The sequence below is a fragment of the Taudactylus pleione genome, unplaced genomic scaffold, assembly GCF_031769625.1.
Source record: "Taudactylus pleione unplaced genomic scaffold, aTauple2 ptg000219l, whole genome shotgun sequence".
Lineage (NCBI taxonomy): Eukaryota > Metazoa > Chordata > Amphibia > Anura > Myobatrachidae > Taudactylus > Taudactylus pleione.
The window spans coordinates 1,134,386-1,422,743 of NW_028284621.1; the positions used below are offsets into that span (position 1 = coordinate 1,134,386).

Consider the following 288,358-nt stretch of genomic DNA (forward strand, 5'->3'; position numbering starts at 1 on the left):
CACATCAACTGGACCAGGTACTGTATGCTAGGATCTGCAGTTAGCAAATCCTATTGCTTGGACTTCCAGCCTTTGTTGCTACTGAGGCACTGCACTAATTGCTGCCCCTGTGCAGTGTCAGGTGCACTAATTGATTCTCCTCTCTGGACACAGCCCAGGTGCACAGTAATCTGTCATTAAGGGAAAGTTGCTTGGATTGGATTCTGTCTCTGTTAAATTGCACCCAGCCCAGCAATCCATGCTGGTGATAGAAGTTTGTTCATACTTCCGGTTCCTGTCTCCTGCATGTCAGTCGAGTACCTGTGTCAGTCTTGCTGTGTTTCATGTGAGACGTTTATTCCATCCAGGCGGCTCCACCTGCATCTCATCCATACGTGCTGCTTGTACCATCTGGGCAGCACGGAGCGCTTCCTACCTCAGAAGCATCTGTCATCATCTGGTGAATTGTGTCAGCTCAGCAGCACAAGTCGCAGTTTGGCCTTCCAGGTGCGCAATCCAGCACACCGTCGCCAGTGTCATCCCGGCGGCACTGGTAGCTACTCTGCGTTCCAGATGCGCAACCTAGCACCCCATCGCCAGCGTCATCCTGGCGGCGCTGGTAGCAGTTCTGCATTCCAGGTGCACAACTTAGCACACCGTCGCCAGTGTCATCCCGGCGGCGCTGGTAGCAGCTCTGCGTTCCAGGTGCGCAATCCAGCACACCGTCGCCTGCGTCATCCTGGCGGTGCTGGTAGCAGCTCTGCGTTCCAGGTGCGCAGCCTAGCACACCATTGCCAGCGTCATCCTGGCGGCGCTGGTAGCAACTCTGCGTTCCAGGTGCGCAACCTAGCACACCGTCGCCAGCGTCATCCCTGCGGCACTGGTAGTGGCTCTGCGTTCCAGGTGCGCTATTAAGCACACCGTCGCCAGTGTCATCCCGGCGGCACTGGTAGCACCCACCAAGCCTGCTCCAACAGCCCCAAGGCTGCTTCACATCACCAGTCCCTTGGCCACGACTATAAAGGCCACAACCAGCCCTCAAGGCTGCTTCACATCACCAGTCCCTCGGCCATGACTATAAAGGCCACAACCAGCCCTCAAGGCTGCTTCTCAATCACCAGTCCCTTGGACACGACTATAAAGGCCACAACCAGCCCTCAAAGCTGCTCCTACTACCCACAGGCGGCATCTCATATTCTATACTTAGCCCCAACTAGTCAACTGGCAGCAGTCCTCTTACAACTCTTACCTGATTAACCATCCAACCCATAACATTATCACCGGCCAAAAGAAAGTACGCTAATCATGGAGCCCAGTAAGAATCTGGCGCAAATCCTGGCCGCCCAGATTCAGGTATTAACTCAACAAGTCCAGGAACTCTCCCTTAAAGTTGAGGAGCCACGGTCCGCTCCCTTTCTTGCCACAGTTTGTGAACCCAAACTTCACTTGCCTGATCACTTTTCTGGAAGCCGTAAAGACTTTGGCAATTTTAAGGGTGCTTGTAAACTGTACTTTAGACTCAGGCCTCACTCCTCCGGTTCCGAAGTCCAGCGAGTCGGGATTATTATTTCCCTTCTGCAGGGGGACCCACAGACCTGAGCATTTGGGCTACCTCCCACTTCTTCTGCACTCCAGATGGTGGATGCCTTCTTTACTGCCTTGGGACTGCTTTATGACGATCCTGACAAAACAGCTATGACAGAAGCCTGCCTCAGCTCTCTGAAACAGCGAAGCCAGGTAGCGGAGGATTACTGTACAGAGTTCTGGAAGTGGGCCGTGGACTCTGGATGGAATGATCCTGCGCTGCATAGTCAGTTTCGGTGGGGGCTGTCTGACCAGATCAAGGACGTCCTTGTCCAACATCCCACCAGAAGCACCCTGGATGACCTCATGAGTTTGTCTATCCAGATAGACCGACGTCTCCGGGAGCGCAGGCTGGAAAGGAACCTGCCATCGCAAGCTCCTCATTCCTCTCTCCGGATTCCGAACACCGAACAGGATGAGCCAATGCAACTTTGAGCCTACCGTCTTCCAGGAGAAAAAAAATGGAGAAGGCGCTCGCCTGGTCTATGTATGTATTGTGGAGGCAATGGACATTTGGCCCAACACTGTCCTGTAAAGTCGGGAAACTACAAGGTCTAGATGTTTGTGGAGAGACACATCTGGGCCTTACATCCATCTCTCCAAAAAATTCAGTCCTTTTTCCTGCGTTGCTAAAAACCTCTCACGGCCAGATTCCTGTCTACAGAAAACTTTATGGACCAGTCATTTTTTGAGAAATTGGGTCTACTTCCCGAACCTCTAGATACTCCAGTTGCTGTCATTGGTCTGGATTGGAAGAGTCTGCCTTCAGTCCCTGTTACTTCCCAGACGCCACCTATTCAGTTGACAGTAGGTGCCTTGCATCAAGAAGAGCTTTCATTTCTTCTCCTCCGGTGTCCCATGGCTCCCATTGTGTTAGGCTTACCATGGCTGAAGAAGCACAACCCAGTTATTCAGTGGCAGACGGGGGAGATTCTCCAGTGGGGTCCTTCTTGTTTTGTCCATTGCCTGTCCCATCCGGTTCATCTTGCCACTGTCATCTTCATGCACTCCCCTAAGATTCCTGCTCCATACCGCGATCTCGCGGAAGTTTTTTCTAAAAAAAAAAGCTGATGTCTTGCCACCTCATTGCCCCTTCGACTGTGCAATCGATCTGCTACCGGATTTCAGGCTTCCTAAGGGTAGGCTGTATGCACTATCAATCTGTGAGGATAAGGCAATGCAGGAGTACATTCAAGATGCTCTTGAAAAGGGGTTAATTCGACCATCTAAATCCCCAGTGGGTGCAGGGTTCTTCTTCGTTCAGAAGAAAGACGGAACCCTCCGGCCCCGGATTGACTTTCGTGGCCTGAACAAAATAACAGTGAAGAATGCATACCCGCTGCCTCTGATCTCAGTCCTTTTTGATCAATAATGGGTGGCCTCAGGGCCTGATTCAGAGCTGGACGCTCTGACAAGAGCGCTCGCTCTGAATCAGGGCCCTCCTACCTAAAATTGGAGCGGCCTCCTGGCCGCTCGCATAGCTGTGGGTGATCACCCACAGCTTATGCGAGCGGCCAAAAAGACAAGACCCTGCGGTAGGGTCTCGCTGCCGCAAGCCCAGGAGTGCTTTTGGCTCTATCAGAGCCAAAAGCACACCCACTGACATCACTAGTGATGTCAGTGGGGCCGGCCCCAGACGGTAGGCGTTCCCATGGAATCACCTCCATCTGGGCAGCAACGCCCCCGGCACGCCCACCAAAGGAGGCGTGCTGTCACTCACCATCGACTACATTCCCCCTTTGGTGTGAGACCCATAGTGACGGCTTGGCCATCGCTATTCGGGTCTCGCGCATGCGCACGACAGAGCTCCCTTCGTCATGCATATGCGCACTAGGGCACCATCGACCCGCTTGCGAGTGCTCAGCGCTCACGAGCGGGTCTGAATCAGGCCCTCAATCTTCTCCAAAATTGATTTACATGGAGCTTACAACCTCATCTGCATCCGCAAAGGAGACGAGTGGAAGACAGCTTTCAACACCCACTCAGGGCATTTCGAGTACTTGGTGATGCCATTCGGTCTGTCCAATGCCCCTGCTGTCTTCCAAGATTTTATTAATGAGGTCCTGAGGGATTTTCTGGGAGTTTTCGCTGTGGTATACTTAGATGACATTCCCATTTTTTCTAATTCCCTTGAGAAACACCGACAACATGTCAGGCAGGTGTTACAAAGACTCCTGGAGAATAGTCTTTACGCCAAATTGGAGAAGTGTGAATTTGAGGTGGAACAGATCTCCTTCTTGGGTTATATTATTTCCTCATCAGGGTTCTCTATGGACTCAAGTAAGGTGAAGGCGGTTTTAGACTGGGAACAACCCACATCTCTCAAAGCCATTCAGCGGTTCCTAGGATTCTCAAATTATTACCGCCGCTTCATCAAATCATTCTCGACTATTGTATCTCCAATTGTGGAACTTTCCTAGAAGGGGACAGATGTCTGTAATTGACCTCCCAAAGCCGTATTGGCTTTCAAACAACTCAAGTCAGCCTTTGTGGGTGCACCTGTCCTTCGTCATCCTGATCCCGACCTCCCTTTTGTGGTGGAGGTAGATGCCTTGGAAGTCAGAGTTGGGGCCATTCTTTCTCAGAGGGATCTGAGAGACAACAAGCTACATCCTTGTGCCTTCTTCTCTAGGAAATTTCAAGCAGCTGAGAGAAATTACGACGTGGGCAATCGTGAGCTCTTGGCTATTAAGTGGGCATTTGAAGATTGGTGACACTGGTTAGAAGGGGCTCACCATGTAGTGTCCATCTTGACGGATCATAAAAATCTGGCATACATTGAGTCCGCCAAGAGATTGAATGCAAGGCAGGCACGATGGGCCTTGTTTTTCACATGGTTTAATTTCAACATCTCTTTTCGGCCTGGGTCTAAGAACGTTAAGGCAGATGCTCTGTCCCGAAGGTTCCCCACTGACCTGTGTTCTTCAGATAAAGAGGAGACCATCATCCCTTCTACTTGGATCCATTTGGCCATAACAAGGACCTTGGCAGACTCTCTGAGACAGCATTAGTCTGAAGCTCCTCCGGAAATGCCTAGATGGTTAATGTTCATTCCTGTTCGGTCCCGCAAGGCAGTCCTTAAGGATTTCCATTCATCCAAAGCTGGGGTCATCCAGGTGTTGCCAAGACTCTACATCTTATGTCTCGTTCCATTTGGTGGCAGTCCATGTCTCGAGATATCCGTGAGTTTGTGGCTGCTTGCGCTGTTTGTGCCAGGAATAAGACTCTCCGTACTGCGCCTACAGGTCTGTTGTGTCCTTTGGACACGCCCCTTAAACCATGGACACACATTGCGATGAATTTTGTGGGGGATCTTCCATCTTCTGCTCACTGTACAGTTATCTGGACTATTGTCAACAGATTTTCGAAAATGGTGCATTTTGTCCCTCTCGGCAAATTACCCTCAGCCAAAGAATTGTCAAGTTTTTTTGTGCAACATGTCTTCAGAACACATGGACTGTCTATGGATATCGTTTCTGACCATGGTACCCAGTTTGTTGCTAGGTTCTTGAGGTGCTTCTTTGCTGATCTCGGTATCAAGGTCAGTCTCTCATCAGGATATCATCCACAGTCCAAAGGGCAGACAAAGTGGGCCAATCAGTCTTTGGAGCAGTATCTCCGGTGTTTTATTGCTAAATGCCAGAACAATTGGGTGTCCCTCTTGCTATTTGCGGAATTCACCTACAACAATTCTTGCCATTCCACATCTTCTGTGTCCCCGTTCTTTTGTCATTTTGGAATTCATCCCAGAAGCAATTCTTTTGAGTCTTCATCAAATTCAAGTCCTTCATCTTCATCTGTTTCCAGATTTCGATCCATCTGGAAGAAAGTGCATCAGTCCCTTCGGCATGCAGCTGGTCACTCCAAGGTCTGGGCAGATAAACATGGTAGGTCTTGCAAGCTGACGGTGGGGGATTTGGTGTGGCTGTCCACCAGGAATATCAATCTGCACCAAAGGTCACAAAAATTGGGTCCCAAGTTCATTGGGCCTTTCAGAATTATTGCACAAATTAATCCTGTGGCATTCTGTTTGAAGCTACCCCAATCTCTCAAGATCAATAGCACCTTACACTGTTCTCTCCTCAAGCCAGTGTACTTCACCACCAGATACTCTCTCAGACCCTCAATCAGACCACCACCAGTTCTTGTAAAGGGACAACGAGAGGCTGTCTTCAATTTCTGGTACACTGGAAGGGGTATGGTCCTGAAGAGCGCTCTTGGATTCCAGAAGACTCTTTGCATGCTCCTTTCCTGAGGAGGAAATTTTTAGTGGACTTTCCAGACAAACCTGGGTCTAGGGGTTCCTTAACCCCTCATCAAGGGGGGTACTGTTAGGATCTGCAATTAGCATATCCTATTGCTTGGACTTCCAGCCTTTGTTGCTACTGAGGCACTGCACTAATTGCTGCCCCTGTGCAGTGTCAGGTGCACTAATTGATTCTCCTCTCTGGACACAGCCCAGGTGCACAGTAATCTGTCATTAAGGGAAAGTTGCTTGGATTGGATTCTGTCTGTTAAATTGCACCCAGCCCAGCAATCCATGCCAGTGATAGAAGTTTGTTCATACTTCCGGTTCCTGTCTCCTGCATGTCAGTCGAGTACCTGTGTCAGTCTTGCTGTGTTTCATGTGAGCCGTTTATTCCATCCAGGCGGCTCCACCTGCATCTCGTCCATACGTGCTGCTTGTACCATCTGGGCAGCATGGAGCGCTTCCTACCCCAGAGCATCTGTCATCATCTGGTGAATTGTGTCAGCTCAGCAGCACCAGTCGCAGTTTAGCCTTCCAGGTGCGCAATCCAGCACACCATCGCCAGTGTCATCCCAGCGGCGCTGGTAGCAGCTCTGAATTCCAGATGCACAACTTAGCACACCGTCGCCAGTGTCATCCCAGTGGCGCTGGTAGCAGCTCTGCATTCCAGGTGCACAACTTAGCACACCGTCGCCAGTGTCATCCCGGTGGCACTGGTAGCTACTCTGCGTTCCAGGTGCGCAACCTAGCACCCCATCGCCAGTGTCATCCCGGCGGCGCTGGTAGCAGCTCTGAATTCCAGATGCACAACTTAGCACACCGTCGCCAGTGTCATCCCAGTGGCGCTGGTAGCAGCTCTGCATTCCAGGTGCACAATCCAGCACACCATCGCCAGCATCATCCCGGCGGTGCTAGTAGCAGCTCTACATTCCAAATGCGCAACCTAGCACACCATTGCCAGCATCATCCCGGCGGCGCTGGTAGCAACTCTGCGTTCCAGGTGTGCAACCTAGCACAACATCGCCAGCGTCATCCTGGTGACACTGGTAGCAGCTCTGCGTTCCAGGTGCGCTATTAAGCACACCGTCGCCAGTGTCATCCCAGCGGCACTGGTAGCAGCCACCAAGCCTGCTCCAACAGCCCCAAGGCTGCTTCACATCACCAGTCCCTTGGCCATGACTATAAAAGCCACAACCAGCCCTCAAGGCTGCTTCTCAATCACCAGTCCCTTGGCCACGACTATAAAGGCCACAACCAGCTCTCAAGGCTGCTCCTACTACCCACAGGCGGCATCTCATATTCTATACTTAGCCCCAACTGGTCAACTGTCAGCAGTCCTCTTACAACTGTTACCTGATTAACCATCCAACCCATAACATGGTAGCTTACGCTAATGGTTTTATAACCGATTCCTTACCATTGTTTACAAACCCTGATATTGAGCTTTATTTATTTAGTCACAGTTTTGTGGATTGTGATGAAACTTGGCAGTAATAATGATGGACCCTTTAAATGACATTTATGTGTAAATGAGAATTCACATCATTAGGAAGAGCTGAGACACTAAGTAGAATTAAACATTATATCGTTAAAATACATTTGCCAAAAAACATTTGGTTTAAGATGATTATTTTTTAAAGATGTTCACATAAACCATTCAGATAGTACTCTGATTGCTGAGGGGTTATGGTGACAGGGAAAGCAACAGTACACAAAACACAGGATTCCAGGAATAGCAGAAGGTCAGAAATTGCAGTAGTGCAGGATATAAGGAGTTCAGGGTGCTAGACGTACCAGGAGACAAGATTTCAAAAGTGACAAGAGCACTGTATGCCACAGAAACAAGGGCTCTAGGATACCAAAAGTCCCAGGAGCACTGGATGCCACAAGTACAAGGCGTCCAGGATACCAGAAAGGCAGGATGTCAAAAGCTCAGGATACCAGAAGACCAGGATATCAGGAGCTGAGGATACCAGAAGGATATGATATCAGGATCTGAGGATATCATAAGGACAGGATATGAAGAGCTCAGGATACCAGTAGGACAGGATATAAGGAGCTTAGCATACAAGAAGGACAGAATATAAGGAGCTAAGGATATGTGAAGGACAGGATATCAGAAGCTCAGGGTACCAGAAGGTCAGGATATACCAGCTGAGGATATCAGAAGGACAGAATATAAGGAGCTAAGGATATGAGAAGGACAGGATATCAGAAGCTCAGGAGACCAGAAGGTAAGGATATAAGGAGCTAATGATATGAGAAGTACAGGATATCAGGAGCTGAGGATACCAGAAGAACAGAATATAAGGAGCTAAGGATTTAAGAAGGACAGGATATCAGGAGACCAGAAGGACAGGATATAAGAAGCTCAGAATAGCAGAAGGACAGGCTATCAAGAGCAGAGAATACCAGTAGGACAGATATCAAGAGCTAAGGTTACCAGAAGGACAACATATTAGGATGTGAGGAGACCAAATGTAGAAGTGTACATATTATACCTTTTTTTTTCTTTTTCAGAATTACTATTAGTTAGCTTATAAATATCATGGCAAAGTATATCTACCCAAAATGTTCTTTTTATTATGTTTTTGATATTGTAAAAAAGTAAAGTAAGAGCAGAAGTGTGTATGGTACTTTTCTATTCTAAACACTAGTAAGATATACTGTGTGGTTTTTCAAATTGCATAAATCCACTTATCCTAAACAAAAAGTGCACGCTAAGGTTTTCATAATATAATCTACACTTGAAAACGATTGCCCATGAATGTGTCGGTGACAGGATGGGGGCATCTTATTGTCTATCCGGCTCTCACATTTAAATCCAAACTTGAGCTAATTTGGCAAAAAGAACTGAGTAGTACCGAACCACTCATCTCTAGTAGATGTTCACCAGTAAATCACAATCTACTGTTGCTGCCATTTGAAGTAAGGTAAGTAGTGGATAACCTAACCTTCCTTAGCAAAATCTGTAACCATGGAACCAAATCCTGGACTGAATTGATTCTTTCCAAGGTTACAGATGTTGCTAAGTAATATAGGTTTTGGTGACCATAGTAACAACAATGTGTTTTTCAATAATGAAAAGGCAACTTTAGGCAAAAGTCCTATTTCAAGTTTGAGGACTTATTATAGTAAGTTAAATTTTCAATTAAAATTATTATTATTATTATTATTAATATTAATAATATTATTATTATTATCAAAATTAGACAAAATCATTTAGAGAGTAATTACCCTTTAGTGAACAAATTAACTGTACTGGTAAGTAAATTTTACCTAAATAAACAAAATAAAATTACAAGTAATGAGAAATGTGTAATTTTTTTTAAAATAAAGTAACCTCAAAAATGAAATATGTAACCTAAGGCTCAGTTGTAAACTGAATGGTCGCAAACTTCTGGCAGGGAGAGCTGTTATAATAGGGGAATTGATTAATAATTTCCCAGATTAACTAATACCATGATCAAAATTAATGGTAGAGATTTTATGAAAAAAAAATTAAAAGTAACAAGATCTCAAAGCATCCCTAGTAAATGTTAAAGAGATGATGACACATTCATACGTAATTATTGTTTTATGGTTAAAATTGCGGAAATTCAGATATCATATTTTTGTAATTTGTTTTGCTACAGAAGCCTGAGCAGAACAATGGAGCTTCTACCTATCATTTAATAGAATGTACTAGATAAATGATAGGTAGAGGCTGATTGGTTGCCATGTTCATCTTTTCCACTTGTCCTCTTTAGAAGGTTTGATACATTTCCTCCATAATTACTTATTGCAGGTTCCATTGACAGAAGAGTTCATATTGGTGGCTTCTTATGCAAATATAGTTAACTTTCATTACGTTAATTGTGTGAAATTTATGTAACATACTTTAGATATGTATTCTATATTATCACAATTAATTAAAGTGTAAAATACAAAAAGAAAATCTGAATTAACTGCAGATATATAAATTATAGAACTGTTTCATTCATTATATTTTTGCAATATGCCAACACAAATATAAGTCATTATAAGCAATTTTTTGTTATTTTGTACTTTTTATTGCATTAGAGCCAATTACAGTACTCAAAATGTCCTCCAGTTTGTATCGTAAAATGACTATTATATGCTTATTAAGATAGAAAAACTAAATTCAGTTAAGTTGCAAAATATATTATTCTTTAAAATGAAATTTCATTTAAGAATGCCAGTAGCTATCTTAGGTGTTAATTGATGGATTTTCTGAAATTATTTCTAGGTTAAAAATAACTCTCTCTGGAAACCCTGACAGTTTCTGGTTGTGGGGTGGGCAAACACACATTTCCTAAAATGAGAATGAAATTAACTTTCCATTAATCCCATAGCCTCTATTCACAGCAGTTAAGATGTTATTGAATGGGTAATTTATATTTGGCAATATTTATTTCCCATAAGATCTTAATGCACCATATAAGGGTTTATTAAATCCTAACTGAATCTAGAATGAGCCAAAAGTTCCTCACTGGCCCCAGAGATAATTTTAGACCCATAATGAATACATAATTCGGTACTTAGCATTCATTTGCTGTACGTGCGGCTGCCAAGACAGTCGATAGATTTAATGATGTTGTTCCCTAGCCAAAAAACTGGAATCATGGCACAAAAATATGTTCACTTCATCAAACACTCTCATATAGAATAACCATATTTCTTTAAACTCTTTTGAGTCTCTGTCTACGTTTCTCAACTTATTTGAACAACAATCTAAAATTATTAATAATTTACTGTAGCATTTATATAACATAGCTTTTAACATGCGGAGAGCAACAAGATTCCTGCACTGATGATGCCAAACAAGGTCAAAGCAGTTTGTCCGCAAGTGAATGTTCTGGGTTCACATTGGCTCAAAGGCCTGGGAATGTCATTGCCTAGAAGTCTACTCTCCTTCAAAGCACCTTATGAACCCAGCTTGTATGCAGCACAATTAATCCCATACTGATTTCCCCAAGCTATCCCCGAAGTCTGCTCCGCTGGTGTTGTACAGGATCAAACACATTAGAATGATTAAAAAGGAACTGAACTAATTTGTGATTATTGGTTTCCTCTACATATCATTTAAATCTACAAAATGTTTAAATAATTATTAACATATCTTATACAAACTTGCAAAAAAAATGGTAGTTGCTCAGATCAGCTTAATTGCATAACACAGGTGCCTGTAAAGGGCGGGGTTTACACTGAACACAGAAAAAAAGAGATTTGCCCCCCAGCACACTGCAGCAAAAACAATACTTAAATTCTACATGATAATAGAAATTTAGAGGTATTAGTTACACACATTTGCAAATATATGAATAAGCGCCAGGCCAATCGTCAATGCTCCTCTATACTGGCGTCCCTAACATTAAGGGGCTCACGTCCGAGAAGCAAGGCCTCTAAATCTCTATTATCATGTAGGATTTAAGTATTGTTTTTGCTGCAGTGTGCTGGGGCGCAAATCTCATTTTTCTGTATATCTTATACAAAGCCTATCCAGATTCCTAATCAAGTTTATAGACTCAAACTATACATAGAGAGGCCTATACTGCCTATATCCTGAATTGAACAGCCTGTAAAGTTTGGGAATGCCAAGGTCTCCGTGGATTTGTCACATTAAATTAATTTCTGAACTCCCCCTTCCTCACTTCCTTGGGACTCTCACCATTTATTCCATTGAGGAGGGTTCCCCAGCTGGGAAATACTATGGGTCCCTACGAACTACCTCTATAATTATTTCTGATCTATGTAGGAGGGAGGACCCCCGAATGCAGCTCTAAATCACAGTTGGCTGTCCCAGTAAGAAGCCGTTTGTCATTACTAGCGTTACTTTGATAGTGTTGATCATGGAGTCTTGCCAATGACGGTAACTTCAAATCACTATCTGAAAAAAAAAATAGGGCCTGAATTTGAGTCGCTAGCGATTCCGAAAGCAGTCATGTGGAATGATTTTTAGCAAAATGCGTATCTGCTGCACCATACATATACACACTGACGGAGGCTACATGCTCAGCTGGATCTCTCTGTCTGTGAAGGGGGTGTTTCTGAGTGATTACCTTTCAAACTCACACAAAACTTCTGTTTCATGGGAGTGTTGTGTGCATGTGGCCAGAGTTTCGCAGTATTATGATGGTATGGCGAAGGGATGTCTGTTTAGGTTGAACTTTTTGCACCCAGCATAGGGTTGACATAAGTGGCAATACTAATGGCAGTTGCATCAGCAGATGAAAAAACAATGGACCGATCGACCGTATGCATAAAACCTTACAGATACACCCCAATAGCATAAGGTATCTAATCTGGCTGCCGCAGCCATCCACTCTTGCGTCTGTTACTAAGAATTAGACCCACAATGTGGATATTGGGGTGAAGAATGCCATCATACTAGTGGGATGAGGGGAATAACTGTAGTGTACTGCGAAGGAACAGAAGCTTTACTGCTCCTGCAGGTGGTTGACTGTAAGAGGCTTTGGTCACTGTCAAAGCTTGGTATAAACAGCAAATACAAGAGTGATAAAGTTCTATAATACATAAATGAAAAATTCCTAAAGTTTTACAAATAACCTTTGACATGTCCTTTTCGGGATATAGTTTCTCAGAATGCCGGTGCTGGCACCCCTTCACCAGTCAGAATCCTTACGCCAGCGTCCTGACCGCCCAATGTTAAGTATTGGGGTTAGGGGTTAGGGTTAGACACTAGAAGGAAGGTTAGGGCTAGGCTGTGGGGGGAAGGGTTAGGTTTAGCAGTAGGGGTAGGATATTTACCATCTGGTGTCGGTATCCTAACCAATGGCAGCTCCAGAGGCGGGGCCACAGCACAGTCAAAATTCCTATAGGGGAGCCATACCAACTGCAATTTCAAACATCGCCGGTTGGGACTCACTATGCCTCCCCTAATTGAGTTTTGGACTGCGGTGCAGCCCCACCTCTGGAGCCTCCACTGATCCTAACCCTGTCGCGATGCCGGCGTCGAGATTCTAACTGACAGGATCCTGAGCGCCGACATTCCGTACCCAACGATTTGGTTCCAATCTTTAGCCTTGCCCTGTAAATCACCATCTTAGTTAGGAAGCATGATTTCATTTAAATCTATTGTGCATTATCAGAGTTATTCACAATATACTGCTCACATAACTTTGTAAAAAAAAAAAGCTTTTATTGCAATGCAAAATATCTTTTGTTTAATACATTTTTTACATTTCAATAATAAACCTTTTTCTCTGTACATTTAAATGCCTCCTCGTACATTAATGTATAGACAAGATATACAGCACTGACAAGCCAATGATAGCTTGTCAGCTGATATGTATAACTATGTATTTTATGTACATATAAGCATTGTATGTATCTACATATCTGTACATTATAATCACACAGGCTTTTTCACCAGTTCCTATTATTATGTTATTGAAAAACCCACATAGGATTTAAGATTTGTGAATTTTTAAGTGAAATTCTCTACATTCAGTCACAAAAATAAATAAGTTAAAATAATACAAATAACTAATTATTAATATTAGAAGCAATTCAAAAATGTATATTTAAAACATGCCATGAACTCTCTTTTTTAAGAATAAAATAAGTAAAAGTTGTAGAAAGTACAAAATTATACAACAGTGCATTAAACAATTGTATTCTTTGTCTTAAATAGACATATTTAATTGTAAGTTTATTAAGTGTGTTTTATTACATGAAACGTGCAATCCCTTGTATAGATTGTAGCTTACACAGAGGCTACATGCCCTTCAGGATTGAAACAATTTAATTTTAATAGTTTAGGTCAGGTGCAAAATATTTTAATTAATTCAGTACATGTAAATGTTCAATGAGAAATTGTTAGGATAGCTGAAAGAGAAAAATAATCTGCATTAGAAAATACTGGGGTGTTGCTAAACCTAAACAATGGACCTAGGCTTCAAATCTCAAGCTTTGCGTGTCTTTTTTTTTTAATTAAATGATTATAAACAATTTTCTTCAACTACACTACTAAATTATTACAAGGGTAATGTCCTGTTTTATTTTTTTTAGGACAATACATTAGATGATCAATTACTGTAGTCTGTCATATGGAAGTATCCTCGGGTGGTGAAGTAGGGTGTTAGACTGTACAATATATTTACATTTTGGTAAATGTACAGATTGGAAACTCTATATTCCAACACATATGGCATCTGGCTAATTCCAGATTAGGAAATAGTGAAAGTTAGAAAATTTCTGGGTTACAGATATTTTGGGGTGTATTTAAGCCCTGTTACGGCTCTGCGTGAATGTATATGATTACAGTTTAAGAAGTCTAGAAATCAAATATTTTTTCCCAGGGAGAGATGTATCAAGTACTTGGGGCTCTATTTACTACAATCCGCATATTAAATGCAGATTGCAATGTGATATTAATGACTGAATTCGCATTGCGAATTCAGGCAATATCAAAGGGATTTACTAAAAAACCCTTGCAGGGACAGAGCTTGCGATAAAGCTCTGTCCCTGCGAATCCCCTCCGCACACTTATTACGGTATTTTTGAAAAAAATACAGTGACAAGTGCCCGCGCATGCGCCGACTGGCCGTCGTTAAGCCCCCCCATCATTAAGCCCCACCCCCCGTGATCGCGACCCACCCTCCATTAATTACACTTACCTCCGGTGATCGGGACTGCAGTGATGTCCTCTGTGCCTCCAGTCAGCTGATCTCCCATCCTGCACTGAGACCGTGTCCCAGTGCAGGATGGGAGACCAGCTGACCAGAGGGAGGGAGTCCCGATCACCGGCCCTGGTAAGTTATTATTTTTTTTACTTTTTTTTAAGCAGTGATCAGCGTGTGGTCTGTTTAGACCACACAGCTGATCACTGGGGCGAGCTCTGGGCTCTGCTCTGCCTGTTAGAGCAGAGCAGGAGTCCGGTAACCGGATAACGCCACCTCCAGGGCTTCCCCCGGTATTTTTTCACATTTTATTTTTAGTAACTACCAGACAGATCGCATTTCCCATTACAATTATGAGTAATGCGATCTGATTACTAAAAATAAGTGATAATTAAGGCTTGGAGAAGAATTTTACGAATTCTACTCCAATTGCCCTTTAGTAACGTTAGGTGATACTAAAATGATGTGAAAACACCCTTTTTCACTTTATTATAGTAAAAATAATGTTAATAAATAGAGCCCTTGGAGAGAGAGATAACTAATTTGCTTCTGTCTTTTCATAGACTGTCAGAAGCCCCTGACCCTGCCTCCCTTGCTTCCCAGTGACGTGAATTTGGATACAATAAGGGTTTTATTTTTCCTTCTTCTTCTGGATCGACACAGTTAAAATTTACAGTATGTTCTGTAGGACTAAACTGCATGGACTTGGGTCTTTTTTGATCTCTAATATCTATATAACTATATAACTACTGTATATAACCTTTAATATGAGCAATACAGCTCATATTAAAATCTCTGAGTCTAATAACATAACATAACATGTAATAACATATTGTATAATAATTTTATAATTTCATAAAATCACAATGGGTTACACATCTTCAGGACCTAAAATTGCTGCAATGAAAGAAAATACAACCTATCCAAGCTTTCAATTTTTTTCTTTTCATTTTAAGCAGTATAACTTTGTGGACAGTCTTTTTTTTTAGATTCATTTTCAGACAACACTGTATAGACAATTTAGCAATTGTCTATACAGACAACTAGACAGTATATTGTCAGCACTGTCCGCTGTTTGCAAACTCTTTATTTTAAACTTTAAAAAAGTGCAAAGAATGTATAAATCATTATCCTTAGGCCCGTATTCAATTTGGAGTGAACAGTCGTTTTTGCGTATTTTGGGCGAAAACTTTTTGCCAATGATGTAATTTCGCCAGGCGGAAAAGTATCGCCGTATTCAATTTGAAAGACTTTCCGCCTAGGCAATGTAATAGGCGAAAAAGATTTGCCTATGAATAGCAGGCGGTAAAAATGTGCAGAATTGGGGTTTTGGGGTTCGGGGTCCCCAAGTATGCCCCAGGTGTTTTTTTCATTACAGGGGCTTGCGGCAGGTGGATTTTTCACGATTTTTTCAAATTAACTTTAGCAATTTTAAAAAATCCTGACCCCCTTTTTCAAGTACCCCAAATTTGCTGGGATAAGTTATTTTCTGCAAAAAAAACCCCAGAATACTATTCTGCACCACGCATACAAAAACGCTATTTAGCAGCTATTGAACCCGTTTAAAAACACCAAATACCTTCAGCAAGCCAAATTGGGGGGTAGCATAGGGAACCCCCATGTCAGAGCATCTTTTGGGGGGTGTCAGGCTGATTTCCCCAAATCTGTAAGTACCTTCTGCTTGTTTAAGTTTCGCCGGGTCCCGTTTTCACCTACTTTCAAATTGAATATGGCGATACGTGGGCGCGCGCGATGTAGGGGAAAAGTCTGGGAGGCGAAAAAGTATCGCGGCTCAGCTCAAATTGAATACGGGTCTTAATTTGTTTCAAATTTTATTTGGCTTTGAAATTTTCCATTCTATTAATTTTGACTAAAACTCAAATTTATCAAACTGAGAAATTAATCTAAAATGCCAAATATGGGGATTTGTACTGTACCTGTGGTCAATTCTTAAAAGAAAATAACTGGGACAGTTCTTTAGGGAGAATTGGCAACTATGAAATATGCTGATTGAATTGTACCATCGCTATTCTGTAGGGGGCAGGGAGCGCTGACTGGTTGGTGGCAGGTAACGTTCAGAATAGTCTTTTGTACTCTCCGTGATTAACTATGAGTCGTCTCCCTCTGTTTTCTTTATTATTCCTAAAATGGAAATGTATGTTGTGGGTGTTTGTTGGTTGCTGCCAATTCTTGCAACATATAAAGCTACAATAACATTAGAGAAGATTATTTACAAGCTAGCAATTTGAGCAATTCAAGATGAATACTTAAAGCATAAGTATCTTTGTGGAATTATTGGTGTTGGTTGTGTCTTCAAAATTGACCCAAAGTTTCCATTTTACAAATATAACCCCAAACTTATGTCTAATATTAATGTACCCGATACATTCTCTAGATGAGTGTACCTAACACTTTCCAGCAGGTGTTCTATATTTGGTGTGCTGGACATATAGTCATTTGTCTGTACCTGGGGGCCATTGGTGAGTTGTGAACCCAATGTCAAAGATTTGGATGTATCTTGGAGAGAGATAAAGTGGAGAGAGATAACGTACCAACCAATCAGCTCCTAACTGTCCTTTTTCAAACACAGCCTGTGTGATGACAGTTAGGAGCTGATTGGTTGGTACTTTATCTCCCTCCATTTGATATCAATCTAAGGCTTAGTACATCTACTATATGGACTGAACAGCACAAACAGCTTTTCATTCTGCTCAAATCACCATCCTCAGCCAGATAGCATGTCAGATGGAGGATGTATATAAGTGTCACACCAATCACAAAATATGTGCTATATACACTCAGCTACAGACTATCTAACAATCAGACACTGAATGGTAGTTATATATGTACAGTCAACATATTTTACACATTTATCTCCATACATTAAAATCTGCACATATATTCTTATTCTTTAATGGTCAATGCTCCCTCTCTGTGTCAGATTTCTCCAAACCAATCATTGACATAAGCAAGCATAGTGCAAGGAGAGTTGATAATACTACCTTTATAAAGACATCATTAAATATTGCTTGAATGAAAGGGACGCCATAGTTTAATTAAAGACCTCGTTTGCAAGGAAGACTGGTTATTCCGAGGACAAAAGCGTGAGTAATAATTAGCAATAACGCCCAGCCTGCATTGAAGGAAAAAAATGGCACCATTTAAGAGACAGTGGACCTCATTCAGAGGTGGTCATTAGATGCAAGCGGTCACACAGAATCAGGGTGGCCGCTTGCATCCTGAACGGCCACCTCCTTGTCGATCGTTAAGCATCACGACCATCAGGGCTTACGACCAGACCCTAAGGTAGGGTCTGGGCACTCGTAAGCCCCAGGGAGCTTGCTGCTCTGATGGAGCAGGAAGTTCCCCACTGACATCACTGATGTCAGTGCGGCCGCCTACAAAACGGTAGGCGTTCGTAAAGGAATTCCTCCGTTTTGGAAACCACCCCCCACCGGCCCGTCTACCAAACAGTGGCAGCCGTCGCTTTGGTAGCGAGCTCCGGAGCGACAGAGTTTCTCTTTCACTCCGGGGCCTGCGCACGAGCAGTGTGGCCGCTGCGCGTGTGCAGGCCAAACCATCGAGTCGGTTACGAGCGCATCGGCGCTCGCGACCAACTCTGAATGAGGTCCTGTATCCCAATCCAACTGACCTGCAAAGAGTTCCAGAAATCTGCATCATAATTAACGACAACTGCGAGAGGGCTGTGGGGGAGGGGCAGGGGGCATTATACCCTATTTATCGTTCTGGCCACTAAGAAGTGGAACAATTTGCTCTCAGCAGCATGTGCTTTCTTGTCTGATCTCTGATAAACAAAAATTTAGTTTATCTTGACTTGATTTATATACATCAAATCAGATCATAATATCTATCTATATATATATATACACGGTATACAAAGTGTGGCTAAACACATTCCTTTCTTCTTAGTCCTTATGGACCTATTTAAAGAAATGCTAAGAGAACAAGTACAATCCCCAATGTGTGTGGTATATTAATCACTTTCTAAGTAGTTATTGCTAATTAAATTAATTTCCTTCTGCTTCGTTTCTCTGTCTTGTGATTCAGTTGGTGGAGATTGTGTTGTAGTATTTGGCACATCGGGAGCACTGACTAGAATCCTGTTATGATGATACACTGTTTTATATCTCTCTTGTCTTTATATAGTAAGTTAGTAACATAACACGTTTGATAGAATTGTTTGCATACAGTTCTCTTGGCAAACTGAACTTACAATGAAATGATTGGTGCCCAGGTCACAGGGAGAGGGACAATGGGATTCTCTTTGGCATCATTTACATGCATTAATTACCACTAGTACAAGACACATAGGGCCTGATTCAGCAACGATCGCAACTGCGATTACGCAAGCAATTGGCCGTTTGTTGCATTCTGAACATGTGTATGCATCGCAGTGGCACAAACACTCCACTGCGATCAGGACTGAGACCGCAGCAACTACGCAGATCCATTGCAGAGTGATTGACAGGAAGTACTGTTTGGGGGTGGTTACGGGGGGGGGGGGTGGATGCCGTTGCCGGGGTGTCTATTAAATTAGCCACTGCGATGTCGTACACGGCTTGTGCTTTCACTGCGAGCGATGAGGTTAGCAATTCCTGTGCAAGTGTACGTGAGGCTGCAATTGTACTCGATGTTACCGATGGTTTCTAAGTATTACTGATGTGTGTAAGATAAGGCAGGCGTCCTTATGTTGTGCTGCGACAGCATAGAGATCATAGACATTAGCATATCTTCGCAGGGAGACTGCGTGCTTAATTGCGGCTGCAATGCCAATAGCGATCCATACTGAATCAGGTCCATAAGGGTGTCTGGAAATGGACGCCATTGCTAGTTGCGTTCGCATGCATTGCGTTGCATTTTTCAGACTATCCCATCTCCATTCGATTGCGTTTACCACAAGTTAATGCTTTTATTAAGCATAGGCAATCACCATCGTCCTCCCTAATGGCAGTAAAAACATAATTAACAACTATCCGTCAACTGTACGTCAAACAAATCTGCATTTGACATGCGTGGTCACTGGTGTTTGTACTTGCATGTCTATGATCCCCCCCCCAAATTAAATAAACAATATAAGGCCTCGTGCAGGCAGCAACATTAAATACAGTTTCCTTATATAAGTATACTGGTTGATGTACCCGACTCTGCCTGGGTTTAAATCATCATGTTATTAAGTTTTGTTATGTGATGTCATCAAAATCCATCCAGTGGAATGCCCAGGACAGGCTCTTGGGTCAAAGTTCTGCCCAGCGTATACCAACGGGAGGTCCGACCGAGACCCTAATCCCCCTAAAACCTGGCCAGGATCCAACTGGACCACCTCGTTTTGGTTTCATCCCAATCAGGGTGTCCAAATGCATAACCGGACAGACAGACAAACAAATAGACCAATTAATTTTAAATATAAGGTTTGTCGCTCTGTAGCATTGTTGTATTGTCGCGTTGTCAGTATGTATAGCTTACGTTTGTGTTACTAAATAACTATGTAAGATTTGGCAGCTTTACCTTGAGAGCTGTGAAAGATATTCACCAACAAACAAACTTTTGTATTTGTATTTCTTATATATATATAATGACTGAAGTTGTGAGGTTTTTTGCTTTTGTTGTCTTTTATATTTTTATTTGATTCTTAAATTTATATCCTCGGATTGCTAATAAGTTTTGCACATTGTTGCTTATGCTTGAGAGAGCTGCTACATTGTAGCAACAATGTAAAGAGCTATGGAGTCGATTCAAATGAAACCCACGAGTCAGCGTAAGTGCTGCTACAAGATATGCCACAATTATGGTAGCTCCAGACTTAAACTGGGTACACACAGTACGATGGCGACGATCAGATAACGATCAGACGATCGTTGTCTGATCATCGTGCATGTGTTGGATGTTCATCCAATACATGCAGTAACCTCTTAACGACTATAACGACCCACGAACGTCCCTACAGTAAGCAGGCTAACCTGGTCGGTATTGACCACGTCTGCCTGCTTGCACAGACGACGGTAGTTGGCCGATAATGACCATACGTGGCCGTGCATCGACCATCGTATGGTCATTTGCAGGGGTGCAGAAACTGTCAGATTTTAACGATAATGATAGGATCGTTATCGTTAAAACCTGACAGATTATAGTACTGTGGGCATGATTCAGAGCCGGACGCTCTGAACGAGCGCCCGCTCTGAATCAGGGCGTTTTGTTTTTTTTGAAGCGTCCTCCTGGACGCTCGCATAGCTGTGCACAGCTTATGCGAACGTCCATGATGATGGTCGCGATGGTCAAGACCATCGCGACCATTGGGCTTGCTACGAGACCCTGCGGTAGGGTCTCGGTGACCTCAAGCCCTGGAGTGATTTTGGCTCTATCAGAGCCAAAATCACTCCCACTGACATCACTAGTGATGTCAGTGGGGCCAGCCCCAGACGGTAGGCGTTCCCATGGGAACGCCTCCGTCTGGCAGGCACGCCCCCGGCACGCCCACCAAAGGGGGCGTGCTGTCACTCACCATCGACAGCACGCCCCCTTTGGTGTGAGATCCGGAGCGACAGCTTGGCTGTCGCTATCCGGGTCTCGCGCATGCGCACGATGGAGCTCCCTCCGTTGTGCGCATGCGCACTAGGGCACCATCGACCCGCTTGCGAGCGCTCAGCACTCGCGAGCGGCTCTGAATCAGGCCCTGTGTGTACTCAGGGCTGCGTACAAAAGTCCACGAGTTTGTGGTGAGATCTGGTCACAAGGGCGTCACGTTAATGTGTCATTACTGGCGTTTCCACAGAGTTGCAATGGCCGCCCCCACGTTTAATTAAAACAGCCTTTAAGTGTTATATTTTCTGTCAATTTCTATTGTAGTAAATAGGGATGGGGAAAAATATCCAGACTTGTATCTCAGAAACAACTTATATTATATCATTATTTTTATACTACAAGACAGCAGAAAAGTTAATAAGGATAAATAGCAAAGTGTTTTATTATGAAATGGGAGATATGAATCTTCAGAGAAATGATGGTTTGCGCTTCACGTTTACATGTCAGCAGTATGTCGGCAGTATGCCCCATGTGAACGGCCACTACTTTCCTATTCATTTCATTAAATTAATTTACTTAATTCTTAAATCTATTTTATTCATTTATTAAATCTATTTTCAGTATAAATACTTAAGAAAAGTTAAGGGAGAAAGACAAGGAAAACAGATAGAGGGAGGAGAAGGGGGAGAAATGAGAGGGGTAGGTGGGGGCCCATGTGCAGGCTCTGTCCAGGGCCCCTCCTCTCTCTCCAGCGGCCAACTGCGTACTGACCATAGCGCCGCAGCGGTAGACTCTGGGCTCTAGAGTGATCCTAGAGTATACAGAGAATGCGCAGGTCACCGGAAAATGTCGCCGCGGGCATTTTCCTGGTGGTTTCCCTACTGCGCATGCACAAAATGCTAGGAAAATGGCCACGGTGGCCATTTTTCAGGTGATTTTGACACCACTGATACCGGCACCGACATACAGGATGTGCGGTGTGGGCCCCTCCTGGTCCCAGGGGCCTGAAACCCTTTATAGACACGCCCCCGATAGACAGATAGAGAGAGGGGGAGAATGAGAAAAATAGAGAAGTATAGGATATAAGTAAGAAAAGAGACAGACAGTGGGAGGTAGAGAGAGGAGAAATGAGAGGGGAGAAAGGGTGCAAGAGAGGGAAGAAGTGAAAGAGAGGGAGGAAGATTAGAGTGGAATGGTAGAAGAGAGAGGGAAGGATAGAAAATTAGGAAGGAAGAGAGAGGAGTAATGATAGAGGAGAGAGAGAGAGAGACAGAGATAAGAGGGGGAGAGAGAGGGTGGTAAAGAGATAGACGGAGAGGATCATGAAAAGAGTGAAATGCGATACGAGAGAGGGAAAATAGAGAATGATGGTGGAAGAGAGGAGAGTAATGAGGAGAGAGAGAGGGAGAGAGAGAGAGAGAGAGAGAGAGAGGTAAAGACAGAGAGAGAAAGAGAATGGAATGGGGTAAGAGAGAGGGAAGGATAGATAAAGAGGCAGGAAGAGAGAGGAGTAGTGATAGAGGGGGAGAGAAAAAGATTGAAAGGACAGAGACAGAGAAAGAGAGGTGTAGAGAGAGGGTGGGAGAGGGAGAGACAGAGAGAGTAAAGAAGAGAGTGGAATGGGATAGGAGAGAGGGATGGATAGATAAAGAGGGAGGAATAGAGAGGGGAGTCAGTACTATACCAGTTAGTGTACAGTATCTTTGATGGGCAAACAGTGAATGCACCAATTTGCACCAATGCAGATTTGCGTGTTTCTGCCACTTATACTTTCCTGCAACTGGTGAAGTGAGATGTAGTTTGGACGGTCCGGGACATACTAACGTAGACTAAGTACTATAATGGTGTGTTTGCACAATTGTGAATACATGCAGATACAGATGCCTACTGTATATCCCGACAGGGGCAGGTAAGTACCCTAACCTCCCCTGTCCCTCCCTAACCATCCCTTAGTGGTGCCTAACTCTAACTTCCCCTCTTAGTGCCTAACCCTAACCTACCCCCGGGGGTGCCTATCCGTAACCTCTCCTTACCATTCCTTAAACCTAACCCTCCCGGGGGGGGCAACCCGATCCTCTCCCTGGGAGTACCTAACCCTAACCCTGCCCCCTAGGGGTGCATAACCCTAATCTTCCCCACAAACCTAACCTCGCTAGACTCCCTAATCCTAACCCTCCACCCCCGCAGCTAACGCTTAGGGCACCCCAGACTTACCTTTGTTCGGGATGGCGTCCTCGGCGTTCCGGTATCGGGATTATGATAGGCGTCGGTATTTTGACGCCTATCATAAATCCCTAGCCGGCATTCCGCTGTCGGGATTGTGACCACCATACACATAACTACATCCCGTATATCCTAGGAAAGCTATATTACATGCAGGAGGTCCCAGGCAGGTGCTAATGCACATGATGATGATGATCGCCACCACTAGCCAGGCCTGGTGACAGGGGGAGACAAAAAGGACACCCATACTGGGCCCCAAGGATCAGAGGGGCCTCGAGGACCAGGGACAGAATAAACGAGGCAGCAGTACCAAATAAAACTTTTTTGACAGCTGCTGAGCTGGGCCGGGCCGGCTCAGCAGCCGGCCCGGCTCAGCAAAAACCGGGCCGGTGCTCCTCCCCCTGCACCCAGCTCCAGCACCTCACCCCTCCTGCTTCCATCCTGTTCATCTCCATTCCCATTTACCTGCTCCCCTGTTGTTCAACTTCCCTCTCGCAGCATCCCGAGCCCCCTCTTGAAACCCCCCTCTTCGCTGCAACCCCAACCCTCCCCTCTCAAGGCACCCCCGACCACCCTACTCCTGCACTCTGTGTCCTCCTCTTTAGTGGTCCAGCTGAAGAGCGTAGGTACAAAGCCAAAGTCATGACTCAGCATGATGGTAAGTGACTGTTATTGTAATTTTTTACATATATATATTTATGTGTGTGCGTTTCTCTATCTGTAATAATTGTACGATCAACTGTGTGTGTGTGTGAACCCGGCATGTGTGTTTGGAGGAGGGGACATTGGGAGGGGGGGTTTGGGCCCCAAGATTTCTGTTGCCGGCCCTGCCACTAGCAAACTACTTGTGATTACCTGTTTACAAATGCTAAGAGTGATCGGTGCTTTCTTCATTGTTCGTGCTATTTTATCTGTCCTCCGTACACGACACAGAGAGCTGTTCCTACTTAGCTACAGTTAGTTAAATCCAGCTGCTGCCTCATAGTGAACTCATTTATTGCACATTAAAGAAATGAATGGGTCCAAGTCATAGATACAGTAAGTCTCTGTGACGTGTCCCACATATGTCCTATATATGCTACTCTTGCCTATCCGGAAGTATCATGCGCTAGTGGATGCTCTACATATACACGTAGTTCATAAAGAGAGCGAGAGAGGCGCAGACGGGGGGGTGGGGGAACAGCGTTCTTATGTTTTTGTTTCACCATCTTTTTTTCTTATCAGACTTCCGAGCTGTGTGTTCTTAAGCCTGTGGATCACCTTCTCCAACTTCTATCACATTCCTATTGAGGTGAAACCATCCTATCTGTTTATCTAGATGTCTATATGGTAGAAAGCATATACAATCTTTTGTCACTGTTTCTTCAATTGTTTCCCTGAAGTTACAAGGACGGGGGACAGTGTTATAGTTTTAGATTGCAGCTGGCGTTCGTCTTTCTCAGCCACACCATACTGTATGGGTGAGTCCGCTGGGATTAGTCCATGGAGGAGAATTTAAAAATATATAAAGTAAGCGTATCTGAAACGGGATGCAGTCAGGAAGCCGATGGTCAAAATGCCGACCAATGGCTTCCCGACTGTCTAATCCTGGCAGGGGTCTAATGATAGGCGTCAAAATCTCGACACCTGTAATTTAACCTACGCCATGGAGCCCGGCATACCGATTGAAGGTAAGCCGGGCGCGGACAGCTGCGGGGGGGAGGGTTAGGTTAGGGGCTCCCGGGGGGGACTTAGTGTTAGGCACCCCTCCGGGAGGGTTAGGTTAGGCTAGGGAAAGGGGGAGAGTTACAGTTAGGCACACCCTGGGGGAGGTTAGGGTTAGGCACCGCCCACTCGGAGACTTAGGTTTAGGCTGCGGGGATGGAGGGGTTAGGTATAGGCACTTACAGGCGGGGTTAGGGTTAGGCACTTGGGGAGAAGGTTAGGGTTAGGGATGGTTAGGTTAGGTAGTACTTACCAAAACAGCTGTCGGGATCTTCACTGGTGCCGGTCTTCCGGCATCGGGATTAGAACCACCGGACATGCGTCTGGTGGTATTCCATACCGATTCCTCTGAAACCTACTGTACAGTATATGCAGCATATGTTCCATACAGTAGCTGCAGAAATTGCTAAGTTATTGCTTGTTTGCAAGAAATAAAAGTAACTTTCCCCTATGTTTTCTGGAGTTTCTTAAACTAATAATAACCAATTTATCTTCTGAGATATCCTCAGCCCTCAACTCCTAGTTGCCAGTAAGCATTAGTTTATTATTATTATTATTATTATTATTATTATTATTATTATTATTATTATCTTTTATTTATAATGCATCAATAGGGTTCTGTACTTGTATATTGATGTATTTTATAATGTTTATTTGGACCTTAATAACCTGGTTACATTATTACTATGCACAATAATACTCCTGAATAACTAAGGACAGGGGTTCCCAACCACGGTCCTCAAGGCACACTAACAGTCCAGGTTTTAGGGATAGCCATACTATAGCACAAGTGACTTAATTAGTGCCTCAGTTATTTTGATTTAACCATCTGTGCACAATCATGGATATCACTAAAACCAGGACTGTTATACCTCTTTTCCACCAAAAACCCAGGTCCGACCTGGGTTTTTGGACATGGTTCCAACCCTGGTCAGACCCAGGTCAGACCCATTTACACTGCACCTTCGATCTGGGTTACTCCCAAGGTCAGCCCTGTTCACACTGAACTCAGGTCTGCCCTGCTAAACCTGTGAGGTCATAAAAAGTGGGAGGTGAATGCCCCACAACCACCAATCAGCTCATTTTAGGCATGACCCAGGTCAGATAACCCGGGTTGCACCGTTTACACTGCATCCATCCTGGGTCCAACCCTGGTAGCTACCTGGGTTGGATTGCTGGGTCACTTGACCTGGGTTATTTTTTAGGGACCCTTTTACACTGAGCTGCGACCCGGGTAGACCCAGCAATAACCCAGGTTTTTGCTCTGGTGTAAAAGGGGTATAATTCTGTTTAATAATACCACCTCTCCTATTTGTTTTGTAAATTGCCATGTTCACAAGCTGAATTGGACAGTGGAGCTTCTCTTCCTCGCCACTGCTTTACCTGCATGACCATAACTTTGATATGGAATAACTGACATGCTGTGCTTTAACTTTTGAGATTTTTTTATTAATAAAAGCGCATATGAAAGCTGCTGGATATACTTTGGCTGTTTGAGGGAAATTATATTAAACACAGCTGCAGTAGAAAGAAATCCATATGTATAAGATCAACTCATGACACATTTTCCATTATCTCTTTTTGAAAAAAAAAAATTCTGTTGATTGACAAGTTGTGGAGAATATTTTTGTCATAAGTCAATGCGGAGCGGCATTTAATCTAAAATGCTTCAGATGTGTCTCCCTTCTAAAGCTGTCATAGGGTTTCTCTCTGTCTCACAGGGGGAATTGTTTTACTGGTTCATTTGTATTTCCTTGTCATAAAAAGTGCAGGTTTTCTAAATCTTAATTAGCTACGTAACGTGCAGAATGAAATGTTGTGTTATACGCCTTTCACACAGAAAATGAAATTACCGGCTAAAGCACTTTTAGCCGGTAACACAGGGGTTTTTTCTGTGTGAAAGGGTCAACCCGAGTCGAAAATGCCGGGTTGGAGACTTGGCAATTTCGGCCCGGGCTGACCCTTTCACACAGAAAACAAACCTGTGTTGATCTGCAAATTACCGGGTAAAAGTGCTTTACCCGGTAATTTCATTTTCTGTATGAAAAGGGGTATAAGACTAAAACCGGCAAACCCACCCGGCTCTCAAATGCCAGGTAAAAGCCAGTACTTCTGTGTGAAAGCGGTATTAGTATCGCCTGTTCCTCTATCAGAAAAAGTGATACCGTAAAGTACAGCCACCACTTAAACAGTCGGAGAGGCTATTTTACTGCCTGAGCTAATGTTCATGAGAATTCAATGAGAATTTCACTAGAAGGTATAAAAAATTATAGATGTGCACGGACCCTCGTGGTTTGGTTTCAGCAAAACCATCGTCAAATGATAATGTTTTGTTTTTGTCAAAATCACCCGCAACCGCTTTGGTTCACTTCAGTTACTGTTTTGGTTTTGAATTGCTTTAAATTTGATAAAAACAGCTAAAATCATGTAATTTGGATCTAGTTTTCTTTACTAACAATTTCAAAAAACGAGACACTAAACCTGGAATAAGAGTTTGTCTGGTATAAAGAGCTGTCGCAAATTGCCAGTATCATAGTGCCGGGCCGGCAACGGCACCTCATCTCGCCCCCATCGCTGCCCCGATCTCATCCCAGACTTGCACGTTTTCTCGTAGGAAGTCCTATGGGGATTGCGAACATAAGGAGCTACCATGAGTGCAGCATATGGCTTACTCGCTGGGCGAGCCACTAATTGTATCCATCTCCATGATGAGTGAAGATAGGATTTCTAATATAATACACAGCCCCGATATTCCTTTCTATTATACAGAGTGGTACAAAACATTGCTTATGCTTACAGCCATAGGAACAGTCAGCTTTATCTTGTGCTTACGGCCACTCGCAGCTCCTTTTAATGGCAGACAGGGGAAGGAGGAGGCGTATAAGCATGTACAAAGTATAATATGGGCAAATTGAGTCCAACGTAACATAATCTACCCTCAAAGCACTTAAATAAACCCTTGTTGAAAATAAAATATCATACAATGCTAGAGTTTGTGTACAGTTGCTGTTTTATTTTCTTAGTAGTAATAACTTGGGTCAAACCGATTAGACCAACAATGAGTGATATCTCAACATAGAGACAATACACATGGCTCTCACACTGACTGAGGCCCTCTTTACCAGTCACCCCTGCCCCAATATCCCGATTAATACAACAAATGCAGACAAGACCCAATTAATTACAGCTACATAAAATGACTCACTTATGTCTAATATTGGGATCTCTTTATGATTCACCCCCATCAAGGTGATAACTGTAATTCTTTTTATCACTGCAATAAAAATTATTGCACGTCCTTTATATAAACATAATAACATAATACTACTACTGCCCTGGTGTTAAGGTGCCAGTGAGCTAGGTCAATTACATCTTGCATGACGGAACTGAAACCTCACATTTGAGATTTCAGCCGCATTAGTTTAAGAAAAAATGTATTTTTTTTTAAAATACATAAACATTATTATATTTAGTCTATGTTTTTATATAGCGGTTTTCTTCATAACTTAATCAACATTATAGATTTATTTTATTTCCTTTTTGTTTTTGTAAAATACATTATTGAATTAAAAAAACCACACACACATTTTTCCATTGCTTTCATTCTGGTAATGCCATCCTGAGATAGTTGCTAAATAATGCAAAAATACCTTTCTATTTGGTGGGGATGTGAAGGACTATGGGATAACATTACATAAAATATACAAAAACACAAAAAAAGGAACCTAAAGGACAATGAAGTTATACAGTTCTTTAGTACTAACTGAAGTACCCGACTTTGCCCGGGTTTAAATCTTCAAGTTATTAAGTTGTATTATGTGATGTCATCCAAATCCACCCAGTGAAAGGCTCAGAATAGGCTCCCTGGTCCAAAGTTCTGCCTGGCACACTGCGTCGCGAGGTCAGACCAGGACCCCAACCACTCCATTAGGCATCCCAGACCAAATGCCACTCCTCTGTGAAGTTTTCATCCAAATCCATTCAGTGGAAGGCTCAGAACAGGTTCCTCTGATCAAAATTCTGCCCAGCGTACCCCAACGGGAGATCCGACCAGGACCCTAACCGCCCTAAAACCTGGCCAGGATCCAACTGTACCACCTCGAGTTGGTTTAATTCCAATTGGAGCAGGGGTGTGGATGTGAAGGGCTTTGGGATAATGAACATAAAATATACTAAAACACAAAAAAGGAACCTAAAGGACAATAAAGTTATACATTTATTTAGTACTAGCTGAAGTACCCGACATTGCCTGTGTTTAAATCTTCAAATTATTAAGTTTTATTATGTGATGTCTTCCAAATCCATCCAGTGGAAGGCCCAGAACAGGCTCCCTAGGTCAAAGTTCTGGCCGACAAACCCAGCCGTGAGGTCCGACCAGGAACCTGACAACTCCATTAGGCATCCCAGACTAATTGCCACTCCTCTGTGAAGTTTCCATCCAATTCGTCCAGTGGAAGGCCCAGAACAGGCTCCCCGGGTCAAAGTTCTGCCCAGCGTACACCAATGGGAGGTCCGACCAGGACCCCAACCCCCTTGTATGTCTTCTGGGATCAAATGTTACCACCCTGTGAAGTTTTTCTCCAAATCCATACAATGGAAGGCTCGGAACAGGCTCCCTGGGGCAAAGCTCTGCCCAGCGTACACCAACGAGAGGACTGACCTGGACCTTAACCTCCCTAAAACCTGGCCAGGATCTAACTGGACCACCTAGCATTGGTTTCATCCCAATCAGTGCAAGGGTGTCCGAATGCATAACCAGACAGACAAACACACAATCAGACCAATGAATTTTATACATAAGATGTGTTTGTGTTTTGTTAATATTTGAGGGGGGGTTGGAAAGAGGTTAATTTTTGTATTATTACGTGGGGGAGGGCTTTCTACATGTTAACAATACAGATATGTTCTTGCCATGCCCTTTTGAACTCTGTTTGGGTCCCCAACACAACTGCTTGGAGCCTGATCCATGGGTTACCAACCCTTTTAGTAAAAAAAAATGTTCTTGAAGACTGGCAAGCCTTCGATGTACAGGTACTTCTATGGACCCTCAGTTGGGTGACCGAGAGGGAATCAAGGCATCTACATAAACAATATACAAATCTTCTATACCATATCTCTCAGCATTAAGAATTTCTAAAGGTATCTCCTCTATCGTTGAGAATAGTATATGAATAATAAAATTACATAATAATAAAAAAAACCTGTAGTATCAGTATGCAGTATTTTCACATTGTAAAGTTTAAATTTCATTTCTTTCAAGTTTTAGAGGGATTGGACTAATAAAATTGCAGAATCAATATTTTTCTGGCTTCCTGTCTTTCCAAATTAATGAGCAATGTCCGGAGTTATAAATCTGGACCATGAGCAATGTGTAATAAATTCCTATTATTTTCCTGTGTAGCCTGATTACACTTCTACACCGCCTCATCACCATCCATCTGTCCTCGTCAGGCTGCCTCAGAAATCTCGGGCTTTTCAATATGGAAATAGGAGTTTTCAGAATGCAAGTGAGCTGTCTGAAAGTTCCTGGAGATCTGTAATACTTCAAGTGCAAAATTAGCAGTAATTGGCCATTATGTTATGTTTCACAATTTTTTTAATGCCTGTTTGACCGATGGAGTGCCACTAGTTGCCAATCCATACTATTTGCATTTAGACAATCGCCAACGAGACAGCAATTTGGTGGATATACGAGGTGCAAGGTACTCCACCGCATAACATGGAACAGGTAGACTTTAGGGCTGTTGTAGTCTCCGAAGAAATGAGTCCTTACAAAGTAGATTTTGGCTTGGAGAAGGGTGCATCAGGAACTATTTTGGGCCTGCCAATGCCTTCATTTTAATTCTGCTTTGGTTCCAGAGCATTAAAGATTGGCACCAGAATGTTGAAAGTCAAAAGCTGATAGTGGCAGTGTAATGGGGCAAGAGGCGAGGCTGGGCTAGTGAGATAGGCTTAGTCATGCTTTCCAACTTTGGAGCAACAGGAATCAGGACAATGGTCGACCACATTGCTATGGATAGATAGCCACTCTCAGGGTCATATGCATTGCTTTGAAGCATTACCATGGGTTGGCCCTCACCCACCACCCCTCTAATTACCCATTCATTAGCGCATGGGCATGTGGCAGAGCAGCAGTGAATGACAACTTCCACCTTGGAAAAGAGACTTGACCAAAATAGCAGTACAGAATCCTCAAATTGGAAGTGCTCCACTCAAATCAGGACAGTTTGGAGATGCGGGGTACTCCAAATAAGGACAGTTAAGAGGCATGTGGTACTCCAAGTCATTATTATTAGGGATCCCATTTCTTCATGGACAGCACAGAAGATAGAGTAATGGCATCAAAGCAAAGCAAGCGACTCTCACTTTGCAACAATGTCAGATTAATTTTTAAAGTTTCCATCCAAATATAAGTAGATACACCACTGAATTAAGGTTTTCTGATATCAACCTAAGGGATAAAATACATTATAACTGTAAGTGTTAAGGTGACGTTCCCGTTCAGCTCTTTACAAAAGTTGAGAATTACCTTCCCACTCCATAGACAAGTGAAGCTGCTCCAATATTTTTACTCCAATGTCCTGATGGGCCAAAATTCAAGTAAAAGAATCTAAACAGGTAAGCAACTCCATCCTATCATAGCAACTTTTTGCCCAGATATATTGCTTTTGTTTATACATTATAAGTGTGTCTAGAATGCTGTCTGTGCCATTCCCATGTCTGTTAAGCTGGATGGAGGTGGTGCTTCTGTATCTTTCATCATTTTTGAATGGAGAAAAGAAGAGGGATGACAACAGATGCAGCACATTTGGAAGCTTCAAAAACAATTTGTTTAAACTTCTTGTATATGTTACATTTCCACCGACTGGGTTCAAACATCTTCAGGTCAGGTAAACATTGAATTTGCAATAATACATTTTGATACTGTTTAGCTCTGAGTATGTAATTCTATCATATATGCAGATCACACTAACTTCCAAAATTAGTCAGAAAAAGTTTCCTTCCTTGTATTAAAGATGAGGCAAAATCAAATTTAGTTAGAGATAAACGCCTGGGGACATAATGAAAGATGCCTGGGATATGCAAATAAATCATCTAAATTATTTTTAGATTTTTAAAAGTTCACATTTCTCAAGTTTGTCAGGAACAAGTGCATCTGATTATTATCCGGCACATAACATTTTACCAGGTCTTACGCTGGATTAAAATTCAACTCGTGATTTTATGTCAATGTATTTATTTCTTGCTCTGTTTAATTTCATTAAAGTCATTTAACACCATCTATCACGTTGCAGAAAGGTTGCCTTCTCCAAATTGCACGCCGTCTACTGTGGCTGTACAATATAACTTTGTTATGCCGTGATATTTGTGCTGATATTATGAATATGATCTTTTGACACGACCAACGACAACGTGTGTAACTTCAAAGAAAAGTGGATACATTTGCTAATTAGTAAAATTAAAAATAAATTATGAAATTAAAGTGGCAGTGATATTAGAAATATACTTTTCGTTTTAGCCCTTGTGTTATGTACAGTAGGGTTGAAAATGCAGAAGTATGACCATGGGCTTGGAATGTAAAAAACAGTTGTCAGGAATATTCTATCAGATATTAGATCTGATTCAACAAAAAAGGAGCAACTTGCAGTGTTGCAAAACAATGTTGCACTTGCCCTGGCCCCTGCAGGTTTAAAAAGTGCAGAGAGATTTAAGGATGGGAAGGGGCGTACCCTAGCTAAATGCTAAATTTCAGTGTAAAAGTAAAGCTCTTCAGTATGTTTTCGCTACATGCAAATGCAGCCAGTATTTTCCCTGCATGCAAAATATGCAAAAAGGCTAGATTTACTAACCCACAGTTTGCTAACGCTGCCGATGATCTAAAGTAAACCAGGGTTGTTTTGCATTTATTTCTGTTGCAGCCTAAGAACCACCAGATAACACAGTTGATCTTCAGCATCTTTAGCAAACTGCCAGTTAGTAAATCCAACCCATGGTTTATTCCAGGAGCAAATTGCTCATTTTTACTTTTTTTTTATTTGCTCCATACTGTACTTTGATTTAGGCCCATTATGTACTAAAAAAATGACACAATCCTCTCCATCTGTCCTGAATCAAAAACCTTGAGAAGGACAAGGCTTGCACCAAAGCTTTGTCAAAAGTGAGTTTGTTTGCATTTCGACTGATCATTTTACACCCTCCCCCTCTGCGATGCAACATGGTCTTACCAAATTACAAAGTTACTTGCTCTTTATTGCTTTGCTCCCAATTCAGAATCAGACCCTTATTGTTCTTGTGAATCTTGTGTGGGGGTAGGGGGATAAATTAATCAATGATTGATTACTTTCCACTTTTTTGGGGATGTAATAGGGCGATTTGGCTGCTTCCATCAAATTGCAAAATTTAGGTGGCTCTACGTCCGTGCTTCAAAATTGAAACTTTTTCATCATGCCCATCACAATACACAGTCGTTTGGACTGATAATACATTTCCTTTCGATGACCATTTGTACTTCATTATCGATGTTCGTTACCGCTGATGAGGTTGTTGAGAATAGACAGATACTTTTGTTGCTGACTTATTTCCTAATCATGGTTTTTGAATGACTGAAGAGTTTGGGTAATTGCACAAATGCTCAGATACGGTGAGAAATATACCCCAGACACCTGTCGATAGCGCTATGGACCCGCTGTATATATCGCTACACCTAAGAAGGCAATGGTGCTATTAACAAGCATAGATGAAAGATTTTATTTTGTGCCATCCAATGTATTTAGTAAAATACAACTGTATTTGCGTTGGTTAGTGTGTTGGAGTTTGCCCCCCTCCTTTTATATAACTGAGGCAATACCATTACTGGTGTTATGATATTTAGATAGATAGATAGATAGATAGATAGATAGATAGATAGATAGATAGATAGATAGATAGATAACCTTTGGTTATTTCCCTGCTTTCAAATTGCAATAATTTTATCACTGCACCAAGATTATACAAAATATAATTTAATACAGTTTGGATGTTTGCTTTTTTTAACAGTAACGTAATTATTTAGCAGTTATTAACAATTGAGTTGTGTGTGTTGAGTATTTTTTGTTGCTTTCCTACACACAGAGTTATCACATAGTAACTGCTGAATATTTTACCAGTGTCATCCTACTGATTCATGGGGCACTGCTACGGGATCCTACTATCGATAAAGCCATTAACCCGAAAACTCTAAAAACCAGAAAGTTAAAAAACAATGTAATTATTAACTGTTGTTGTGTGATTTTGCCATATACACAGACATGACCATGCAGTGGGGCACTCCTAAAATTACCATGAGGATACATTGATAATGAGGAGCAGGTCAGTGAATTAAAATAGTAGCTTCATTTTTAAATGTATTTTACGGTACTTTAGCCATGGTGCTAAAATACTCCAAACAGTTTTGGTTATATTAATGAAAAAAGTTATCTTTCTAAAGTGTATATACTTTTTTTTTTTATCACCCCATGAGCTTCCTTCACCCTCATTTTCAAGCCTGAGTTTATCAGTCTCTCTATGTCTAACCTAATCTGTTGAGTAATTTATATAGTTGGAAATTGAATGTCCCAGAGTCCCTTTAAAAATTCTATATATTTGCTAGTGTGTGCTCACACTATGCTAAGTACAAACATCATGGCCTTATAGGCTTGTTGGAAATCAAGGCATCCCTTAAATGCCCTTTAAACAAAACACAACTGTACTGTGTTAAAAAACAATTAAGAGAGGACAAGTTCAGAAAGTTAGAGATATGAAGAATTTATTGCAACCCATAAATATTAATTTTTCTTATGAGGTACAAAGTTCTGCAACTGAGTGCATGAATGCCTATGGGTTGTTAGCTGGCACGGTACATACAGCAATAAAACTTTTAGAACCAGCTTTTCAAAAGCAAACTGACGGCATCTATTATAGACACTGATCATCCCCAAGGAATCTGCTTTTGCAAACCTGATAAACACTGCAGTTCCATGTCCATTTAAAATCCAGCAATGTGGCTTATAAGAGAGGGCTCAATTTCCACTCTGCCAATATGGCATCTAAGGGATTTGCAACCTTTGCCAGTTTTCGAGAAGGTCAAAACAGAGTATACTGTCCCTTGAACTCTTCCTGACACCAACAAAGGCTTTTTTAACCATTATTTACAAATCAAAAAGCAATAGAGACTATGTTTTTCTGTTATAGATACAAGGAATGCCCTGTCTCTATTTATTGAATTAGAAAAAAATTTTTACATCCATCCAAATATACCCACCTTTATCAAGCATTCCCTAAAAATATAATTCTATTCATGCAGGTACTTGCTGCACCAAAAATATTATTATTAGTATATATATCTATATTTATTTTTTAAATAAAATTATGAAGACTTAAAAATACAATTTAATTCAAATCGGTGACAGAATTCCACCGATAATAGTCCGAGCAACAAAATTGTTATTATTATTTTTTGTGGCAAACAGAAATGAATAAATCTGGTGATGAAAAAAGCTACAGTTAAAAAAAATAGCTTTTTTCTTTTTTAAAATTATATGATACAATTTTTGTGTTTTATGATGCATACCAGTTTCACAAAGTGCATGCTTTTAAAAAAAAAAAAAAAAAATGTTTAACTGGCAAGCTTGAAAGATCCGTCCTCTCCATCGTTTTAACTATTTGAATAAACAAACAATCTGTCTAGCATTTGCAAATGTATCAGGCTACACCCAGCATACAGACTGCCTAATGCACATGCTTTGTCTGGCAATAAAAAATAACAGTAAGAATAAAAAAAAAATTCCTGTTTTTTCCCTTATCTATACATCAGGGAATAACTTCAAAATTGAGCAATACATTTGGTTCAAGTAAATAATACCTGATATTATTTTTTTTTTTTTTCAATTTTGTTAGCTGCGGGTTTCCACGGACAATTAAACATATACCCGTCATCTGCTCCTTTTTTTTCCTTTTAATATTTTTGTAAAACATAGTTCGTTAGATCAAAAGTACTGTATAAGTGTCCCCCTGTTCATGTGCGACTTTGGAATCGGTACTTAAATAATTTAACTATGAAATCCGCTCAGGGGGGAGGGGGTAATATAAGGCATACTTTGCTGGAGTAGAAGGTATAACATGCTTCATGCTCAGTAACGAGTCTCAGAGAAGGCAGGCTACTTATTTTTGTGGCATTTTGTTTGCCCCTCTCTGTCTCAATTCAAAAATAAGAATTAAACGGCAGAGAGAGAGAGAGAACAGTGGCCCATGGCAACCTTAAATTGACTTCCGCCTTTTCATTAGCCTATGGTTTTCTGTAAAGCTGTGCAACCCGGGTGAAGTAGAACTAACGGGGGATGGGAAGAGACTGTTTTTTAATGTGCTTGGTGAGATTTCTTCAATTTTGTAAGATATAGAGTGAAAGTACTGAGGGTTCAGCTTGTTGCTGAAGGAATTCTGGTGAGACACCACCCGGCTGGTGTACTCATGGGACCTGTAGCACATGCAAGAGCAGACCGACTGAAGGTCTGTAACTTCGGCCTTGTATCGCGGCCGCCCATGTTGTGAGTCTTCCTGTATGTGGATGATCATGCTGTTCCGGTTTCCAGCTAGTGATGCCCGCTCCTCGGCATCCCTCCGCTCATCTTCACTGTTCATGGTTAAAAACCTGAGAACGACTAAGTTTAGAAATGCCCCAATGACTGTCAAACCCACTAGAATGTACATAAAGCTGAAGGCCACGTAGAGCGGCTTTTTCTGGAGGGCCCTGTTTTTCTGCAGGGCCACATAGTCTCCAAAACCTATTGTGGTCAAAGTTATAAAGCAGTAGTAGTAAGCCTGGAAGAAGCTCCATTCTTCATAATGGGAAAAGGCCGCAGCCCCAATGCATAGGGTGCCCATGCAGGAGAAGAAGCCCACGGTCACCATGTTCTCCATCGAGACCTCTGTGCTCCGCATTCCACAGCATTTCTTGATGCGTTTGAGGAGGTATTTTACAAAAGTGTTCATCCGCTCACCGAGGCTCTGGAACATCACCAGGGTAAGGGGGATACCCAGCACAGCGTAGAACATGCAGAAGGCTTTCCCTGCATCCGTGCCAGGTGCAGCATGCCCATAACCTGCGGGGAAGAGAAATAATGTTACTTTAGACATGTAAGTGGCTACAATTATAAATGGTAACAAGATCCATGAATTGACACAATACTGTATATAAATAGATAGCTAGGTAGCTATAGATATATAAATACATATAGATATATATTAATATATACACGGGCACAGAGAGGGGGGAGTACTAACTACCCGGGCCTGGGGTTGCTAGAGGGGCCCGTGTCTGGCGCCGTTCACCCCCTCTTACCTCAAAGCAGCCCAGCAAACACATGTGGGGGGAGCGATCATAATGATCTCGCCACCTTCCTGGCTTTGCGCCGGGAAGAGGAGCTCGCAGCGCCCCTCCCCAGGGTGCAGCGCTTTTTAAAAAAAAATGTATACTAAGGGGTCGTGGCCATGCCTCGTGATTAAGACACCCGGCCCGGTTCTCAACTCCCCTGTCTATATATATCTATATAATTATGTACATACATATATATTCAGATAAAAAAGTAATATTTTAGGTTTAAAAAGATACCCCTTCATTCAACATCACCGTTTCCTACCCAAACACATTTCACTCTCCCGTCTTCCCTGATAAAGGAATGCAAATATAAAGTAAGATTAATTTAATTGTTCATAGCGCACTGGCAATCCCAGTGTACCGCAATGAAGAAAGTGTGAACTACAGTATGTAATCTAACATTTATTGGATCCATGCTATTAAGGAGAGACAAACGGTAAATGTGTTGCACTAAAGACTGCTTCATCGGTGTAGTACTTGTTGCAGTCATCCCCAATGGGCGTTGCGTGGGCAGAGCAGGTGAAGTGTTTGATCGGGTGCCATGGGTCCCTGCTACACCTCTACGTCATGTCCTATCAGCAACGTTAGAAAGTAGAATGATGTGCACCACCGCTTGTGCTGCTGTAGAGGCTAGGGTCGTGCCAGGGGGAAGCATGTCATGCCTCTCTACCATCACACATCTGAGACTCTCTCACTTCTGTAACACATTGTTAGTAGCATAATGCTTTCCTGTTCCCCTCCACTGCACATTACTCACTATACTGAGAAATGTTTGTCACTCCAGCCCGGGGGGCCCCTGCTTCTTTTTGACCCCTGTGGAGTGGAAAAAAAAAAACATAACTGAGCGTGCGGGCCTCGTGTATACTGTGTGCCCAGTGTTCAATGTATGGCTGAATCCTTCCAACAACCTTCTAGTCTCCAATCCTTCAAGCGTTCCCTGAAAGCTCACCTCTTCAGACAAGCTTATCAGATTACAGAAGCGCCCACATAACCTTCATAGCTTCCATATCTAATTACATCCCCTTTCACAGTCCACACATAACCTCACACACAGGGCAAAATTTACTAAGCAGCGGGTTCTAAACTCCGGCGGTTTGGTGGCGGTTTGACGACAGGTTCTATTCTGTTGTAAACCTCGGGGGTTTGGTGACAGTTTTGCAGCAGTTTCTAAATGACAGCCCTGTTCTACTCTATTCTAAAATTTGTTTTGATGGCAGTTTTGCAGCAGTTTTGGCTTTAGTAAATCTGCAGATACACATTTTAGAATAGATTAGAACAGGGTTTTCATTTAGAAACTGCTGCAAAACTGCCACCAAACCCCAGGGGGTTTAGAACAGAATAGAACCCGCCGTCAAACCGCCACCAAAACCGCCGGGGTTTAGGACCTGCTGCTTAGTAAATTTTGCCCATTGTCTTTCTTTCACATGCTCCTGACATTTGGCCGACATTCCTGTGTGACTGGATCATGCAGCCCACCAAGAAACTCTGCATTCTGGCTGGACCAAATTGCAATATATGGCACGTATCCTTGTTTATCAATGCCTATTTCAGGAAAGATTTCTGGACTGCACAACCTGACTATATATATGATGGGAGGTGCTACCTGATGAGACTAATTGCAGGCACAGAAATAGACAAATCTCAGGTGCACAACTCCAAATTATTAATAATATATATAAATGCAATAAAATGTTGCAATCAATAGAGGTTTTTAGCATAATCATGGCCAAGGTTATGGGCCTACCCACCATATCCAGGTAACCTCTTTCGGGTAGGTCCCTAACATACTAGGGTTCAAATCCAGAGCGCAAGACCCCCCAAAACTGGCCCAGCCAAGTTGCCCCAGGGTACCACCATAGTAAGAAAAGTGCAGTGTAAAGAGATAGTTAGGAGCAGCTAAAAACCTCTATTGATTGCAAAATTTTATTGCATTTATATATATTATTAATAATTTGGAGTTGTGCACCTGAGATTTGTCTGTTTCTGTGCCTGCAATTAGTCTAATCAGGTAGCACCTCCCATTATATATATAGTCAGGTTGTGCAGTCCAGAAATCTTTCCCATATGCTCCAGTTATTGCACTTCTGAGGGAAAAGAGACGCCCTCATTCTGGATTAGCACCCTTCCTTATTGGTTTAAAAGCATGGAGTATGGTAATGTATATGCACACTGTATTAGGCACAATTCTAGAAAAGTCCTAAAAGTTATATACTGTAGTGCAACTTTGGTTCATTTTTGGGGTGTGGGACCCACTGGATTGCGTTGGTTGATCTGTCTCAGGGCACCGCATTATAACACATTTTCCTTTATTACACATTTTAATCCTTCACTGTGTGTGTTTAATATATATATGTACCTCACTTTTCTATTTTCATTCTTTATATGCAGCTGCAGCTGCTCCTAACTATCTCTTTACACTGCACTTTTCTTACTATGGTGGTACCCTGGGGCAGCTTGGCTGGGCCAGTTTTGGGGGGTCTTGCGCTCTGGATTTGAACCCTAGTATGTTAGGGACCTACCCGAAAGAGGTTACCTGGATATGGTGGGTAGGCCCATAACCTTGGCCATGATTATGCTAAAAACCTCTATTGATTGCAAAATTTTATATCAATGCCTATTTCACTATAGATCGTAAGCTTGCGAGCAGTACCTTCCTACCTATATATCAGTCTGTTATTACCCAATTTTGTTCTATTAATGTTCCAATTGAAATATGCTGCGCTATATAAGAAACTGTTAATAAATAAATAACAATTAACATCATTTTTATCATTATCAAAAAGGAGAATAATCTGTTTAGCGACGCTGCTTCACCTACCAGATAATGTTTACAATGGTTCTCACTTTGTTACTGTAGGAGCAGACGTACAGTGCAACAATTCCCTGTCTACTGCCTAATCCATCAATCCACTCTTATATGTCATATACGGCTCATCAAGCTCACAGGACCTCTCCTGCCTTCCATCTTTATCACTGTGCCATGATAATTATAAGATGCAAATATCACAAAAATAAAATTAGCTGTATTATGAATGCAGGCAGGTGGCCGGACCCCTACCCCGCAGCATGTCTGGATCTCAGCTGTGATGAAGGCATTTTTCCCTTCCAGCTGAATGGAAGTGACGGAGGGTATTTCAGGAATATCTGCTGTGTGAGACACCACGTTGCTTTGTAGAATGGGACGTAACTTAATGTGCAGCCCACACCATTGCCGAGCTGGGTAATGTAACAGCAATTAAACAGTACCAGGCTCATTCTTATCTCAAAAATAGATCAGGCCAAAGCTGTCTATTAACATTTGGGGGGTTTTCCACCTGGAAGTAACGTAAATGTATACTATAGTATTGGCATGTGCACTCCCTCCCTCCTGCAAATCTGAGGGACGGATTCAGCAGGGGACGCATGTAAGGAGCCGAACGTAGATTCACGATTATCACATGTACAGAAAAGGTCCTGCTTGATTGCATGTAACCCCTGCTATGCCTCTGCCTGATTGTGGGGAGGTGTCAGGGCGGGGACGGACTGAATTCCCGGAAACGGGGGGCTTGTAGCCCCCGTTTTCCAGGAGGGGTAAGGCCTGGGTCTGCGTCCATGAGTGCAGACTTCCTGTACTAGCAAGTTAAAAGATAAGTATTTTGCCACAACGTGGGCGCATAGACACTATAACAGCTGTAACTGGGTTTTCTATGGTGTCACCCTAAAAACATCCATGTGAAGCATGGATAATAAGATTGTGAAAACCTAATAGCGCTAGTGACCAAGGAATAATAGAAGTGCACAAATGAAGAAAAAGAAATAAAAATAAATATAACAAAACCCTCAATCGTAGCAAGACTGGCCGATGGGTCTGACACTCTTTTCTTTGTAGAACGTTGTTCATACCATGTAAAATATAAAGTACGTACAGACCATGGTGTAACACGTCAACACTGAATTTATTGTTTTAAAACACTTCTAAAAAATGATATAATCGGGAAGTAGGTACTGAAGATACAGCAAATGAAATTACAGTCAGGATACAACTGGTTATAAATGAGAGAATTACCAGATGTCCCTGGTGTTAGGGCCCATAGACAAATGTTAGGTGGAGGTCTCCAGAAACCTCCTACAGGCACCTTCAGCAGGGGACCGATTGCTGGACGATTTCTCCAAAAGTCACAAAAACACCAACGCGTTTTGAGAGATAGCACTCTCTTCTTCAAGGTCGAAACGCGTACTTCTATTATTCCTTGGTCACTAGCGCTATTGGGTTCTCACAATCTCATTATCTATGCTTCCTGGACTAGCAGGCTGGCAGGCTGTGGTAGGCTTCAGCTACCACCGCCTGACCAAAAGGTCATCCATGGTGATCCCAGGCTGCGAGCTCGGTTGCAGCGTTGGTATCGCAGATGCAGCATGGGGCGTCAGACACTCCTCGCTTCTTTTGCATTTTAGCAAGGTGGGAATTGCAAAGTTGCTAGTGTGTGGCTGTGTAATTCCGTCCTCTGCAGAATCAGGCCCTAAATGCTTATCTTTTGGTGGACCTGTGTAATTTGCAGAGACATACTAATTAATGATCGTAACTTGCTCCCGATAATTATAACTTCTCATCGCCGCTTATTGTGGCAAGAAGAAATTAAGCATCAGCCGGATGTAATATTATTCACATGCAGGGACAGGGGCCCATCGGTACTGACCATTATCATTTCATTATTTATGAACAGCTTTTGAAATAGCACATACATATTACACAGCTTTTTACAGAGAGTAGTTCATTCACGTCAGTCCCTGCCCCAGCGGAGCTTACACTCTATATTACCTACCACATGGATACACACATATACACACTAGGGTTCTTTTTGTATTCAGAAGTCAGATAATCTACAGATGTGTCCTTTTATCGTTGGGTATGTACCTCCGGTGGTCGGGATGATGGCGGTTAAAATATATACAGTGGCCTCCCGATAGTCAGAATCCTGCAACCCTAACTCACCCCTCCAGCCTAAGCCTAACCCTCCCCTCCCGCAGCCTATGTCTAACCTACTCCTCCTGCAGCCTAACCCTAATCTTCCCTTCCTACTGCCTAAGCCTAACCTACTCCTCCTGCTGCCTAAGCCTAACCTACTCCACCCGCTGCCTAAGCCTAACCTACTCCACCCGCTGCCTAAGCCTAATTTTCCCCTCCTGCAGCCTAACCCTAATCTTCCGCTCCTACTGCCTAAGCCTAACCTACTCCTCCTGCTGCCTAAGCCTAACCTACTCCACCCGCTGCCTAAGCCTAACCTACTCCTCCTGCAGCCTAACCCTAATCTTCCCCTCCTGCTGCCTAAGCCTAACCTACTCCACCCGCTGCCTAAGCCTAACCTACTTCTCCCGCTGCCTAAGCCTAACCTATCCCTCCCACAGCCTATGCCTAATCCTCCCCTCCCACAGCCTAAACCTAACCCTCCCCTCCCGCTGCCTAAGCTTAACCTATCCCTCCCACAGCCTAAGCCTAACCCTCCCATCTGCAGCCTTAGCCTAACCTACCCCTCCCACAGCCTAAGCCTAACCTACCCCTACCACAACCTAAGACTACCTACTCCTACCGCTGCATAAGCCTAACCCTTCCCTCCAGCAGCCTAACTCTAACCCTCCCCAACCCCTCACAGGCTGGCCCTTACCCGCCCCATAACGCCGAGGCCTAACCCTTATACTTACTGTCAGGATGTCAGCGTGCGGGATTCCGGCGCTGATATTTTGACCACCAGCATCCCGACTGCTGGGATGCTGACTACATCCTGTCTTTTTATATTGTTGCAATAGCCCCTCCGGGCACGCCAGATCCTGGGGCGACTTGGCCGCGCTGACCGTCTTTTTGCTCAAAATATGTCTTATTCACAAGTAAAACTGCTGGAGGTGACAAAGTTGAATTGCAAGCGTACGCTGACCACTGGGATGTGCGACATTTGTACATCTGTGCACAACTGCGTCTGAATCTGTGTAAGAAGTGCTCCAATGAGAAAAGCTGCAGCCTTCCTCTGCCTTCATCTGCTGCAACTTTGTATGTGTGTTTAACCAATTCAAGTCGCAGCCCTCACCAGTCTCTAATACACTGTGAGTGGCGTTTCCTTGATTCTGTGATACGTATAAGCAGGCCTGCCTACCCTCCCGATTTGGCCGGGAGCCTCCCGATTTTCGGGTGCCGCTCCGGACCCCAGAAAGGCAGGCAAGTCTCCCGGAAGTCTCACACCCTCCCCACCACCCCCCTGAAAAAAACAGAAATCCCCGCAGCGGGGGGTCCGGTGACGCGATTCGCGCAGAATCGAGTCATCGTGGCCCCGCCCCCTGCTTCACAATGGCGAAAATCACGGCATTGTGAAGAGGGGGCGGAGTCACGAAGACGCGATCGTGCGGCTCCGCCCCCAGTGTGACCCAAAATGGCCGCTCCGCCCCCAATGGCCGGCCCCGCCCCCCGCTATTAGCCGACAATCAGCTCCATCCCGGAAGGCTGGAGCTGATTGTCGGCAAGTATGCGTATAAGATGTAAAATATAGAGAACAACACGGTACGATACTCCTCTCAGAGCGGCAAGCAATTCACTCTGTATGGCGTAAAGACGCTCGGTGTACGAGGACACATCTTTACCAGTAAGCTTTTGGAGTGTGGGAGGAAACACATGCAAACACGAGCAGAGCACACAAACTCCACACAGATTGTGCCTTGTTGGGAGAGATATCAACCCCTCTAAAGACAGTAGGGGGTAAATTTACTAAAGTGAGAGTTTCATTCAGATTCTAGCTATTATCTTCTAGAAGGTGCTAGTTAAATGTTAAGTAGAATGTGATTGGTTGCTATGGGCAACATCTCTTCTAAAACTCACTTCTAAAAACTCTCACTTTAGTAAATTTACCACTAGAAGTGGAGCAGTTGCCCATAGCAACCAATCGACTTCTACCTATCATTTTCTAGAATGTACTTACTAAATGCTAGCAAGAAGCTGATTGGTTGCTATGGGAAACATCTCCACTTCCCCACTCCTTGGAAGGTTTGATACCATTCCCCCTAAGCCAAGAATAAATATTAGGCTAAATACTGTAAATAGAGTGGTATGATGGAGAGGTGGCAGTGGGATGCCATAGGAAAGGTGTGGACTGACTGGCAGGACGGAGGAGGGGGCCCATGCCAGTCGGGCACCGTGGGTCCTTTAAACTGGTTCTGCCCGTCAATAAAAACCACACACTGTATTTAATATCTGTACATTCCATCATAGCCTGTGTACATAATGTCTAATGTGTTCCACAAACCAGTTATTTTATGTTTTTGCTGCACGATGTGGGTTTGGTAAATTCATATTAGTTATTATCCACAGGGTATAATGATAGCTAAAGTATAAAACACACCATGGAGGTTATCATTAAATGGCTGCTCGACAATTATTTGCGGGTAGAGTGTTTGCCAGCAACTGCCTGAGCTTGTTACAAATGACATGCTAGCTCCTGATACTGTACAAGGCAGCAGTGGTGATTATAGGAGAGGGGATGATAAATCACCCGGTGATACAATATTAAAATGAAAGCATTGTGTGAAACTTCCAGTCAGCCGCAATAAACGGTGAAAGAATCGCGTTGTCTAAAGAATCAACTTTATTAGAGAAAACAGATCTGATTACAGGAGACGTCCATCATCAACGCAATGTGATGTGATTTTACATATATGGTTTTACCTAAATAGATTGTTGTTTAAAAATACTATTCATATCCATAATAACCACAGGTGTCTTCCTTGTAATCCCCTTAACTATGGAGTAAATGATAGGACATCTAATTATCGTGTGTTAAGGGAAAGAGGGCCTGATTTAGACCTGCTCGCGAGCGCATAGCACTCGCAAGCGGGTAGATGTTTGGCCCCTGCGCAAGCGCCGCCTCCGGCATACGCGTGCTCGAGCCCCAGCGAGTGACTGAAGTTCAGACGCTCCGGGGCTCGATACAAGACGGGGCGGCTGTCGATGGTGAGTGACAGCTCGCCCCGTTTTGTAGGAGGGGGTGGCTGCACACACGCAGGTGTTCCCTTAGGAACGCCTGCCATTTGTGGGCGGCCCTACTGACATCACTCGTGATGTCAGTAGTGGACTTCCTGCTCTATTAGAGCAGGAAGTCCACTCAGGCTTGCGGGAGCAGGGTCTCGGCGCAAGCCCGATGGTCGCGGGTGCCATTTTCCAGTAGTTTTTACAGCGCCGGACCCCCGCGCCGACGTGGGACTCCAGAGAGGTAAGTAGTACTATGGTTGCAGGGTGTGTGGTACCCTGCACCCATTCTAGATACGCCCCTGCCCCCAGCCTCTGTAACTACTCACCCCCAGCCTCAATAACTACTACCACTGGTATCCAGTTCTACCAGACTGTGGGCCTGATTCAGAGCCGGACGCTCTTTCAGAGCGCTCGCTCTGAATCAGTGCCCGCCTATTGCATTTTTAGAGCGGCCTCCTGGCCGCTCGCATAGCTGTGGGTGACCACCCACAGCTAGTGCAAGCGGCCAGGATGATGGTCGCGATGGTCAAGACCATCGCGACCATCGGACTTGCGACGAGACCCTTGTGGTAGGGTCTCAGTGCCGCAAGTCCCAGTGGACTTCTTTCTCTTACAGAGCAAGAAGTCCACCCACTGACATCACTTGTGATGTCAGTGGGGCCGGCCCCAGATGGTAGGTGTTCCCATGGGAACGCCTCCGTCTGGGCAGCCATGCCCCCGGCCCACCCACCAAAGGGGGCGTGCTGTCACTCAACATCGACAGCAAGCCCCCTTTGTAGCGAGACCAGGAGCGACGGTTTGCCCATCGCTATCCGGGTCTCGCGCATGCGCACGACGGAGCCACCTCCGTTGTGTGCATGTGCACTGGGCCAACATCGAACCGCTTGCGAGCGCTCAGCGCTCGCGAGCGGGTCTGAATCAGGCCCTGTGTTACAGAGGCTGGGGTGCCCTGTTAAAATAAAGTATAGCAACTTTGGGAAGCTGCGATATTTAATTATAAGAAAGTAAGGAAGGAAGGCTGAATTGTCCAATCAGTATAGCTGGGACATGCAATTGTAGCATACTAACTTTGGAAGGCTTGGACATCCAATCATAATGAAGGTGACTGTTTTTTCTTTAAATATGTTTTGTACAGTGATCAGCTTGTGCTCTATTTAGACACAGGCACTGACCCCTGGCTCTGCTCTGCCTATTAGAGCAGAGCAGGATACGGTGTAACGGGGAAAAGCCCTAATAACGCCATCTCCAGGTGGCATTATTATCACAGGGCTTCCCCCAGTATTTTTTACAGTTGAACTTTGGTAAATTTGAAGCAGATCGCATTTCCCATTACAAGGATTGGAAACACAATCTGCTAGCTAAAAATATGCAAATTACAGGGCTTGGAGTCGTTTTTCACGAAGATTGCTCCAGAATCCCTTTAATACATTTATGTAATAATGGGCTCTATTTATTAACATTATTTTTACTAAAATAAAGTGAAAAAGGGTGTTTTCACACCCTTTTCACATTATTTTAGTATCACCTTTAGTTACTATAAGGCAATTGGAGTAGAATTAGTAAAATTCTACTCCAACCCCTAAGTATCACCTATTTTTAGTAAAGCAGATCACAGTTCCCATAATTGTAATGGGAAATGTGATCCAACCATAGTTACTAAAAATAAATTGTAAAATAATACCGGGGGAAGCCCTGTGATAATAACGCCACCTGGAGGTGGCGTTATCCAGGGTCTCCCCCGGTTACCGGGCTCCCACTCTGCTCTAACGGGGAGAGCAGAGGTGGGAGCCGGTACCAGTAATCAGCTATGTGGTCTAAATAGACCGCAAGCTGATTGCTGTAAAAAAAAAGAAAAAAAATGAAACATTTTTTTTTTACTTACCTGAATCCAGGAACCGGTGATCGGGCCTCCGGTGATGGCTCCTCTCCGGTCAGCTGGTCTCCCATAGTGCCCTGCTGCCCGGTCATCAGGTGATCGGGCCCCAGTGCAGTATGGGAGATCACCTGATCGGAAAGCCCGGAGAAGATCACCGGAGGCCAGGAGGATGCAGGTAAGTCTAATGAAGGGAGGGGGGGGGTCGCGGGGGTCCGCGATCGCGGGGGCAGGGCTTAGCGCCAGGGGTGGGGCTTAGCGTCAGTGGGGGGTAGCAGCGACGGTGGGACGGCGCATGCACTGGCTCTTAGTCGCGGTATTTTTTCCGAAAATACCGCGACTAGAGTGCGGATGGGATCCGCAGGGACAGAGCTTTATCGCAAGCTCTGTCCCTGCAAGGGATTTATAGTAAATCCCTGTGATATTGCCTGAATTCGCAATGCGAATTCACTCGGTAATATCACACTACAATCCGCATTCAATATGCGGATTGTAGTAAATAGAGCCCAATAAAATAATGTGAAATGGGTGTGAAAACACCAATTTTCACATTATTTTAGTAAAAATAATATTGATAAATAGGACCCTAGGTGTTTAATGACAAGATGCAGCAAGCTGGCTAGCTAAAATTGTTACCGTAATTACACCCAATCCACACCCGCTTTGTGTCACCCCATTTCTCCTCATATTTTGTTATACAATTATGCATTTTGAAGGATGAAATTATGTATCTATGTTAATTTGTTTTCGGTCTTTATCTGTCTATAGCACAGGTTCTCAAACTCGGTCCTCAGGACCCCAAACAGTGCATGTTTTCCAGGTCTCCTCACAGAATCACAAACTAAATAATTTGCTCCACCTGTGGATCTTATAAAATGTGTCAGTGAGTAATGAAAACACCGGTGTGCCTGCTGGGTGACCTGGAAAACGTGACTTGTGTGGGGTCCTGAGGACCGAGTTTGAGAACCACTGGTCTATAGTATACTGGTCACTGTATACCCCTGTAATCCTCTGTTTATTTGCCTTTGGTGTCATAAAAATAATAATAATAGTAATAATTATAATAATAGTACTAATAATAATAGTAATAATTATATTAATTATTTTTTATTATTATTATTATTATTATTATTATTATTATTATAAATAAGATTTGTCTGTGGACAACAACTTTGTTCCCTTCTTTACACTCATTTACTGTGCCTGGAGTTTTGTCTCTTGCTTATCGACCAAATGTCTATCCTTAGAGCAGTGTAGTACGATCCCCCTTCTAGGAGATGGCATTGGACACAAATTTAATAGAATAGCCAAAATTTCCAAAACTGCAATTATTAATCTAAAACATTAGTTGGCCCAAAAAGAAAAAAAAAAAACTTACCACAATTTAAATAGTATGACGCTATTGGTCGTAAGCACAACTGTCTTCAGTAAATTACTTTAAGAGATTAAGGGCAGGATCCTTTTAATAAACTTGGTTCTAAGCAATAGGAGGACATTTAAATTCTCGTAGGACAATAATTTGGAACGCGTTTCTCCACATAATACTGTGCAGTTTCTTTAGGGGGCAGCCAGTCCTAATAGTGCAAGGTGAAGGCATCAGGTGTTTAAAAAAAACAAGTGGTAGAGCAGCACCAGATAGGATTTACTAAATTACATTATGCAAATTGACTAATAGGACAAGAAAATAGCATGGGTCGTACATGGAACAGATCTAAGAGCAGCACCAGCAAGATAGTAGTACAATATCATGGTGTGCAAAATCCAGCATTTCTTACAATTACATGTAACACCCTATATTGCACCACCACCAGATACAGGACAGGCAAGGGGGGCACGTACATGCCCGTCCTCTCCCAGGGGGCCCTCCGGCCAGACCCAGCAACTGACACTTTGAATTTCTCCAGTGAGAGTAATGGATCACTGTGAGAAGCTGGGGGGGGAGGGGTGTACCAAGCCTTGGAGATAGATAAAGTGGAGAGATAAAGTACCAACCAATCAGCATCTAACTGCCATGTTACAGGCTGCGTTTGAAAAATATCAGTTAGCAGCTGATTGGTTGGTACTATATCTCTCTCCACTTTATCACTTTCCAAGGCTTAGTGCATATCCTATCTGTATGCTCCTCACAGCAAACCCTGAGCAACAATCCAGGTAAGTGTAATGGTCATTGTGGGGCACACTGATGGCCAGACAGTGGCATTTGGGGGAGAAAACAAGTAGGCTGTGTTTGAAAAATGTCAGTTAGCAGCTGATTGGCTGGTACTTTAGCTCTAGCATTGCGAATTCAGGCAATATCACAGGGATTTACTATAAATCCCTTGCAGGGACAGAGCTTGCGATAAAGCTCTGTCCCTGTGGATCCCATCCGCACTCTAGTCGCGGTATTTTCGGAAAAAATACCGCGACTAAGAGCCCGCGCATGCGCCGACCGACCACCGCTACTACCCCCCCACCAATGCTAAGCCCCGCCCCCCGGTGCTAAGCCCCGCCCCCCACGATCGCGGACCCCCGCGACGCCCCTCCTTTCATTACACTTACCTGCATCCTCCTGGCCTCCGGTGATCTTCTCTGGGCTTCCCGATCTGGTGATCTCCCATACTGCACTGGGGCCCGATCACCTGATGACCGGGCCCCAGTGTACTATGGGAGACCAGCTGACCGGAGAGGAGCCATCACCGGAGGCCCGATCACCGGTCCCTGGATTCAGGTAAGTAAAAAGAAAAAATGTTTCATTTTTCTTTTCTTTTTTTTACAGCAATCATCTTGCGGTCTATTTAGACCACACAGCTGATCACTGGTACCGGCTCCCGCTCTCCCCGTTAGAGCAGAGTGGGAGCCCGGTAACCGGGGGAGACCCTGGATAACGCCACCTCCAGGTGGCGTTATTATCACAGGGCTTCCCCCGGTATTTTTTTACAATTTATTTTTAGTAACTGTGGTCAGATCACATTTCCCATTACAATTATGGGAAATGTGATCTGCTTTACTAAAAATAAGTGATACTGGGGGTTGGAGTAGAATTTTACTAATTCTACTCCAATTGCCCTGTAATAACTGCAGGTGAAACTAGAATAATGTGAAAAGGGCGTGAAAACACCCTTTTTCACCTTATTTTAGTAAAAATAATGTTAATAAATAGAGCCTTTAGTGCATCGCCTATCTGTATGCTCCTCACAGCAAACCCTGAGCAACAATCCAGGTAAGTGTCATGCCCATTGTGGGGCACACTGATGGCCAGACAGTGGCATTTGGGGGAGAAAACAAGGCTGTGTTTGAAAAATGGCAGTTAGGAGCTGATTGGTTGGTACTTTATCTCTCTCCACTTTATCTCTTTCCATTGTACATAGACCCCCTAAGTATCTTGAAACCGGTAATGCGACACGCCCGCAACACTCCCATACTACGCCCATAAGACAATGGATCTCTGCATCTCCCAGTCACTGCCCAGGAATGCCCAATACATCTTCTGAGCCAGTGCGTCGCCATCACTCCTGTGACTCTGATTGCACACACTGGGGACACATGCACTGTGTGACTTTTAAGTGACATAGATACATGAAGAGTTGGTAAACATCGCCCATTTGCGCGGATATCGGCATTACGTGAGAATCAGAATTACCCCCATGTAAGCAAGACAGAAAATGTACTCAGTAGACTCAACCCTCTGACACCGGTAGCCAAATAACATTGGCCATTCTGAGCAGCCTTTGTGCAAACCATGGTGTATTAGAGCGGCAGTTGGTCGGCATCTCCATAGATAGCCCATCGGCTGCAGCAGAAGCATAAATTCACATCAGCTTCTCCTACTGCTCTGTCTCCACCTCTGAATCCATATTACTGAAATGATCAATTTGGCACATTTGTAGTTAAATCATTTGAAATCAATAATATTGAAACTTTCTTCAACAACTGCATTTTGCTGTGCCACTGACATACACACACACACACACACACACACACACACACACAAATATACAGGCACAGACACACAAATATACCAACACACACATACACCCAAATATACAGACACACACAGAGACACACAAATATACCAACACACAAATATACAAACACACAGACACAGAGACACACAAATATACAACCAGACACACACACAAATATACAAATATACAAAGACACACAAATACTGTCTACCAACACACACAAATATACAAACACACACACACAGAGACACACAAATATACCAACACAGACATACAAATATACAAACACAAAGATACAAACACACACAGACACACAAATATAGCAACACGCAGACACACACATATACCAAAAGACAAATATACCAACACACACAGAAACACAAATATACTAACACACAAATATACCAGCACACACAGACACACAAATATACTAACATACAGACACACACACACAAATATACAGACATACAGATACACGGCACTCCTCAAATCCTGTAGTCATAGGCCACAGGTTCTCAAACTCAGTCCTCAGGACCCCAAACAGTGCATATTTTCCAGGTCTCCACACTGAATCAAGTGAAATCATTAGCTCCACCTGAGGACGTTTAAAATGTGTCAGTGAGTAATGACTACACCTGTGCACCTGCAAAACATGAACTGTGTGGGGTCCTGAGGACCGAGTTTGAGAACCACTGTCATAGGCAAATGCAGGGGGGATTTCCGTTTGCCTGGAAACCCCCCTCCCCAACACACCATGACCACAATAGAAATAGTAATATAATACAATGTTACTAGTGCTGCATATTCTTCTCAGTATCACAAATGAAATGATTAGCAACAACTGTGGATCTTTTAAAATGTGTCAGCCAGTAATAACTATACCTGTGCACCAACTAGGAGATGTGGAAAACATGCACTGTTAGGGGTGCACTGCTATAAACCATCAATAGGGTTAATTATTAATACTGTATAATAATACACTATTCAGTACATAAGGAGACAAATATGTACATATATGTCCAGGGCAGTGCTAAGTTCTTCTGCTGCTCCCCCAGACTCCCAGACTTGCACCAATGCTCTGCAATGGTGCCCACATCTGAAAAAAAACATTCAGCTCAGACAGGATGGACCTACTGCCGCATCTAATGGCTTACTGTGATCGCTGGTCCTGTATATGCTGGAATTATGCAACATAATATACTTTGTATGTAACATATTAAAGCTGGATAAGTACTAATTATACCCTCTTCAAGCATTTGGAAATCCCCCTCTAGAAATCCTGCATTTGCCACTGGTAGTCTACACTCAGGTGCTCTATTCCACAGGTTCTCAGGACCCCAAATAGTGCATGTTTTGCAGGTCTCCTCACATAATTACTAGTGAAATAATTAGCTGCACCTGTGGATCTTTTAAAACCGTGTCAGTGAGTAATAACTACACCTGTGCACCTGCTGGGTGACCCGGAAAACATGACCTGTGCGGGGTCCTGAGGACCGAGTTTGAGAACCTCTACTGTAGACATATCACTCAGGTGCCATCAGTATCGTCATAGTATAGGTGCATAAAATAAAACAGCCGTACTCCGAGGCTTTGCAAATCCCATATGCACCGCACACCCTGCACCCATAAATAGTAATATTATTTACCTCTCCGCAGTCTGCGCTGCAGAGCAGCAAAAACCACAGGGAGAATGGAGGCGGGTATTTTCCCGGCGACTCGCGAATTCTCAGTATTGATGTCGCCGGAAATAAGGTGCAGACGTCGTTTTCCCAGGGACCCTGTGTATGCGCAGTAGATTCTGGTACCAAGCAAGCCAGAATCTACTGCGCTGCCAGAGAGGAGGGGGCCGGCACGGATTCTGCACATGGCCCCCTCCTCTCTTACAGGTGTGGCCACATAGAGAGCTGCGCGCGACTCAGATTCAGGCCCCCAATTGTCATGCGTTCTAGCACAACTTAGAGGGGGAGATGTACCAAGCCTTGGAGAGACATAGGGGGTCTATTTACTAAGCAGTGTTAGGAGACAGAGTGAACAGTGATAAGAAAGTGATAAGGTGCCAGCCAATCAGCTCCCAACTGTCATCTCACAGGCTGTGTTTGAAAAATGACAGTTGGGAGCTGATTGGCTGGCACCTTATCACTTTCTTATCACTTTTCACTCTGTCTCCTAACATTGCTTAGTAAATAGACCCCATAAAGTGAAGCAGTTGCTCTAAGCTACCAATCAGTTGCTGTCATTGCATAGACTGTGCTAGATAGATGACAGTTAGGAGTCCAGTCAGTCCGAGTGCTGGAGCCCATCACTTGTACAGATATCCCTGTGGTTTGATATAATCCTTTTATCTGCTTTGCTGTCAGAATGCCACGTTCTCCTGTGATATATGAGAGGCTGGCACCAGGCAAAGGTTTCTTATGACAGTTAGCCTTAAAATGCTAATTAAAACAGATGCTTGCCGGTTAAAGTCTGATACATTTCCAATACGTGACGAGCTCCTCCATGCAGGAATCCAATGGCGCTGCCGATACGTTTGCTAAATACAGCAGCAGTTTCAGCTGTGATAAATAGCCTTTACTTTCATCATAAAGAAAGACAGGTGAGGCCTTATTAAGTTGTGCATCTCTCAGCAGACCAATACAGAGGGAAGGGGGAATTTACCTAGCGAGCCAATTACAGGATACAATCAATAACATCCTTTGCAGCTATTATAGATTGCCAGCAGTGTGACAAGAGGGCAAACAGAAGATCTAACTGATCACATTGCAAAACATTAAATTATTATCTTTTAATAACCCTTTCAAGACCAGAGGCCTATGCCCCTAAAAACCCACTTTCATGGTTTTCCACTGCAACTATATACAGACAAACTCCTTAACGGCAAATGCCAGCTCAGTGGCGGAGCCAAGGGGTGATCAGATGGGCCACATCCAAAAAACAATCAGTACCTCCCACCCCTTCTCGTGCCCATGGGTACCAGCACCTTTTTTGTGTGTCATTTTTCATTCCTATATCCATACTTGCCGACTATCTGGCTGCCCCTTACGGTAGGGAGCAGCCAGATCGGCATTACTGGGGGGGCGTGGCCAGCAAACGGGGTGGGGCCGGCCAGATGACACGTTTTGTGGGCGGAGTGGGGGTGGAGCCACGCGAGCGCGCCATTTTGGCCCCGCTACACACTGCCGATATTACAGGCAGTGTGATGCAGGGGGCGGTGCCAAAATGACGCGAATCGCATCACCGCCCCCCTTCGCTGCCGGGGGTTTTACAAACAATTCGGGTGGGCCAGGAGGGGTCGGCGGCAGCCGGGAGACTTGCCTGCTTCCCGGGAGGCCGGGAGCAGCACCCGATTTTCAGGAGGCTCCCGACCAAATCGGGAGGGTAGGTAAGTATGCCTATATCTAGTTCTAGAAACAGGAATAAAACAGCAAAATCACTTCACAGATGAATAAGACTAAGGGTTCTATGTACTAAGCAGTGATAAGTGACAGAGTGAAAAGTGATAAGTCTGTGATAAGTGCCAGCCAATCAGCTTCCAACTGTCATCTCACAGGCTGTTTGAAAAATGACAGTTGGGAGCTTGCTCAATCTGTTTTCTAAAAGACTATTAGAAAGTAGATTGGGAGCAAGTTCATAACACCCCATTCATTCGATTTTTCATGTGATTTCAGACCCTTTTTTTCTTTTAAGAAATTCATCACGATCACAATCATTATTATAATGATCATTAGGGTTTTTCCTTAACCCTTGAAAGTGCTGTTTGCATGCCGAGGCCGTAACTAGGGATGGGAATATTGTATAAATAATCTCTGCCATTGCAGTCCAGGTTTTAAGGATATCCATGCTTGAGCACAGGTGACTTACACCCCTTTCACACCGCATTGTCAGGTTTTGTAGACGGGTCCATCCCTGGGTGGGATCCGGCTGAGACCCCTTTCAGACTGGCGGCCTGGCCCGTCTCATTGCTGGGACGATGACGTCACCGCTGTTCGAGTGCCGAGCCGGCGCTTGGTGATGAGATCATCTCCAAGCACTGAGGGCTACATTCAGAGGCGGCCGTACGGTCTACGACCGCACGGCCGCCTCGATGTTTGTCCAGAGCGCATGCGCACGAGGGAGCCAGCTCCTTCGTGCGCATGCGTGAGACCCGCTACGACCGACAGCGCCGGTCGTAGCGGGTCTCTTTCCAAAGGGGGCGAGCTGTCGATGTTGATTGACAGCTCGCCCCGTTTGGAAGGCGGGCGGGGGGGTGGCAGCCCAAACGGAGGCGTTCCCATGGGAAGGCCTGCCATTTGGGGGAGGCCCCACTGACATCACTAGTGATGTCAGTGGAGAGCTTCCGGCTCTGACAGAGCCAGAAGCTCTCTGGGCCTTACGACAAGTGAGACCCTACACTAGGGTCTCGTCGTAAGCCCCGATGGTCACGATGGTCTATGACCATCGCGACCATCACCCTAGCGGTCATTAGAGCTGTGGGTGTAAACCCACAGCCTAACGACCGAAACAGAGGCGGGCGATCAGGATGCAAGCGGCCGCCCATCTTCTGAGCGACCGCTTGCATCCTCCGACCACCTCTGAATGAGGGCCTGAGTCTTTCTATGCTGTCAACGGGTCCCGGGTTATGTGTTCAGACTGCACGCGAGCTGGGTTGAACCCGTGTTCAACCTTTCTCGTTGCCCGGGTTGAAATGTCGGGTTATTTCAACTGGGACCTTTCACACTGAGCAATATGCCAAGTTGCTGCCCGTTCATGTGAAATAATCCAGGTTATTCCTGGCAGTGTGAAAGGGGTATCAATTAGTACCTCAGTCAATTTGATTTAACCATCTAACCTCAAGCATGGATAGCCTTAATAGTATAGACACAACATTAGGCTGAATGTGGCTACTTCAAATAAATCCATACACTTAAGGGTCTATTCATGGAGCAGTGAAAATATTGTAGAAGTGTACCAGTGCCCATGGCAACCAATCAGCTTCGAGGTTGCATTTCTCAAGTACATTCTATAAAATAATAGATAGGAGCTGATTGGTTGCCATGGGCAACTTCAGACCCCATAGTATCCACCAAGGGCACCTTATCCGTCTACAACAACTCCCAGCTACTGTAGCAGCGGCTCCGCTGAGTTTTATCACTACTTGCTCTTCAGATTCTCGGGCTATTAAGAGGGTCAATGGATCCTTATCACACTTTTAAATTTGAAGCCATCGGGAACTTGCAGTGGCTAAAGTTGAGGTAAAACAAGCCAGCCCTTGTCCAGATGTCACCTTCTGTGCCGGAGAGGTGAGTGCATGTAACTGAGATCTAAAGGGATCGTATGAATCAGAGCCATCTCTTCCATTGGGCTTGTTGGGCAGCTGCCCAAGGGCCCAAAGCTTGTAGGGGCCCGCCAATCCGCCCCCCTGCAGCTGCAGCCAGTTGGTAAATTTGTGATATTTTTATAAGCCGGCCACCGGTGCACTGTATTCTTATCTAACCTCCCCCATCCCATCCCCCCTGGTGACGAGTACTCACCTCAGTCCCAGTTTCACTTCATCTGCCGGTTTCAGACCAGTCAGACAGAGTCTCTCTGCATGTGTGGGAGGTCTGATGGGCATGCAGGAGGGTTTAATTTTATTGACCATTTACATTTTTTTCCCATGAATGGGTGGTTAGGGGCCCCAGTGCATTGCTTTGCCCAGGGCCCACACTGCTGTTAAGACAACCCTGGTATGAATGACCGACGGTCCCAACGTCGGAAGACCGGCAGCAGTGAAGATCCCGACAGCTAAAAAAGGTAAGTATAACTAACCCTCTCCCCCCCAACCCTCCCTTAGGGTGCCTAACCCTAACCTCCCCCCTAGTGCCTAACCATAACCCTCCCCGTAAGTGCCTAAACCTAACCCCCCCATCCCCACAGCGTAAACCTAAGTCTCCCGGGGTGTGTCTAACCCTAACCTCCCCCCTAGTGCCTAAACCTAACCCCCCCATCCCCGCAGCGTAAACCTAAGTCTCCCGAGGTGTGTCTAACCCAAACCTCCCCCGGGGGTGCCTAACCCTAACGCCCCTTCCCTTAGCCCAACCCTAACCCTCCCAGGGAGGGGGGTGCCTAACTCTAAGTCCCCCCGGGATCCCACTGACGACGGGCTGCAAGCTTAAATGTTTTGATGAAAATAAGACATGTGCGCTGACACCACTGTTTTGGTTTTGGATCTGGAGTCATCTTCATGTTTTGGTTTTGGATCTGGGTTTTTTTTTTTTTAAATTGATAAAGTTTTCATAAACAGGTAAAATCATGTAATTTTTGCAATCTAAAACCTGAGATTCGGGAAGATCAGAACTGCGACTTTGGATCTATCTGGATCTCCTCAGGAGATCACAACTGCGACTCGGATCTGTCCAGCTTCACAAAATTCGGATGGATTCGAATTTCTGGGGAACCGAATCGCACATCTCTAATCAAAATATAACAGAATCCTCATACTTTTATTTGCTAGTTACACACAGATTTGCAGTACATTATTGTTAGTGCCGATAACAAAAGTCTTTCTGCTTTGTATACATATACGGCATTAATATTGCAATGCAGCTGGTACCATGTACCATCATACTTACCTACCGTACTTTAGTCATCTACTCTCTGGGAGACAGATTCGGGGGCCGGGGCCGGGCCTCTTCACGTCATTTTAGCCCCGCCCCTCCATACGGACCCGCGAATTCTCCGTATAATTTCCCCATCCTGCCCACGTCACTGGGAAGTGGGCGGGACAGGGGAGATCCCGTTACTCATCCGGGAGTGCGGGGGTGCTATCCGAAAAATCGGGTGAATCAAGTGAAAAATTTGCACAGTTCGACAGAGGGAGTACGAGCAGATCGGAATGGTCGCCGTCAATGCAAATTTAAATTTTTGAGGCTCTGTTGGGAGATAACGAAGAACTTTGATTCGCCTCCGAAATGCTGGAGAAAGTAAATCATAGGGGTATATTCACTAAACTGCAGGTTTTTAGAAGTGGAGATGTTGCCCATAGCAACCGATCTGATTCTAATTAACATTTATCTAGCAGCTTCTAGAATAGCTAGAATTTGATTGGTTGCTATGGGCAACAACTCAACTTCTAAAAACCCGAACTTTAGTAAATATACACTATACTCCTTAACACCAATTCCCCCCGAGACATATATTTGGATCCTCTATTGTTCCCATGCTGTTCTGAGCACAGTTTGGAAGTGCAGGTCCTTGTTGTTCCTAAAGCATACATGATACATAATGTGCCCAGTACTGCAGACACTGCCTTCATATCACACAGAATTGCAGGATGTACTTTACAGCAACAACAATGTTACGTTCACCATCTACAATATGTGGGGATTGCATAGCAGAAGGAGTAAGGCAGGGATGGGGAACCTCAGGCTCGGGGACCGTTTAAGGCCCCCGGAATCATTTTTCTGCTAGCCTCATCTGGTTAGCAGGATGCCTAGAATGGCACCATGCAGCCAGAATCTGCAGCAGTGCCGCCTAGAGCGTCCTTAGGACGCTTCAGACGGTCACAGCGCTGCTCGTACTGCTCCCCCGAGCATCCTCAGGATGCTCCAGGCATTGCTGTAATTACTGGGGATTATGGCCCTGCCTCCATGTGATGTCACATGGATGGGACGTGACCTGCACCAGGCCCGCGAATAATGTTATATATATCAAAATGGCCCTCAGCAGAAAAAAGGTTCCCCAGCCCGGGAGTAAGGGATAAATCATTACTAACCATGGAGGGAGCATTGAGAAAAAAGAACGATCCAATACATGCGAGTATAGCGCTCTTTCCAAGGTTATATGTACAACTTATGATTGCTCTTTGCAATTTAGGTTCACAAGGGACTTGCAGCGCAGTTTCCATAGCCAGGTACGCAAAATATTTGCCTCATTCTGCATTTGGCAGCTATATTTGACACATTTTACTGGTGTGATATGGCCCATACTTGCCTACTTTTGAAAAGGAATTTCAGGGAGATTGTGAAAGCAGCACCTGTGAGCGCGGCGGCAAAGTGGGCGTGTACTGCTACATCTGAGGGGTGTGTCTGCTACATCTGAGGGGCGTGTACTGCTACATCTGAGGGGTGTGTACTGCTACATCTGAGGGGCGTGTACTGCTACATCTGAGGGGCGTGTACTGCTACATCTGAGGGGCGTGTCATAAAGTTGATTTACATCCAAAAATGTAATCGAGCCCCAAAGCAGTTAGTAAGATCTACTTGTTAATGAGAACAAACTGAAACTTTTTAGAAAATGCCTGTAGCCATAGGGATCATTGTGAGTTATATTTGAATGTATATATCTCTGTTTCTTTTTTATTTAACAGCCTCATATTTGGGGAAAGGTGCAATCAGGGAGATTACTGGACTCTTCACGGAGTCAGGGAGATTGCTACTATTTCAGGGAGTCTCCCTGACAATGAGGGAGAGTAGGCATGTATGATTTGGCCTTACGTGTCCATCACAGAATCATTTTTGATCTTCCTGGAATTCCCAGTGCTGCAAAAAATAAAACTGGAAAAATCCCAGTAGAAGGTGAATGCGCGAGCTGACTGGAAGACATCCTGCAAACTCACTCACCGCAAGTGCCGCTAAAACAACTCAGCCACTCAGACGTACGTGTGAGTGTCCAGGACTTTCTGTGGCTGCTGCAACCACACAACCCCCCCGAGCTGGAATACAGTAATTACAGTGTTAGTAGATAAATTAGATTATTTTCCTGGGGTGCCTTGAGTGTGTGATGGAAAGAGATTGATGTTGCTTTACCAACTTTTACATATTTCTCGCTCCCTCTGTATGTGGTAAAGTAACGACTTCAGTCACTTCCAATATGGTTTGTATGCGCATTGTAGACATCCATTATATGGTTAAGAATCCAAGTATATTCTGCTAATGGATCTCCATAAACACTCACCTCCATTCTGGAATAGAGTAGACCAGTGGCGACTCCAGAGTCCAAAATTCAAATCGGTGAGCCACACCAACTGCCAGTGGGTCCCAGCCGTTGATGTTTGGCAGCATTTCAGGTGGCAGTTGGTGTGTCTCCCCTATTTGAATTTGGACTGCGCAGAAGAACCCGATGTTCAGGATCCTGACAGTGGCCGGTAAGTAGCTTAACCCTTCCCCTCACCCCCCTAATCCTAACCCTCCCCCGGTGGTGCCGAAACCTAACTTCTAAATCTCTACTGCACCTGATCTGAGCAGGCGTGCCTATTAGCTCTGTCTCTACCGTCATCTGTGCTCCACAATTCAGCCGGAGATACCCCGGCCCTGCCCTACTGCCTAGCTTACTACTGTAGCAAGTTCCTGGGTCCCCCCAATTGGGCACTAGTCATCTCTGTCCACGGACCATTGCTGCTATTCAAGGCTGTGGCCTACTAAGCTTTTCACCCAGCAGCCAGGATTGAACAGCAGCAATGCAGGGCAGGTAGTAGGGAGAAATAAAGTGCAATCATTGAACGGTTGTCAGTACATCTGATTGGAGGCATCACTAATCATGACAATCATTCAGTGTCTGCAGCTTCCCTTTAACTGCTGGCTGTTTATCATGAGAAAATGTAAAGTATAACACCAGTGGAAGTGAGTATAACCTAAACCGCTGGGTCCTAGTCCTGTGATCCTCATGGTTTTACTGACTAGAGAGAGAGAGAGGGATTTATTGTGAAAAAAACATTAAAAATCCTAGATTCAATAATAATAATAGTCAGTCTAGAGTTATGGATTAGCCGGGAATGGACGCATTTTTAACCCCATTCTAAAGGATTCACTTGCAAATGAATGTAAATTGACTGTATAACAGTATTATCAATAAAACTAGAAGAATCTATCGTCATACTGTATGCGGCATCCACAAGTTGCATAGAAAACGTACAGTACAGCAAAACCCTGCAGTGAGTGATTCAGCTACTTATCCTCTCGTCAAATAAATGTAATAATGGCCAAAAATAAATAAAATAAAAACAGACATTAATCTGTACGCAATAAGCACAACGCTGACGTGATGAGATACTCCTACCGGGCTTATCTATTAATGCTCCCAAATGAACCTCTAATAACCCAATGGTAGTTCAATAACCAAAATATAGTTCAACTATTGCTGGAAAGGAGAGAGTGATCACAAATTCAGCGACAAGCAGTGAAACCTGTTTTAGCAAGGTCTGTTAAAGCTTACAACCCATAGTCACAATGATAGTAAATATATTACAGTACTAGCATTGATGCAGCTGTGTTATAGGATTATTCCTCGTAGGGAAAGTAGCCTGTTACAGGTTTGGCCGGGAATAAGGATTTCCCTATTCAGACGCTAAGTTCCACCTGATCAGGACTCGCAAACAAGCAAGTATTGAGATGGTTATGAAAGGCATATGATCCTTGTCTCACTGACAGAAGGAAGGAGCACGTAAATCACTGTTTTCCAGGAGGCACTTGTCAGATTCCAGCAGGTGTAGGAGGCCCTGGCCGGTCTCCTCATGCAGACTCCTCAGCTGCCCAGGATCCAGTCCCATTTAGTAAACCACTGATTTGCCAATTATATATTGCACCTGAATTCTACAACCGCTGGCCACAATCTCAGAGTTTCAAACTATTATTTCATCAATAATGGGACTATAAAGCTTACAGTATATATAAAAGTATAAGATTAAGTTTACATATGTAAACAGTCTCACATCAATAATACTGTACAGCTGAATAAACAATATAATAAATCGATATATGATCAACTTCTCTACCAATTAATCTGTCTGCCTTTTGTAGCTGGAGATGGGATCCAGTCAAGATTCTGACGGATGGGACGCCGGACGTCAGGATACCGACGCCAGAATCCCGACACCCCTCAGATTGCCGACACCGGCATCCTGGAGGTAAGTGTGAGGGTTAGTCTTAGGGTTAGGCCAGGAATGGGGGAGTTAAGTTTAGGGACCTGGGTTAGGGTTAAGCACCCACCGGGGAGGGTTAGGTTTAGGCTGTGGGGAAGGAGGGTTATGGATAGGCCCCACCAGGACGGCGGGAGGGGGGAGGGGTTAGGTAACTTACCAGCCCCTGTTGGGATCTTCACCATCAGGATGCAGCTGTTGGTCTCCCATCCACTGGTATATCATACTGATTCCCTAGAGATATACTGCATCATATAAACCAGTCTCAAACCCCATATTCTTTATTCTGGTTAAGTAACCTATATAAGCCCAGCAAAACTCAAACAAATCAACTGTCCCTTTAAATGTGCTCTTATGAACTTTGATTCTGTTTTCCCTCAGCTTTGTTGAGTCACTTTCAGGCATCAAAATGATTCTTCTTCTGAGAAGTTCAATTCTGATGCAAACACGCTCTCAAATTACCATCCCATCTTTCATCTCCTCTACCCCCAGCTTCTTGTTAGGGTTGCCCACACTTGCATCACATGCTCTCTTTCCTTATACAACCTGTTCAATCTTCTTCTGCACTGCTTTCCTCCATTTATCCCACAGAAACAGCGCTGACTACTGTAAGGTGGTCAATGATCTGATCACTGCTATATCTAAAGGCCACTACTTACTTCTCATGGAACTCTCTGCTGCATGTGACGCTGTCTATGATTCCTTTTCATACACTGCATTCCCTGGGTGTCCCATCCTGTTCTCATCCTACTTATGAAACCCCTCTATCATTGCTTGTTTCTCTGAATTCATCTCCTCTCTGCTTCAGTTGGAGACCCAAAAATCAATGTTGGGCCCTCTCCAGCTTCTCTTGGAGAACTAATAAACTCCACGGAGACACAGCATCACCTCTCTGTGCAGGCGACACCCAAATTTACCTGTCTATGGATCTTTCACCCTCCATGTTGGACTGCGCTACTGCATGTATTTCTAATGCAGACGCAATCTTTCACCAGTGCATACCTGGCACCTCGAATTCGTCTCACAGCATGACAATAAGCCCTAACCCTTATACCTCAAGCTCCCTGCCTCATTGTCATCCTTGAGTCAGAACAGGCCTTTAACTCCCGCATCCAATCTGTCTCCAAATTTTGTTACTTGCCCCACTCTGCCCACGGTCTGGGCCTCTCATACTCACTCAGCAATTGCATACATTCCTGCTTACGGAACCTTTTTTTGGACTACACCTCATAAAACAAGGCTTTACATTAGACCATCAAACCTTCTCTAAAAACTCATCTTTGTAGGCAATTTATTATATTCCAGAGACTTCTTCTTCTTCACTTATTCTCTTTCTCTATTGAAAGTGTCTCACGTTAAAGATAGCTTAAAGCTCAAATAAGTTTGCTGCAGCTTCCACCACTAATGTACAAATAACCAGGTGTTATACCAGCCAGCCAGGCTGATAACCATGATCAGGGGTAACCTAACCAGTATGTGGATATGAGTTTGAATAATTTGCGTTAGTGCTGCTTGACCAAAGTCCACATTATCGGTGTCATGTTTGGCTGCAGCCCCCAGTGCTAACCATGTAATTTTCTGGGAACTCTAAGTTAGAAGGAAAAGGATGGAACCCAATTTCACCATTCACATATACCCTGAATTTTGTAAAAATGTTAGTCCCACTGCGGCTATTACAGCATTTAGCGGTGAAGCTGCCCGGCCGCGGTAGGTCAGGAGAAAGCACTTAGGGGTCTATTTACTAAGCTGTGTTAGGAGGTAAAGTGAACGGTGATAAGGTACCAGCCAATCAGCTCCTAACTGCCATTTTTCAAACACAGCCTGTGACATGGCAGTTAGGAGCTGATTGGCTGGTACCTTATCACCGTTCACTTTATCTCCTAACACAGCTTAGTAAATAGACCCCCTTGGTCTTCATTCATGATTAAGGGACTCATTTATCAACAGTTATATAACTCTTTGTGTATGATAATGGTGCTCCAGCCAATCAGCTCCCAACTGTCATTTTTTCAAACAGATGACAGTTGGGAGCTGATTGGCTGGAGCACCATTATCATACACAACAAGTTTTATCACTTATTGTGTATGGTACAGCTCGTTAATAAATGAGGCACCAAAATGTGTTATATTTATCTAAAGTCAATGGCAACATGTCATTTATTACATCCAAACAAGACAAGAACAATAGGCAAAAGTACATCCCAACCTTTGTTTTCGGCGGACTTACAGATGTGTCCTCATAGCGTACACCTTGGCTGTAGTCGCGCCAAACAGCCCTCCTTGGCTTCTCAGACGGAGCTCTTGCACCCAGCAAATACTAGTGATGATGACTGCAGACGGAAAAAAAAAATGGGGCGCACAATGCTTACGTAACTATAAACACGCACGTGTCGTTCCATTAACATTCCGTTAGCAATATACTTGTATTCCGAATGCGGCCAAATGTGGAACTGCGCGCAACGCAAGACAGAATCAGGCTGTATATGTTCTACCACTGCGTTTGCTCCAATCATACATTGGTATATATCGTTGCTATATAAATAAGTACATTTTGCTTATTGCGCAGGACTTCAGACAACATGTTTTCATCTCATAATTCAAACCTTTGCATAGAGCGGAATATTAATGTTGCAACAGAGAAGGCAGCTTTTAGATCCTCTCCCGATCTGACACCCACCCCCCAGCATTTCTATGACTTTAAACCTTGATCAATGACCAATCTACCCTTCACTATAATTGGATACATTCCTCGATATTCATCCATGTTCAACACGTTGGTTCAGCTATCAAGCACTTTATTCACTAATTGTTGAGTGTTTAAGGAGGCAGAGCTTTGAAGAAATCACATTTGGTATAATTGTAATAAGCATAATGACCAGTTTTAAGCCTATTTGTGTGGAAATGCTGACAGGAGCAGATGTTTCCTGGGGCTATTAAGGTATCCTAACATGGAATTTGTAATTCTTTCTTTCCAACTCCAGTAGGTTAGAGACCATCCTCCCCCCTGTCCTTTATTTTCAAACACTTTAAAGGAAAGAATGTGTCTAGTTATGTGTTTCTGCGACAGCCTCTTCAGGCTAAGCCTCCATTTATCAATGCTATTGTCTATACGTATGTAGGCAGAAAGGCTCCGGGTAATTAGCAGCAATGTCAGTGTACGACCAGATGACAAGAGAGTAATTTGCCGTAACAAAAAGCTACCGGTGATATTAACACTAAACGCTTTGTAGCTAAAGCAAAGTGTTTATAAATCTCCCGGTATAGTGTTATGGCCCGAATCTGGCGGTGGGTGACCATTTTAATTCTTCTGTGGGCTACAAGTCCAGCTGCAAAGATTTAAGCCATGGGGCCTTTAGTCATTTAAACAGATGTTATTTATGGCATTGTTTATGCCAGGGCTGTAACTAGGGTACTGTGACCAGTGCCATGGCACAGGGCACTGCAGGGCAGGGGGTGCTGTTTTGACCCGTCAATTTTCCTGTTTATTATCATTCTCACTTGTAGCTTCCTCTTCTTTTATCCCCAGCATCTCCTGGTCTCACCTATCTCTTCCCAGGCCCTTCCCCATGAGGCCATGGCCTTCTCTCAGGTGCACTATATTATGTCCCTATTTATCTCCAGCATCTCCTGGCCTCCCCTATCTCTTCCCTGGCCCTTCCCCATGAGGCCATGGCCCTCTCTCAGGTGCACTATATTATGTCCCTATTTATCCCCAGCATCTCCTGGCCTCCCCTATCTCTTCCCTGGCCCTTCCCCATGAAGCCATGGCCCTCTCTCAGGTGCACTATATTATGTCCCTATTTATCCCCAGCATCTCCTGGCCTCCCCTATCTCTTTCCTGGCCCTTCCCCATGAAGCCATGGCCCTTTTCCAGGTGCACTCTTATGTCCCTATTTAAAAATTGGTGGGGGGACACCAATGCTCTCTCTGGCACAGGGCACCAAAAAGTCTCGTTACGGCTCTGGTTTATGCCCCTAAACCCAGGGGCCTTGGATAGTTCCATGGAGACATATGGGAGATGTATCATACCTAAAGAAGACAGTGGAAAACTTGCTCTAGCAACCAATCATGTTCTAGCTATCATTTTATAGTATGTGTTAGCGTTTGCCCGCAGCTTCACTCGCGTGGATGTCTGTTATTGCTCAGCGGAACTAGTATTACAGACGGTAGTTGCATCTAATATTGTGATGTATATTTTATATTGTAGACATTGATCACAAAATTACTTTGTAAGCAATATTTGCAGTTTTGAGATATCGCAATGTGCACTTTTTTGCAATTCCAATTGTTGTTCACACTCAGGCTGACTTTCAGCTAATTACTTTGGGTCTAGCTTGCTTAGCTTTGGTTGAAATCTTGGACAGATTCAACCTCTTTCGAGACGTCATTATTGTACCACTATAATAAATAGTACACCAATAACCAAGAATACACAGTTTTCTATTTTTTTTATGTAAACCACAAAATCTAATTCAAGGGGCAATCATTCTCACAGTCCAGTCTAAGGGCCTGATTCAGAGCCGGACGCTCTGACCAGAGCGCTCGCTCTGAATCTGGGCCCTCCTCCATTAAAATGGAGCGTCCTCCTGGACGCTCGTATAGCTGTGGGTCACCACCCACAGCATATACGAGCGTCCAAAAAGATGGTCGCGATGGTCTTGACCATCACGACCATTGGACTTGCGACGGAGACCCTGCGGTAGGGTCTCCCTGCCACAAGCCCTGGAGTGATTTTGGCTCTATCAGAGCCAAAATCACTCCCACTGACATCACTAGTGTTGTCAGTGGGGCCGGCTTCAGATGGTAGGCACGCCCCCGGCACGCCCAGCAAAGGGGGCGTGCTGTCAATCAACATCGACAGCACATCCCCTTTGGTGCGAGACCCGGAGCGACAGCTTGGCTGTCGTAGTCCGGGTCTCGCGCATGCGCACGACGGAGCTCCCTCCGTCGTGCGCATGCGCATTGGGGAACATCGACCCACTTGCGAGCGTACTGCCGCTTGCGAGTGGGTCTGAATGACCCCCTAAGTTCAATTTAGTTAACTAATCTTATCTTGTAGATCCCAAATCCGTTGCTACTTAACCTACAGTAACACGCAAGTAACATGAGCACATTGACATGTATAGTGCAACTTCATGAGTCAAGATAATCTGCTTGTTCAGTGCTTAATATATAGTAGAATTTTCCTGCAAAAAAGATATTAAGATATATATCTATGCATTTCTATATGCATACATATATAACTGTTTGCATTCGGGGTGTGCAATATATGTATATATTGTATCTCTATATATTTTTATACATATAGTAATTTTGGACATGAGAAACCTGTGCAAATTCTGATAAAAAGAGTTTTGTCTCGATAGTCCCTTTAACGTATATTTGTCCCAAAAAATTATATTTATATACATCTAGTAATTTTTTACTTGAAGGCAGCACCTGCATACTGCACGCGCCGATCGTTAAGCATCTGGTTTTTCCTTGAAGTCACATTAAGATAATACATAACTCAGTTTCTTTCTAGGTGACTAAGCTATACAATATTGAAAACGCAATCCAAATTCATCCCTTCGTTTTTGCAGCCTTTGCTGTCCTTCGTTGGGGGATGGTGCTGCTGAAGAGGGGGGATTTACTTGCTGGCACAAAGTAAGCGGGGCTTGGGGGAAAGCAGCTTAGAGGCGACGGCCAGCTGCACACGGGCCCCCTCGGGCATTAAGAAGTCCCTGGGAAGAGGGCCCTGCTTATGAGAGCTTACAATCTAAAGTGACGGGGCATCAGACACAGAGGGGAGAGGCAGTGAGAGAGGGCCATGGAGCGGTGGGTTAGGGTGACAGCTGGAAGGCTTCAATTAAGAAGTGGGGTTTGCAGTCCCATTTGCAAACCTTCACTATATTAACAAGATCCTCACGGGGAATCAGTATGTAATGCCAGCGGATGTATTGCCGATGGACTAAATACCGACTCTGGAACCCCAAACTGTCAGGATCCCGACAGGGGCTTGTAAGTACCCTAACCCCCTCATCTCCCCCCCTAACCCTCCCTTAGTGGTGCCTAACCCTAACCTCCTCCCGTTGATGCCTAACCCTAACCTCCCCCCGGTGAAGCCTAACTCTTCACGCACCCTAAACTTACCCCTCCCGGGGGGGGTGTAACTCTAACCTCCCTTCAGTGGTGCCTAACCCTAACCCCCCTTCCCCTAGCCTAACTCTATCCCTCCCCGGGGGGTGCCTAACCCTAAGTCCCCCCGGGGGTGCCTAAAACTAACCTCCCCCCCCCCTCCCGGCTAACAGCTAAAAGTCCCTGCTTACCTTCATTCGGGATGCCGGGCATGGGATTTCGGCGTCTGGCTGAAGATAGGCGTCGGGATTTAGGCCCTCATTCAGAGCCACTCGCTAGCGGCAGTACGCTCGTTCCGAGCGATGTTCGCACATCTGCGCATGCATACGGTTTTTAGTACGCATGCGCGAACCAGTCAGTGCGGCTGAAAATCGTTTGTACGCAATATAGCGAGTGCCTGCTATTTTGAGTGACAGAATGAGGCGTATGTGGGTGGTAACAGGGGAAGGTGCTTGAAAACGGGGAGTGGAGATCAGAACGCAGGCGTGCTTAAAGGTCAAAACGGGCGTTTTATGGGTGTGCATAATTAATAAAGCAGCGTCAGCGACCACGTCACTTGGTTGTTTTATAGTCAGAACTGCTCACAATATAGTGGTAGGAAAAACCAACTACAAGAATAGCGAGCAGTTCATACGCTGTTCGATGTACTCGATTAATCTAATAAATAGCGGACATGACGTATCGTGCGAGCGGCCAGGGGGTGTTTTTAACAAATAAACGAGCGTATGTTTTGCTCGCTCGTTCAGACTTAGAGGTGTGAACAGACTGCAATGTGCGAACGGATCATTTGAATAGCCACCCCTTGTTTTTGAACGAACGAACGCAAATAGCGAACGGCTCTGAATGAGGGCCTTAGTCGCCTATCTTTAGTACTAATACAGAGTCGGGCTTCCAGTGTCGGGATTCCGACGTCCGGCATTCCGGCCGCCAGTAAATAAACTGCATCCCCTTCACTGACCTCTCTGTTATAGACACAAAGTGTTGCTGCATTTTTCATCTAACAGTTTTCTTATAGGTGTACCTAGCGCTGGCAGAAACTTCAATTTCCAGCAAGTAGGGTGTGCACCACATTCTCTCAGGCTGCAGAGAGACACAATAATCCATAATGTTCTGTCCGCAAGAATCTCAATATTAGAAAAGACAAAACCACACATCAAGGCGCCGCTGAAACGCCATTTAAATTGCTCCTCTGATGTTTTCTTTCCGTATTTAATTTTTAAAGACACAATTACATGTAAGATCACAGAGAACTGATTTTCATAATCTACTGTATTTACTAAAAGAATAAAAAACAAACAAAATTAAATATTTCAGGGACAAAAACATAAAGAAGTGCAAAACCTCAGCTACTTCATTCGTGGTTCCCTTTGATCCATTAGTTACACCCATCAGCCATAACATTAAAACTACCTGCCTAATATTGTGTAGGTCCCCCTCATGCTGCCAAAAGACCTCTGATCCATCAAGGCATGGACTCCACAAGAACTCTGAAGGTGTCCTGTGGTATCTGGCACCGAGACGTTAGCAGCAGATCGTGTAAGTCCTGTAAATTGCGATGTGGGGCCTCCTGCTCGATCTGAATAAGATCTGGGGTATTTGGAGGCCAACACCTTTGACATTTTGTCATGTTCCTCAAACCATTCCTGAACAATGTTTGCAGTGAGGCCAGGCCCGGCGACAGGGTGGGACGGACTAAGGGGACACCTGTACCAAAGTCCAGAGGGGCCCCGAGAACCGGACGGCACAAAGCGGGGCCGCGGACAGCGGATGCTGTTCCAGCTGGCGGGCCTCATAGTGGCCATCCAGCCTCAGCTCCATGTCCCTTGAAGCCTGGCCCATGCAGTGCTCTTACAGGTGGCTCAGCTGCGGCCTGTGCCTGACCTTTAAGCAATACGGCGGTGTGATGTCATAGGTCACGTCACCGCACGTCAGGCAAAATTTGCGTTGTGGAGGGGATGGTAGAGGAATAGGGGCTGCAGAAGGAGAAGATGATGGGCGTGGGACCTGGATACGGAAGAAGGTGAAGAGGGCAGAGGAATCTGATAGAGGCTGGGGGCAGAGAAGGTGATGGGGGCTGGAGGTAGAAGATGACACGGGCTGTGGGCAAAGGAAGGTAAAGGGAGCTGGGGGCTGAAGGTGACATGGGCTGGGGCAGAGGAAGGTGATGGGGCTGGGGATAGCGGAAGATGAAGGAGCAGAGGAAGATGATGGGGCTGGGGGCAGAAGGTGCCATGGGCTGGGGCAGAGGAAGGTGATGGGGCTGGGGATAGCGGAAGATGAAGGGGCAGAGGACGATGATGGGGCTGGGGGCAGAAGGTGATGGGCTGGGGGCAGAGGAAGGTCAAGGGGTCTGAGAGCAAAAGGTGACATGATCTAGGGGCATAGGAAGGTGTTGCGGCTGTGAACAGAGGAAGGTGATGGGGGGCTGGGGGCAGAAGGTGACATGGGCAGGGGGCAGAAGGTGACATGGGCTGGGGGCAGTAGAAGGTAAAGAGGGCTGGGGGGCAAAATGTGCCATGGTCTGGGGGCTGAGCACGGTTATGGGGTCTGGGGACAGAGGATGGTGATGTGGGCTTCTGGGCTGAGAATGGTGATGAGACTCTGAATTTGAGGAAGGTGATAAGGGGCTGAGGACTGAGAATGGCTGGCTGCAGGCACCATCCCTCCTATCCCTTAGGCATCCACAGCACTGACATCAAGAAGACCTTGCAAGAGACGGTAGACAAGAACTACAGCCTGCATCACCAGTGACAAAGAGACAGTGTGGTAATAACTACAGCCTGCGCCATCAGTGACAGAGAGACAGTGTGGTAATAACTACAGCCTGCATCATCAGTGACAGAGAGACAGTGTGGTAATAACTACAGCCTGCATCACCAGTGACAGAGAGACAGTGTGATAATAACTACAGCCTGTATCACCAGTGACAGAGAGACAGTGTGGTAATAACTACAGCCTGCATCATCAGTGACAGAGAGATAGTGTGGTAATAACTACAGCCTGCATCATCAGTGACAGAGAGACAGTGTGGTAATAACTACAGCCTGCATCATCAGTGACAGAGAGACAGTGTGGTAAGTCATAGTGTATTATTACTGTATGTAAAGCCTGGCGTATCTTTCAGTTAACATTCACATGCTTCACATATCACACATGCAGGGGAGGGATGTGCGGGATCGGGGGTGGTGATGAGAAGGTGAGGCCCCCTGGGACATCAGTGTCCCAGGCCCTGAAATTTCTGTTGCCGGCCGTGAGTGAGGCAGGCCGCACTATCCTGCTGAATAAAGCCACTGCCATTAGGGAATACCGTTGCCATATAGGGGTGTACTTTCTCTACAACAATGGTTAGGTGGGTGGTACGTGTCAAAGTAACATCCACATGAATGCCAGGACCCAGACTTTTTGGTGCCCTGTGCCAGAGAGAGCATTACCACCCCCCCCCAACCAATACTTTTAAATAGGGACATAAGATACTGCACCTGAAAAAGGGCCATGGCGTCATGGGGAAGGGCCAGGGAAGATATAGGGGAGGCCAGGAGATGCTGGGGATCAAGTAAGAGGAAGCTACAAGTGAGAATGATAATAAACAGGAAAATTGACAGGCCCAAACAGCGCCCCCTGCCCTGCGGTGCCCTGTGCCATGACACTGGTCACACTACCCTAGTAACGGCACTACGAGGACCCAAGATTTCCCAGCAGAAAATTGCCCAGAGCATTATACGGCCTCCGCCGACTTGCCTCTTCACCCACAGCTATGCGAGCGTCCAAGAGGCCGCTCCATTTCCATGGAGGAGGGCCCTGATTCAGAGCGAGCGCTCTGGTCAGAGCGTTCGGCTCTGAATCAGGCCCTGAATTCGCATTACGAATTCAGGCAATATCACAGGGATTTACTACAAATCCCTTGCTGGGACAGAACTTGCAATAAAGCTCTGTCCCTGAGAATCCTCTCTGCAGACTTATCACTGTATTTTCATAAAAAATACAGTGACAAGGTGCCGCGCATCTGCCGACCAGCCATCGGTACACCTCCCCGCGATCACAGCCCTCTGTCCTACCCCCCAGCCCAGGGCCGTAGCTAGGGTAGTGCGGCCGGTGCCATCGCACCGGGCACCACAGGGCAGGGGGCGCTGTTTGGGCCTGACAAATCTTTGTTTATTATCATTCTGACTTGTAGCTTCCTCTTGTTTCATCCCCAACATCTCCTGGCCTCTCCTATCTCTTCCCTGGCCCTTCCCCATGAAGCCATGGCCCTTTTTTGGGTACATGTCCCTTTGAAAAATGAGGGGGGTGCCAATGCTCTTTCTGGTACAGGGCACCAAAAAGTCTAGTTACGGCTCTGCCCCAGCCCCCCGGCGCGAGTCTCTGCGGCCCATCCCCCGCAACTCCCCCTTAATTTCACTTTCCTCTGGTCATGGCTGCTCCGTTGATGTCCTCCCTCCGGGGCTCTGGTCAGCTGGTCTCCCATCCTGCACTGTGACCCGGTCAGCTGTTCTATGCAGCAGCTGACCAGGGTCACAGGGCCTGATTCAGCAAGGAACGCACACTAGCAGACGCATGCACCCCGCCGCTGCGAGAATATGCTAATCAATGCATAAGCATGGAGACTACAGCACAAGAAGCAGACACCCAGCAAAACATAAAGTTGCCCACCTATGCCGTGATTGACAGCGTACACATCGGGAACATCGAGTGCCATCGAAGCTGCGTGTAAGCTAAGGGCAGACCTGACCCTGCCACAGGACTTGAGAGATTCCTGCACACAGAGAGGCACCTGGCTGCATGTGTCACAGTTAAGATTAATTTATGCACCCCCTTGTAAAGGCGTGTGTACGCACAGGCAAGCCAGCGTTCGGCCGACCTCCTCCCTTTCGCCACCCACAAATGGCACTTCCTGTCAATCAACATCAAAGGTCTCTGCGGGCTCCCTGCGTACTGTGAGAGAGCACATACTGTACTCAGCAACCTGTTCGCACATGCGCAATGCGATGCATACGCAGATCGCAAACATCGGCTCGCACCGTGCGTTCTCTCACTTATGATGCTTACTGAATCAGGCCCACAGTGCAGGAGCCGGGAGACCAGCTGACCCAAGCCCCGGAGGACATCACCGGAGCACCGATCACCGGCCCTAAACTCAGGTAAGTTATTTTTTTTGGGGGGGGTTACGATTTATTTTTTTTTGCAGTGATCAGCTTGTGGTCTGTTTTGCAGTGATCAGCTTGTGGTCTGTTTTGCAGTGATCAGCTTGTGATCTGTTTTGCAGTGATCAGCTTGTGATCTGTTTTGCAGTGATCAGCTTGTGGTCTGTTTTGCAGTGATCAGCTTGTGATCTGTTTTGCAGTGATCAGCTTGTGGTCTGTTTAGACCACACAGCTGATCACTGGAGCCCAGCTGCCAGCTCTGCTCTGCCTGTTAGACCAGAGCAGAAGTCAGGGAACCGGGGGAGACCCTGGATAACACCATCTCCAGGTGGCGTTATTATCACAGAGCTCCCCCCGGTATTTTTCACATTTTATTTTTACTAAATTTCAGGTAGATCGCATTTCCCATTACAGTTACGGGAAATGCGATCCGCTTACTAAAAATAAGTGATACTTAGGGCTTGGAGTAGAATTTTACAAATTCTACTACAATTGCCCTTTAGTAAATTTAGGTGATTCTAAAATAATGTGAAAAGGGTGTGAAAACATAAAACATCCTTTCTCACTTTATTTTAGTAAAAATAATGTTAATAAATAGAGCCCTGAGTGGGAAGGATGCTCTGCGGAGACGGGACGTCTGGGAATTGGTGCGGCAAGATAGGCTATTCTGACAACAGTGCGAGGACACATCTGTATAGGGATGGTTATGTTCATATCCTCTCTGTTATCTGACATGAGGCTAACCATGAATTAGACCATTTATTTTCTAATCAATACATCATAATCATTATCTTCATTTACTTGCTAGATATATTGCGCTTCGCACCTCATATTCTATTATCACTTCTGAATTAGAGGTTGCCATTAACTTTCACAACACTTGTAGGAATCTATTAACTTCAAGAGAATTTCAATTACATCTAATTAGCTGTGTGCTATGAAGATATCGATTTTGGATGAAATTATTTTTGATGTGCAAAACTTGGTTTAATTGCATTCACTATATCTGCTAGGAATAAACTGTGTTTCCTACAGATACATACTATATATATTTATATACGTGTATATTATATATATATATATATATATATATATATACACACATACATATATATATATATATATATAGCACTGTGCAAAAATTTTAAGCAAGTGTGGAAAACATGCAGAAAAGTAAGAATGCTTTCAAAAATAAAAGTCTTAATAGTTTATTTTTAGCATTCTGCTGACGTCGGGATTGTGCGGCCGCATAACTACATCCAGTTTGGAACATCCTCCCTTCTGAGTTCCTTCAAAAACTGTGTGCAAGTGAGCTTCATGGCAAAGGATCAATTTTGTGCTTCATGGCAAAGGCTGCGAACACTTATGTACATGAGATTTCTTAGGGTTGTTTTTAATTAAGTTTGCAAAGATCGCAAAAAAACGTTTTACATGTTGTCATTATGGGGTGTTGTGCGTAGAATTTTGAAGACAAAAATTTATTTATTCCACTTTGAAATAAGGCTGTAAAATAACAAAATGTGGAAAAAGTGAAGCGCTGCGAATACTTTCTGGATGCACTGTATAAGGTAAGAGATCTTTTCTTGTATCTACAGTATGTCCTGATGAAAATGGCACTTTATTAAAAAGGCATTGAAATATTGACTATACCTGCCATCTGAGAGCCTTGATTTTTTTGCTTGGAGTGCCGCACCCTTACCATAATATATATATATATATATATATATATATATATATACATTCAGTATATATATAATATATATATACATTTATATCAGTATTATGTGCTGCTGGGGGACTCTGATCCTTCTACTACATAAACTTCATTATGTCAGCATAGGGATGAACAGTGGAATCGGATGGTTACTATCCATCAATGGTTTTGGTCCGATGGTAGTGTTTTTACCATTTGGTGGTGGTGGTCTGATGTTTGTCACCATCAAATGGAAATCATTTGATGGTGTTCCAATAGTCATTTGTGTTTATTTCATTCCTGATAGCTATGCCTCCCCTGGCTACTGTATCTGCATCATGGCATCTATATGGGTTAGTTGGAGGCTGTCTTTCACTTTCTGTCTGCCGGAGACGTGACCTTGCTCAATCCATGACTCGTCCCCCTCTCTAGGCTGCTTCTAAGCAGGGCACATTGCTAGCTCTGATTGGCACAGTTTCAGGTGCTCTCTTGCTATTTCAGCACAATGGCCAGCTCCCCTAGGGCTCTATTTATTAACATTATTTTTACTAAAATAAAGTGAAAAAGGGTGTTTTCACACCCTTTTCACATTATTTTAGTTTCACCTGTAGTTATTACAGGGCAATTGGAGTAGAATTAGTAAAATTCTACTCCAACCCCTAGTATCACTTATTTTTAGTAAAGCAGATCGCATTTCCCATAATTGTAATGGGAAATGTGATCCGACCATAGTTACTAAAAATAAATTGTAAAAAAATACCGGGGGAAGCCCTGTGATAATAACGCCACCTGGAGATGGTGTTATCCAGGGTCTCCCCCGGTTCCCTGACTTCTGCTCTGGTCTAACAGGCAGAGCAGAGCTGGCAGCTGGGCTCCAGTAATCAGCTATGTGGTCTAAACAGACCGCAAGCTGATTGCTGTAAAAAAAAGAAAAAAAAAATTGAAACATTTTTTTTTTACTTACCTGAATCCAGGGCCTCCAGTGATGGCTCCTCTCCGGTCAGCTGGTCTCCCATAGTGCACTGCGGCCCGGTCATCAGGTGATCGGGTCCCAGTGCAGTATGGGAGATCACCTGATCGGGAAGCCCGGAGAAGATCACCGGAGGCCAGGAAGATGCAGGTAAGTGTAATGAAGGGAGAGAAGGGGTCGCGGGGGTCTGCAATCACGGGGGGCGGGGCTTAGCATCGGTGGGGGTTAGCAGCGACGTTGGGTCGGCGCATGCGCGGGCTCTTAGTCGTGGTATTTTTTCCGAAAATACCGCGACTAGAGTGCGGATGGGATCCACAGGGACAGAGCTTTATCGCAAGCTCTGTCCCTGCAAGGGATTTATAGTAAATCCCTGTGATATTGCCTGAATTCGCAATGCGAATTCACTCAGTAATATCACACTACAATCCGCATTCAATATGCGGATTGTAGTAAATAGAGCCCATAGAGACGTCATCTTGATGCCAGATTTTTAGTTTGACTTGCTTCACTAAAATGGTGAATGGTCGGCTCCCTTTTGTCAAAGGTGAAGGGTTCATGCACCTAAACCTTCCTCGACCAATGCTGTATAGAATAGTGAAAACCCTATCAAAATCCATCCAGTAGTCAAGAGAAAAGACCGAACGCACAGACAGATCCCCCAAACCGTGGACTTTATTTTATATAGAGATAAAGTTCCCCGTTTAGGAGTCTGTCTGTTCATTCAAGCTATTCTCTTGAACCACTGGACGGACTTTGATGGGATTTTCACTATTCTATACAGCATTGGTCGAGGATAGTTTAGGTGTATGAATCATTCATTTGTGACAAAAGAAAGTTGAGAAGTGACAATTTTAGCGGAGCAAGTCACAGAAAAAAATCTTTCACCAAGCTGCTGTATAGGAGCTGGCCAAGGTGCTAAAACACCAAGAGAGCATCTGAAACTGAGGCTTGGAATGAAGCAAGTCACATAGGTGTGTGCTATATATGTGCGGATGTGATTTCTTGCGGATTTACATTTGCGAATATATGCAAATGCCAGTTTCAGCATTTACCTTGTGAGGTAACATGCGACCGACTGAACAAACCCTGCGACACCCGCTTTGGATATCTGATCAATGCTCAAATCAGCTAATGAAACCAAACGCTCCACCAACGACGCACCATCAGTCAGAACATCGTCTCCTCAAGCAGCCCCTGACTAGCGCAGGGTTTTCCTTTTACAGTAACTCTCTTAAAATATGGCCACTGTGTCGGCAGTGCTTGCGAAAGAGAACGCAGCCATATGCCGGATCACGCCCATTATACGCCCATGAGACACCCTCTTTTTGCTTCCAATTTAAGGCACCTTCCAGTCCCCACCTGAAAAGCCCATGAATCACAGATGCCATCTCTAATCATAGCGATGTCGTACGCAACTGTGTACGCCAACGCAGACCTAGGTTTGCACATGCGCAGTAAGGATTTCCTATACATTTCACACATGCGCAGTACCAAAACATCGCTCAACTGCACAGACTTCAGCACTGAGGGCCTGATTCAGACCCGGTCGCAAGCGATGAGAGCTCGCAACCGTGTCGATGTTTGCCCACTGGGCATGCGCATGACGGAGCCGGCTCCATCGTGTGCACGCGCAAGACCCAAGGGGGCGAGCTGTCGATGGTGATTGACAGCTCGCCCCGTTTGGTAGGCGGGCAGGGGGGGTGGCTGGCCAAACGGAGGCGTTCCCGAAGGAACTCCTGCCATTTGGGGACGGCCCCACTGACATCATCAGTGATGTCAGTGGGAGAGCTTCCGGCTCTATTAGAGCCAGAAGCTCTCTGGGGCTTGTGGCCACGAGACGATGGTCGCGATGGTCTTGACTATCGCGACCATCAACCCGGCTGCTCGCAATAGCTGTGGGTGGTCACCCACAGCTATGCGAGCGGCCAGGAGGCCGCACACAAAAAAAAAAAACACCCAGATTCAGAGCGAGCGTCCGTCTCTGAATCAGGGCCTGAGCTCCACAGGCCCTTAGAAACATTCCTTAATGTGGTCACCGTTCCCCGTCCTACTCAAAGTACTGGATACTCTCTCCTCCCTTATAGTAAGCACAGTAATGTATAGTAAAGGCTCTGCATTATTTCGTTACGTGTCACTAATTTAATAAGCATTGTGCACATAATATAAATAAAAGGTGCAGGGGTACAGGCACGGAGATCAGAAATATTCTGTCTAAGAAGGCCTCAGGCGTCTGGTTTCATAGACGGATGCTCAAATTGACGTAATTGTATGTGAAACCGAAAGTGACCCACTTTACAAGGGCCCCCGGCTCATTAGCAATCCGCTGTACATCAATGGATCAATCAGTCAGAAGGCAAAATCACAGGAAGCTGACCTACTTGTGATCCTATCATGCAATGCATGTTTATCCTGCTTTACAGCTGTTATTTATTCATTTAAAACAAGCATGACCCATTACACGATCGGAGCGTGTGTACTTGTTGGTGAAACCGTGATGTCAGCGACGTAACTAGACATTCTAGTGCCCTGCGCATGAAAGAGTATCGGTGCCACCCCCTTCCCTTGTTGTTTTTCACCAATTAATATTCACATTAAACAAATAAAAAGGAAAATAGAGAAATAGAGATTATTTACAAAGAGAAAAAAAACTCCATTGCTGTTAGTATTTCATATTACTTATATCCCCCGCTTCTCCCCTCCCGGGACTTTCCAGATGTGATGCACAGTACCCACCTGGCCAATTGGACCACACTGACCATGGCAATGTCTGTGCAGATATAGGACCTCATTCAGAGTCTCTCACAAGCGGCCGCTCACTCGCATCCAGCGTATGCAAATTTTTCAAAGTGATTCCATGGGAAGCGATCGCTCGCCAAGGCATGAGCACACCCACTTTGGCTGTGCGAGCGATCGCTCTGTGTATGCTGACACCCATTAGCCTATGTTGAGCGATCTGTCCAAGGCCTCCAGACTCATGAAATTGGCTGAGGTATCATGGAAAATCGAAGATATTCTCTCCATGTGATATGTGGTCCATATAGTATTGATGGTGGCTGAGATAGACATGTTTAATTAATTCCTGCATTGGTCAAGACAGATGAAGAATAGGACGTGATAATAGAGGATATAACGGACAATTAGGCATTTGTATATTTGTAATTGATCTGATTAGGTCATGAACTACCAACCAGTAGGGCTGTATATGCAGACAGGGCCACCAAATGTGCGGCATGGATCCCTTTCAACCACAGTTGCGCCAGCAAAGGTCTGTAGAAGTTGGATAAATTAAATGAAGTAGTGTGGAAAATAGGTACCAGCAAAACTATAGCTTATAAGTGTTTTCCTTCATACGTACCAAGATGGATTTTTTAGCCACCTCTAAGAGGACTTTGGACCATTCCTAGAGGTTGAGGTTGTTGGAAGGGAAGTAACAACTGTTGGAGGGAAGAGATGAGCCCTTTAGAGGTTTGTGAATGGCGGCATAGAGATGCTATAAGAGAGCTGGGTGCTGAGTTAGAAGGTTTGGGCAATGATTGAAAAAAGTGGCGAACTTGCAGAAATTGGAAGAAGATCCTATGTGGAAGAGAATAGCGGGTCTGTAGACTAGCGAAGTCAGGGAAAGTACCTAGCGGTGCAATGTCTAAAGGGAAGAGAACATTGTGACGGGTCCACAAAATGAAAAGAACGGTGATCAATCCCAGGAGGGAAGGTGGGATTGTTCCATAAAGGAACTAGATAGGGGTTGCCTGAGCGAAGGTCATACAATCTAGTACATAGATCATAGTTAGCTAGTGTAAAATGAACAGTAGAGAGCAGAAAGACTGAGGGTGGGCGATTCCGGGGGGAGTACCAGTAGAAGCTTGATACCGTAGAAGACTCCTATGCCTGTGGGGGGGAGCGATCACACTGATTCCATCCCCCGTGGCTTTGCGCCAGGCTGACGGGCTCACAGTGCCCCCTCCCCAGCGCGCAGCAAAAAGTATTCTTTTTCTTCTTTTTATATCCCAAGAGGGCATGGCCACGCCTCCCTTGATTAGGCCACGCCCATCCCCTGGACCCGGCACGGCTCTCAACGCCTCTGCTAGTACAGCCCCTTCTTCGACCACCACTTAGGGCAAGATTTATCAACGCTTGGAAAGAGATAAAGTAGTAACCTGGCGCCTCCTCTGATTACATATGAAGTCACACGGTATCAGTCACTGGGTATCAGTTGACGAGACAACCTGCTGGAATGCACGGAACCACATTTTAGAAGTGGAGATGTTGCCCATAGCAACCAATCAGATTCTACTTAACATTTATCTAGCACTTCCTAGAAGATAATAGCTAGAGTCTGATGGGTTGCTATGGGCAACATCTCCATTTCTAAAAACTCTCACTTTAGTAAATATACCCCTAAGACTTGGCTACACTATTCAGGTGTCCTCCTTCACACTTAGATACTCTGCCATTTATTAGCATTTACTGTCGATCAGATCCCAGTCACTCACCCAGTCCCCCAGCACTCATTTACTTTACTACTTTACACCTTACAGTTTCTGTTCACCACTTAAATGAATACACTGAATAATACATTTATATCACTTATTTCTAATTTATTATCATCTTCTTTTCTCTCTTATGTATTATTTCCCAGGGTCACATACTCTGTCAATCATCGTTTAGTTATTTTATTCCCATGCTGAAATCCAGGTTGTCCATTCTTCAATTACCAACCTGAGGAAGCGGACATCGGTTCTGCGAAACGCGTTGCTATAAACTGGTATCATCTACCCATTTAATGACGTTTTACCATTTTATACTTTATGGATTATTTATATTTTTATTTGTTATTTTCTTACATTTATAATGTACCCTGCTAAAATTGATACTTGTTAAGAAATCTGATCTGCACTGTGTTGGCTTTCTATATTCCTGTCCTCTGACATTTCTCGGGTAAAAGAAGATTACAGGACAAGAGAGATATCAACATTTTCCCTTGCAACCAACATAGGACAATTATGCAAATCCTCTGTCATACTCCCTCCCCTATCATACTCCCTGTCATACTCCCTCCCCTATCATATTCCTATCATACTCCCTGTCATACTCCTTCCCCTATTATACTCCCTGTCATACTCTCCCCCCTATCATACTCCCTGTCATACTCCCTCCCCTATTATACTCCCTGTCATACTCCCTCCCCTATCATACTCCCTGTCATACTCCCTCCCCTATCATATTCCTGTCATATTCCCTTCCCTATCATACTCCCTGTCATACTCCCTCCCCTATTATACTCCCTGTCATACTCCCTCCCCTATCATACTCCCTGTCATACTCCCTCCCCTATCATATTCCTGTCATATTCCCTCCCCTATCATACTCCCTGTCATACTCCCTCCCCTATTATACTCCCTGCCATACTCCCTCCCCTATCATACTCCCTGTCATACTCCCTCCCCTATCATATTCCTGTCATACTCCCTCCCCTATCATACTCGCTGTCATACTCCTTCCCCTATTATACTCCCTGTCATACTCTCCCCCCTATTATACTCCCTGTCATACTCCCTCCTCTATCATACTCCCTGTCATACTCCCTCCCCTATCCTACTCCCTGTCATACTCCCTCCCCTATCATACTCCCTGTCATACTCCCTCCCCTATCCTACTCCCTGTCATACTCCCTCCCCTATCATACTCCCTGTCATACTCCCTCCCCTATCATACTCCCTGTCATGCTCCCTCCCCTATCATACTCCCTGTCATGCTCCCTCCCCTATCTTACTCCCTGTCATACTCCCTCCCCTATCATACTCCCTGTCATGCTCCCTCCCCTATCCTACTCCCTGTCATACTCCCTCCCCTATCATACTCCGTCATACTCCCTCCCCTATCATACTCCCTGTCATACTCCCTCCCCTATCATACTCCCTGTCATACTCCCTCCCCTATCATACTCCCTGTCATGCTCCCTCCCCTATCATACTCCCTGTCATACTCCCTCCCCCATCATACTCCCTGTCATACTCCCTATCATACTCCCTCCTCTATCATACTCCCTGTCATACTCCCTCCCCTATCATACTCCCTGTAATACTCCCTCCTGTATCATACTCCCTGTCATACTCCCTCCCCTATCATACTCCCTGTCATACTCCCTCCCCTATCATACTCCCTGTCATACTCCCTCCTCTATCATACTCCCTGTCATACTCCCTGTCATGCTCCCTCCCCTATCATACTTCGTCATACTCCCTCCCCTATCATGCTCCCTGTCATACTCCCTGTCATACTCCCTCCCCTATCATACTCCCTGTCATACTCCCTCCCCTATCCTACTCCCTGTCATACTCCCTCCCCTATCATACTCCCTGTCATACTCCCTCCCCTATCATACTCCCTGTCATGCTCCCTCCCCTATCATACTCCCTGTCATGCTCCCTCCCCTATCTTACTCCCTGTCATACTCCCTCCCCTATCATACTCCCTGTCATACTCCCTCCCCTATCCTACTCCCTGTCATACTCCCTCCCCTATCATACTCCCTGTCATACTCCCTCCCCTGTCATACTCCCTGTCATGCTCCCTCCCCTATCATACCCCCTGTCATACTCCCTCCCCTATCATACTCCCTGTCATACTCCCTCCCCTATCATACTCCCTGTCATACTCCCTCCCCTGTCATACTCCCTGTCATGCTCCCTCCCCTATCATACCCCCTGTCATGCTCCCTCCCCTATCATACCCCCTGTCATACTCCCTCCCCTATCATACTCCCTGTCATACTCCCTCCCCTATCATACTCCCTGTCATACTCCCTCCCCTATCATACTCCCTGTCATACTCCCTGTCATACTCCCTCCCCTATCCTACTCCCTGTCATACTCCCTCCCCTATCATACTCCCTGTCATACTCCCTCCCTTATCCTACTCCCTGTCATACTCCCTCTCCTATCCTACTCCCTGTCATACTCCCTCCCCTATCATACTCCCTGTCATACTCCCTCCCCTGTCATACTCCCTGTCATGCTCCCTCCCCTATCATACCCCCTGTCATACTCCCTCCCCTATCATACTCCCTGTCATACTCCCTCCCCTATCATACTCCCTGTCATACTCCCTCCCCTATCATACTCCCTGTCATACTCACTCTCCTATCCTACTCCATGTCATACTCCCTCCCCTATCCTACTCCCTGTCATACTCCCTCTCCTATCATACTCCCTGTCATACTCCCTCCCCTATCATACTCCCTGTCATACTCCCTCTCCTATCCTACTCCCTGTCATACTCCCTCCCCTATCATACTCCCTGTCATACTCCCTCCCCTATCATACTCCCTGTCATACTCCCTCCCCTATCCTACTCCCTGTCATACTCCCTCCCCTGTCATACTCCCTTTCATACTTCCTGTCATACTCCCTCCCCTGTCATACTCCCTGTCATACTCCTTGTCATACTCCCTCCCCTATCATACTCCCTGTCATACTCCCTCCCCTATCATACTCCCTGTCATACTCCTTCCCCTATCCTACTCCATGTTTACCGTTGATCACGGGTGAGTGTATACTGTATATCCTCTTTTAGATCATTTCATTCCCATTATTTATGACACACACTATGTTGCACTTTCTCTCCCACACATTCCAGGACACCCACTTGGAGAAATTGTGAAAAAAACAACCCACTACCTAGAGGCCAAAGCAAGCGCCAGAGAAACCCCCTCCCCTACTCTATAGACTACTCAGAGGAGCCCAGTTGAAATTCTCCTGCCATTCCTGGATGCACATATTTCCCCTCACCTGTTCCCCAAGAAGTTTTTGGCGCCAGTCACCCATACTTTCAGTCACATTCAACAAGTTTATGATTTCAAGGCTGGTAATCATAGGTGAAACTGGTGGGGTGGTCCATGGGTACACCAGACCACCCATTAGCCCTGTTCCGCCATATTTATTGTTGGCAGCGGTGCCTATTTGAGCCAGGCTGCTTGCTGCAGCTGGGCATGGTGAAACTGCACCGGCGGCATTTCAAACATGGCACTGGCTGCGAACCAATCACAGTTCGCAAAACAGCAGCCAATTGGGCAGCACATACTGCCTCACAGCACTGAGGTGGGGGGTTCGATTCCCACTACATCCCTAACTGTGTGGAGTTTGTATATTCTCCCTGTGCTTGCGTGGGTTTCCTCCGTGTGCTCTGGTTTCCTCCCAAACTCCAAAAATATACTGGTATGTTAATTGGCTGCCAGCAAAAATTAACCCTAGTGTGTATGTGTTTGCGTGTACATGTGGTAGGGAATATAGATTGTAAGCCCCACTGGAGCAGGAACTGATGTGAATGGCCAGATATTCTCTGAAAAGCGCTGCGGAATATGAAAAGTGGGCGTGTCTCAAAACCACGCCCCCTATTTGAGTGGTCATATCCCGCGCAGTGGTTCCCTTTTTGCTAACAGGCACCCTGTAGCTTTGGAATATATATACATACAGTAATATGCTAAAACTGGGACCACCCATTACCAGATTTCGTGTGTCGCCCATTGGTAACATCAACAAAACATTACATACAAGATCATTTTCATACTGTGTGCACTGAGGACCTCATTCAGAGTTGGTCGTTGCGGCTGCACGGTCGTAAGGTAAAAGGGTCCGGATATGCAAATGAAGCGCTCGCAAGTTGCGTCGTTAAGATAGGATCGTTAGCTGGACGAGCTAGGGGAGGATGCGGCCGTAAGACTAAAAATACGCCCCCTTCTCGTTCCCATTACATGTCATCTCCGGGCATATAAGGATTAATCGAGACCATCGGGAACCATCGGAGCTGGTCGTAGACCTTAAGGTTGACCATACCCTCTCTTAAGCACTACAATAAAGTCAGTGTAAAAACCTGCCATGTCACATGTGCCATGACACTACTTAGTTTATTATGCACTCCCATAAAACGCCGTTTGCATAGCCAGGCACGCCTGCGTTCGGATCTCCACTCCCCCGTTCACAAGCACCTTCCCCTGTTACCACCCACAAACGCCTCATCCTGTCACTCAAACTAACGACCTGGCCAAGTTGAAGGAGAGATCAATTTCTGATCATAATAGCTAGTTGGCGCACGCGCATTGCGAATTTTACGCATGCGCAGTTTAGCGAACATCGATGGCGTACAACCGTGCGGCCGCAACGACCGACTCTGAATGAGGTCCTGAGATCTATACACCCATTCCAGGAACCAGGGTGCTGGACAGTGCGTTCCAGGACCCCCACTCTGCACCCGCCATAGTTTTTGTCGCCGCCTGGAATGACAATAGATGCCCAGCCATATTATTTGTCTTAGCAGTGATGGATCATGGAATAGGCTGCTCAGTCACACAGAGCAATTTGGGACTCCGGAATCATTAGAATATCGTAATAGCTTTTAGTTTAGTTGGCCGGCGTCCCAATACCCATTTTATTTATCACCTCTCCCTCATTCTTGTTATTTCTACAGGGAGAAATTGCTGAGATAGTTCCGCTCCATACATGCCATGCCTAAAAAGCCGCGTGCAAGAGGCCTGCAGCGTGAAATCCATGGCGTGCCGACTCGGCATACGCCGCAATTAGGGGAACCTCATTTTGCACCGTAGTTGCAGAAACCTGGAGAACTGAGCAGAAGAAACTGTTACCAAATTCCAGTATGTGCCAGATGTACGGTTAGTAATGTTTGTAGCAAGTGTGACAAGTGAGCCCGGCTACGGAACATGCACATTGCTAAGAATCTCAAGATCTGTCCGCAAAATGGGCCTGCGTGCAGCCGGCGATTTGTGCCATTGCTTGGACACGATGACACGATTCGCTGCAATATGTGGCATCGAGCCCCCCCCCCCGGGAGGCTGGTCTACACTCCTTGGAATCTGGAAGAGCTCAACAAAATTCAGAAGTCTCCCTGACATCCGGGAGAGCAGGCAAGTCTGGTGTTTGGACAAAGCACAGGTGCGCTTTAATATAAGTGTTCATTTTATTTTATTTTTTATTTTGCTGCAGATTTTCTGAAGTTCGTAAAGAAAGTAAAGTTTATATTAGTAATTTCAGCATGCACAGTAATATTTAAATGATTTTAAAGTGGCAGCTATTGATGAGCTGTAGATAGCAGTCCTTGGGATGTAACCACAGGGAATATGATCCGGATGTGGATAGCCGTTCCCTCGCATTGATGGAGAGTTTAATTAATATACACCAGCGGCATTGGCGTGGATGGGTGACAGTGAATGCCACACTTGTAGCGGGGAAGATAATTGACTAATGATGACATCGGTGACACTCAGCCGCGCGGTGGGGTACCGTACCACCTCTGTGATTTCATAAATGCAGCCACCTCCAATCAGCTGTCTATGGCTCACGCCCTCCCTGGATCTCTCAGTAACAAAACTGTACATTTCTGGTAAGTGCGCACTTAACATCAAGACGTGATTATGCCACTTATTTGTTTCAGGGTTTTGTTTTTTTTACTACAATTATCTGAGAAGTAATTGTACTGATTGTCTGATGTTATCAGTGACTTATTCCAAAATGACACGATTGTGTTATCTCTCAGAGTGTTATTGGGCTATTAGAATACTCACAAATTTCCTTCTGGCTGTGATTATAATTCCTACTGTCAAGATGTTATCTACAAACAGAACAGCCTCACATATACGTTTATTTTATTTGAAGTACTGCTAATTCCAATGTTTGTAATTGTGTAATATGGAACATGAAGGAGCTACAGTATTTATTTATTACCAGTTATTTATATAGCGCACACATATTCCGCAGCACTTTACAGAGAATATTTGGCCATTCACATCAGTCCCTGCCCCAGTGGAGCTTACACTCTATATTCCCTATCACATGCGCACACACATACACACTAGGGTTAATTTGTGTTGGGAGCAAATTAACCTTCCAGTATATTTTTGGAGTACCCGGAGGAAACCCACGCAAGCAAAGGGAGAATATACAAACTCCACACAGTTAGGGCCAGGGTGGGAATTGAACCCATGACCTCATTGCTATGAGGCAGTAACGCTAACCATTACACCGTCTGTGCTGTATGCATAGGCCCTTATTCAGCGGTGCACTGCTGAACGCAGATTCCTGATGGTCGTGAATCTGCGCAGACGCCTGACCTGTACTGCTCATGTGCATACGGGTCCTGCATGAACGCACGCAGAGCGGCAGCAGACTGTCAGTGATTGACAGTCTGCTGCCGTTGGGGGGGAGGGAAGAGGCCAGGATCTCCATCGGCTGACCGAGGCTTCCTGGCCTCTTTTTCTCAACTTTGACGGCCGGCTTGCGTGACCCCATGGGTCACCTGGCTGGCCGATGTTCCCGCATATTATCCGATGTTGCGTTGGACAGTGCAGATCTGATAATTAATGCATGCAGGAGGCGTGAGAAATAAACTTCTACCTTCTGATGAAACCGAGAGTGCGACTGACCCGGAGAAACGCGTCAAGGATTGTACACAGCTTTCGGTTTCATTCTCTGCCCAGTGTCTGCTCTGGGAGCAGTGTCTCACTCCCCCTGTGAACTGTACGCACTCTACAGAAACTCCTGTGCTTTATACACCCCCTGTGCTTTATACACCCCCTGTGCTTTATAAACCCATTCATCGTCGGAGGCCATACGCCGTACACCTCTGAATCACCTCTGAATCACCCCCAATGTCAGAACAACTCTTCACCAACAAGGGGAGGCCTAGACCAGGGGGTATATATTTACTAAAGTGCGGGTTTTTAGAAGTGGAGTTATTGCCCATAGCAACTAATCCGATTCTACTTGTTATTTATCTATCAACTTTTAGAAGATAATAGTTAGAATCTGATTGGTTGCTATGGGCAACATCTCCACTTCTAAAAACCTGCACTTTAGTAAATATACCCCTATTAATGCATGGACTGGAGCCAGTTATGAAGCTATTTGCATATATATCAGCTATGATCTCATACAGTACCACGTTTACATTTGCATACGGTGATTTAGGTAGCAGCCCTGACACTGGCCTGTTCCCCAAACAATGAGCTCCCATATACAGGCGATTCTTCCTAAGTAACAGTCATTTATTTTTATTGAATTCATCAGCTATGTCTAACACATTCCCAGCCATTCATTTGATTATTAAATAATACTCAGTGAACCACGGCATTGTCACGCCGGGAATGAAACCGTTCCGTGCGCAGCAATATATTTTAATTCCAAAATGGATGTGTGGCGAATGAATAAATGTAAGAGGGGATATCTAGTGCTGGCTCCCAAATCTCTCCGCTCTATAACTCATCTTTGAAGGGTGTTTATGCTCGTACATTAAATAACAGCCTGCACAGTAAGTGTAATCTCTGTAGGACAAGGCACGTGGTGCAGGCGATGAGCTCTGAGTAATTAAACATTGCAAAGAACTCCGCAGAGACCAGTTCACCCACTTCCAAACTCACATACCAAAAAGAAGCTATAGGCCCCAACTTCATATGGAAAAGCCACACATCTAGGCTACATGTTTAAGAATTATAGAAACTGAAGCATTATTTTTTTGCAAGTGAAGAGAAACCGAAAGATTGCATAAGAAAAGAGGTGTTTTAAACCTCTAGGATGGGGGCCGGCATGTATGCAAATTACTTGTGGGAGTTAGCCTATGGCAAGCAGGGGCGGGTTTGTAACAGGAACATTATATAGTGGGATAAAAGTGTGGGCCAAAGCCTCTTTGTTCCAGATTCCCCACCCTCCCTCCCCTATAAATTGTGGTATGTTGTGGGTTTGGTTTTGGGTGGCGGGAAAGAACGGCAGGTCGCCAGTCCGGGTGCAATTATGATTTAAGGGCGCTCCCTTCGTTGACTGGTAGTTGGCTGTACCAACCTAACGGGGGGCAGTATCACCACCTAAACGGGTGGGAAGTCAAGATGGGGGTGAGCGTTACCTTTTGTTGATGATATGAGTTACATGGTTATGTGTATGCACTCTGGGCGATCTACGCCTGCTATGCCTTTTGTTGTTTGTGTGTGGGCATAGCAGATCTGGCTGATTTCTGGCCGTCCTTTCTTTGCCACCATACATCCTTAAATAAATAATAATTATTATTGCTCCAATAAATCGCCATCAAGTTATCTGCCAAATCCACGTCTCAGTGTCTTTATTTTATGTTAGTATGATAAGTGGTTTGCGCACATGACAACACCTCATCCGATAGAAGGTTTAAGACAATACTATCACTTACCAGTTAATATACTGTAATAATAATACTCCCTCTACAATGTAAATTCTTGCAAGAAGGGCTCTCTGTCCCTCTTTGTCATTATGTAATGATGTAATATGCTGATTTAGGGCCTGATTCAGACCCGCTCGCGAGCGCACATCGCTCGCAAGCTGTCGATGGTGGGCCATTGACAAATCGCTTGCTGCGGGGCTCACTACAAGACGGGGCGGCTGTCGATGATGATCGACAGCTCGCCCCATTTTGTAAGCAGGGAGGGGGGGGTGGCAGGACAAACAGAGGCGTTCCCGAAGGAACGCCTGCCGTTTGTGGGCGGCCCTACTGACATCATTCGTGATGTCAGTAGTGAACTTCCTGCTCTATTAGAGCAGGGAGTTCACTTGGGCTTGTGGGAACCGAGGGCCTGATTCAGACCCGGTTGCAAGCGCTGAGCGCTCACAACCAGGTCGATGTTTGCCCACTGGGCATGCGCACGACGGAGCCGGCTCCGTCGTGCGCATGCACGAGACCCACCTAGCGACGGGTGCTCCGTCGTTCCGGGTCTCACACCAAAGGGGGCGAGCTGTCGATGGTGATTGACAGCTCGCCCCGTTTGGTAGGCGGGCAGGGGGGGTGGCTGTCCAAACAGAGTTGTTCCCAAAGTAACGCCTGCCGTTTGGGGGGCGGCCCCACTGACATCACCAGTGTTGTCAGTGAGAGAGCTTCCGACTCTATTAGAGCCAGAAGCTCTCCCTACCACAAGGGTCTCGTCGCAAGCCCGATGGTCACGACCATCGCGACCATCAACCTGGCTGCTCGCAATAGCTATGCGAGCGGCCAGGAGGCCGCCCAAAAAAAAATGCCCAGATTCAGAGCAAGCACTTTTTCAGAGCGTCCGTCTCTAAATCAGGGCCCGAGACCCTACCACAAGGGTCTCGTCGCAAGCCCGATGGTCGCGATAATCGATGATCAATGGTATCCCACAGCTATGCGAGCGGCCTGGAGGCGGATTATTTTTTTTTTTAAATCCACCCTGATTCAGAGCGTGCGCTCGCAAATAGCGAGTGCCTCTGAATCAGGCCCTTAATCTGTAAATTGTGCTATTGTATGTAACGGGTGTGTATGTAGTAGGGGTGTGCACCGGCCACTTTTCGTGTTTTGTGTTTTGGTTTTGGATCTGGATCTTTCTTCGTGTTTTGGATCTGGATTGGTTTTGCCAAAACCACCCTTCCGTGTTTTGGGTTCTGGGTTTTGTGTTTTGGATGTGTATTTTTTTTTAAAAAAGCATAAAAACATCTAAAATCACAGAATTTGTAGGTTTTTCTGCTCCTATGCTATTATTAACCTCAATAACCTTAATTTCCACTCATTTCCAGTCTATTCTGAACACCTCACACCTCACAATAGTGTTTTTATGTCCAAAAGGTTGCACCGAGGTAGCTGGATGACTATGGTAAGCGACACGAGTGGGCGGCACAAACACGTGACCCATCTAGGAGTGACACTGCAGTGGCAGACAGGATGGCAGTTTGAAAAACTAGGCCCCAAACTGTACATAATGCAAAGAAAAAAAAGAGGTGCAAGATGGAATTGTCCTTGGGCCCTCCCACCCACCCTTATGTTGTATAAACAGGACATGCACACTTTAACAAACCAATCATTTCAGCGCCAGGGTCTGCCACACAACTGTGGCTGAAATGATTGGTTCGTTTGGGCCCCCACAAAACAAGCTGGCAATTAATCTGTCCCTGCACAAACTGGCTCTACGGAGGCAAGATGTCATCCTCATCCTCCTCATCCACCGATTCCTCACCCTCTTCAGTGTTGTGTACATCCTCATCCTCACAGAGTATTAACTCGTCCCCACTGGAATCCACCACCACAGGTCCCTCTGTACGTTCTGGAGGCTGGTCTCCCTGGAAGAGCTGATAATTCATTTTGATGAACATCATCTTCTCCACATTCTGTGGAAGCAACCTACTACGCCTTTCACTGACAAGGTTCCCGGCTGCACTAAACACTCTTTCGGAGTACACACTGGAGGGGGGGCAACTCAGGTAAAATAGAGCCAGTTTGTACAGGGGCCTCCAAATTGCCTCTTTTTCCTGCCAGTACAGGTACGGACTGTCTGACATGCCTACTCGGATGCTGTCACCGATGTAATCCTCCACCATTCTGTCAATGATAACAGTATCATATGCAGTGACATGTCAGAAATTGTTGCCAGGTCCTTCAGTCCGGACCAGATGTCCAAACTTGGTCCTGCCTGCCCTGCATCACTGCCAGCGGGTTGCTTAGGATACCTAAGTTTTTTCCTGGCAGCCCCAGGTGCGGGAGAAAATGAAGAAGGAGCTGTTGACGTGTCACGTTCTGCTTCAGCTGACAGTGTTTTACCAGCAGGTCTTTGCACCTCTGCAGGCTTGTGTCGGCCGGAAAGAGAGACACCACATAGGCTTTAAACCTAGGATCGAGCACGGTGGCCAAAATGTAGTGGTCTGATTTCAACAGATTGACCACCCTGGAATCCTGGCAAAGCGAATGAAGGGCTTCATCTTCAAGTCCCACATGCCGAGCGGAATCGCTCTGTCTTAGCTCCTCCTTCACTTTCTCCAGCTGCTTCTGCAAAAGCCTGATGAGGGGAATGACCTGACTCAAGCTGGCAGTGTCTGAACTGACTTCACATGTGGCAAGTTCGAAGGGCTGGAGAACCTTGCACAACACGGAAATCATTCTCCACTGCGCTTGAGTCAGGTGCATACCCCCTCCTTTGTCTATGTCATAGGTGGATGTATAGGCTTGTATGGCCTTTTGCTGCTCCTCCATCCTCTGAAGCATATAGAGGGTTAAGTTCCACCGCGTCACAACCTCTTGCTTCAGGTGATGGCGGGGCAGGTTCAAGAGTGTTTGCTGGCGCTCCAGTCTTCGGCACGCAGTCGCTGAATGGTGATACATCTACCCAGTGGGCTGTCACAGTCATATAGTCCTTAGTCTGCCCTGTTCCACTTGTCCACATGTCCGTGGTTAAGTGGACATTGGGTACAACGGCATTTTTCAGGACACTGAGGACACTTTTTCTGACGTTTCTGTACAGTCTCGGTATCGCCTGCCTAGTGAAGTGGAATTTAGACGGGATTTGGAACCGGGAACACACTACCTCCATCAATTGTCTAAATCCCACTGCACTAATGGCGGATACCGGACGCACGTCTAACACCAACATAGCAGTCAAGGCCTCAGTTATACGTTTTGCTTCAGGATGACTGCTGTCGTACTTCATCCTCCTCGCTAAGGACTGTTGGAGGGTCAATTGTTTAGTAAAAGTAGTGGTGTTCCTACTTCCTCTCTGGGATGATGAACGACTCCCAGCAGCAGCAACAGCAGCAGCGGCAGCAGAAGGCGTAGCAATGCAGGATCCTCCGGAGGAATCCCGGATAGGAGAGTCAGTCATGCCAGTGACATGGCCTGCAGGACTACTTCCGATCCTGACTAAGGAGGAAATTGACGAGGAGGGAGTTGATGGTGTGGTTTGCAGGCGCTTGGATACAACAGGACAACGGGATTTAGGTGTCCCTGGACTGCTTACGGTCTTAGCCAAAGTTTCTGAACTTGACAGTAACTTATTATGAACACGCTGCAGGTGCCGTATAAGGGAGGATGTTCCTAGGTGGTTAACGTCCCTACCCCTACTTATTCCACCTTTACATATGGTACATATGGCAAGACAGTTGTTGTCCGGATTTGGATAGAAATATTGCCAGACCAAAGAGGTGGAATGTTTGGTCTTCTGCCCAGGCATGACCGTGATGGGCTTTTTCATCCCACGGACAACAACTGTCTCCCCCGGAGCCTGATTTAAACAAACCACATCACCATCAGAATCCTCCTCGACAAATTCCTCCTCAGCGCCAGCTACACCAGTATCCTCATCCTGTTGTACTTCAACAGTGACATCTTCAATTTGCATATCAGCAAGTGGACTGTGGGTGCTCCTTTCAGCACTTGCAGGGGGTGTGCAAATGGTGGAAAGAGCCACCTCTTCCCGTCCAGTGCTGGGAAGGTCAGGCATCACAACCACCACCACTCTTTTGTGATATCTTCTTAGAAAGCACAGTATTTCGCTGTGGTTTTGCCAGCTTAACTCTTTTGATTTTTTTAGTGGGAGGAGGGCTTCCATCGTCATGTGAAGCTGAACCACTAGTCATGAACATACTAGGGATCGTCCTTAGCCGTTCCTTGCCACTCCGTGTCGTAAATGGCATATTGGCAAGTTTACGTTTCTCTTCAGATGATTTAAATGTTTTTTTCAAGGTCTGAACTTTGTCATTTGGGATTGTATGTGCCCTCTACTATGACATTGGGCATCGGCCTTGGCAGACGACGTTGATGGCATGTTATCGTCTATGTCATGACTAGTGGCAGCAGCTTCAGCACTAGGAGGAAGTGGTTCTTGATCTTTCTCTATTTTATTTTTATCGGTGAAAGTTTGGTCCTCCATTTATGTTATATCGATTTGATATATACGTGCGGCTAAACACAGAAAATATTTTTTTATTTTGCTGGAGAGTAGTGCACTTTGTGGGTTACACCACCCTTTAAGAAATGAGCCAGCCGGCTCTTTACTTATGGGACACAGGCGCACGCTTGGCGCTGCTCCTTTGTTGATGCACGTGCGGCTACTGCGCACACAATTCACAAACACAGAAAAAATATTTTGTTATTTGGTTTGGAGTGTACTTTGGGGGTTACAGCACCCTTTAACGGTCAAGCCAGCCGGCCCTTTACTTATGATACAGGCGCACGCTTGGCACTACTTTGTTGATGCACGTGCGGCTACTGCACACACAATTCACAAACACAGAAAAATTTTTTTTTTTTTGGTTTGGACTGGAGTGTACTTTGGGGGTTACAGCACCCTTTAACGGTCAAGCCAGCCGGCCCTTTACTTATGACACAGGCGCACGCTTGGCACTACTTTGTTGATGCACGTGCGGCTACTGCGCACACAATTCACAAACATAGAAAAAATATTTTGTTATTTGGTTTGGAGTGTACTTTGGGGGTTACAGCACCCTTTAACGGTCAAGCCAGCCGGCCCTTTACTTATGATACAGGCGCACGCTTGGCACTACTTTGTTGATGCACGTGCGGCTACTGCACACACAATTCACAAACACAGAAAATTTTTTTTTTTTTGGTTTGGACTGGAGTGTACTTTGGGGGTTACAGCACCCTTTAACGGTCAAGCCAGCCGGCCCTTTACTTATGACACAGGCGCACGCTTGGCACTACTTTGTTGATGCACGTGCGGCTACTGCGCACACAATTGATGTCGACCGTATAAATGTTGGCATTGTGAATACATTCCTAGGTAACAGCTCTGTAGAACCTGGTACTTTTTTGGCGCCTAATAAATAAAATATTAAAATAGAAATGCTAATAAAATGCTACAAAAAAAATTGGCTGACATAGAAATATACAATTTCTGAAAAAAAAAAAAAATACAAGTCAGTCAGATGTATAATATTTATATATAACATTATAATATTAATATAACACCATGAGAGATTATAATTCAATAAAGAATTATCTGTTGTTTTATTAAATGATTAATAATTATTTGGGGAAAAATTAAAGTACGCATGTTGTTAATATGAGCGAAATATCACTGTAGTTGCACTGTTTTTGAATATTATAACATCATTCCTTATTATAAATTGAAACACGTGCTGAGTGGTAGATCTTATTCTATAAACTGGGTATAATTATATTTAATTAATTAAACCCCGGTGATTATATTTAATTAAGTAAACCCCGGTGCCCAGGGGTGGGGCGCAATTCCCGCACCCCCCGCAGCAGCCTCTCGTGTGTGCTGTGCTGGGGAAAAAGGCTGCTACAGCAGCAGCGAGTCATCTCTCTTCTTCCTGCCCGAAGGAAAGTACAGGGGACGGGGGTTTGGGTAGCAGGACCCGGGCCCATCCAACAGGCCCGGGCCTGGGTAAATAGTACCTGCTCCCCCCCTCTCGGCGCCCCTGAATATGGTATAGGCGACATAAATAAATCTTCTGAAATTTGTACTTAAAAATATTACACCCCTGCTATATGCAAATAAAGCCAAAGTCATTTTATAATGCAAAAGGCTTCCATATTTTGTCTTTCTATGTCAAAGGTGACCGAATAAATCTTATGACCACTTAAAATAACTGGGGCTGACATCATCGCCACTCGCTTAAAATACACTCACGCTGGAATATATCCAGCACGATTTATCAAATCACAATAGAAATGTCAGACTGAGACCAGAATGAATTAAAGGACTGTCAAAATTTGCCAGCGCGTGTCAATTCTCATGATACATACAGCCGGCTGATTTACGCCAGGTTAGACAATGATGCTGCTGTGCAAATTCTGAAGAGCCCAATTTTGTTTGCTCATCTATTTTGATCATCAGAGATAATATGACTTAAATCACTGTTTAAAGCAAGCTGGCGCCACCTGTGGCTTTCCAGCTGTATGGGCTCAGGTAGTCTACGTTGGCTTTAGAGAACCGTCGTCAAGCTCAGAGACTTGCAGGGCCACCGGGAGAAATGTCGGGCCCTGGTGCTAAGGAGGCGTGACCATGTCATTTGGCGGGCATGCCCACACAACATTAGGAAATCCGGGCACCAAGCTAGGTGTGGCAAAATGTGCCACTGAAGGGCACATGGCTACAGCATGGTGGGGCAAGGTCTTTAGCATTCGTGGGTCTCATGGGTAGGTCAGAACTGACCAACCTCAAACTTTACATGCATGGGTTTCCTCCCATAGTCTACAAAATACAAACCAGGTTAACCGGTTGTAGACAAAAAATGGACTCTAGTGTGTGCAGGGCAGCCAAGAGCTCTTGTAGGTGCCATGTTGGAGGCGGGCCACACCCGTTTTAGTGCAGTATGAAGGAAGAGCGCACTGAGTGCTTGGGAGAGCATGACAGACATATACTACACTTCTGATGCTACCATGAAAACATATCCAATTACTCCCCATATCAGGTAGCTGTTCTGTCCCATAACATTTTTTTTTTTAAAAAGAGTTCACCATTGTCACAGGTTGTAAAAGAAAAGAACAAACTTTGCTGGGCAGCATGGTAGTACAATGGTCAGCATTGGATATTATGGATATTAGTTACTGAGGATATTATGGAAATAATGAGTCTGTAATCTGGGCAACAAAACCTTTCCATTGTGATAGAAGTCTGAAAAATGGGCGTTAATCTCCTCTACCAAGACAAGTAGGGCACCACACAGTTCACACATTGTACATCCATAGGACCCAAAGAGCAGTATTGTGGCCAATATGCCATGTCCACTGCAGGCGGCGTAATAGTTGATCTTGTTTTATGTTGTTTAAGATCTTTGAACTGTGCATTCTGGGCGACCTGTTAAGTGTTCCACCACATCGACATCCTCCAGGTCGGCATCTAGGCATGTTTGGTGTAAACAATGCGATGTGAAGTGAATAATGAAATAACACAGCCGTTGATGATTGAGGTCGCACTGGTATATGTGGCTGCAAATAACTGTCATCGTTTCCAGATCACCCAGCAGGTCACATGTTCCAGGTCACCCAGCAGGTGCACCGAAGAGTTCACATTTTCCAGAGCACAATGGTGATGAATTGTAACTGGCGGGCAGATGTTTTGCCACATAACTCCAAAATGAATGCAACCAATTACAACGCCAATATTTTTCTGCAAATCTACGGACCAAAACCTGTAATTTAGCATATGACGTGCCCTGCTCAGACAACGGCATTATAGAAATATGTCACTCATAGAAGTCGTCCTTCTGCTATTAATATATAGATAACAGTAAGGGGTATATTTACTAAAGTCCAGGCTTTTAGAAGTGGAGATGTTGCCCATAGCGACCAATCAAGATTCAAGTTATTATCTTCTAGAAGGTGTTAGATAAATGTCATAAATCTGGTTGGTTGCTATGGGCAACATCTCTATTTTTAAACACTTTAGTAAACACTTTAGTAAATATACCCCTAATAATCATTTTGTTGTCACTCTACCATAGTAACATAGTAACTGGTAATATCACTGCAGTAAAAATAGTTCTTCTAAAATAATGATGAAAACCTTTTAGAGATTTTTAGATGCAATAAATAAATATATAAAAATAATTTTAACCTCACTTACTATATAAAAAAATTAAAATTATGTAAAGATTCAGGCCCGGCTCTAGGGGTGTTCGACCAGTGCCTCAATTTCAGTGGGACAATATTGTCCCACTGTTCCACCCATGGGCCGAAGTGGCCCATGGGTGGTCAAATCGGGAGGTTGGGGACCCCCACCACCGCAGCTGAGTGCCGGTGCCGGACCCCAGAGTCTGAATGGATGCTGCACGCACGTACGCGGCATCCATTCGATGATGGGTGAGGGCTGGGGGAAGCCCAGCTAGTGAGGCTCCCCCCAGCCAGTCTGACGTTATTTGGAGGCGTGCCATGCGGGCACGCCTCCAAATAACATCACGTAGGGGGCATGGCATATGGTAATTAGGACACACACCCATTTTCGACCGCGCACGTCATCGACGGGTGTTAACCCACAGCCTAACGACCGCAACAGAGGCGGGCGGTCAGGATGCAAGTGGCCGCCCAGTTTCTGAGCGACCGCTTGCATCCTCCGACCGCCTCTGAATGAGGCCCTACATGTCTGAAAAGTGCAAAATGTGACATCAAGGCCAGTGAACACTCTGATCTCACCGCCCATCAGTCCATACATGTCAGGTTGATAAAATTCGGACTAAAAGTGTGCAGATTGTTTGCAGAGATTGGAAACAAAGGGGTATATTTACTAAAGTGCAGGCTTCTAGAAGTGGAGATGTTGCCCACAGCAACCAATCCGATTCTACTTATCATTTATCTAGTACCTACTAGAAGATAATAGCTAGAATCTGATTGGTTGCTATGGGCAACATCTACACTTCTAGAAACCTGCACTTTAGTAAATATACCACAAAGTGTCTATTTTGAAATCTGTTACAGTATATTGTTACTATCTTCAGACTGTTGCCAGCATCAGAGAAGTTATTATATGATTCTGGACACATCTGATGTCTTACCAAAAGTTATTCAGAGTGCCGTCTGTGTAATCTTATATGACACCGGCTGATTTTTTGGAAATAAAATAAATTAAAAAAAGCCACCTGCAATCATCAATTAAGAAGGAAGTCCAGGAGGAAGGGCTGCAGGGTGAGAGATTCACTTTGGTCTGTATGGAGGGAAAAGCCTGATGGTTTCCAGAAGTTGGACAAATAAGGAATTATTGAGATTGTTCTTGCTGTTGAATAAGTGGTGAATTCCACTATATAAGGTACACCCCCATCTGCACAGAGGGTGATTACCTTTGGTGATGGTTACATCATTTACTATTATAATGCACTAGGAGGCGCCCTTTTCTCCACCTTTTGTTTTACAGAAATTGACGCTGCCTGGGCAGCAGTACATGGGAGTAGGAGCTGCCACCCTATACGTTTGGGGAGTGCTTCTTTTGATGAACTGATATTGAAATTGCCTTGGGATTTTATTGACTTTTTTAGGACACAGCACCGTGTACTACCTCTTTCTGAATATATATATATATATATATATATATATATATACACACACACACACACAGACATACCACATGTATACTTACAAACACACACGCATATATATATATATATATATATATATATATACAGTCAGGTGAATAAATATTGGGACTTTGACAGAATTTTCATATTTTGGCCTCTATTCACCACCACAATGGCTTTGAAATGAAACAAACAAGATGTGATTTAACTGCAGACTTTCAGATTTAATTTGATGGTAATTACATCCAAATCAGGTGAACGGTGTAGGAATTACAACGGTTTCTATATGTGCCTCCCACTTTTTAAGGGGCCAAAAGTAATGGGACAAACTGAACAATCCTAAATCTAACTTTCACTTTTTAATACTTTGTTGCAAATCCTTTGCAGGCAATTACAGCCTGAAGTCTGGAACGCATAGACATCACCAGACACTGGGTTTCATCCCTGGTGATGCTCTGCCAGGCCTCTACTGCTTGTTTTGGGGGCATTTTCCCTTCAGTTTTGTCTTCATCAAGTGAAATGCATGCTCAATCGGATTCAGGTCAGGGAATTGACTTGGCCATTGCATAGCATTCCACTTTTTAGCTATAAAAATTCTTTGGTTGCTTTTGCAGTATGCTTCGGGTCATTGTCCATCTGCACTGTGAAGTGCCGTCCAATGAGTTCTGAAGCATTTGACTGAATATGAGCATATAATATTGCCCGAAACACTTCAGAATTCATTCTGCTGCTTTTGTCAGCAGTCACATCATCAATAAATACAAGGGAACCAGTTCCATTGGCAGCCATACATGCCCACACCATGACACTACCACCACCATGGTTCACTGATGAGATGGTATGTTTTGGATCATGAGCAGTTCCTTTCCTTCTCCATACTCTTCTCTTCCCATCACTCTGGTACAAGTTGATCTTTGTCTCATCTGTCCATAGGATGTTTTTCCAGAACTGTAATGGCTTTTTTAGATGTTGTTTGGCAAACTGTAATCTGGTCTTCCTGTTTTTATGACTCACCAATGGTTTACATCTTGTGGTGAACCCTCTATATTCACTCTTGTGAAGTCTTCTCTTGATTGTTGACTTTGACACATATACATCTACCTCTTGGAGAGTGTTCTTGATTTGGCCAACTGTTGTGAAGGGGTTTTTCTTCACCAGGGAAATAATTCTTCTGTCATCCACCACAGTTGTTTTCCGTGGTCTTCTGGGTCTTTTGGTGTTGCTGAGCTCTCCTGTGCGTTCTTTCTTTTTAAGAATGTTCCAAACAGTTGATTTGGCCACACCTAATGTTTTTGCTCTCTCTCTGATGGGTTTGTTTTGATTTTTCAGCCTAATGATGGCTTGCTTCACTGATAGTGACAGCTCTTTGGATCTCATATTGAGAGTCGACAGCAACTGATTCCAAATGCAAATGTCACACCTAGAATCAACTCCAGACCTTTTACCTGCTTAATTGATAATGAAATAACGAGGGAATAGCCCACACCTGTCCATGAAATAGCTTTTGAGTTGATAGTCCCATTACTTTTGCCCCCTTAAAAAGTGGGAGGCACATATAGAAACCATTGTAATTCCTACACCGTTCACCTGATTTGGATGTAATTACCCTCAAATTAAATCTGAAAGTCTGCTGTTAAAGCACATCTTGTTTGTTTCATTTCAGAGCCATTGTGGTGGTGAATAGAGGCCAAAATATGAAAATTCTGTCAATGTCCCAATATTTATGCACATGACTGTATATATATATAATATATGTGTGTGTTTGTAAGTATACATGTGGTATGTGGTATGTGTATATATATATATATATATATATATATATAATTTTATTTTTTTTCCTTTTAGGGGTGGAGTGGATGAGCGTCTGTATACTCCACTGATTTGGCTGTGGTTGTCACTGGCACCAGATGGACATCTCTCACATGAGCAAATGCTGTCTAATTTTTTTCTCCAGTTTATTCACCTGGATGCAGATTGCATAATATTTGGATGCGCCCAGGACAGAAGCCGCGTACGTATGTCTGGTGATGGCTGAGTGGGTTAAATGTAGACAACTGACTGGCTAAGCCTCGTGCTTCCCAAACTTCAAAATCTGGGACAGATGTTCCTCTTTGTTCCTTATTCTCTTGTGGAAACACAGCCAAGGACAGAACTTGTAAACAGCTTTACATAATCCCTGCTTGGCTCTGCATCGCTACTGGTGATGTCTGTGATGCCGGCGCGGCTCGCGGACTGCGATACATGGACTTGTTATAATAGATTTGACCTTTTATTAAGAAAGATGCACTTATTAGTGAGAAAGCAGTAGGTGTTTCATATTACAGTGTCTGTCTTTGCATCACTTCAGGACTTGGAGGGATTTCTCTAATCTCTGCTCCTTGCACAGAGTCCCGACTTTCCGAGGACAGTCCCCTTTTCTTCTCCCAAAATCTTTAACTCATAATGCTAATGTTCCCACAGCTCAGGACCCTGAGCTCCCAAATTAACAGGAGAAATGGAAATTATTTTTTTTTGACCATATTTGGAACCCATTAAAAAAAATGAAGGATTTATGACCTGGGAAATCTGTGAGTCACAAGGTCACAAGGGTCACAGAATTTGATATGCAGGCTGGCTGTAACTGTGTTCCTATTTTACCATCTGCATTTTTTTTTTAAATTGAGTACATTTTTATTGGTTTATAGAAATACATTAACAAATAACTAAACAAAATAAAAATAAATAAATTATATATATATATATATATATACATAAATAAATAATCAAATAACAATAACTGGAATATAAAACCTAGAGCTACAAACTGCGTCCCCAGATCCATTTCTTATAAAAAAAAATATATAAATACAATATTAATCAGTAAAACAAAAACAATAAACATAAAAAAAAAAAAATTAAAATAAAGATACCACACTATACAAATATTGGAATATCGTCAAAAATATCACCTGAAAAATTGGCAAAATCAACTAGATCCCAATAAATTCTTCTCTCAACTTATCACACGCAGAGAAGCTCTGTAATGGTTTCTGTGCAGTACAGAAATTTAGAAATCTTCTAGGCTTATGTGATTGTGCTACTTAGTTATAAGCGACTAAGGGAAGAATTGGGGAAATGTTTCTTTTTGTGGGGGCGATTTTTCTCCATTTTCCCCTAATGAACTAATGAACGTTCATAATATACAATTGATGTATATTTCGATTTTATTTGTTATTTTTATCTTGTTAAAGATACAACACGGAGAAAGTTATGTTTTAACAAAACTGATCCATAAGTTCTTCTGGTCATTTTAAAAGGCAAAAAAAAATCCACCAGGACATGAACGAGTTAAACCATACCAGTGCGTAATTCTGTTATAATGGGGGTTATTCAGATGTGGATGCAGGTAACGCAGTTTTATCTCTGCGCTTGCGTCAGACACATACCACGCCTGCATCCTGATGTTTTGTGCCGGTAGATTAATTAAACTGGGTAACTGGGGGGGGGCTAACGGTCACTGGTGCATCATGGTTGTGTCGGTGTCAGTGACTGCAGCTGGCGACACATTTGTACTGACGCCGACGGCCATGGCCATTCTATCTTTTCTATCGCAAATTGATTTCCCACATGACTAAAAGGAAACACGGAGATATAAACACAGTATTTCTATGACATACTTATTATATTATTATAACCTCCCCACTCCATTACAGACAGCTGAAACCCACATCCCACATCTTTAAGACAGTGATCTAATGTGATTGCATTTCTACAGGGCAGCTCTACAAGCCTGTCATTCACACTCTGCCTGCTCAGCGACAAACATGTCACTCTCCGCAAACATAGCAACCTGGTGCAGAAGGTATAATACAGCATAATGGGCACGGGGCCTGATTCAGAAGTGGACCAGTAATGCTGAGTCGGAAGACTCAGCCCCGCTGAGTAAAACACTCACCGCTGCCTCTCCCAAGTGGACGCAGCATGTCAATCATCCTGCGGTTGGGGGCGCTCTCCCGACATGTACTGATCCTGAGCATGCGCAGATCTCTCGCCATCTGTGTTGTATGCAAACCATCGGGATTTGCATACAACACTAAATCAGGCCCTCAGTCAATCTCAGACAGAGGCAGCTAAGTGGGCCGTGTAGAATTGTCCCTTTGGCATAGCTAAAGCAGCAATCACTTTCCAGAGCCGCTGTGCTATATATCAGTGGCTACTGTGAGAGGAAAAAGGAAGAATTGATCCCTTTGTTTAACCTTTGGATATTTCACTTGAAAACTGTCAAGCCGCGTATCCACTAGACGATAAATTGGTCCAATGGATATGCGGTCAACGACCAGCGATGCACGCTCCCGCTGGTCGTTGACGGCATCTTTCATCGCCCGTGCAAGTACGGGGATGAGGGAGGGTGATGTCACTGAACGGGGATTGGTATGAATGACCGCCGGACCTATGGATGGCGGTTCAAATCCCGATCCCGGAAGACCGGCACCAGTAAAAATCCCGATGGGTAAGTAAACTAACTCTTTCCCCCCCCTAACCCTCCCTTAGGGGTGCCTAACCCTAACCTCCCCCTGTAGTGCCAAACCCTAAACCCCCCGTAAGTGCCTAAACCTAACCCCCCCATCCCCGCAGCCTAAACCTAACCATCCCGGGCGTGTGCCTAACCCTAACCTCCCCCCGGGGGTGCCTAGCCCTAACCCCCCCTTCCCCTAGTCTAACCCTAACCCTGCCGGGGGGGGTACCTAACCCTAAGCCTCTCCGGCAGCCCCTAACCTAACCCTCCCCCCCCCGCGCGGCTGTCAATGCCCGGCTTACCTTCGTTCGGTATGCCGGGCGTCGGGCTGCCGGCGTAGGGATAATGATAGGCTGCAGGATTTCGACGCCTATCATTAGTCCCCTGTCAGAATTGAACAATCAGGAAGCCGCCGGTCGGCATTTCAGCCATCGGCTTCTTGACTGCATACCCACTGAACGATATATCGTTCAGTGGGGGTGCTCAGTGTCGTTAATGACATTGAGCACATCACTGCTGGCGAAACACTACACGATATCGCTCATGAAGCATATCATCTAGTGGATACCGGCCTTTACTGTCAAACACGAGAAATATAATTGATCAATACTCGGAAATTCCTTGAGATAAAGCAGGCCCAGCACAGTAGTGAAATAGTTTACAATTAACTGTGCGTACAAGATTTGGAATGTGTTTAAAGTGGTTCTCAAATGAAATGTGGGAAGGATAGCTTTATACTAGCACAAAGGGGCGCGATGCATGACACATCGCATTCTGAATGTGATGCATCCCGCTACTCATCGCAAGTCTAGAGCGTTTATTAATGCCGTATTCCTGAAAAAACTCACAAAGCTCAGCTCTCCCGGTAAGAGATTTACGATCAAGAAGTCCTTCTATTCATGTGTCGAGTGATGCACGCTGCGCGGGGGGTGCTGGGAGGGATTCGATTGGATCTCTCTCAGGTGAAGTCATGAATAGAAGCCCACAAGCTTCTACAGGGCATCGCCATCTAAAGATGGCTGTGCCCGCCGCATCCATACCCTGGAATGTATCGCACTCCAGAGCTTGGTGCATGGGCGGTAAGCCACCAAACCTCCGAAAACGCCATTTGCGGGGTGTGACCGCAAAAACCATATTGATGCATCCCGCCCCAAAATTACTATACTTAATAAGAGATCTCGGTGTATATTTATCAAAGGCTGATTTTAGCTGACTTTGGTCAATATTTGGTCGATTTTGTATTTCAGGGTCTAAATGACACATTTGCTTAGAGATGATTTTTTTGACATTCTTTAAAAAAAATGTAAAAAATCATCTGTTAGCAAATGTGTGATTTAAATATCGACCAAACATCGACCAAACATCGACCAAAATCGACTTTTAGAGAATATACCCCCTCGTGTTGCTTCATTCTCTGTTTACTGCTTTTAACAAATTCACCGGCGGAAGCATTAATCACTGTGAAGACTGGGTACAAAGCATTCTCAAAAGGAATGGTATGAAAATAATGGAGTTAAACTGTGACCTATATGAAAAATTCAAGCTATGGGCCTGATTCAGACCCACTCGCGAGCGGCTGTCCGCTCGCAAGGGGGTCGATGTTATGGACTGAGCATGCGCACGATGGAGGGAGCTCCGTCGTGCGCATGCGCCAGACGCGACGAGCGAAGGAAAGTCCTTCGCTCGTTGTGTCCGATCAAAGGGGGCATGCTGTCAATGTTGATTGACAGCACGCCCCCTTTGGTGGGCGTGCCGGGGGCGTGCCTCCCTGACGGGGGTATTCCCACGGGAACGCCTCCCGTCAGAAGCCGGCCCACTGACATCACTAATGATGTCAGTGGGAGTGATTTTGGCTCTGATAGAGCCAAAATCACTCCGGAGCTTGCGGTTGAAAACCTCAACCGCAGGCTCCGGCTCGCAATTTCGATGGTCGCGATGGTCTCGACCATCGCGGCCATCACAATGCACGCTCGTATAGCCTGTGGGTGGTGACCCACAGCTATACGAGCGTCCAGGAGGACGCTCCATGAAAATGGAGCCCGGCCCTCATTCAGAGCGTGCGCTCTGCTCAGAGTGTACGGCTCTGAATGAGGGCCTATGTCCATACATTTGAAAAGCCTCAGGTATGACTGTGTAGAAAAAGTCTAAAACTGCTGGAGAAATGTTCGGGAGGGGTGTAGGACAAACCTTCCACACAAACAATGTGATAGGCTTATATAGTGACCTCCGACAATTTCTATTTATAAAGAGCACAACATAAAGGTGAGTGTAATGTATGTTTTTGCTTTGAAGTTGTGCAAAAAAAACTGATTAATAAGAAAAACAGCGACAAACCGAAAAAATATCCATTGTTCAACCTTTTGAAACAGACAAATGGGGTTCTACAAATTCCAATTATCCACACAATGGTGGGCTGAGAAATGCAGAAGATTTTAATCAGTCTAGTTAGAAGACACTCACCCACTCTTAGTTACTGCCCTGTTTAAGTGGCCGACCATGTTTTCCTACATGTCTGATAACGATTCTTCTACTTTCAAATGCTTTGGACCCAATGGGGCCAAATGCCCAATTAATTGGTGTATTTCACTGCTTGTACCTGGCTTTAAAGGGAGACTTTAACGCTATATTATGTTTTTGACACTAGTACAGACTGTGGAGATGCACAGAACATGAGATTCAGTAAGATGATCTACTGTAGGACCTTCCAGTGGTGTAACTACCGCCCCCACAGACCCCACGGTGGCTTGGGGACACGGAGGCTTGCGGGGCGCGGTGGCGGGGGGGCTGCAGATTCCATGCGGATTTGCCGTCCGCATGAAATCTGCTGAAAACGGCCCTCCAAAAATGGCCGCCGCCTAGGAGGAGACATATGCTAGAGGTCCTATTGGACCTCTAGCATCTGTTAGTCACCCAGACAGGACGGGGGGGCGACAGAAACAATTTTTGGCAGGGGGGAGCAAAATTTATAGTTACGCCACTGGGACCTTCATGGATCAGCTAAACAGAGTAAGGTTAATGTGATAATATGTTTTAGCTGCAGATAACCTTTCATTGCCCCTTGTTTTTGAGCCTTAACTCCATTCATTCAATATACAGTCAGGTGCATAAATATTGAGACATTGACAGAATTTTCATATTTTGTCCTCTATTCACCACCACATTGGCTTTGAAATGAAACAAACAAGATGTGCTTTAACTGCAGACTTTAAGATTTAATTTGAGGGTAATTACATCCAAATCAGGTGAACGGTGTAGGAATTACAACGGTTTCTATATGTGCCTCCCACTTTTTAAGGGGCCAAAAGTAATGGGACAAACTAAACAATCCTAAATCTAACTTTCACTTTTTAATACTTTGTCACAAATCCTTTGCAGGCAATTACAGCCTGAAGCCTGGAACGCATAGACATCACCAGATCCTGGGTTTCATCCCTGGTGATGCTCTGCCAGGCCTCTACTGCAAATGTCTTCAGTTCCTGCTTGTTCTTGGGCATTTTCCCTTCAGTTTTGTCTTCATCAAGTGAAATGCATGCTCAATCGGATTCAGGTCAGGGGATTGACTTGACCATTGCATAACATTCCACTTTTTAGCCTTAAAAAACTCTTTGGTTGCTTTTGCAGTATGCTTCGGGTCATTGTCCATCTGCACTGTGAAGCGCTGTCCAATGAGTTCTGGAACATTTGACTGAATATGAACTGTGATAGGATCACTGGTAAAGTGGTCTGTGGCAGGTACTTTTGTCCCAGATTCCTGTCTTTTGTGTTTTAAACCCCCAGGAGAAAGTCTGCAGTGTAGCAGGCTTGAGTTTCGGCTTTTTGAAAAGCCGGTTTGGGACCTGGGGGTTGTGGGTGAGAGGAGAGGGAGGGCTCCACCCACGGCCACTCCAGGTTTTGGTTCTCGCAGCCTGGTAACAGGCTTCTTAGTTTTCCACCTGAGAGTGGCCAATATAAGCCTAGTTTGTTTAGGGCTGATTGTCTCACCTGGGAGAGCAGGCAGGGAGTTTGCTCAGAGACACTTGAAAAACCTATTTGTGAGTACTGTGCTGTGCTTTGTTGCTGGCGAGGGCATTAGGCCCTGCCAGGTTCTGGTAGTGAGGGAACTACCTGTGAAGTTAGTGCCCCGACAGGGCTAGGATTTATATTTATGTTTTCTTTATATTTCTGTCATTGTACAATAAAGACTGGCGCCAACCAGCTTGTACTTGCATCCAGACTGGTGTGCTGCTTCCCTGCTGCTGTGTGTGTGTGTGTAAGGAAGGAGCCCTCTACCCAGGAGAGGGACCCCCTAACCTAACTGTGTCACAGAGCATATAATATTGCCCGAAACACTTCAGAATTCATTCTGCTGCTTTTGTCAGCAGTCACATCATCAATAAATACAAGGGAACCAGTTCCATTGGCAGCCATACATGCCCACACCATCACACTACCACCACCATGCTTCACTGATGAGGTGGTATGTTTTGGATCAAGAGCAGTTCCTTTCCTTCTCCATACTCTTCTCTTCCCATCACTCTGGTACAAGTTGATCTTTGTCTCATCTGTCCATAGGATGTTGTTGGCTTTTTTAGATGTTGTTTGGCAAACTCTAATCTGGTCTTCCTGTTTTTGTGGCTCACCAATGGTTTACATCTTGTGGTGAACCCTCTATATTCACTCTTGTGAAGTCTTCTCTTGATTGTTGACTTTGACACATATACACCTACCTCCTGGAGAGTGTTCTTTATTTGGCCAACTGTTGTGAAGGGGCTTTTCCTCACCAGGGAAATAGATCTTCTGTCATCCACCACAGTTGTTTTCCGTGGTCTTCCGGGTCTTTTGGTGTTGCTGAGCTCTCCGGTACGTTCTTTCTTTTTAAGAATGTTCCAAACAGTTGATTTGGCCACACCTAATGTTTTTGCTATCTTTCTGATGGGTTTGTTTAGATTTTTCAGCCTAATGATGGCTTGCTTCACTGATAGTGACAGCTCTTTGGATCTCATATTGAGAGTCGACAGCAACTGATTCCAAATGCAAATGTCACACCTAGAATCAACTCCAGACCTTTTATCTGCTTAATTGATAATGAAATAACGAGGGAATAGCCCACACCTGTCCATGAAATAGCTTTGAGTTGATAGTCCCATTACTTTTGACCCCTTAAAAAGTGGGAGGCAGATATAGAAACTGTTGTAATTCCTACATCGTTCACCTGATTTGGATGTAATTGCCCTCAAATTAAATCTGAAAGTCTGCAGTTAAAGCACATCTTGTTTGTTTCATTTCAAAGCCATTGTGGTGGTGAATAGAGGCCAAAATATGAAAATTTGTCAATGTCACAATATTTATGCACCTGACTGTATTATTAATGATTTTTATTTTATTAAAAAATTCTAAATATAGCATGTCCAATTTAGTTTAACTGAACCAGGGGCATATTAAGAGAGGAGGGGGCTCGTGTGCATTCCCCGTCTGGGATCCCCTCCTTTATCTCCCCGGTGGCCGGCAGCAGACTAATGCGTCTGACTGCGGCAACAGTAGACTCTGGGCACTAGTCTGTGCCCAGAGTCTACTGCGCATGAGCAGGTGGCTGGGGAAATGGCGCGGATGACGTTTTCCCGGTGATTTCCTCACTGCGATTGCGCAAAACACTGGGAAAATGGCCGCAGACGCCATTTTCTGGCGTTTTGTGCAGGGCTGAGACACCCGATGCTGGACCCCGGAGAGGTAAGTATTAGATAATATGGGTGCAGGGCCCCACACACCCTGCACCCATTATAGATACGGCCCTGAACTGAACATATTGCATAGTTTCCATCATATAATCAGATCGTGCACTGATATAAAAATCCTACATAAAATACTTTGATCCAAACTATAAAAAAAAAACTTTGAAAATAATTTTTTAAGTGAATATTATTTATTTTGTTGAAAGTTTTAGATAAATCAATATTGGATTGAAGAAGTTCTCACATTTGGGAAAAGCATATGACTGACATATAGTTTATACTGTATACACGAGGCCAGGGGCACCGAGAGGCTGGAACTAAATACCTGGGCCAGGATCGTGTGCCGACCCCCCCTCCCACTTACCTGCAGGGCTGTAGAGAGCCCTGGCAGGCCCAGGTACAGAGTGGGCATGGCCCAATTGCGGGAGGCATGGCCACGCCCCCTTGAGTAAAAAAAACAACACTTTTGCAGCGCCGTTAAGCGGTGCTGCGCGCCGGGGAGAGGGGTGTTGTAAGCCCCTCAGCCCAGCGCAAAGCCAGGGGGGGTGCGATCAGTGTGATAGCCCCCCCCCCACAGGCAACGAGCAGTCTCCCACTGCAGCTCAGCACACGCTGTCTGTGTGCTGGGCTGCTGTGAGAGTGAGAAAAAGGAGGGGGCGTGGCGCCGTCCCTGGACCCCGCAGGGCCCCTCAAGAATCCCGGGCCCGGGTAAACAGTACCCGCTCCTCCCCCCTCTCGGCGCCCCTGCTTTCCTGTCAGCAGCCTCTCTCCTCTGGGCTGTGTGGTTTGGGCCCTCGTATTTTGAATATGTTTTTGTAGCATGATTTGGAAACTGATTGAATGTGGGGAATAAAGGACAATTCAGATTGTAGGATGACACCTAGGCAGCGAGCTTGTGCGGTGTGAGGTAGGGATGATTGTAAAGTTATCCACAGTGATAGAGATTGGTAACTACTATTGGCCAGGGGGAAATATTACTCATTCTATTTTGGAAAGATTACGTTTGAGGTGGCGAGATGACATTAATGCGGTCCAATACAGATGGTGACAATAATGACAACTAGGGCACTACTATGGGGCATAAAATAAACTACCGCTGAGGAAAGAGGTGCCTCTCCAAAATGTTGCTTTGTGGCCCACAAAGATCTAGCTATGTCCCTGCTTTTAATAAGTATATTGTATGTAATAAGATGCCTTCTGGTGAAAATAAAGCAGCTCTAAAAGCTACACCGGTTTGTCTGCTAGAAAATACATCCGATCAGTATCTAGTGGGTTTGGAAACATGCAAGGTTGGGATTTCACAACGGGCTATGGGCCTGATTCAGAGCCGCTCGTAAGCGGCCGCTCGTTCGCTCTGAGCGATGTTCGCACAACTGCGCATGCGTATGGGTCGTAATGCGCATGCGCCAACCAGTCATTGCGGTCGGAAATCGTGCGCTCGTAAAACAGTGAGGGACTGCTAATTTGAGTGACAGAATGAGGCGTTTGTGGGTGGTAACAGGGGAAGGTGCTTGAAAACGGGGAGTGGAGATCAGAACGCAGGCGTGCCAAACGGTCAAAACGGCGTTTTATGGGAGTGCATAATTAACTAAGCAGCGTCATCGACCACGTCACTTGGTTGTCTTTTAGGCTGAACTGCTCGCAGTGATAACGGCAAGTAAATCCTACCACAAGCACTGTGAGCAGTTCAGATGCCTTTCGATGTTCCCGATTAATCTAATAAATAGCAGAGATGGCGTATGATACGAACGGCAAAGGGGCATCTTTAGAAAATAGCGAGCGCATTTTTCGGACGCTCGCTCAGACATAGAGGCGTCCACAGTCCGCAAAGAGCGAGCGCTCAATTTAAATAGCCGGCCCCTTTTTCAGAACAACCGTCAGCAAATAGTGTCCGGCTCTGAATCAGGCCCTATATTCCATTCTCACCAGAAAAGATCTTATCAGAAGCTGGTAAGTTAAATTGCTATAATTCCACCATAAGGCAGCACAGAGTAATAAAAATGATTAGCAGGTCTTTTTATTTCAGTTTGGAGTACACAAAGTAATGCAAAACGCAATTAGTGATCCCCATTAACTATGTTTCTGTAGTAAACAGTCCTTGATTTAAAGTCTAGTCGTGCCTGTATAGCAGATATTCTGTAAAGCATCAGACTTCCCTCTTATGTAGTGAGTCTCTGAAGCTGCTTAAATGACACATTAATACTGAAAGGTTACATTCTCAATACAAGAATTTAAATAGCATTTCTGGAATATTGCAGGAAAAGTATATGTGGTAATAAACATAGGACTTTTGCAATAAAAAGATACTTTGTGAAATATTTTAACAAAAAAAAATCGAGGTTTTTTTTTTGTTTTTGTTTGTTATTTCATCTTGGAATATTATAATAATAAGCCATCCTTCCTGTGTTTTTATTTTTTAAAAGTATCAGAGAAATACTATAGAGATAAGTTCGTAATAATTCATCATTAAGTTTGTACCACATCCCTGAGAGTTGATCTACCGTCAATATTTTTTATTACCCCAACATCGTTACAATACCTTCTAATACATTTTTTTTTTTAAATTAAAGTAAAGCACAACAGATTTGAGGGTCTGGATCCTTAGAGATTACACACTAAAACAACAAACTAATGACTCAATACAATGGGAACCAGTGTATGGCATGAGCAAGGGACCATACAAATATAATATTATTAGAATGATTATCATTATTAACTTTTATAAGGTGCCATAAAGTGTTCACAGTGCCGTACACGGTAACAAAGAAACTTTTCACAAGAGTATAAGGGGACAAACCAATTACACAAGAAGGGCGTGAGTTGCCGTTGTAATGGCGTTAAAACGCCGGCAACGGCATGGCATCTTGCACCCTTCGCGGGCCTGCTCCAAGCCCGAATTTGCATAATTTTGCTCTGAACCCTATGGGACTACGAGCACTTTTATGCAAATTTTGGGCTGCAGTCAAACGCGCCTGTTGTCGCGATGAGTGGAACCCGCGAGTACATGGCATGTAATAGGACTGACCCCTATGTATAATATACAGTGGCTGACATTTGGGGAGTTGCAACAAGTCTTGGGGAAAGATAAAGTTGAGTACTTACCCAAAATAACCAATCAGCTTCTGTCAGTTATCTAGCACAGTCTATAAAATGACAGATAGAAGCTGATTGGTTGATTTGGACAACTAGACTTTATCTCTCTCCAAATGAGTAAATTATTTTAAGGATGATTTGGGATTTTTGTGCGATTTGCCGTCTAATTTGCAAATTGGAGATTTAACTAAAGTCAATTCTGGCCAAAAATCTGATTTTAAAAAAGTTTAGACCATTGGACAAAAAAATCGATACTTTCACCTAGATGACAATAGAAACCAGAGACTTACTTTTAACACCAACCAAAAACCGATGCAAAAACTACGGCAAGCCCACCAAAGCAATACTGTGTACCTGCTTGGGGCAGACGAGTTTGTGAGCTTAACTATGATCTGTTCAGTTTTCTTAGGGTTAAATGTAAAGAAATTGTTAAAACAAAATGGAGTGGGGTCCCCTCTAAATCTAAAACAATCCATGGACCTCTCAGCCCATTCTGGTACAGAAAAACCAGCATGAGGTCCACTCTATTTTGCTATAACCAGCACCTGGGCTTACACTATAGTTTGGAGACACAACGTGGGGCCCACCTGCCATAATATAAAACCAGCCTCAAACTGGTTAGCCCAGGGCTGCAGTTCTTTGTAAAGTGGGGACCTCAAAAATAAAATGGGTCCCCCCCTCCCGAATATCAATCAGCCTTGGATGAAAAGCCCAGGGCACTTTTCTGCATTCCCAGCTGGTGGATGCAAGGTTAACGGTATAAAAATTACAAAATAGATACTATAATATTATTCTTTACAGTGGGACTACAGATCCCAGCAAGTCTGCCCTGGCATGTAGGCCCTTGCAGTGCAAGTGCCAGTGCCAGCATGCCCGTACTTTAGTTGCATGAAAGAAGTAATTTTCCTCTGTAATGCTGGGCATACACGGCAAGATAAAATGTCTGTCAGACCGACAGACATTTTATCTGGCCGGCTGCCAGCCGCAGATGTCCGCGGCATACACTGTTAGAGAAATCTCACAGTGTATAGCCCGACATCTGCGCTCCACCCCCGGAGGAGGAGACATTTCCCTGTTCCTTCCGTAGGAAGGAACACAGGAAATGTCTGTCTGTCGGCCGCGCTGGGCATACACTGCCCGATGCGGCCGACAGTTACCGGGTAAATATCACATCGGACGGGCATGCTGGACAATCCAGCATGCCCGACCGAGCAATATTTAACCCTGGGTCGCCCCCCCCCCACGCTACAATTATCGCGGCGATCCGCCGATATCTGGCGGATCGTCCCGATAATTGCAGTGTGTATGGCCAGCATTAGGCTACAGTATACTGCAGGAATGTCAGGCCCAAGTCTTGCTTGGTTTGAAATGTTTAATTGAAGACAATAACAAATATGCTTAATGATGTCAATAATATTTCAACAGATACATTAAAATGTTTATTGTAAAATATTTGCAGCTGCAATTACTCTGCAACCCATGTTAATAAATCTTTTATAATTTAGTGTCACTCATTTTAATAGCAATAGCAGAGCTAGAAATTGTGCTTCCTCTGCCTTCCCTGCTTGCTGTGATTGGGCTCTCCCACACCGCCGTTGGCTCGCAGCCTGCTCGCTTTGACCTTGATAAGTCAGAGAATACGGAGCTCTAAGACCCGGACATGGTCCCTCGCTTGGCCTGAATCCGGTCTTCTCCTCGTTTACATTTTGCTGCCATGGAGCACAGTGGCTTCTCCCGCCCTGAGTCACTCCACGTTCTGCATGCAGCTCTGCAGACCCCAGGCAATATCAAGTCAACATTTGTATATTGCATTTTAATAATTAATCATTGGACTTTTTTCTTGCCTAAAGAGTTTGTCTTAAGACGAATCTACTGATGTATGTTTAAAGCCAGCAACTATTTTATGTGCACAGCTTAATATATTGTGAATAACGGCCCTCTAATATTATTCGGAGAAAACATACAGCATGTAAATCATTTTTATTCTGTCCCGCTATGGCAATTATATGTTTCATTCATTCTCCCCTGTTTTCTTGGGATCACCCTGCATATTATTGACTAATTTCTAAGTAATTTTGAATTATAGGGGGGAGATTCAGCAATGCTTGGAGAGAGATAAAGTACCAATCAATCATGTTACAGGCTGTTGTTTGAAAAATGTTAGTTAGGAGCTGATTGGTTGGTACTTTACCTCTCTCTACTTTATCTCTCTCCAAGCTTTGATAAATCTCCCCCATAATGTGAATGTTTTTGTGGTGGTATACAGACTCCACTCTTTGGGGTAAATTTACTAAAGTGAGAGTTTTTAGAGGTGAGTTTTAAAAGAGATGTTGCCCATGGCAACCAATCAGGTTCTACTCCACTAGCACCTTCTAGAAGATAATACGGTAACTAGAATCTGATTGGTTGCTATGGGCAACACCTCTTGTAAAACTCACTTCTAAAAACTCTCACTTTAGTAAAGTTACCCCCTTGTGTCATTCTTCATATCATTCAGGTGATTTTATGTATACAAGAGTTTATTTTATTTATATATATAAACATTTATACTGTATATATAAATATATACACAGCGAGAGATTAGTATAGATATAGATTAATACAATTCTATTATTGTTATTATATATAGATATTGTAGTAATAATTTTCTTTGGGTATAGCTACTATTTTTTTTTTTTTCTAATAACGTCCATAAATAAAATAGCGCTGGACAGATAAAGGAGGTATCTGGTTAATTTACTTAATATAGAAACAAGAGAAATTCGGAGGCGCTAATAAGAAAGATAATATAATTATAAATGTATAGCAGCAAAACAAATGAGCCTGTGTAAGCTCAATATGACTAATAATGGTCGCTATAAGTACAAGGAAAAGAAAAGTTTTGCGCTAGTATATATTCTTGACCAAATATATTGGATGTGGCAGAAAAAAGATCAAGACGCCGAGTTTATAATAACATGATTTATAATATATTAAAAAAGCAATACATCATTGATATAGCAGCAATTTATCCGATCAAAAAATATATATGAAACAATATGCTTTGGAAAAAATGCATAAAACTGCTGCAATTCAGTGACCCATAAACTCCACGTCCAAACCCTCGATGGATAAAATCACAAACTGTCTGTCCACAATTGAAAGCTCACCCAGTCCCGTCACAGGCAGACTGCATATATCAAATCCTCCACACGCAGGGCTCCGAAGACTGCAGAGGCTCAACGCTATGGTGCGGTAGCGCTGTGTGTAAGTGACACTATGTGTCTATTTGTTCTGGAAGCTTTGCGGGTAGTACTTTAGTCAGCTTGTGACAGCCCTGTTGGCCGCTGCTTGTATAGGCAGTCCCGTACAAGGCGAAACTCCGGTAAGTAAATGGAAATATCAATGGATATAGCACCATGTCATACAACATGTTGGAGAAGATACCAGGTCGTATTTTCAATAGCAATAATGTCCAATAGCACCAGGAACTGATGGTATAAGAAGGCACTTGCAGTGCTGTACAAACCTCTAGTTAGGTCCATCGTTAATATAACACAGGGAGAGATGTGGAGTAAAAGCTTGGGTGTCACTTTTCCAATAATATCCAATAGTAAAAGAAGTCCACTGACGCGTTTCGCATCCCGATTGGAAGCTTTATCAAAGCGCACAGTGTCCTATGGTGCAGGTCTCCTCTTTTATACCTGCCCACATAATTAAGTAGTTAACACCTGTTTTGACAGGTGTAATCCATTTGATCAGGTCAATGCTGCAATTAGAACAAAATCCACATCCATTATAGTTGACTATCTCAATTACATATTGTTATTTATATATATGGAGTCTTGATCCTATAAAATCAATTTAATTTAAAAACAAAAGCCCAATATATATATATATATATATATATATATATAAACATTTTTAAAAAACATTTTATTGAAACATCTGAAGAATTCACAAGGTTATTAGTGACAAAATAAATATGAATATATTCGAAACAGATATAACCTCATATATACTGTTAAAATAAGGTGAATTTTGATGTTATTTTTTTTTTTACTTGTTCCCTACATAATACAATATTATCAGCTGAGCTTACCAAATAAATTGAAAATGGGAACAAAGGAAGAGAGAGGTCAATCTGAGGGGAAAAAGAAAAAATAATAAAAAATTCCAAAATAAAAAATGACATTAGTATTGCCCATACTATTAAACCATTCAGATATGTCTGAATATTGAAAGGATCAAATGGAAATATCAAGGGATATAGCACTATGTCATACAACATGTTGGAGAAGATACCAGGTCGTATTTTCAATACTTTGTTTATACCATTCTGCAATTGTAAGGGGAGAGTGAGAAGGTACGGCTCCCACTTAGTATAGAATCTCCGCACACCTTGTCCAATATCAGAAAGAGCATTATGCTTATCAAAATAATTGCTTTAAGTTCTTCAATGGAAGGAGCTGTCCTCTTAATCCATTTTTCAAGTATAAGCTTTTTTGCTATCGTAACTATAAGGATTAAGGACCGCATTCAGAGTCGGTCGTTGCAGCCGCACGGTCGTATGCCACCGATGTTCGCTATACTGCGCATGCGTAAAGTTCGCAATGCGCGTGCGCAAACTAGCCGCTACGATCAGAAATTTCTCTCTCCTTGAACACAGTCAGGTCGGTAGATTGAGTGACAGATGGAGGCGTTTGTGGGTGGTAACAGGGGAAGGTGCTTGAAAACGGGGGAGTGGAGATCCGAACGCAGGCGTGCCTAATTATGCGAACAGCGTTTTATGGGAGTGCATACGGATTATGGGAGTGCATAATTAACAAAGTAGCGTCATGGCACATGTGACATGGGAGGTTTTTACACTGACATGATCGTAGAGCTTAAGAGAGGGTATGGTCAACCTTAAGCTCTATGACCAGTTCCGATGGTCTCGATTAATCCTTATATGCCCGGAGATGACGTGCAATGCGTACAAGAAGGGGGCGTATTTTTTTGTCTTCCGACCGCTTCCTCCCCTTGGTCGGCCAACTACCGATCCGAACTTAAGGATGCAACTTGCGAGGGAATCATTTGCATATCCGGCCCCTTTTTCCGTACGGCCGTGCGGCCGCTTCGACCGACTCTGAATGAGGTCCTAAGAGTGGTAAAAAGCCAAAAATATTAAACAGAAAAAACAATAATAATATTACTAATAAAGAAAAAAACCTCATATACTGGGCTTCAAACCCCGGTCTCATTGTTTCATGTGCAGTTCTCTTACTACTACACTAAGCGGCTCATTGATAAAATGTATAGGATTATAAGCCCTCATTCTCTGGTGACATATTCAATGTAAATACATAGAGCTACTCCTCTCTCTTTTCCCAAAAATAAATGACTATACATATTTCATTAACAAGCATACTACCTTATTTTTATTCAGGACAAAGCCTTCAAAACCCCTCTAATAAACCTTATTAATGATAATCCATAATTAAGTATGTGTCGCATAAAAAAACTATATTTTTTGAGATGGTTACTTGGGGTGATAGAACTTAGTGAGGGCTATTCATTCTACATATTGGCCCTCATTCAGAGCCGTACGCTCTGAGCAGAGCGCACGCTCTGAATGAGGGCCGGGCTCCATTTTCATGGAGCGTCCTCCTGGACGCTCGTATAGCTGTGGGTCACCACCCACAGGCTATACGAGCGTGCATTGTGATGGTCGCGATGGTCGAGACCATCGCGACCATCGAATTTGCGAGCCGGAGCCTGCGGTTGAGGTTTTCAACCGCAAGCTCCGGAGTGATTTTGGCTCTATCAGAGCCAAAATCACTCCCACTGACATCACTAGTGATGTCAGTGGGCCGGCTTCTGACGGGAGGCGTTCCCGTGGGAACGCCCCCGTCAGGGAGGCACGCCCCCGGCACGCCCCCCAAAGGGGGGCGTGCTGTCAATCAACATTGACAGCACGCCCCCTTTGATCGGACACAACGAGCGAAGGACTTTCCTTCGCTCGTCGCGTCTGGCGCATGCGCACGACGGAGCTCCCTCCATCGTGCACATGCTCAGTCCATAACATCGACCCACTTGCGAGCGGACAGCCGCTCGCGAGTGGGTCTGAATCAGGCCCATAGCTCACTGACCTGTATTAAACAACCTCCAAATTACATAATTGGAAGGACTATCAACTTGACCCTAGTTTCCAATTAAAGAACCACATACCGCAACAGTAAAAATTCCATAGACCCCATAGGAAATATAACCACTAGACTACTTGCACCTTGACTAAGATATTAAGCAAAAGATTCAAAGTCAATGTTGTCATTGTGACCAGAAGGAAACAATGGGCCTGATTCAGAGCCGCTCGTAAGCGGCCGCTCGTTCGTTCCGAGCGATGTTCGCACATCTGCGCATGCATACGGATCATAATACGCATGCGCGAACAAGTCAGAGCGGCCGAAAATCATTTGTTCGCTAAATAGCGAATGCCTGCTAATATGAGTGACAGGAGGAGGCGTATGTGGGTGGTAACAAGGGAAGGTGCTTGAAAACGGGGAGTGGAGATCAGAATGCAGGCGTGCTTAAAGGTCAAAACGGGCATTTTATGGGTGTGCATAATTAATACAGCAGCGTCACTGACCACGTCACTAGGTTATTTTATAGTCAGAAGTGCTCGCAAATTTGTGGTAGAAAAACCAACCACAAGAATAGCGAGCAGTTCATACGCTGGTCGATGTACTCGATTAATCTAAAAAATAGCGGACATGACGTAGGATGCGAGCGGCCAGGGGGCGTAGTTATCCAAAAAACGACCGCAAGTTTTGTTCGCTCGTTCAGACATAGAGGCGTGAACAGACCGCAAAGAGCGAACGGTTCATTTGAATAGCCACCCCTTTTTTTGGAACGAACGACCGCAAATAGCGACCGGCCCTGAATCAGGGCCATTGTCTGCAGTATGAACATCCACAGGGCTTCCTATCACCACCTCTATTTGTGGGAGCTATATGCTGAACCCCTGTTATGGTAAGTCCCGTAGGATCACCATTATGGAAGTTGGCAAAATGTTGTGAAGGCTATGGAGACAATACTTTTTAATTATATTCAACCTATGCTCCATGAATCTCATTTTTAAAAACCGTGTGATTCGTCCCACCGTATTGTAGGCCACACTGGCACTGCAATACGTAGACACAAAAAACAGTGTTACAATTGATAAACTCATTGATATTATGCTGTTCTCTTGTTTTTGATGAAATGATGTTACTAATTTTATTTGAAATAAAGCCACATGTGATACACCTGTGGTTCCACACCTAAAACATCCTAGTAAAGGGGGAAGGAACCAATTTTTAGAGTCAGAACTTTTTGGCCTTTTTCAAAGCACTTGGGGCCAATATACTTTTCAAATTCTTATGTTTCTTAAATATAACCTTTAGCTCTGGTTTAATTGCTCTATTCAAACTATAATCCTATAATAATTTACTGAATACAGTACAAGTGTCTAATTATAATCCCACATCTGACCATTTCTTTGCACTTTTACAAAGTCTCACATCGCTTCTTATGTCTCTTTGGGGGTCCTGGGCGTGTTCTGAGGTTGTAATAAATGATAAGTGAAAATACATGGAAACTAAGGGGCATATTCAATAGTGTGCGAGAATAGCCAAAAACCGCACCTGCAAGGTTTTTCCTGCAGGTGCGTGTTATTTGCTATTCTATTGGGTGCATGTTTTTTTAAAAAGACGCGCCGGGAGGTTTTTATTCTCGCACCTCCTGTGCAAGAGTGATTTCTCCTAAAATCGATGATTTTAGGAGAAATCACCGGGACTTGCTCTGACACCCCCGCGGCACCCCCCCTGAGGACTAATTAAGCAATTGGAAGTATCCAATTAGCTTAATTAGTCCTTAATTACTTACTTCCTGCTGCGCTGTGTTCTTCATCCTGCGTCGGGAGCCGGCTCTTCTGTAGCAGCGGTGAGTATATCAGTGTGTGTGGTGTATAAGTATGTGTGTGTATAAGTGTGTGTGTGTGTATAAGTGTGTGTGTATAAGTGTGTGTGTGTATGTCCCTCTGTCAGTGTGCCCCTGCAGTGTTAGTGTGGTCCCCTGCAAAACGTGCTGGGAGAACTACATCTCCCAGCAGCCCTTGCCTCTCCCATCAGCCCCTGGGACTCCCAGTAGCCCCCTCTCCATTAAGAAGAGAGAGGAGAGGTCACTGGGAGCCCTGGCCAGGTAAGTGATGGTTTTTAAAAAAAAAAAATACACGGCGCAAGGTTTTCACACCTGAAAGCCACGCAACCAGTATTTTTGGAATTGAATACCACGGGTATCGGGAGCGCGCATACCCACAGTATTTCTAAATTGGGCACGAGGGGCGGAAGGTTTTAACCTCGCGCCCAATTGGATATGCCCCTAAGAGAGGGAAATTCAAACAGTCAATTCACTTTACATCAATAGAAGCCGTCAGTATCCAGAAAGTGCATTGATTACGTAATGATGATTCAAGATTGATGACGACCTGTATTGTGTTCTAGAACGTTCGAGTCTCGCCGAATAGGTCACAAATCCTTTTTTGGCAGCCTGTAAATATACAGGGAGCGGACTGGTGACTAGTGATGTTCTATGAATGTTTTCGCCATATCGTTAATTTTAGTGCGATCATCTGACCTGACGGGATGATAACAAATTAGGCTTTCCTGGGAAATAAATCTGTGCCGGTTTGTTTAATGCTAGAAACCACAGTTTATCCCCTGATCAGCGGTTAATCAGGAACATCACAAGAGATGGAGTGTATTGCCAGCAGAAGGACAGCAGCACAGTGTCAGGTGTACAAGTCCTCAGGGAGATAATGAGCCATTAGTCAGAGGTCACAATAATCTGAGCTTTGCCGGAGCCAGACAATTAAACAAGCACTTGTAAAAAGAGAATATCGTATCTCTCTCTCTCTCTCTCTCTCTCTCTCTCCCCACCTGCTTTCTCTATCGTTCGTTCTTATTTTCTGTCTCCAAGCCCCCTCCTCTCTCCCTAGTTTCCCCAATCCCATTCACTATTAGGGGCCGCCTGATATTCAGCAAACTCCAAAATCTGAAAGATGGCGGTGAATCTCGGCCTTCCGCTCCTTCCTATGGGAATGAGTTACTGGCAGGGGTTAAAGTGGGCCAGAACAGAACGGAACTGCGTTCTGTCAGTTCTATTTGGAGACAGAACCAGTTTCGCTTCCTTAGGCCCACCTTACCCGGCCAGTCAGCACGGCGCCGCAGGGAGGCTCCATTTGCAGGGCGCCCGCTGAGATTTTCTTACCAGTGGTCGCCCGACTCCTTCCCCGCAGTGGCAGCCGATGGCTGAAGTTCACTCTTGAGCGCTGGCTTCCGGCTACCGCATTGAGCTCTATCGAAGAGACGTCTCTCCCATAGCTCCAATGAGCAGTCAGTCGGACGGCAGCGGACGGGCAACTTCTCCACTGGTCCACTTCTCCATGCTTTTCACTGCTTGATACATAAAACCCATGGTCACATAAATGTTATTTCACCAGACCCACTCCCACCCCCACACACACTCATGCCCTGTTCTTTGCAAACTTATTCAACAGGAGGTGGACACGATGGGTACATTTACTAAGCGGTGGGTTTGACGGCGGGTTCTAAACTCCGGCAGTTTAGTGGCGCTTTGACGGCAGTTTCTAAAGTACACCACAACGCCCTAGCCCTGTTCTATTCTATTCTAAATTGTGTTTTGACTGCAGTTTTGAATCGGTTTTGGTCTCATATGCGGATAGCAAAACCGTCGACAAACCGCCAGGGTTTAGAACCCGCTGCTTAGCAAATTTTGCCAAACATCTTTGGCTCTTTGGTCTGGGAATGTGGCAATTGGCTATGGCATCATGCACTTGCAGTTATCACTGACATGGTGGAGCAGCAGACAGCTGCTAATAGGGATGGTCACGACCAACGATTGCCTGTGATTGACATGCCAATGTTTTTTTTCCCAGTGCAGGGGCACGGCGCTTAGCCCTGTCCACTACTGTGCCACTTAACACCGCTCCCATTGTAATACCCCGACAGGTATATGGTATTGGTGCAGTGTGGTGTCACCTAATCCTACCAGAATTTGAGCGAACGCTTTAGATTGTCTGTTAACAGAGAGGTAAGGAGGGATTGCAATTGCAGATTGACAGTAGTGTGGTCTCAATTAAGGGTTACAATTTATTCAACGGATAACATTTCATAATGGGTCACAATCAGCAAATCACAAGTTACAATATTCTTCCTTTACATCTACTAGAAAACCACACTTACACTACAATGAAGGTTTTATTAAATGGGAACTCTGGAAGGGTTCACAGGAAACTGGAGAAACTGTGGGATTTGAATGGATTAGTGCAACAATGTAAGAACCACAAGGATATTACAATAATATCGTATAAATGAACTTCACAAAATATTCCTAGATCTACGAACCCTCGAACTGCCTTACTCTAACTATCTAACTAATCCTAATGCACGCATGTAACGTTGTACCAATAATAATGTCTAGCGCTGTCTGTAGAGATGGTGCACATTACAGGGATGGCCCTTTGTTTGTTTTTATTGTCCTGATAACTGTGTGGAACCCTCTAGTGGGATTAGCAGCTCACAAATACTAGCTTGCTGAAACCCTGTAAGATACTATGTAGCCTTTCTTCTTTGAAGATGCTGACTTTAATTATAGGGGGTAAATTTACTAAGAATCGAGTTTGCAATCTCACGTGAGTTTAGGCATGTTTTTCAACTCGCTAATTTACTAAAGACAAACTGGAGTGAGTTTGGAAGAGAGTTCTCTCTTTTCACTGTTAAAACTCGTGCGAGATAGCAAATTCAAAAAAATTCACCATCGGCCAAACTAGGAAGTACTTTACATGAAAAAGATGCAACTCAGGAATTTACTAAGATTCGAGTTTACAATCTCGTGTGAGATTGTAGCAAACTCACTGATAAATTTAAGTTTCAAATAGACCACCTCTTGAGCTGCGAGTTTGCCAGAAACATACACAGATCCGGCTGTATACCTAATGTAAAGGTTTTTTTTAAATGACATAGGGTCCGTCCCCCCAAAAGCCATAACCAGCCCCAGACTTGTCAGCCAATCCTGGTTGCGAAAAATTATGGAGAACAAAACAAGTAGGGTTCCACCATAATTTAGGAACCAGCACCAGGCTGCAGGGTCAGTCCGTGTTTTAAATATATTTAAAACCAGCACCGGATCAAAACTGACCGGGGTGTAATGCCACAGCCAGGAGACCTTATTACCGGGTCTCCAGGGCCAAAGCATTCTCCCCCAAGGCTGGTTAGGCCAAGCCGGGGACCTCAGGGGAGGTGGGGACCTCCACAAGAAGGGGACCCCCCTCTCCTGAAACCCCAGGCTTGGTCTGAAGCTCAGGGCTCTTATCTGCACCCCTGGGCTGTGGATACAGGGGTAATAAAGTGTAAAATCAAAGTAAACTATTGTATTTTACAGTGGAACTACAGGTGCCAGAATGCCTGCCTTTTGGCACTTGTGGAACTACAAGTGCCAGCAGGCGGCCGTCACTCGTACCGCCACTGTAAAATAAATAGATAAATAAAGACAGTACACACACACCGTATACAGTACAAGTTTAATACACACATACCTCACTCACACATAGTTACCTATTGCCAAATGTTCACGTCCCCATGACCCCGTAGATCCCGTTTGGAGTACCTGAAAAAAAAATCCTATTCTCACCTCCATCCTTGCGCTGGTCTCCGTAGAATCCAGGGGAGTCTTTGCAAAAAAAACAAACTGAGTACGCGATCCATATACTTACCATTAGCGGTGTATGTGTGTGACCACATACACCGCTAACAGGCTCCAGACGATTCAGTGAAAGCTGTCAGGAGCCGTCAGCCAATCAGCAACCGCTCTACAGTAAGCAGCTGCTGATTGGCTTCCGGAGCCAATCAGAGACACACATCTCTTGTCTTGTATCAAAATATCTTGCAACTCAGTCACCCCTCTTTGCAAGATCTGTGTCTTGTACAACTTTTTGGGGGAATGCCCTGTGGAATGCCCTCCCTTGCACGACAACAAAACTTTTCTCTAGCCTCCAAACCTACAAGCTTTCCCTGAAAACTATGGGCCTGATTCAGACCCACTCGCGAGCGGCTGTCCGCTCGATAAGTGGGTCGATGTTCTGCACTGAGCATGCGCACGACGGCGGGAGCTCCGTCGTGCGCATGCGCCAGACGCGACGAGCGAAGGAAAGTCCTTCGCTCGTTGTGTCTGATCAAAGGGGGCGTGCTGTCGATGTTGATTGACAGCACGCCCCCTTTGGTGGGCGTGCCGGGGGCGTGCCTCCCTGACAGGGGCGTTCCCAAGGGAACGCCTACCGAAAGAAGCCGGCCCACTGACATCACTAGTGATGTCAGTGGGAGTGATTTTGGCTCTGATAGAGCCAAAATCACTCCGGGCCTTGCGGTTGAAAACCTCAACCGCAGGCTCCGGCTCGCAGTGGCGATGGTCGCGATGGTCACGACCATCGCGGCCATCAAACTGCACGCTCGTATAGGCTGTGGGTGGTGACCCACAGCTATACGAGCGTCCAGGAGGACGCTCCAGAATTATGGAGGGCGGCCCTCATTCAGAGCGTGCGCTCTGCTCAGAGCGTACGGCTCTGAATGAGGGCCTATATCTCTTCAGGCAGCTTACCAAATTTCTGTTCCTCCCATACTCAAATCACCCTTTGACCACAGGTGAAGTTTCTGACAATATTACTGTATGACTAGATGATACAGCCCACTAAACACTTCCTATATATACCACTTCACCCCATGTGTCACATTCCTATTTCTCTATAGATTGTAAGCTTGCGAGCAGGGCCCTTTTACCTTCCTGTCTGACTGTTACTACCAAGTCTTGTTTTAGTACCTGTTCCAAAATGGAAAGTGAAACGGAATATGCTGATGCTATATAAATGTTAATAAATAATTAATGAATATGCAAGTTATATGAACACTGCAAATCTTGGCACCAGTTACAAAGGGCAGTTGTGTCCATTTCTAACATCAACAAAAAAACTTTATGAAGAACTGCAAACTCTTAGGGGTATATTTACTAAAGTGAGAGTTTTTAGAAGTGGAGCTGTTGCCCATAGCAACCAATCAGATTCTACTTAACATTTAACTAGCACATTCTAGAAGATAATAGCTAGAATCTGATTGGTTGCTATGGGCAACATCTCCACTTCTAAAAACTCTCACTTTAGTAAATATGCCCCCTAGTCCCTAAAATAGCATTTCCTGAAGCATCTTATTTCAGTTTAATGTTCTCTGTACTTAATGCATTAAGCTACAGTTTATAAAATATTTAAAGCCCGTCTTGAATTTTTTTTTGCAACATAAACATAATTAATAATGCAAGGTTAAGGATGATAAAAATAACCACTAATAATAATTATATTTTGGCTTACAAACCAATGATTGCGCATAATATTGTTCTAAAACATATTCTGAGACGACAAATTCTCGCTTGCCCTTTTTTTCTGTTTAGATCTGTGGAGCTATAAAGAATAAGAATAAAACAACAATAATTGGAAAAACAACAAAACCAAAATATACAGTATAGCAAACTGTAAATATGTGTTTAGTGTACACTAAGATATATGTGATTCTGTGATTCAAGTACAGCGTACATGTGAAATTTCAGTCCATTCGTATAACAGCAGTTTAGAACATTGCATGGGAATTGCTGAATACGCATCATAATGTAACAGAGACATGTATCATTGAGGTACTAGAGCAGAATGACTTCTGCAGTGATGTCACGTGTGACTTCTGCAGTGATGTCACGTGTGACTTCTGCAGTGATGTCACGTGTGACTTCTGCAGTGATGTCACGTGTGACTTCTGCAGTGATGTCACGTGTGACTTCTGCAGTGATGTCAGGTGTGACTTCTGCAGTGATGTCACGTGTGACTTCTGCAGTGATGTCACGTGTGACTTCTGCAGTGATGTCTCGTGTGACTTCTGCAGTGATATAATGTGTGACTTCTGCAGTGATGTCATGTGTGACTTCTGCAGTGATGTCATGTGTGACTTCTGCAGTGATGTCATGTGTGACTTCTGCAGTGATGTCATGTGTGACTTCTGCAGTGATGTCATGTGTGACTTGGTAGAATGCTTTGTTTCTTGTAAAAAAATGATTCAATTCTCTGAATAGCGTAAAACTATATTTTCAGAAAGCACTGTCACCAATATGAAACTGCTGTCATCCTTCCTTCCCTGGGCCGTGCAGATACTCTATGATTGCCAGAGACGCCCGCCTGCCGGCACCTTTCAATAAAGTTTTTTTTTTTAAGACCCGGCGCGCGTGACGTCATGACGTCGCGCTGAAGAGAGGAGAGAAGCCGCTTAGCATGAGGCAGGCCTTGAGCAGCAGCATGGTAAGTGTGGGGGCTGCTGGGGAAAGAGAGGGGTGCTGCTGGGGCTGGAGACACAGAAGGGGGGCTGCTGGGGCTGGAGACACAGAAGGGGGGCTGCTGGGGACAGAGAAGGGCGCTGCTGGGGCTGGAGACATAGAAGGGGGCTGGATGGGGAAGAGAAGGGGGACTGCTGGGGACACAGAATGGGGGCTGCCAAGGCTGAAGACACAGAGAAGGGGGGCTGGCTAGAGACACAGAAGGTGGCCTGTCTGGGGACACAGAAGGGAGGCTGCTGGTGCTGAAGACACAGAAGGGGGGCTGCTGGGGCTGGAGACATAGAAGGGGGCTGGCTGGGGACACAGAAGACAGAGAAGGGGGTCTGGATGGGGACACAGAATGGGGGCTGCTGGTGCTGAGGACACAGAAGGAGGACTGCTGGGGACACAGAAGACAGAGAAGGTGGCTGCTGGGGAGACAGAAGGGGTGCTGCTGGGGCTGGAGACATAGAAGACAGAGAAGGGGGCTGGCTGGGGACACAGAAGACAGAGAAGGGGGCTGGCTGGGGACACAGAAGGGGGCCTGGCTAGGGAAACAGAAGGGGGCCTGGCTGGGGAGACAGATGGGGGGCTGACTGGAACTGGATACACCGCGGGGCTGGAGTTGCAGAAACATGAAGGGGGCACCTATTTTGGCAGTCCTGGGCCCCATAATTTCTGATGGCAGCCCTTAACTCCCCTCTTCTTCAGCAGTGTAATTTCAGGGCAGGCTGCTGCGGGCGCTGCTTTAGGGGTGTTAGTTTGAAGGTAAACAGTTTGCTGGTGCTGCCCTTGGGGAGGAACGCTGTGAGGTTTATAATGGAGCAGTACTGTGCATAGTTACCGACTTTCTTGCTGCTCCTCCGGGAGAGAGCAGCCAGATCGGTAGGGTAGCGGGGAGCGTGGCCGGAAAAGGGGGCATGTCTAGATGGGTGCCTGATGTTTGGAGGCATCATGGGGGCGGGGTCATGCGATCGCATCATTTTGCCCCCGCTACACAATGCCGATAATGCAGGCATTGTGAAGCAGGGGGCGAGGCCAAAATGACGTGATTGAGCGCGAATCGCGTCACTGGCGACCCTCGCAGCGGTGGTTAAGAGTAAATTGCGGGGGGGATCGGCGGCCTGCCTTTCCTGGGGGCCGGGAGATGCACCCGATTATCGGGAGGCTCCCGGCCAAATCGGGAGGGTAGGCAACCCTGGTACTGTGATGTGGTGAATATTGAAGGAGGGAGCGATGTGAGGTGAATATTTAAGGAAGGGTTGAGGTGCTGTGATATGGTGAAAGGGGGAGAGTGCATTGAAGTGGGGGAGTGTTGTGAGAGGAGAACATTGAAGGGGGGAAAGGGTGCTGTGTCCAGACCAGCCTACAGACTCTCATCCTGTCACATCTGCCCCACAGATACTCACCCTATCACCTACCAGACCTGTCCGCGCACACTCACCCTGTCACCTACCAGACCTGTCCCCGCACACTCACCCTGTCACTTACTAGACCTGTCCCCGCACACTCACCATATCACCTACCAGACCTGTCCCCGCACACTCACCCTGTCACCTACCAGACCTGTCCCCACACACTCACCCTGTCACCTACCAGACCTGTCCCCGCACACTCACCCTGTCACCTACCAGACCTGTCCCCGCACACTCACCCTGTCACCTACCAGACCTGTCCCTGCACACTCACCCTATCACCTACCAGACCTGTCCCCACACACTCACCCTGTCACCTACCAGACCTGTCCCCACACACTCACCCTGTCACCTACCAGACCTGTCCCCGCACACTCACCCTGTCACCTACCAGACCTGTCCCCAGACACTCACCCTATCACCTACCAGACCTGTCCCCGGACACTCACCCAGTGCTGGTGAGTGGGGAGTGCTATGAGGTGGACATTGGATGGACCGAGGGGGTGCTGTGAGGTGGTTGTTATAGGGGTTGGGGGTTGCTGTGCGGTGGACAGGAGAGGGGAGAGCTGTGAGGTGGCAGTGAAGGGGAGTGAGTGCTGTGATGGAGTCAGTGAGTCCTCTGACGTGGACAGTGGGTGCTGTTAGGTGGCAGTGAGGGGTTCAGTGCTATATGGATGCCAGTTCCTGGCAGTGAGAGACAGAGCTTTGTAGGGGGTAATGACAAACAGCTATGGAAGGGGTAATCTGGGATATATGCACATACATTGTGTTAGCCTTAGTTATGTATGTACGTGGCTTGTGGTTACGGCATTCCCTCTGAGGCCACGCCCCTTGCTACAAGGCCACACCCACTTCTACAGGAACTACCCCCCCACACTTTCCCCCATCGTGGTACCCCCTCTATTATTTTGTTCTGGATCCAACCCTGGTGATGACTTATGTAAAAACTATATTATAATAGGAATTACAGCAGGGGCAAATAATGGAATTTAATATAGAATGTGGTTAAGCGCTTCTAATATGTAACAAAAGCAGCTTTCTTAAACAAAATAAATTGTCTTAAATTATGTGTGGTACCAGAAAGCGCTATAAATTTTATTTTATTTCACCCTATTATGCTCATGTTTTAAAATACAATTCAATAGGTTCTATCATTTTTAGTAAGAAACAATTTTAATATGGTGAATAGTGCACTTTAAATAGATCTGCTATAATGTAACAGTTTTAGAGACCACTGACATCTGTAACTTTTAAGTTTAGTTTTATGTTTTCTTTTTTCAACTAACTTTTCATACTTTAGCTCAAAGAATCTGAAACTGATAATTTTTGAAGCTTTTAGAAGTTTTTAAACAGCTCTAAATAAAGTCTGATTTTAATTGAAACAACCTGGACTGAATTAAGGTGCCCCTACACCTACGCAATTTCTGTCCGATTGTACGATTTTCAGTTAGTCATAAGATGGATCTTGTGAAAATCATATATTATTTTAGTAAGATAAGATCCGATGCGTGCTCCCGCAGCTCCTATAATCGGATCTTATGATCAGATGTGCAGCCCACATGATCCATCGCATCGTGTGCAGATCGTGCCGTTTATTTTGTTCATGCGATCCATCGTGCAGCAATTCAAATCATTTCAATGACTCTTTCCCTAACGAGCACGTGAAGCACAGGATCGATCATACGACAGATCATGTGCTAAGAAAAACAACAAACATGCTGCTGGGACTACCAGGGATCTCCGGGGAGCCGGAGGGAAATCGTATGATGAATCGGATCTTATGCTGGTCGTGTAGGTGTATGGCCAGCGTTAGAATGTAGCCAATGGGCTGTGACCTAATGAAATAAAAGTGTGGAGGAGAAACAAACAGATCACCTTGAAAAAGTTACTCATTGTAATGAAACATGTTGGTGAAGGAAGGCACCAGGCACCAGGCAACAGTGATTTTACTCTCTCATGGAGACTCCCCTGGACTATACGCTTACAGTGCTCAGGACGGAGCAGAGTGATCACGCAGCCGCTTGCCAAAATCCGGACAGAGGGTCTCATTCAGACCCGCTCGCGAGCGCTGTACGCTTGCAAGCAGGTCGATGTTACCCAAATGCGCATGCGCACGACGGAGGCGCCTCAGCAAGGTAGCACCTCTTATTGTATTTAAAGTAGGATGCGCAGCCCAGCCCCCCTTTTTTTTCTTGTGTAATGTTTGACAGCATGTGGTAAGGTTAAAGTTTAATTGTTAAAGTGCAATGAAATACAATATGATGGCACTATATCAACAAATATTCATAAAATGTGATGAAGTCTGCAGGAGATGCATGGGGCATGTGGGAGATCTGATGGCATGCGGGGAGGTCCTGGTAGGCATGTGGGAGGTCTGATGGCATGTGGGGAGTTCCTGGTAGGCAGGTGGCACACGCCAGTACTGTAGTGGGTACACACTTACTCTAGGCAGCAGGGCTTCATGTTACACCTCGTGGGGAGGGGGGGTGGATGGAGGAGGTGAGAGACCCTTTATGTACTATATGTATTTGACTCTATCAGTTCTGATGGCGGCCCTGGGTACATTTTGCTCATGACTAAAGTTAGTGGACAGACAGTATTAGTGCACTTTGTGTGAAAAAGGTTAATCATTTCTACAGAGCATATTACTATATATTCCAGTATTTGACCCAGTTCCTCTGATACCATCCCTGTTCCCTTCAGTCCACTACATTGGCGAGATGGTTAGAAGCATCGAGACCTCTTAATGCTCCTTCAGGAGGAGGCACATACTAAGTGGCTACCTTGTGCCAGCTCATAGCTGGCGGTCTTCATCTTAAAAAAAAGATGCTTCAGCACTGTACCTGGATTACATTGTCATATTCTTACCTCCCCTAATAAATATATATACATATATATTTTAATTTACATTTTATGTGCTTTATAAAATGTCTTCCACATCAGTTTGCCATGAGCCACACATGACTACATGCTCCTTCCACTTTCCATCTTATACAGTAACTTGTGCCTCCTCAATCCCCTATCAGCCCATGCATCTTCTGAAATACTCTGCGTTGCTGTGGATATTCTCATTATCTGGCTGGCTACAAACCATACTGTTACCACCCACTTAACAACTGGCGACATGCAGACCAGCAGAAAATGAGAACTGAATTCATTAGTGAAAACCACTGACTGCTTTTTTTCTATTTACCCAACTAGATAAAAATCAGGACTCTGCCTCATGGACTCCATCCGAGGTGAAACCCAGTGAGGTGGCCCTAACAGGACGGGCATCCGTCCTTCTCTGTAGTCTATGGGGCTTTCAGTATCACGGGAATCCTATTATCAGCATACAATCCTGTCCTCATAGTAATGTGTCATTTACACACAGAACGGCGGTATCTCTATTATTTATACATTCACTTTTAACGTTTTATTCCCTTCAGAAGAGGCCGGCTCGTTATCTCTAAGAAGCAGCCTGGGGAATTTTCCGTAAGCTTGTCAATAGGTTATTTCAAAGATAAAGAGCTTACTGTACAGTCATGAGTCCGTGTTACATAGGGGCACATTGCTGCACTCGCCCCAATAACACCTCGCCTGCCAGTTTGTGTGGTTTATGTGACAGGCAAAGGGAACAGAAAGAAGTTTAAAGCTTAATTTGGTGTACGTCTGTAGTGTTCTGCTTTCTGTGCATTCAGACAGCACGTACATTTGGACATGGAGGGCCGGTATGCAGTCGGGAAGCCGGCGGACCTAATCCCGACAGCCGGCTTCCCGACTGCTTAATCCCGACGCGGGTTAAATAACAGGCGTCTAAATCTAGACGCCTGCCATTTTACCAAATGATCCCGGGCGCCGAGCGTGGACAGCCGCAGGGGGGGGGGTTGAGAGAGTTAGGTTTAGGGCTCCCGGGGGGATTTAGGGTTAGGTACCCCCCCGGGAGGTTAGGGTTAGGCTAGGGGGAGGGTTAGGGTTAGGCACCCCCGGGGAGACTTAGGGTTAGGCGGCAGGGAAGGGGGGGTTAGGTTTAGGCAATTAGAGTGGGGACTAGGGTTAGGGACTGGGGGGGAAGGTTAGTAATAGGAACCCCTAAGGGAGGGTTAGGGTTAGGGGGTAGAATTAGGTTAGTGAATACTTACCTGGGGACGATCGGGATTTTCATCCTTGTCGGGATTTGAACCACCGGCCTGGGGTCCGGCGGTAAATCATACCGATTCCGGAGGGCCTGGTTCTGAGTCGGAAATAGCGCCGATTTCGGACGAAGTGGAGCCATGCTTTCATCTACTCATGCGACTCTGAGTAGCACCGTGCTTGCGCCCTGATTTTGTTCGTACAGAAGGCCTGATTCAGCACAGGACGAATTGCAAAGCTGCACGCAAGCAGCCTTGCAATTCCGTCCTTGCAATTGTACTAATGCAGCCTCCTACGTGCATTCATGATCCGAGCTGCATCCACAGACGCAGCGTCAGATCATCTGCAAGATGCTTAGCCGGCTGAGTGACCATGGGGTCAGGCAGGCCGGCCATTACAGATTTCCAAAAGAGGCCAGGAAATCTCCGTCTGCCAACAGAGATCCTACCCTCTTCCCTCCCCCCCCCCAACAGCGGAGACACGCCTCCATTTTGGAAAATGGAGGCTGTCACCGCCCCCTCTCCACCCCCAAACAGCAGCAGACTGTCAATCACTGGCAGTCTGCTGCAGCTGTACGTGCAATCACGCCGGACCCGTTCTGCACATGCGCAGAACATGTCCTGCACACCTGCAGATTCCCTATAATCGGAAATCTGCGTTCAACAATGAGGCCCCAGAGCCTCAGATCAAATTTAGAAGCACATTAGCAGAAATGTAAGGGGCGTCCCTGGATGATGATTCTGGACTAGAGTATTTTAAAATAAATATATACAGCATGTACAGTCTGCGCTCTTCTTTCTCTGTAAAACAATCTCATCAAAAGAGTGACGTGACACTTCCTGGCCTTGCACAGTCCATGGCGGGAATAACGCTACTATCACTGGTGGTATCGTGCGCCAACTCTCACATTTCACAACGTTTTTTTTTTAGTGGCATCTCAGGATGGTGATAACAGATTACAATCACTGGGAAAATTCTGACTAAAGCATTTTCTAACATAAAATTTCAACACATTTATTTTTTTTAATGAAATAATAAAAATCTATTTCACTTTTTTACATTTACAAGTGGTACGTTAACCCTTATTGCTTCAAGTTGGTATCGCCTGCAGCGGCGGCAGCTGAGTCTCTGATCTCTAATTGAAATTTCAAAGCATCTACCTTCTGGGGTTACGCTAATGCTCATTGTCAAGGGATCTGTTTTGTCAAAGCTTCCGGGGATCGTAAGCTTTGACAACGGTGTGATGAAGCCAGCAATGGCACATCAACTCACCCCATCGCACACCGATCTTGCCATGAACTTGCGGATGATTGTACACAGCCCCATGGTAATGAATACATATATCTGTGAGCTTGGGAATACTGTAGGTGCGTCAAAATCACGCACTCACGGGGCACGCAATTTGCCGCAGAGAACGTAAAATACTGAGAATGGGGGGTTTGAAAGTCCACTAACTACCTTACTCTGGCACCTAGAAACATGAGGGTACTGTTATTTGAAAGAGGGAATTCCCCTCCCCTATTTAACGCTGTGTACCCCGTAGACATTATTGTATGGAAGAAACTCCAGGGATATGGGAAGGTCTTTTTTGTGTTTGAATTGAATGAAAATACTCACATGAATATGCTATGCATTATATATTCTAAATAATAAAAAGCAGATATTGTGACCTCCATACAACACAGAGCATCCTAGTGACCAATATACAATACAGAGAGCATACTAGTTACTACCATACAAGAGAAAGCAAACCCTACTGTACAATATAGACAGCATGTTAGTGATGGCCATACCTTACAATACAGACCGCATCCTAGTATTTAAAAAAGAAAGCATTCTAGGGAGAGCCATAAAATAAAGAAAGCATCCTTGTGACCACCATACAATACAGAGAGCATACTGGTTACTACCATACAAGAGAAAGCAAACCCTACTGTACAATACAGACAGCATGTTAGTGATGGCCGTACCTTACAATACAGACCGCATATTAGTATTTAAAAAAGAAAGCATGCTAGGGAGAGCCATAAAATAAAGAAAGCATCCTTGTGACCACCATTCAATACAGAGAGCATACTAGTTACTATCAAACAATAGAAAGCAAACCCTATTATACTGTACAATGCAGACAGCAAGTTAGTGATGGCCATACAACACAGACAGCATTCTAGTACTGATTATAAAAAAGAGAGCATCAGACTGATACTGTAACACACATGGCCTACCCATGCAGTGAGGACAAGGTGACCCATCCTCCTTTGATGTGGCATGGTAAGGGCAAACACCGAAATGCTGATAGGACAGTTTCTGAAGAGGAGGGAGGTGAGAAGTAGGACAGGGAGAGCTATTCAGCAGGGCACAGTAATAAGGTGACTGGTCAGATTACTTTCAGCAGTACCAAAAAGTCTAGTAAAAGTACCATTTAGGCCTAGGGCCAATCTGCCTTGCTCTATCTCAGTGGTTGAACTTCCCAGAGGCCATTGAGTCATTCACATCTGGCCATCAGCTGTCAGGGGAGCACTGAGGAGCAGGCCCAGCAACAGGGGGGTAAAAGGGGCACATAGATAAATCCATCTATAACCGCTGCGTGCACCCTGCTGTTGACTGGAGTGACACAGGCAGTGGTTATAGATATATTGATCTGTGGGGTCCAGGGAGCCACTGTCTAATGTCTCCAGGCACCACCGGCGGCAGCGAGTGTAATAAAGGTGTTTTTTTTGTTGTTCCGCCTTGCAATAAACAGAAAAAACTTACTGCATGAACCTCCAGCTGCGCCTGAAGATTTGCGATGCGACTGACGTAATGACATCACGCCGCAGCACTGAAGAGTAAAGGAGCTGCGGCATAAAGAGGGACAGCCAGAAGACCCAGAAGAAGGTATGCATCTTTGGGCTGCAGCTGGAGAGATGTAGGAGCTGGAGAGACCCTGGGAGCTGGCTGGAGAAACAGAAGGGGGCTGGCTGGAGAGATACTGGAGTTGCTATAGATCTCTTAGGTATAGCACGGTGAACAAGCAAGGCGTTAGAGTGCCCTGGGTCAGTTCCTCTTCTCTCCCCCCTCCAATATGTGATGTTATGATGTCACGGAAGAGGGAACATGAAGCTGTAGCAATATTGTCGCCTCCCCAGCCTTGTACCCTCAGTGATGCCAACACTCACACTCCTTGGTACAATCCTGTTTGGCATATCTATCTATCTATCTATCTATAATCTATCTATTCATCCCATATCTTTTCATTTTTATTATACAGTCAGGTGCATAAATATTGGGACATTGACAGAATTTTCATATTTTGGCGTCTATTCACCACCACAATGGCTTTGAAATGAAACAAACAAGATGTGCTTTAACTGCAGACTTTCAGATTTAATTTGAGGGTAATTACATCCAAATCAGGTGAACGGTTACTATATGTGCCTCTCACTTTTTAAGGGGCCAGAAGTAATGGGACAAACTAAACAATCCTAAATCTAACTTTCACTTTTTAATACTTTGTTGCAAATCCTTTGCAGGCAATTACAGCCTGAAGTCTGGAACGCATAGACATCACCAGAGGCTGGGTTTCATCCCTGGTGATGCTCTGCCAGGCCTCTACTGCAAATGTCTTCAGTTCCTGCTTGTTCTTGAGGCATTTTCCCTTCAGTTTTGTCTTCATCAAGTGAAATGCATGCTCAATCGGATTCCGGTCAGGGGAATGACTTGGCCATTGCATAACATTCCACTTTTTAGCCTTAAAAAACTCTTTGGTTGCTTTTGCAGTATGCTTCGGGTCATTGTCCATCTGCACTGTGAAGCGCCGTCCAATGAGTTCTGAAGCATTTGACTGAATATGAGCATATAATATTGCCCGAAACACTTCAGAATTCATTCTGCTGCTTTTGTCAGCAGTCACCTCATCAATAAATACAAGGGAACCAGTTCCATTGGCAGCCATACATGCCCATTCCATGACACTACCACCACCATGCTTCACTGATGAGGTGGTATGTTTTGGATCATGAGCAGTTCCTTTCCTTCTTCATACTCTTCTCCTCCCATCACTCTGGTACAAGTCGATCTTTGTCTCATCTGTCCATAGGATGTTGTTCCAAAACTGTAATGGCTTTTTTAGATGTTGTTTGGCAAACTCTAATCTGGTCTTCCTGTTTTTGTGGCTCACCAATGGTTTACATCTTGTGGTGAACCCTCTATATTCACTCTTGTGAAGTCTTCTCTTGATTGGTCACTTTGACACATATACACCTACGTCCTGGAGACTGTTCATGATTTGGCCAACTGTTGTGAAGGGGTTTTTCTTCACCAGGGAAATAATTCTTCTGTCATCCACCACAGTTGTTTTCCGTGGTCTTCCGGGTCTTTTGGTGTTGCTGAGCTCTCCTGTGCATTCTTTCTTTTTAAGAATGTTCCAAACAGTTGATTTGGCCACACCTGATGTTTTTGCTATCTCTCTGATGGGTTTGTTTTGATTTTTCAGCCTAATGATGGCTTGCTTCACTGATAGTGACAGCTCTTTGGATCTCTTATTGAGAGTCGACAGCAACTGATTACAAATGCAAATGTCACACCTAGAATCAACTCCAGAAATTTTACCTGCTTAATTGATAATGAAATAACGAGGGAATAGCCCATACCTGTCCATGAAATAGCTTTTGAGTTGATAGTCCCATTACTTTTGGCCCCTTAAAAAGTGGGAGGCACATATTGAAACCGTTGTAATTCCTACACCGTTCACCTGATTTGGATGTAATTACCCTCAAATTAAATCTGAAAGTCTGCAGTTAAAGCACATCTTGTTTGTTTCATTTCAGAGCCATTGTGGTGGTGAATAGAGGCCAAAATATGAATATTCTGTCAATGTCCCAATATTTATGCACCTGACTGTATTTGAACTTTGAAGAAATGACCCTTCTGTTAAGTGGCCCATCTGTATCTATCTGTTACACTCTCTCTCTCTCTCTCTCTCTCTCTCTCTCTCTCTCTCTCGGTCATCACGACACTTTGTCAGCTGGCACAGCATTAAAATGTCTTAGAAAAATGTCAATTGTTTAGCACAAAACTATTTATCAAGTAGAAAGGAATAGCTTGTTGCTAAGGCAATTCTGAACTATCTGGGATCCAGGGCTGGAAATCTGTCACTCAGGCCCTTACATAATCTCAGTGACATGTAATTAAGTTATTATGTATAATGTGCATCATGTGAGACGGCATATAGCGATCTATATAACCTACCGTGTATAGCTCAGAGCATGTACCTCTTATCTTACCATATACAGCTGAAAGCTAAGGTGGTTCGTTATTTTCCTTTATCTCGCAGTTATTCATCGCTGCGCATATAAACAGCAAAAATACCGTATGTTCATCGCATTCCCTGTGTTTGTGGTTTTTATTTGTTTTAATGGAAGTTTCCTTGTTTTTTCTAAACACGCTAATGTATTATTGTGCTGCTGTTTGCTGGCACTGAGCCTGATTCAGACCCGCTCGCAAGAGCTATATGCTGGCAAGCGGGTCGATGGTGGGGCATTGTGCACGCGTGTGCACAAGCCCTGGAGCGAGAGAGAAATTCTCTGGCTCCGGGGCTCACTACAAACAGGGCGGCTGTCGATGTTGATCGGGGTGGAGGGGTGGCTTCACAAACGGTGGCGTTCCTGAAGGAACTCCTGCCATTTGTGGACGGCTCTACTGACATCACGAGTGATGTCAGGAGTGAGCTTCCGGCTATATTAGAGCTGGAAGCTCACTAGGGCTTGCAGCAAAGGAGGCCCTACTACAAGGGTCTCGTCGCAAGCCCGACCATCGCGACCATCACCTGGCGAGCTAAAGCTGTGAGTGACAAAGCGGTCACCCTGATTCAGAGCGAGCGCTCACTTTTTGCGAGAGGCTCTGAATCAGGCCCTCTGTCCCATAATGACACAGAAATATAATGCAGTATGAATTTTGACGGAGTGTTAAATATGAGTGTAGACCCATCAAATCAGCTACCATAGTATTGCTAAATAGTAAGGGGTATATTTACTAAAGTGCAGGTTTATAGAAGTGGAGGTGTTGCCGGCGATCGTAACCCCCACACCCCCCCAAACCCGCCCACTTTCCCGGCCGCCACGCCCCTCTCTGCCAACTTGGCTGCCCCCTCCCGGAGGAGGGGTTGCAGGAAAGTCAGTTAGTATGGTCTACTCATACAGATGTGTCCTCATACACAGTGGCTTCAGCCGCGCCAAACTGACGGCTGTCCAGACAACCTCTTTAATCGCTCAATATTCTTACAACTAAAGCAACTGGGAGCGACAAAACTACTCTGCTAGATTGCACTGATCAATTTGATGTGCAACAAGTGTACATCTGTGTGCAAATGAGTCTGAGGGGTTCTATTTACTAAGCAGTGTTAGGAGACTCCCAACTGTCATTTTTCAAACACAGACTGTGAGATGACAGTTGGGAGCTGATTGGCTAGCACCTTATCACTTTCTTATCACTTATCACCCCTTAACCTGTATACGAAGTGAAATGATGCAGAGGCCACGGCTTTTTGTAGCATCTGTAGTATACTGCGAGTGGCGTTTTGCTGCGTCTACGATTTGAATAAGAAGCACAATTAAAAGAAAAAGGCGATAGAGCGACTCAGTCACCCCAAGTGTCTTGCACCATGTGACCTATTGAGGCTAAGTTTCTGTATTTTCTGGGAGCCTGCGGTATTAATTTCTCCTTGGTTAAAGTTTTCTATGTGTGTTGCAATCATTTTTCATGTTGCAAAACATGACATGCCAAATGAGTACTGTAAAGGTGCGTACACACGAGACGATATCTTTGAACGATAATTATATCGTTCAACGATATATCGTTCCGTGTGTATGCAATGAACGACCAAGGATGCGCGCTTCCGCTGGACGATAACGATATCTATGGTCGTCCGTACAGGCAGACCAATTTAGACGATTTCATCACGATTAGCATGTTTAGAGATGGCGTCACTGAATGATATCTTTCAGTGTGTACACCCAATATCGTTTGTCCTGCACTACAGGGAAATCGTTCAGCGATATCGTTGGTTGTGCAGATCGTTCCGTATGTACCCAGCATAAGTCCTGTGCTCCTGACCTACAGTTTTCAAGCTCCAAGTGACTATGGTGTATGCATTCCTGCAATAATTCTATCACCTTTAGAATTAATTATATCCACTTTCTGTGATCTCAGACTTCCGCTAGGTTTTCAGCAATCACAGAGGGATTAATCCGTTTCGTTGGCTCTTTATCTCGCTTGTAATTATATTCATTTTATCAATTTTGTCCAGATCTGCTTTAAATCTTCCCTTCCCTTGTCACGACTGATGACTTTTTTCGTGGTGGGTGGACTTTTAGGGAAATTTCATTATTTACTAGAATACTGTGTTCTCCCTGCAGACAGTCTAGGCATGCAAATGCATTAACATATTCAATAGAGATGTCCTGTCATATCCACTTACTGCCATCGCTGTCTGAATAAGCATCCTATCGTCACGTTTGCAGGTGAGCTATTGCTGTTTTTTTAAACCAAGTATAAAAATAGGCAAAGTGGAGTTTTCTATGTCATGTGATGACATTTTACATGCACTGGTCACAGTAAACTTTATCACACAATTTTTCCCTGTATGTTTCATTCTTAACAATAGAAGCATATTCTCTAACAGGATATGGGCCCAGACACAAGAAAACAGCACAATACAAGCAATTTTCCAAATAAATATCCAGAGTGTATATGAGTAACAAAACAATGTATTTCAAAAGGAGTAAGAAAAGAAAAGAAAATGACCAGCAGCTCATACTGTAGCTCAGTGACTAAACATAATAACAATTATCAGCTGTGGAAATTAATAAAGAATCCCATGGCTTTTATTCTAGGCAGCAAATAAAAGAAAGGGATCAAAAAATAAACAACAAAATTCTTTGCATAATTCATTGATAGTCACCTTGCTGAGAAATTGTCAGCCACCTGGCCAAACTCATCTGTGCTCATAAGTCACCAGTCCAAACTAATCTATGCTCATCAGTTACCCGAACAGACTAGTGTAACACAATCACTGCCTACTGTATACAGGTGTTTTGTTATTGTCATTTTAATGCAATCTAAGGACATGTGCTAATTCAGTTTAATTTGCTAAATATATGCCAAGGGTTTTGTACATAATGCAGCTAATTTTCAATACATTGCAGTTATTTATTTTTCGGACTATATTAATTTCGATAGTTAAAAAATCCTGCATTTTATTAGGCTGGTCATACATCGGAACAATACTGTTGCAACCAGCCAACTAGTTAGTTAGATTAACAATTAGTTAGAACAACAGTCGAGCAGTATGTTGAGGCAAACACCTAGCCTGATAATCATTTTAGTGTAGGGCAAAGTTTCCAACTTTTCCCCACTGAATTATAAGTAGGTGGACACTGGCCTCTACTACACTCTACCTACTTTTTTCACTATCCTCATGTCCATCACTGCTAGTGCTGCCCCTGTCAGTCTGGGATCCCTGGAAGCAGAGCGGGAGGTTTGATGCTGCTGCATATTCACTTCTCAGACCATCTGTCTCTCATCTGGCCCCAGTACAGCCAGCATCGTGCACCACCATTCCCCAGTACAGCTGGCACTGTGCACCATTGCCCCCACAGAACAGCTGACACTGTGCACAACTATCCCTCCCCCAGCATACACTGTGCACCACCCACTGCAGTACAGCCATCACAGTGCACCACCATCCCCCCGTACAGCTGACACTGTGCACCATTGCTCCCGCAGTATAGACGGCACTGTGAACAACCATCCCTCCCCCAGCACACACTGTGCACCACCCCCACCCCCTGCAGTACAGCCATCACAGTGCACCACCATCCCCCCATATAGCTGACACTGTGCACCAACCCCCTCCCCCACCACCTGCAGCACAACCATCACAGTGCACCACCATCCCCCGTACAGCTGACACTGTGCACCACCTCCCCACCCCCTGCAGTACAGTCATCACAGTGCACCACCATCCCCCCGTACAACTGACACTGCACCACTGCCCCCCCCAGTACAGCTGGCATTGTGCAGCACCGCCCCTCTCCCAGTACACACTGTGTACCACTGCCCTCCCCATTACAGCCTGCACTGTGCAGCACCACTCCCTGTACCCACTGGCTCTGTGCACACATTGAAACAGGTGCCCGGGTTATTAGACATTGATGGTGTAGTTTAACACGACACAACATGCATGTACAGCCTCCTGCCTAAAGCCGGTTCTTGTTTTGTATACCCAGTTGCATTGTAAGTAATGGTGTATTTACTTTGTACTTGTCATTTTAAAACCGAAGAAGAAACCATTTTCAGACCAGTCTGCGTCATCTACCCTGTATTCCTCCTGCATAAGTGTGAAACCCTGCACCCCACTACTGTGTATCTCACCTATCACCCCCATTACTCTAACAGTGACTACCTATAACCAGGATAATGGGAGAGGGGAATGGTGCACGGATTGGCCCCATATACACATTTGGGCAGGGGTCTGTTGGATCTCTCCCCCCCCCCCCCCCACACACACGTTCCCAATAGAACAGAGGAAGGTGCCTCTTCTGAGCAAGCTCAATCCAACAGATGTGCCCACCGACTGGCTAGGGGGAAAAGGGGGCCCTTTAATTCTGTGTGTTTCTGAGTCTCTTCAAGTTCTTCTATTGTGTATGCTGCAGAAATACTTGTTTGGGCCTAAACAGGTTATAATTGTAACTATTATATCAGTCTCAGGCCGGCAATATAAAAATATACAAGAGAATAGAATGAGGACATCTCACTTTTGACTGCCCTCTGCTATTCTGAGCCAATGTCGACCGTAGGTGAGCTCTTCATGCTCTTGGGCAAACACTGAGAAAATAGCAAAGATGAGGGTTTGTGCAAGGTATGTTTTTATTACAAAATTCATATCTGGAGCTTTATTACACTAATGTCTCTGTTAAAAAAAAAATCACACAACTACAATTTTAGAATTAAATTTACAATGCACATCACTCTCTGCATAGCCACTGTGTAACTGATCTACTATAATAGATTTGCTACCAGAGGCTGTGATCACAGCCTAATAAGACCAGGCGACAACACCCCTTCCTACAAGGTACTGTTACCACCATGTGTCTCCCTATAGTATTACAACCAGGTCTGTGCTCTGTGGGCCAGCCAGTTTTGCTGCGCCAGTACCACCTGGATAAGTGCTGCACTTCTCAGTGCTGGTGGCCCCGCCCCCTCTGCATGATGTCATACACGTAGAGGCGGGCCTGGCACCGGGTGCTCCTCAGCCTTGTTACGGCACCGATTACCGCCAGCACCTACATGCACATAAGTTATTTTTCTCACTTCCTATGTACAGATGGGATGTAGTCTGGAACCCGACGGTCTAAATGCCGACTGCCGGCTTCCAGACTGCTTTATCCCGACTAGGGATGAGGCATCTAAATGTAGACACCTGTAATTTGGCCTACGTCGGGAGACCAGCGCCCGGCATCCCGATCGAGCGGATGGCGGGCACCACAGGGGACAGCCGCGGGGGGAAGCAGTGGCAAACACAGGATTTCTAGAGGGGGGTTTCCAAATGCCTGATTTTAGAGTGAGTGTGGCCTGTCCATAAGTAGGGTAGAATTAGCACTTATCCAGCTTTAATATGCATCATACATAGTATATTATGTCATAATTCCAGCATATACAGGACCAGAGATCACAGTAACCATTATATGTGTCATACATAGTATATTATGTGTCATAATTCCAGCATATACAGGACCAGTGATCACAGTAACACATTATATGTGTCATACATAGTATATTATGTGTCATAATTCCAGCATATACAGGACCAGTGATCACAGTAACCCATTATATGTGTCATACATAGTATATTATGTGTCATAATTCCAGCATATACAGGACCAGTGATCACAGTAACCTATTATATGTCATACATAGTATATTGTGCGCCATAATTCCAGCATATACAGGACCAGTGATCACAGTAACCCATTATATGTGTCATACATAGTATATTATGTGTCATAATTCCAGCATATACAGGACCAGTGATCACAGTAACCCATTATATGTGTCATACATAGTATATTATGTGTCATAATTCCAGCATATACAGGACCAGTGATCACAGTAACCCATTATATGTGTCATACATAGTGTATTGTATGTCATAATTCCAGCATATACAGGACCAGCGATCACAGTAACCCATTATATGTGTCATACATAGTGTATTATGTGTCATAATTCCAGCATATACAGGACCAGTGATCACAGTAACCCATTATATGTGTCATACATAGTATATCATGTGTCATAATTCCAGCATATACAGGACCAGTGATCACAGTAACCCATTATATGTGTCATACATAGTGTATTGTGTGTCATAATTCTAGCATATACAGGACCAGCGATCACAGTAACCCATTATATGTGTCATACATAGTATATTATGTGTCATAATTCTAGCATATACAGGACCAGTGATCACAGTAACCATTATATGTGTCATACATAGTATATTATGTGTCATAATTCCAGCACATACAGGACCAGTGATCACAGTAACCATTATATGTTTCATACATAGTGTATTGTGTGTCATAATTCCAGCATATACAGGACCAGTGATCACAGTAACCCATTATATGTGTCATACATAGTGTATTGTGTGTCATAATTCCAGCATATACAGGACCAGTGATCACAGTAACCATTATATGTGTCATACATAGTGTATTGTGTGTCATAATTCCAGCATATACAGGACCAGCGATCACAGTAACCCATTATATGTGTCATACATAGTGTATTGTGTGTCATAATTCCAGCATATACTGGACCAGTGATCACAGTAACCATTATATGTGTCATACATAGTGTATTGTGTGTCATAATTCCAGCATATACAGGACCAGCGATCACAGTAACCCATTATATGTGTCATACATAGTGTATTGTGTGTCATAATTCCAGCATATACAGGACCAGTGATCACAGTAACCCATTATATGTGTCATACATAGTGTATTGTGTATCATAATTCCAGCATATACAGGACCAGTGATCACAGTAACCCATTATATGTGTCATACATAGTGTATTGTGTATCATAATTCCAGCATATACAGGACCAGTGATCACAGTAACCCATTATATGTGTCATACACAGTGTATTGTGTATCATAATTCCAGCATATACAGGACCAGTGATCACAGTAACCATTATATGTGTCATACATAGTGTATTGTGTGTCATAATTCCAGCATATACAGGACCAGTGATCACAGTAACCAATTATATGTGTCATACATAGTGTATTGTGTATCATAATTCCAGCATATACAGGACCAGTGATCACAGTAACCCATTATATGTGTCATACATAGTGTATTGTGTATCATAATTCCAGCATATACAGGACCAGTGATCACAGTAACCCATTATATGTGTCATACATAGTGTATTGTGTGTAATAATTCCAGCATATACAGGACCAGTGATCACAGTAACCCATTATATGTGTCATACATAGTGTATTGTGTATCATAATTCCAGCATATACAGGACCAGTGATCACAGTAACCCATTATATGTGTCATACACAGTGTATTGTGTATCATAATTCCAGCATATACAGGACCAGTGATCACAGTAACCCATTATATGTGTCATACACAGTGTATTGTGTATCATAATTCCAGCATATACAGGACCAGTGATCACAGTGAGCCATTAGATGCGGCAGTAGGGCCATCCTGCCTGAGCTGAATGTTTTTATTTTAGATGTGAGCACATTCCAGGGCATGGGAGCAAGTCCGGGAGCCTGGAGGAGCAACAGAAGAACCTAGCACTGACCTGGACATATATGTACATATTGGGCTCTATTGCAGTGCATGTTTTCCAGATCTCCTAATTGGTGCACATGTGTATTTATTATTGGCTGACACATGTTAAAATATCCACAGGTGGTGCTAATTATTTCATTTGTGATACTGAGAAGAACATGCAGCACTAGTAACAATCTATTATATTACTATTTCTATTGTTGTCATGGTGTGGGCTGGGGAGGGGGGTTTCCAGGCAGACGGAAACCCCCCTGCGTTTGCCTATGTGAAGGGTTAGGTTTAGTGCTCTCGGGGGGGACTTAGGGTTAGGCACCCCCCCGGGAGGTTAGGGTTAAGCACAGGGGGGGAGGTTAGGGTTAGGCACCCCTAGGGAGGGTTAGGGGGGTTAGGTTAGGTTAGTTGATACCTACCTTTAGGACAATCGGGATTACCTCCTTTTGTCGGGCAGCCGCTGCCATGCGCCCGGCGGTAATACATATCACACCCGTACAGATCTAGGACCCATACTTCTCCAAAAGACAGAAATAAGTGCAGGAGAAAACTCTTTGTCAGAACAGACAGCCCTGCTCAATCTATATATTCATTCTCATGGTGTCTATAGGGATCCAGCTCACTTATGCTGCGTACTAATATTTTCCAGCAGCTGTGCAGCAACAAGAGGTTACGTTACAGCTGCTTATACAGTATACGCTACTATGCATGTGGCAGAGGACCTCATTCAGAGTCGGCTGGTGGGTGTCTGCATACACAGAGCGATCGCTGGCCAAGACATAGTGGATGTGCTAATGCCTTGCTGTGCGATCGCTTGGCTTGCTGAAATTTGCATACGCATCTAGTGTGCGAACGCATCTAGCGAGCGGGTCTGAATCGAGCCCCAAGTTTGAAAGAATATGCTTCTACCCCACAGACATTATAAGAATCCTAAGCCTACTACTCAGCTACAGCTCTGGCAGTGTCCCTATACATATATATTCATTTATTCCAAACATGCAGGAGTAGGCAGCCACTGTCCCCCTCCTTCTGCGACATCACAATTTGGGGAGAAGCTTGCTGGTCTGCAGAAAGAGTTGGTTAAGTGTGTGGAGCGCCGTTTTAGTTGGGCGGACAAGTTGGTCAGTTGGTCATTTGGATGGTTGAAGGAAAGTTGGTCTGGTGTACGACCGGCTTTACTGTGACACAAGCATAAAATGTGCATTCTGTATGTTCTATAAATCTAGCCCCCTTCAGTCTCAGTTTGCGGAATGCAGTCTAGATTGCTGGCTCTTCATGATCCATTACGCCTGTAAGTTATACTGTGCGCCTTAATGGATAGTAAACAGTTTCAGTCCAGGAAAACACATAACGCATACCATTTACCATCCTGTAGAATACAGCAGTAATTTAAATGTCTGCAAGTTTACTGACCGCGACTCCATACACAGAAAATGTAAAGCAGATTGCAAATCGCCATTCACCCACTCTCTCATCCAATACAGTTTTGTGTTCTCTGAAAAACATGAAACCCTATTGTGCACCCCGAATAATTTACACCAATACAGGACAAAGACATGGCTTGTAATCCCAGCATTTCATTGGCGTTACTGAAACCTGTTACATCTAAACAGGGGTGTGTATTAAAAAAAAAATCTATGCGATATTGCGCCTAGAAGAGAGTAATGTATATTCTAGGCACAGTTTTATGTTGTCCATCTTGATAATCCAGAATGCGTCAGCGGACTCTGTAACATTTCCCAAACACCTCTCCCTTGCCACTAATCCGCATTGCCCGAAATATTCTATCTTGAGATGATTTTTACCCCTCAATAAGACTGACAGGAGGGCTCGGGGAAAAGATGAAGTCTATCAGGAATAGGAGTAAAATATCGTCATCTATATAGAATGCGGGGAATCGGTATGAAATACCGATGGACGGGATGCCGGCTGTCAGTACACTGACACAGCGGCATCCCGAAGTTTGAAATCCCGACAGAGGAACGGTGAGTTCTATTTACCCCCTAACCTTCCTTTCCTGTACCCTAATACTAACTCTCTCCCTACCTTGCACCCTAACCCTAACCCCCCCCCCCCCCCGGTATGTGCCTAAACCTAAACCTAACCCTCCCCCTGGTATGTGCCTAACCCTAAACCCCCCAGGTGGTGCCTGAACCTAATCCCCCTGCCCGGAGCAAAATCCTAATCTGCCCCCTCCTGCAGCCTAACGCTAAAAGCACCTAAACCTAAATAAAGTGTCCCCCCCGCAGCTGATACTCACCTTTTTGCGGTGTCCTTACAATCGGGATGCCGTCTGCCGGGAACCCTGACGTCAGCAGCCCGAGTCATGTCGGGATTTTGGCGTTCAGGATTTCGATACCGGGGTACCGGCAGACGGCATCTCGCTTGTTGGTTGCTGACCGCATCCAGAATGCGGAGAGCAGTAACATGCAACATGATGCTGCAAACTGTTTACCACCAACATTAAAACAATTCCCCAACGAGCACCAATGAAAGCACTATTACTGAAATACACTAACATACAGTGGTCTGCCTATTTGGCAAACATTACACAAGCAACTCACATTGATACCCTATTGTATGTGGTACATTAACTGTAATGCACAACATTGCTTGGCTTTTATTTTAATTTTCTCTGTCTACACACTTCTCTCTTTCTCTTCATCTCTCTCTCTCTCTCTCTCTCTCTCTCTCTCTCTCTCTCTCTCTCCCTGTGCATCTCTGACACTGGTGGGAGGGCTCAGAGTTTATACCAACTGTCATTGCATCCCAACGTGGTGACATCATTTTTATCAGCAGCTGACTTTATCATATAGATTGGTACATTTGCCTGTATCTTTCAGAGGTCATCTAGACATGTGTTAGGGCAGATAATACCGCACACCTTCATGTCACTTTATTTTCTAATTCAACTTTGATGACTCGGCTGGCTGGGCCTGTAGAATAATCTGAATGTCATAATAATGTCATGTGTAAGACAAGAGAATAGACACCCAGAATGGGATACTCATCTCTCCGAAATAAGAACACAAAACTATGAACTTTGATAATCCTTAGCTTAATCCAAGATGGTGCTTCATAACTGAGACTTTATGTAGTCTAATATAAATTATTACACACTTACATCTATTAATGGGGAAATGTATCAAGCCTCGGAGAAATAAAATGGAGACGTTGCCCAAAGAAAATAATCAGCTTCTGTCATTTCATAGACTGTGCTAGATACATGACAGAAGCTGATTTGTTGTTTTGGGCATCTTCTCCAAGGCTTGATATATCTACCCCTAATTGAGATACAGCATATTACTCAAAGGTAGCACACTTAGATTGTGTTACAGCAGTATTTAAGCCCCCATTTATTAATGATCGCATGCCAGTACCGCCCATGATCGCATTGCAAGATACGATCATAGCGTTGGGATGTATTATCCGGCACATGCAGGAAGAGGGGCTCCGAAAGGAGCACATCCCTGTGACGTACTGGAAAGCTGCCAGGGCTGCCACAGTCGGGGGGCGGCCATTGTCGGGGGAGGGTTCCGGAGGAACCCTCTGCCGGCTAATTATGCAGTGTGTAGCCCATAGCCTACAGAGGCTAATGGCATCTTCAGATGGCGTTAGCTGGAGGGGGCCAAATTCGGGAATGCATTGCATTCTGGAAATTGGTAAATCTGGTAACATCGCAGCCGGAATGGAGGGATTGCAGCAGGTACCTGCTGCGGCCCCTCCTTAATATATCAGGGTCACATTAAATATTTGCAGTTAACCCCCTGAAAATGGGTGTTTTTGGGACATAGCCGCAAATATAGAATGATAAGTCCTTTAGTCCTTTATTCTCATTTTGCATTTTTCAATGAGATCTCTTATTTCCCTCTAATAAACAGTCAGATGGATGTGCCTTCGTGAACAATAGATAAAAATGTTTTAAATATTGATTGCTAATATATGTGAAAGCATCATGTTTTCAAACATTGCTCTCCTCCCAGTTTTGATGCTGGTAACAATAACACAACCTGCAGCCAACAAGATCTTCAGAATATTCCATCAGTACAGAGTATTTGTCTGAAAGTGAGGGCTGACCTTTGGGAAGTAGTGATATGTCCAGTCATGATACTGTAGTGTTAGTGAGGACAGGGCTGCATGTGACAGGTGCAGTGACATGATGTGAGGAGGGAAATGGAGGCAGCATGAAGGCTGAGCGTTATATAGTGGAAGGAGCACAAGGTATATCAGGATATGAGCAGCGGCAGCTCTTACCTGCATCTCCCACGGAGGCCGCTCGCTGCTCAAGTTTGCTGCTCTCTGCCGGTCTTTATGCAGCTTGTATACATGTGCTGGATCATGGTCTTGCACATGCGCACATATTGACAAGCAGCTCAGGCTTCTAGGGACTGCATCAACTGCAGCCCATAGAACCTAGAAACAACTGACATTGTAGCAGGGGAGAGACTTCCCATTGGAATTGATCTCTTTGCTAATTGCAGTCGGGATTAGCAGTCACAGGGGAGAAAACCCTTCCTCCTGAGACTGCATGTCCGGCAGTGATTAGCAGGGAGCGCTTCCAATCACAAGCCAGTACCACTGCTACGCAGTCCTGTGAGTGTTGGTAAAATCTGCCACTGGGTATGAGTGATGTGTTAGTGAAGACAGGGCTGCATGTTACAGGGGCAATAATATGATGTAAGGAAGGGAATGGAAGCAGCAGGAAGCCACAGACTGAGAATTATATAATGAAGGGAACAGGGTTCCCAGCAGCACAGAGTGTAACAGGAGATGGGAGTTGTATTAGTGAGGATAGGGCTGCAAGTGACATGGGCAGTGTCATGATGTAAAGTGCAACAGGCTATGATAGCACTACTGCATATAAATATATTTTAATATATTAAAAGACAATCGGTGTGCAAATCAAGAAATGCCGGTCTGTATGCACTGCCTCATATGTTGGGCTGGCGTCCTCTCCTTTTTTTTTCCAAAGGTCCCCGTATCCACAAACAGGTTAATAAATTCTATAAAACAAACAAAGGGTGCGCCACATAGTGCATTATCCGAAACATTTATTCAAAGTGTTATCTGTAACATCTGTCATAAATAACGTATTGCTTGCTATTGTAATTCTTATGTGTTAAGAATGATTTTATATCATGGTGATTATTTGTAGTAGCACTATCATTTTATCTCTAATATTTAGCACTTTCAAACAAAATTATTATGTGTATATATACATTTTTATACGGTTTCAATTTATGTCAATTCTACCATATGTTAGTGCAGATTTTATTAAGATGCAAATATCGTATGTTAGATTTTTGCAAGAGGCACTTTATACATATTTAATTATGGCTTATCAGTTTTAACTTTTATTGTATTAGAATTATAGATGTCTGTATTTAAATTAAGACTCTGCCAGAGCTGTGTATTTTCAATCTGCTGCATGACAGCGGCACTGATTAATATGTAACAAGTGATTGGTTACATTGTGTTTTAAGGTGAGTATTGGAAACACTAGGTCAGCCCTTTGACGAAGTCCTGGTGATGAAACACGTAGGGTCGTAGCCTAGCATGACTATTAGGTGAAACAAGTTTGCCGGTGTTACAAGCTGCTTCACCTGGAGACTCAATTGTTTATGCTGTCGACACTCGCAGTGGTCTGACCACCACCGTTGGTACGTTATTTATGACGGATGTTACAGATAATACTCTGAATAAATGTTTTGGATAATGCACTATGTGGCGCACCCTTTGTTTGTTTTATAATATTTTAATATATGTTAATAATGATGGTGAGAAGGGGAATGGAGGAAGCTGCAGGACAACCTGAGCATTACACAGTGCAAGGGACAGGGCCCCAACAAAACAGTAGTGATGTCAGGCTACAAGTTGCCACTCTAGGAACATTTTCTAGTGTTAAATGCACTTTTAATTGAAATAAACGTCCATGATTTTAACTTATTTTTGTTAAAGCAAGACTATTTTTCCATCATATTGTGATATTTTTATCCAGTGGTTTTTCTTCAATTAAATTTTAATTACACATATAAGATAAATGTAAACTTTTGCATAAAAAAACTATTTCTCAGCTTTTTTATACTAATCACACTTACTCATATATGAGATATATTGATGACATTTTTTGTAATCTGATCTAGTTCAATGGGTTTATTACAGCCATTTATTATAATCACTGCAACCAAAATTATTTTTTGTCATTTTCAAATGCAACTCATTCTCTTTATGTTTCCATAATGATCAAATAAACAAAGTTGCTTTTTAGTAGTATTTATATATTAGACACACAATAACCACTTTGTCTGTAAAGTGTGTTGCTATGGAAATCATTCAAGGTTGAAGTGACCTAAACTTTATTTTAAACTATGAAAAGTATTTAGCTGTTTTACTGGCCCTCATACTCACAAAAAACCTCATAGTTTTACTATATATTATAATTTTGTAATGCTACCACAAGCATATTTTCATACACATTTGCAATTACGAATAACTAAATCATTCTAAATATATATTTAACATTTAAGTTGCAGGTACTTATTTGCTTTCTGAATAATTTTGCCCATTGTTACTCTGCTGCTGATTTTCCATCTGACCACCATGCGATATCAAATCCTTGGGCAGTGACCACAACCATGCCGCTCTCTGCAATGATCACTATGACTTATGCCCTCAGCTAGTGAGGTAAGCTCTTTCTCTGCTTGGGTCTAGTACCTGGACCTTCCAACATGACACCATTCTTGGATCCACCTGTACCTATGGTTCTGATACCTGCAGCATTATACAGGGTATCTACAGTATTGAGCCTCTCAGTGTTATGGATGATTTGTCCAAGGTTATAATATGGTCAGATTGAAAACTGAGTTGGCATCTCTTACAATTCACTCAATGGCACTGTTATAAACAGAGTAAGTAATTAGATTTATTACTACTGTATATTGGCTATTACCTACATATTACGCAGCACTTTACAGAGAATGTGTAATCATTAAGTGCTATAAAAAGTTATACTTGTCTTCTGTTCCCCCCCATGTAGCTTTTTATACTGAAATTTCTGCTCATTACATTCCTTATGTAAGAAGGTAAGAAACAAACTCCATTAATAATTTATAAAATATGCAATTTCTGTGCTAAATAGTGTCTGCCACAGACAGGAAGGTTAGAGGGAATACAATACAGGGTTATCTAGTCAGCAGAAGACACGGCTGTGGACACAACCTGTAGTGGCAAGATGTATTAATTGCTCTATAAATAGAAAGCCCTGATAAGATGTTCCATTGACTTCTCACCTTGTAATTCTTTCCTTCCAGAAGAGGCAGAATTAACTGCAAGATCTGTCGGCAAGGCTGAGCTTTTTCACATTTGTGTACATTTATCTTTTGGTTTTACAGTAGATTTGACATTGAAGGTATAATCTCATTATAAGAGAGTTGGAGCTGAATGTCTGTTACTAAGTAGCCAAATATTTGACATGACCAGATCCTTACGCTTCCAATACATCAACATCAACAGAGTGTTCACTTGCTGCCTAGTATATCCCACCTCTTGTCAGGTGCCATTGTAACGAGATAGACTGAGTGGCCACTGAATGTCCAAATTATTATGACCACCAGGCTATTGTTTACAAAGTAGCTATTCTGCAGATAATACTTATGTAGGATGTCTGAATGTCGGAAAGGCGACGAATGAAGTGTATCACAACACAATGATGGAGTTTGAATATCGAACGATTGTTGGCACTTGCAGCAGCGGCAGTAGCATTAGCAAAATGGCTGTACTGGTCTGAGGACGGCAGTTCTTAAAGTGTACACAGAGAGGACCGCCAGACACAAAACTGGGTCTGGGCTCAAGGCTAGTAAATGGCTATTGGATACTCAAGTAGAACAAGGAGTGGGCAAACTTGTTCAGCTCCACAGATGGGCAGCAATGCTTCAAATTACGGATAATCTGAATCTGGGACCCATTCATGTGACTTCTCAATGAACAGTACGCCGTCCGCACATTCCATCGTATGGGCTACAGAAGCAGGTGGCCTTTCCGTACGCCATTGCTATCTGCTACAAACAGGATGAGACACTTCCAGTGCGCTCAGGAAAACAGAGATTTGACAGTAAATGATTGGAAATGGTCTGACGAATCACGTTCTCAATGACACCATGCGGATGGTAGGATGAGGATACGGTGACAACAGGACGAGGGCATTGTCACGATACGCTACTATTAAACCTTCAGTAACTGGAAGATGCAGTTCATCACATTGGGGCTAATATTCCCTACAAAACATATTGACAGTTAGCAAAATCCATTCCTAGAAGAATTCAAGCCGTATTACGCACAAAAGGGGGCCCAACAATGTTCTTATAGGTAAGGGGCGGTTTGTTAATGATGACAATCACCCCCGGCTTTGATCATTAGTTTTAAAACGGCAATAAGGATTAATGCTAAACATGCCTTATCTATCATTAATTATTATTGCCGTTCTAAATGATGATCCATGGCTTTGACAAACAGATGTATAGTAAATCTACCTGTGTGAAGATTTTATTGCCATCCATCTTTCATTTAAATAGAAGAAAAATATTCAATTACATTTTCAGCAATAATTAATTATCAGGTGCACCAACATATAGAAAATGTAACAATCGCTCTGTTGAACATCCAAAGCAATGTATGAAGCTGAATAATAAAACACAGGCACCCGGCATGTGTCACACTCCTTTTTCCTGGATAGTTGTAGTGAAAAATATCTGTGGATATATGACTGTGGGGTTTATGTATCAAGCATCAAGCAGTGAAAAGCGTGGAGAAGTGGACCAGTGGGGAAGTTGCCCATAGCAACCCATTAGCTCCTAACTGTTATTTTACAGACCGTACTTGATAAATGCTACTTCTATGCTGGTTGGTTGCTATGGGCCACTTCTCCACTGGTTCACTTTTCACAGCTTGATACATAAACTCTTATTGTCTTGTGACGTGAGCCTTGATTATCATTGATCTCGGACTATTCTGTACCTCTGAAGTGTGCTCATTTGATACATAGGGATGCGGTCAAGATGCCGGCGGACGAGATGGCTGTTGTCGGTATATCAACGCCAGAATCCTGATTGCCATCAGAATGAAAACGCCACCATCCCGAAGACGTAAAGGTACCGACATACATTGGCATCACGACCGCCGGCACACCGATGCTAAGGATGCAGGTTAGGGTTAGACCAGGGATGGAGGGGTTAGGTTCACGGACCTCCAGGGGGGAGTTAGGGTTAGGGACCGACCGGGGAGGGTTAGGGTGCGGGAAGGGGGTTTGGTTTAGGCACCACCGGGGGGGAGGTCAGGGTTAGGCACCACCGCGGGGGGGAGGTTAGGGTTAGGAACCACCGGGGAGAGGATAAGGGTGTGAAGAGGGGAGGGTTAGGCTACTTACCGGCCCCTGTTGGGATTCTGAACATCGGAATGCCGCCGTTGGTCTTATGAACGCCGGATAATCGTATGTTTTCCGATTCATATAGTGCAAAAGAAAGAAATGGTGATTCCGCACAGGACAAGCAAATGAAAAATTATATAATAACCAACGTATTTGCATATAGTTTAAAAAAAAGGAATATATTCCAAATGTAAAATAAAGGTTGCTGGGGGTGCTCCCACTATGTAACGTAATTAATACACGTTACATAGATCTTTCCTCCAAGAAGGCAGGATAGAAAGCAGAAAACTCCTGTTAGGGGCATTCATACACAATAAATTGATACATACTGTACCTTGTAATGAATACATATATAAAAGTTGATTAAAGGACTTATACATATTTGTAGGTGATGCTGTCAGAGCAGAAGACCATACATCCCCATTAAAAGCTGTATTAAATGCAACAAGGTCTGTAAGGCAGATCAGTCTTACGTAGGATCAAATATGGTAAACTATTGGTGCGATTCAAATAACGTAAGTTTAATTAAACTGTAGGCAATGACCTAATCCTATCTGTTATTCTAGAATCACAAATTTGGGGCCAAGCGCAAACCATAATATCATAATAGGTAGAAAATATACCTTGTTTATTCTGTTTGTGCTATAAGGAGACAGGTAACAAATTGAGAAAAGCATATTTGTAAATAGATAAACTTTATAGAGTGTGCCGGAACTGTGTACCGCTGAGTACCCGGGGAAACAAATCGCTGCGCCTTTTCTTCTACAGTATATACTCATGATTCATGATCCTTTCAGTTTGATTCCCCTGAGAAAGCTGTTCTTATTTACTGTACAGGCAGGGGCAGTTTAAGAGAGGAGGGGGCCCGTGTGCATTCAACGTGCAGGGCCCACTCCTCTCTCCCTGGCGGCCGGCAGCCGACTGACGCGGCTGGCCGGCCAACGCAGAAGCAGTAAACTCTGGGCACTAGAGTGCGCCCATAGTCTACTGCGCATGCGCAGAACGCCAAAAAAATGGGACCACGGACAGGTGAGTTTTAAATAATATGGGTGCAGGGTGTGCGGTGCGGGGCCCCCCTGGACCCATTATAGATATTCCCCTGTGTCATACTTGCTGACATTTCACTCCCTCCTTCCGAAAGGGAGCTGTCAGCTTTCTCGGCAGGGAGCGGGCTGTGGTAAAAGGGGGCATGGCCTGGCGATGACACGTATTTGGGGCGGAGCATGGAAGCATGACATCGCGATTGCGTCATTGTGGCTTCACCCCCTCTTCACAATGCCGTTATTAATGGCATTGTGAGGCGGGGAGTGGGCCCACGATGATGCACTTCAGCGCGAATCACGTCACCTGCCCTTCCACTGCTGGGATTTATATTGTAAGTGCAGGGGGGGGCGGACGGGTTGCTGGGGACCGGAAGGCTTGCCTGCCTTTAAAGGGGGCTGGTAGCGGCACCCCATTTTCGGGAGGCTCCCGGCTGAATCGGGAGGGTAGGCAAGTATGCCCTGTGTACAGGTTCGTCCTCACATCTATACACCACAAGGTGCCTGGCGCTACTGAGACGCTCCTAGAGATGTAGCGAATTTCCTTTTTTTTATAAATGTTGCATGATATTTACATCGCTGACGCAGTGAAAAGCCACTTACAGTGCACCTGAGACGCTGGGCTGTGACTTTCACCGCACTTGGTTTTAAACATGTACAAAGTCGCAGATAAAGCACTTGGCTGAAGGGCTCAGAGCAGCAGCAGTCTCCTATGCCTGTGGGGAGTCAATCATACTGATCGCGCCCCCCCCCCCCAAGATTTGCGCCTGGCGAAGGGGTCACAGGTTTTTTGTCTTCTAAGGGGAAGTGGCCACACCTCCCGCAATTAGGCCACGCCCCTTCCCTGGGCCAGTTCTCTACAGCCCTGAATCCAGCTGAGTTATTTTGCTGCTTACAGTTGTTTTATTTATGCGAATAAGATGCAAATTTAGAACGAAAAAGACACTCGGCGCGGCCAAGTCACACAGGACCTGCTTGGCGCGACTGGAGCAACAATGTATGAGGGCACATCTGTAATTTGATTGTATATTGCCACCACTTTCTATAGAATTTGCTCTTCTATTTCTATTCATTTTATGCTTAAGTCACTAGTAGGTGAGAATAGAGTTTGGCAACACAACAAATATTGGCCCTCATTCAGAGCCGTTCGCTATTTGCGTTTGTTCGTTCAAAAACAAGGGGTGGCTATGCAAATGATCCGTTCACACATTGCAGTCTGTTCACGCCTCTAAGTCTGAACGAGCGAGCAAAACATACGCTCTTTTATTTCTTAAAAACGCCCCCTGGCCGCTCGCACCATACGTCATGTCCGCTATTTATTAGATTAATCGAGTACATCGAACAGGATATGAACTGCTCGCTATTCTTGTGGTTGGTTTTTTCAACCGCTATTTTGCGAGCAGTTCTGAGTTAAAAAAAAACAAGTGACGTGGTCATTGACGCTGCTATATTAATTATGCACACCCATAAAACGCCCGTTTTGACCTTTAAGCACGCCTGCGATCGGATCTCCACTCCCCGTTTTCAAGCACCTTCCCCTGTTACCACCCACATACGCCTCATTCTGTCACTCAAAATAGCAGGCATTCGCTATATTGCGTACAAATGATTTTTGGCCGCACTGACTGGTTCGCGCATGCGTACTAAAAACCGTACGCATGCGCAGATGTCCGAACATCGCTCGTAACGAGCGTACTGCCGATAGTGAGTGGCTCTGAATGAGGGCCATAGTTTCATTTTTACTGCCAGTGTGTATTTGCTGTAATTTGTCACATAAACTACTTACAAGTGGTTATTTACTAAAGTGAAAGTGAAAACGTACACATGTACATTAGGAGAAATCACCAATTAGCTGTAGCCAGTCCAGTCAGACAATGAAATTGAACGTCAATCCAATTTGGTGCTAGTTGCAAATTACGAGGAGCGAGTTGCTGTTTTCTCTGCGAATTCACATAGCGAATTAATTTTGCAACTCACATAGAACCAGTCAGAGGAAACTCACATTTTTCCGTTTGCACCTCCCTGGTGGTGAGAGATGGTAGGGAAAATCTTTATTTTAAGGTTAAAATGTTGGGACACCGTTCTGAACCCCTTGGACACTAATGACTAATTAGGCAAATGGAAGTTTCCAATTAGCTTAATTAGTCCAATAAATAATTTTGGGGTTATAAAAAAAAAAATGGTCTGAAATTACCCCAAAATAAAATTTGTCATTAGTTCAGGCACCCCAAATTTAGGTACAGTATTTTCTTTAATTGAAAAATAGGTGTTTTTGTTTTATTTAAAAAAAAAAAATTAAAATTTTTTTAAAGTGCCCTCAAAGTACTCCAAAATCACCTTTGTTCCTACTTTCAACTGGAGATTGATTTTCACAAAAACTTTAATAAGAATCTTCATGAACTTTCATTGGCTTCTAATAGAACATAGCAATGAAAATAAAAAAAAAATGTGTCCATTATAATACAAAGCTTTATTTACACCTGCCGGTAAGTAAGTGTAAGAATTGCCAACACTAGCAGATGTACTATGAGCAGAATTGGGAACTTTTTTCTTTTATACTTATCGACTGTTTGATGGATGTCCGTTATGGGAAACCATTCTGGACCCTAATAAGCAGGCATCAGAGAACGCAGGACATTATAGGAGGCTGTTAGTGGCCGTAAGGAAAGGTTTTTATAAGGTGTGAAATGGCTGATATTTGCACTTTTTATGAATGAAAAATTATCACTAGCAAGTGTTTTTCATCAAAGTAAGGTCTTTCCAGCATTTTGCGGTCCAGCAAATTGTCTGCAGACTAATTTTTCAGTGTTTTATATGTATGTAAACAGTTTGAATAGGAGATCAGGACAGGAGCAATGACATGATATGAGGAGGGGAATGGAGGCAGCAGGAAGCCACAGACTGACCGTTATAGAGTGGAAGGACCAGGGTCCCCCAGCAGCACAGAGTATGTCAGGAGATGAGTGATGTGTTAGTGAGGACAGGGCTAGTGACATGATGTGAGGAGGGGAATGGAGGCAGCAGGAAGCCACAGACTGAGAGTTATATAGTAGGAGGAACAAGATCCCACAGTAGCACAGAGTATATCAGGAGTGACAGGGGTACTGACATGAGGGGAATAATGGCAAGCGGAGCCGGCTCCATCGTGCACATGCGCGAAACCCGGCTAGCAACGGGCAATCCGTCGCTCCGGATCTCGCACCAAAGGGGGCGAGCTGTTGATGTTGAGTGACAGCTCGCCCCATTTGGTGGGCGGGCCGGGTGGGTGGCTGCCCAAACGGAGGCGTTCCCGAGGGAACGCTTGCCATTTGGGGGCGGCCACACTTACATCACGAGTGATGTCAGTGGAGAGCTTCCAGCTCTGTTAAAGCCAAAAGCTCTCTGGGGCTTGCGATGAACGAGACCCTATCACAAGTGTATCGTCGCAAGCCCGATGGTCGCGATGGTCTAGACCATCTCGACCATCATCATGGCCGCTCGCTATAGCTGTGGGTGGTCACCCACAGCTATGTCAGAGCGTCCGGCTCTTAATCGCTCTGTCAGAGCGTCCGGCTCTTAATCAGGCCCTCAGTGAGTAGGGATGTGACGCTCCTACAAAACTGATGCAGGAACATTGGAGGTGTCAATTATACCTCTATTATCTATATGAACTGAAATTCCTACATCCAACTGGCTTTGTTTTATACCTGCTTCTGTTTCACTGGATCAGTTTACGTTTCTTAGCAACACAGATACTGACCACATTATCATATTATCATAAGTAAAACACTTCCAGTTACATTACACGAATCGTGTGTTCCCAATGACGCCAGGTGCACGACGACTCTGAATGTGTTTACCATTGTAACCTGTCAGGATAATCACATCATTTAAATCATTAAAACAAGATTGCAATCTGCTACCAAAAAACATGGACGTCCATAACATTTTATAAACGGTTCTGTCAGCGGTAAAACATCGGGACACTTTGGTGTAGGGAGGAGACAAGGGGCATGGAGCCAAAGGCTTGGGAGATATTTTGGCATAAGTGAAGAGATGTTTGCTTGGTGCAGTTTGGTTAATAGCCGCGTACGTACGTAAAAGTATTTCACATTGAATTCAGTAGAATACAGGTAACAAATGAAGTGACTGACAGAGCAGAGCCACATGCTGAACATAATTATGGAAAATCAGCCTGTGAATTCACTTAAATACAGTATAGTGATAAATTGGAATTTCATTTGCATGGGGGGGGGGCTTGGGGCAAGAAAAAAACAGTACCGCACAAAAGGACATGTCTAACTGGCTTCCAAAAAATGTGTGTCAGTATTGTTTTGTTTAGTTACACAGGGTAACAGACATTGCTATACAACACGGTGACCTCTCCCTCTCACTTTGCTCATTCTGTGTCAACTTCTCCGCTACTGTTAGCTCTGTGCTGGTGGGATTCAAAAACTAGCTTCCCCTGCAGAGGCGGTTAATCCTGCCACTGTTTAATGCTTTGGCCACGTTACCATTTTCTACTGGTTACAACCTAACACGCCGATAGTTTTCGACCCCACTCTGATGGAAAATTCAAAGCACAGTGCCAAAAATATTATTATTAAAAAATATATTATAAAAAAATATTAAAATGTAAAAATTATAAAAAAAAAAATAATATTTAAAATTATAATTAATAATAAACTTCCTGTATATGCAGCATTTTCTGTTCAAGAAACTGAAATCCATTGTTTAAATCAGTGCAGCGTTTTCATTCACATTCTTCCAGCTCTCTGTAACAGTGTCAGAGATCGCTGGTCCCCCCCAAATCCCCTCCTCAATTCAGCAGTTGTTCTCTGTAATGAAGATACTTAAGGATTATCTCTGGCGGGGGAATCAGACCTTGTAGCTGTTGGCAGACGTTATACTACAAATAGCGAAGAACTCTATATTTCATGGGGCGCTAAGGTACAGTGCCACCTGCTAGATGCCACCTTCCTGTAGTTTCCCAAAGAATATATTATTAATGCTACATATTGTTCCTTATGTTTATTAATTCCATGAATAAATGCTCAGTAAATAACCAGGGCTTCATTTTTTTTACAGCCTTCTAAGTAAATAATCAGGGATCATTGAACACATTAACCTCCAGATGTGCTCACGAGTCGTTATTGGGGAATTATAGAACGAAGAAAGCATAGACAGATGCTGGCAAGGAATTAATTTAGAACGCTGCAGCCGTGTACCAATGTATAAATCCTACGTACTTGATATTTAACAGATCTGGGATAAAGCCGTTTCATAAATCAGGGAATAGACATATTTAAAGCCAATTTAAGCTCGCCTATTCAGACGTGTGCTGGAATGATGCTGTTGTAGGAAATGTGAGATATTCTATTTAATCAGGGGACTGATCCTTTATTTTGCCAGGAAATATGCAGCGTACAATTATAATGTTTGTTCGCTTTTTGGGGCTTATTTATCAAGACAAAATCATGCGGAAGTGGCTGTTCTCTCATAATTAAGGCATTTTTTTTTTAGTGTTGGGGCAATATACCATGACCTAAGCGTAGGATATTTTGGATTTATCTCTTTCAGAAGATCGTAGCCCCCATTATTCTCAATGGGGACCGCACCCTGGCCCAATTTATAATGCTCCCATAAGCTTAGCTTTTCAGAGCTTGGCCGAGATATCGATCACCATCTAAGGTATTGGCAGCAAAGGGAAAATTGCAGTCAAACCCCCAAAATGCATGTTTGACCTAATTTCTCATATGCACCAAGCCACTTGGATGCGGTGGGTGGCGTTACCCTATAGAAGCCTATAGGCTTCTATCCAGAGAGTGCTCTGAGAGGGATCCAATCAGATCCCTCCCAGCCCCCACCCCCTAACTCCCCTCGACTGCATATACGGCCAAATAATATCGCTTCCTAAAAAGATTGATATTATTTTACTGATTTATGCCAATCCTGCCATGAGCCAAGGGCAACGATACGGGATCAGTGTTTGGCCATCCCTACTATAGAGGTCACAGAAAGAAGACGCGTGGACAAGCTGAGCATGCACAGTAGCAAATTTGGCCTGGGAGTCAGAGGTTGTGGTGACATCAATGCGTCTCTGGCTCAGTGGCAGGGATGGCCATCAGTGGGTTTCCATCAATGGTCACCATCGATGGCGCCATTGGTGATAACCATCGATGGAACAATAACCATCTATGGTGAACCATATGGGGCGAGTCTTAGTGGTCTACCAGGGGGCTGGGGTAAGCTCCGTGTCAGGACCAGGAAAACAACATTGGTTTTCACTTTGCCATCGATGGCAGAAAACCATTGGCTCTCTGCCATCGATGGCAAAACCATCGATCATCGGTAGTAAACCATCAGTATTTGTAAACTGTATATAGGTGGATCGGCGCTATACACACATATTCACCATAAGATAATGCATAAAGTTTAAAACATTTATTAAAAATGTATATAAAAATGAAGCAGTATAAGTGAGCAAAAGTGCAGTGATATAAAATGGATACAAATGATAAACACTCTATGAAAGCTGTAATCTATAGCGTGGGTATTATATGTTACACAACAGCGTATGGTGCAGACGGAGAGAGATGATAGAGAAGTAGCAATTTCTGCTCAAATGAGAAAATGTCTCACTCCAGGAAATATGATGATGAGTGATGTCCAAAATATAATGTCAAGTCACTGTTACATGGCAACCGCTGGTATGTACATGGCGGTGAGGAAACCCATGGGTAGAGGCTCCATTATAGGGCAAATGGTGCAATGTTTAGAAAGTATAACAACAACCGTGTCTATGATATGAATCTTTCAGCTGTTCCGTGCCGGCAGCATGGCAGGGTCTCAGCTCCTGCTCGCTGGCTGCCCGCTGTGGTTGTCTGCCTCGTGGCAGCAGTATTTCCCTCTCCAGGTAAGTGATGCGGCGTCAACCTGAACATGCAGAGCTGAGTCGCAGCTGGAGGGTGTCGTAAAATGGATTGCAGACCTGGTGAAGATACTTGCCGAAGAAGGAGCAAGGAAATCCGTGGTACTGGGGTCAACCCAATGGATATATCAGCCGTGTAACAGTAGGTAGTGAACGACACAGCCGACTCCATACTCACCAGTACACCGGGGCTGTCAACGAGAGTCACCGCTGCTAGGGACAGGTAGGGAGAGTTATCACACGCTGCCGCTTCTTAAGCATTTCACATGGTCAGTGACGGGGAACCTTCCAGCACTTACACCTCCACAGAAAGAGCTATAAACATTTTGTTTGTTTTTATGCATTGAACATATTGTCTTTCAAATATTGTTGGTCAGCCTAACCTAGGTCCGTGGCTTCAAAGTGCAGTATACAGTCAGGTGCATAAATATTGGGACATTGACAGTATTTTCATATTTTGGCCTCTATTCACCACCACAATGGCTTTGAAATGAAACAAACAAGATGTGATTTAACTGCAGACTTTCAGATTTAATTTGAGGGTAATTACATCCAAATCACGTGAACAGTGTAGGAATTACAATGGTTTCTATATGTGACTCCCACTTTTTAAGGGGTCAAAAGTAATGGGACTATCAACTCAAAGCTATTTCATGGACAGGTGTGGGCTATTCTCTCATTATTTCATTATCAATTAAGCAGGTAAAAGGTCTGGAATTGATTCTAGGTGTGACATTTGCATTTGGAATCAGTTGCTGTCGATTCTCAATATGAGATCCAAAGAGCTGTCACTATCAGTGAAGCAAGCCATCATTAGGCTGAAAAATCAAAACAAACCCATCAGAGAGATAGCAAAAACATTAGGTGTGGCCAAATCAACTGTTTGGAACATTCTTAAAATGAAAGAAGGCACCAGAGAGCTCAGCAACACCAAAAGACCCGGAAGACCACGGAAAACAACTGTGGTGGATGACAGAAGAATTATTTCCCTGGTGAAGAAAAACCCCTTCACAACAGTTGGCCAAATCAAGAACGCTCTCCAGGAGGTAGGTGTATATGTGTCAAAGTGAACAATCAAGAGAAGACTTCACAAGAGCGAATATAGAGGGTTCACCACAAGATGTAAACCATTTGTGAGCCACAAAAACAGGAAGACCAGATTAGAGTTTGCCAAACAACATCTAAAAAAGCCATTACAGTTCTGGAACAACATCCTATGGACAGATGACACAAAGATCAACTTGTACCAGAGTGATGGGAAGAGAAGAGTATGGAGAAGGAAAGGAACTGCTCATGATCCAAAACATACCACCTCATCAGTGAAGCATGGTGGTGGTAGTGTCATGGCGTGGGCATGTATGGCTGCCAATGGAACTGGTTCCCTTGTATTTATTGATGATGTGACTGCTGACAAAAGCAACAGAATGAATTCTGAAATGTTTCGGGCAATATTATATGCTCATATTCAGTCAAATGCTTCAGAACTCATTGGACGGCGCTTCACAGTGCAAATGGATAATGACCCGAAGCATACTGCAAAAGCAACCAATTAGTTTTTTAAGGCTAAAAAGTGGAATGTTATGCAATGGCCAAGTCAATCCCCTGACCTGAATCCGATTGAGCATGCATTTCACTTGATGAAGACAAAACCAAAGGGAAAATGCCCCAAGAACAAGCAGGAACTGAAGACATTTGCAGTAGAGGCCTGGCAGAGCATCACCATGGATGAAACCCAGCGTCTGGTGATGTCTATGCGTTCCAGACATCAGGCTGTAATTGCCTGCAAAGGATTTGCAACAAAGTATTAAAAAGTGAAAGTTAGATTTAGGATTGTTAGTTTGTCCCATTACTTTTGGCCCCTTAAAAAGTGGGAGGCACATATAGAAAGCGTTGTAATTCCTACACCGTTCACCTGATTTGGATGTAATTACCCTCAAATTAAATCTGAAAGTCTGCAGTTAAAGCACATCTTGTTTGTTTCATTTCAAAGCCATTGTGGTGGTGAATAGAGGACAAAATATGAAAATTCTGTCAATGTTCCAATATTTATGTACCTGACTGTATATGTGAATACTTGCATTTTCTTATTATTTTGTGTATGTCCCAGAGGTACACAGCAACAAGCGCTCCTATCCAATCTAAAATATTCCACCTACTATCACTTGTCGGGGAATCCCTTTACTAATTGCGACGGGTCCTTTTTTTCTATTTCTAAAGTACTGCTTGTTAGAAGCTCATTTGTGCCTCATGTCATTATCACATATCTCACATCTTCAGAGTCTGTTTTTCACTTCTCTTGTAATTAAATTCATCTTTGTAATCATATAATTGTGCTTTCCTTGTAAAAGAAGATCCACTAAAAGCAAAGGCTGGTGTCTGGGCCTCACATCTTCCGCAGGCTAGCCAAAGTCACAGAGATATTTCAGTGTGGTTTCTCCACCGCCCCACTAAACTAGATCTTGGCCACAAAATCAGCAGTGTTCCTATTATTGTGTGACTACTCCACTTTCAGCCCGGAACGTTCAGATTCTTTGTTGAGCCCATCAGCGCAAGCAATCATTCCCCCACAGCGGCCTCTATCTCATACCTGCCTGCTCTCCCGAACTGTCCAGGAAACTCCTGAACTTTCAGGGAGTGCTCCCAGACTCCCTGAAGAGTAGTCACTCTCCCATTTCCTACTCGATCTTCTGGAGAAGTTGCAAAATGCGTCATCATCATGGCTCTATCTTGATGCAGTAACTCAGAGCCTGATACAGAGGTGGACAGTATCGCAGCCACAACTGCATCATTTTCCGCAACGTGACTGCGCCTTTCCGCTAATGCTGCAGCCGTACAGAGACGGCCACCAGCTGCGACTAAAACCTGCCGCTTTGTGTAATAAGTCGCAGCATCGCACGCAGAGCGGATTCACCCTCTGACATTAGGGCAGCTGTATGGTTGCTCAGAATGTTAGTTGGAACATGACAGCCGGTGCCAGTACAACGGTGAAAAAAGACGCCAGCATCTAGCTAGCCACCCTTTCCTGCCACCCACTGAAACTGTTTCTCTCGGCATCCAAAACCGTTCTAAGTCCCCTGGCGGTAACCGTTAGAGTGCATGCGGAGTGTAACTCGTACGCCTGTGCAGACTGAAAACATCAGCCACTTGTGACCGAAATCGACACTGCCTTCACCTCCCATACTGATGCAAATGTACAGAATAGTGAATGAGTATAAACAGGTATCTCGATTTGGCCTCATAGTACATGAACTTTAGAGAAGTTATACACAATAGACAACTTCATGTTAATCTATATACATATGTAAGATACTGTGAGGTCTATTTACTAAGCAGTGTTAGGAGACAGAGTGAAAAGTGATAAGAAACTGATAAGGTGCCAGCCAATCAGCTCCCAACTGTCATTTTTCAAACACAGCCTGTGAGATGACAGTTGGGAGCTGATTGGCTTCCACCTTATCACTTTCTTATCACTTTTCACTCTATCTCCTAACACTGCTTAGTTTATAGACCCCTATGTCATCTAATGGCCACTTTCTAGCTGAAGGACTCGATCTATAGATACTCTGTGGATGCATTTCCAAAACTGGCCCTTTGATGCGAGTGCAAAACAGTTTTGTGTGCGAGGAAATCCCGCCGTGTCCCCATTTTCACACCCGAACTCTTCCCCTCACTCACCTATAATCTCAGTAAGAAGAGCCACAAACACAATTTTTACAGTATCTATTTAGCGAACATAGCGCCGATGATTCAGAATACGACGCAAAGCGCCCGCAAGTGTACACGGGCGTGGCAGCCAGATTTAATACCTTATTCGAATCCATATAGCTTCATGCGTACAGTGACAGTCTCACCACCGGCTGTTTTTCTCTCTGCAGCCAGAGCTGAATACATTACATACTTTGCCTACTTTTGAAAAAGCATTTCAGGGAGATTGTGAAAACAACACCTATATGTGCGCGTTAAAGTGGGCGTGTACTGCTACATCTGAGAGGCGTGTCATAAACCTGACTTACATCCAAATGTAAATGAGCCCCAAAGCAGTTAGTAAGATCTATGTGGTGATGAAAATACACTGACACTTTTCAGAAAATACATGTAGCCATAGAGATAATTGAGCCTTATAACCAATGCAGGGAAATTATACTAATGATCCCATTTGAATGTATATATCTCTGGGGGGGATTATATAACAGTGTCATAATGGGGGTAAGGTGAAATGAGGGAGATTGGTAGACACTTCAGGGTCAGGGAGATTGTTGCTATTTCAGGGAGTCTCCCTAACAATGAGGGAGAGTTGGCAAATATGATACATTAGTATCGGCACTTACACAGACGCCAAGTGCAAAAGATTCACCAGAAAATTGTGCCCCTTCTCCATACGCACGCCTGGAACGAACACGGAAGTCTGGCTACACTCTTACAGCACTGAGGGGTTTACTAAGCTATGTTAGGAGATAAAGTGAACGGTGATAAGGTACCAGCCAATCAGCTCCTAATTGACATGTCACAGGCTGTTTGAAAAATGGCAGTTAGAAGCTGATTGGCTGGTACCTTATCACCGTTCACTATATCTCCTAACACAGCTTAGTAAATAGATCCCCCTTACACTCTTATGTGACAGATCTTTTCCATGCATTCACAAGCTAGCCGCCCAACTGTCACCCAGAAAGGCCCATTTCTTGGCGACAACTGGGAGAGATCCGGCCAATGTAACAAACCGTGGCCTCCTGCCAGGTGCGCCTGCATGGCGCATTGCATGCACAGTCTGCCATTTCTTTTTGTGGCCCCGACGTTTTCCGCAAACATTCACAGGTTACGTCTGTTTTTGGACTTGCTTCCGAATCGGAACCACGCCCACAATGTACATTATATTTGCACGCAACAGTGTAATTACAGTTTACCCCTTTTTGAGCACATAGGAAATAGCCTCTTAGGAACTACTGTTCTGTAATTAGAAACACTTTTACAACCTACCAGACACAGCGCCGCTAAATAATTCACCAATACTGTAAGCACTTATTAAAGCCGCGCTGTCTGTCACATTAGACGAGACGTTATAGAGATGATCAGCATTATATTGTTTTGCGGCGGATAATTAGGAGCATATTTCTAAAACTAATTACAGCCTGCAGCCTCTGAAACTATATAATAAAAAGAAACCTGAATGTTTGATGCAAGAGATTAAACTGGACCTGACATTCCCTCATTAAACCCTTTTAATGGAAAGAATACCCCCAGATATATTGTGATGTAGTAAGTTGCTGAGGAGGATGAACTGAAATATTTCCTTTAATTGCCATTTGCCTGTGAAAGTGCGCCCTACATCCCTAATCGCTGACAATAAATAGACTTTCCCCTTGAGGGGATTTTGAGTCAGTTTTGCCTTTAGTAAATACCTGATTGTCAAAATCACCACCAGTTCACCTCAAACTCACCAAAAAATAGAATGGAACTGAAAATCGACCCTTAGTCAATTTACCCCTTAGTAAATGTACCCCCTGGTCTATAAGTAACCTGTCTCTTTGTCTCTATACATTTTATTTATTACTTTTTTTTTCATTTTATTTATTGCTTCATTTTCTTTATTGCTTATTCATTTGTACACATTTGTTCGAGGTAGATCGTTTTATCGTGCCGTTGACCTGAACTGACCTGAAGTTTGGGGCATGGCACACTGTAATCACAGCGATTGCAGGAACCATGGGCAATCATTTCCTAAGTGTTATGCTGGGTACACATTTAGACAACGCATCGCCATCAGAGCGACTAATTGGTAAACTATGCACACTTACCAACCGAGCGCTCGATATGTCTGAGCTGACACAACAAGTGGGCAGGCATTTAAATTTGCCCATCCAGTTGACATGTCGGTGTTGGTGGTCCGTGCAGCAAGTGTTAGGGGGGTCGGTGGGTATCCCGTACACACATGCAGATGCAGCAATATATCTTTCATCGACTGTGCTGCAGGGCGACGTTGGTCACAGACATATCGGGTGTACACACTTGCCGATGCACGTACCGATATATCGCTTGTCGATCGAACAAGCGATATATATCGCCAAGTGTGCGACCTGCATCAATCAGGTTCTTCCTAACACTGGAATGCTTAGCTATGGCTGCTAAGTTGCAGATAAGAACACAGTATTCATGGGTGTGTGTCCCCTGTCATAGGTAATGGTACCTAAGGGGGTCATTCAGACCCGCTCGCGAGCGGCAGTACGCTCGCAAGCGGGTCGATGTTCCCCAATGCACATGCGCACGACGGAGCTCCCTCCCACGACGGAGCATGCGCGAGACCCGGGGAGCGACGGGTCTCGCACCAAAGGGGGCGTGCTGTCGATGTCAATTGACAGCACGCCCCCTTTGGTGGGCGTGCCGGGGGTGTGGCTGCCAGATGGAGGCGTTCCCATGGGAACACCTATCGTCTGAAGCCGGCCCCACTGACATCACTAGTGATGTCAGTGGGAGTGATTTTGGCTCTGATAGAGCCAAAATCACTCCAGGGCTTGTGGCAGGGAGACCCTACCGCAGGGTCACCGTTGCAAGTCCGATGGTCGCGATGGTCAAGACCATCGCGACCATCTTTTTGGCCGCTCGCATATGCTGCAAAGATGTTATTACCCCAACAGCAATTAATCATATGTGTAATTTTCTAAACTGTAATGGAAAAATAAGACACAAAGGGGCATATTCAATTAGGCGCAGGGTTACTGTGCGGGGAAACACCTTGGGGGGTACCGCGCAGTAACCCATAGATTCCTAGTGAAACCCCAGAGGCTGCATTTACTGCAGATTTTCTCACAGCTCCTGAGGAAATATCTGCATTACATGCGGGGATGCAGGGCCTAAATGAATAGGTCTGGACTGTCAATTAGCTGTGGGGTAAACCCTGCAACTAATTGGATATGCCCCAAAGGCTACAACCCTGTTACCTTGCAAGGGCCTCATTTACTGTGGTTATATATTGGACAAAAGACTTTCCTGTCAGAGTTACTGTAAGTGTGTGCTCTGAGTCTCACCATTAAGTGATAATATATGACAAATATTCCTATAGTGTTTTGGAGATTGAAAGACATTGCATTTCTTTTAATACATTAGGACACATCTGTTAATTGCCTTTTGGACTGTGTAGTCTCTTTATACTTGAATAACTGAGCTGCACTGGTTTTACAGACATACTGTACTGATTGCAGAATAAATGTATCAGTTCTTTAACATACCACCTAAATCCTGTCTCTTTGTGTCTGGGTACTGTCCTTACCTCTCTGCTGAAGTGTGGTACAGCATGAGAGTACTGTATCTCAGATGAGAAGCTCACCAAGACCACGGACTTCTGAGATGTACAGTATGCACTGCACCCACTACACCCTCCCCACCCCGGGTTACCACACTAACATTAGCATATAGTCGCAGATGCAGCTATGGCAAAAGACACTATGGCCCGTATTCAATTTGAGCCGAGCTGCGATACTTTTTCGCGGCCCAGACTTTACGCCTACTTCGCCTGTTTTGTAGGTGGAAAAGTATCACGCGCGTGCACGCTTTACCCCGTATTCAATTTGAAAGTACGCGAAAACAGGACCCGGCGAAACTTGAACTGGCGGAAAGTAGTGTCAGATTTGGGAAAATCAGCCTGACACCCCTCAAAAGATGCTCTGACATGGGGGTTAGCTATGGTACCCCCCGATTTGGCTTGCTGAAGGCATTTGGTGTTTTTAGACGGGCTCAATAGCTGCTAAATAGCGTTTTTCTATACGTGGTGCAGAATAGTATTCAGGAGTATTTTTTCCAGAAAATAAGTTATCCCAGCAAATTTGGGGTACTTGAAAATGGGGGTCAGCATATTTAAAAGTTGCTAAAGTGAAGTTGAAAAAATCATGAAAAATCCACCTGCCGCAAGCCCCTGCAATAAAAAAAACACTTGGGGCATACTCGGGGACCCAAGCAGAGTCAAGTTCGCTAATTTTTAACTTTGTACCCCAACATTTTTTTTTCCACCCCCAAAATGAAAGTGATTTTTTGGGGTGTTCTTAAGTGTTTTTTTTTTTAATTTTGACACAGTTTACCTTTGGGGGACTGTCTGAAGGCTGCACGGGGGTTCCCGCAATGTTGCACCCCAAAATCCCAATTCTGCACTTTTTTCCGTCTGCTATTCATAGGTGAAACTTTTCCGCCCATTACATTGCATTGACTTTCCGCCTAGGCAGAAAGTCTTTCAAATTGAATACGGGGTAAAAGCAAAACAGGCGAATATGACGTTATCGGCGAAAAAGGATCGCGGATCCGGACTTTTCACCTCAAATTGAATACGGGCCAAAGGGGGGACTTCAATAGCTTTTTGGGCGCCAGAACTATTCGATTGTTGCTCTGATGGGACGAGAGAGCCGCGGTTATTGCACTTGTCGCTCCTGTACTCGTCACTTAAGTGGAACATAGGGCTGTCAATGTCTGACTGGTTTTCAGTTAAAAAGACATGTAAGAGGGGGGAAGGGCTTGCAAGCACTGGTCAAAGCAACCGAAAGAGGGAGGATGCCATTCGCTGGACAGAGGAATATACAGTCTACCTCTTAGGCTAATCAAGTTATAATGCTTTTGGGCGGTGTCTGGCCTGCGTTACCATGATAATGGGTCGAAGCAGGTCCAGACATTTAACGACCATTAGCCATCCGTTTATACATCTCCCCCTAAGTGTCATGCTGATCTCAGACTCGTCAGATGTTATACAGTCACACTCGCTGTGGTCTGTGAAGGTCCAAAAAGCTTCTGGTCACGCCCACTTGTCAATGGCCACGACCACACAGCACTAGACACACACCCACTTCGCTCTCTCGCAATAGGCCCCTGATAATTTTCAGATTCAGGCCTATGTGGACCTCAGGCAGTCCCTGGTACCCCTACCATGAAACACAATGTCACCGCTTCTCAGCGACACCCACATTTGGGTCTCGCACAATCATACAAACAAGTGTGTCAAAAATAATTAATATTACCCGTACCCATAAAACAGAGCCAGACCCCCAAAATTCTGTCTGTCCGCCACTGTCCCCAAAATCCTGTCTGTCCGCAACTGTCCCTGTCTGTTAGTCACAGTGTACATAGGGGGAGGGGACCTGGATTGCACACCCTAAGCACAATGTGAGGTGCTACCTGCTGAGACTAGTAGTGCTACAAGCAGAAAAAGAGAAAAAAGGCAAGTGTGCACTCTAACCATGCTAAACCTAATAATAATATTGCTATATTGCATCAAAGAGGTTCTAGGCATAATAATGGCCATAATTATGGGCCTGCCCGCAGTATCCAGGTTGGCCTGGTGGGGTCCCGTGCCCTTATTTGTTCCATAGGAGTGTTAGGGACCTGCCTGATAGAGGTCACCTAGATACTGTGGACAGGCCCATAATTATGGCCATTATTATGCTAAGAACCTCTTTGATGCAATATTATTATTAGGTTTAGCATGGTTAAAGTGTGCACTTGCATTTTTTCTCTTTTTCTGCTTGTAACAGTCACAGTGAATCTCGCATTACAACACCAAAAAATGGGAATGACTTTATGTACCTGTGTTCTTATGCTACAGCGTCATTATACTTACATGAAGTACACGTACAGTGGGCCTGATTCAGACCCGGACGCTAAGCCACGAACGAACGCAATAGCCGATAATCGCATGTTTGCGCATGCATATGCGTCAATATGCGCTTGCCCGAGTCACTCACTGCGCTCGGGAATTGTGCGCTAGTAGTACACAGACTGGACGTTAATTTGAGTAACAGCGCCGTTTGTGGGTGGGAACAGGGGAAGGTGCTTGTGAACAGGGGAGTGGATGTGCGAACGCAGGCGTGTCTGGGCGTCTAAACGGTGTTTTAGGGGTGTACATAATTAGCAAAGAACCGTCACTGTACACGTCACTTGCTTGTATTTTAGACAGCAGTGATCGCAGTGCTTGCGGTGGGGTAGGGTCTACCTCAAGCGCTGCGCGCTGCTCCGATGGCTCTCAATGCCACCGATTAATCACACACTTCCTGGAGATAACGTGTGCTAAGAGAGAAAGGTGGGCGTCTTTATCCTGGCGTGCGTTCGCTCTGCCGTCGCTCTCTAAGGCATAGAGGGCGTCCGTCCACCAGACAGTGCGATCGCAGCACTTGCATACACAGCCCCTTTTGACTGCAAGAGAGCGCAGCTTAGCGTACAGGTCTGAATCAGGCAAAGTATTCATCATCCCTGTAATCAACAGAACGCTTACATTTGGGGGGCAGATTGCTAGGTTTGCACTAACTGTTTAACAGTAAAAAAGTAGAATAATCCCATGGAAAAGTTCATTTTGTGACATTTCGTCCACTATTATATAAAAAAACAATCAAATAAAAAAAGAAAAATGACATGACCATACTACAACGGGAGCTCGCTAACAGCCTGCAAACCCAGAGTACACTTCACCAGCTCAGACTACATAATAAAAAGAATTATTATTCCTGTACTTCCTAAACATGATATACAGTCAGGTGCATAAATATTGGGACATTGACAGAATTTTCATATTTTGGCCTCTATTCACCACCACAATAGCTTTGAAATGAAACAAACAAGATGTGCTTTAACTGCAGACTTTCAGATTTAATTTGAGGGTAATTACATCCAAATCGGGTGAACGGTGTAGGAATTACAACGGTTTCTATATGTGCCTCCCACTTTTTAAGGGGCCAAAAGTAAAGGCCCCCATACATCAGAGATGGATTGCAGCAATCGTGCAATTTGCAATCGATTGTGTATAAAAATCTGCAATGTATGGTCTTCACAGATCGCAGATTGCAACCAAAAAGTGATTGGAATTGTTTAATCAGATTGTCCAACATGTTGGATTTCACAGATCAATTGGGGCTGTAAATTGCTAGTGTATGGACATGATCAGCAGATTTGCAGACCGTTTCTAGCAAAATGATGGGCCTTTCAAGATTGCCAGATCTGTGTTTGCTGCAATCGATCTGCAAATCACTGAAAAAAATCTGTAGTGTATGGGCGCAGATTGCTCTATTGGGAAATCCTAAGATCGGGCAATTAATCTTCAAATTGTTCAATTGTGGTTTTCAGATTGCTGATGTATGGGGGCCTCAATGGGACTATCAACTCAAAAGCTATTTCATGGACAGGTGTGGGCTATTCCCTCGTTATTTCATCATCAATTGAGCAGGTAAAAGGTCTGGAGTTGATTCTAGGTGTGACATTCGCATTTGGAATCAGTTGCTGTCGACTCTCAATATGAGATCCAAAGAGCTGTCACTATCAGTGAAGCAAGCCATCATTAGGCTGAAAAATCAAAACAAACCCATCAGAGAGATAGCAAAAACATTAGATGTGGCCAAATCAACTGTTTGGAACATTCTTAAAAAGAAAGAACGCACCAGGGAGCTCAGCAACACCAAAAGACCCGGAAGACCATAGAAAACAACTGTGGTGGATGACAGAAGAATAATTTCAATGGTGAAGAAAAACCCCTTCACAACAGTTGGCCAAATCAAGAACACTCTCCAGGAGGTAGGTGTATATGTGTCAAAGTCAACAATCAAGAGAAGATTTCACAAGAGTGAATATAGAGGTTTCACCACAAGATGTAAACCATTGGTGAGCCACAAAAACAGGAAGAGCAGTTTCGAGTTTGCCAAACAACATCTAAAAAAGCCATTACAGTTCTGGAACAACATCCTATGGACAGATGAGACAAATATCAACTTGTACCAGAGTGATGGGAAGAGAAGAGTATGGAGAAGGAAAGGAACTGCTCATGATCCAAAACATACCACCTCATCAGTGAAGCATGGTGGTGGTAGTGTGATGGCGTGGGCATGTATGGCTGCCAATGGAACTGGTTCCCTTGTATTTATTGATGATGTGACTGCTGACAAAAGCAGCAGAATGAATTCTGAAGTGTTTCGGGCAATATTATATGCTCATATACAGTCAAATGCTTCAGAACTCATTGGACGGCGCTTCACAGTGCAGATGGACAAGGACCCGAAGCATACTGCAAAAGCAACCAAAGAGTTTTTTAACGCTAAAAAGTGGAATGTTATGCAATGGCCAAGTCAATCCCCTGACCTGAATCCGATTGAGCATGCATTTCACTTGATGAAGACAAAACCAAAGGGAAAATGCCCCAAGAACAAGCAAAAACTGAAGACATTTGCAGTAGAGGCCTGGCAGAGCATCACCAGGGATGAAACCCAGCGTCTGGTAATGTCTATGCGTTCCAGACTTCAGGCTGTAATTGCCTGCAAAGGGTTTGCAACAAAGTATTAAAAAGTGAAAGTTAGATTTAGGATTGTTAGTTTGTCCCATTACTTTTGGCCCCTTAAAAAGTGGGAGGCACATATAGAAACCGTTGTAATTCCTACACCGTTCACCTGATTTGGATGTAAATACCCTCAAATTTAATCTGAAAGTCTGCAGTTAAAGCACATCTTGTTTGTTTCATTTCAAAGCCATTGTGGTGGTGAATAGAGGCCAAAATATGAATATTCTGTCAATGTCCCAATATTTATGTACCTGACTGTGTATTAGTCTGGTCATTATAGCATGACATACACACAATTATTACACCCCATGGTAACGTTTCTCTATCCTGCACCCCCTCACCCATTATTTTTAATTGGGAAGAAAATAGGTTGATTGGTAAAAGCCTGTGGTAATTGCAGCTCTTTACAGCTTACCAAACTTCATAACCCGGAGAATCTTACTGTGTGATATTACTGTGACTGTCTGTGAATACAGTAGGACAGGATGGAACGTCTCACTTTCCCTGTACAATAATGGTTTCTATTCACTTCTGAACATTTTTTTTTTTTATCCCATCCAACAATAGTTCTGACTTCTCACTCAATGAGAAAACGAGGTCACTGGGTCGGCGTTCTCCCCCGTGACAGCAGTAGGGGCTGGAGCCTGGGAAAAGGCTGAAATCATTTTGGAAACTATTACAAATGGCCAGCAGGTGTCATTGGCCGGTAAGCTTGCAACAATCAGAGTACACAGCATATCTATCTCTGGGTGCAGCTGCAATCTCATTCCAAGTCATTGATGTGATTTTTGTACCGGTATCCTCTTACAGATATCTGAGAATATATATATATATATATATATATATACACACTAATGCTATATACACTAATGCGATCACAGCGGCGAAAGACATAGCGACGCCCACTGCTGCCTTCTCATCTGCGTCCGACGTCACGTTCCTGCGTAAACATCGGTAACATTGACGCTGATCAGACAGTCAAGCGCCCATTGCGGCAGGTCTAACCTGTCTCAAATACTGCAGCTCTCCTCACGCTCAGAGAGGTCTCATTCTACAAAAGCATTCGCAATGGCTAATTTATGCACGCCCACGGATTGGTTTAAACAGTCAGACACTCCTGCGTTCACCTAACCATCCCCCCGTTACCGCCCCCAAACGCTGACCACATGACATTCACTTTGCAAATGATTCCTATTTGCCAACGTAATCGCAAAGCAAGCGGTCGCATGTGCAATGGAAAATTAATCGCCCAATCTGTGAAAATCACAGAATTACGTCTGCTGATGAATCAGGTCCTATTAGTCTGTATTGCAAACAACGCTGCGAGCAAATTGTTCCGGACAGTGGGCCTGATTCAGACCCGGTCGCGAGCGCTGAGCGCTCACAACCGGGTCGATGGTGGCCCAGAGCGCATGTGCACGATGGAGCCGGCTCCGTCATGCCCATGCGCGAGACCCGGATAGCGACGGGCACTCCGTCGCTCCGGGTCTCGCACCAAAGGGGGCTGTCGATGTTGAGTGACAGCACGCCCCCTTTGGTGGGCGGGCCGGGGGGGTGGCTGCCCAGATGGAGGCGTTCCCATGAGAACTGTTTGAGCCGAAAGCTCTTTGGGGCTTGCGGCCACGAGACCCTACCACAAGGGTCTCGTCGCAGGCCCGATGGTCGCGATGGTCTTGACCATCGCGACCATCATCCTGGCTGCTCGCATTAGCTGTGGGTGGCAACCCACAGCAATGCGAGCGGCCAGGAGGCCGCTCCATAAAAAAAAAAAAACGCCCTAATTCAGAGCGAGCGCTCTGTCAGAGCGTCAGGGTCTGAATCAGGACCCGTATTTCTACCCAAGGTTCACAAGAGAACTTCAAGCCTACAGGTGGAACATTGCTGAAAAGACCTGCCAGATTGCGCAGTATTAGCATAGGCAAACGCAGGGGGGGTTTCCGTCTGCCTGGAAACCCCCTCCTCAGCCCACACCATGACCGCAATAGAAATAGTAATGTAAGAATGTTACTAGAATTTTACTAGTCCTGCATATTCTTCACAGTATCACAAATGAAATAATTAGCACCACCTGTGTATCTTTTTTTTAACATGTATCAGTCAGTAATAAGTACACATGTGCACCAACTAGGAGATCTGGAAAACATTCACTGAAATGCTGGGCATACACTATACAATTATCTGTCAGATATCTGTCAAATCTGGCTGGTTGGAATGAAAATCTAGTAATGTAAGTATGGGAGCAAATGACAATAGAAATTTGCTCCCAAACACTAGAAAATGAACCATATTTTCCTTCCCACCAGACAGATTTGACAAATATCTGACAGATAATTGTATAGTGTATGCCCAGCATTAGGGATGTGCTGCTATAGATCCCAATATGTACATATATGTCCAGGGCAGTGCTAGGTTCCTCTGCTGCTCCCCCAGACTCCCGGACATGCTCCAATGCTCTGGAATGGTGACCACATCTAAACTTAAAGCATTCAGCTCAGGCAGGATGGTCCTACTGCTGCATCTAATGGCTTACTGTGATTGCAGGTCCTGTATATGCTGGAATTATGACACACAATATACTGTGTATGACGCATATTAAAGCTGGATAAGTGCTAATTCTACCCTCTTCATGGACTGGCCACACTCACTCTAAAATGAAGCATTTGGAAACCCCCCTCCAGAAATCCTGCGTTTGCCACTGATTAGCCACTCCACCGTGCGTCAGTAGACATCGGGAAATGGTGCTACATCAGCGTCATTGGGTATTTGCACCTGCATCTGACCACCTGCACATTATACAGCTTTTCCAGGTGTATAGCTTCTCTCTAGGTATGCAATGCATGTGTTTACAATTGCATAAACATGCCTTTATAGAGCATAGCATACTGCGACAGAGCAGGGCTTACAGGGCCCACCCCCAAACCTGTGACATCATGTGAGGGGCCAGAGCTGCCACCAGGAGAAAGTGTAGAGCACAGATGTTCCAGGTGGTATTACACACTGTAGGGTGCAAGGCTCCGGACAGCACTGCAGCAGACCCACTCTCCTCAGGGTGCCTTTCCAGGTACCCTGCTAGTCAGATGCAGGGGCTGCCTTCAGGGACCTACGGCATAGGTGACGGCACAGCTAGCACAACCTTCCCTACAGCCCTGGAGGCACACCTTAGATTGCCCAATCCTACCTTGTTCCTCCAATCTAGGTGCAGGCCTCTGGTGATAGGGGTAAGTGTATGAATGTTGGAAATCTGCATGGGCACATATGTGTTCCCGCACTGTTCTGGACATGCATATGCAGTTATAGTAACACCGTGCCAACTGGTGTAGCGCTCACTTTCCATCATCCCCAATATATTTATACACCTATCTATATAATAATTTGCTAACATGTATCCTTTCTCCAACATCTCCCAAAGATAGGGAGCATGCACCCCAACATCTCATACTGCTAGGAAGCCTGCGCCCCCCAATGGTTTGTACTTCTAGGGAGCATGCACCCCAATGGCTCAGACTGCTAGGGAGCATGCACCCCAATGGCTTAGACTGCTAGGGAGTATGCACCCCAATGGCTTAGATTGCTAGAGTGTGCACCCCAATGGTTTAGACTGCTAGGGAGCGTGCACCCTAATGGCTCAGACTGCTAGGGAGCGTGCACTCCAATGGCTTAGATTGCTAGAGTGTGCACCCCAATGGCTCAGACTGCTAGGGAGCATGCACTCCAATGGCTCAGACTGCTAGGGAGCGTGCACTCCAATGGCTCAGACTGCTAGGGAGCGTGCACTCCAATGGCTCAGACTGCTAGGGAGCGTGCACTCCAATGGCTTAGATTGCTAGAGTGTGCACCCCAATGGCTCAGACTGCTAAGAAGACAGGACAGACCTTAGCCTAGCAGGAGAGGAGGGAGGAATGTGCTGCTGGAAGGGGGGCGAGATGGAGGGGGAGGGGTGGAGGGGGCAGAGCCGGACTGAGCGGTGTGGGGGGGGTGGAGCAGTGGACAGATGCCATGTACTAATATTACGGTGTGTTCAGCAAGTTAAATGTGAGTAGCGGATGAAATAAATTATTTTCATTTCTAGAGAGGAACACTATAATAGGCCCTACATACAGTGTTACTGCCTGCACCTGCTCAGCACCTTCCCTGACTTACTGCTCTATAACATCAAAAATCTGTATAGAAAAATGTCATTATATAATAGGAGACAGGAGTAGGTCCATATTAATAACTCAATTCCCAATATATACTGTGACGTCCTCTCCAATGTCCTCTCGCCTCCCCCAATCTCTCATTACTCAGTCCACTCTACCCATGGCTTAGGTGACAGCTTCTACGCTCTCCACTGTGGCTTCCAGCTCTCACCGCACCTGTCACTGAACTCACTATGTAGCAGATTAAATTCACTCCGTCTGTCTTCAGTGATGACCCGGCATAGGAACGCATACATATATATTTCAGTATGTCACGCTACCAGGTCTTTCAGCTATAATAGCTCTTTACTCTAGCATTACACCTGGCAGCGCTTAACACTCTGACACTGTAACTAGAAAAGTAAGACTCGATTTGGGGGGGAAAAAAAGTTGAAACCAGAACTTGGGCAGATGTACTACGCTCTGGCAAGTGATAAATTGGAAATTGATAAACTACCAATCAAGTAGCTCCTAACTCATTTTGCAAACACAGTTTGTAACATGACAGTAAGGAGCTGAGTGGCTGGCACTCTCCAATTTATCACTTTCCAGAGCTTAGTACATCTCCCTCTAAACATGATAACACTGTAGTGGACTTTTAGAACTTCTCAGACTTTCAACTATGAAACTTTTACATGGTCTGGCTCAGTCTGAACATTTTAAGGTGCACCTTGGAATTGGTGGTCCTCGTGCTGATGGGACCACCTTCTTCCCCATTGGCCTCTTCCGGAAGTGCCCAAATAAAGGAAGTTAATAGGAATACCTATGTGCAGAGTTTAAATCACAACCTTGGGCGCTGCTTCACACAGCTGCAGAAATAAAATTATGTGACAATTCACCAAATTTGTCTAAAAACATATGCATGAAAAATGTAATCTTACAGTTCCGTGCTTGTCTGTGTTCCAACACTAAGAATGACTCCAAATATCCATGTTTCAATCCATATATGCAAAAAAATGGACACAAAACAAAAAAAACAGAACTCAATAAATGAGAAACTCAAAATGTCAAACACCCCTGGTGAGGGTTAGTTGGAAGAAGGTGATGGAGTCCAATATTCAGGGAGATTTTCCCAAAGTCCAAACTTCCAAAAAATAGGCACCACCACACGTGACTTGATAGTATTGCTGATATGTGCTTACATGTATGCTTACTTTTAAAAACTTGGTAAGTGCATATAATGGTTTCTTTTAGGTCCACTTTTGATGCTTCCTCTATTGGCACCTCATGTCCAAATCAATGGGACCCCAGGTAATCCAAAGAAATAAATGGGAATCACCAAATGCAAGATACTAATGGGCTTTAATGTAAAAACATGTAAAAAACAAACACATACCCTATTTGTATAACAACATATACTGTGGTAGAAGATGGAGCCCGGGTATATCACCTACAGTTAAGTTGAATCCAAATGGGTTTGTGAAGATAAAAAATGGAGACACTACCAATGCATTTCGACGCTACTGCGGCGTCTTTTTCAAGATACGTGTCTCTGCAATTTAAATAAATAAACAAATGAACTCCAATAGCAATGTGTATATATGGTATTTAAACGTTGTCCCATTCAAGGGATGCAACTTACCCAAAAAACCGGAGAACTCCGTTATGCGGCCGCCATTTTGGATCTGAAAACTACAGATCCCATGGGGCCATACGGGTATTTATACATCTTCCGGTTTCCGGTGATTGTGCATGTCAGCAGAAATAGACGGAAGATGTACTAAACAAATCCCTTCCGCTTCTATGTAAATGGCAGAGTGACAAAATTCAAAAGACACTTGCCATAAAACACAGGGATCCGTTTAGACTTAAGTTCCACTCTATATATCTGTATAGTAGGTCCGGGTCATGTGACCTAAACTCCCGATCACATGATCCAATGAAAAAACGTCCCTACAACACGCAATGAAATGACGTGCTCACCATAACAACTGGTTTTACATGTTCTAAATCCTTTTTTAATTTACATGGACTATATCCTTTACTAAGGAATTTTTTAGTCATGTCTTTCGCCTGGATTTGATATGTTTTATCTTGGGAACAATTTCTTTTCAACCTTAATAGTTGTCCCTTAGGGACATTATCTAACCACAGCGGAAGATGATTGCTACTTCTATCTATATATGTGTTGCAATCCGTGGGTTTCATATAATTACTGGTTTCTATACCTCCATTTACTATTTCAACCACTAAATCTAAAAAATCTACCAATTGGTTACTTATATTGAAGGTAAGAACTATATTCCATGAATTATTATTCAGATAAGTGCAAAAATTCATGAGTTCTTTTTCTTCACCACACCACACAAACAGGATGTCATCTATATATCGCCACCAGTGCACCAGGTTCGCGCCCCAACCATGTCCAGACCAGACATGGGACTCCTCCCACCTGGACATGAAGATGTTAGCATAACTAGGCGCGAACCTGGTGCCCATGGCTGTACCAATGCGTTGTTTATAGAAGATCCTGTCGAATTGAAAATAGTTGTTTTCTAATATGAACTTAATACCTTTAATTAAGAAACTGTTTAAAATAGCATCCATATGTTGTCTCATTAATGTGGTTCTAATTGCTTCAATCCCCTGAGAATGGGAAATGATGGTGTACAGAGAAGATACGTCTGCAGTAACCAAATAGCAATCTTCCTTCCATTCGACACAATTCAACTTGTTTAGAACATCCTTTGTATCTTTAAGGTGACTTTTCTCTTTAATCACAAAAGGTTGGAGATGATGGTCAATAAAAGCCGAAAGATTTGCTGTAATTGAATTAGTCCCTGCCACTATAGGTCTACCGGGGGGATCAGTAACGCTCTTGTGTATTTTAGGTAACAAGTATAATACAGGGATGGTATAATTTTCATTAATAAAATACTCCAGTATTTCGTTGTTAATGGCACCCAACTCTTTATAATTGGTGACCATAGCTTTATACGCATTAAAAATATTGTTGGATGGATCACTTTTTAATTTAGAATATGTGACGCCATCATGCAATTGTCTGTATCCTTCCTTAATGTATGCTTCCTTATCCATAATTACGACCCCCCCCCCCTTTATCTGCTGGCTTAATGAGAATATTTTTATTTTCCTGTAAAGATCTGAGAGATTCTCGCTCTTTGATATTCAGATTGTTATAAAATTTATGATCAGAACTATTATTTTTCATGATTTCAAAATCTTTAAGGACACTTTTATAGAAGGCTTCAACAAAGCACCCCCGAGCATGAATGGGATTAGATGTAGATTTCTTCTTAAAAATATTATAGTTTAGATCTTCAATTTCTGAAGTACCATCAAAAAATCTCTTTAATGAGAGTTTTCGTATAAACTTTTGAAGGTCTATATACAAGTCAAAATGATTTACATCATTGGTATGAGAAAATTTTAAACCTTTTTCTAATACTTTAGTTTCTATTTCATTTAACACATATGAACTTAGATTGAAAATCTTTACACCTTCATTCACTGATGGTGCATTCGATTTTTTAAAACTCAACCGTTTGGACTTGGTGAAGACTTTTGTTTTCTTACCTGCCCTACACCCTCTTTTTCGTATATCCTTTTTTGGGGGAACAGGTGAATTAATTTCATTTAAATTATTTATTAGTGATATTTCCTCGGAAATCTCCTTCTTCCTAAAAAATCTTCAGAATATGTGTCCATCTCTCCCAAAATTTCATACCTATTAGTACTTCTAGATGGCATAAGACCTTGTGATGTAGTCGGTATTTCATGTTCCCTTACTAGTTTAGAACCCTGATGTACATGGGTTTTACCATAATTAGGGGTCTCTTTCTTTTGATATTCTCGTGGCCACCGTTTATATTTATATTTAAATAAATTATTTTCATATTCAGATGGTTTTTGATCCCATAATCCACTTCTGATGTTATTCCCATAATGCATTTTTTTGTTGGAATTAGCACGGAACGGGAGTTGTCTATATTTATTCTTATCAATTGAAGCAATTAGAACCACATTAATGAGACAACATATGGATGCTATTTTAAACAGTTTCTTAATTGAAGGTATTAAGTTCATATTAGAAAACAACTATTTTCAATTCGACGGGATCTTCTATAAACAACGCATTGGTACAGCCATGGGCACCAGGTTCGCGCCTAGTTATGCTAACATCTTCATGTCCAGGTGGGAGGAGTCCCATGTCTGGTCTGGACATGGTTGGGGCGCAAACCTGGTGCACTGGTGGCGATATATAGATGACATCCTGTTTGTGTGGTGTGGTGAAGAAAAAGAACTCATGAATTTTTGCACTTATCTGAATAATAATTCATGGAATATAGTTCTTACCTTCAATATAAGTAACCAATTGGTAATTTTTTTAGATTTAGTGGTTGAAATAGTAAATGGAGGTATAGAAACCAGTAATTATATGAAACCCACGGATTGCAACACATATATAGATAGAAGTAGCAATCATCTTCCGCTGTGGTTAGATAATGTCCCTAAGGGACAACTATTAAGGTTGAAAAGAAATTGTTCCCAAGATAAAACATATCAAATCCAGGCGAAAGACATGACTAAAAAATTCCTTAGTAAAGGATATAGTCCATGTAAATTAAAAAAGGATTTAGAACATGTAGATATTATTGATAGGGATATTCTGCTGGATGAGTCCAAAAACACAGATAAACATAAAGGGGTGAATAGTTTTAAAATGTCATTCAGCACACAATTTAATAAAAAGTATAGACTTATTGAAAATATTCTCAGAAAAAATTGGGGCATCTTACTTAAAGATGATGTACTGAAAAAGATTTTACCTCCCAAACCGACTATGATATATAGGAAAGCCCCAAATATTAAGGACAAAGTCGTAAGCAGTGCTTTACCCATGGATGGCATACGTCTGTTACCTAGGAATAAAGGGTTCTTTAGGTGTGGCGACTGCAAAATGTGCAAGGCAAGTAAGGCTGTACAATCCAAAATAACAGAAGTTCATATTAATGGAAAAAAATTCCAAATTAGAGATTTTATTACGTGTCAAACAAATTATGTTGTGTATGTAATTATATGTACCTGTGAATTAGCCTACATTGGTAAAACCAAACGACAGTTAAAAATCCGTTGGGCCGAACATGTGCGTAATATACTGAAGGGGTGTGATAAACATCCATTTTCAGCACATTTTAATGAGAAACATTCTAGTTCGGTAAAAGGTTTGAAACAATGTTGTGGAATTGCATGGGTGAAGGACAACTGGCGCACTAAAGATAGGGATATTAGATTGGCAAAAATTGAAATGCGCCATATTTATGAATTAGGTACTTTGAAACCATATGGGCTTAACAGTGAGTTCGAAATCAAATGGTTTCTTTAGATATTATATTTTGTTTTTATTGATAATATGCTGTTAATATATTGGTTATTGCTGTTTTTATTGTGTTAATTTATAAGGTCTGTATAGGATGGATCCGTGCATATTACTTTGGGTCATATGACTGGAAATGGGTCACATGACATGAATCCATGACACATGGGTATCTGACCACTTTGTTTACATTTATAGCAACACTGTATAACCAGTTGTTATGGTGAGCACGTCATTTCATTGCGTGTTGTAGGGACGTTTTTTCATTGGATCATGTGATCGGGAGTTTAGGTCACATGACCCGGACCTACTATACAGATATATAGAGTGGAGCTTAAGTCTAAACGGATCCCTGTGTTTTATGGCAAGTGTCTTTTGAATTTTGTCACTCTGCCATTTACATAGAAGCGGAAGGGATTTGTTTAGTACATCTTCCGTCTATTTCTGCTGACATGCACAATCACCGGAAACCGGAAGATGTATAAATACCCGTATGGCCCCATGGGATCTGTAGTTTTCAGATCCAAAATGGCGGCCGCATAACGGAGTTCTCCAGTTTTTTGGGTAAGTTGCATCCCTTGAATGGGACAACGTTTAAATACCATATATACACATTGCTATTGGAGTTCATTTGTTTATTTATTTAGATTGCAGAGACACGTATCTTGAAAAAGACGCCGCAGTAGCGTCGAAATGCATTGGTAGTGTCTCCATTTTTTATCTTCACAAACCCATTTGGATTCAACTTAACTGTAGGTGATATACCCGGGATCCATCTTCTACCACAGTATATGTTGTTATACAAATAGGGTATGTGTTTGTTTTTTACATGTTTTTACATTAAAGCCCATTAGTATCTTGCATTTGGTGATTCCCATTTATTTCTTTGGATTACCTGGGGTCCCATTGATTTGGACATGAGGTGCCAATAGAGGAAGCATCAAAAGTGGACCTAAAAGAAACCATTATATGCACTTACCAAGCTTTTAAAAGTAAGCATACATGTAAGCACATATCAGCAATACTATCAAGTCACGTGTGGTGGTGCCTATTTTTTGGAAGTTTGGACTTTGGGAAAATCTCCCTGAATATTGGACTCCATCACCTTCTTCCAACTAACCCTCACCAGGGGTGTTTGACATTTTGAGTTTCTCATTTATTGAGTTCTGTTTTTTTTGTTTTGTGTCCATTTTTTGCATATATGGATTGAAACATGGATATTTGGAGTCATTCTTAGTGTTGGAACACACACAAGCGCGGAACTGTAAGATTACATTTTTCATGCATATGTTAATAGGAATACCTGCCTACCATCCCGATTTGGTCGGGAGCATCGGGTGCCACTCCCGGCCTCCCGGGAAGGCAGGCAAGCTTACCGCAAGCTGCCAACCCCTCCTGCCTCCCCCACGATTACATGAGAATCCCCGGCAGCGGAGGGGGGTTGTGACGTGATTCACGCCTAACTGCGCAATTTTGGCCCCGCCCCCTGCTTCACAATGGATTATCGCCATTGTGTACTGGGGACGGGGCCAAAATGGCGCAAATGCGTGGCCATACTCCCCTGCTCCGCCCACAACAGCTGACAACGCCCCCCAATTTTGCCGACCTGGCTTCCCCCTCCCGGAAGGGGCAGCCAGAATGTCGGCATCTGATGAATCTCCGTCTCGCTGCCTGAACATAATCCAGACCCGCCACGGCAACATTGCTCCACAGGACTGGGGAAGGTGTGTGGGGGGGGGGGATTAGGGGCATTAACAGAAGAAAGAGAGGGATTACAGATGGCACTTTAGCTAATACCACCTGTATATAATTAATAATAAATACAAATTGAATTACAATCAATCAAATTAATTCCAAACAGTAGTTAACACAGGAAGCGTTCGTGACATGAGTACGACGTAAAGCAGGCTAAAATTCTCACTGTAATACTTTCCAGAGTAACACTATGGCAAAAGAGACAGCCAGGACACCATGCACAGTTCAGTTGCTGTTGGAAGCGCCATAATAATCCTGGATAATCTGGCGATCGGATGTCAAAAGTCCCATGCACCGAAACAGCCTGGACAAAAGGCAGCCAAAATATTGGTATGACGACGTTCTGATCTGGGATGCGAGAAATAGTGGGTGATAGTTGCCATAAAAAACGCCTTGTAATGTGTGTCACTCAGGCTGCAGGCGCAGGTGATCTGTAGAACCACCGCGGGTGAATGCCAGTAACGGCTCCATGATTACGTCATGCGGCACAGCCGCGGCCGGGTGATCGTCAAGACAGTTAGGGGCTCGCTTAGACCTGGGTGCAGTTGCGCTCAGAACATACATAGAGAAAAGTTGCATCCAGCTCAAAAACAGCACTATTTGTGCCAGGCATAACAAGTGTGTATACCGACACCCCATTACAGCGCAGAGAGCTTATAACATAGAGATACTGTAGCGACAGGGTAGCCTACTCTCCTGATTCGGCCGAGAGCCTCCCGAAAATAGGGTGGTGCTCCCAACCCCCCCGCAAGAGCAGGCAACTCATCGCTGCTCCCCCTGCGCACCCCTCCCCCATCGCACCCACTAATTGAGTGAAAGTGGGCGATCCGGGGGACCGATGATGCAATTTGCGTTGAATCGCGTCATCGTAGCCCAGTCCCCTGCTTTAAAATGCCGGTAATATAGGCATTGTATTGTAAATCGGGGAGCGGGGCTGTGATGATGCAACCGCGCCGTCACATCCATGCCCGGTTCGGTTATGCAGTCAAATTGGTACTCGGATTTGAATACCAAACTCGGGTTTTGGATTGCATATAACATTTCAAAATTTGATTTTAGCTGTTTTTTTTTGTTTGTTTTTGTTAAAGAAAATAAAGATCCAAAACCAAAACACGAAGACGAATTCGGATTCAAATCGTCTGCGCACATCTCTAATACTAAAATGTCAAATACAAAAAATAGAATAGAGTATTGTATTGCCTTAGTAGTGTTGCTAATAAATGGGAAAGTTGCATGTTCCATATAAAATGCCATTAAATACAAATTTAAAATAAAAATAGAAATCACAAAATAAAAAAAATGAAACTCAATACAAACATCTATTTTCTTTAAAAATCGAATTGGGAACCTTATTTTCTGCAGTACTCCAAATGGAAATGTCAATTACGTAATGCAAAGTGTTAGCTATAACTTTATATAATGATGTTATTGACGGAGGTCAATGTGTTCGGTATTAGCAGCCAATCAGAATCGGATAAATGGTGCTGCTAAATGCCATCATCATTGTGTGTGTTGCTGCACTAGACCTCCAGCAGCCCCGCTAGACACTCCCCCTGAAAGGCATGTTGGCAGGTCCGTTCACGTCTAGTCATGTAGCCAATATGTGAGCACTCCATTACCGTACTTGACATATGCTTTTCGTCCACACCTGTCCCTGTCCACACCTGTCCCTGTCCACCTGTCAATTCATTGATACAAAAAAGTCTACACACTAACATATGTCTTCTGTATGTATGTTTGTGCACATCCGCAGAAATATCTTACTAAAGTGAACCCCTGACTTTGCTAGAAAACGTACTGACAATATGGATAAATTCTGGGTGCTCATTTAGTAGACTGTACCTGAACAGTGCTGACAGTTGGCGGGAGCCGTATACTAATTGCCCAAGGCTCATGCTGACTCCTTAATACAGATGGCGTAAGCCGCATGGCTCGACTTAGACAGTCCGCCACGGTAGCGATTTCTGGACTTTACAATTTTTTCCTAAAATGTACAATCTTATTCGCATCACAGCCACATACAAAGGACCTCATTCAGAGCTGGTCGCACAGAGCGTGCGGTCGGTCTGAATGAGGGGAGGATGTCTTGAATTTTCAAGACGTCCTCCTTTGCGGTGGTAAGGCTGTGGCAGGGGCTGGCTGGCAACTTTTAGCCTGGGGGGCAAATGCATGCAGGCGGCCCTGGCAGAGGAGTAGCGTGTAGCCACCAGGGTGCCCGAAGAACGTGCGTGCTATGGCACCGCCCCCCCTCAAGTGTTTCAGGGAGGAGGCAGGTCCATATGGGATTAATGTAAGGTAAAAATAAAGATTAGGGGCAGCCCCCTGTTCTAGTGCCCATATGCAGTGCCCCCATGTGCCACAGGAGAGTACACCCTTATGCAGGCCTCCAGTAGTGCCCCCAGTAGTGATCCCCCCCTATGCAGTGCCCCTTGTGCCCCCAGTAGTGGTCCCCCCTGTTCAGTGCCCCTTGTGCCCCCAGTAGTAAGCCCCTTATATAGTGCCCCCAATAGTGGTACCCCCTATGCAGTGCCCCCAGTAGCAGTCCACCCCCCCATGCAGTGCCCCCAATAGTGGTAACCCTTATGCAATGTCCCTTAAATAGTGGCCCCAGTTGTAGTCTCCCCCCTATGCAGTACCCCCAGTATTGCCCTTTATATAGAGCCCCCAGCAGTGGTCCCTCGCAGTGCCCCCAGTGGTAGTCCCCTCCCTCTATGTAGTGCCCCTAGCAGTAGTCCCCTCCCCCCTATGCAGTGCCCCTAGTAGTAGTCCCCCCCTTGTAGTGCCCCCAGTAGTAATCCACCCCCCTGATAGTGCCCCCAGTAGTAATCCCCCCTGGTAGTGCCACCATAGAAATCCCCCCCCTGGTAGTGCCCCCATAGTATTCCCCCCCCTGGTAGTGCCCCCATTACTAGTAGTCCCCCTTTGTAGTTCCCCCAGTAGTAGTAGTCCCCCCCTTGTAGCGCCCCCAGTAGTAGTAGTCCCCCCCCTTGTAGTGCCCCCAGTAGTAATCCACCCCCCTGGTAGTGCCCCCAGTAGTAATCCCCCCCTGGTAGTGCCACCATAGAAATCCCCCCCCTGGTAGTGCCACCATATAAATCCCCCCCCTGGTAGTGCCCCCATAGTAATCCCCCCCCCCCAGTAGAGAGAGACTTTATAAAGAAAAATAAAAAACAAACCACTTACCTGAAACTCCCGCTCCTGGTCCCGACGCTTGCGCCGGCTCCTGTGGCCGCTTTGCATTATGGGAGAGACGTTGTCATGACGATGTCTCTCCCATTACCCACTGCGGGAGCCAGAAGATGGCTCCCGCAGTGGGAGCAGCAGCAGCCGATGAGAGTCTGACAGACTCTCAGAGGCTGCTGATTACAGCAAACACACAGCTGCCGGCTCCGGAGTCCGGTCAGCGCTACACACGCGGTGCAGTCTGTGTCACAGTGACACAGATTGCACCGGCCCTCGGCCCGCATGACGCTGCGGCCCGGGGGGCACCCTGTCCCCCGGCCCAGCCCGCCACTGGGCTTTGGGTTAACACCCACAGCCTTACGACCGCCTAAGGTGATGGTCGCGATGATCAAGACCATCGCGACCATCGGGGCTTACGACGAGACCCTAGGGTAGGGTCTCCCTTGTCGTAAGCCCCGGAGAGCTTCTGGCTCTGTCGCCCCCATTTGGGCTGCCACCCCCTTGGCCCGCCTTCCAAACGGGGCGAGTGGGGTGAGACCCACTATGACCGACAGCGCCGGTCGTAGCGGGTCTAGAAGCCAAAGGGGGCGAGCTGTCGATGTTGATCGACAGCTCACAACATCGACAGCTCGCCCCCTTTGGCTTCTAGACCCGCTACGACCGGCGCTGTCGGTCATAGTGGGTCTCACGTATGCGCACGACGGCGCCGGTGCCGTTGTGCGCATGCTCTGTGGGGGGCCATAGACCCGGTCTGAGCGCATCGGCGCTAACGACCGGGTCTGAATGACCCCCAAAGTCTCTTACAGTGTACTCGGCAGTAGCATTTGTAATAAAAGAATTGGTATAAAGTCGCAGATTAAGCGCAATGCTTTGTTGCATAAGGCGGTTTATTTGTATCGGACCTCCATCTTTTGCCTATGTACCAGTAGTGGTTGCTCAGTGGGGGCTGCAGCAAATACCAAAAATAGCAGAGGTGCGGCTGGATAAAACATGAGCCTATCTGTACCTTTACACTTGTTATTAATATTGCCAGGTGTCTGCCAGGAAGGTAAGCTCCCCGGGGATCAGCGCCGTGTATCACAGCCGCTGCAGCCGGGCCACGACAGTCAGCGCCTCCCTCCTGTATCTTCCCGACCCCCGGACTCCCATTGGCTGGTTACACGGCACTCTGGGGGGCGGGCAAATACAGGAGGGAGAAACTGATTGCTGTGTCCCAGCTGCAGAACTTGTGATACGCAGTAGGGATGGCTATGGTGAACCACCGATGGTTTGCACCCCTCAATGGCCACTACCGTGGGCCAATCAAAAACATGGGCAGGGCTTACCGGTGCCGGGGGGGGGGCAGGGCTAAAGCTCCATCCTGAAAAAAACGGCTCCCACTTGTTCATTGATGACTAAGAAACATTGGCTCCATCGATGCTAAAAATATTCAACATCGGTCATAAACCGTCGATGATTTAGAATCATGGATGGTCAATGGCCATTCCTAATACGCAGTGCTGATCCCCAGAGCGAGAGGCATGGTGTGCGTCATTCATATCCGAACTCTGCCTTTTACCTTATTACCCAGTTCATGCTGACACTGGGAATCAATTCGGAGTCTCCAAAAAGTCCCCGTGTGTAATTATATAAGTTACTTCCACAGAACGTCAATTTGCCTCGTTGTGCGTACATGATAACTGCTCGTGAGAAGTCAGCATTATAAAGTCTCATTCAGCCCAGTAATGGCACAAAGAGTCTTTTCCTTCAGAATAACTTTATACTATTGTTTTTCTTGTTCCATTTCTTCCAGTGATGCAGCAGCACCGCCAGGAGTCCACGTGTGGTCTGTGATGTTGGGGCACTGATCAGTGAGGAAAGGTCTTTGTCTGTTTGGATACAGAAGGACACTGTTGGGAGAACAGCTGACATTTCTATGCTAAGCTTGCAATTGTGGGTGATTACTGGTATACACACTGAAGTATTATAACAGGGGAGCAGGGGAAGGCATATAAAAGTGTAGGATAGTTAATGCAAGAGATGGCCAAGGCCAGGGGATGGTCAGAGGAACAGGACAGAGGGACTGGACAGCGGCAAAGTACAACAAGACAGTACAGCGGCACAGGGCAAAGGGACAGGACAGCGTCAAAGTACAAGACAGTACAGCGGCACAGGGCAAAGGGACAGGACAGCGGCAAAGTACAAGACAGTACAGCGGCACAGGACAGGTGGACAGTATAGAGGGACAGTGCAGAAGGACAGGACAGGTGGACGGTATAGAGGGACAGTACAGAAGGACAGAACAGAGGGACAGTGCAGAAGGACAGGACAGAGGGACGGTATAGAGGAACAGTACAGAAGGACAGAACAGAGGGACGGTATAGAGGGACAGTACAGAAGGACAGAACAGAGGGTCGGTATAGAGGGACAGTACAGAAGGACAGAACAGAAGGACAGGACAGGTGGACAGTATAGGGGGACAGTACAGAAGGACAGAACAGAGGGACAGTACAGAAGGACAGGACAGATGGACAGGACAGATGGACAGTACAGAAGGACAGGACAGATGGACAGTACAGAAGGACAGGACAGAGGGGCAGTATAGAAGGACAGGACAGATGGACAGTACAGAAGGACAGGACAGAGGGACAGTACAGAAGGACAGGACAGAGGGGCAGTATAGAAGGACAGGACAGCTAGACAGTACAGAAGGACAGGACAGTTGGACAGTACAGAAGGACAGGACAGAGGGGCAGTATAGAAGGACAGGACAGATGGACAGTACAGAAGGACAGGACAGAGGGACGGTATAGAAAGACAGGACAGATGGACAGTACAGAAGGACAGAACAGAGGGACAGTACAGAAGGACAGGACAGAGGGGCAGAATAGAAGGACAGGACAGATGGACATGACACAGGGGAAGTACAGAAGGACAGGACAGATGGACAGGACAGAGGGGCAGTATTGAAGGACAGGACAGATGGACAGTACTATATCAGATGTGGGAGTGTGACTCACATGTAAAGCATTAAATGATACCATAATGGGAGAAGCAGCGTTTCTCTGAGTCAATCATTTTTTTAAGTATGTTTAGAAAGTGGAGGAACATGCTTATAAATAAACTTGTGACACACAGACATGTCCATTATCACACACAGAGCACATACATGTGGTACATAGAAATGGCCTTTATCACACACAGAGCACATACATGTGGTATATAGAAATGTCCTTTATCACACACAGAGCACATACATGTGGTACATAGAAATGTCCTTTATCACACACAGAGCACATACATGTGGTATATAGAAATGTCCTTTATCACACACAGAGCACATACATGTGGTACATAGAAATGTCCTTTATCACACACAGAGCACATACATGTGGTACATAGAAATGTCCATTATCACACACAGAGCACATACATGTAGTACATAGCAATGTCCTTTATCACACACAGAGCACGTACATGTAGTACATAGAAATGTCCTTTATCACACACAGAGTACATACATGTGGTAGACAGAAATGTCCTTTATCATACACAGAGCACATACATGTAGTACATATAAATGTCCTTTATCACACACAGAGCACATACATGTGGTATATAGAAATGTCCTTTATCACACACAGAGCACATACATGTGGTACATAGAAATGTCCTTTATCACAGACAGAGCACATACATGTAGTATATAGAAATGTCCTTTATCACACACAGATCACATACATGTAGTACATAGAAATGTCCTTTATCACACACAGAGCACATACATGTAGTACAGAGAAATGTCCTTTATCACTCACAGAGCACATACATGTGGTAGACAGAAATGTCCTTTATCACACACAGAGCACATACATGTGGTACATATAAATGTCCTTTATCACACACAGAGCACATACATGTAGTACATAGAAATGTCCTTTATCACACACAGAGCACATACATGTGGTATATAGAAATGTCCTTTATCACACACAGAGCACATACATGTGGTACATAGAAATGTCCTTTATCACACACAGAGCACATACATGTAGTACATAGAAATGTCCTTTATCACACACAGAGCACATACATGTGGTATATAGAAATGTCCTTTATCACACACAGAGCACATACATGTGGTACATAGAAATGTCCTTTATCACACACAGAACACATACATGTAGTACATAGAAATGTCCTTTATCACACACAGAGCACATACATGTGGTACATAGAAATGTCCTTTATCACACACAGAACACATACATGTAGTACATAGAAATGTCCTTTATCACACACAGAGCACATACATGTAGTACATAGCAATGTCCTTTATCACTCACAGAGCACATACATGTGGTACATACCAATGTCCTTTATCGCACACAGAGCACATACATGTGGTAGACAGAAATGTCCTTTATCACACACAGAGCACATACATGTAGTACATAGCAATGTCCTTTATCACTCGCAGGGCACATACATGTGGTACATAGCAATGTTCTTTATCACACACAGAGCACATACATGTGGTAGACAGAAATGTCCTTTATCACACAGAGCACATACATGTGGTACATAAAAAATGTCCTTTATCACACACAGAGCACATACATGTAGTACATAGAAATGTCCTTTATCACACACAGAGCACATATATGTGGTATATAGAAATGTCCTTTATCACACACAGAGCACATACATCTGGTACATAGAAATGTCCTTTATCACACACAGAGCACATACATGTGGAACATAGAAATGTCCTTTATCACACACAGAGCACATACATGTGGTACATAGAAATGTCCTTTATCACACACAGAGCACATACATGTGGGACATAGAAATGTCCTTTATCATACACACATACATGTAGTACATAGAAATGTCCTTTATCACACACAGAGCACATACATGTGGTATATAGAAATGTCCTTTATCACACACGGAGCACATACATGTGGTATATAGAAATGTCCTTTATCACACACAGAGCACATACATGTGGTACATAGAAATGTCCTTTATCACACACAGAGCACATACATGTGGTACATAGAAATGTCCATTATCACACACAGAGCACATACATGTAGTACATAGCAATGTCCTTTATCACACACAGAGCACGTACATGTAGTACATAGAAATGTCCTTTATCACACACAGAGTACATACATGTGGTAGACAGAAATGTCCTTTATCATACACAGAGCACATACATGTAGTACATATAAATGTCCTTTATCACACACAGAGCACATACATGTGGTATATAGAAATGTCCTTTATCACACACAGAGCACATACATGTGGTACATAGAAATGTCCTTTATCACAGACAGAGCACATACATGTAGTATATAGAAATGTCCTTTATCACACACAGATCACATACATGTAGTACATAGAAATGTCCTTTATCACACACAGAGCACATACATGTAGTACAGAGAAATGTCCTTTATCACTCACAGAGCACATACATGTGGTAGACAGAAATGTCCTTTATCACACACAGAGCACATACATGTGGTACATATAAATGTCCTTTATCACACACAGAGCACATACATGTAGTACATAGAAATGTCCTTTATCACACACAGAGCACATACATGTGGTATATAGAAATGTCCTTTATCACACACAGAGCACATACATGTGGTACATAGAAATGTCCTTTATCACACACAGAGCACATACATGTAGTACATAGAAATGTCCTTTATCACACACAGAGCACATACATGTGGTATATAGAAATGTCCTTTATCACACACAGAGCACATACATGTGGTACATAGAAATGTCCTTTATCACACACAGAACACATACATGTAGTACATAGAAATGTCCTTTATCACACACAGAGCACATACATGTGGTACATAGAAATGTCCTTTATCACACACAGAACACATACATGTAGTACATAGAAATGTCCTTTATCACACACAGAGCACATACATGTAGTACATAGCAATGTCCTTTATCACTCACAGAGCACATACATGTGGTACATACCAATGTCCTTTATCGCACACAGAGCACATACATGTGGTAGACAGAAATGTCCTTTATCACACACAGAGCACATACATGTAGTACATAGCAATGTCCTTTATCACTCGCAGGGCACATACATGTGGTACATAGAAATGTCCTTTATCACACACAGAGTACATACATGTGGTAGACAGAAATGTCCTTTATCATACACAGAGCACATACATGTAGTACATATATATGTCCTTTATCACACACAGAGCACATACATGTGGTATATAGAAATGTCCTTTATCACACACAGAGCACATACATGTGGTACATAGAAATGTCCTTTATCACAGACAGAGCACATACATGTAGTATATAGAAATGTCCTTTATCACACACAGATCACATACATGTAGTACATAGAAATGTCCTTTATCACACACAGAGCACATACATGTAGTACAGAGAAATGTCCTTTATCACTCACAGAGCACATACATGTGGTAGACAGAAATGTCCTTTATCACAAACAGAGCACATACATGTGGTACATATAAATGTCCTTTATCACACACAGAGCACATACATGTAGTACATAGAAATGTCCTTTATCACACACAGAGCACATACATGTGGTATATAGAAATGTCCTTTATCACACACAGAGCACATACATGTGGTACATAGAAATGTCCTTTATCACACACAGAGCACATACATGTAGTACATAGAAATGTCCTTTATCACACACAGAGCACATACATGTGGTATATAGAAATGTCCTTTATCACACACAGAGCACATACATGTGGTACATAGAAATGTCCTTTATCACACACAGAGCACATACATGTGGAACATAGAAATGTCCTTTATCACACACAGAGCACATACATGTGGTACATAGAAATGTCCTTTATCACACACAGAGCACATACATGTGGGACATAGAAATGTCCTTTATCATACACACATACATGTAGTACATAGAAATGTCCTTTATCACACACAGAGCACATACATGTGGTATATAGAAATGTCCTTTATCACACACGGAGCACATACATGTGGTACATAGAAATGTCCTTTATCACACACAGAGCACATACATGTGGTACATAGAAATGTCCTTTATCACACACAGAGCACATACATGTGGTACATAGAAATGTCCTTTATCACAGACAGAGCACATACATGTGGTACATAGAAATGTCCTTTATCACACACAGAGCACATACATGTGGTACATAGAAATGTCCTTTATCACACACAGAGCACATACATGTGGTACATAGAAATGTCTTTTATCACACAGAGCACATACATGTGGTACATAGCAATGTCCTTTATCACACACAGAGCACGTACATGTAGTACATAGAAATGTCCTTTATCACACACAGAGTACATACATGTGGTAGACAGAAATGTCCTTTATCATACACAGAGCACATACATGTAGTACATATAAATGTCCTTTATCACACACAGAGCACATACATGTGGTATATAGAAATGTCCTTTATCACACACAGAGCACATACATGTGGTACATAGAAATGTCCTTTATCACAGACAGAGCACATACATGTAGTATATAGAAATGTCCTTTATCACACACAGGTCACATACATGTAGTACATAGAAATGTCCGTTATCACACACAGAGCACATACATGTAGTACAGAGAAATGTCCTTTATCACTCACAGAGCACATACATGTGGTAGACAGAAATGTCCTTTATCACACACAGAGCACATACATGTGGTACATATAAATGTCCTTTATCACACACAGAGCACATACATGTAGTACATAGAAATGTCCTTTATCACACACAGAGCACATACATGTGGTGTATAGAAATGTCCTTTATCACACACAGAGCACATACATGTGGTACATAGAAATGTCCTTTATCACACACAGAACACATACATGTAGTACATAGAAATGTCCTTTATCACACACAGAGCACATACATGTAGTACATAGCAATGTCCTTTATCACTCAAAGAGCACATACATGTGGTACATACCAATGTCCTTTATCGCACACAGAGCACATACATGTGGTAGACAGAAATGTCCTTTATCACACACAGAGCACATACATGTAGTACATAGCAATGTCCTTTATCACTCGCAGGGCACATACATGTGGTACATAGCAATGTTCTTTATCACACACAGAGCACATACATGTGGTAGACAGAAATGTCCTTTATCACACAGAGCACATACATGTGGTACATATAAATGTCCTTTATCACACACAGAGCACATACATGTAGTACATAGAAATGTCCTTTATCACACACAGAGCACATATATGTGGTATATAGAAATGTCCTTTATCACACACAGAGCACATACATCTGGTACATAGAAATGTCCTTTATCACACACAGAGCACATACATGTGGAACATAGAAATGTCCTTTATCACACACAGAGCACATACATGTGGTACATAGAAATGTCCTTTATCACACACAGAGCACATACATGTGGGACATAGAAATGTCCTTTGTCATACACACATACATGTAGTACATAGAAATGTCCTTTATCACACACAGAGCACATACATGTGGTATATAGAAATGTCCTTTATCACACACAGAGCACATACATGTGGTACATAGAAATGTCCTTTATCACACACAGAGCACATACATGTGGTACATAGAGATGTCCTTTATCACACACAGAGCACATACATGTAGTACATAGAAATGTCCTTTATCACAGACAGAGCACATACATGTGGTAGACAGAAATGTCCTTTATCACACACAGAGCACATACATGTAGTACATAGCAATGTCCTTTATCACTCGCAGGGCACATACATGTGGTACATAGCAATGTTCTTTATCACACACAGAGCACATACATGTGGTAGACAGAAATGTCCTTTATCACACAGAGCACATACATGTGGTACATATAAATGTCCTTTATCACACACAGAGCACATACATGTAGTACATAGAAATGTCCTTTATCACACACAGAGCACATATATGTGGTATATAGAAATGTCCTTTATCACACACAGAGCACATACATCTGGTACATAGAAATGTCCTTTATCACACACAGAGCACATACATGTGGAACATAGAAATGTCCTTTATCACACACAGAGCACATACATGTGGTACATAGAAATGTCCTTTATCACACACAGAGCACATACATGTGGGACATAGAAATGTCCTTTATCATACACACATACATGTAGTACATAGAAATGTCATTTATCACACACAGAGCACATACATGTGGTATATAGAAATGTCCTTTATCACACACGGAGCACATACATGTGGTACATAGAAATGTCCTTTATCACACACAGAGCACATACATGTGGTACATAGAAATGTCCTTTATCACACACAGAGCACATACATGTGGTACATAGAAATGTCCTTTATCACAGACAGAGCACATACATGTGGTACATAGAAATGTCCTTTATCACACACAGAGCACATACATGTGGTACATAGAAATGTCCTTTATCACACACAGAGCACATACATGTGGTACATAGAAATGTCTTTTATCACACAGAGCACATACATGTGGTACATAGCAATGTCCTTTATCACACACAGAGCACGTACATGTAGTACATAGAAATGTCCTTTATCACACACAGAGTACATACATGTGGTAGACAGAAATGTCCTTTATCATACACAGAACACATACATGTAGTACATATAAATGTCCTTTATCACACACAGAGCACATACATGTGGTATATAGAAATGTCCTTTATCACACACAGAGCACATACATGTGGTACATAGAAATGTCCTTTATCACAGACAGAGCACATACATGTAGTATATAGAAATGTCCTTTATCACACACAGATCACATACATGTAGTACATAGAAATGTCCTTTATCACACACAGAGCACATACATGTAGTACAGAGAAATGTCCTTTATCACTCACAGAGCACATACATGTGGTAGACAGAAATGTCCTTTATCACACACAGAGCACATACATGTGGTACATATAAATGTCCTTTATCACACACAGAGCACATACATGTAGTACATAGAAATGTCCTTTATCACACACAGAGCACATACATGTGGTATATAGAAATGTCCTTTATCACACACAGAGCACATACATGTGGTACATAGAAATGTCCTTTATCACACACAGAGCACATACATGTAGTACATAGAAATGTCCTTTATCACACACAGAGCACATACATGTGGTATATAGAAATGTCCTTTATCACACACAGAGCACATACATGTGGTACATAGAAATGTCCTTTATCACACACAGAGCACATACATGTGGAACATAGAAATGTCCTTTATCACACACAGAACACATACATGTGGTACATAGAAATGTCCTTTATCACACACAGAGCACATACATGTGGGACATAGAAATGTCCTTTATCATACACACATACATGTAGTACATAGAAATGTCCTTTATCACACACAGAGCACATACATGTGGTATATAGAAATGTCCTTTATCACACACGGAGCACATACATGTGGTACATAGAAATGTCCTTTATCACACACAGAGCACATACATGTGGTACATAGAAATGTCCTTTATCACACACAGAGCACATACATGTGGTACATAGAAATGTCCTTTATCACAGACAGAGCACATACATGTGGTACATAGAAATGTCCTTTATCACACACAGAGCACATACATGTAGTACATAGAAATGTCCTTTATCACACACAGAGTACATACATGTGGTAGACAGAAATGTCCTTTATCATACACAGAGCACATACATGTAGTACATATAAATGTCCTTTATCACACACAGAGCACATACATGTGGTATATAGAAATGTCCTTTATCACACACAGAGCACATACATGTGGTACATAGAAATGTCCTTTATCACAGACAGAGCACATACATGTAGTATATAGAAATGTCCTTTATCACACACAGATCACATACATGTAGTACATAGAAATGTCCTTTATCACACACAGAGCACATACATGTAGTACAGAGAAATGTCCTTTATCACTCACAGAGCACATACATGTGGTAGACAGAAATGTCCTTTATCACACACAGAGCACATACATGTGGTACATATAAATGTCCTTTATCACACACAGAGCACATACATGTAGTACATAGAAATGTCCTTTATCACACACAGAGCACATACATGTGGTATATAGAAATGTCCTTTATCACACACAGAGCACATACATGTGGTACATAGAAATGTCCTTTATCACACACAGAGCACATACATGTAGTACATAGAAATGTCCTTTATCACACACAGAGCACATACATGTGGTATATAGAAATGTCCTTTATCACACACAGAGCACATACATGTGGTACAGAGAAATGTCCTTTATCACACACAGAACACATACATGTAGTACATAGAAATGTCCTTTATCACACACAGAGCACATACATGTGGTACATAGAAATGTCCTTTATCACACACAGAACACATACATGTAGTACATAGAAATGTCCTTTATCACACACAGAGCACATACATGTAGTACATAGCAATGTCCTTTATCACTCACAGAGCACATACATGTGGTACATACCAATGTCCTTTATCGCACACAGAGCACATACATGTGGTAGACAGAAATGTCCTTTATCACACACAGAGCACATACATGTAGTACATAGCAATGTCCTTTATCACTCGCAGGGCACATACATGTGGTACATAGCAATGTTCTTTATCACACACAGAGCACATACATGTGGTAGACAGAAATGTCCTTTATCACACAGAGCACATACATGTGGTACATATAAATGTCCTTTATCACACACAGAGCACATACATGTAGTACATAGAAATGTCCTTTATCACACACAGAGCACATATATGTGGTATATAGAAATGTCCTTTATCACACACAGAGCACATACATCTGGTACATAGAAATGTCCTTTATCACACACAGAGCACATACATGTGGAACATAGAAATGTCCTTTATCACACACAGAGCACATACATGTGGTACATAGAAATGTCCTTTATCACACACAGAGCACATACATGTGGGACATAGAAATGTCCTTTATCATACACACATACATGTAGTACATAGAAATGTCCTTTATCACACACAGAGCACATACATGTGGTATATAGAAATGTCCTTTATCACACACAGAGCACATACATGTGGTACATAGAAATGTCCTTTATCACACACAGAGCACATACATGTGGTACATAGAGATGTCCTTTATCACACACAGAGCACATACATGTAGTACATAGAAATGTCCTTTATCACAGACAGAGCACATACATGTGGTACATAGAAATGTCCTTTATCACACACAGAGCACATACATGTGGTACATAGAAATGTCCTTTATCACACACAGAGCACATACATGTGGTACATAGAAATGTCTTTTATCACACAGAGCACATACATGTGGTACATAGCAATGTCCTTTATCACTCGCAGAGCACATACATGTGGTACATAGCAATGTCCTTTATCACACACAGAGCACATACATGTGGTATATAGAAATGTCCTTTATCACACACAGAGCACATACATGTGGTACACAGAAATGTCCTTTATCACACATGGAGCACATACATGTGGTAGACAGAAATGTCCTTTGTCACACACAGAGCACATGCATGTGGTAGAGATAAAGTACAAACCAATCAGCTCCTAACTGCCATGTTACAGGCTGTGTTTGAAAAATGACAGGATCTGATTGGTTGGTACTTTATCTGGCCCTAGGACTCCTTTCTTACATGCTGTCTTAGTGCATTGGTTCTGGCCTAAGTTGGTATGCCATTTTTGTCATTTATTTTATTATCACTATATGAAATGGAAGTATATTATAACATTATGTATAACATGGAATAAATTGTACCGTGTTACACTATGAGCAGTATATATTTATCATTTCTTTAATGTCCATCGAACACAACAAGTATATCAAAGTGACTGAAGTATTGCTGCGGAATATTGCTGGGTCCTCCTAAATCATATTTGGATCTGTTATTGTTATTTACAGTATCAAGGATATGCTGAACTGGTATATGGAGCCTATTACTGTACACCAGAGTCTCGTTGGTCTTGTACAGACTTTTTCCTAATTTGGGAGCGCTTCTTCACATCTCCTTATATTGTTGGTACTTTATCTTTGTCCACTTTATCTCTCTCCAAGCTTAGAACACAGACCCCGTGCAACTTGTTTATGCAGTTGCATTAACTTACTGACCATTGATTATATCGTGGGCGGCCTACACTCTGGCCCTTATTCAGAGCCGGACGCTCTGAGAGAGCGCTCGCTCTGAATCAGGGCCGTCCTCTTTTTTTAGAGCGGCCTCCTGGCCACTCGCATAGCTCTGGGCTACCACCCACAGCTATAGCGAGTGGCCAAAAAGATGGTCGCGATGGTCAAGACCATCGCGACCATCGGGCTTGCGATGAGACCCTTGTGGTAGGGTCTCGGTGCCACAAGCCCTGGAGTGCTTTTGGCTCTATCAGAGCCAAAAGCACTCCCACTGACATCACTTGTGATGTCAGTGGGGCCAGCCCCAGACAGTAGGCGTTCCCATGGGAACACCTCCATCTGGGCAGCCACGCCCCCGGCATGCCCACCAAAGGGGGCGTGCTGTCAATCACCATCGACAGCACGCCCCCTTTGTAGCGAGACCCGGAGCGACGGCTTGCTCGTCGCTATCCGGGTCTCGCGCATGCTCACGACGGAGCCGCCTCCATCGTGCGCATGCGCACTTGGCCAACATCGACCCGCTTGCGAGCGCTCAGCGCTCGTGAGCGGGTCTGAATTAGGCCCTCTGTACATTGAAGCAATAACTAACTTATAGCCATGTCTAAACAAGCTTCTAATCTAATACACACTGAGCAACCCGCCTCTAGTCACGGGTCCCTCTTGCCAGGAGTCGCGTTGTGACCCCCTCCCCGCCAACATCTACAGCAAGTGTATGGGTGGTTGGCTGGCCGCCCGAACACACAGCACAATAATCAGATATATCTGCCATCGGCTGTGCAGCACAGCTGACACGATATGTCTGTGAACGACGTCATTCACAGACATACCGTCTATACACACTGGCTGATGGGCACACTATATATTGGCCGTTCAATTGAAAGGCCGATATGTCGATCAGTGTGTAACCAGCATTAGAGGTCTATTTATCATTATGGAGAGATAGTAAAACATTTCTAATGGCACTTATTATAGAAAATCTTCTAGCTCCGCAATTTATCACTGATATTTCACGGGTCAACTGAGTGATCCACCAATCCCTGGCTGTGTCGGCTGCAGGACGTCTTGGCATGTTGTAGGCATTGCGCAATGGAACTGGACTGGGGCCGCCGTTCCACTTTCATGAAAATGTTTGCAACGTTAATAGATAAGAACATTTTTTTATTTATTTTTTTAAATCTAAAAGTATCAACACATTTTTTATACATTTACTATCGTAAAAAAAAAAGAAAAGCATCATTTCATCGGATTAAGCATTTTTTTCTTTCCAGTACGCCCACAGCCCCCACACCACTATCATGAGATAGCTATAACAGGACTTTGCATGCAAAACTATTGCTGGAGACCCCCAGCATTGGCTACCGCTGGCGATACACGGCAGAAGCCACCGACGGCGTTATTTTTTTATAAATTAGACAAAAAATTCTATCCCTGCCAGAATTTAGGATTATCACCCCTTCATAAATACACCCCTCCAATGTATGCTTACTAAAGAGGACACATGGGTTTTCTTTGGGGTGCCCTCATTTTCATAACAAGGGAGACATCACACAAGCACAAAGAAGGGCCCCTGGCCAACGTAGACAAAAACATCCAAGTGACCCCATTCCATTTACATGAATGAGGCTGATATTATATAAAAGGGTATGAATGGCATTCCAGCCGGCTACCATGCAGTAAGGGCTGAGGATGGCACAAACCAATGAAGAAATCAAATACAAGGCTTTTTGTTTAAGACTGGACCTCATTCAGAGGCACTCGCAAAAAGCGAGCGCTCACTCTGAATGAGGGCGGCCGCTTTTTTTTTTTTAAAATGGCCTCCTGGCCGCTCGCTAAGCTGTGGGTGACCACCCACAGCTTTTGCAAGCGGCCAGGTGGTGGTCGCAATTATCACGACCATAGGGCTTGTGACAAGATCCTTGTGGTAGGGTCTCGTCTGCCGCAAGCCCCAGTGAGCTTTCTGCTCTAATAGAGCCAGAAGCTCAACTACTGACATCACGGCCCATCACGAGTGATGTCAGTAGGGCCATCCACAAACGGCAGACGTTCCTTCAGGAACGCCTCCGTTTGTCCAGCCACCCCCCCTCCCCGCCTACAAAACGGGGCGAGCTGCCGATCAACATCGACAACCGCCTGGTTTGTAGCGAGCCCCGGAGCGAGTGAATTTCACACTCACTACGGGGCTTGCGTGCGCAGTGCCCCACCATCGACCCACTTGCGAGCGCTTGCGAGCGGGTCTGAATGAGGGCCTTTGTTTTCATTTCTCTCAGAACCATCGGGTATTTTCCAATCTTGTATCTGACTGTCTGCCTTTAGCCACCGTCACAATCCATTCCGCACTGTTCTGTCTCTGCTACAGTAGGTCTTCATTTTCAAAAACCCGGACAATGGCTTTTTTTTGTTGATATATATATATATATATATATATATATATATATTAAAAATCAAATGTCCTGATTGACTCACTGACTGACTGACTGACTCATTGGCCCTCATTCAGAGCCACTCGTAAGCGGCAGCTCGTTCGCTCCGAGCGATGTTTGCCAAACTGCGCATGCATACGGATTGTTATACGCATGCGCGAACCAGTCAGTGCGGCCAAAATTCATGTGCTCGCAAAATAGCGTATGCCTGCTAATTTGAGTGACAGGATGAGGCGTATGTGGGTTGTAACAGGGGAAGGTGCTTGAAAATGGGGAGTGGAGATCAGAACGCAGGCATGCTTAAAGGTCAAAACAGGCGTTTTATGGGTGTGCATATTTAAAACAGCAGCGTCATTGACCACGTCACTGGGGTTTTTTTAAGCCAGAACTGCTCGCAAAATTGTGGTAGCAAAAACCAACCACAAGAATAGCGAGCAGTTCATACGCTTATCGATGTACTCGATTAATCTAATAAATAGCGGACATGACGTCGGATGCGTGCGGCCAGGGGGCGTAGTTTCCCAAAAAATGACCGCAAGTTTTGTTCGCTCGTTCAGACCTAGAGGCGTGAACAGACCGCAAACAGCGAACGGTTCATTTGAATAGCCACCCCTATTTTCTGGACGAGCGAGCGCAAATAGCGACCGGCTCTGAATCAGGGCCATTGACTCATCAACGCCCAGGGGCCCAAACCCCTGGACCTAGAGACATGAAAATAGGAGAGTATAATCCATCCATGATGTAGGTGCCCACTAAGAAGGGATTTTTTTTAAATTTGACTCCTGAGGGGTAGAAAAAGGGCTAAAATATTTCCTCCCCTGTGCAATGTCCTACCTGACTGTCTCATTGTGACTGTAGCACAGATCATATTCAATCACCAACTGTCACCCCAAGTGCTGCCAAACATCACTGGCAGTTGGTGTGGCTCACTTATTTGAATAGTTAGTGAAGGGTTGGGGGTAAAGATACAATATTGGGTGCAGGGTTATGGGGTAAGGGTACACTATTGATAGCAAGGTTAGGGGATAAGGGTACAGAATTGGGTTAAGTGTTGAGGGATAAGGACACAGTATTGGGTGCAGGGTTAGGGGTGTAAGCATATAGTAGTGGGTTCAGGGTTAGGGGACAAGTGTACAGTATGGGGTGTAGTGTTAGAGACACTGGGGGAGATGTATGAAGCACAGAAGCGGCATAAGTGCACTGATACTGCTTCTCCCCCATGTATGATTGGCTAGGCGCCCCTGTCATTATCTGCGCTGCTATCTACGACATAGCAGCGCCGATAGTCTGGACAATGTATGAACGGCCTGACCATTCCACCCGCTGCAGCTGTCGCTATTGACAGCTACAGCTTGGCGATGCCCTACTTATACGGTAAAGAGGAAAATGTGTTCCTACACAGGTGAGGGAGGGGAATGTGTTCCTACACAGGTGAGGGAGGGGAATGTGTTACTAGATGAGATGGAAATGGTAATAGTAAATATCTAAGGTCTACCCGGGTGAAACTGGGTACATCTGCTAATATATATACAGTATATATATATATATATATATACATATATATATATATATTAATCAGTTTCTACTTTGTAATCGGAGCCATATATGTATATATGTAGCACTTACAGTATTAAGGGCCTAATTCAGACCCATTCGCAAGCGGCCGCTCGCTTGTATGCTGCCGATGTTATGCATTTGCGTATGCATCGCAGTGTGCCAACTAGTTTGAACGATCGGTTAGCGCTCGCTCGCTCGCTCGCTCGCTCGCCCATCAAAGACAGCCCAGTGGAATGAGTGACAGGAGAGGCCGTTTGTGGGTGGTAACAGGGCCAGGGCAGTAGTAACGGGGGAGTGGGGTTGCGAACGCAAGCGTGCCTGAGTGTTTTAACGCCATTTCATATGAATAATATAAATTTATATGAATATGTCATATGGTGCGTCTAATGCACAATTCCGTGGCCTACCAAATAAGGCTAATTGGTGCGATTTGAGGATCGAGGTACTGTATGTGGGCACATCTGCATACAGGTACAGAGCCAGATCATCCATTACACAATCTAGGCTTCTGCTGAGGGCCCTGTGGATACCAAGGAGCACAGGTTAGTCCAACCAATTGTATGTGTTATTTTGACATACTCAGGAGGGGCCGGGATGGGAGGACACAAACCAGTATGCTGACTGGTACCCTATGGAGCTCTGGGCAGGGGCTAGTATCTCTGGAACTGGTGATTCCTCTACATGGGTAACCTTCGTATTGGGGGATTATTTTTTTCTTTTAAACTGCAATGAGTTCTATTATTATTATTATTATTATTAGATTTGAGTAAGCAGTGTTTAGTAGTCACCTCTCTTTATCATAGGTTAGTAATGTCCATATTTACATATCTACTAGGAGCACATGAATTAAATATGAGATACTTAATACCTGCTATAATTTACAATAGTGAGTAGATGTATTATACTGTACTTATATTAATGAGGAGTGCTCTGTTGGACCTAAAGAAACCCTGATGGGAACGTTTATACCTGGTCCCAGGTGAGTGTTTTTACATAGGGGAGGTCCAATTGGGAATATATGAATACCTGTATTTCCACTGTAAGCTGACGCAAGACAGATACCTTTATGTGACCATATTTCTCCATTTGGAGGTGAGGCGGAGGCGGAGGATTTTGAAGCCCTAAAAGGGGTCCATGTACTTTGGATTTAATTTCTTGTGTATCTCTCCTTCCACTTCGACAGAATCAATTAATAGAAGATTGATTGCGCTTTTGGATCACTCTATTTTTCTCTGTGCATTTGACTTGGAGGCGTGGTGCCCCTAAGAGTGGACTAAGCAGCGGTTTGTGGGGCGCTGGTTGCCTTTACATTTTTTTGTATTTGTACTTATATTAACACCTAGAGAACACAGAGATTATGACATCACAACTCACCAATCATAAGACAATATTTACAGTATTATGTGTTAGTGCGTAAACTTATATTAGCATCACTTGTGTGCTATAGGCAATCACAGAGCCCTTGCTGTAGAACATTTAGATACATATGTGAACTGGGTTGGCTTAAAGTATTTCTCCCACCAGCAAGTACAAAAGCCCAGTACGTGTATTTTATAACAACCGGGCAAATGGCATCAAGGGGGGGGGTGACTCCGGAGCAGTCAGCGATTAATAAATCATATGTCTGTCACACTATCCATTAGGATTTGCACATCACAGGTTACGTGGCGTGATCAGGTGCATATTCCATGGTACCCGATCGTGCCACATGGCTAAAATAAGAGTGTTCCATCTGGTATAAATGAGGCAACGAGACTTTAGAACATGCTGATTACATATATATTATTTATTAACTTATATAAATATTTGAAACTTTTCTATTACAGACTCATACTTCACATTATGATGTACATTATCCAATAGGTTAGTGCAGCTCTATTTCCTTCTCAGCCAACGTGCTTCCAGCTGGCGTCTTAGCTCTGTCCTCATCCCTCTTGTCCTAATTTAATATCTTAAATGCAAATAACTTGACCTCCATAATGAACAATGCATCAAGTATTTTAACATTGTGGCAGTCAGATAGCTAATTCAGGTTTAAACAGTCCTATATCACTGCTTAAACTCATAAAATATTAATATAAGAAAAGCCGTACAAAGGGCTCTATGTACTTAGCCTTGCAGAGAGATAAAGTGTACAGGGATAAAGTACCAACCAATCAGCTCCTAACTGTCATTTTTCAAACACAAGCCTGTAAAGTGACAGTTAGGAGCTGAGTGGTTGGTACCTTATCGCCGTAGACTATATCTCTCTCCAAGGCTTGGGCACCACTGCACTATGGGGCAGCTCCCATACCCCCCGTCCTCAGCATGACATTATGATGGCACAGAAGAGGAGGTTGGGAGCAGGAAACTGGGCACCGGGCAGCCAAGTCCTTCTCCAGGAGGGAAAAACTGAGCTGAGCCTCCAGGCAGCAACCAGCACCCTCACTTGACCTTGTCACCGTGAGAATGAAAGCTATTGATTCACTACAAACTAGTGACATCACTGAGGCACGAGGCACCGTGCCTAGTACACTCAAGTGAGTAGGGCCAGATAAACAATGGGGTAGATGGGACTACAGCCTCAAATGTCCACATAAAAATAGTACCATCATCATAACAGCATGGTGCTGACCAGCTACCCAACTAGCCTCACGGCCGACCATAAATCATAAGCGTTAACGTTGTATTTTATATTTTCCTCTCAAAATTATGCAGGTGTTCTACTTTTAGGTATTTATAGAGACATTGTGGCTGATGGTGTAGGGGGTGTACACGCCCACATAGCACTGGCCACACCCACATAGCACTGGCCACACCCACACAGCACTAGTCACACCTCCATTACAGCTCACAATAGGCCCTTCATCATTTCCAGCCCCAGGTCCATGTGGCACTTAATCCGGCCCTGCAAATGAGAAACCAGGACAGCCGTGTGTCCAGATGTTTCCATGCAGGCCTGAGTGATGTCACTCGTTCCTAGAAAATCAGCAAGCTGTGTATTAGTTCAGCCGACAGTCAATGACAAAATAACACATACTGTACATACAGTGTTAGACTGAACCTGTTGCAGATTACACGAGCTCAGCTTGCACTCTGCACTGGCCTGATTTCTGAAGTGAGGATTCGGATCACAATATACACAATACATGTGATTAGGAAACTCTAGTATCTACAATTACATTCCCAGATCCTTTTTTCTATTTAAAAAAAAAAGAGAGAGAGATCTCCAGTGCTGAACAAACTATCAGACTTAACCTTGCATTGAGCATTTGTTGGCCCAGTTTCTGCTGCCACAACAGCTTAAAGAAAACTGCTGGACAGATATGAGGGGCTCCTGTAAATTGCATCCAAGTCCCCGACCTGCGTCCTGTGCCGAATCAGGCCCTCTGTCATCCCTTACTGCTTGCCCATGTTATTGCTTGATAAGAGGTCGCTGCTTTGGTGGGGCTCATCCTCAAGAGCTGAATACTTGTGTAACATTCCAAATGGGAAGACAAGATTTCCATCCATGCAGCCGCCATATCCGCGCCAAGGTCTCTACGCGGATGTTAGCTGCATTGGTTCCTGCAAAAGCAACTTAAAAAGTAGCAAAATAACTAGAAAGCAAAGTGATACATTTTATAGGGCAATAACCTGATGGCTCTGGGTATGTTACAGATGTGTACACTGTTGCAAACTTAGTAAATAGCTCATTTATGTTTCAATACTCTATATTGAAATTGTAGAAAATTCTACAAGTAAATGCCGATTAGACCTGCTTGAAACCAAAGAACATAAAACTGTCAACCAGTCAGAGTTTCTATTTATGTAATAGACAGTATCTGGTGTTGCTGGGAATTGTAGTTCCAGAAAAATGTTTTTTATCTTCCCCATGAGCTACCTTTTAGTTTTTCACTTACTAGATGCTGGAAACCATTTTTGTGCCATGTGATGGGAATTTGTATTTCCTTCTGCAGAATTATGTGTTCATTACATACCAAAAAAAAGAAACATCCGCGTAGAGACCTTGGCGCGGATATGGCGGCTGCATGGATGGAAATCTTGTCTTCCCATTTGGAATGTTACACAAGTATTCAGCTCTTGAGGATGAGCCCCACCAAAGCAGCGACCTCTTATCAAGGAATAACATGGGCAAGCAGTAAGGGATGACAGAGGGCCTGATTTGGCACAGGACGCAGTGATAGGGTTCATGCAGATTCACGATTATTGGGCATCTGCACATGTGCCTGACCCATTCTGCGCATGTACAGTACGGGCCTGCAATACTGCACGCAGTCCAGCGGCAGACTTTCAGTAATTGACAGTCTACTGACGTTTCTGGGCGGGGAGGGGGTGGCGACAGCCTCCATTTCCCAAAACGGAGGTGCGTTGCTGCCATTAGAGGGGAGTGGGTAGGCCAGGATCTCCGTCGGCTGACAGAGATTTCCTGGGCACTTTTACTCATCTGCGGCGGCCCGCTTGCGTGACCGCATGGGTCACTCAGCCGAACGATAGTGGCGCAGATGATCCAAAGCTGCATCCGAGGATGCAGCTCGGATCAGTAATGCATGAAGGAGGCGTGTCACCTCCTACTGCATTGCCATATTGGTTCTATCGCAGCTGCTCCCATGTTAGCAGCTGCAATATCTCCTGCAGCTGCGTTCACAGCTGTATCACCCCCCAGAGTCCTTGGGATCAGAACCCCTTTATTAACCTTCTACAAATCTACAACATTCAAGATGGAACAATTTAGGCAAATTTTGGGGCCCACTATATTTATTCAGGATGGACCACATCCAGTTTACCCCCAGACCATGTCCTCGATATGCCACACATGCACCAGTTAGACATCACCCATCCAATTATTGTCAGAAACCAGGACAATTGGTGGTTTACTAAACCCATTAGGTGCTTATTGCACCTATATTGAGTCTGTTGCAGCGACCAATTACTTCTATATTGATTTGTACCATTGAGATACAATAAATAACCATGTAATTATATAGGTGCTATAAAAAGGATTGCCAAACAGTGGCAATGTTTTAGTGGCTTCCTGAGGCCTTCTACAAATGTGCAACCCCCAGACTCTGAATTTACTTGCATGTTGACCCCTACTTTTGAAATCATCCAATACAGTTGAGGCGCATCTAATTGCTAGAGAATTTACACTGCTCACCTCCGACTGTATTGCAACTCTGCACTGTAACTAGGGTGAATGTGGGGTTAATACAGGTGTGGCCTGGCGCATTCCATACCGGTGCACCAAATCACACTGGCGCTGGAACGTGTCACTTTTCAAAGCAGACTGTGATCCATCTGTGCACCTTTTTTCAAGTGGGTCTTATATTTAGTATCGGTTAGAGGCAGCACCAGCTAGATTTAAAATATTAGAGTTATCAGTTATAATAACGTGCTCTGTTTTTATTCCATAGCAGGGTAAAAATACAGTGAATTCATCAAAAATATGTATTTATCAGATTATAGAGAGGCTCGGTAAATCTTGACACAATTTAACATTATTGCCCTCCCCCCCTGCTGGAAATTATAGTGACCTTTTGTTTTATATACAAAGCTGGGAATGAATCTTGTTGCTCTTAGGCCAGGAAGCAGGATCGGCCATGTGTGACCAGCTTAAAACATGACCACATGTGGGGCATCATAATGAGAGCATCGTACAGCATGTGCAATGTATAATAACAACACACAGACTGTATGAAGCAAAACCATGTTGCATTGCAGGTGGGGTACGTGTAAAATGTGCTGAGAGATTTAGATGTGGGAGGGATGGCTCTAAACTCAAATTTAAAAGTGAAATGTTCCAGCATGTATGAGCTACATGCAAACACATCCAGTAATTTACCCTGTATGAATAATAATAATAATAATAATAATAATAATAATAATAATAATATATTAATAATAATAATACCTTGCAGTGCAGCATGATTTATCCAGGAGCAAAGTTGCTTGTTCTCTATTTGCTCTGCTCCCAACTCCGTAACAACCCCTCACCCTACCAGGCAGTTTTACTCTGTTGATATTAAACAAAGCAAATACACCCTTTTGTACAGAATGTAGCCAAATGTGCAACATATGATCATGGAAAATCAGCCCCTGATGGATCATGATTTCTCCTACAGGTTCTATTGTGTCACAATGAACTTACTGTACTAGGAAAATATAAAACTAATCATGTATGGCTGCATGATGAATTGGCACAATTATAAAACACAGGAAAACGTGACAAACAAATAAAAGATTATAAATGCTGAGATTGTGTCAACTTCAATCAAAATTCTCCCAACAAATAGAGTGTTCCAACCCACGAGAGCATTACACCAGCTTGTATGGGCAGCGAGGGTGCGGATTATAAAGGCAGAAGCTGTGGATGTTACATAACAATATACACTAGAATGGCTTACATAAACTCCAGCATGCCAATTATATACTCTTATAACAGAACACAAAGCCCCTTTCACTGATATCACTGATAAGTGATCTCTTCAGGTAAGCTATTCTTCATTATTGTACTTAATTGATGCTGCAAGAGGGAAATGAATAGGAAGAACGAGGGAATGTTATGTATATTCTGTAGAGAGTATGCTATACATTCATTCCATCTTTCTACTTCAAAAGCCATTTATCCTAAAATATACCGTTTGGTGCCTGTCCAATAATATCAAATGCTGTATCGGTTTCCCATAGCTTTTATCTCTATAGCTGACCTTCTCTGCCTCTCTAATCACAAAGTTCTGTTAAAGGACATTAAATACTGATTTGTTCTCAGTGACACAAGCATAGTCCTCATCTCCATATACTATAGTCTATAGATTATATCCTAGTTGCCCACAGAATTATTGCTATAATATTATTTAAAGCTGTCTTGCTGGTATTTCAGAAATATAGTAGGTGCTTGCCTGTGCTACTATATACCCTTTAACCCATCCAGCTGTAGTTACCTACAATACCCTAAATACTCATTTGATCTAATGCTTTTAAAAGGTTAAAAAATAGTTCTTGCTCTTCACAAACAAGGGTATACAGTAAGTACAGTACAGACTGCATGGCCTTTATTGTCCGCTGCTGCAAATACTGTATTATACTGAGGACCAGAACTAAACTTGCTCTGGGCTTTTCTTATATGTTAGGTAGAAGGTTTTCAGGAGAGTTGTAAGCCCGGCCAGGCTGTAGGACATAACCTACTGTATGAGACATATACAGTGTGACTGATACTATGAAAATCTTGTAGGGAAAGTGAGAACGTTCCCACCTGCCCCTAAGCTGATGCTAAATTACATATCATTAAATGAAGCACATTGTACACAATCCCTGCTGTCAGCTACAGTACGAAAACTTGTGCAAAAAAAACAACAACACACTGACCAATATGTTCTGTGGGAAAATATAACGTACACAATGTCCATCAGCCGCTGTGCAAATGCATTATAACATTATAACATTCTGCAGGTTGGTTTTATGACAAACGATCAAACATTTTCCTGTGCTGCCACACTAAACCACCGTAATCATTTTGCATCTAATTGTTAAGTGATTGGGGCATTAGCAGACTCATAAAGCCCTGATTGCACTAGGACGGTGCCCAAGCCCTGGGCTATGGACTCGCAAGGTTCTGTACATCTTGCATGAATTGGTTCTGCTGAATGTGGACAGTCATACGGAATACAGTCAAAGGTTTACATAGAGAGAGAGCGCGTTGTGATTTTGCAAGAGGCAGTTTGTGGAGCAGTGAGGCGCTGCCTGCTGAGCGTTACTGGGAGCTGTCCGTTCAGCACCACATTCCTCCCCACAACTGGGAGAAGCAACCACATTACTATTATTATTATTATTATTATTATTATTATTATTATTATTATTATTATTATTATATTATTATTATATTATTATTATTATTATTATTATTATTATTATTATTATTATTATTATTTTGAATTAACAGCTGTGGAATAATAAATGTTACAAGGACAGAGGTGATGGCTGCTCCTGTTCCTGTGTATCCCGTTAGACCTAACCCCTAGATTGCTGGAGCCACTGGGAAATATTTAATAAAGGGCATTTTAAACACCCTTACCAACTCCAACTCCTCGGGTTACAGGCAGGGATTGATTTTATAACGTGTCCAGTTACCGCACCTCTCTCTCTCCCCGGCTGGGACACATTGATACTGGCACAGTTAACACTGTCTCGGGAATTAATGGAGTACAGTACAGCAACATCATACAGAGCGAATGGTGGCTGCATTTTCTGAGAGTAGAGCGGCGCCCGGCTCCACCAGTGTCACACTCTGGTGCCAGGAGGAGAGACCACAACTATATATTCCAGCTGGAGAAACTCCAGCAAGACGAGCAATGAGACCCAAAGTGACCGTCACTGGGCTCAATGCCCTGCTGAGGGGGGTTAGAGGGGTGCATGGAGTGATGCAAAGAGAAAGTTCATCAGTTTCAACCAGTGGGTATTATCCAAACACTTCCAACACACACACACACACACAGAGACACACACATATACACACACAACACACATACATACACACACAGAGACACACACACAACACACACACACACACACAACACATACATACATACATACACACACACTCAGAGACACACACACAACACACAGAGACACACACAACACATACATACATACATACATACATACACACAGAGACACACACACATACACACACTCAGAGAGACACACACATATACACACACAACACACATACATACACACACAGAGACACACACAACACATACATACACACAGAGAGACACACACAACACACATACACACACATACACACACAGAGACACACACACAACACACACACACACAGACAAACACACACAGAGACACACACACAGACACACACAACACACATACATACACACACAGAGACACACACAACACATACATACACACAGAGAGACACACACAACACACATACACACACATACATACACACACAGAGACACACACATCACACATACACACACACACACACAGAGACACACACACAACACACATACACACACAGAGACATACACACAGAGACATACACACACACAATACAAATGCTAGTTCTATGCAATATGTCCCACAGGGACAGGGGAGGGAGGAATGAAGGAGAGTATACAATTGGTTGGTAGTGGAGGGGTTAAATAAAGAGTTGTTGGAGATACGAGATGAGAATATGTAACCCCAATAATAGCTCTAATCCATGTACACAAATGTGTGTAGGTATATTATTGTATTGTACATAACGTATAGGATCATGATGAAAATATAAGTACGAGGACTATACTTTATGCAGCGCTCCTATAATATAGTATTAGATAGATAGATAGATAGATAGATAGATAGATAGATAGATAGATAGATAGATAGATATTATATAGGTAGATATGAGATAAATAGATAAATAGGATGTAAATAGACATATTTGAGATAAATAGATAGATAGATAGATAGATAGATAGATAGATAGATAGATAGATAGATAGATAGATGATAGATAGATAGATAGATAGATAGATAGATAGATAGATAGATAGATAGATAGATAGATAGATAGACATTAGATAGATACTTATTGGAGCTGTCCGTTCAGCACCACACTCATTTTATATTTAAAGTTGTCATTATTAAAAATACACGTTTTGTTAATGTTGTGAGTTTCTACTGGAAGTAGATTTAATAAATATAACACTCCAAAGAATCCAGATTGTGAGCATGACCTAATTCTGTACAGTGCCAGCACTCATTATCTTGTTATACAAAATCCAAAATACAAATACGTACAAAATGTAAAATGCTACGGAAATGTGACATGACAAGGGCATAGACATTATGTAATATTATGTAACAGTAAATCCAGCGAGGTACAATAAAGTACAGTACTACTCATTTCTTAAAGCATATTTTACTGCTAACGTTTTCAACTATCCCCTAAGTTAGTTTTAAACATACTTTGTGTACATATATATATATATATATAAAGAGCAGTGAGCTGTAAATGAGATTGGTGTTAGGTGTGGACATTTGGCCTCTCTGGCCTCTAGGCTGTGATCCCTATCCATTCCCCTCTGCTTGCTGATTCCAGCAGCAGCCTCCAGCTCACCATACATCTCACAAAGAGGAAAATCAATGGTCACTTAGAAAATTACAAATCTGCTGGTTAATGATTCGTTTAAAGGATCGACACAAACATGCTGATTTCTATCCGGCTCTCCTGAACACTGATCCATCTACTGCCCCAGACAGACCAGTGGAGATTAAACAGCCCAGAATGGAGCCCAGTAATCTGAACTCACTGGTGAGTGACAAATAAATAAAAACTCTGCGAAGAAATGAGCCTAAAAATATTCATATATTATAACTTCTCCAAACTTTACCTGTCGGGAACGGAAACAGAGAGGAGACCGTTCTATAGCTGCACAGTCCCATCACAGACACGCTGCACCACTTCATATGAAGATATTACAATTTTGATTATAACATTTCAAATTCAAAAACGTTTCTTTTTCCCAGAATAAAGTATTCAGCACTTTGCATACATGTAATCTAAGTTCTTATAGCACGTTGCTGTATCGCATGGAGCAATGATGAACTGCACATGCTTATCAAGCACCTTGTGCCTTTATGACTAATGTGACCCTAATGTACAATTTTATACACCTTAGAGCACAACGTTGGTCCAGATGACAAGAAACACAGCGCACAGCCTTATCATGTAGACATACATACTAGCATTTCTTTCAGCAACCTGTGGCTGTCTAGTGATGGATGAAAGACCGGTCCTCTTGCTGACAGAGCATGCTTAGACTTGTAGTTCCCCAATAACTAGAGTGGCATGACCTGCCTGTCTCTGACTTAAATGTAAAACTACTACTAGAAGAAAGGAGACCACCAAGCATGTAATACTATGCAAGTTCTATTACTAGAAGAAGGGAGAACACCAAACACGGGGGACTGTGCAAGCTATACTACTATAAGATGGGAGACCACCTAGCATGGAGAACTATGCAAAACCACTACTAGAAGATGGGAGACCACCAAGCATGTAATACTATGCACGTTCTACTACTAGAAGAAGGGAGAACACAAAGCACGGGGGACTGTGCAAGTTATACTACTAGAAGATGGGAGACTACTACTAGAAGATGGGAGACAACCAAGCATTGAAAACTATGTAAGTTCTACTACTAGAAGATTGGAGACCAAAAAGCATGGAGGACTATGAAAGTTCTGCTACTAGAAGATGAGAGACCAACAAATATGAAGGACTATGCAAGTATTACTATTAGAAGCTGGGAGAGCACCAAACATTTAAGAATATGCAAGTTCACTACTACAAGACGGGTGACCACCAAGCCTGGAGGGCTTTGCAAATTCTACTACTAGATGAAAGGTGACCACAAACCCTGAAGGACTATGCAAGTTCTACACTAGACTTTATGCTCTTCAACAAATGTTTCATAATATTTTAAGTGTGTCAAAAGATCGAAACTTCACTTAGACCCTCACCAATGACCCCCACTCACCCCAACAGTCACTTACCTATAGTGGTAATGACTGTTATGGCAAAGTAAAAGGAGCCAGCAAATTTCCACTGGACCCCGGCCCGGTGGGGCTCAGATTGCATGATGACCAGCTCCAGCTGCCGGTAGTCCTCGCTGGTGATGTTATACTTCCCTTTGAGGCGGATCTCCTCTGCTTTGAGCTTCTCTTCCTCTCGCATCTCGTAGTCAGACTCCAGGGCATCAAAGACGGCGGCCCCCACCAGCAGATAGGTGAACGTGCAGATGATGAGGGACAAAGTCCTCACGTTCTGCCGCTTCATGGCCGCCAGCAACCGGCTGGTGAGGGGATCATGTCCCCCCGTCCTGTCTAAGAGGGCGCAGCAGCCACTGGGAAGTTGCAGGCAGCAATGGCTGGGTTGGGCACCTGGAGAGTGGGAGTGGAGGGGGTGGCTGTGGTGGTGGTGGTGGATGCAGGGCTGGTCACCTCTCCCCACTCCCTGCTCGTGCTCCTGGGATGTGGAGAGACACAGGAGGCTACTGGATCTCCTGGACCAGGTCCCCTGCAGCCTGGACGCTCGGCGCAGGACTTGCCCAAACCAAGCCGCCCCAGTGCGGAGTGCCATCAACAAGACCACCCTCTGGCAGTTGGCTTCTCCTCTCCTTCAACCTCTGGCTGCTAGCCTTCCTCTTCCTCCGCTGCTGCGGCCCTTTTTGCACTTCTTGGGCCACCAGATCCGGGAGTTAAGGCAGAACCAAGAGTGCAAGGTCTGGGGAAGCTGAATCCACTCTAGTATTTGGTTTTGTACCCATAAATCGGGACTGGAGAAGGCCGGTCCCAGCGATGGTGGCTGCTCCCTGAGCGCAAAAGCCTTCTTCTCTTTCACCTTAAGGGGAAATAACCAGTCTTTGGAAAGGTTGGCTGCTAAATAAGTTATCATTTGTGGTGGTTTCTAAGGAATGGGTGAGACATTCAGATCAGAGAAGGGAGAGAAGTGGGCTCCATTCATCTTACCCTAGAAATGCAGCTCACAAGGTTGCTCTGTCTGTAGCCAGCTGTAGGGGCTTTACAAAATAATTTTGCAGCTTCTCTGCATAAGACGGTTGGGATGATGTCAACTCTCGAGTTGTCTACTTGGAATTGGCCACCGGACATTACAGTTTCCCCGGGTCAGGCTCTTATGACTGCAGAAGCTCCTGTTCACTGTCTGGAACCAAAGAGGACATCAAAACTGCAAATGTCCAAAGGCTTTAACAAATTCCACCTGAAGTAAACTCAGTGTCCACTCACATCATCATCGCTCTCTCTTCCTCTCTGTTCCTGGGCAAGGAGAAGGCAGAAGAAGTCAGCTGGAGTGTGCATGCATCAGCATCATGTAGGTCGCTAAATGCAACTTATTCCAATGTAATCCTGATTGCAACAGAAAAGGACACTGCTCAGAATCCGGAGTTACACAGCACAGGGCAGCAAAGGAGTCCCGGAGATGAAGAGTGGGACCATCAACCTTAAGTGTGTTCTTCTCTTCAGGGAGAGATGCAGAGGACACCTGATGGGTAACGCAGTATAGAAACCCCCATGTATTAGGTTATATTGGGAAATAACCAGAATCCAGTCTGTCTTTTCGTCCCCTGGCACACATCTAACGCAGGAATGCAGTTTCTCTGGACTAAGTACATGAAGACCAGTCAATGCTGAGACAGGGAGCAGCCAACGCAGGTTTGTGTGTAGACCACCGGCTCATCTGTGCCCTACATCAGCTGGAGATCAGCAAGCCAAGCACCCTACTGACACACCAGGTGAGTGCATGATGTCAGCTCTTCTTCCCCACAGAGCTCTGCAGCAGCACATCTCATCCCAGGAACTGCAGAGCCTCTGCTTTTGGATCTGAGAGAGAGAGAGAGAAGGTGAATTTACTTGGATTGGATCTCAGCAGCACTTTGTGGTCCCTGGGAGCTGGGGTGCAACATGCATATGGCTTCAGTGACACATCTGGTCCCCTCTGGTTCTAATGTCAACCAACCCACTTTGTGCATCTCCTCTCTCCCTCCGATCATCCCTTTGCAACTCTACACTACATTCTGTTTCCTTCTCTCCCTATTTCTCCAACTCTCCTCCCTCAATGTCTTCCCAGCACCACTCCCCCCAGCATAAATTAATTCTTCAGGGAATCACTGGGAGCCAGCACCACGTGGGTTGGTGTTTAAAGGGAAGGGGGGTGGGTGGGGTGGATTTAAATCGTTTGCATTAATGATGATGAAGCTATAGAAAGGGGAAGAGGCAGATTGGGCAATGTCACACTGAACAGCACTGGGGAAATGCTGTGAACGCTGGAGGATGGGGAAAAAAAAGAGGATGGAAGACAAAGTAGGACAGAGGAGGTTGTGACTTTGCAATCTGTGGGAGATTATCTGCATCTGCTGGCTGGGATGGAAGGATGCATCTGTTGATCTGTATGTGTCATACTGACCGGGCTGGCACAGGATCAGAAACTGCAGCTTGGATATAATAGCATGGATGTGATGCTGTAATACTCACTACTGCTATTGATATGCTCAGAAAGGAGAGGGTGTGGGAGGGGGGCTAGGTACTAAAATGTAGCAGAAACCTTCCAGCAATGATCTTTTATCTGTCTGGAGCAAATCAGACACTGAGAGCAGACGGATGACTGGTGGGTACAGTTTAGTGTGAATGCACCATGCACATTGGAGCAATTTTAGTAAATTATGCCCAGTAACTCTGATCGTGTCTCATGCAATGACTTATATTTATGAAATAGTGATGCTGAGCTGCAATGCATGTAACCATGGATGGTTGGGTAAATGTGGTGATTACTATGAACTATTAGGACAGGTTGTGCTGTAAAGGAAGACATCACAGCTGTAATGGTGACTGCTGGCAGTGCTCTCAATCTCTCTCATCCGCTTGCTTGTTTAAAGGTTTTAACTGGTTCTTGAACCAGTCAGGATTAGTTCTTCAGCAAGAAAGGAATTATGTATCCAGGGGCGTAGCAAGGGGGGGGGGTAATCATCTGAGTATCAGGCACGATTCCATGGTCAATTGCAAGATTATTTTTTTATTATACTGTTAATTGATAGAAAATTATTGGATGCATTTGAACTGTGGTGACTATAATACTGGCTTAACTATGCCAAACAGAATTGTGCATTTTCTTATAAACGTCAGTTCTAGAAAGTAACTTGGGTGAAATTGCTCTGTCCATGCCCAGAACAGTGCGCCAACGCATATGCGCCCATGCCGATTTCTGCCATTGCCATATATGCCTGTCTCCAGAGGCCTGAACCGTCATGGGCTGAATGGGGCATGATGGAGATGTTCAAACATATGCCAGATACAGTACAGTAAGGGGGAATTTACACAACCGCACACACCTGCAAACCAGGAAAGTAATGTATGTATGCCTGAGAAAGTCGTATCATGTCTGGGTGGTCCGGGGCAGGTGCCCAGATGGTGAAAATGAAAACCGCCAGCACTAGCAAACCGGTTGCAATTGGCTGTTTGCGAACACTCCCCTAACACTAAGTTTCTTTCTTCATCACTCAGGCATAGATTATGTTTCTTACAGCCTGTTTAAGCAATTTTATATTTGTGGAGGGTTTTTTTTAGAGAACACAAAACAGGGACTGGTTCTGCTGTATTAGAGAGGTTTCCGCTGTTTTATTGATTCCTAATAACAAATGTGTTGTGCATAAAATAAATTATTTATTGCAGGGGTCAGCAACCCCCAGCATGGGGGCCAAATGTGGCAAGAGCAGGGCCATAACTAGGGATGTGCAAGTGGTGCTGATGCCCAGGGCTCAGGGACGTGGGGTGGCACCGTCCCTGCCCCACAGCTCCTGCATTTGGTTTGCAGGGTGACTGGAACAAGAGCCTCCCGGAGCGTCCAAGGGATGCTCTGGGCACACACTCTGCAGCCTGTACAGGCAGTGCTCTACTTCATAGTGCCAGTGGCCCCATTCCCTAGGCGTGACATCAAGACGTCACTTGTTTGGGGCGAGGGCTGGCACAGGGCGGCATAGAGCCTTGCTCCGGTCCTGGACATGTGGAAAAGTATAAAGTGGAACGACTAATGTTTGGAAGGTTAATCAGCTAATATATATATATATACAGTATATATATATGTTCCAAACTTAAACTTAGGCCTCAATATTCTATAATTAATAGAGCAACTTATGTATTCAGTTACAGACAGCTAACAATACCAATAAGTTGAAATAGGTTGACTTACCTATAAGCTCGGCCGGTATATTGCAATTGCAGGCTACCGCCAATTCATTGATCCTTCCTCTACGCTTTTTTAGGTGCAATTTATGCACACTTTTGGGTCTATTCAGCCTTGATTTTTTTTTCATAAAAAATGCGGAAACTATGACTTCCGTATTTTTTATGAAAATCCCCTATTCAGCAATGGGTTAATGGAGAAGATAATACAATTATCTTCCCCGCTAATTCCCATCTCGCTGAGTAGCGTACTGTAGGGATCACAGTGCTTTAACGCTTTTTGCTATTCAGCATAGCAAAAAGTGTTAAATCACTCGATAAATCATTACTTTATATAACGCCATCTCAGAATGGCGTTATATGAAGAAAATGCCTTCAATTTCGCAAAAAAAATTGCAGGGACAGTGGGTTATTAGACCTGGAGCTGGCCCTGATACAGGCTTTATACTAGCCTGTATACATGTATATTTATGTGCTATTATATTTCAAATGTATATATACATTTTAAATATAAAAGCACATAAATATACATTTATAAAGCCTGTATACACATGTCAATCTACTTGGACAGACTGGAGCTGTACTTACCCCTCCGCAGTCACCGGGAAGCCAGGACGGAGACTGGGCCTGATTCAGAGCCGCTCCTAAGCGGCCGCTCGTTCGCTCCGAACGATGTTCGCACATCTGCGCATGCATATGGGTCGTAATGCGCATGCGCCAACCAGTCAGTGCGGTCGGAAAACGTGTGTTCACAAAATTGCGAGTGCCTGCTAATTTGAGTGACAGAATGAGGCGTTTGTGGGTGCCTAACGGTCAAAACGGGCGTTTTAAGGGTGTGCATAATTAACAAAGCAGCGTCATCGACCACGTCACTTGGTTGTTTCTTAGCCTGAACTGTTCACATGATTGCGGTAGGAAAATCCAACCACAAACACTGTGAGCAGTTCAGACGCCTTTCGATGTACTCGATTAATCTAATAAATAGCGGAGACGATGCGAGCGGCCAGGGGGCATCTTTACAAAATAGCGAGCGCATTTTTCATTCGATCGCTCAGACATAGAGGCGTCAACAGACCGCAAAGAGCGAGCGCTCAATTTAAATAGCCGGCCCCTTTTTCTGAACGAGCGAGCGCAAATAGCGTCCGGCTCTGAGTCAGGCCCACTGTTCCCGAGCGCATGACTGAGCATGCGCAGAGGAACAAACAGAAGGGATTTTTTTCGGAAACCGAAACCAATCCCTTCTGTGACATCAAAGAGACAGCGCGTTACCGCAACCGCCGTCCCTGCTGAAAATAATGCTGCATAGCTTACTAAAACTGTGACATTTGATAATTATTCGTGATGATGTTGCCCGATAATATTGTGGGCAACATCGTCACTGTTGCTGAATAGACCCCATTGCCACAATTTCTGCATCGGCTATTCTGCGAGTGTCTGGTGCTGCGAGGAAAAGAGAGCCAGAAAATACGGGCAGCGCAAGACAGGCGTGGGAAGAGGTGATAAGAGATGAACAGAAGAAGGTCATGTGTAAGGCAGAGATTCTGTTTAAGGGAGCGCCTGGGGATTAGTGGGGAGATGTAAAGGGATGCAACACTGCTGGGGCTTTGAAATTTAAGACTAGAATTCATATGCATGATGTAGAGCAGTAGTAGAGACTAAGGCCCCCATTCAGAGCCGCTCGCTATTTGCGGTCATTCGTTCTAAAACAAGGGGTGGCTATTCAAATGAACCGTTCGCTAATTGCGGTCTGTTCACGCCTCTAAGTCTGAACGAGCGAGCAAAACTTGCGGTTGTAATTTTGAAAAATACGCCCCCTTGCCGCTTGCACCATACGTCATGTCCGCTATTTATTAGATTAATCGAGTACATCGAACAGCGTATGAACTGCTCGCTATTCTTGTGGCTGTTTTTTTCAACCGCTATTTTGCGAGCAGTTCTGAGTAAAAAAAAAACAAGTGACGTGGTCAATGACGCTGCTGTATTAATTATGCACTCCCTTAAAACGCCCGTTTTGACCTTTAAGCACGCCTGCGTTCGAATTCCAAACCCCCGTTTTCAAGCACCTTCCCCTGTTACCACCCACATACGCCTCCTTCTGTCACTCAAAATAGCAGGCATTCGCTATATAGCGAACAAACGATTTTCGGCCGCACTGACTGGTTCGCGCATGCGTATTAAAATCCGTACGCATGCGCAGATGTGCGAACATCGGTCAGAACGAACGAGCGGCCGCTTACGAGCGGCTCTGAATCAGGGCCTAAGGGCCTAATTCAGCAAGGATCGCTGATGCGACATCGCGCACGCAGGTCTGCTGCCAAAGTATGCTAATGTCTGCAGTCGCAAAGTGCTCGCATGGACAACATGAAGACGCCCACTTCCTTTATCTTACATCTGTAATACCTTGCAATCCATACAAAACATCGGTATGCACGCTCCTGTAACGGCGTTCAAACGTACTGGCACGCCTGTGTTTCTCCGACCACCCCCCGTCACCACCCCCTAATGCTCACTGCCTGTCAATCACTCTGCAATTGTTCTGCGTGGTGGTCTCAGTGATCACAGGCCCTGATTCAGAGCCGGACTCTCTTTGTGAGCGCTCGCTCTGAATCTAGGCGGCCTGTTTTTATTTTTCAATCCGGCCTCCTGGCTGTTCGCTAAGTTGTGGGTGACCACTCACAGCTTTTGCAAGCGGCCAGGTGATGGTGGCAATGGTCGCGACCATCGCGACTATTGGGCTTGTGACGAGACCCTTATGGCAGGGTCTCGTTCCCGCAAGCCCCAGTGAGCTTCCTGCTCTAATAGAGCAGGAAGCTCAACTACTGACATCACGAGTGATGTCAGTAAGGCTGCCCTTAAACGGCAGGCGTTCCTTCGGGAACTCCTCCGTTTGGCCAGCCACCCCCCCTCCCCACCTACAAAACGGGGCGAGCTGTCGATCAAAATCGACAGCTGCCCTGTTTTGTTGCGAGCCCCGGAGCGAGTGATTTCTCGCTCGCTCCGGGGCTCGCGCATGCGGGACGTGCGCACTGCCCGGCCATCGACCCGCTTGAGAGCACATAGCGCTTGCGAGCGGGTCTGAATCAGGCCCACAGTGCGATCTCAGTGAAGCATTCGCGCATGCACATTGCGATGCATACGCATGTGCTGTGCGCATCAATTGGCCAACTGCGTTTGCTTGTGCACTAGCGATCCTTGCTGAATCAGGCCCTAAATATGGAGGAGAAGCACTTATGTCAGGCCACAGAGTTTATAACCAATTGTAGTAGGAATGTAAATCACAAGCCCTGCATCAAATGGTTTCTGGGCTTCCAACATCCAATCAAACAAAACCATTCGATGGTGCAACTACCGATGGTTATTCTGTGCGCAAGCGCAGTAGCAATCATCGTATCACGCATGCGCACATTAGCTGGACTTCACACTTGGGTGTCCGCAGCTGCACAGAAGTAGCCAGCCAGCGGAAGGGCATCGGAAAGCTGCATCCAATGACCGGCAACCATTGAAAACCCGTAATTCGATGCAAAAAAGTACTTCCATCAAATCAGGAACAACGATAGTTGCTAACCATCGGCTTCCAATGTCCATCCGTAAATTGTAGTGGAGCCAGTGGAAAAACTGCTGCAGTGTACATTACCTATGGGGCCTGACAGGGCTGCCAAAATATTGATTTGTGTCCGCATGTTGGGGGACGGTTTTGCCCTGCCGGGTGACCTCAGCTGACTTTGCACAAGGGCGGCTTGGCTGCATCATATTGGTAGCCTAGTTATTTCTCCCTTGCATTCCTGGGATCAGAATTAGAAAATATTTTATATTTATTTATATTTTCTTCCCATTTTATTTTAAATCAGTGCTTCCAATTCCTTCCTGTGACCGGTCACAGTCGCCCGCCTGGGGCAGTTTTAGAACTGCTCTTACTGCCAGTATCAATGGACAGTGGCTGATGCCAGCTGTATATTCTTGGTAAATCGCAACAATCACAAATTCTCTATCACCATAATTAGTAGCGATAGGGGCCTTTGGCCCTCATTCAGAGCCGCTCGTAAGCGGCCGTACGCTCATAGTCATCCGATGTTGTAAAACCACGCATGCGTCGGTGTGTCAGTGCGCATGTGCGTACGGCTGATTGCGATAATTTTTTCAGTCATTCGTCGAATAGCGAACAGGAAGTGACATGTCAGATGTGATTGACAGAACTGTCCGTTTTGGGGCGGTGACGGGGGTGGAGATGGGAAAACGCAGGCGTGTCGAGGCGTTTTTTGGGCGTACATAAATTATCTGATGCGAACGGCCAATGTGAACGGAACAAGTGTTACGTCACTGTCTGATCCACTCTCCATTAAAACTGCTCGCTCAGCTTGTGGTCTGGTATACTCTACCGCAATGACGATGGTCTCTTCGTCGTTCCCGAGGCACATCGATGGTATTCCGATTTATCAATTGAGGCCTCAAAAACAATCAGTTTTGAATTGCAAAAATGCTTGTAAGGTGTTTAGCAAATAGCCTTTTTTTAGTAGCAAAAAACCGTACGCACGTGAACTACTCAGCTGCTAATTTCTGGGCTAGACAATCAATTAGCTTACAAATTTATTTTAAATTTGCGTGTTTTTTCCAAATTTGTTTTTTTCTTTTTTTAGGGCAACAATATTGTACGCATGTTTGTTTTTTTTCTTCATTTTTTAGGGGCCAAGAAAACAATCGTCCTTTTGTTTTTTGCTAAGTGTTAATTAAAACTCAGAAATTGTTTTTAACCCTTGTTTTTTTTATTCAAAAATAATGTTAAGATTTCCGTTGTATTGTTTGTAATTTTGTTTGCGGGATTACCTTTTAACCAGTTTTTGAATAAATTAACAATAGAATTGTGCAGATTTTCAACAGTATTTTATTTTTTGTTGGGTTTTTTTATAATTTTTTTGGAAATAATAAAAACTTGATAACGTAAAAACAAATAACAAATTATTTTAGAAACACACAAACAAAATAAGTGACATTTGAAATCCACAAACAAACAAAATTATAAAAAAATTCACAAGAAAGGAGAGGGAGGTTTTGGGCATTAAGGAATATGGGGCAAACACAGAGAAGGATTGTGGGAAAATTAGCCAGTGCTGTCATCGCCTTTAGGACCGTTTGGCCGGGGTAGGGAGGGAGCCTGAACGGGTCCGGGATGTCCATCTGCTGGCCTGGCCAGAGGCTGATGTTGTGGCCTCTGGACTAGGCATAGGGCTAGGCACATTTGGAGGGATGGCTGTTGTTGTGCCAGAGGTGGAGGGTCCTGATGTTCCGGCAGGAAGGGAGGCCGGCTCCAACATGTGCTGGCGAACGAGCTGCTCCAGGGCATTTGCTATTCGCATGTTGGCTCCAGTATTTTCTGCCAGGGCCTTAGCAATGGTCACGTTGGCCGCAGCACTTTGCTCCAGGGCGTCCGCCACCCGTAGCAAACTGGCGTCCAGCCTCTGCAGAATCTCGGTCTGCTGATCCGTTTTAATATTGAGATCAGTGAGGAGGCCCACTGCCTGCGAGGGGGAATGCCCTGGACTGTCTGCCACCGGGTCCCCAGCAGGATCTACTGCTTCCTCCCCTGCAGAGCCAGCAGAAATTCTGCGGCCAAAGCTCCCCTCTGGAGCAGACTCATCCGCCTGTATCTCTGTGAGAAAAAAGAGAAAAGAGTAACATTATAATCTAGATATTGTCCCAAACACATTTCTGAGTTGTTAACATTACAACATTTACCTGTGGCAATATGAGGAGCCGCAAAGTCTGGCATGTCGGTATCCATGTTCGACACGCCAAACACCTCCTCATCCTGCACACACCCCTGGGCCATCTCCTCCAAATCTGTGAGCTCCAATGACACAGGGGTGGGAGCCACACCTGTCCCCCCTGCACGCCTAGCCCTATCAGCCAGTTTTTGCTTAAGATGATATTTGAAGTCGCTCCATCTGTGGGGTAAAAAGTTGGCATTATTCCTGCAGTATTTGGACCTGTAAACACTTTTTACTAAAATGTAGTTTTTACGTACCGGCGTTTGACCTCCCGGGTTGAACGTTCAAAATCACCCACCCTATTGACACCACTGGCTATGTCATCCCACATTTTCCATTTCTGGCTTGCACCCATATTCCTTGCTGCCTGTGTCAGGTTGTCATTGCACATTTGCACCAAAGCCTCCATCTCCTTTCTTGTGAATTGTGGCTGCCTTTTTTTTTTGTTTAGTTGGCCTACTAGGCCCAGCAGCCTCTTCCATGGCATCCTCAACACCTTTTTTTAAAATGGGATTAAAATTTATAATGTAAAATGTTCCCAAAATTATTGTTAAACATAATCCTTTAGCCCAAAAAAGAGAAATACTTACCTGGCGCCTCTTGGCCAGTGCTTTGCTGCTCTGTAGTCATTTTGGACTTTCAGGTCTCACTACAGCAGACCGATTTGGGTTTTCAGTGACGTTTTTATACATGCGTCAGCATTATTCTGCCGCATCATTGACTGTGCGCTCCTATTGTCCATCCCTAATTTGACAGGGAAAACAAAGACTATTTATGGCTTTGTGTGACTCAAGTCGATGTGGCATGTTGATTGTTGGAGGTTTTGCGTTGGAGTGGATTGTTGGCTTATTGAGTAGGAGGACTTTTTTTGTGCGATATTTTGTTTTTTTTCTAACTTCTTTCTTTTCCATTCGCTTTTTTTTTATTGTTTGGCTATTTTTATTTGAATTTTTGAGTAAGTATTTTAAAAAATCACCGTAAAAAATAATAGTAAATAGTTTACAAATGTTTGTAATCATTTTTTTTGTTGTTTTACAGTTATTTTGGCATTGCCCCAGTGACGTTTTTGAACTTTGGGATATTTGTCTGTTTTTGGTAAGTGTTTTTGGTTTCAGAATTTACAAATTCGATGTGTTGGTCTTAGCATATGTTTCGCTAAGTAATGTTGTTTATTTTCTGGGAACAATCATGTCTTACCACTAAATGTAGCGTACTATGTTGCGAACTAATGTTTGAGTAGTTTTAAATGTAATATTTACGTACTATTTTGCGAACTAATGTGTCCTTATTTAACTGTAAAAGTAGCGTACTATTTTGCGAACTAATGTGTCCTTATTTAACTGTAAAAGTAGCGTACTATTTTGCGAACTAATGTGTCCTTATTTAACTGTAAAAGTAGCGTACTATTTTGCGAACTAATGTGTCCTTATTTAACTGTAAAAGTAGCGTACTATTTTGCGAATTAATGTGTCTTGATTTAACTGTAAAAGTAGCGTACTATTTTGCGAACTAATGTGTCTTGATTTAACTATAAAAGTAGCGTACTATTTTGCCAACTAATGTGTCTTGATTTAACTGTAAAAGTAGCGTACTATTTTGCGAACTAATGTTTTTTGAATTTTTCAGTGTAAAATCATGTCTTACCACTAAATGTAGCATACTATTTTCTGAACTAATGTGTGTTCCCTTCTCTATTTTTTCTCAAAAAAAAAATTTGCTTCCAATCATATTTTAAAAAATTAATCTTAAACATATTTTCTACTTTTGAAATGTAGGTTGTTCTGCACATGACACGTCCCAGGCCTGTAAGCATCTTTGGATTTCTTAGAAAAGATAAGTATATTTTTCTTTACACATTTGTCTAAAACAATAACTACCTGGCTTACCATTTCAGGTTGATGTTGGTCGTATTATATTGGCCATGGTTCCAGAACCCGACCAACCTCAACTTCGTCCCAGGCGTAGGCCTCGTAGGTGTGCAAGGCCCCAGATATATAGAACACGTGTCACCCTTTTTGGAATGCCAGATGATGAGGTGTTAAGGCGATACCGTCTGCCACCACAAATCATCATAGACACTCTCTCATTAATAGAGAGTGATCTTGAATGGCCAATTGATAGTCCTACAGCAATACCACCACTTACTCAATTAATGTCGGTGTTACATTTTTGTGCCTCAGGATCCTTTCAAACCACTGTGGGAATAGTTGCGGGAATATCCCACTCCTCCTTTTCAAGGATCCTGAGGGCAGTGATGGAGGCCCTTTTTAAACACCTCCATCATTTTATTAAAATGCCATTGGATATGGGTACCCTTAATGTGGTGAAGGCAAATTTTTACCAAATAGCTGGCTTCCCACACATCATAGGGGTTGTGGATGGCACTCACATACCACTTCAGCCTCCAGCAAGGCTGGAGACTATTTTTAGGAACCGAAAGCACTTTCATTCACTGAATGTAATGGTGGTATGTGATGCCTCTCTCCAGATCCTGTCCCTGAATGCCAAATTCCCCGGCAGTGCACATGATTCCTTCGTCATCCGGCAATCAGGGATTTGGCACAAATTAAACAACCTACAAGCTGATGATGCATGGCTTCTGGGTAAGTTGAAACCTTCTGTTGAAACCAATGCAAAGCTTGTTACACAATGGTTCTGATGTTTGTTTTTATATTTTCACAGGAGACAGTGGTTACCCTTGCACACCCTGGCTGCTCACTCCTTATTTGGTTCCCACACCAGGGCCACAAAGTGAGTATAATTCCGCACTTACAGCCACCAGGCAGGTGGTGGAGCGCTCTATCGGCCTTTTAAAAGGCCAATTCAGATGCCTTCACCACTCTGGTGGCGAGCTCATGTATTTGCTGGCTATGGTTTCGAAAATTGTGGTCCTGTGTGGGATATTTCACAACATCGCCATAAGGAGTGGTGTCCCAATGCAGCCAGAGGATGCCTTGCCTGAGGATGGCCCCCCCGAGGTTGGTCGGAGGTCAGTATGTGGGGGGACCATACGTGATGACATTGTGGTCAGATTTTTTAGGTAATTATTTTAAAAAATTAAGTTAATTGACACAATGTAGACATGTAAGATTTTAATGTACAATTTAAATTTTAAAAAAAATTTTTCTTTTATTCCATAAAATTACCATAAAAAACGATGCCTGCTACCTGATCCCAAAAAATTACTTCATGTGGACACATTGGATATAACTTCGGGAACAATGATTTCTTCGCCTCATTTGTGGAATCATGTTGGCATGCTACTTCTTCAAACAGTTCCTGATTTTTGTTTTACTTTTGTTGTTTTGGGTGTGTTTTGGATTTTTGTGTGTGTTTTCATTGTGTGAATTGATTGTGACAAATCACTTGGTGTTTATTATTTGTGTGCATTAAACTTTTTTTTACCGTTAAACAAACATTTCCTGGGTAAATTACAAGCAAGTGTAACCTGGTCCAAAAAAGACAAACTTGCTTAATGGCTAATCCTGTAATGTGTTAAATTGTAATCTTTTTGACCCTGCTTTGTGGCTAAAAACAAACACCAAAGGTATTATGGTGAATCAGTCTGTTTGCCAATGTAGGCCTAAGCAGGTTTGGTTTAATTTTTACGTTACCCCCAAAAAAGAACAAACTATTGTTGCCGTTAATTCTACAAACCTATTGGTATTGTTAGGTGTTTAATGTGCCAGCTTACATACTTACTTGAGCTTTCTACAAGCCAATTTACATTACTTAAAACCTCATGGTAAAATAGTCAACTTATGTAAGGTTCAACAATCTAAGATTTACAGACAAGGAATGAGACTTAAATAAATCAAAATATCTTTTATTTTTTTAAACATTTTTTGGGTGAAAAAACAAAAATTAGTGGCGCAGGAGCGCCAACAGATGATCCAAGACCACTAGCATGCCAACTACATGGCCCCTCAAGCTCTGCAAGCCTGCATACATTTGTTCGTTACGCCTCTGGTCCTCTGTGGGTTTAAAAAATGTGGGGATTACTAAAATGACACCTTAATTTATATGTTAACAAACAACTTAAACATCAGACTATACAAAAAAATGAGAAAAAAAACATCTACAAAACAAAAGTAATGCCAAACGCAAAGATTGTTGTAAAAAAAAAAAAAATTTACATCAAAATTCAACAAAAAATAGGGACAACTACGCAAAAATACTACATTTGTTGGTACCGTAAACAAGAAAGACACAAGTATGAGTGTTTGGACATGTGTCATATGTGTAAGGGGAAAACATCCTAGACATTGTTTCACAAAGATATATATCCAAAACATTAGAACTACTTTACAATTTTGAACTGCACAGGCAAAAGGACAACATCACCAAAAAAACAAAAAATGCAAAAGCAAACATACCGGGCATAATGCTGACTGGGCCAGGAGCCCCGAAATCGTCCTCCTCAGAGGTGGGCCAGTGCTGCACGGATGGAGGAGGGGTGATTTGGGAGGAAGTTGAGGGTGAGGAAAAGAGAGGGGGGGGTGGAGGGGAGGGTGAGGAAAAGAGACGGGGGGTGGAGGAGAGGGTGAAGTTGGATGGATGGGAATGTGAGGAGAGGGAGGGGCCTCACGGTCTGCCAGGTCTGGGGTGGAGGGGGAATTTGGGGAAGAGTGGGGAGAGGATGTTTGGGTGGGAGTGGGGGATAGGGGACGAGCCCGACGTCGGTGATGGAGACGTCGTAGTCTGCACTCAGCCCCTAAATGATGTTGAAAAATTTATATTATTACATATTAATATTTTGATTCCAAAATTTACGCAGATCGGACCACTTTCTTTCCAGTTGTCCGATATTTCGGCGGTAGCCGATCGTACGCAGGCGGTGCCGCACCTCCGTGTAGGCAAGCCGCTTGCGGAGGTTAGTGATGGGGCCCGTGGAATTTGTTATTCTCCGGTCCATCACATCAGTGAGGACCAGGAGTTCACGGCGACAAAAAGCTGCGGCTCTCATGATGGCAATGATTTTTTTTACACAAAACAGTTTTAATAAAGGTCCTAGAAAAAATTTGATTGGCTAATGTACTTTGTAAATTAACAGAAAGCATTCTATTGGTTATTGTATGAGTCATGTGACTTACACCCTCACAAATATAATGTGAGTTATGATAGGCTTGATGCAGTGACATGCGTAAGCTAATTTAAATACTAATAAAAAAGATGAAAAATCTGCATATAAAAAAACGCAAAACAATAGTAGCATTCAAACAAACTTTTAATTTTGAACAACCATCCCCTTGGTCCAACCGTACGTATTCTGCGGAATCAATGACACAAACTAACAATAATAAAGTTTATTGACATTGAAAAAGAAAAAAGGATTGCAAACATGTGAATACGAATTAAGGTAATTAATATAGTGATTGCCATTAATCGATTCAAGTATGTTTGCTGAATGAAATAGCAGGCAATCGAAAACTGACAGGGCCACTTCCGGATTTGACTTGTGCCAGCGTTCCCTGCAACCAAAGAGGAGACGGACGGTCGCTATTTAGAACGTTCGCTAGCTAGAGGAGGGGTTGGGAGACTATGGGGCGGAAGATTAGCTGTGAGCGAACATACGAGCGAGCGCTTGAATTTACATTTTTTCGCTCGTACGCCGAACGAGCGAACGCCCACTTGCGTCCGGGTCTGAATCAGGCCCTTTGTGTGTGTTTGGTGTGCAGGAATTTCTAGTTAGTGCACAGTGAATGGATTTCAGGAATGAGAGCTTTTCTACCCAGAGGAGAGGTGATTGCACCCTGTTGCATATAAGTGAATGACTACATTCTTTCCATATTGTAGCGTGAATTGCAACACTATTACTTTATATATTGTATATCTATGCGATTTGCTGGTCCATTATCCTGATATAAACTGAATGACTGTTATTTCATTTACTTGTGTCTTTGTATTTGCTTTTTATATTGGTATTAAATATTCAATTTATAAACTCATCCAATAGTATTTGTCCTCAGCACTCGACTCTTCTTTCTATATTTGTATTTTTAGTGGCTTTGCAGAAACCACTTTGTGAGCTGCAGACTATACTAGGTAGTTTGAGGTTGATTCACAGCACACTGTTATATCCGTTGAACTTGTTTTATAGGAGTGTTGGATCCAGCGACTGCATCTATGTACTACGTTTCACTGGTCATAGGCAAACGTAGGGGGGGTTTCCATCTGCCTGGAAACCCCCCTCCCCAGCACACACCATGACCACAGTAGAAATAGTAAAATAATAGCATGTTACTAGTGCTACATGTTCTTCTCAGTATCACAAATAAAATAATTAGCACCACCTGTGGATCTTTTTTAACATGTATCAGCCAGTAATAAATACACCTGTGCACCAGCTAGGAGATCTGGAAAACATGCACTGTTAGGGATGCACTGCTATAGAGTCCAATAAGTACTTATATGTCCAGGGAAGTGCTAGGTTCTTCTGCTGCTCCTCAAGGCTCCCGGACTTGCTCCAATGCTCTGGAATGGTGACCACATCTAACATAAAAACATCCAGCTCAGGCAGGATGGCTTACTGCCGTATCTAATGATTTACTGTGATTCTGTATATGCTGGAATTATGACACACAATACACATTGTATGACGCATATTAAAGCTGGATTAGTACTAATTGTGCCCTCTTCATGGACTGGCCACAGTCGCTCTAGAATCAAACATTTGGAAACCCCCCTCTAGAAATCCTGCGTTTGCCACTGCTGGTGCCCGCGTCCTAGTTCCGTCGTCCATTTTTGCATAGCCGTAGGGTTACGTAGGGTTACTCAGAGGGCAGTTGATGGACTAATCTGCAAACTGTGCTGCGACTTTGTACACGGAGGCTGCAACTATTTATGCAGATGCAATGGGTTTGCAAAGCCGCAAGGTGGACGTCTCAATACGTTTCCCGGCTTCTACGACAGTTATATATTTTCTCATAACAGCTTCATATAAAGTTGCAGTTGCAACGGGATTAGGGTACAAGTCTAAATCAAGCCCACAGTTCATTTTATTTTATTCATTTCTATTCTGTAAGTAGAGCTGAGCGGATGTGGGTTCCATTCATTCCCGCTGTGCGTTGTGGGTGGGGCACAATAGGGGACAGTTCTAGAGTTAGCAGAAAATGATATATTGATCTCTATCTCGTTAGTGTCTGGTTGTCTTTCAGTAATATTTGCCAGCAGATCCACCAGTGTGGATCTCTACCAGAATGAGACACCAGCAAGAACCAGGGAGGAGACAAGTAAACATAAACCTGAAACTATAAAAGAATAATATAGCGAGCTAAATTATGTTGTTTAGCTGGGAAAGATTGCTTCATGGGGGCTTAGTCAATTTAATGTGTCATGAACAATGCTGGAATATTGTGATCACTGTTTGGACCTAATGTGACCTAGTTAATAACTTGGGACCTCATTCAGAGCCGCTCGCAAGATGTGATTGCTCGTTTGCAAAAAGGGGCCGGGTATGCAAATCAAGCGATCACTCTTTGTGCTGTAAGGGCGCCCTCTATGTCTTAGTGAGAGACGGCAGTTAGCGTACGCTGGACTATAAAACCTCCCACCTGTCACTCGCTGCAGGCGTCATCTCCGGGAAGTGTCTGATTAATCGTGAACATCGAGGACCATCGGAGCTGCTCGCAGCGCTTGGGTTTGACCTATCCTACCCCAAGCACTGCGAGCAGTTTAGGCTAAAAAACAACCAAGTCACGTGTGCAATGACGCTACTTTGCTAATTATGCACACCCATTAAACGCCATTCTGACGGTCACATACGCCTGCGTTCGCACATCCACACCCCCTTTTTCAAGCACCTTCCCCTGTTACCACCCACAAACGGCACAATCTGTCACTCAAAATAGCGGCCCGACTGCGGGCTATGGACGAGCCTCTTTCCCATCGCAATGACTGGTTCGCGCACGTGCATTGCGACTCATACGCATGCGCAGATTGCGAAAAATCACTCAATGCGAGCGCAGCATAGCGTCCAGGTCTGAATGAGGTCCTTGGTGCAGTGTGGACAGATGCTCTGTAACCCATAGCAACCAATTAAGCAGTTATTTTCTCAAAAAAATGAAAGCAAATATTTAGTTACTAAGGGTTACAAATGTTTACACATAAAACCATGTTATTAAATGATCCCTTATGTACAGTATGAAATTAAGAAAATATAAGCCCAATTATTATTTACGGTACAAGGAAAGTTTAATAACTTCATCTAGATTATTATTATTATTATTATTAGTATTATTATTATTACATTTTGTTTATAGGGCGCCACAAGTGGTCCGCAGCGCTGTACATACAGTAAAGGGTACACAGAACATTACATTACAGTAACCAAAATATAAACAGAACACAAGTAACAGTTAGCAACACAGTTCTCCATACACAGTACAGCTCTGGAGGTGAAGGCTGTCATTGAAGTGCTAGAGAAGAAGGCTGTGAGACAGTGGGGAGGAGGACCCTGCTCCTAGGAGCTTACAATCTAAGGGAGAGGGCAGACGGACAGATGACATGAGACATGAGTGTGTAGAGGGGGACCAGAGAGCAGGAAGTAGGCGAGGTAGAGATGGCTGAGGCAGGAGGGAGAGCGACCTGGTGACACCTCATAAAACTAAAATGTGAGCACCGAGGCTTAGCCCATACATAACTTATTTGGGACCGGTGATGTTATGTGATCCGTGTCACCACGGCATTACCCCCACTGTATAATGCGCTGATTTGCGGCATCATACAGTGGGGGCCAGCGCTAAGATGAAGCATTTTGCAGCGATTCACGTTGTCTCATTCCCTTTGCTAACAAAGTGGGCAGGACTGGGAGGTTTGGGAGAACTCTCTGATATTTGTGAGTGTCTTGAATATTACAAGACATTAGGAAAGTGCGGCCATGTAATTATCTTTGTTTATCTGAATAATGTCACTATTAAGTAGGCAATGCATCACAAAACTAACTTACATAGGGCTGGATGTATCAATTAAATAAATGCGGTAAAACTTACAATACCTGTCGTTTTTTTATGTTTTAACACAGTACATATAGTTCCCATATGTACTAAAGTGGTCTGCAGCAGATATCGGAGATACTGTATCCAGTGGCGTCCCCCTCCGAGGTGTCACCCAGTGTGGGGAGGGACATTGTGAGTGTGGCGACCCGGAAAGGGGGCGTGGCCTCGTGTGAAGGGGCGTGGCCTCATGTGAATGGGGCGTGGCCCCGTGGGCCCGATCCCTCTCGTCCCGTTTTTTTAATATTACTGGCATAGGGTGCTGACTGCATTGTGTGCAGTGCCGGCTCCCTCACAGTGTCAGGAGCCGGCTGCTGCACTTAATACTACAGTGCAGCACTCGGCTCCTGTCACTGTGGGGTCAGTGTCAGTCTGCACCTTGGTGTCACCCCTCGGCGGGTGACACCCGGGTGCGGCCCGCACCCCCCTTGTGATGCCACTGACTGTATCCGCTGCAGACTCACGGCACAGCCGTCCCCACAGAATTATATGGGATTGCGGGCCGTATGCAGCAAACTCCGCAAAGCAAAACTTTCCAGAGCTTGTGTCTGCTAGACGACGCCATCTATATAGAAAGTATATGATGGCGATACTGGATACATCCCGCCCATAATAAATACACTTTCTTACTTTTATCAGAGTACAGTAGCCAAGTATTGGATAACTGCCCACATTTATCAATATGCAGCCAATGTAATTTCCAGACTCTTGTACAAATCCAATGACTTCCAGAGTAGGATGCACTAGTCCCCACCCGAACCTGGCAGGAGCTCAGGACAGGAAAGTGACTGTAGAGTGTAAAACGGTTATATATCGGGTGGTGGGTTTATTATTGATATTTAGGGGCTGATGGTAGGGTGTGGCATATTTTGTTGACATTCATGAAGTTGACATGTTCCCTGATTGCAGACATAACATTATACACTGTATGGTATGGGTATGGATGCACTGTACGCCGCTGTAGTGCTTCAATGCAGTAAACATTTTTACTAGAAAACCCTTTGCTCAGATTTTCATCTAGTCTCCGAAGAGATAAAAGTGAGCCCTCAGTCACCTATAGAGTAACCCTCCCCCATAGGGGAATACGAGGAGCTATCCGCTTACTACAAATAAAACAGTAGAAATAAAAATCAATACACTAAAAAATTAAATAGAATAAACTCAAGTCAGGAAACCTGAAATAAAGGGGCACTCAGATGGGCGAGACGCAATCTGTAAAAATGGACACTGCCTAACGTATAGTACTGTGTAATAATCATTCTACAATACTTATATTTACCGTATGTTGATTAAAAAAAACAACAGAACAAGTGGGCCAGCATATACTGTATAGATGCATTCATTCAGATAGCTCACATGGAGGGTTTTGCGGAGTTTGGACACAAACAACACCCCTCTCCCCCCCCCCCCTTCAAATTCTTTCCCATTACTAACTGAGGGGTCTATTTACTAAGCAGTGTTAGGAGACAGAGTGAAAAGTAATAAGGTGCCAGCCAATCAGCTCCCAACTGTCATTTTTCAAACAAAGCCTGTGAGATGGCAGCAGGGAGATGATTGGCTGGTACCTTATCACTTTTCACTCTGTCTCCTAACTAGGGGTGAGCGGGTTCGGATTTCTGAAATCCGAACCCCCCCGAGCCCCCCCGATCCGAGTCCGATCCGAGTCAGGCTCGACTTTTCCCGCCTGACTCGGATCTGAAATCGAGGCAAAACGTCATCTTCCCGCCTTCCGAGTCTCGCGGGTTTTGGATCCTATATAAGGTACACACGTCGGCGCCATTTTCTCACTCGGCTGTGGACAGTGAAGAGGGAGGGTGGGAGTTAGGGCTGTGTAGTGTAGTGTAGTGTAGTGCTGCTGTTGTCCACTACTTCAAAGTCCATAGGGGCTGGCTGTGTTGTGCTGTGCTGCTGTTGTTAATAGGGGCTGTGTCCACTACTTCAAAGTCCATAGGGGCTGGCTGGACTGTGTTGTGCAGTCAGTTCTCCATAGGGGCTGTGTCCACTCCAAAGTCCTGTGCAGTGTCCCAGTCCTAAAGGAGTGCTGTAGTGTTGTCCAGGGGGTGCTCTGTCCATCAGGGGTGCTCCCCCCAAGTGCTAAAAAAATAATATATTTTCTGTGTTTGTGAATTGTGTGCGCAGTAGCCGCACGTGCATCAACAAAGTAGTGCCAAGCGTGCGCCTGTGTCATAAGTAAAGGGCCGGCTGGCTTGACCGTTAAGGGTGCTGTAACCCCCGAAAGTACACTCCAGTCCAAACCAAAAAAAAAATTATTTTCTGTGTTTGTGAATTGTGTGCGCAGTAGCCGCACGTGCATCAACAAAGTAGTGCCAAGCGTGCGCCTGTGTCATAAGTAAAGGGCCGGCTGGCTTGACCGTTAAGGGTGCTGTAACCCCCGAAAGTACACTCCAGTCCAAACCAAAAAAAAAATTATTTTCTGTGTTTGTGAATTGTGTGCGCAGTAGCCGCACGTGCATCAACAAAGTAGTGCCAAGCGTGCGCCTGTGTCATAAGTAAAGGGCCGGCTGGCTTGACCGTTAAGGGTGCTGTAACCCCCGAAAGTACACTCCAGTCCAAACCAAAAAAAATATTATTTTCTGTGTTTGTGAATTGTGTGCGCAGTAGTCGCACGTGCATCAACAAAGTAGTGCCAAGCGTGCGCCTGTGTCATAAGTAAAGGGCCGGCTGGCTTGACCGTTAAAGGGTGCTGTAACCCCCAAGTACACTCCAGTCCAAACCAAAAAAAAAATTATTTTCTGTGTTTGTGAATTGTGTGCGCAGTAGCCGCACGTGCATCAACAAAGTAGTGCCAAGCGTGCGCCTGTGTCATAAGTAAAGGGCCGGCTGGCTTGACCGTTAAGGGTGCTGTAACCCCCGAAAGTACACTCCAGTCCAAACCAAAAAAAAAATTATTTTCTGTGTTTGTGAATTGTGTGCGCAGTAGCCGCACGTGCATCAACAAAGTAGTGCCAAGCGTGCGCCTGTGTCATAAGTAAAGGGCCGGCTGGCTTGACCGTTAAAGGGTGCTGTAACCCCCGAAAGTACACTCCAGTCCTAACCAAAAAAAAATTATTTTCTGTGTTTGTGAATTGTGTGCGCAGTAGCCGCACGTGCATCAACAAAGTAGTGCCAAGAGTGCGCCTGTGTCATAAGTAAAGGGCCGGCTGGCTTGACCGTTAAGGGTGCTGTAACCCCCGAAAGTACACTCCAGTCCAAACCAAAAAAAAAATTATTTTCTGTGTTTGTGAATTGTGTGCGCAGTAGCCGCACGTGCATCAACAAAGTAGTGCCAAGCGTGCGCCTGTGTCATAAGTAAAGGGCCGGCTGGCTTGACCGTTAAGGGTGCTGTAACCCCCGAAAGTACACTCCAGTCCAAACCAAAAAAAAATTATTTTCTGTGTTTGTGAATTGTGTGCGCAGTAGCCGCACGTGCATCAACAAAGTAGTGCCAAGCGTGCGCCTGTGTCATAAGTAAAGGGCCGGCTGGCTTGACCGTTAAGGGTGCTGTAACCCCCGAAAGTACACTCCAGTCCAAACCAAAAAAAAAATTATTTTCTGTGTTTGTGAATTGTGTGCGCAGTAGCCACACGTGCATCAACAAAGTAGTGCCAAGCGTGCGCCTGTGTCATAAGTAAAGGGCCGGCTGGCTTGACCGTTAAGGGTGCTGTAACCCCCGAAAGTACACTCCAGTCCAAACCAAAAAAAAAATTATTTTCTGTGTTTGTGAATTGTGTGCGCAGTAGCCACACGTGCATCAACAAAGTAGTGCCAAGCGTGCGCCTGTGTCATAAGTAAAGGGCCGGCTGGCTTGACCGTTAAGGGTGCTGTAACCCCCGAAAGTACACTCCAGTCCAAACCAAAAAAAAAATTATTTTCTGTGTTTGTGAATTGTGTGCGCAGTAGCCGCACGTGCATCAACAAAGTAGTGCCAAGCGTGCGCCTGTGTCATAAGTAAAGGGCCGGCTGGCTTGACCGTTAAGGGTGCTGTAACCCCCGAAAGTACACTCCAGTCCAAACCCAAAAAAAAATTATTTTCTGTGTTTGTGAATTGTGTGCGCAGTAGCCGCACGTGCATCAACAAAGTAGTGCCAAGCGTGCGCCTGTGTCATAAGTAAAGGGCCGGCTGGCTTGACCGTTAAAGGGTGCTGTAACCCCCGAAAGTACACTCCAGTCCAAACCAAAAAAAAATTATTTTCTGTGTTTGTGAATTGTGTGCGCAGTAGCCGCACGTGCATCAACAAAGTAGTGCCAAGAGTGCGCCTGTGTCATAAGTAAAGGGCCGGCTGGCTTGACCGTTAAAGGGTGCTGTAACCCCCGAAAGTACACTCCAGGCCAAACCAAAAAAAAATTATTTTCTGTGTTTGTGAATTGTGTGCGCAGTAGCCGCACGTGCATCAACAAAGTAGTGCCAAGAGTGCGCCTGTGTCATAAGTAAAGGGCCGGCTGGCTTGACCGTTAAAGGGTGCTGTAACCCACAAAGTACACTCCAGTCCAAACCAAAAAAAAAATTATTTTCTGTGTTTAGCCGCACGTATATATCAAATCGATATAACATAAATGGAGGACCAAACTTTCTCCGATAAAAATAAAATAGAGAAAGATCAAGAACCACTTCCTCCTAGTGCTGAAGCTGCTGCCACTAGTCATGACATAGACGATAACATGCCATCAACGTCGTCTGCCAAGGCCGATGCCCAATGTCATAGTAGAGGGCACATACAATCCCAAATGGCAAAGTTCAGGAAAATGACCTTGAAAAAGACATTTAAATCAGCTGAAGAGAAACGTAAACTTGCCAATATGCCATTTACGACACGGAGTGGCAAGGAACGGCTAAGGTCGATCCCTAGTATGTTCATGACTAGTGGTTCAGCTTCACATGACGATGGAAGCCCTCCTCCCACTAAAAAAATCAAAAGAGTTAAGCTGGCAAAAGCACAGCGAAGAACTGTGCTTTCTAAGAAGATATCACAAATCCCCAAGGAGAGTCCAAGTGTGGTGGTGGTTGCGATGCCTGACCTTCCCAGCACTGGACGGGAAGAGGTGGCTCTTTCCACCATTTGCATGCCCCCTGCAAGTGCTGAAAGGAGCACCCACAGTCCACTTGCTGATATGCAAATTGAAGATGTCACTGTTGAAGTACAACAGGATGAGGATACTGGTGTAGCTGGCGCTGAGGAGGAAGTTGGCGAGGAGGATTCTGATGGTGATGTGGTTTGTTTAAATCAGGCTCCGGGGGAGACAGTTGTTGTCCGTGGGATGAAAAAGCCCATCACGGTCATGCCTGGGCAGAAGACCAAACATTCCACCTCTTTGGTCTGGCAATATTTCTATCCAAATCCGGACAACAACTGTCTTGCCATATGTACCATATGTAAAGGTGAAATAAGTAGGGGTAGGGACGTCAACCACCTAGGAACATCCTCCCTTATACGGCACCTGCAGCGCGTTCATAAAAAGTTACTGTCAAGTTCAGAAACTTTGGCTAAGACCGTAAGCAGTCCAGGGACACCTAAATCCCGTTGTCCTGTTGTATCCAAGCGCCTGCAAACCACACCGTCAACTCCCTCCTCGTCAATTTCCTCCTTAGTCAGGATCGGAAGTAGTCCTGCAGGCCATGTCACTGGCATGACTGACTCTCCTATCCGGGATTCCTCTGGAGGATCCTGCATTGCTACGCCTACTGCTGCCGCTGCTGCTGTTGCTGCTGCTGGGAGTCGTTCATCATCCCAGAGAGGAAGTAGGAACACCACTACTTTTACTAAACAATTGACCCTCCAACAGTCCTTAGCGAGGAGGATGAAGTACGACAGCAGTCATCCTGAAGCAAAACGTATAACTGAGGCCTTGACTGCTATGTTGGTGTTAGACGTGCGTCCGGTATCCGCCATTAGTGCAGTGGGATTTAGACAATTGATGGAGGTAGTGTGTCCCCGGTTCCAAATACCGTCTAGATTCCACTTCACTAGGCAGGCGATACCGAGACTGTACAGAAACGTCAGAAAAAGTGTCCTCAGTGTCCTGAAAAATGCCGTTGTACACAATGTCCACTTAACCACGGACATGTGGACAAGTGGAACAGGGCAGACTAAGGACTATATGACTGTGACAGCCCACTGGGTAGATGTATCACCTTACGCAGCAACAGCAGCAGCGTCACCAGTAGCAGCATCTCAGAAACGCCAGCTCGTTACAAGGCAGGCTACGCTGTGTATCACCGGTTTCAGTAAGAGGCACACCGCCGACAACCTCTTAGAGAAACTGAGGGAAATCATCGCCCAGTGGCTTACCCCACTTAGACTCTCCTGGGGATTTGTGATATCTGACAACGCCACCAATATTGTGCGGGCATTACATCTGGGCAAATTCCAGCACGTCCCATGTTTTGCTCACACAATAAACTTGGTGGTGCAGAATTTTCTGAAAAGCGACAGGGGCGTGCAGGAGACGCTTTGGGTGGCCCGAATAAAATTTCTGGCCACTTTCGCCATTCAGCGACTGCGTGCCGAAGACTGGAGCGCCAGCAAACACTCTTGAACCTGCCCCGCCATCACCTGAAGCAAGAGGTTGTGACACGGTGGAACTCAACCCTCTATATGCTTCAGAGGATGGAGGAGCAGCAAAAGGCCATACAAGCCTATACATCCACCTATGACATAGGCAAAGGAGGGGGTATGCACCTGACTCAAGCGCAGTGGAGAATGATTTCCGTGTTGTGCAAGGTTCTCCAGCCCTTCGAACTTGCCACACGTGAAGTCAGTTCAGACACTGCCAGCTTGAGTCAGGTCATTCCCCTCATCAGGCTTTTGCAGAAGCAGCTGGAGAAAGTGAAGGAGGAGCTAAGACGGAGCGATTCCGCTCGGCATGTGGGACTTGTGGATGAAGCCCTTCATTCGCTTTGCCAGGATTCCAGGGTGGTCAATCTGTTGAAATCAGACCACTACATTTTGGCCACCGTGCTCGATCCTAGGTTTAAAGCCTATGTGGTGTCTCTCTTTCCGGCCGACACAAGCCTGCAGAGGTGCAAAGACCTGCTGGTGAACACACTGTCAGCTGAAGCGGAACGTGACACGTCAACAGCTCCTTCTTCATTTTCTCCTGCAACTGGGGCTGCCAGGAAAAAACTTAGGTATCCTAAGCAACCCGCTGGCGGTGATGCAGGACAGGCAGGACCAAGTTTGGACATCTGGTCCGGACTGAAGGACCTGGCAACAATTTCTGACATGTCTACTGTCACTGCATATGATACTGTCACCATTGACAGAATGGTGGAGGATTACATCGGTGACAGCATCCAAGTAGGCATGGCAGACAGTCCATACCTGTACTGGCAGGAAAAAGAGGCAATTTGGAGGCCCCTGTACAAACTGGCTCTATTTTACCTGAGTTGCCCCCCCTCCAGTGTGTACTCCGAAAGAGTGTTTAGTGCAGCCGGGAACCTTGTCAGCGAAAGGCGTAGGAGGTTGCTTCCACAGAATGTGGAGAAGATGATGTTCATCAAAATGAATTATCAGCTCTTCCAGGGAGACCAGCCTCCAGAAGGTACAGAGGGACCTGTGGTGGTGGATTCAAGTGGGGACGAGTTAATACTTTGTGAGGATGAGGATGTACACACTGAAGAGGGTGAGGAATCGGTGGATGAGGAGGATGAGGATGACATCTTGCCTCCATAGAGCCAGTTTGTGCAGGGACACATTAATTGCCAGCTTGTTTTGTGGGGGCCCAAACGAACCAATCATTTCAGCCACAGTTGTGTGGCAGACCCTGGCGCTGAAATGATTGGTTTGTTAAAGTGTGCATGTCCTGTTTATACAACATAAGGGTGGGTGGGAGGGCCCAAGGACAATTCCATCTTGCACCTCTTTTTTTTCTTTGCATTATGTACAGTTTGGGGCCTAGTTTTTCAAACTGCCATCCTGTCTGCCACTGCAGTTTCACGCCTAGATGGGTCACGTGTTTGTGCCGCCCACTCGTGTCGCTTAGCATAGTCATCCAGCTACCTCGGTGCAACGTTTTGGACATAAAAACACTATTGTGAGGTGTGAGGTGTTCAGAATAGACTGGAAATGAGTGGAAATTAAGGTTATTGAGGTTAATAATAGCATAGGAGCAGAAAAACCTACAAATTCTGTGATTTTAGCTGTTTTTATGCTTTTTTAAAAAAAAATACAGATCCAAAACACAAAACCCAGAACCCAAAACACGGAAGGGTGGTTTTGGCAAAACCAATCCAGATCCAAAACACGAAGAAAGATCCAGATCCAAAACCAAAACACAAAACACGAAAAGTGGCCGGTGCACACCCCTACTCCTAACACTGCTTAGTAAATAGACCCCTGAGACTCATTTTATTGTCCCAGGACCAGATTAACAAAGGGACACATGGAGCACCATCTCCAGGCCTCCACATAAAAATAGGCTCATCATCATGGCAGTATTTTGACGACCAGCTGCCTATCCGGCAACACAACTGACCATAAATCATAATTATTCAAATTATATTTCTCGTTTTCTCACGAAATGATCCAATTATTTTTTTTGAATGTGCTTAAGGAGACGTTGGTGCTGACAGTGTAGGTGTACAACCCTGCATGGTTATGGCCACACCCACAGAGGACTTGGCACAGCTCCACCCCTTCTCAGGATAGGCCCTTGAACATTTTCAGACCCAGGCCCATGTAGCCCTTATCCAGTCCTATTGCCCCTTGCACTTAGAGCTGTAACAGGGATTGAGAGGATGTAGCAGGGATTGGAGTACCCATGTAAGCTTACTCAAAGTACTGTATAGTTAGGGGTTTATGCATGAAGTGTCAGGGTGTAAAAAACCAACACTCTTCAGCCCTAGGCCCCAATATGGGCCTGGGGCTGGAAATGTTCAAGGGACTATACTGAGAAGGGGAGGAGAGGATTGAGTGAAGAGCAGGAATTATTGCACTGCATAAAAAAACAATTAGACATCTAACAGACAATACAAAGGGTTACTAAGGAGAAAAAAAAATGAATATGCAAATAAAACAGAAAAAACATTAGCAGAGTATAGTGAAGGAAGTTAATAGAGGAAAGATACAATTGCAGTAACGGATTAGTGGGAGATCAGATAGTGAGATAGGTCGATGCCACAGTATAGTAAATGTTGTAATGTAGAAGGTACAAATGTTTTTTGTTTTTTTTTTGTTTTCAATGCGACTATATCCGACAAATACTGGGCACCTTCTTTTTCACACTCTGGTTGGATTTACTCCTAATTCTAAGGGGCCCATTTATTAATAATCGCATTTGCAATGTGATCTGCAATATTAGCGCCCATGATCGCATTGCAGTTGCAGTGGGATGTAAAAAGGAGCGTCAGCAGGGCCAGGGGCTCCGAAAGAAGACTACTGAGCATGAACCGAGCTTTGTAAATCTGATGGCATCGCAACCCCATGAGTACTTCATCTGGGGGATACTTAATATTTGTGTGTATCCCCCAAAAACTGCAGTTTTGGGGGGAATATATCATAAATATTAAATGATAAATGGGCCCCTAAATGAGGCTGCTAGTGTGTGATTGTCAAAGCTTCGGCCCACGACTTTCCCATTCATACTTCCTGATTTAAGAGGGACCGTGCCGAGTGAGGAAGGTTGGATGTGCCTCCTGTTCACTGCTGCAATTCTTGACATGGTGCGGCAATGAATGGGTGTTTGGAGAGGAGGTGGCTTCACAAACACCACACCCCCATCATGATGCTGCCATGCCCCCATTGTGATGTGGCCACGCCCCCTCTGCCCTGATTCCTGCATCTGAAGTGTCGGTAGGTACGCATGCAGATGGAGCCGGGTGTCACTTTATCCTGCAATAAAATATTTAGAATGTATTTTCACTCTATGCTGTCTTCCAGTGAGTTATTATACCACACTACTGAATCTTGGAGGCACCCCCCACACCCGACACCACCGTTTGGTTACTAACCAGGGCCCGGGTGTTTACTGTAACTGTGTGAGGGAGGGAATCTGATGCCGGGACTGGATGAATACTGCAGCCAATCAGAAGCCAGCCAGGCATTTCCGTATTCTACCCTTGGACTCCATGGACCATGAAATCGTGAGCATACTTTACCAGGCCCCAGTGCCCCATGAGACAAACCCGTCTCTCCACTCACTTGGTCTACTCACAGGCAAAAACAGTTTTTGTACTTCTGGTTTTTAATTGGCTTGAATGACCGGGTCACAGACCTTCTTCACTAACGTATCTCTATATACATCCCTGGAATCAGCGTGCCGGAAGTTTGACGATTAATGGCAAAACCAAGAGAAAACTTTCATTATATTTTTTCATAAATAAAAATCTTGGGTGTCTGAGGTGAGGTGCTTATATCTCTTTATGGTATAAATGCCCCGACATGGGGCATTAGTATAACGCCCCTGCTTGGATGCATAATAACAGAGTGGCCTAAATATTTAAATTTGATGAAGTCACCGTGTGCAGCAGCCACCCAGAACGCTACACACCACCTTGCGGATGAAACCTTTATGAAGAGATGGTTTGTGATAGACATACTGTACATTTAGTTATTAGCACAGAATTGGGCCAACACTTGCCTGTATCTTTCTTGGAATAGACTCTTATAAATGCTGAATAGAATGTAGTGGAATCTGTTTATTTCACTCTTCATAAATAACATCTTGATGTTGCTTGAGAGATGAACGAGGAGGGAATCTGCTCCTCACTCCCTAGTACTGGCCAAAGTGGCTCAATGATATTTAAGTCTGGTGATTGTGCTGGCCAGGGAAGATGGTGGGGGTCATCTTCATGCTCCTCAAACAAGGGGTCTATGTACTAAGCAGTGTTAGGAGACAGAGTGAAAAGTGATAAGGTGCCAGCAAATCAGCTCCCAACTGTCATTTTTCAAACACAGCCTGTGAGATGGCAGTTGGGAGCTGATTGGCTGGTACCTTATCACTTTCTTATCACTTTTCACTCTGTCTCCTAACACTGCTTAGTAAATAGACCCCCCCAAGACTGAACACTATGATCTGTAATGCACTGACACGGGAGCTACACGGCATAAACAATAGACTAACAACAGCTCAGCACAACTAATGTTCTTGCCATGTAGCCAACACAAATAGCTTCAAGCCCTGCGAATCTGTATTGGACACAGCGGAGTCCGTGTGTGCACCTTTTGCTTAAGTGGCACCTGCGACTTTATGTTAAAACCACTACAAGGCATTCCCTGGTGTACAGCCGCGTGTCTCCATGTGTGAGGACTGAGACGCCCACCTTGAGCATCTGTAGACGCTGTAATACCACTTTGGTGCGTCGTGACCATTTTTGGGGTGTGTATCCACTTACATCTGTGATATCGTATGCCAAAAATATGGCGCCAGCGTCTCAGCTCCCTCGGCCATTCTACGCGAGCATAGGGTTACTCAGATGGTCATGCGCTTTTGTACACCGTTGCAAGGATCTGCAAGGCCGCCGGTCATCATCTCGATACATTTCCAGGTGGCTGTAGCATTAATGTGCTTTCGCACGGCAGCTCCGCGCTAACTCGCAGTTGACAAGGCGTTAGCACCCACACCTGAATCAGGCCCTCTGTGCACTAACACTGAGGGACGCTTGCGCTGTGTAACTTTTGAGCGACTTAGACACAAGCGCACATGAAAAACATTGACCATTTGCGTGAATTTCGGCTTAGCGCCGACTCAGTATCAAGCCCCTATTGTTGCGCCCACTTTCTGTAGATTGGCAGATCATTAGCAATGACGTGCAGTATAATGCATTGTGATTTTATCTTACCCAGGGGTGTATCTTCCTTTGGGCCAGGATAGCACTTGCCAAGGGCACCAGCCAGTGGGGGGCACCGGCACCACCCAGCAGTGCCACCTGCGGCCTGTTCTGTCTGTCAAAAGTCTGTGCTGCTACTGATCTCAGGGCCTGATTCAGAGCCGCTCGTAAGCGGCCGCTCGTTCGCTCCGAGCGATGTTTACCCAACTGCGCATGCGTACGGATCGTTATACGCATGCGCGAACCAGTCAGTGCGGTCGAAAATGTATGTGCTCGCAAAATAGCGAATGCCTGATAATTTGAGTGACAGGAGTAGGCGTATGTGGGTGGTAACGGGGGAAGGTGCTTGAAAACGGGGAGTGGAGATCAGAACGCAGGCGTGCTTAAAGGTCAAAACGGGCGTTTTATGGGTGTGCATAATTACAACAGCAGCGTCATTGACCACGTCACTGGGTTATTTTATAGTCAGAATCAGAACTGCTCGCAAGATTGTGGTAGGAAAAACCAACCACAAGAATAGCGAGCAGTTCATACCCTGGTCGATATACTCGATTAATCTAATAAATAGCGGACATGACGTAGGATGGGAGCGGCCAGGGGGCGTATTTTTTCAAAAAACAACCGCAAGTTTTGTTCGCTCGTTCAGACCTAGAGGCGTGAACAGACCGCAAAGAGCGAACGGTTGATTTGGATAGCCACCCCTATTTTCTGGACGAGTGAGCGCTAATTGCGTCCGGCTCTGAATCAGGCCCTCAGTCAGAAGCATTAGCGCTGGAGACCGAGGGAGGGGAGGGTGAGCGCTGCCCGTAGAGCCATCACAGTATCTGTTTACTAACTGCCAACAGGAGGGGGTGCCAGTCCCCTAATTTGCCAGGGGTGCTCGGACCCCTAGATACACCCCTGTTCTTACCATTATTATGATATAATGTATCCGTGTTTGTATGGAAGCTATGAACATTATAAAGTTAACGTACATTCCAATAAGCAACCATGTATAGAGAAAATATTTTGGCATATTCTGAAGCGGTTGTCAAGGGCAGGCAAGCTTTACATACAAAGATACATCAGAGGCTGCTCCAGATCCTGCTCTAAGGTCCTGCATTAATATAACCTCCAGGTCTCTTGTTCTCCCCATAAAGCAATTAGCATACATTTGTAAGCTGTAATATATTGGCTAAATTAATTTTCAGCTGCCTGCTTCCTCTGAAAGGTAATCAGTTTACTCCCAGTGACCTCATCAATCTCTCCGCGCATGGAAGGTACAAAGTGGATGCTTTAAAAGACATAGATTTCAGTCTGTCTATGAGTCAAGTAACTTATATAGCAAATAGCCTCGTTGCGTCCGATGGTCCTCAAAGTGCTGGCTGTAATATTTACTAGCGAGACTCAACGGCGGCACCTCTTGTATTATCCTGCTTTCCAGGCGCAATTCTCCACGCAGTGTTTCTTTTTATTACCATCTTATTCCGTTTATTCACTATATATTCTGTATTACGCAACAGAATGGGATTCCGCCGTCGGCCTATCGACGGTCGGCATTCCGTCCGCCGCCATATAAACTACATCCCATAGAGAAGATACCGAGGACGCCGAGCATTGTGGTAAATTACTCCCCGACAACCTAAGAGACATTTATAAGAGACTCTTCCACTAAATCATTTATCTCAAAATAAGCGTCACCAGTTTTTGAAGCCTGGGTGAAGTTACTGGGCCTCTTTCAGAAGAGGGCGCTGCTGCTTGCGTCTGTTGGCGGAGTCGCGGCCGATAATATGCAGATGCTAGTTTCAGCCCTCCCCCTCGTGTACTAGCATGCTTCTGAAAGTGCAAGCCCTGAGACGCCCACCTTCAGCATCTCTGCACGCTGGTGAATCGCTCTGGTGATTCATGACCCGCAACTATCGGCGCACCATCGGTTGGGCGATTCGCACATGCACCAGCCCTGTGGCTGGTGCAAATTCTCAATCTGAACATGGCCACTGTGGCAGCAGCTGTGCGTCTGAGAGCGCTGCCGCTGACACGTCCGCGAGACTCCCATAACGTGCTCCCGATGAGACTGACTTTTTTTTTTGCCTCACTTCAGGCCACCTCCCAGCCACAGCCCAGGAACGCCCATCACATTACCGATTGATTTCTGATACCGTCTGAGACGATCGCAATAGTACCTTTGTGCGCACACACAGGGTAGCGCAGGCATCGTCTGAGTGTTCACAATGTTTCGGGCATGGGCAGTAGCAAATATTTGCTCAACTACGTGAACTTCAGCATTGTGTTCAATTTGCATCCGACACAGTGGATGCAAACTGGAATCGAGTTTGGTACGTCCACATTTCGATGTACCAAACTCTACTCCATCTGCATATGAATGTTACAATCTGAGCTTTAATGTGGGACTTCAGAGATGTATTGTGTCTTTTGCAGGGATCAGTAGATAGAAGGATGCCACAGTATGTCTCCAGGGTAAAGAGGAAAGGTACTAGGTTCACATGATAAATGAGTTGCAAATGCAGCATTTTGTGTATCTAATTAACGGAGGGTGACGAGGATCAATATGTGCAAAGCAGACCTTCTAAATTTAGAAATAAAGCAGGACTCGGAGCCATAGACACATCTCATGGAATTGTCCCACGAGTAATTAACCTTTAGGTCTCGTTGTTACAGGGAGGTAGAAGGCCAGGAGCAATTGATCATTATGATGTTAGATACTGTGTATAGTAAACGAAAATCTGCTTAAGCAAAACATCTGCTGCCTGGTTAAAAAAGCATTATAAAGCCATAGTTTATTACAAAGAATACAACTATCCTGAACAATAAAGCTTAAAAGCAAAATAGCCCCAAAGGGTGCCCCAGTATAAACCAAGTTGCAATGCAAGTGGTGCAATTGCAATTTCTTTTCAGCTGTGACACTGACAACTTACAGTATTTCTGGTAAAACAACCTGGTGTATTGTCATGATGTCAAACAATCTTTCTCCTTCATCCACTAGGGGACACTGGAGGACTTCAAGACAGTGGGGTATAGACAATGCTGAGAGGAGCTGGCACTTTAAATTTAAATGAAGTGTGACTAGCTCCTCCCCTTTATACCCTCCTATAGGCCAGTATTAGTTTGTGCCCAAGTAGGAGCAGGTCACAAAAAAAGGATCTCTCCTGCTCTTAGGGCTAGGATAGTTTTAATAAATTAGATTTCCTGCATTACTGAGGACAAACAGGCAGTAGCTGCAACTGCCTGTCTGCTACGCGGGACGCTGCCGGAGGGGACCCACTCACAAGTGCATTCACTGAGCCTGGGGTCCCTGACACCTGACACCTCAGTCTTCGGGGGGGGGGCACATGCCACTGCTTGCAGCACGCAGCGCAGACCCCCCACAGTCAGAGCTGCGCCGGCAGCAGCAGGAAGCTCAGAGTCACCAGTCTAAATGTGAGTACAGCTGGCTCCCTGATTAGCAGGGCAGCCAGCTTACATAGGCGGCCCCACAGTCAGATCCGCGCCGGCCGCACAGCCACAGGTGCATCTACTAAGTACAGCTGGCTCCCTGATTAGCAGGGCAGCCAGCTTAGCGCTGACAGAGGTGGCCTCACAGACCTCCCAGAGAGCGCGCTGACGGCAGTACAGCCAGCGCGTCTCTCTCTATGTACAGCTGGCTCCCTGATTAGCAGGGAAGCCAGCTTATGGCTATCAGAGGCGGCTTCTTGTGCGCTCCGGCTCCCTGACTAGCAGGGTAGCCGGGGTTTTCCCGACATTAGGCGGTTTAGCATAATACTGCAGAGGCAGCATATATATATATATATATATATATATATATATATATATATATATATACAAGATATACTGGGAAGCGCCCGTTTACAAAACGGCGCTAGAATGCAGGGGGCGGAGCCTAGCTCCGACTTCCTTCTCCTGCCTCCCATCAGCCCCAGCGTTTCACTGCAGTGTGCTGGCGGCCATTACAAGGAGAGGCAGCGCTGGACAGCCTACGAACCTGTATGTATTACAGCAGAGGTTTAGGCTGATGTAAAGTGAGCATTTTGGAGCATAATAATAATTAAGCCTTTGCCTGGCGTTCTGGCACTGCTAGGAGCGCTGTTGTGGGCAAGTGTGACTCTCTGTACCCCAGTATATTCTGTTTTTTTCTTACCTTGTCACTTAACCTCTTGTGGTTTGTGTGGGGTCTGTATGTAGCATGACTGGCAGGTCTAAAAAAGTTATTTACCTGCAAAAAGTGTGGAAAAAATGTACACAGGGACAGTCTTCTACCTCCAGATTGTGTGACGGTTGTTATACGGATCAGCAATCTGCAGAGATGTCAGAACCACCGTCTTGGACGCAGGTTACAACTGTTATGTCCCCTCTCTTGGCTGAACTGGAGGCTTCTCGCAGAGAAAGAGAGGCTTACAGGTCAGCTACTACAGAGGAACCAGCATGGGCGAGATTCCTAGCTGTTTCTATGGAGGGGATTTCCAAAGCCATGACAATGGCGTCCGCTCCGCAGGTCTCTAAAAAGAGATTGTTACCCTCAGTCCCCCATTGGGATGACCCACAGGAGGAGGATATGCCGGAATTAGAAGAGGGTGAGTATGCCCCAGATTCGCCTAAAGAGCCTCTGGAGTCTGAGGCTGTACCGGTATTGGAGGCAATAGAAGCATTAATTGCTGCAATACGACAGGTATTGCAAATACAGGAAGAAGACTCAGGTCCTGCAAAACAGTCTTTCCCTTCTTAAGAAGCAAAAACAAGCTACGGCTTTCCCTATATCGGAAGAGCTCGATTCACAGCCTGGGAACATCCAGATAAAAAGTTTCAGATATCCCGGCGTTTATTATCATTTTATTCCTTTCCAGCAGATAATAGAAAAGCTTGTGAAACTCCCCCCTACAGTAGAAACATCTGTATTGCGATTGTCAAAAAAGACTACGCTCCCTGCTCCTGGAGTCACGTCATTAAAGGACATGCCCGATCGGAGACTGAAGAGCACTCTTAAGTCCATTTACACCGCGGCAGGGGTGACTCTTCGTCCAGCGATAGTTAGCTGCTGAACTAACAAGGCTATCAAAATTTGGGCTAAGCAATTGGTGGAATTAAAGATCAGCTGCCAGTGGAGGAACTCATTCTGCTAGCAGAACATATAGGTGAAGCGGAAGCTTACCATGGAGAAGCATCTAAGGATGTTTGTTCTATTGCCTCCAGAACTTCAGCTCTGGCAATTTCAGCACGGTTGGCGCTGTGGCTCAAAACTTGGCAGGCTGAGGCAGAATCCAAAAGGGCTGTAAAAGCACTCCCTTCTTTTTGGTGCATAATTAGATAAGTGGATATCTCAGACTACTGGAGGTAAATCCACTTTTCTACCAACTACTGCTCCTCCACTTAGACGATCTTACTCGGGACCTTCATTTCGGGCCCCGGGGTGCTCACATGGTTGTTTCAGAGGAGGATCAACAATGTCCCGTGGTTTCAGAGGTTGGGGTAGAACCGCAGCCACCACAGGCTCAAGTCTACAGGAGGTTAAGTCCACTAAACCCAGTGCATGATGGGCTTCCCTCTCACCTGGGGGACCCCAGAGTGGGAGCGCATCTTCGGGACTTCAGTGAGGTCTGGACGGAAACCTGTGCAGATGCTTGGGTCCGAGATCTAATAATTTGGGGCTACAAGATCCATTTCCAAATGCAACCCCACGAAACATTTTTTTACCACAGGTTTGCCAGTTTCCAACGACAGAAGTGTGGTCTTACAGAAAGCAATAGACAGGCTTCTGTCCATGAAAGTGGTAATCCAAGTCCCCAGTCATCAGAAGGGAAAAGGATTTTACTCCAGTCTTTTTGTCGTTCCGAAGCCGGACGGCTCAATCAAACCCATTCTAAACTTAAAGCATCTCAATCCATACTTACGGATTTTCAGGTTCAAGATGGAGTCTATTCAGTCGGTAATAGCAGGCTTGGAGGAGAGCGAGTTCATGGTATCTCTAGATATCAAGGACGCCTACCTGCACATTCCCATTTGGCCACCTCACCAGGCTTTCCTGAGATTTGCAGTTCGGGATTCACATCTCCAGTTTCAGGCCAGGCCCTTCGGCTATTCTTCGACCCCACGGGTATTCACAAAGGTTATGGCTGTGATGATGAGTCTCCTTCGGAAACAAGGAATCACTATTATTCCATACCTGGACAACCTACTCCTGAAGGCGAAATCCAAGGATCAACTAATACAGGACATCACCGTGACGCACAACCTCCTCATTCGTCATGGATGGATCCTGAATTTTCCAAAATCGCATCTGCAACCGACACAGAGATTGCAGTTTCTAGGAATGATCATGGACACAGTGTCTCAATGGGTGTTCCTTCCCCAGCACAAGATAACTTCCATTTAGGAAATGGTGAGGTAGGTCCTTCGACGTCGGCAGGTTTTGGTTCATGCATGTATCCAACTTCTGGGGAACATGGTGGCAGCCTTCGAGGCTGTCCAGTACGGTCGTTGTCACTCCAGACCTTTTCAGCTAGATCTCCTATCACAATGGTCGGGATCCCACCTGTTTCTTCACAAAAGAGTCAGGTTACAACCCAAGACTCGGATTTCCCTACTGTGGTGGCTAAACTCAGTTCACCTTGCGGAGGGAAAGAGATTTGGAGAGTGGAATTGGACGCTTCTTACCACGGATGCGAGTCTAAGAGGCTGGGGGGCAGTAGTTCTGGAGCATCACTTCCAGGGACGCTGGACAGCACAGGAATCGAGTCTTCCAATCAACATATTGGAGTTAAGAGCAGTTTTCTATGCATTACAGACAGCAGCTCACTTTCTGAAGGGCCGAGCAGTCAGGGTCCAGTCCGACAATGCCACAGCAGTGGCATACATGAACAAACAAGGAGGCACCAGAAGTCGTGCGGCCATGAAGGAAGTCAGCCGCATTCTTATATGGGTGGAAAGCTACGCAAGTTCGATTTCAGCAATCTTCATACCGGGCGTCGAAAATTGAGTGGCAGATTACCTCAGCTGTCAGGATGTTCATCCAGGAGAATGGGCTCTACATCCACAGGTGTTTCAGCAGCTGGTCCAATGGTGGGGTCTTCCGCAGGTCGACCTCATGGCATCCAGGCAGAACCATCAACTGCCCCTTTTCTGCTCTTGAACAATTCATTTATCTGTTTCCTCCATTTCCCCTTCTCCCTCGAATCCTTCAACACATCAAGAGGGAACAGGCCAAGGTCCTGCTGATAGCTCCAGACTGGCCTTGCAGAGCTTGGTACGCCAACATTCAGTTAATGTTGTTAGACAATCCATGGCCCTTACCACTCAGAGAGGATCTGCTCCTTCAGGGTCCTTTAGTCTATCCAAACTTAAAGCAGCTACGTTTGACGGCGTGGTTGTTGAAAGGGCCATCTTAAGACATAAAGGGATACCTTCCAGGGTGATTCCTATGATGTTTAGAGCCAGGAAGGAAGCTACTTCCAAGCATTACCATCGTATTGGGCATATGTAGCCTGGTGCGAACGTAGAGTTTTGCCTTCTACGGAGTTCAGTCTTCCCAGATTTCTGCTTTTTCTGCAAGCAGGTCTCTCAGCGGGCCTTCGGTTGGGATCTCTGAAGGTACAAATTTCAGCACTCTTGGATTTCTTCCAAAATAAATTGGCCTTATTACCGGTCGTGCAGACTTTTCTGCAGGGTGTGGTTAGATTGCAACCACCCTTTGTTCCTCCTACAGTTCCATGGGACTTGGACTTCATCCTGTCTTTCTTGCAGTCTTCGCTGTTCGAGCCTTTTGAGTCGGTGGAATTGAAGTATCTTTCATTTAAGGTAATACTTCTGCTGGCTCTAGCTTCCGCCAGGAGGGTGTCAGAGCTGGGAGCTTTATCATGTCATCCACCATATTTGGTATTTCATGAGGATAGAGCTGAGCTATGCACCAGAATGGATTTTCTGCCTAAGGTGGTTTCGGCCTTCCACATCAATCAACCTATTGTGGTTCCGGTTCTTCCACAGGATTCTCCTTTTTCTAGATCCTTGGATGTGGTTAGAGCTCTTTGCATATATGTAGACATGGTGGCAGCCGTTCGCAAGACAGATACTCTCTTTGTTTTGTATGATGCTGCTCGTCCGGGTTGGCCAGCTTCCAAACAGACACTGGCTCGATGGATTCGTCTGACCATCCAACAGGCATATATGGCCTCGTCTAGAGAACCTCCATCTTCCATTACCGCACTTTCCACTCGCTCAGTGGGTGCCTCGTGGGCGGCTGCTCGAGGCGTTTCTATGGAATCTCTATGCCGGGCAGCTACTTGGTCGGGCTGGCATACTTTTGTTCGGTTTTACAGATTTGACACCTTTGCGACCTCTGCAGCGCAGTATGGTCGTTCTGTCTTTCAGGGTTCTCAGTGCTTTCCCACCCGTGATGGGAGCTCTGGGACGTCCCCACTGTCTTGAAGTCCTCCAGTGTCCCCTAGTGGATGAAGGAGAAAACAGGATTTTGGTACTTACCGATAAATCCCTTTCTCCGATTCCACAGGGGACACTGGACGCCCACCCTGCGCTGTTCTTCCTGCCACACCTGTTATGCCTGTTGGCGACATGTTTGTTGTCTAGGGTGATGTTATGAATGTTAGAGACTTGTTTGTCGTCTCTTATTTCATTCTATTTTCCTTTGTTTTCAACTTTCATTTGTTTTGTGTACATTCTACTCTTTTTCTGTCAATCTTTTTTCTCAGCTCCCCTCGGGCATGGTTCTAATACTGGCCTATAGGGGGGTATAGCGGGGAGGAGCTAGTCATACTAAATTTAAATTTAAAGTGCCAGCTCCACTCAGCACCGTCTATACCCCACTGTCCTGAAGTCCTCCAGTGTCCCCTGTGGAATCGGAGAAAGGGATTTATCGGTAAGTACCAAAATCCTGTTTTACGCACATACAATTTTCTATGGCGATCCCTAGCATTCAATTAACACAGATCTGATCTGTATATCTGTAGGTCAGCTTGTCCAGCATCACTTGTCCTCTCCACAGAAAAACATTACCTTTATAAACCCTAAGCCAGGGCCGTAACTAGGGTAGTGTGACCAGTGCCATGGCACAGGGCACTGCAGGGCAGGGGACGCTGTATGTGCCTGTCACTTTTCCTTTTTATTATCATTCTCACTTGTAGCTGCCTCTTCTTTTATCCCCAGCATCTCCTGGCCTCCACTATCTCCTCCCTGGCCCTTCCCCATGAGGCCATGGACCTTTTCAGGTGCACTATCTTATGTCCCTATTTAAAAAATGGTGGGGGCTGGGCGCCAATGCTCTATCTGGCACAGGGCACCAAAAAGTCTACTTACGGCTCTGCCCTAAGCTCCATCCCAACTGTAATTGGCTGGTCTTAAACCCAAGTCCTGAGTCTGGCAGGGGGTATACTGGCTGCTTTTGAATGTAGCACACAAATACTGGGTAACTTTATTTCATTTGTGCCTTATCTCCCAGAGACTTCCAAATTTCAAATAGCCCTCCCAGTCTAATGGGAAGAGCCACACACTCTCTGGGATATCCCAGATCGGAGAATGCTTTATTTGACATTATGATTCTGAATTGTGCTAGTAAGTGGCCCCTCTCAACTTAAATCCATTTGCACAGTCACGAGCAGTATAAAATGATCTTGCCAAGGTGTAGAATTGCCCCTTCTAGGTGGATTTACATTAAATCTAGACGACACGTAAAATGGGCAGAATCTTACTACACCTAAAACGCAGTGAGAAGCTGCTTGTTCCATAACATTCTAAATAATTACCTACCTGCGTCATAATGGCACAAATATGCAGCGAACAAAGCGCGGTGCTTACATAAGTATATGGGCATGTAAACCGAGCACTATTACACTGACCCTGTTCATTTTTCTATTTTGCTCATTTCAGCCTCATTGGTCCTTCCTGACAGTAAGGGGAAACTGAAGCTGAAATCAGAAATATAGCACAATGGTCAGGGTGGATGTGATAGCGATTGGTGGTGATCTTTTAATTGGCTCACCCGCCCTCCTGTACTACAGTGATCGGATTCGGGCGGATGGACCGTGACCATGTTTAATATTGGTGTGAAGATGTAGGACATGAACCATTTGATCATATATATAGAGACACAGGACTTCATTCAGAGTCGGTCGCAAGCGCCGATGCGTTCGTAACCGACTCGATGGTTAGTCCTGCACATGCGCAGCGGCCGCACTGCACGTGCGCAAGCCCCGGAGCGACAGAGAAACTTTCTCGCTCCGGAGCTCGTTACCAAAGGGGCGGCTGCCGATGTTGATCGACAGCTCGCCCCGATTGATAGGCAGGCCGGGGGGGTGGTTTCCAAACCGGAGGCGTTCCTTAACGAACGCCTACCATTCTGTGGGCAGCCGCATTGACATCATCAGTGATGGCAGTGGGGAGCTTCCTGCTCCATCAGAGCAGAATGCTCCCTGGGGCTTGCAGTTGCCGAGACCCAACCTTAGGGTCTCCTCGCAAGCCCCGATGGTCGCGCTGGTGATCACCAGCGCGACCATCAACCTGGTCGGCCGTTAAGCTGTGGGTGGTGACCCACAGCTTAGCTAGCAACCAGGAGGCCACACTTCAAAAATGAAGCGGCCGCCGTCATTCAGAGAGAGCAATCGCTTCTTGCGACCGCCTCTTGCGACCGCCTCTGAATGAGGGCCACAGTTCTGTGTAAGTTGTTCCTTTAATAAATGGACGTCACAGCCAGAAAGTTGGGAGCACAATGGTGGCTCCAGAAGTGAGGCAGCAGCACAGTCCAAATTTCAAATAGGGGAGCCACACCAACTGCCAGTGAGTCCCAGCCAGTGATTATTGGCAGTGTGTGAAACGGCAGTTGGTGTGGCTCCCCTATTTGAATTTTGGGCTGTGCTGCAGCCTCACCTCTGGAGCCGCCACTGGTTGGGACTTGGGAGGCTAAACAAATACAATAAAACAATGATTTTAGGGGATGAGCCAGAAGTGACGATATGCAGGACACTAAAGACACGTTATACTCATTCCCATCTCAGCCTGCAATCCTACAAATTCACGCAGACTTAGGGGTCTTTCACAACCCATAGAGTGGACTTTTGGCCTAGGGCCTGATTCACTAGGGAACGCAATATAGCATGCACATGCAATTCAATTGCGACAGTATGCTAACCCATAGCGATCTCAATGCAAACTCAGCACTACATAAGGATGCCCACTTCACCTACATGCACATCCGTAATGGTTAGCAAGACTACGAAAATATTGGTAACATCGGTACCATCGGACCTATACGCACAGGTAATGCAGATCAGACCTCACTCAGGAATTGCTTACTTCAGCGCACGCTATGAGGCCTCAGGCTACGTATGGTATCGCAGTGGATAATTTATGCACAGCCCTGCAACGCTGTTCCAATGCACTGGCATGCCTGCGTTCGCCCGACCACCCCCCGTCACCTCCCACAAACGGCACTTCCTGTCAATCACTCTGCGATGGGTCTGCGTGGCCACTGCGAGCGGGACTGTCCTGATTGCAGTGGCCGGTTCGCACACGGGCACTGCGATGCGTACGCACCCGATTGCGTACATCTTATAAACTGCATTTCTTGCTAAATCAGGCCCCTCATTCAGAGATTTACTTAAATGTGATATTTATGCAGAGCTGCGCAGGATCCGCACTGCTCGTGTGCAGATCTGTTTCTGCGAATTAGCTCGCAGTGCCCCAAAGCCGTGGCATGATTGACATGCTGTTGGTGCTTGGGGACGGCAATGGGGCGACATGCCAGCCCCGTTTTCTGGGCATGCCGAGCCAGTGGCTGCCTCATTGGACGCAGCTTCACCATCCCTAGCAGCGCGATTTTGCTGGACACCCAGCAAACCGATCTTTACGCAGTTGGTCCAATGCTGCATCCTGAGACTGTCTGCTATATGCTCAACATAAACATTCCCCAACGGCCGCAAGAAGCCAAGGCGAGCGCCTAGAGAAGGTGAGAATAGGCCTCTATTTGTTTACTGTGCAAAACCCATCGCACTCTCCATCCAGCAATGATGTGATCTAAACGCAACAAGGTGAGTTGTGAGTGTCAGCAGTCAGTGGACACCGCTTGCCGCCGTCTGCCGGATAAAGGGTTTGCCTATCATAAATTATAATTAACTTACTGAAAACCAGCTTAAGCATCTCTGTGTTGAAATTACATTTCAAGTGCTTGGGAAGGCACATGTCAGCGGTAACAACAACGCTCCAGCTGGTAAACAGTTTCACGTTGCTAATTAACATCAAGGAAATGATTGGATCCTTCTCAGAGGTAGAGAGATGGGACTGCAACAGGCTTTACATCTTTTTATGCAAAAGCATGTATCAGCGGCTACAGAAATCCTACTTAATTCTAATCTCCTTAAAGCATGAGAGATGTGAACAAGATTAAAAAATAGCGACAGGCAAGGAAACAAATGATAAGGGAGAGATAGGCTATAGCTTTGAGGCAAGATTATCCTTACTAAACATACCCCTTCGCCCCCTTCCTTAAGCAACAATGTCCGTGAAAACACCAGACAGATAACATATACTCTTTGGTTAGCTAGACCTAATGTAAGTATGGGTGAAACGCGGAAGTAATGTATAAAAAGTACTTAGGTCATTGGATGATAAAAATTAACTAAATTTCAATCTGAAGTCAGAGTCGTATCACCTGAAAGCCAAGATATACAAACATGGATCAAGGGGGTCATTCAGACCCGCTCGTGAGCGGCAAAACGCTCACAAGCGGGTCGATGTTCCGACACTGCGCATGCAGAGCTCCATCGTGCACATGCGCGAGACCCGGCGAGCGACGGGCTCTCCATCGCTCCGGGTCTCGCACCAAAGGGGGCGTGCTGTCGATGTTGATTGACAGCACGCCCCCTTTGGTGGGCGTGCCGAGGGCGTGCGGAGACGTTCCCATGGGAACGCCTACCGTCTCAAGCCGGCCCCACTGACATCACTAGTGATGTCAGTGGGAGTGATTTTGGCTCTGATAGAGCCAAAATCACTCCAGGGCTTGTGGCAGCGAGACCCTACCACAGGGTCTCTGTCGCAAGCCCGATGGTTGCGATGGTCAAGACCATCGCGACCATCATCATGGACGCTCGCTATAGCTGTGGGTGGTAACCCACAGCTATGCGAGCGTCCATGAGGACGCTCCAAAAAAAGGTAGGAGGGCCCTGATTCAGAGCGAGAGTTCATTTGAATTTGAGACCACAAAACATAATTAACTACAGATGGAAGATCTCACTTTGGGCCTGATTTAGAGATGGACACAGAAGCGCCCGCAGCTGCATGTATTGGTGGTCACCCGTCTGGGGGTTTATACAAATGCCGCTGAAGAGTCCTTCCCTTGTGTACATCCAGGCGGGCGAATGTGTAAGTACTGAGACGCCCACTTTCAGCGCTCATACATGTTGCAAAACCGATTGGTGCATCTTTAGATGGTAATGGCAGTTTCTACGCCCAGGTATAGCCTCCTATGTGAGTGGTTTGTGTATGCAACCACTTTTACAGACACTCCCATAACGCACATAATACAGACCATCGCCATGTGTGCACTAAGGGCTCGATTCAGACCCACTCGCTAGATGCGTATGCAAATTTCGGCAATGCGAGCGATTGCACGGCAAGGCATTAGCATGCCCACTATGTCTTAACATGCGATCGCATTGAATATGCAGACGCCCACCAGCCTGTCTTAAGACGCCCACTTGTGCACATCATCTCCAGGAAGTGTATGTAACCATCGGTACATCGAGTGCCGTCGGCAGCTAACTCAGCGCTTTTGGCTGACCATACCCTACCGCAAGCACTGCGAGTACTTCAGTGTGATATACAACCAGGTGACGTGTACAATGACGCTGCCTCTAAATTATGCACGCCTCTGAAACGGCATTAAGACGCTCAGGCACGCCTCCGTTCGCATCTCCACTCCCCCCGTATCTAGCAGCCAGCCCCTGTCACCACCCACAAATGGCTTCTCCTGTCACTCAGTCAGCCGAGTAGTCTATGAGCCACGAGCGTACACTTCCCGATCGCTCAGACTCGTTCGCGCATGCGCACTGTGATGCGTACGCATGCGCAGATAGTGAAAATCAGCCAGCTGTGTGCGAACGCAGCTTAGCGAGTGGGTCTGAATCAGGCCCGAAGACCCCTCCCTGTCACTGCCCAGGAACGCCCACTATATTTACTATACTTTTCTCCCTGCATACGCCTGTAAATCGTAACTGCGACTCTGGGCCTGTTTCAGAGCCGGACGCTCTGACCAGAGCGCTCACTCTGAATCAGGGCCCTCCTACATGAAAATGGAGCGGCCTCTTGGACCCACAGCTATAGCGAGCATCCATGATGATGGTCGCGATGGTCAAGACCATCGCGACCATCGGGCTTGCGATGGAGACCCTGCGGTAGGGTCTCGCTGCCGCAAGCCCTGGAGTGATTTTTGCTCTATCTATGGGAACGCCTCCGTCTGGCAGGCACGCCCACCAAAGGGGGCGTGCTGTCAATCAACATTAACAGCACGTCCCCTTTGGTGCGAGACCCGGAGCAACAGCTATCCCGTCGCTAGCCGGGTCTCGCGCATGCGCACGACGGAGCTCCCTCCGTCGTGCGCATGCGCAGTAGGGCACCATCGACCCACTTGCGAGTGTCCTGCGCTCTGAATCAGGCCCTCTGAACGGATACAATCAGGACACATGCAGCTTAGACGCGTGCAGAGTTGCTAAAAATCGCTTCACAACGTCCGACATCGGGCGTGCGTCCATCTCTGAATTAGACCCTTTCACTTCCAAAGGGACTGAGCTCAGGTAAATCCAGAGCAATTATCCTATAGCTGTCAAAGGGAACAGGAGAGATCCTAAACGGCTCACTAGCAATAACTCAGCAATCCCAGACGGTGGACTGATCTCAAGCCTTGAATATTTGCACTGCCGAAAATAAGAAAAATTCATTTATTTTTCATTATTTTGAAAATGATTCTACGCTCTCCGAGGAGCTGGTAATGTGCAATAAAGGCATCACGAGCCTGTATCCAGCCGTTTTCCGAGACCTAAGAAAGTGCAGTGTCCCTGGTGTGTGACTAATGATAAGTATGTATGAGAGATGGAAAGAGCTGTAGAGACATGGAGCTGTAATGGATGACGGTTTGGCGTATTGGCGCAATACGGTGTTTATGAGTTTCGTTGGTCGACTTTACATAGATGAAAAAGTTTTTGAAGGAAAAAAAAAAAATACCTTTATGCACCTTACATCAACCAATCAGATTCTAAGAGGTATATTTACTAAAGTGCAGGTTTTTAGAAGTGGGGCTGTTGCCCATAGCAACCAATCAGATTCTACCTATCAGTTATCTAGCACCTTCTAGAAGATAATAGCTAGAATCTGATTGGTTGCTATGGGCACCAACCCCACTTCTAAAAACTCTCACTTTAGTAAATATACCCCTAAATGTCATTTTGTTTTTAGCATAGTTTTTAAAAATAAAATACAATTTTTTTATTGGTTTCCATGAGTTACAGTCCCTCAGCGCACAGTGATTTGTGAAGATAATCACCTCCCTAATTTACTATAATTTGCGAGGATATCAAATGTAACATGATCCTGATGAGTTTGGGGTTTTTTTGTGAACCTATCTGTGTATCACCAAGGAATGTCTAACAAGTGAACAAATACTGGAGGCTGTCCATGGTGCTGAAACTAGGTAATCACATAGGGGCATATTGGGCTGATAAGGAGGCGCTAGCTACTGGTGAGCGCTAGCTCTGAATCAGGGCGGTTTTTTTTTCTGCCTCCAGGCCACTTGCCTGGCGATGGTTGCGATTATCGCGACCATCGGGCTTGTGACAAGACCCTGTGGTAGGGTCTCGGCTCCCGCAAGCCCAAGTGGACTTCCTGCTCTAAGAGCAACTGAACATCAGCCGCTCTTAGAACGGCTGATGTTCAGCCGCCTTAGAGTGGCTGATGTTGCCCCGGAGCAACTGAACATCAGCCGCTTGCTGGGGCTGGCGCATGCACACGCCGGACGCGAAGCCTGCGCAGTGGCCAAACATCGACCTACTTGCGAGCGATATGCACTTGCGAGCGGATCTGAATCAGGCCCTATGTATTAGTAATACTGGCGCTCTGTATCGCGGATGATATTTTCATGTTGAATCAAAATATCACCACTATGTACTACAGTAACTAAACTGAACTCGCAGGGACAGAGGTAGCGATAACAGGGTTCCAGTCAATAGTTAGACAATAAAAATGTCGACAATGTCTAGATAGACAACAGATATTAGACAGGCAATTGGTCGACAGAGACAAAAGGTCGAAACAGAATATGTCAACATGGATGAAGGTCGATGGGCACAAAAGGTCGACAGGGTCAAAAGGTCAATGCAAAAATGGTTGACACTTTTTTTTTAGGGTTAAGCACTTACCGGAGGGTTAGGTTGAGGCACTAGAAGGGACAGTTAGGGCTAGGCACCTACTCCTGACGTTTAGGATTAGGCACTTACCGCTGCGGTAGGGTGAGGCACCAGAAGAGAGGGTTAGGTGCCAGAAGGGAAGTTTAGGGTTAGGCACCCAGGGGAGGGTTAGGGTGAAAATTAGGGCTATAAAACAAAAAAAATGTGTCAACAATGTTTGTGGTGATCACTTTGTGTGTCGACTTCGTCCATGTTGACCTTTACCGTGTCGACCTTTTGTCGTTGTCGGCCTTTTGTCCCTGTTGGCCTATTGCCTGTCTAACAACATTGTCTATCTAATTCCTGTCTATCTTTTATACCAAACCCGCAATAACTGTAGTGATGCCTCCCCATCGTTCTATTCTCATGCCTCTCTAGAGCTCTATTCTTGTGCCTCCAGCCATCCTGCTTAGCAGCAAGTCTACAGGCCCAGCAACGTTTGTGTCACCAGTACAGACATCAGCCAATGGGAGAGGGGAGAGAGTTATCAGTCTATCTAAAGAGGACAAGTGGAAGTGTTGCCAATAGAGACCAATCAGCTTCCAGCTATCATTTATCAAATAAATTCTATAAAATAATAGCTAGGTTTGGTGCATCTCCCCCACAGCGCTCCATGGCAATGAACAGCTCAGTATCATAGCTTCTATGATACTATGTACTATGTAGTCAACTCCATCTTCTGTTGCTCTGACGCAAACTGCACTAAAGCAGATCGAAGCAACATGTCGTGTACATCGTCTAGTGTGTACCCATTATATGCGTGCTCCTGCGGGTCTTTAGTGACATCACCCATCGGCCCTACTACAGGGCCGATGGGCAATGTTGCTAACGATGTCATACTCCCCCCCCCATCTGACCCATCATTGGCAAGTGTGTATGCACTTGCTACATGCCGGGTGCCATGGCCGGCAATATTCCGATATTGCGCTGGGTGCACATTGGCTAATGTCAGTGCACACAGGCCCATGGGTCCACAGGGGACCTGCACTGCACACCCTGCACCCAGGACTGACCGATGTGCCTCTCATGCGGTGTCCAGGCTCCCTACACTTCTCAAGCTGCACCATCTTGTTAGTGATGCATTCAAACAGATGGCGCAACATAGGAGGGAGCAAAGTCATTGCTCACTTCTGTGCATGCACCATTTTTCTGAATGAAACACTAGAAAGATGGAACCACGGGAGAAGCCTAGGGAGCCTGCACACCGCGCGGAAGGCACATTTCACCAGGCATGGGCTGGAGGCGGCTCCGTCGTGCGCATGCGCGAGACCTGGATAGCGACAGGCAAACCGTCGCTCCGGGTCTCGTACCAAAGGGGGCGTGCTGTCGATGTTGAGTGACAGCACGCCCCCTTTGGTGGGCGGACCAGGGGTGTGGCTGCCCAGACGGAGGCGTTCCCATGGGAACGCCTACCGTCTGGGGCCAGCCCCACTGACATCACAAGTGATGTCAGTGGGTGGACTTGCGGCAACGAGACCCTACCACAAGGGTCTCATCACAAGTCCGATGGTCGCGATGGTCTTGACCATCGCGTCCATCATCACAGCTGGTCACCCACAGCTATGCGAGCGGCCAGGAGACCGCTCTAAAAATACAATAGGCGGGCACTGATTCAGAGCGAGCGCTCTGAAAGAGCGTCCAGCTCTGAATCAGGCCCTGAGTTTGTAAGTGTCAGCTTTGTAACTCAGGACAATTTATAATTTATTTATAAAATGTTTAACAGGAGCAAATACGCGTAGAATACTCTGGTTTCCAAATATGAATTCTTGGGAGAAGTCTGACATTATATTGGGGACAAAGTTATATAATACAGTTATACAGATAATAACTGTGTAATATGTGAACTATAATACTAACAGTTGTGGACACTTTTCAGCTGAAAGGGAAAAGCCACATTGAAGGATTTCTGTGCCGTCGGGTAGGTTATTTCAAGTCTACAGTAAATGGCAAATTTGGAGCTTTAATAAAATTGTGGTTGAATTCTGCCAGGAAAATGAGCTTATTCATTCATCCCTTGTAAGCCCCTGATTCCATGGATGCTCTTATATAATAAATTATTGTATTATAGAGTAGCACATGGCAAACGGTTATGCTAAGACCGAATCCCAAGCTCCATTCATAGTGATTCCAATTCAGTGATACTGTATTTAAAGCAACCACCCTGAACAGGCGACGTAGATCAAATATGGTTTCCCGCAGTCTCGGTTATAATTCTAAACGATTATCACTCATGCTGTTGGAAAAAAAACATAACAGCACAAAAATAGCACATGATAACCCATAGTAACCTGTCCGACTTTTAGTGGCACTATTATCCAGGCCATGCTGCCACATGAAAGCTCCAAGATCACTGAGCACCAACCGACCTCCCTTTCTCTGCCCACCTAGGAACTCATTCAGATGCGGTCATTAGATGCAAGAGGTCGCACAGAATCAGGGCGGCCGCTTGCATCTTGAACAGCCGCCTCCTTGTCGATCGTTAAGCTGTGGGTTACCACCCACAGCTTAACAACCGAACAGGTTGATGGTCCCGATGGTGATCACCATCGTGACCATCGGGGCTTACGACCAGACCCTCGTAAGCCCCAGGAAGCTTTCTGCTCTGATGATGTCAGTGCGGCCGCCCACAAAACGGTAGGCGTTCGTAAAGGAACGCCTCCATTTTGGAAACCACCCCCCCCGGCCCGCCTACCAAACGGGGGCAGCTGTCGATCAACATCGACAGCCGCCCCTTTGGTAGCGAGCTCCGGAGCGACAGAGTTTCTCTGACGCTCCGGGGCTTGCGCACGCGCAGTGCGGCTGCTGCGTGTGCGCAGGCCAGACTGTCGAGTCGGTTACGAGCACATCGGCGCTCGTGACCGACTCTGAATGAGGTCCCTAGTGTGGAGGAGGGGGTGCTGTCTCATTACAGTGATGCTGCTGCTCCTTCCTGTCACTTGCTAAATTATGGCTGAATTTGTATTGAGGCTCCCACCGGAGCCCTTGCAGCTGCCCGCAAATGCGTACACACATGCAGCATCGGACACAGATCCTGAAAACATCGGCTCCTCCAGTGAGTCTATGGTCGCTGAGAATGGCCACGGTAACTGAGGTGCTGGAGCTTTGTTCTCTCTGTGCGTGATCGCAGACGCTGGCTAGTACACGCCCAGGAAATGGCCCTAACACGCCCGCGGTTTAGTCGGAACTTCCCTGTAGCCACTCACAAAGCGGTGTCTTCCCCTCAAACAATTGCAAGTGAATTTGCTGCACGTCTGCAATAAGGTAGTGACACCTGCGCAGACCACCGATAACCGCTCAACTGCGTTGAACTTTGAATCAGGCCTTGTGAGTGCTCTGCACTAGCGCCGGCCTTGACAGTACCTTTGGTACAGCGTTAACCAGCCCACCAATATTCACAATTGTCCCCCACTGTGTTTATATTACACTGAAGACGTTGATTGGTTTTATAGCATTATAAATATTATCTTTTATTTCAAAGGCACCAGACAGCGTCCTTAGCACCGCCAAACAGGGGCGGATTGGGCCACCAGGACAGCGGGAAAGGTCCCGCTGGGCCGGTCCAATGCACCTCTCTGCTGGGCCGGCTGACATGCCCTGCCGGGCCGGCTGACATTGGCTACTGGCACAGGCTAATTCCCATGTATGCCTGGGCCGGCTGCATCGCTTCCTGGATTTACGCTCCTATGAGGAACGCAAACCGGAAGCTGTTGTCCTCTCCGGCTAGCAGCCGTTTCAGAGTGCGTCAGCCAGGAGCAGCAGTGTCACTGTATGGAGCTTGTGCTTGTGCTCCTACGAGGGAACCACAGCGGCCAGGGGCAGAGTGCGGCACTGTTAGCAGGGCCAGGTGAAGCCAAGGGATGGTCCGTTTGTGACAAGGAGACCACCCCTTAGCAGTGCGGTGCCAGGCAGCAGGCAATGCCGACGTCGGGCAGGAGGACACAGGGGCGGGCCACCCACAGTTACCACAATCACAGTGTTGGATATAGCCGGAGGTATGGTGCCTCCTTATCTTTATCAGCTCCCCTTCCCAGCGGTCCAGAACTGTACCACCTGTCGCCACAGTCCACACACCGTGATCCTGGACCCTGGGGGGTCATGTAAGGGGGCTGCACTAGGACAGGATGGCCTGGCGCTCTACATTTAAAGGTAAGAAGTTTGGGGATCCTATATGTAATTAGAACATTGACTGCATATCCAGCTGTGATGAGACTACAAGTCCCAGCACACTATCAACTGAATGTGCTGGGACTTGTAGTGCCATCAAACCACGCCTACTTTACGAGCAAGCCACGCTGTGTCCCTACACTCAGCCTCCCTGTAACTCCCCCATCAGTGTCCCTACTTTCACAATCCATGCGCCGGGGACCGCAATAGTTTAAAAAAAGAAAAAGAAGCCCAGGCAATGCTGGATTATGTGTTTGTATGTTTATATGAACATCTCTCTCTCTCCCTCTCCCTCTCCCTCTCCCTCTCCCTCTCTCCCTCTCTCCCTCTCTCCCCCTTCCCTCCCCCTTCCCCCCCCCCGACTCCAGCCATTAGGGCTGCTTCCATAAATTTCCCGGGCTGGTTCTCCATCCCAATCCGCCCCTGCCGCCAAAGGACAATACAACTGGACAAACAATCAATGCAATAAACATTATTTAAAAGGAATCAAACAGACATTACAGGGGTAAAGGCCAAACAGTGACATAATTATACAATAAAATGAGATACAGTTATAATCGGAGCAGTTGCTGGCCCCATTCCTGGGCAGACGGCGGGGGTTAGAGCAGGGGCAGAACTATGGGAGACAATGGAGGCGTCTGCCGCCAGGCACCAGCACTGAAGGGGCACCTTCTCCATTGCCCACAATATATTCACCCCACTTAGGGTTGTAAATATCTACCCGGAGTGTACCGTCATGGCCGCCCAATATATGGCACCCCTTCCCGGCACCTGAAAGCTATCATATACTAGTGGAGGGCTCCGCGTCAGACCATCAGATGCAGCTTCCGTCTATCTATAGCCTGTTCCCGCTTAATGGTGTCATTGTTCCTCAGCAGCTTCTTATGCCAGTGTGACACATATGGCGCCCCCCCTCACGCACAAGCCCCCGGCCCACTCCTCCCTTGTGGCAGCTCCAGACGCGGACCTGTGCTGCCAGGCCAAGCATAAGCACGGTTGCAGATGTCAAGAAGGATGACCCAGACGGTAAGAGGTATAGTACAAGGTGAGGACCAATATGGTACAAGGCTTACAGTCTAAGGGATAAGGGTACTACTTGGAGGCACACTGGGAAGGGATAAGGAGGGAGGGCAGTAGAGTGTGAGGAGCAGGGCGGAAGGCTTTGATGAACAGGTGTATTTTCAGGACACATTTGAATCCCCAAACCAGCCATTTTGTTTTATTTATATACAAGAATGTTGAGTGTTGGAAGTTACCTAATTATAGAGACAAGAGGCCTCGGAATTAGAGAAATACATTAACTATCAAGTAATAAATATGGAACATGTGGACATTGTGTTGATTTATGGACTCTGTGAATCTTTTTGCTTGCATAAATATGTTCGATGTATCTGTATTATCTTTGTATTCATTTTTTTTTTAGCGACCAAGGCAGTAAATTCAACTGAAAGGGTAAAATCAATGCTTATAAACCAGCATTGATTCCCGGAGATGGCAATTCACTATGGATCATTGATGTTTCCAGGCTGGAGTGCCTCTCATGTGCAGCAGCAGCAACCCCATTGAACGCTGTAAGAAGTCCCAAAGTTCACTAAAGAAATACTGTCGTTTATGGAACTTTCCCCGCTGTGTAATCTCTCGTCTGTGTTAAAGCCCAGCATTCCTCTGCCAGCTGTCATTGTTCAGATAATACTTTTAACACTTCTGCAGCTCACACCTGGGTAGATCCAGTGGTTGTGCCTGATCACTTACTCGCCAAATTGTCTAGATCCAGTCGTTTGTTAATCCATTGGAATAACCAGATCACGTGGGACACAAGACCTGTGGTTTGTTGCAGACTATCCTCACATGCAGAGTTGCAGACTGATGTTATTGGCCAACTAGATTTTGGAGGATGTGCCACGATTCCAGGACCTGAGCTGCCTCTTGCCCCAACCAACCATCAGAACGATCACTCAGCAATTACTTCCGCTTCTTGTCAGTGCTTACTGGTTACCCTACCGGCCTCTACTAAGCCTTGGAGAAAGATAAAGAGGAGAGATAAAGTACCAACCAATCAGCTCCTAACCAAGGGAATATCTATAATGGGTGTGGGGAACACGGGCCCCTGGGTCCAGGGGAGCCCGCACCGCACACCCTGCACCCATAATATTACTTACCTCTCCGGAGTCATATGTCAGCGCGAGGTCCAACGCTGTAAAACGACTGGAAAATGGCCGCCGCAGTGATCTGTGCATACATTATTGACTCTGGGCACATTCTAGTGCACAGAGGCCCTCATTCAGACCCGTACGCAAGTGGCCGTTCGTACGTTGGGCGAACGTAAAAAAATATTTAAATTAAGGCACACGCTCGTATTTTCGTTCGCATCAAAACATCCTCCCCAAACTCAGGCGACCCCTCCTCTAACTAACGAGCATGCCAAATAGCGAGCGTACATCCCCGAAGTGGTTTGAAGGGAACGCACGCACTAGTACTACCCGGAAGTTGGACTGTCACATTTCGATTAACTGCTCGTTTATTCTGCCTACCTCCCTCATGCCAATCAATATATCAATTAGCTTAATTGTTTGTTTGTTTTTTTTACACAATGCAATAAACTTTATTTATGTCCGTGTTTGTGTTTTCCCGCAGAATACGTACGGCTTAAACATTCGCTTTTAATTGTCAAAATACATGTTAGCCCCTATTAAATAATTGGTCTATTTGTTTTTAGACCCGCATATTTCCAGGAGTTCATTTCTTTATGTAAATTTGCTTACGCATGTCACTGCATTAAGCCTATCATAAGTCTCCACAGATTTCTGGCCCTGTCGAACACATGACTCATACACTAACCAATAGAATTGCTCCTGTTAATTTCCTAAATACATTAGCCAATCATTAAATTTGGGAGCACTTTATCAAAAATGATTTTTAGGAAAAACTCCATTGCCATCATGAGAGCCTCCGCATTCACCAGGCGCGAGCTGCTGGTGCTTACGGAGGTGATGGATAGGCGGATCACCAGCCAGCCTCCACCCATCACCAACCGCGAGAAGTGATCCGCATATGCGGAGGTTCGGGCCCGCCTGCGCTCCTTCGGCTCACGCCGCCATATCGGGCAGCTGGAGCGCAGGTGGTCGGACCTGCAACGGCGGACGCCCCGCTTGCTGGCATGCTTTCGCATGCAGATCGCTCAAAGTAAGTTTAATTGATTGTGGACTTCATGTTTGTCTTTGTGGCCCTAACTGCATGGCCCTGTTTTCCCTGTCTTTCATATTTATTCATTCTCCTCATATCTGCATGGCCATGTTTTCCCTGTCTTTCAGATTTATTCATTCTCCTCATATCTGCATGGCCATGTTTTCCCTGTCTTTCAGATTTATTCATTCTCCTCATATCTGCATGGCCATGTTTTCCCTGTCTTTCATATTTATTCATTCTCCTCATATCTGCATGGCCATGTTTTCACTGTCTTTCAGATTTATTCATTCTCCTCATATCTGCATGGCCATGTTTTCCCTGTCTTTCAGATTTATTCATTCTCCTCATATCTGCATGGCCATGTTTTCCCTGTCTTTCATATTTATTCATTCTCCTCATATCTGCATGGCCATGTTTTTCCCTGTCTTTCAGATTTATTCATTCTCCTCATATCTGCATGGCCATGTTTTCCCTGTCTTTCAGATTTATTCATTCTCCTCAATTTTTTTTGTTTATTTTTTTTTTGGGGGTGCATTTGAAATTGTTTTTGTGCGCGGATTTGTGTTGGAACTAACCCCAATTTTTTTCCCATCTTTTAGGGGCCCAGCGAAGACTACACCATCAGCGTCCCGCCAGACGGCGATCACGGCCACTCTCCCCCACCCCCAGCCAACACTCCAACTCCACTCCTTCCCCTATTCCCCACTCCTCCCCAGCCTTCCTACACCCTCAGCCAGATCAGATTTTTCTGGACTCCTTCCCCTATGTCCCAATTCCCCCTCTCCTCCAACCACCCCTCTTCGAATGACCCCCTTCCCGGAGTCGGTCATTACACCGCCCCAATCTTTGGGGAATGGACCCACCTCCGAGGAGGACGATGGAGGGCCTTCTGTAGCTGGCGTTGGGTCTTCCGGTATGTTTTTTTTTGCACTTTTTTATTGTCACAAACTGTTTGTATGTATTCTTGTTTTTTTGTGTTTTTGGAGTTTATTTTCCAAAATTAAGTGGTTTTGGGCGATTGCCGTAACCTGTTACTGCTGTTTTCAACATACACATAGCACACCTGTCGGAATTTGGACATAGGCCTTGTTTTTTGGCCCTACACCATTTTAGTGTGATGAGTTTTTTTGCAGTTATTTTAATTTTTATTTTTTTTGTTTTGTTTTTATTTTTTTATTAAATGTGGTTTCACTATTGTTGTATTAATCTCCAAACTTTCTCACCCACAGAGGAACAGAGGCTTCGGGCCAATTTATCCGGCTGTGTGGCCCAGATGCACAGCCAAATCATCGGGGTGCTGGTGGTCCTTGACCGTATGTCGGTCCTCCTTAGGGAGTAGTTGTTTTTTTTTTCCCCATTCTGTAAATAAATTGTTTTGTTTGAAGTTACGTTCTGGCTCATTCATTTTGTCAAAACCACATATTGTTTACCCTGACATAAGTAGAGTGTTCCTGCAAGGATTTCAAGTTTTGGGCAATAAGAGTGTGTGTTGTATTTTTTGGTCAAACAGCCACAACAAACACCTAACAGTACAAATCTGATATCCCTTTTTTGGTGTAGTCACAATTAGATATTTCTACATTTTACAGGTTCCTAGTTGGTGTGCAAGCAGCTTTGGGCAATCTTACGAAGCAAAAGGATTGTACAGGCTTCCTTTTGGTGTTGGTTTGGACCCTGAAGAAAGAAAAAATTTTTGCTCAAATGGCGTCAGTACTGGATTACCCCTTAGTCAAATGTAACGTGTGTGAACCTGGTTACACTTGGTGGTAAGGTTCAAAAAAAGGGACTACATTTCACTCTCAAAACATTTATTAGCAACATAACTGAAAAATCAAAGTGGTCACTCACAAACAAAACACACACTGATAATCTCAAATACAACACATAACAAAAATCCAACTTCAAAAAAAAAAAATCAAGAACTGGTTGACGAAGGACCATGCCAACATGATTCCACATATATGGCGTGGCAATAAGTGTTCCAGAATATATCCACAAAATATCCACATACAGGTTTTGTAAGGGTAGCAGGAAGTAGTCATTGTTGGAGTGCCCAAGATTAGGGAAAAAAACAGAAGAGGGAGAAAAAAATTAGGCAAAAATTAGATGTTCTCAAACAAACCCAACCACATTAGGTATCAACACTGTTTTTTGGCAAATAATTACCTAAAAAATCTGGCCACCACATCATCGCGTATGGCCCCCCCACATACTGACCTCCGACCAACCTCGGGGGGCCATCCTCAGGTAAGGCATCCTCTGGCTGCATTGGGACACCACTCCTTATGGCGATGTTGTGAAATATCCACACAGGACCACAATTTTCGAAACCATATCCAGCAAATACATGAGTTCGCCACCAGAGCGGTGGAGGCATCTGAATTGGCCTTTTAAAAGGCCGATACAGCGCTCCACCACTTGCCTGGTGGCTGTAAGTGCGGAATTATACTCACTTTGTGGCCCTGGTGTGGGAGCCAAATAAGGAGTGAGCAGCCAGGGCGTGCAAGGGTAGCCACTGTCTCCTGTGAAAACGAAAAGACAACATCAGGCTCACTCTGTATGAAGCTTAACATTGTTATGTACTAAAGGTCTCCACTTACCCAGAAGCCACGCATCACCAGCTTGTAGGTTGGTTAATTTGTGCCATATCCCTGATTGCCAGATGACGAAGGAGTCATGTGCACTTCCTGGTAATTTTGCATTCAGGGACAGGATCTGGAGGGAGGCATCACATACCACCATTACATTGAGGGAGTGATAGTGTTTACGGTTTCTAAATATTGCCTCCAGCCGTGCTGGAGGCTGAAGTGGTATGTGAGTACCATCCACAACCCCTATGATGTGTGGGAAGCCAGCTATTTGGTAAAAATTGGCCTTGGCCACACTAAGGGCACCCATATCCAAAGGCATTTGAATAAAATGATGGAGGTGCTTGAAAAGTGCCTCCATCACTGCCCTCAGGATCCGGGAAAAGGAGGATTGGGAGATGCCAGCCACTATTCCCACCGTTGTTTGGAAAGATCCTGAGGCACAGAAATGTAACACCGCCATTATTTGCGTAAGTGGTGGAATTGCTGTAGGACTGTCAATTTGCCGCTCAAGATCACTCTCTATTAATGAGAGAGTGTCTATGATGATTTTTGGAGGAAGACGGTATCGTCTTAATACCTCATCATCTGGCATTCCAAAAAGGGTGACACGTGTTCGAAATATCTGGGGCCTTGCACGCCTACGATGCTTACGCCTGGGACGAGATAGAGGTTGGTCGGCTTCCGGGAGCAGGGCCAGAACAATCCGACCCATATCAACCTGAAATGACAACATTGGAATGTCAGCCTTTTTACCCCACCCAATAAAAATACATGTAACTTTGCTTGAAAATTCAATCCAGTGATGCTTACATGCCGGGGTATTGTCATGATTTGTTGTAACTGCAAATAATAACAACAAAAATATACATCATTTTATGCTGGCCATGTCATTATCACAAATTTAAGCAACACAAAACATAAAAGGGGACACACACACATTTGGGCAAAGAGCAAAATGACGTTACGCACACTACGTCAAATAGAGGCAAAATGTAAGCAACCAATGCTCCAGGCCAAAAAAAACATTTTTAAGGGATGAATACACATTTCAAAAAGCGCTAATTAGTTCGCAAATACATGGCACAATAGGAAGTAGTAAAAATGCGCTAATTAGTTCGCGAATACATGGCACAATAGGAATTAGTAAAAATGCGCTAATTAGTTAGCAAATACATGGCACAATAGGAAGTAGTAAAAATGCGCTAATTAGTTTGCAAATACATGGCACAATAGGAAGTAGTAAAAATGCGCTAATTAGTTTGCAAATACATGGCACAATAACGCCGCATAAATAATGTGCAAAAAACACAGAGTTCGATTTTGCACAAAACAACGTTACATGTGGAAGGCCAACCAAAGTTGCGTACAGACAAACAAGAACATTTCCTAAACAGGTTAACACATGAACTTACCACGAGCTAATATATAAGAAACCGGACCAAAATGTCTTTGGGGCAGAGCCAAAATAAAACCTAAGAGATGAAATGACGGGAAAAACTTATTAAAAAAAAACGACACCAGAATGAGAGAAAAATTGACCCAAAGTTATACTTCCCCAAACTTACCAAAACTGGAAACGAACAATAAATTCAAAATGGAAAAAAAAGGTAAGGAAAATAAAGAAAACCCGAAACAATAAAATAAACCACAAAAAACGCAATATCCGAAACCAGCCAACAATCAACTCCAACCAACGTAACCTCCAACATTCAATAAACGCCACCTCGAGTCGAGACGGCCCAAGCCATAAATAGTGTTTCGTTTCCCGCACAAATTAAGGAAGGATCAGAGGAACGCACAATCAATGATGCGGCCGCAAAATAAGGACGCATGTATAAATACGTCACGAGACAAAAACACAATTCTGGTGTATTTCTAGTTTGCAGATCACACATGGATACAGACCAGGGAAACAATGGACAAGAGTCAGGCGGTAAGTATTTCATGCATTTTGACTCAATGATTAATTCTAAACATAATATTGTGCAAGTTGTGAAGTTGAGAATTCTGCAAATTTACCCAAATAGGTGAGGAGGATGACATGGAAGAGGCTGCTGGGCCCAGTATTCCGGGCAAAGCTGCCAAAAAGAAAAGGCAGCCACAATTCACAAGAAAGGAGATGGAGGTTTTGATTCAGAAGTGTGTGGACATCCTGCCACAGGCAGACAGGAATATGAGTGCAAGCCAGAAGTGGAGAATGTGGGAAGAGGTAGCCGTGGATGTCAATAGGGTGGGTGATTATGTCTGTCTAGCCCGGGATGTCAAACGGCGGTAAGTAAACACTTGACCACCCTAAAACCAAAAACCAAATAAAAAAAAAAGTAATGGTTCCAATTTGGATTGGAACCATTACATCCAATTGGGTTACACAGATGGCAAGACTTCAAATATCGCCTGAAACAAAAAATGGCACACAGGGCTAGGCATGCAAGGGGGACAGGTGGGGGTCCCACCCCTGTGTCATTGGAGTTTACTGATTTAGAAGAGCTGGCACAGGGGTGTGTGCAGCCTGTGGAGGTGTTTGGCGTGTCCAACATGGATACGGACATGCCAGACTTTGCGGCTCCTCATGTTGTCCCAGGTAAATGTTGTGATGTCACCAACTCTGAAATGTTATTGTGCCAATATGTCGATTCTAATGTGAGTCTTTTCTCATTTTTCCAACAGAGACACAGGCGGATGAGTCTGCTCCAGAGGGGAGCCTTCGCCGCAGAATTTCTGCTGGCTCTGCAGGTCTGCAGGGGAGGAACCAGTACATCCGGCTGAGGACCCTGCAGAAGCCAGTCCAGGGCAATCCCCCTCGCAGGCAGTGTCCCTCCTCACAGAACTCAATTTAAAATCGGATTTCCATATGGAGATTCTGCAGAGGATGGACGCAAGTCTGGTACGGGTGGCTGAGGCCCTGGAGCAAAATGCTGCGGCCAACGTGACCATTGGTCAGGCCCTGGCGGAAAATACCAGGGCCAACATCCGCATCGCCACTGCCCTGGAGCAGCTCGTTCGCCAGCACATGGTGGAGCCGACCTCCCTTCCTGCCGGAACATCAGGATCCTCCACCTCTGGCACAACATCAGCCAATCCTCCAAATGTGCCTAGCCCTGTGCCTAGTCCCGAGGCCACAACATCTGCCTCTGGACAGGCCAGCCCGATGACATCCCGGACCCGGTCTGGCGCCCTCCCTCCCCCAGCCAAACGGGCGAAAAAACGGTGACACCATTGGCTACTTTTCCCACACTCCTTCTGTGCTTGCCTCATATTCCTTTCTGGCCAAAACTTCCCTCTCCTTTCTTGTGAATTGTTTTTAATTTTTGCTTTTACGTTTACCCCAAAATTATTGTTTGCACAATTAATAAATATTGTGGAACACTGCCCAAAATGTTGGAGTTCAATATGTTTTGTTTTTTTTGGGTGGATACCAATACATTTTTCAGAAATGTACGACTTTGTATTCTGACATTATTGACAAAATGGGTTACTTTTAATCCGGGCCCACAAGCCAACAACGTTCAAACTAAAAAATTACACATTGTAAAAAAAGTGCTCGTTAAGGAACGTTTAAAACATTACCTAAGGAGTAAAAAACACCTTGCAAACACAAAATGAGGGACCAAACCTAAACATGATGACATTATTGTTACAATAGTCCAAAAACGAACACATTGCGGGCAAAATACACCACCACAAATGTACGCTAATTGATTGTGTAATCCTGACATTAGCAGCTCTGATTTCCACCTGCGTTCGGTTTTGTGCTATCCAAAAAAAACTGCTTTCCAAACACATACCAAGCCGGTTTTCAATCCAACACTAATTGAGTTTCTGACAAGCCGTGATTAATCGATGCAACATCGTGGAGTGCCATCGAGGAGAAGGCCATCGCCACTGTGGTCGAGTTATCCAGCCCCTAAGCTGTGCGAGCATTTTGAAGGGAAAGAGGATCATCCAGTGACGTATGAGTTGGTACGAACACATTTAACGTTCGCATTTGTTAATGTATGTACGCCCCAAAAACGCCTCGCCACGCCTGCATTTTTCCATCTCCACCCCCGTCACCGCCCAAAAACTGCCTGTTCTGTCAATCACATTTGACAGGTCACTTCCTGTACGCTATTTGACGAACGACACAAAAAAAACTCGCAATCTGCCGTACGCACATGCGCAGTGTAACACCGACGCATGCGTGGTTACTCAACATCGGAACGCAACGAGTGTACTGCTTCTAACGAACGGCTCTGAATCAGGCCCAGAGTCTATAACTCCGGCGCTGGCCGCGCACAGCTCTGTGCGCTGCTGGCCACTGGGTGGAGAGGAGGGGGCCCGTGTTGGAGACTGCACATGGGCCCCCTCCTCTCTAGAAACGCCCCTGCTCCTAACTGTCATTTTTTAAACATAGCTGGTAAGATGGCAGTTAGGAGGTGATTGGTTGGTACTTCATCTCTCTCGAAGTCTTACAACATCCCCCCCACCAGTGTTATGTTTTGCAATGGATGACCACCCTGCCGCAGACTTGTCCCCTGACCATTCTGCTGTCCTCAACAGCCCCCATTACAGTGTCGGGTTCAGCTGACCCAGTGATGGTGTACGATCTGACAGGGGCACTACACAGTACATGACGCAGAGACTGCTGAGCCGGGCGACACTACACAGAACATGGCGCAGAGACCGCTGAGCCGGGCGACACTACACAGAACATGGCGCAGAGACTGCTGAGCCGCGCGACCCTACACAGCACATGGCACAGAGACTGCTGAGCCGGGCGACACTACACAGCACATGGCGCAGAGACCGCTGAGCCGGGCGACACTACACAGAACATGGCACAGAGACCGCTGAGCCGGGCGACACTACACAGCACATGGCGCAGAGACTGCTGAGCCGGGCGACACTACACAGTACCTGGCGCAGAGACTGCTGAGCCGGGCGACACTACACAGAACATGGCACAGAGACTGCTGAGCCGGGCGACACTACACAGCACATGGCGCAGAGACTGCTGAGCCGGTCGACACTACACAGCACATGGCGCAGAGGCTGCTGAGCCGGGCGACACTACACAGTACCTGGCGCAGAGACTGCTGAGCCGGGCGACACTACACAGCACATGGCGCAGAGACTGCTGAGCCGGGCGACACTACACAGTACATGGCGCAGAGACTGCTGAGCCGTGCGACACTACACAGCACATGGTGCAGAGACTGCTGAGCCAGGCGACACTACACAGTACATGGCGCAGACACTGCTGAGCCGGGCGACACTACACAGCACATGGCGCAGAGGCTGCTGAGCCGGGCGACACTACACAGTACATGGCGCAGAGACTGCTGAGCCGGGCGACACTACACAGCACATGGCGCAGAGACCGCTGAGCCGGGTGACACTACACAGTACATGGTGCAGAGACTGCTGAGCCGGGTGACACTACACAGTACATGGCGCAGAGACTGCTGAGCCGGGCGACACTACACAGTACATGGCGCAGAGACCGCTGAGCCGGGCGACACTACACAGCACATGGCGCAGAGACTGCTGAGCCGGGCGACACTACACAGTACATGGCGCAGAGACCGCTGAGCCGGCGACACTACACAGTACATGGCACAGAGACCGCTGAGCCGGGCGACACTACACAGTACCTGGCGCAGAGACCGCTGAGCCGGGCGACACTACACAGTACATGACGCAGAGACCGCTGAGCCGGGCGACACTACAAAGTGCATAGCGCAGAGACCGCTGAGCCGGGCGACACTACACAGTACATGGCGCAGAGACTGCTGAGCCGGGCGACACTACACAGTACATGACGCAGAGACCGCTGAGCCGGGCGACACTACACAGTACATGGAGCAGAGACCGCTGAGCCGGGCGACACTACACAGAACATGGCGCAGAGACCGCTGAGCCGGGCGACACTACAAAGTGCATAGCGCAGAGACTGCTGAGCCGGGCGACACTACACACACAGTACATGGCGCAGAGACTGCTGAGCCGGGCGACACAACACAGTACATGGCGCAGAGACCGCTGAGCCGGGCGACACTACTCAGTACATGGCGCAGAGACTGCTGAGCCAGGCGACACTACACAGCACATGGCGCAGAGACCGCTGAGCCGGGCGACACTACACAGTACATGGCGCAGAGACCGCTGAGCCGGGCGACACTACACAGTACATGGCGCAGAGACTGCTGAGCCGGGTGACATTACACAGTACATGGCGCAGAGATCGCTGAGCCGGGCGTCCCTACACAGTACATGGCGCAGAGACCGCTGAGCCGGGCGACACTACACAGCACTTGGCGCAGAGACTGCTGAGCCGGGCGACACTACACAGTACATGGCGCAGAGACTGCTGAGCCGGGCGACACTACACAGTACATGGCGCAGAAACTGCTGAGCCGGGCGACACTACACAGTACATGGCGCAGAGACCGCTGAGCTGGGTGACACTACACAGTACATGGCGTAGAGACCGCTGAGCCGGGCGACACTACACAGTACATGCCGTGTGGCATTGATGCGAGCTCTGTAAATAGCGCCGTGCGGCAATGATGAGAGCTCTGTATATAGCGCCGTGCGGCAATGATGAGAGTTCTGTAAATAGCGCTGTGGCAATGATGAGAGCTCTGTAAATAGCGCCGTGTGACAATGATGAGAGCTCTGTAAATAGCGCTGTGTGGCAATGATGAGAGCTCTGTAAATAGCGCTGTGGCAATGATGAGAGCTCTGTAAATAGCGCTGTGGCAATGATGAGAGCTCTGTAAATAGCGCCTGTGACAATGATGAGAGCTCTGTAAATAGCGCTGTGACAATGATGAGAGCTCTGTAAATAGCGCCGTGTGGCAATGATGAGAGCTCTGTAAATAGCGCCGTGTGGCAATGATGAGAGCTCTGTAAATAGCGCCTGTGACAATGATGAGAGCTCTGTAAATAGCGCCGTGTGGTAATGATGAGAGCTCTGTAAATAGCGCTGTGGCAATGATGAGAGCTCTGTAAATAGCGCCGTGTGGCAATGATGAGAGCTCTGTAAATAGCGCTGTGGCAATGATGAGAGCTCTGTAAATAGCGCCGTGTGGCAATGATGAGAGCTCTGTAAATAGCGCCGTGCGGCAATGATGAGAGTTCTGTAAATAGCGCCGTGTGACAATGATGAGAGCTCTGTAAATAGCACTGTGTGACAATGATGAGAGCTCTGTAAATAGCGCTGTGGCAATGATGAGAGCTCTGTAAATAGCGCTGTGGCAATGATGAGAGCTCTGTAAATAGCGCCGTGCGGCAATGATGAGAGCTCTGTAAATAGCGCTGTGGCAATGATGAGAGCTCTGTAAATAGCGCTGTGGCAATGATGAGAGCTCTGTAAATAGCGCCGTGTGGCAATGATGAGAGCTCTGTAAATAGTGCCGTGTGGCAATGATGAGAGCTCTGTAAATAGCGCCGTGTGGCAATGATGAGAGCTCTGTAAATAGCGCTGTGGCAATGATGAGAGCTCTGTATATAGCGCCGTGTGGCAATGATGAGAGCTCTGTAAATAGCGCTGTGGCAATGATGAGAGCTCTGTAAATAGCGCTGTGACAATGATGAGAGCTCTGTAAATAGCGCCGTGTGGCAATGATGAGAGCTCTGTAAATAGCGCCGTGTGGCAATGATGAGAGCTCTGTAAATAGCGCCTGTGACAATGATGAGAGCTCTGTAAATAGCGCCGTGTGGCAATGATGAGAGCTCTGTAAATAGCGCTGTGGCAATGATGAGAGCTCTGTAAATAGCGCCGTGTGGCAATGATGAGAGCTCTGTAAATAGCGCTGTGGCAATGATGAGAGCTCTGTAAATAGCGCCGTGTGGCAATGATGAGAGCTCTGTAAATAGCGCCGTGCGGCAATGATGAGAGTTCTGTAAATAGCGCCGTGTGACAATGATGAGAGCTCTGTAAATAGCGCTGTGTGACAATGATGAGAGCTCTGTAAATAGCGCTGTGGCAATGATGAGAGCTCTGTAAATAGCGCTGTGGCAATGATGAGAGCTCTGTAAATAGCGCCGTGCGGCAATGATGAGAGCTCTGTAAATAGCGCTGTGGCAATGATGAGAGCTCTGTAAATAGCGCTGTGGCAATGATGAGAGCTCTGTAAATAGCGCCGTGTGGCAATGATGAGAGCTCTGTAAATAGAGCCGTGTGGCAATGATGAGAGCTCTGTAAATAGCGCCGTGTGGCAATGATGAGAGCTCTGTAAATAGCGCCGTGTGGCAATGATGAGAGCTCTGTAAATAGCGCCGTGCGGCAATGATGAGAGCTCTGTAAATAGCGCTGTGGCAATGATGAGAGCTCTGTATATAGTGCTGTGTGGCAATGATGAGAGCTCTGTAAATAGCACCGTGTGGCAATGATGAGAGCTCTGTAAATAGCGCCGTGCGGCAATGATGCGAGCTCTGGGATTGCCATGTGTAACATGTACCCACTTGTTATTGTGTCTGAAATCACATCTGCCGGTTCATTTTCTTCTTTAAGATATCTTAGGAAACATATCTGCGCCATTCAGCCTCCTATTTATTTACATAGCTGCCTAGCAACGATCTGCTCTCTGATCTCTGCTTGTCTCCATTATGTTACTGCGCTCCAGCTCCCAGCATGGGAAGTGTTTGCGCTCTGCCTCTCCTGCCCTGGGGGGAGATCGCAGCCCAGCTGACAGATAGACCGGGCGCATTATGTGTAAGAGAGAGCGTGGGCCTGATTCAGAGGCTGCTGCTCTTGCGTCTGTTGCTGAAATTGCGGTTGTGATAATATGCCGGTGTAGTCGCTGCGTCTGAACGCGCAAGGACTGATATGTCCACTTTCCGCATCTCTACGCGCTACAATACCCCCGGTGATTCTTTAAACGCCATCTTCGTGGGCGCCGTCAACATTTGCCCCAACCCTATGGCAGGTGTAGGTTCCCTGTATGAACAAGGCCTCAGGCCTAACTAGACAGGAGATAAGGTGGAATCTCATAATCTTGCATGAAACTTGGGGAGCTGGTAGGAATCGGTATGTAATGCTGGCTGTCGGGATGCCTCCTGTCAAAATACCGACAGTGGCATCCCGATAGTCGGTATCCCGACAGGGGTCAGGTAAGTATACTAAAACTAACCCCTTTTCCCCCTAACCCTCCCTTTTTGTAGCCTAACCCTCCTTACCCCGCACCCTAACCCTCCCCGTTAGTGCCTAAACCTAAGTCACTCCCTTAGTGCCTAACCCTAACCCCCCCCAGTGGTGCCTAATCCCCCCCAGGGCTGCCTAACCCTAACCCCCCAAAAAAACCTAACCCCGCTGTGCTCCCTAAACCTAACCCCCCCACGTGGCTAACAGCTAAGATGCCCCGTTTTACCTTGTTCGGGATGGCGTCTGTCTAGATTCCAGCATCAAGATTAAGATAGTTAATCCCATGTCGGGCCTGCGATGTCTGGATTTTGACCAGTGGCATCCATCCACCGGTCTCCTAACTACATCCCGAGCAAGTATGTGTTTGCCACTTGTATGTAATAGATCTGCTTCTGCGGTACATTGGCATTGTCCTTTCGTCTCATTTAGGACAACACCCAAACGGGTAAAGGAATACCCCTGGTGGTAGCTAGACGCGATACGTCCATTGGGTCTGGAGGCAGCTCCGTTACCAGTTACTGTTAGATCCAGTTTGCTTTGGATATATTAGTGCAGCATACAGTACTCGTCTACTCTCCTGGAAAGGACGGGTGGCTACCAAAAATCGGTTGATGCTCCCGGCCGCTTGGAAAAGCAGGCAAGTCTCACGGCCGGCCTCCTACCCCCGAACCCACCACACACACCCCCGCAGCGGAGGGGCCGATGACACTATTCGCACTGAATCGCATCATCATGGCCCCGCCCCCTGCTTCACAATGCCGGTAATCTTGGCATTGTGTAGTGAGGACGGGGCCACAATGACGCAATTGCGCGGTCACACCCCGCTCCGCCCCTAATGATGGCTAATGTCCCAGGCCACGCCCCCTCCCTTTGCCACGCCATGCCCCTCTGCTATGCTGACTTGGCTCCGCCCTCCCTAGGCAATAGGGAGCTCTGGTTAACAGGTAAACACTAAATAAAATCACACCTATGTCTCTGGCTGGCCCTACAGATACATAGGTGTGATTTTATTTAGTGTTTACCTGCATACAGATACTGGGACAGTAAGGTGTCTTAGTGCTAGTACGTAGATGGCCTGTATTATGGGCGTGTTATGCCAGTGTCACGCAGGGGCGTTTCTCCGACACGGGCCCCCTCCTCTCCGCCCGGCAGTCAGCAGCGCACTGAGCTGTACGCGGCCAGCGCCTGAGTTATAGACTCTGGGCACTAGAGTGCGCCCAGAGTCTATAGTGTATGTGCAGGTCACCGGGAAATGGCTGCAGCAGCCATTTTCCCTGTACTGCGCATGCGCAAACGATGGGAAAATGGCCGCCACAGCCATTTTCCAGTCGTTTTATAGTGCCGGACCCCCGCTCCGTTGTGGGACTATGGAGAGGTAAGTAATATTATGGGTGCAGGGTGTGCGGTGCAGGGCCCCCCTGGACCCAGGGGCCCGTGTTCCCCACACACCCTGCACCCATTATAGATACGCCCCTGGTGTCGCGAGCGTGTCAGTGAATGTGGCATACCCGGAAGGAGAAAGGGCACATGCCATTAGGAGGCTGCAACCAGTGGTGGCATCTAAATGCACTAATCAGTATTACAGCGTGTAAAGATGCTGGCGGAGGGCACCCCAGGCCTTGCACATTCAGATGCACGGATTTACAACAGGGACGGGCTTGCAGTGGCATTTGCATAAAATCGCAGCCGGGCTACCGGAAACAGACTCCGCAGTGTGTGCTTCTGCCTCCACCTCGGAATGAGGCCCTCAATCAGGAAATGTAATAGTTTGTCTTTGTTAGCCGTTCTGCTAAGTGGCCTAATCCCAATAAGTGTCTACACCTCTGGTACATACTTACCGACTTTCCTGCAATGGCTGGGAGGCTCCCGAAATCCCACAAGAGAGGCAAGTCTCCCGGGCTGGCCACCACCCCCCCACACACACTTCCTCCCGCACTCCTACCTGGTGAAAGTGGATGGTCCAGAGGGGAACGATGAAGCGATTTGCCCTGAATTGCATCAGTATAGCCCTGCCCACCGCTTTACAATGCCGGAAATCTTGGCATTTTATAGTGAAGGGGGGGGCTGCGAGGACCCGATCCACAAACCTGCACCACCTACCATTGCCACCGCCGCGCCCCCTGTAGGCAGCCAGAAAGTCGGCATTGTAAGATCTGGAATGAAGGCCCTGATTCAGAGGCGCTCACTATTTCCGAGCGCGCGCTCTGAATCAGGACGGATTTTTTTTTTAAAAAAATCCATCTCCAGGCCGCTCGCATAGCTGTGGGTGACCACCCACAGCTTGTGCGGGCGGCCTGGTGATGGTCGAGATTATCGCAACCACCAGGCTTGTGACGAGACCCTTGTGGTAGGGTCTTGTCCACCGCAAGCCCCAGTGAACTTCCTGCACTAATAGAGCAGCAAGTTCACTACTGATCACGTGTGATGTCAGTAGGGCCGCCCACAAACGGCCTTTGGGAACGCCTCCGTTTGTGCAGCCACCCCCCAACCTGCCTACAAAACGGGACGAGCTGTCGATCAACATCGACAGCTGCCCCGTCTTGTAGCGAGCCCCGGTGTGAGTGATTTCTCACTCGCTCCGGGGCTCGCGCATGTGCGTGCGCACTGCCCAACCATCGACCTGCTTGTGAGTGCTATGCGCTCGTGAGCGGGTCTGAATCAGGCCCAAAGAACGTCCCCCACTCCCTAGTTTATGTTGGGCCACTGGTGCAACCTATTTTCGGCCATACCTGATCAAATTCAGTCCTAGCGTACCAGAGTCTGCTTGAGTACTGTGACTATTCGGTGACTCACATGTGATGTTCAGCTAGATTGAGAGAGAAAAATATAATTTACATCAGAGGTTCCCAAATGTGGTCCTCAAGGCCCCCCAACAGTTCAGGTTTTAGAGATATCCATAGTTGAGCACAGGTGGTTAAAATCAAATTGTCTGAGGTACTAATTAAGTCACATGTGCTCAAACATGGATATCTCTAAAACCTGACCTGCTGGCGAGCCTTGAGGAACGTGTTTGGGAACCTTTGATTTAAATGGAGGATCTCAGAAAATAAAATATTGACATATATTAGAGAGGAGTAGTTTTGGATGCAGGTTAAACTGACGCATCTGAGTTGCTCGCACTCCTTGGATCTGAAAGCAAAGCAAAACCCAATCTTCACTTTACATAGGAATCTTGTGATCTTTGGACAAATATATTACACCGGCATGACAGCCATCATTTTATCTTATGCGGTTGGTGGGACAAAATATAGAAGCATAGATGAAGAATAATCACAGGGGGTCAGGGAATAAAAATACAACTTGTGGCTGATTAGTCCCAAAACCTTGAATACTGAACTGTTAATTGTGTAAAGGTGCCCATACATCTGACCGGTATTTCCACGATCCTGCGACGCGATAGGAAATGCCGATCTGCCAGGTGGAAACGCCGGCCAACATCGATGGTCGGCGATCCGTCGCAGGATCGCTGAAATATTACATGTTTTTTGTTTTGTTTTGTTTTTTTCAAAAACTCCTTATTGAGTTTTTCAAAAAAGTAGTATACACTAGTTGTTACAAATACGTAAAACATCTCTTCTTATTAAATAACTCTTGACAGAAATAACGATAAGAGTAAGTTGGTTACAAGAGTTTTGGCACCATGTGAATAATGAAACCTATATATAACTTAATATCCATATATATATATATATATATATATATATATATATATATATGAAAAATAGAGATAGTAACAATATGAATTGGTACATGTAGTGTAAAAGAAAGATCTTATGGAAAAAGATCATTCTGTAATTATCCAAGAAAACAAGAAAAGAAAAGGAAAACGAAAAACTAATAGGGGTTATTTAACAACAGACATTAGACAATTGACACTAGACATAGGGGAAACACATTAGGGGAGGAAGGGGAAGGAGGGATCAGAACACGTATATAGATATTCTGGAATGTAGGATGCATTTAGTGGACATCAACCAGCTTATTGATTTTATGAAAGTGAAGGCTCACAAAGTAAACTACCCAATTAGCAACATTTCAGGAAGTACAAAAATAAGATGAGACTGATAAAAGTACATATTTATTCAACTTCGTACAAAACACGAATTATCATGATTAAACTCTGTTTCCTTTATGAAATCTTCTTAAGGAGAAACCAATCAGTTTGTTCATATATTTTAAATATTTGTGTTTGAGTATCAGCATCTAGAGACTCCACAAATCTCCCCCATTTACGGTGAAATTTTATCCCTCCCGATTCTATGTTTGGAAGAGTAGAATACCTGTCAAAATACATTAGTTTTAACAATAGATCTCTTACTTCTTGAATCGTGGGTTTAGAGTGAGTAGTCCAGTGATTTATGATGACCTTCTTAGCCGCAGTAATGGTTACAGAGAGGAAAG

The 288,358-nt window shown here is 44.9% G+C and overlaps 2 protein-coding genes across 2 annotated transcripts; one reads left to right on the forward strand and one right to left on the reverse strand.

Moving 5' to 3' along the window:
• Positions 1 to 34,745: 34,745 nt before the first annotated feature.
• Positions 34,746 to 219,783, reverse strand: KCNK9 (potassium two pore domain channel subfamily K member 9). The gene is made up of 2 exons (XM_088478833.1): positions 217,744 to 219,783; positions 34,746 to 37,040 (listed from the first exon to the last, which is right to left on the reverse strand). Exons 1-2 carry the CDS (start codon positions 218,327 to 218,329, stop codon positions 36,199 to 36,201), a joined length of 1,428 nt encoding a protein of 475 aa, XP_088334959.1. The 5' UTR covers positions 218,330 to 219,783; the 3' UTR covers positions 34,746 to 36,198.
• Positions 219,784 to 254,361: 34,578 nt separating this feature from the next.
• On the forward strand, positions 254,362 to 258,385 carry LOC148517335 (uncharacterized). Its single transcript, XM_088478830.1, is given in 2 exon segments — positions 254,362 to 255,118; positions 258,330 to 258,385. Coding segments are annotated over 2 exon segments (813 nt in total).
• The last annotated feature ends 29,973 nt before the right edge of the window (positions 258,386 to 288,358 follow it).

Excerpts from the sequence above, each read along its gene's own strand:
- KCNK9 (XM_088478833.1), bottom strand. The coding sequence starts at position 218,329 with ATGGCACTCCGCACTGGGGCGGCTTGGTTTGGGCAAGTCCTGCGCCGA. Across the intron at positions 37,041-217,743 it reads AACAGTCATTACCACTATAG|GTTATGGGCATGCTGCACCT; the intron begins GTAAGTGACTGT and ends TCTTCCCCGCAG.